Genomic DNA, 288,358 nt, shown 5'->3' with positions numbered 1-288,358 from the left:
AACATGGCTGGAAGAAGTTGGAAGGAACCCTGTGGACTTGACTCCACTTTAGAGCATGGAAGAATTGATCATTTATAGTTGTGAAGCTTGTGCCAAACACTTCACAGACTATTCAGATTGGAATGGTCAGGAAACCATACAGTACTTACTGTCTTTCCCATAACATTACAATGAACTACAAATTCCATTTAAGAACCCAACATCTTTTACGTCATGTTGCAAGAGCGTTTGGAGTAAACGGTTTCTGTTGCAAAACATTTTGCAACAGAATCTGACCAATGAATACACCACAGTTCTCACTTTTTAGTTAGCTAACATTAGCTGGCTAGCTAGCTAACATTCCCTACAGTCCTGCTGTACCCTGTTATGTAATGTTGTGGCAGCTATGACGTCTGAAATAGTTGTCAATGAGCACCAAGTGATGGTACTACGGGGTAAGGTAGCTACAGGATATTCTGAATTGTCATTCAAATTTTTTGTAGCCAGCTAGTTAGCCTGTTGACTGTCAACTGCTGTTTGTTTTGAGCTATTTAGCTTGATGATAATCAGTTTATGCACCTACATTCAGTGTTTTGTGTCTAGTTTATGCAGTTGGTTAATTTATTACTTTGTCCTTTGCAGTTTTGCAAGAGAATAACAGAAGAGAGGGAGGGGCCCAACAGGATGGCCAGTGTAAGTCTATTTGACATAGAATTCCAGATTTGATCAGAATCCAATGTCACACACACACACACACTTAATACTTGTTTTGTGTGTGTCCTGATGTTCCTTCTCTATTCCTCAGGTGCTCTGTAGCAGAGCCAGGCTGGTGACTTACCTGCCAGGGCTTCATGTACTGGTCCGGCGGATTGCTGGAACCAACCAAAGAACATTCTCTGGTGCTGGATCATCTGGCTCTGATGAGCCTCGTGTAGCCATCACACCCCCTGACCTTGGTAAGTGCAGACCTCTAATCACAATGATGATACTGAAGTTGCCTGAATGTGAACGTCATATTCCAACTGTCTGTTATTCAGAAGGTATGTGAATCAATTGGCCCAATAATTGGATCAACTTCTTGTTTAAATTATGTCTCATTGTCAGGACCCAGGACTGTTTGGCCAGATGATAGTATGGGTCCGTTCGGGCCTCAGGACCAGCGCTTCCAACTGCCAGGTAACTCAGGCTTTGACTGCCACCTGGAAGGCACAGCAGAACAGAAGATTAAAGGCCCAGTCCACCGGACAGTCCCCGACGTGCTGGCTGCTCCCTCCAGCAGCGAGAGGCATGAGTTCATCCTTGCCCAATTTGTCGGCGAGTTCCAAGTAAGTGTGGTTGGTTTCACAATTGACATACAGTTCTTCTGGTGATAATGAAGCATATGCATATTATGCAACATAATATTCAGGGATGTTTTTGGTTTTCTGAGAAGCTTTCCATGATTGTTTGTCTTAGGGGAAAGAGGCTGATCCCCCGGAACAAATAGTCAACAGAGCAGAACAGTACTTTGATAACTCCAAGGTAGAGTGTGCAATACAGTCTTGCCCTGAGCTGCTGAAGAAAGGTACATATATGATTGTTTTCCTTTCACCAAACAGATATAGCCCTATGTGAGCAGTCTTACTTTCTGTAAAAATGCACAACACACAGTGCATTCAAAAAGTATTCAGACCATTCCCTTTTTCCACATATTATCCTCATTCTAAAATTGATTAAATGCATGTTTTCCCTCATCAATCTACACACAATACCCCATAATGACAAAGCAAAAACAGTTTTTTGACATTTTTGAAAATGGATTAAAACAAATAAAAACAGAAATACCTTATTTACATAAGTATTCAGACCCTTTGCTATGAGACTCGAAATTGTGCTCAGGTGCATCCTGTTTCCATTGATCATTCTTGAGATGTTTCTTCAACTTGATTGGAGTCCACCTGTGGTAAATTCAGTTGATTGTAAATGTTTTGGAAAGGCACACACCTGACTTTATAAGATCCCACAGTTGACAGTGCATGTCAGAGCAAAAACAGGTCGAAGGAATTGTCCGTAGAGCTCCAAGATAGTGTTTTATTAAGGCACGGATCTGTGGAAGGGTACCAAAAAATGTTGGCAGGGTTGAAGGTCCCCAAGAACATTGGCCTCCATCATTCTTAAATTGAAGAAATTTGGAACCACCAATACTCTTCCTAGAGCTGGTCTCCCGGCCAAACTGAGCAATTGGGAGAGAAGGGCCTTAGTCAGGGAGGTGACCAAGAACCCGATGATCATTTTGACAGCTTCCAGAAGGACAACCATATCTGCAGCACTCCACCAATCAGGCCTTTATGGTAGAGTGGCCAGACCTCAATTACATTTCATGGTAGCTTGCTTGGAGTTTGCCAAAAGGCACCTAAAGGACTCTGACCATGAAAAACAAGATTGTCTGGTCTAATGAAGCCAAGATTGAAGTCTTTGGCCTGAATGCCAAACGTCATGTCTGGAGGAAACCTGGAATGGTGGTGGCAGCATCATACTGTGGGGATGTTTTTCAGTGACAGGGACTGGGAGACTAGTCACGATCGAGGGAAAGATGAACAGAGCAAAGTACAGAGAGATCCTTGATGATAACCTGTTCCAGAGCGCTCAGTACCTCAGACTGGGGCGAAGGTTCACCTTCCAACAGGACAACGACCCAAAGCACACAGCCAAGACAACGCAGGAGTGGCTTCAGGACAAGACTCAATGTCCTTGAGTGGCCCAGCCAGAGCCCGAACTTGAACCCAATCAAACATCTCTGGAGAGACCTGAAAATACCTGTGCAGAGACGCTATCCATCTAACCTGACAGAACTTAAGAGGATCTGCAGAGAAGAATTTGAGAAATACAGCTGTGCAAGATGTGGAAAAAGTCAAAGGGTCTGAATACTTTCCAAATGCACTGTAAAAGCAAACACTCTGATCATGCTACACACATTTTCTGGCACATTGTTATACTTTCAAACTTGTTGATATACTTTGTCTATGTGTTTACTATGTCCACATCTTAAATGGGGAATGGATAAGGGAAAAAGAGGTGAAAGCGTTTACCTCGTCACGTGTTTGTGAGATTGATGTTGAGATTCTACATGTATCCATTAGAGGGGGCTCAAACACTAAAGGAATGTACATCATGTATGAGCATAATAACTCTTGGTGTGATGGTCATGTATAGTTTTTGACCATGCATGTTCTCCCCATGTGTTTGCAGATTTTCAGTCAATGTTCCCTGAGGCCCCTAACAACGGCATGACGGTTGTCACGGTGACCCAGAAGACTCAGAACGACATGACAGCGTGGTGTGAGGAGGTGGACCAAGAGAGGGTGTTGATGCTAGACAAAGTGAGTTGGTGTCACAACACCGTGGGTAGTTTTACCCATAGCATATGAACAACATGTACTGTCTATCAGAACCACTGAAGAAAATTCAGACACTTTTTTTTTTTTTTGTCGTTTTACTGTCTGAAGTTGTAGGGAGTTATGAGTTGCTGGTGTATGGCAAACACATGTATATTTTAACCCAGTCTGTTTTCCTCTGAGAACTACATTTTAAGGAATTGAAAGGATTCAACTGTACATAGTCTTTCAGACTCAATGCCTCTAAGTATTAGCAAGTACCTATTTGTAGCAAGTATTCTTTTGTTTATGATAGTGGAGTTGTGCATTACATATTCCCAATCCCAGCATTACAATAGAAGACTTCTGTTAGTAGTCTTGAGTGTGTGTGTGTGAGGGCAGTGCGTGTTAGAGCAGGCCTTGTTTGTGACAATGTGCGTTATTCACCGTCTGGTTAACATGCCCTTGGTTGAGAATCGCTCTAATTGTGCCGCTGACCCCCTTGACTGCACTCATTTACTACACCCTGACACGCACCCTCCTCTCCCATCCCAGCAATAGGCTAGATCTCTACAACAGCACTTGTTGCGTGTTGCCATCTTACATGGTGATATGATTACCAATAACAATGTGTTTGAACAGATGGTCTCTTTTTGTATCTGAAAAAAGTATATACATATAGCAAGCAGGCCATGCAGGTACCTCCACACGTTTGTAGTTAACAACACAATCAGAATGTTGGTCACTATTACACATGTTTGTATCAGTACAAAATTGGAATGCTTGAATGGAAAATAAAAATCGAATCAATTGTCGAAGGTAAATTTGATGTTGCGTTGTTCTGTTGCAGTTTGTTGCCGGTGCCAAGGAAATCTGTTATGCCCTGAGGACAGAAGGCTTCTGGGCTGACTTCATAGACCCATCCTCAGGCCTGGCAGTAAGAAGTGACTAAAATGGCTGCTTAAGGATTAGTACTATGCTACAGGAATAGTTCTTTCTGTAATATTTTATGAACAGTACATACAGTTGTGAGGCAGGGATGGCAGTTGTGTGGTCTTCCTGACGATTTGAAATTGATTTATATTTGTTCAAATTAAATCTTTCAAAACAAGCAGTATTTGGATCTTTTCCCATGTGTTTGTTTCCTCCAGTTCTTTGGGTCGTACACCAACAACACACTATTTGAGACAGACGAGAGGTACCGTAACCTGGGCTTCAGCATCGAGGACCTGGGCTGCTGCAAAGTCATCCGCCACGCATTGTGGGGGACGCATGTTTTCGTGGGGACAGTTTTCACCAGCGCACCTCCCCATAGCCTTATCATGAAGAAGCTGCAAGGGAACTAAATCTGAATGATGGGAGAGTGTCTGGTATGTGGTTGCTATTAAACCTTGACGTGTCAAGACTCTTTACACAGCCCTTAACTACTATTTGCTTTTTCTTTGTACTTCACATTTGTATAGAAACCTTCAAAATAGTAGTATGGTACACCGATATTGTGAAATACCCACAACCATGATCCTTGACAGTTTTACCATTATAATATATTTATTTTCAGCATCTCTGTCTGTTCCTTTAGTGTATTGTGGTTGGCCTGATTGAAAAGGCTCTCTCTTGCAAAATAGATTTAATCTCAATGAGATTTATCTGTATAAATAGAAGTTAAATTGAATGTGAAATGGAAGGTGGAGGAAAAATCCACTCGTTGTCTTTGGGTATTTTTTTCTTTTCATGATGTGGTAAGTGACACTTTGCTTCTTCAAAGTCCAGTATCTTGAACTTGACTGCTGACATATAAAACATTAAGGGTGGATTGACTCTGCCCAGATGAGATTTTCATAGTAGAATCAATTCTGCAGCTAGATAAGAAAAACATGGGGACCTGCTGCTACCCTTGACTTGGGTTGATAAACCCCCATTTTTATCAAAAGGTAAGAATTGAGCTTTTCTGCTGTCATAAGGTTAATCTCAAGAGCTCTTATTTGATCCGTGTTGCCTTCAGAATAGGGACCTCATGTCTTGTTCACAGGTCCTGAGATTCAGTTAACCATTGAATCCTTGAATTTTGTACTTGTGGCAGTAATTAATGCACTTGTCTAGAAGAGAGGGGCAGCACTCTCTCACTTTACAAGATGAACTGTTTTTAAAAGGGTCTGTGATTCATGTGGCAGCTTTTGTCCTGAGGTCCAGACATTAAATGCAATAAAACACATCACCTTGTCAGTGGTCAGTTCTTTCTGGGAGAAGGGAAGCAGGTATTGTTGAAGTGACCTTCATATACATGGATAAATTGGTGTTGTGAGGGGAGATATGAAATAAACATGTAAAAACAAAAAAGAGGTTTACATTTGAGATTATTTGACCTAATGACCCACATCTCTCCTTGACTAGCAGGCACGTGTTTGAACTTGATAAGCTAAAATGATCATGTCTCAGTTCAGGCCATTGTATAGGGAGTCACCAGTGGTAGAAGTGAATGTCTCTGGGGTACTGTTTAACATGTATTAACCTCTACTGTGCCAGGTAAAGCACAGCAGATGGGTCCCCTGTCACAGTATCTCAAATTAATTGTAGTTGTGTCTTCTGGAAATTATGCTGATATATTCTCTATCCTCATTCTTGGAGTACAAATGGTGTGCCAGAAAACCAAACCCTACCAAACAGGCTATTCCACAAAATTCACTTGATCATCTTTTTAGGGATATTTACAAACACTCAACATGGGCGTGACGCAGTAAGAAGGCCTAAGATGAGTGAACATGACCTTGTTCAACTGAATTCTCACACTTCCTCGACAATGATGAGGTCACACAGGGTTTAAAGTTCACCAGCTTCTCTTTACACTGAGCATGTTGTAACATGGATGAGACCATTCCTGCTCTATTTAGCCCTACTGCTATACCTTTCCATGCAGCGATATAGTGCCTATCTATTCAGTTTGTCCTGTAGAGACGGTGTCTTAGTGAAAAGTATGGTACCTATCAGATAAAGACCCATAACAGAAGCTCTAACATGTCTAATCATTTAAATATTTCCCACTCACTTTCCTCAGCAGCACTTTTAGATAAATGGTAGTAAAAATAAGTTGTAAATCTGTTACACTAAGATATTCTCTGATGAGCTGGCAAGCAAGATCATATAAGATTATCTCAACATCAATTTAGTAACTGGGAAACAAATATTTAGTGCAGTTTACAATGTCCTTGGAGAAGGGTTAAATAGGACTAGTGCACTAATAGTGCCAAGGCATGCAGGAGTTGTTGAGACTGAATAATAGTGCACTGCTCCAACCAGTGGTCTCTGTGGTGTTTATCACAGCAGGGTACAAACTCTGTTGGCCAACACCCTGTGTTCTTATAAGACCGACAAGGTCAAGGGTTCCGGTGCTGTGACCTGGACATAATGTACTTGTCACATGGGTTAACACCATAGACTAGATTTCCTTTTGTTCTACAGTAAGTTAAAGATTTTTTGTTTAAGGAACTCGGCGTTTATAACAAAATCACTATGTTTTATTTAGCTCTTATTGTCTCCCAGATACAGTACTTTGTGATTTCACAAAGTGTTTGTTGTCTGGAAAGCTCAGGGGTGAATGTTCATAGAGTTTGCGTGTGTTGTAAAATAAGTTCAAACAGATGTTAACATAAACAGCTTCTGTGAACTGTACACAATGTACAGCCATCAAACAGCAAGGGGAATATTACTGTCTAACTAATAATGTAAGCAATATAAAGATTCAAGACTAAACATTTAGAAAAGGCAGAAAAAATGTATGCAATGTAGGTTTATAAATCCCTTTAAAGTCCCATATTTCCCAGCCAGTTTAATCTAACCAAATCAAACCATTCACTCCAAAGACAAGCATCATATGCATTGCATTACCACAAAGGTCAGGGAATAGTCACAATGTCTACTGAACTCAGATGCTTATAAACCCCAGTATAGTGTGTTGTGTGACCTAACCAGGGTGGATGTGATTGTGTGTGTGAGATATGGGTCCAGAACAAGGGGCTTTACTAATCAGGCTATCCAGGCTAGACATCGTGGCAGGGGGGCTGCCTCAGCATCAAACAACGGTGCGTGTGACCGTCACGAGTGGAGGGAGACCAGACAACAGCCTGGAAGCATTGAGTCTGTCTGGAATCTGCTTGCATGTTGGAGGTATCATTTGAGCCTCTTTACATGTTCGGGATCTTGGGTCACGCCTCAGTGACCGCTGATTGACATGGCTCTCTATTGGCTCTAATTGGATCTGAATGAACAAGATGTTTTTCTGTGTTACGTTTACATGGTCGCAACAGACAATTGTTGAAACTTCTGCAACAAAGAACCCTTTTGTTCGATTTTTCTCCTTGGAGAAAAGGGATGTCTATCCCAAATGATTGCATCTTCTGTGGATACAGACGATTTGTTTGTATATGAAATAGAAAAATATTGGAATGATATTGTTGATATTTCTTGGGACCCCTGCACCCTGGCTAATGCTTAAAATGCGGTAAACCAATTGGCTTAGAAACACACAGTCAACTTATTGCCTCTGTAACAGGTGTTATATCCTGGGTATAAAGCCACGCCTGGGTGTGGACCCCAGACTCCACACAACTGTGAAAAAGGATTACAGGAGAACATCCTAAAAACTGCAGAAATGTTCTGGAACTGATTCCAGTACTAATTCCAGAATTATGGAAGTAACCATCACCTTATGGGCCGAGTTCTTGGGTTGGTTTATCTCAGATCAGCCAGTGAAGGGTTAACTATTGAAGCAGGGCCCCATGCTGCTGACAGATAAAGCTGTACACAGCAATTAGCTAACATCCCAGGCAGGCTGCAAGACAAAGATGTGGAGATGGCAGGCCAGTGTCAGACAGCAAACAAGTTAATCTAGTTGTACAATTCACATCACTCAACTCATAAAAAGTCGGTTGCTTTTGGAAGGTCTCAAACCAACGCCTCAGAGGTTTTTCTCTCACATTCTCATCCCTATGTAGGCCTACCCACTGTGGCTTATGTCTGTCAGTCTAACAGATACGTCTAGGTTCAAATACATGTTTTTTCCACCTTCTGCTTTCAGCTCCAATGCTAGCCAAGGTTTTGTATGTCAACTTTTTTTTCTCTCCCTTTTTTGTCATTTTGAGGACTGCTGCTATTGTCTTGAAGGAATATTGCTGATTAAGTCTTTGATGTATAGTGAGTCAGTCATTATGTATTTACATGACCTTTCCCCACCACTGAGACTCACTCACTGTAACCAAGTGGTCAGTGTAAATATTATACATGTGGATGAGAACTGTATTGAAAGTTTTGGTCTCAGTTTCCTGTCTGAAGAATGGAGGTTGAGTTGTGAGTGATGAGGGGGCGTTATTATAATTTCCTAAAGTTTGACGCCCTCCTTGGAATTACTTTATTAAGGAAATATGAACGGCGGACAGGACAGGACAGGACAGGACAGGACAGGACAGGACAGGACAGGACAGGACAGGACAGGACAGGACAGGACAGGACAGGACAGGACAGGACAGACAGAAGGACAGGACAGACAGACAGACAGACAGACAGACAGACAGACAGACAGACAGACAGACAGACAGACAGACAGACAGACAGACAGACAGACAGACAGACAGACAGACAGACAGACAGACAGACAGACAGACAGACAGACAGACAGAGAGAGAGAGAGAGAGAGAGAGAGAGAGAGAGACAGGAAAATAAATAGCTCTCTGTCGGTCTTGATATGAGCTGATCTGAATTGCTCCTGTCGACAACAAGACTGATCTGAAACTGTAAATATGTGGGGGTTTAAGCACATGCTGGCAGAATTTATCAGAATAATTAATATTGTAAGGGGGAAATTAGTAACATTAATATTTAATTAAGGTTGATATCTAGGTCAGACTGGTTACTTGTTAGTTTGCATAAAGAATGAATAATTAACATCAAACCTGACTCCAAAAGAAATGGTCCTTTCTTCAAGGAATTTCATTAATTCAATTCCGACATTCAATTGAAATGATCACAGAAATCTTTTGCCTATTTAGGAGACACCTTTATTCAACTCGATCACGCAAACTAAAATTCAACACATGGGCTCTGTACACACAGGTTGTACAACTGATCTACAAACTAAAATTCAACACATGGGCTCTGTACACACAGGTTGTACAACTGATCTACAAACTAAAATTCAACACATGGGCTCTGTACACACAGGTTGTACAACTGATCTACAAACTAAAATTCAACACATGGGCTCTGTACACACAGGTTGTACAACTGATCTACAAACTAAAATTCAACACATGGGCTCTGTACACACAGGTTGTACAACTGATCTACAAACTAAAATTCAACACATGGGCTCTGTACACACAGGTTGTACAACTGATCTACAAACTAAAATTCAACACATGGGCTCTGTACACACAGGTTGTACAACTGATCTACAAACTAAAATTCAACACATGGGCTCTGTACACACAGGTTGTACAACTGATCTACAAACTAAAATTCAACACATGGGCTCTGTACACACAGGTTGTACAACTGATCTACAAACTAAAATTCAACACATGGGCTCTGTACACACAGGTTGTACAACTGATCTACAAACTAAAATTCAACACATGGGCTCTGTACACACAGGTTGTACAACTGATCTACAAACTAAAATTCAACACATGGGCTCTGTACACACAGGTTGTACAACTGATCTACAAACTAAAATTCAACACATGGGCTCTGTACACACAGGTTGTACAACTGATCTACAAACTAAAATTCAACACATGGGCTCTGTACACACAGGTTGTACAACTGATCTACAAACTAAAATTCAACACATGGGCTCTGTACACACAGGTTGTACAACTGTTCTACAAACTAAAATTCAACACATGGGCTCTGTACACACAGGTTGTACAACTGATCTACAAACTAAAATTCAACACATGGGCTCTGTACACACAGGTTGTACAACTGATCTACAAACTAAAATTCAACACATGGGCTCTGTACACACAGGTTGTACAACTGATCTACAAACTAAAATTCAACACATGGGCTCTGTACACACAGGTTGTACAACTGATCTACAACGTATTGGCACAACACTTGTGATACAAAATATTTTTTCTGCACAAAAATAATTCCACAAACATTGTGGAAATAACATAGGCTGTGTAACCATTTTTGTGTGGACAAACTCTCTGTTGTATCAAAAACATATCAGTTGTATCCAGTGATTGGCACTGGTTCAAGGAACAGAACCGAAAACCGGAAAATAACGCAATTTTTTGAGGAACAGAAACAGAACCAGGAACGAGCATGGGAACCGGTTAATAACATTATTTTACATTCCAGGCAACAAAGCGCCTATGCTTAGTCCTCACTCTGTCACTCAGAAACGTATCCCAGTGCCAGCCTGCCTGCCTGCCTGCCTGCCTGCCTGCCTGCCTGCCTGCCTGCCTGCCTGCCTGCCTGCCTGCCTGCCTGCCTGCCTGCCTGCCTGCCTGCCTGCCTGCCTGCCTGCCTGCCTGCCTGCCAGCTGAAAATCTTTCAGTGTGTATGTAGGCTACCTGCCCCTTCCCCTCTGAAGTATAGTTTACTGTAGCCTACTGACATTATGATTCCCGAAATTAGGGAGAAAGATGTTTTATTAGAAAATAATGGATTACATTTTTCAATGCTATTTAAGGATACTATAGTTATCACGTTTCATATTGGATTTGTTAACTACAATAAGACATGTTTTATTTAAATGCTGGTGCCGCTGTGCACACACAAGCTTGTTAGCTAGCTAGATAGCTAATTCTGGTCTAACGTTAAGCCAACTCTCTGAAGTTCAAAGACATTCAAAAGGACTTTTCACACTGCATTGTTCTTAGCCCCAGGCTATCTTATCCCTAGGCTCAGACTGGCCTTGGTCTAGTTTATCCTGTGTTCACACAAGCATTTGTTAACCCTGGGCTAAAGTGCAGTGAGAACGCGCCTAAGGTTCCTTCATAGAAGCTGCTCCTCCGTAGGTATAATTATGTATGGGCTTAATTCAGATAATGCATGTCATAACAACAATATGCCCAGTGCTTCAAGCCAAGTCTCCTCCTACACCCTCTTTACCTCTCTCCCCACCCGCAAAATTGTGACAAACAGGCGCCAAGGACCACTTGCAAAAACACACAGCATGCAGTCAGTCATAAGACATCAGAGCTTGCTAAATATATTGTTTCCAGTTTACTGAGTCAGGGTGAGTGTTCAGCCAGGTCAGGAGGATGTACCTGATTGCAGGGAGTGGGAAAGCTGTGTCACAAAGTCTGTCCACTTAAAACAATGGAGAACAAAACTATCCATAACTCATCATTTCCTGTTTTATTAACTGTCTGAATTAGACTGCATTCATTCAAATTGTCCTGAATCCATTTTAAAAGCTATACCGGTACCTCATCTGCATAATATTAATGTACAATAGCAGATCTTTCATTCACATCCCCAGAACCAGTAATCCTGTTCCAGGTTCCAAAACCCTGACCCCACGACATGGCCATGCTACGTCACGCTCACAATCCTGTTCCAGGTTCCAAAACCCTAACCCCACGACATGGCCATGGTACGTCACGCTCACAGACTTTCATTTCTTCTCTGCAATGAGTCTGGTTCTGAGTACCTCCCCAACCCTTCAACGAATGCAAACACATTCGTGGCCATCTGATTGGTCCAGAAACCGATGGGTTGGGCCAGAGCCAGAACACACGTGGGTAAAGATACAGTTTGAAAATGTGTCATTGGCTTTGATACTCTAATTGGTTAGAGACGATCCAATCGAATATTGTTTTGTGCAACATCCCCCGTGTCCCTCGTCACCACAAACGACTTCAATGATGGCAGTCTCAGACTAAAGTATGTAGCGAACGATAGAACAGCGGAAGAATGTAGTGTGAGTCGTCAGGCTATCTAACCCTAGCTTCATGTCCACATTGCAACTCTATCCTAACCCTAGCCTCAACCCTAACCCTAACCCCAGACCAAATTCCAGATGGAGACCTACTAGTGGTCCCAGTCAGACAAAGTGTAGCCAGTGATAGAAACCTGCTACTACCCTCAATCAGCCACATTGTATCCAGAGCAATCCCAGAGCTGACCAAGACCAGGACTGGTGCTCTGTCTTTTCATTCACATCACCACAACCACTTAATCGTGTTAGTCCTACACACCAGGATTTTCATGAAATGAAGACACAGATTAGCACAGGGATTTGTAATGAACGTGACTTTGTCTTGGGCAGACAAAAGCAAACACAACTTACACAACATACAGAAAGTGTGTTTCTGGGAAAGTGCGGAGTCGTGGGTATAGACTAGAGTGCTTTGCTCCATGGGACATAGTTGGATCAGTAGAGCAAAGGTGTGTGTTGCCAAATGGGAGGATAGGCATTAAAAGTACATCTATTTTTGTGACTCCCTTCCATACCAACCAGTCTTCTCTTTTTCTTTTCTGAGAATCAGGTGTTGAAAGTTAGCTCTGTCCTTTCCCCTTACTGTAAAGGGGCCGGGTAACACCATCCATTTTTCAGGCTAACAACTTGTCATGACTCAGAATCCCCATAACGCATCTAAAACAGTTACACCTCCTGGATCACCTCCAAACCAGAAACAACTTCCATAAATATATTGGGGTTTTGCACAACATGCTTCCTTCTTGTCAGTGTCTTCCTCTGGAGAAGAGCTCACACTTACATCAATATCCACTGATTGTTTCCGCGGTTACGCCCAGCAACATCTATTGCTGTCCTCTTTTACCCTGTTCCCACGGTTGTGTCTTCGTTTATAGAAATTCTTATCTTCAAAACGATCAATCTTTTGACATCTTATATCTTACTCTGGTAGCCTACACTACACTAATGCTTCCTATATGGTAAGTAGTATTCACAGGGACAAATCAGGGTGTTATATCTTTAGGGCCTGGGCTGTTCACTGATAATTCTAACATGCACCACATTCATTCTTTGATTTAAACATTTGATTAGCCAGACTCTTATGAAACAATTCAATGTTTTCATTTACCTTTTTATATGTTCCTTTCATCAGTGGTCTGATCTGAAACAGTGCTAGGGGAGTTACTACAGACCAGAGTTCATTCCCGGGCTGTGCCAAACCCACCCGTGGCCAGGAGTCCTATAGGACGGCGCACAATTGGCCCAGCGTCGTCCGGGTTAGAGGAGGGTTTGGCCCGGGGGGGCTTTTCTTGGCTAATCGCGCCCTAGCGACTCCTTGTGGCGGGCCGGGTGCCTGTAGGCTGAGCCCATCGTCAGTTGAACAGTGTTTCCTCCAACACATTGGTGCGGCTGGCTTCCGGGTTAAGCTGGCGGTTGTTAAGGAGCACGGTTAGGCGATCATGTTTCGGAGGACGCATGACTCCACCTTCACCTCTCCCGAGCCCGTTGAGGAGTTGCAGCGATGACACAAGATCGAAATTGGGGAGAAAATAAATAAGATGTCAGATTGAGCTGGTAATGACATCAATTATATAAATATGAGAAGGAGTTGGAGGAAAACCTGTGGGGACCTAGGAGCATGTCAATCACTGCTGGTGGTGTTTGCTTTAATAATGTTTCCTGTAATACAATGCGGTCCTCTGATGCTTCTTGAGTAGACCACAGAACACACACAGATCACACTTTTGTTCTCTATAAAACAATGTCTGCAGAAAAGCTAACACACACAAACACACGCTCACACACGCATAGCAATTGGATCAAATGAACATTCATACAAGGTAGTATCCTTAAATTCTGTCCATTTTCAGAATCACAAGCACTGTGACTAGCTCCACTATCACCCTCTTACCAGGTTATGCCATGTGTAGGCTACTTTATCAGTGACCATTACCAATGGCAACTACTTGTTTCAATGTACAGGAATCTGGGTTGTGTTGGGTTGTGTTCCCTGCAGTGAGAGGACTTGATGTGTTTGCAGATACTGTACCTCTGCCCTGAGAGTCCTCTCTAAGGGTAATTACAATCTCAGTCGGTCGAAGCTGAACAGGATATGCAGCCATGCCCTCATACAATGAGGGTCATTCTTCAAACCCTGCCTTCGCCAGCCAGGCATTCAACAACGAGGCCTGAAACTGCACTCAATCGCAATCACTAAAAACATGTTACGGCACATCTGCAAATTTAGCTTTGCTGGTGATGACAGGTTACTTTTTCCGGTGATGGTTTTGATATGTTTGAGCTGTGGTTTGATCTAGGTTTTGAGGATTGACATATTCTAGGTTTTTGCTGTTGTTGCATAACAAGCATCTTTGTTGACTTCTGTAACTGTAAAAGCCTTGGTTTCAAGCATGTTAACATTAGAAGCCTCCTCCCTAAATTTGTTTTATTCACTGCTTTAGCACACTGCCAACCCGGATGCCCTAGCCGTGTCTGAATCCTGGCTTAGGAAATCCACCAAAAACCCTGAAATTTCCATCCCTAACTATATTTTCCGACAAGATAGAACTGCCAAAGGGGACGGTGTTGCAATCTACTGAAGAGATAGCCTGCAGAGTTCTGTCTTACTATCCAGGTCTGTACCCAAATAATTCGAACTTCTACTTTTAAAAATCCATCTTTCCAGAAACAAGTAACTCACTGTTGCCGCTTGCTATAGACCACCCTCTGCCCCCAGCTGTGCCCTGGACACCATATGTGAATTGATTGCCCCCCATCTATCTTCAGAGCTCGTGCTGCTAGGTGACCTAAACTGTGACATGCTTAACACCCCGGCCATCCTACAATCTAAGCTCGATGCCCTCAATCTCACACAATTTATCAATGAACCCACCAGGTACAACCCCAAATCCGTGAACATGGGCACCAACATAGATATCATTCTAACCAACTTGCCCTCCAAATACACCTCTGCTGTTTTCAACCAAGATCTCAGCGATCACTGCCTCATTGCCTGCATCCGTAATGGGTCTGCGGTCAAACGACCTCCACTCATCACTATCAAACGCTCCCTAAAACACTTCAGCGACCTCATCCCGTCAGTAGAGGATGCCTGGTTATTCTTTAAAAGTGCCTTCCTCACCATCTTAAATAAGCATGCCCCATTCAAAAAATGTTGAACCAGGAACAGATATAGCCCTTGGTTCTCTCCAGACCTGACTGCCCTTGACCAGCACAAAAACATCCTGTGGCATTCTGCATTAGCATCGAACAGCCCCCGTGATATGCTACTTTTCAGGGAAGTTAGGGAAAAATATACACAGGCAGTTAGGAAAGCTAAGGCTAGCTTTTTCAAGGAGAAATTTGCATCCTGTAGCACAAACTCAAAAAAGTTCTGGGACACTGTAAAGTCCATGGAGAATAAGAGCACCTCCTCCCAGCTGCCCACTGCACTGAGGCTAGGAAACACTGTTACCACTGATAAATCTGATAAAGCATTTTTCTACGGCTGGCCATGCTTTCCACCTGGCTACCCCTACCCCGGTCAACAGCCCTGTGCTCCCCACAGCAACTCGCCCAAACCTCCCCCACTTCTCCTTCACCCAAATCCAGATAGCTGATGTTCTGAAAGAGCTGCAAAATCTGGACCCCAACAAATCAGCCGGGCTAGACAATCTCGGGCCGACTCTCTTCTCTGTATATATCAATGATGTCGCTCTTGCTGCTGGTGATTCTCTGATCCACCTCTACGCAGACGACACCATTCTGTATACCTCTGGCCCTTCTTTGGACACTGTGTTAACTAACCTCCAGATGAGCTTCAATGCCATCCAACTCTCCTTCCGTGGCCTCCAACTGCTCTTAAATGCAAGTAAAACTAAGTGCATGCTCTTCAACCGATCGCTGCCTGCACCTGCCCGCCCGTCCAGCATCACTACTCTGGACAGTTCTGACTTAGAATATGTGGACAACTACAAATACCTAGGTGTCTGGTTAGACTGTAAACTCTCCTTCCAGACTCACATTAAGCATCTCCAATCCAAAATTCAATCTAGGATCGGCTTCCTATTTCGCAACAAAGCATCCTTCACTCATGCTGCCAAACATACCCTTGTAAAACTGACCATCCTACCGATCCTCGACTTCGGCGATGTCATTTACAAAATAACCTCCAACACTCTACTCAAGAAATTGGATGCAGTCTACCACAGTGCCATCTGTTTTGTCACCAAAGCCCCATATACTACCCACCACTGCGACCTATACACTCTCGTTGGCTGGCCCTCGCTTCATACTCGTCGCCAAACCCACTGGCTCCAGGTCCTCTACAAGTCTCTGCTAGGTAAAGCCCCGCCTTATCTCAGCTCACTGGTCACCATAGCAGCACCCACCCGTAGCACGCGCTCCAGCAGGTATATCTCACTGGTCACCCCCAAAGCCAATTCTTCCTTCGGCCGCCTCTACTTCCAGTTCTCTGCTGCTAATGACTGGAACGAACTGCAAAAATCACTAAAGCTGGAGACTCTTACCTCCCTCTCTAGCTTTAAGCACCAGCTGTCAGAGCAGCTCACAGATCACTGCACCTGTACATAGCTCATCTGTAAATAGCCCATCCAATCTACCTCATCCCCATACTGTATTTATTTATTTATCTTGCTCCTTTGCAGTATCTCTACTGCACATTCATCTTCTGCACATTCTACCATTCCAGTGTTTAATTGCTATATTGTAATTACTTCGCCACCATGGCCTATTTATTGCCTTACCTCTCTTATCCTACCTCATTTGCACATGCTGTATATAGATTTTTCTACTGTATTATTGATTGTATGTTTGTTTATTCCATGTGTTGTTGTATGTGTCGAACAGCTTTGCTTTATCTTGGCCAGGTCGCAGTTGCAAATGAGAACTTGTTCTCAACTAGCCTACCTGGTTAAATAAAGGTGAAATTATTATTTTTTTTTTAAATATTAAATCTAAGAGTTCAACCTCTCTGTGAAGGACACGTATATATCTGAGTACTGAAAAAAAAAGCCAAATAGAGAAACGCCTTTCCCACACCCTCTTTCCCACACTCTCTCTCACAGGTCACCTTTAAATTACCACCCCACAGATCCTGAGGTAAAAGAGAGAGGCTAATCCCTTTGGATTAAAAGGATTGGAAATTACACTGTAGGGTCTAAAGCCTGAGAACGCTATTGCTGTTTTGGCTGCCCTGAGAGGAGAAGCCAAAAAGGCAAAAAAGAACAAGACATTTTTCTCCCGCTGACTGCCATGCATTAGGTTGTTTCAAGATTTTTCCTATGAACCCACCTACCACAGACGCCACTTCTGAGTGAAACCGAAAGCCTTTACAACTCCAATAAAGTCGACTTCATTTTCACTGCAGAGTCCGTGACACAGAGCGGACAAACGGCCCAGGATATTAACCTCTGACCCTCCTAGAGTTCTATCCAACTTGGGTCATGTTCCCAATTTACGTCCCACTATGGGAGCGGTCTGAGGCCACTGGAACCAGACCATAAATTACCATGAAGGACATCACCCAGTCCAAACAGACTTTACTGTTGTATTGTATTTGGGCACTTATTTAGACTGTTTGCTCAAGTGATCTGAATTTGAACAGAGCACCATACACTTTATTGTTTATAGCTAGACTGTGATTTGTCATTTCTTTTAGAATAGGGTGTTACAATGCTTCAAAGAATTTTTCTCTTGAATGATGCGCTTTTACAAAGCCAACTGTCCAATCCTATTACTTCTCAGTGCAATACATCAGACACTTGCTGCCAGTGGCTGTAACCCACCAGTACCTTGGCCTGAGGATCAACATAATGGCCATTCCTCAAGCAGGGGGCATAAACGCTGTCCAGACTGAAGGGTCGTTTGTTTGCTTTTCCACCCTTAAGTATTAGAACAGGGCATCAGGGGCCCCTACAACAACTCTCCAAGGATGGCTTATCAGGAACCGCTGCTGATTCTACAGATGACACAGGTCTGCTCAGTTCAGATGAGTCATCCTCAGACGTCACCGCCGCTGAAAGGTTGACGGATAGAAAAACACAGCAGATTTATAGGCGTCACGCTAGGGCTTGGGCTGCAGTTGCTGGAAACTCTGCAATCTGTGGGAAAAGGACGACTGGAAAACAGGGGAATAACGGTGAAATCTTTTTGTGGGACCTAAATAGTAATGGCATGCAGCAGCATTATAAATAATGTGACATCTATCAAATGATCCTGACAAAGGAATCACCCACTGATTCCTACTATGGTGAGAGAAAAGCATTCAACTGTTTAACTTAAGTGAAATAGCGTGCTGATTCTCTTCTCTGATAGTATAAACAAAAATGGGTATTCAGGCCTAGTTTGGTCAGACCATTGGTTGAATATGGTATCCAGCATCACAGTAGTATTTTTGAGTCACTCAAATAACACTTATCTCATACACCATTGGCTAAGTGGTCATGTCTTCATCTTTAATATGAAGTTACAAAGTCCTTCACATCTATATATACAATTATGTACAAAGACATTGCATATACAAACGGAGATGATATTTACATAACATCAATTGGCACATGACTTGATAAGATCATGCACTTCTTCCATGAATTGTACAGCATTTACTTAGAATGAGTTAAGGCAACATCTGGCATGATATGTTGGCATTCAGGTCACAGTACAAAATATTTAAAAGGGAAAATCTAGTATTGCCTGATTGGTTTAAAGGGACACAACATGTTATAGCCCTTATGTTACCCCATAAAAAAACAAATGTAATTTATAAAATGTTAACAGAGCAAACTACAGTAGGTAAAAATGTTTGCTTTCTGTAAGTCATGCTTCACTGTTTTCCTCTCGCTGTTTGGCTGGAGTCCTACTGAACAGACAGTGTGGGAGGGAGGGAGGAGGGCAGACCTGGGTTCAGATACTATTTGAAATCTTTCAAATACTTTGATCGTTTGCTTTAGTCTGCCTGAAGTACTATATGAGCATGGTTTGCCATTTTGGGACTATTCTATTGGTCCATTAAGCCAAACGATGATTTAAAATAGTAATTGAACCCAGGTCTGGAGGGGGGAAGTGACCAGTCTCCTTTATGTCTCGGGCGGTCAGCCTAAATAAATCAGAAATCCTGGAGAACAATAACACTGTATTTGCTAACTCTACATTTTTCTCGCCGGGCCAGGCGACCACACCGCCAACAGAGAGTGATGGATGAGAAACATGTCACAGAACAGAGCACAGTACAAACATCAGAGGGACATGTCACAAGAACGTACAAAAACATTAAAACAGTTGTGAGAAAAAGTCTCCTGAAGAGCACGTAGTGTCAGTAATTAATTGTGTGCTCACAAAGTAAGTCATTTATTGTTGCCTCTCACTAAAACTGCAATGATGAGACATAAAAACATTCTATTTGTCCTACAGTTACAGTACAGCTTCCAAAGCCTAGGCCAAACAAAGTGCTGAACTTAGGTTATGTGGGTAGCTGTATCATGTGGAAAGTCAGATTTATTTTTCATCATCGGTAAATTTTGAAGCTAAAATAGACCTGTAATTAACTTTGATCCTTTTTTTAGGTTTTGAGGAAATAGTCTTCCCACAACAGAAACACCAAAGGGTTAAGTGTTTGTTTGATAAGCGCCCGGCTCTCTTTCCATGTCGGTAAAAATACTTTCTGCATACTAGACGTAAAAGGATGAGCAGCGCCTATGTCACCCGTTCCTGCTGGAAAATAAAATATGTAGTCTACACTTACATGCTATTACATAAACCTACCGGCGTAACGTTTCACACAGACATATTCACCTTCTAACAACAATGTTCCATAAAAAAATAAATACTATGTATATGTACATATGTGTCAAACATACAACATGGGGTACTGACTCACAAATGTGAAAATGTAAAAACATAAAAACGTTACACCAGACAAGTCCTCATAGAAGCTGAAGCTATTCTTCAATTCTTCCTCATCGCTGGGAAATGTTGAAACTCTTACAGTATATCGTCTACTGACGAATCCAAACATGCCACAACACATTTCAAGGTTTACAGTTTCCCCTCCTTCTGTCCCTGTGCAGAAGACTAGTAGGGGGAGAATTATGTCATTTCATACTGGGATGTTTATTATGTTTTATCCTTCAAGATTGTCAGCCATATTGCCTGTGTTTTAGAAGCAGTATCAGTGTCCAGTTCTAAGTGCACATTTTATTGAAACCAAGCACAATGATGAAAGGGAATCAAAACTGGATTCCTTTTTAATCAAAAGGAAAATAAACTGTCAAAAGCTGCAGTGAGTACTATTCCATAGGGTTTAGATTGAATCCATTAACAGTTGGATCGGAATACATTAAAAGTTGGATCAGGCCTTCAACTGGTAAAGAAAATTGTATATGTCAGTATCTCTCTCCACTTCTCAAACATAGCTGGAGATGAGGAGGGTGAGGAAAAGGAGGCAGGATATTAGTCTGTAGCTCTGTGGGATTCCTGTGGTGCCGCTGAGTGGTGAGGTGGTGGCGAACACGGCCTCCGTCTCATTCCAGGGGAGAGGAAGGTTACAGATATTGCCCTCACAGCACGCTGCACAGACCTAAAGGAGAAAAGTTGAAACCTTAGCTACAACACTCGCATGCGTCTTCTCTGTTCTCTCTCTCTCTCTCTCCCTCCCTCCCTCTATGTCTCTCTCTCTCTCTCTGTGTGTCTCTCAATGGGGAATAATGCAGACTTCCGAGGTAGTGAAGACACACACCTTTCACCGAGGATTAGAATGACAGGCTACTGAGAGAGAGCAGTTTCAACCCTTCTCTTTATCTTATCTGGAGCGAGCACTTTGGAGGATCTCCGGATTAACTCAAAAGCACAGTTAAGTGGTGGTGACTGGGACAGGGCCGTAATACAAAGCGCCATGTTCACGTTGCCTGACCCTGGCTCTGACCCCAGTCCAGATTTGACCACCACCATAGCCTGAGATCCAACCATAAACTTTACCCTGTTGGCGGCAGTTTGGTTACAACACCATCTACCTCGGTCTACGTCATGACTGACAAATTCCAAGTCAGAAAAATGCCATGCCCACAGTCAACTAGAATAATTACGCCAGAGAAACCCTTGCCCCACGTCATGCCATTCTAACCTCCCAACACTATGCTCAACACTATTCCCCTTGTTCCCACTCCTCACCTTGTTTCCTTCATGGTCTTCTTCAGAGCATCCAGTAGAGAGGCAGTCCTCCAGAGCCACACAACGCTTTGTCACGGAAACACTGTCCCCCTCCACGTCCATCTTGTGAAGCGTGTAACAATATCTGGTCTCTGTTGAGAATAAAGATAGTAAATAAGACATATTGACCTCTTGCTGTAGCTACCACATTTTGGTTAGCATGGACGGATATTGTGTTAAGTTAGAAGCAGGGGCGGAAATCACGGGGGGGACGGGGGGGACACGACCCCCCCCATCCTGGGAAAAATATGATTTGTCCCCCCCAATATATCACTGAAACATAACTATGTAATTTAAATAATATTAATAATACGCAATGAAAGCAATTGTGCTGATTATAGACACTTAATAGTGCGTTTTTAAGTTTCAAAAGATTGCAACCCCCCCACCCTTTGCCTCACAATGGTTTGATCCACTGCCAGTTCCTTAGCTTGCTCCGTAACAGAGAGGTCATATCTACTGTCTGAAAGGCACTCAATGCACGTAACTGATGTGAGGTTAATCCAGTCAATCGCGCACACACACTAGCTGAATATGCAGAGCTAGCGCGCAAATATTAACTATTAAGCTAGCTAGTACCTATTCCATTTATGTGGCGTCGTCAAAGATGGAATCAGCATGCAGATGATGTAAGTTAGTGCTTCAAAGTCCCTGTGATAAGGTTAGCGATAAACTGAAATCCAAACTGAACAGAACTACACTCTCTTCTACCATTGTCTTAAATATATTTAATGGTCTCGTTGCAAAAGCTAAATTGTCGCAAGTGAACTTTTATTTATTTATTTTATTTCACCTTTATTTAACCCGGGTAGCAAAGTTTATAGCAAACACCACTGAAACTGAATTGGTGCTCGCTAGCTTTGCAAATTCTGCTATTGTTGGAAGCCAGCCAATATGAAACAAACTATTAAAATTACAAAAGGTTGCAGCATATGTTGTGTAAATGGTGAACTCATACAGCTGTCAACTCTTGTCATTTTAATCCGTTTCACATTTGCTAGCTACCTTTTAGATCGAAGCCCAAATAGAATGATTGAAGATGATAGAAGCCCATCTCCTACTGTAAATAACCTACACACTGTGTGTGTAGCCAGCCAGCCAGCCAGGTTGAAAAATGGCAGAAAAATAAAAGACGGACATCAGAGTATTTTTCAATACACCAAAACATATAGTAAGAACCCTAGTAGCCTAATATCTCAAAGACTAGTTGATAAAATGTTCATAAGAAAGAAATGAAATTCTAATGGAACTGTTTCACAATGATGTCATTAGGCAGAGCAGGCAACATATGGCACACAGACAGCAGAGTTGGGGACAGATATGCAGGGACAGACTGGCAGAGACAGGGAGTCTCAGGTAAGTTTGTTGAGTCTTTGTTTGGCAACATTATGAAAGGTTCTCAATTTTTTTGACTTGTAAAATAGGAACATAATTGGAAAATGCCACGGATACCCCCCCCCCTCTCAACTTAAACTGGTGACTGAACTAAGATTTGTTAAAGGCAATGGTATTGCTGTTGTGATTAGTTGTGTAGTTTTGGGTACCGGTAGTTAGGAGTACGACAAACACCTTATTTCTTTGGTTCCTCAATATACATTTATATGTCCCCCTCAGGAATTGCTCTTGAGAAAATGTAATGTAATTGTCCCCTCCAAAGTTGATATCAGATTTTCGCCAATGGTTAGAAGTGAGAGAAAAGCTGTACTTTTCTGCTCATAGGTCGTGGGGAAAAACACTATAGGTTACCTACAGCTGACCCTTTCCTGCATCGAAGCCTCTGCCATACGGTATCTGATATATTCCAAAAGCTATACATGACTGTATGTCACTTTTGGTATCAAACCTATAAAACCTGGAGGAAAGCCAATCATACCACGTCACAGAGAGCATTCCAGGGAGTTTTGGTCAAGTAGTGCATGTCTCTATCCAACGATCTATGAGGCTATTATTTATACAAAGAACATGTATTTTTTTTGGGCTAGGCCAAGAGTAACTTATTAGTCTTTAAGAGCAAGCTGTAAATCTGTCCGATAGAGGTCGAGCCAAGCTAACTCACTAGCTATTTATGAGCTAAACATGTCAACAGCAGGGTGACATATACTTAATAATACACCGAGGCCTCCATTGAAGGAACAGAGCGCTAATTTACAACTTTGTGGCAGCACTCAGAGAAGGAAAGAATGCCTAATCTAAATACAAAGTAAGAGTAGGTCCTCTCTGAAAGCAGAAGGAGTAAAGAATTAACATATTATTATTACTTAATGAGTAGGGCTTGAAATCATACTGTTGTTATCAATGGTGCTGAAAAGAAAATTGGTTTTCCCTAGTGGTTTGACTCACCTTGTGGGCAGTACAGGTCTGGCGCCCAGCGATTACACTCGTAGTTGTCAGGTGCCTCCTCACATGTGAAGCACTTGAACCCGCCTGGGAATGGAGTGGCTGTAGAAACATACACACACACACACTGATTAAGAGTCATGCCCAGGGCACTGGGACATGCATAGCCAGTCACACAGCCATAACCAACATACGCTTAGCCTAAGTGAACAGAAGTCCTGAAACATTGAATAAGATTAGCACGCTTATGCTAAAAGCTGGGTTAATAATAGTATTAGTTTATGAAATCTGTCCAGAAAAAGGTTTAACTTTTTGATAAATAAGTTTGGAATGCATGGAACGCGTTATTTTGGATTAGTAAAACAAAAATCACTCTTATAACATGGACTTTAGGGAGTGGAACTCAGTCCTTGCACCAACATACTGTACATAGTTTATGACTAGTAGTAATCTATAGCTCTCTCACACACACTTGTTCTGATAAAGACTTATATTGCCAAGTGCAGTTTACCCCATGCACTCAGTGAAACACTAAGACTAATACCATGCAGCCCAGTTGCTGCCTCCCTTCTCTATGCATTGTCCCCAGAGGATGGAAAATGTCCATGGTGGGCCATCTGTTGTGATCAAACGGATGAAGAAGCTGTTAGTCTTTCCAGTTTCACACCATTAGATTAATCTGATTGGCCACTCCTCCACACCGTTCCCCAATGATAGCTGCAGGTCAGGAAAACTTCATTCAGAACACAAAGCTTGTTGCCAATCACCATGGCTACATCTCAAATGGCACCCTATTCCCTATACAGTGCACTATGTAGCCCATAGGACTCTGGTCAAAAGTTGTGCAGTATATCGGGAATAGGGTGCGATTTGGGATGCAGACCATGATCCCGCCTTGCCTCGCCACTGCTAGCTAGACCATGACCCCTCCCTCCATCTCCCAGGATGTCTGGTTAGTTACCACTCCCTAGCAGCCCTCCCACACCCACACACAAAGACAGACACACAACTACGCAAACACCCTGTCACATGCTCACATATGTACATAGACACGGACACATGCGCGGACACACACACATATATATATACACACACACACACAATCTACCAAATCCCCACTGGGACTAGAGGGGTGGCCTCGAGCTGACACGGATATCTCCCGCAGTATCCCGGAAAGCCGGCACGGTGTTAACCTGATCCCGGGAGTTCTGCCTCTCTGTGATGAAAGAGTCACAGATCTTAAGAGATTTTCTCTCTGGCTACACAGGGACCTGTTTCTGAGACGTGGGAGGGCTGACCTCTAACATGCCTGCTTCCTGGGGAGAGTTGGGGTTGTTTCAGACCCTAATCTGGGAGCTTATACCTAGCATATGCCCCTCTACAGAAGCCTATAGTGACCTAGTCTGTTTGTTGCACACTGACTGGGGTAAGTGGACTTGCAGGGGGTATTAAAAAGGGGAAAAGACTGTGGTACAGAGGCCATGTCGAGGCAACTTAGCTTATCTACTGAGCTAACAAACTAGGAAAAAGGCCTTTAAGAGGACTTGAGGTGTGGAGCAGCAATTTACCAGCTGTAATGTGACTTACATGACTTGTAGTTATTTACCATTGGCCCTATACTGGCACGGGTACACATTGAGTTAAGACAGGGAGGAAAGGTGGGAGAGAGAGAAGGGGGGAGGAGAGAGAGAACAAGTTGTTATGGAAAGCAACCATTCCTGTGGCTCGGGAACATGATCTAATTGACACTGAGGACCAATTAGTGAGTGTCCACATTCTGCCCATGCCGGAACATTCTGCCCCGAGTCACAGGGACAGCCAAAGGACAACAATCAATCAGTTACCCTCAGCTGAGTCTTGTTGGTCGTCACTGTCACGACTCGGTTCAGACCACTAGAATTCTAACTAAGATAACAGTCACTCTCTATAAGCATTCCTTTGATTTATTGATCATGTGTTTCATTGTTTCAATCTGAACTGATTCAGGAAATATTGAATAGACGTTAATAAGATATCTATGCCATTTGCAGTTGGTCTTACAGTTACGGTGTAGTGTAATGCACCAATTTGTAAGTCGCTCTGGATAAGAGCGTCTGCTAGATGACTTAAATGTAAATGTAAATGTAGAGTCTATTGGGGGGGGGGCTGAGTGGAAATATTGCTGGGCTAATGTGTGGATGAGACAAAAGAAGGCAGAGGGCAGAAGGCAGTGACAACATGGGTGACTGTGGGGGCGTCTGACTGTGCCGGGTAGCTATGCATGGAGTCACATGACCCCATACCTCAGATCAAAGAGCCTGGCCTGGTGGTGGAGAGGGGAGGGAGCAGGCAGTTGCTGTGCCAGCTGTAGATCTGTCTGGTTTGGCTTGGGATCACAACCTCACTGGATATACACCCCTAACAGCTATTCCTGAGTAGCATAGCCTCTGACTGACTTTTTCATAACTCTTAAGGCTCAGTCAAAATTGGAATAGAGCAGTCTATTAAGGTTTGGGATAAGCAGCAGTTATGAGGGATGGAAGAAGCAAAGGGGGCTCATCTAACGAAATAGTCTCATCGCAAGACAGTAAAAGTGTATGTGTGTGAGTGTGTGTGTGAGAAAGAGAAAGAGAAAGGGAGAGAGACATAGAGAAAGAGAAAGAGAGAGAGAGAGAGAGAGAGAGAGAGAGAGACAGAGGGGCCTCTCCTCCATTAGAGATGGCCTGTAATAACAGACTCAGTCTAATGACAGCTTTTACAGGGGACTGAGGGGCTGAAGGTCTCCGCCTAGCCCTAGTTTATAAGGCTTACACATTCTCAGAGAGAAAGGGCTGGGCTACATGAATATATGGACGTGGCTTGGCCAGTTGATTAACAGTTAAAGCCGACAGTGGTACCTGACTGACCGTCTCAATTTTATCCCACCCAGTCACTGGGATAATAGCAGTCCGGTCACATCATTGATGATGTTAGCAGAAGTGGGATCTCTGAGTGCAATAACAGGTGCTGACTGATCTACAAGGCATCCAAATTGCATCAGACCAAACCCTGGGCATTTTCTTAGCTTGTCGGAATAATTTAATACATTTAGTCCAACACAAACACCAATTCCATGCAAGTCAGCTGCATTTTGGACATACTGAATTAGGTTACAAGAAGTTTACAGAGCTTTCACGCTATTAGTATTGGATGTCTAGAAGCATATCACTCTCATCTGGGAAACTGGGACACCATCACTCTATTAAATACTTTTGGTCATGAAATAATAAAGTCTGATTCTTACTTGAGGGATGGAGGTAGATGATGTCCTGTTCTGTAAAGTCCTTTGATTGGGCTGTTTTCAGCCAATCAGCGATGACCGTCAGCAGTAGGACCCAGGCCACTGCAGGCCAGGGTTCCATTGCTGGCCGCGGCTTCACACATGCAGGTCTCTGATTGGACAATCACACAAGGACACCTGCAGAGGAAAGAGAGCACACATTTAACCCAATTCTTAGTTACATGACATTTTTTTTGCCTATGCGATAACATGTTCGACTTTGCACAATTTACTTTGTTTCGTTTCAAAGAAAAAAGAAGAATATTTTAAAAATGACCATCGATTTGGATTTCTGATCAACGCATCCTGACTGCCCATCCTAACTACATGGTACAGTGACCATGGGAGTCACCAGCCCTTTTGGAAAAGACAGAGGAAAGCCCTGAAGCCCTGGACATCCTCCAATCAGCCACCAGACCAGAAACAACAGAGCAGTGTTCATCATTAGGGCTGCATCCAAAATGGCACCCTATGTGGGGCACTACTTTTGACCCTGGTCAGGCCGTGGTCTCCTCATTAGGCCCTGGTCTCCTCATTAGATCAATGACACCAGTCAGTCTGCCAGGGACCAGACTCTCATGCCTCATTAGCCCTCATGCTGTCTCGATTCTGGTCCAGCTCAGTCTTTATGCAATGAGAAATGAATAACAGAGTTAGGCATGAACAAACAGTTGGGATAGTAATAAACAGTTACTTCTGTGTGAAGCATCCAAATCAATAGAATAATTACATCCAAATGTATATGCTGGAGATCTGCCCAAAGTCTTACCTGCTCACAAAATGATTCTCGAACGGCTCTCAGCTCTAACTCTAATCATACTCTGTCCTGGTTGCGTAGATCAAAAAAAAAAAGACTGTTCAAGGGTACAATGTCATATTGGACAAATCTACTATGTTTGAAGATTGACCAATACTTGAGGACTGAATGTCCAAATAAATGCACTTCAACGATACATCTATCTGGTCCTCTCTAACCTGTCAGTGGAAGAGAGTGGAGAGTACTACTGTATTGTTTAGTCATAGCTGAAGGGGTAGATAAAAGGCTGTGTGTACCAATAAGGCCCTCGGACCTTCGTAATTCATGAGGAGAAAGGCCCCTTTGGCATAGACTACTATTTCTACAGTATACAGTGTATTCTTCATTGATGGGCTGCGGCCTGCTGGGGATGGTCTGTGTTGTGAATGCTGTGAAATTGAAGACCAGGAGAAAAGACCAGGCTCCTCAGAAGACCAGGAGGGTTATCAACCCAGCCTCCTGGACAACAGAACAGCAGAGTCGAGGAGGAGAGCGGCTGCATGTCAGGTGAGGAATGACTCAAAACTCAAACATGTAGTACCTGTAAAGTGTTATGTTTCTAACAACGTCATCGATATTAGAGTCAATTTTCTTTCAATCGTTTACATGTTCCTTTTTTCTGTTTTTGTCAATTTGTGTGGGAAGGGTGGGTGGAAACTGAAAAGGTGTGGTATTTTTGTTGTTTTATAAGTGTGTCTTGTTGTTTGCTGTTTATGATATGAAAATTAAGAAAATAAAAAGTACATCTTTATTATATTATTATTATTTACTTATTGATTAGTTGAATTTATTCTTTATAAGAATACATCATTTTTTACCAATGTATCAACTTCTCCAGGGCTCTATAAGGGGAAAAAAATAGGTAGGTACAGGTATTTTCTGTTAACTCTGCTTTTACCACAAGTAAAGAAACAGTCTTCACTGAAATATTATTGGTTTGTTATTTGTTTCTAAACTAAATCCTTATACACTTGTCACCACAAGACATGAGAGGGAAATATGATTTAATCAAAAGTTATTCAGGATCACTTATAGAATCACTGCGGCTGTCTTTGTCTTCAAAGCCTGAGGGATAGTGATGTTGGGTGACTGCCATTGGATTGATGTGTCACCATCACTATCACAACAAAGGGAACTACGCTTAGCCTACAGTTTTAGACTTAACAGTGACAAAACATAGGATTCCCTGGCAACGTTAGAGGGGGAAAGGTGAAATGATTACATTAATATGTAGTGTATATTGTACTCATTCGCCTTTAATGGCATGCCTGTGTCCTTGTGTGTCTGTGTGAGCAAGGTTAAGACATGTTGTTCTATCATTACGTGAGGATCTCCCTTGACTTTCCCAGACAAGATTGCTTAACGGTCTGACCAATTAAATACCCAGTTACCCACAACATGCCCAATACAGACAAACCAGCCTTACCCAGACACAATATTGTGACATTCATTAGGTTCAGGAATTCCTCAGCAGAAGGAGACGGTGGTCTAGTCTAGTCTCACCACCAAGGCCCATGTTGTTGACCCACTTAGGGATTCTGGGTAGATGTTGACTTCTCTGAAAGTCTGAATAATCACAGTCACATTGGAGGAGAGTTCCAATACTCTTGTTTTCACCACAGAATGGTGAAATGGCCCTGACCTTCCAGAGAATGGTAGAATGGCCTGACTTCCATTCAGTGTCCTTTTCCTAGTCTCCCAAACAGGTCCGAGGTAGCCAGGGTAGATGGGGCCTCTGTCCCTTGGGAAAATCTCATTCCAGAGCCTAGAGCACGGGACACAGCCTGAGAGGTGGGAGACAAGGCTCGTCCATCAACCCTGGGGGAAATGTAGGGGTTGGCTATAGTGTAATTGTGTTCTCCTCACCCTGAGAAAGACCTTGGCCCATTCTGTCAGAGCGAGCTGACAGGGATACAGAAGAGTGCCTGGCCACGGGACAAGGGATAGCCCTGTGGTTGGTTGTTGTATTCTTTAAAGAAAAATTTGAGCCATTTACACATTTGTCACATACACTTGACTCAAGCAATTTGTGTGGCACAACAAGACACAGAGAAGGGTGCAAAGCAAACTGATTAAGGAATTGCATTTGAGTAAGATGTCTCACTCCTAAGATCAATGCAAGCAAGAAACAACAAAAAATTCCTCCGAAGTTCACACTTAGTTCATTTTCATCTGGTAATATCTGACACCCCCAGTCAAGCTGATACTTATTGGCATTAGAGGATTTACCTCTGAGCCTCACTAAGTAATTTTAGGATTAGCTCTCAAAGTCAGCTGACTCAAACTGATTAGTGTGAATGTACTCACAGTGGTCCATCAAACCAAATCAAATATTGCTCACAAATAGCAGCATCGCCTTGAGACTTTAAACTTTGAAGTCTCCTGTAAGCCATCTTTTGTACGGACCGTTGCCTCTTATATCAGCCGGTGATGTCTTTAAAGGTCCAATGCAGCCATTTTTATCCTAATATCAAATCATTTCTGGGTAACAATTAAGTACCTTAATGTGATTGTTTTCAATTAAAATGGTCAAAAAGAAACAAAAATAGCTTCTTAGCAAAGAGCAATTTCTCAAGCAAGAATTTGGCTAGGACTGTCAGAGTGGTCTGAGTGGGGAGAGAGAACTGAAAACTAGCTGTTATTGGCAGAGAGGTTTGGAACTTTCTTTCTTATTGGTCTATTAACTAATTTAGCGCCTGGTGATGTCGCCAGACTGGTCAAAATTCCATCCCACCATAACACGCTCGTCTTTTCAAACAGCTCTTACACTAAAGGGGATTTTCATCATTTTCACAATTTCACAGTATTATTCCAACCTCATAGTGTGGAAGTATATATAAAACACACGTTTTTGACTGCACTGTGCCTTTAAGGACAGGTGTACAAGGCCATTAGAGTTCTGTCACCCTGGGGAGTGATAAAGCACTTTAATGTATTTAACCAACCAGCAATATCTCAGACCACAGCCACACCACAACCATTTACTCTGCATTTCCTCACCTTCATTATCAAACAAAGCTGCTCTACCGTGTTTAGTGATGATTGGGATTTGTGTTGTTTATGAACCTTGAGGCAGGTAGCTAAAGGTATTGTAACACGGGCCAATGAAATCTAAAGGTCTGAGCAAATAATCTTTATCTCAGGGTGTGGCTACACTGACACACTGTTGGATTTTCAGTGCACCAAAACAAAACATCTTTCATTCTCTGGGCTCTGGCTCATACAGTAAGTACTGTGTGTATGCTTTCTCTTCTTTGCTGCACACTGCTGTTGAAGAGATAAACACAATTATCTTATCTTACCATGCTAAGTCAGCTTCTTTTGTTAACTAATGACCCTGAGCAAACATTTTCAGTCACTATAGTCTGAGCTATTAGCAGGGTACCTGATTTATGAAAACAATATAATTGTTTGGTGTGGGGATTGTTCTGTGATAGAATCGATAGGACAATGCTGTGATTGTGCTCTAGCTTTGCATATGAAATTAAGTAAACCATTAGGGCATGATGAAACAATCTTAATACTCAATGTAAGTCTGCAATTATAAGATTTGATTTGAATAGAATAAGCAATAATGAAGAGTAGACATTGCAACAGAGCCATCATGATGAGAACAAGTGTGTTCAGTCAACTGATATAGGCCTAGACAAAGTACTGATATTCCTTAACTTTTCCTGTTGAAAAACGATATTCCACAAGTATAGATACAGTAAAGTACACTAATAGAGCAGAATAGGGTTTTGTAAGACACAATTGCAAAATTCAAGGGTTTGGCAATTCAAAGAGTTGTCTGATGGTTCACTCTGATGTCATCTGCCTCCCCCCTTGCTTGCGGGAACAATATAGGAGCAATAGAGGACAAAAGAGGAAAGCCCCCCCCCCCCCACTTGTGCCATGTCATGAGGATACCTGAACCGCCTAATTGAGATGTGCCTTTTGTTAAGTAAATCAGGTGATAAATGAGGTGCTAGGGAGCTGGAGTGGATATTTAATACTACAAGAAAAAACTCTAACATAGGTTGTCAAAGCTGTCAGGAAAAAAAGAGAATTCAAAAAATGTGCTGAATTTGCTGAACTGTGGAAATCGAGCCTGAACTTCACTCTTGACCTAATCTCTACAACCACACTCTCCCCTTATTATTAAGCAGCACACTAACCTGTGGATGACTGGAGTGAACCCTGTATGGTCATCTGTTAAGGTAAAGTGCTTCAAGCTCCAGACCATAACATCCCATCCGGTTTGGCCATAATAATGCATCTAAAACACGCTGATGGCTGTGTTACAGTAACTGTAAATAGGATAACATGAACATTGGCAACGCGCCACTGCAAAGTGCAAAGGGAAATCACGAGGGGTTGGTCAGGGGTAGGGGGATTGTTTTATTATAATTTGTTATATTCAACACCTGAATCAGTGTCTCTCAACTTCTTTCAAGTATACTTGTTCATTACGGCTCTCATGCACACACATAATACTTGCAATTTCTACCTTCAATGTGATGCCAGGAAAACCACTACCACTAACACAAAACACAACATATGCCCAGAAGCTGTGCAGAGTCATGGCCCCTTGTAATGCTCTACCTTCTGACCCCCTGGACAAGGCGCTGAGGCACTCTGTAGCCACGGTGGACTGCATTGAGTTTCCTCCCAGAGATTGTTATCATGGCAAAAGCTCCACAGTGTATTCAGGGAGAGACCAAAAGAGAGAGGTGTACATATCAACCAGCAGGAACCCTGACCCATTTCCTGTTTCCTTTTCCTGCTACTATAACAGGTAGAGAGACAAATAAATGAAACAGACAAATACATGAAGACTAGTCTTGGATGGACCAAGAATGATAATCTGTAATGCTAGGATAACTTTGACAGACCTGTTGTATAAAATACTGCACTAATACATAATGTATAAACAGGTCAAATGGGCATCCTTTATACAAATATTTTTAGACCATTTATTTAGAAAAATTCCACAATTCCAGGATTCACCAGTTTTGGAGTGTTCAGTAATTTGTTAATTCCATTATTTTCACAGATGGAACCACTTTCTCAGTAGCACATGAAGTCCTTAAGAGGACTGTTGAACTGCTAAAACCAGCCTCAAAAACTATTGACTGATCACAGGGCTGATGAGGCAGATCAGATGAGTGTTTCTGATATTCACCAGACTAACCTCTGCCTCAACCTTTACTCTGGGGATTGCAAAATAATAGCTCTTTTATGAATGGGGAGAAAGCTAAGACACAAACAGACAGGTATCCCATTGACATTGGGAGTGGGGACAACGGTCTTATTTCAACTCTGCAGGTGTCAACCCAGAAGCTAAAGGACATCTTATTTACCTTAATCTCTCTGTGAGGATTCATATTTAACATGCTAAGGTACCTCTATCTCTCTGTGAGGAGTCTAGTATTACATGTTACATGTTAAGCCATGTGTCAGCAGGTGCCTCACTTGACTTTGGAGGAAACAAATGGATAAGACTCTGACAGAAATGGACAATGATCGAGAAAGAGGGCGACTGCTCCAAAATAGTTTATTTACAGACTTCAAACGGATAATGGAATTACAAAAGGAATCGCCTACAAAATCAGGGCCAAATTTAACACTTGCTAAAAACTTCCCACAACCTGTGCCATTATTCAAGAAAATAGATTTCACCTGACATTTCTCCCCATGTCTTCATCTGTGTTGGAATAAGCACTTGGAAGTTTTTTACAGTGACAGATTCCTCTTTGATTCATGCATTAATAACGTGAGATAAGCATCAATCCTTGATCAGACACAGTTCATTGAAAATCGTTAAAATGTTTCTCATATTTTTTTTCATAAGACAATAATTAATGGGTGGTTCAGAAAGGCAACCTTCCAATGCATGTCAACCTTTCAGTCAGGAAATGCTTGGAGTGGAACAACTTCAATCGTACCAGCCTCTCTAAACCTCTGCCAGGATGTCTGCCATAAGCTACACCTGTCGTCAAAGCCTTCATGCCTTTTGGCGCGCAGTGCAAATGGAAGCTGTGGTCTTTTGTTTGTATTTAGAATCTTCTCTTTTCTTTAACAGGTCTGAAGGGCGGGCTGATAGACTGTTGTTTGGCAGTTGGCATAGCCATAGAGGTAATCACTGTTGAAGGAGAAGAGGAGGAACCTAGACAGAATCTATCTTTTCTCTTTTTCGAACACCGTGTGACTGTTTCATTTTTTTGTTTGTCTCTCCTTACTTATTTGTCTGTGTAATATTTTTCACTCTCTCTTGCTATCAATTCCACAAGATGGGGAATCTCACTCTGAGGTGACAGGTTAAATGGAAAAGCATCACTCCGGCCTTTAATGAATTTGAAAGTGGTCCCATTTTCCAAACCCCTCCCTTTCAGTTTGACAAAATAGCAGGTCGTGGCAACCGACCACTGATTCAGGAGTGTGGCTTTAAATGCAAACGCAAAGGGTGTGTGTCTGGGAGTGCTTAAGTTTAATTAGCCAGGAAGTGTCTGTGTGTGTGTGCCTGCTGTGAGAGAGGTCAATGGGGTAGTAATGAAGAAAAGCAGCATTTATTACTCGTAAGATCCCTTTCAGTGCCCCACATGGCCCCAGGTGAGTAATGAATAGCTCCACATGGTTGTGGATATTGGAGGAGGGAAAAATGATTATCATTCATAAACCCTATCTATCATACTGTACAACGGCACTGCTTCAATTGGATATCGGAGGAGGGAAAACGAACCCCATTCATCACACAACAACACTGCTTCAACTGGATATCGGAGGAGGGAAAACGAACCCCATTCATCACACAACAACACTGCTTCAACTGGATATCGGAGGAGGGAAAACAAACCCCATTCATCACACAACAACACTGCTTCAACTGGATATCGGAGGAGGGAAAACAAACCCCATTCATCACACAACAACAGTGCTTCAAACCTCTCCACGTGTGACTCTCAACGAATCAAAGAACTACCGGTTCTTACTACTAGCATGTTTATAATCCTTTACCAACTTCTATAAATTTGGTGACATATTATCCAGTCTACAGAAAAGTTTGTGGTCATATGCACATCCTTAAAAACATAGGTGCTGGGCTAATAAAGAAGATTAGAAACAACAATATTATCCAGTCTTACCAATGTTTCATTTCGTTACAGATGCACATAACAAATTAAGAACAGAATTAAATCTGCCATGCCTCTCTACAACTGGCTGCATAGTATACCTTGTTGTCTCGAGGGAGGATGACGCAAAGTCATCCCATCCCAATCTTCTTTCAGGTCAGTGCCAAAGTCAGACCTAACGTTCATATTACTCTGAAGCCCAACCCAAAATGCTTGGGCCTGAGCCTCCTTGTGGGTGAGAGCAGCAGGAGTCCCTCTCTGAGAGGATGCCAGCAGGGTAAGGCAATCTGTGGCCCGCAACACAATCTCCTGGGCTGAGCAATGACCTGTGAATAATGGTTCCTCCCTTCTGAGAGGGAGAGAAATGCAAATCACCAGCAGTCTAGTGACTCTGAGAACTGGTCTGACCAGATTCAGAAAAAGAGGGAGGGAGAATTGGTTGGACAGGGAGGAAGAGAGGTATGGGAGGGGAGAGTGGTGAGCAGGGTTGGGTAGGTTACTTTCTAAATGTTACCCGTTACAGTTACTAGTTACTGTCCAAAATTGTAATCAGTAATGTAATTTTTGGATTACTTTCTGATTACTTTCAGTTACTTTTGGATTACATTCCCTTAAGAGGCATTAGAAGAAGACAAAAATGATTCATCAAACACATTTGGTGTGTCATCATAGTGGTCACTGACTTGCACCTTTTTTTCCAACACTGAATTGAATGTCATTGAAAAAAATGAAAGATGTCATAATGTCTTTTTTTTTTTTTAAACATCCTTTCTGAATTAAAAGTAATCCAATAAGTAATCATTTGGTTTTCCAAAAGTACCAGTAATCTGATTACAATATTTTTAGCTGGTAATGTAACTGATGTAACAACAGTTTTTTTTTATATATATAATCATATTGAGGTTCTTGCTGCAAGCTTTTCTTTCTGTGCTGCGGGCCTTTAATAGTGCACATTTCAACAGCGTTGTACCTGGGCAGCAGAGTGGTATAAAATATTATAAACTGGGTGGTTCGAGCCCTGAATGCTGATTGGCTGACAGCCGTGGTATATCTCAGGTATGACAAAACAGTTATTTGTACTGCTCTAATTACATTGGTAAACAGTTTATAATAGCAATAAGGCACCTCGGGGATTTGTGATATATGGCCAATATACCACGGCTAAGGGCTGTGTCCAGGCACTCCACATTGTGTCGTGATTAAGAACAGCCCTAAGCCGTGGTATATTGGCCATATACCACACCCCCTCTGGCCTTATTGCTTAAATATAACATAGAAAGCTACAGTATGCTACAGTAGGAGAGCTTTGTCAGAACTTGCCTGCACAACTGAAAAAAAAGCTTGACAAATCTATACAGTATGCATACCTTTTGTCCCTTAACAAATCCAATTATGCCATTCTTTCAGGACGATTCAGAGAAACAAAGTAAAGCTGATTAAATGCAGGGCTGACAACCGCAGTCGAGACAAAGCCCAAGCCTCCCATTGACTCAAAAGTGCCAAAACAAAACGAGACAATGCTTCATCAACATGGACTGTCCGCTCTTGTTATTTGCCATATGGCAGCAGCCAACGATGCCCCTGGCCCTCTGGTAGTCTATCCCACAAAGCCTGTGGTTACATCTCAAATGGCACCCTATTCCCTATATAGTGCACTACTTTTGACCAGGGCCCACAGGGCACGGGTCAAAAGTAGTGCACTATGTAGAGAATAGGGTATCATTTGGGACTTACACTGGGACTTGGGAGTCGGAGTCAAGTCGGATCAGAATCACTGGCTGGCTAATTGAAATCCTACATGCGACCAGCACAACCCTAATCCAGCAGTTTTCTTTTGAAGTGCTCCAAGTCAGCTGTATAATTTTTTAATCCCCATCTCGACGGTTTGGCGCATATGAAGATCCAGAGGATTAACCATGTAGCTGGTACTCACGGGGGGAACAGGCTGCTGGCTACTGCCAGAAAATGCCATGGTCAGGAATAAAAGGGCGTCCACTGTACAATAATAAAGCAGCGGAATGTTGCCTGTGTAGATAAAAAACGTATTGTACTTTGCTTTGGCCTTAACATGACACGGGATCTGGCTATTAGTCCATTTTGAGGTTGGTTTGGTTCGATTACTAAACAATAATCACAGTTTTCGATTTTGGTTTTGATTATTTGGGTTGAATGTTGTAGCAAGACAGAATAAAACAATTAATAAAAGTCACATGATGGTAGTGATTGCCCATTACTGCTTATCACTTATTACCCATCATTTATTAACATTATTTTATTTTAATAAAATATTTCAGACGTTGTGTCTATTACATTTGTTTCATTTGAGGATTGTATTATTTCATTCCAAATCATCCTCTCGTCTCTATAGAGCTGCTGCTTATGCTGTCTGACAAAATCCCTATAGGTCTTCAAAGTTCTTGTAGTTCTTCAAAGTAAATAAGGCATACTTTTATGACTGCTGAACACCAACTATCAATCACTTAGATAATGTATTTTCAGGTAGAGATACATCCTGAAGCAACAGCTGCTCTCTATATCCCTTCACGATCACACATTCTTCTGTCTTTTCAGTAGCAGGCGTAAAAGAAACACAAGACTGGACAAGTGAATGCGCAATGGATTATGGTCGTTGTAGTTAATTACCACGTTTTATGCGCTAAACTATGTCGAATATTGGCCTGTTAGAAACTAAAACTCCCTACTACATCACACAGCTCAGGCTGGATCTGATTTGTCTTTAGAGAAACTGTGCAATGTGTGCATTGAGCTCACAGAAGAAAAACGTGCGAAATGGAATTCAACTAATTGAACCGACGTCAGTCAATTCTTTTTTTTTTTAACACTACCTCAGACTGCAGTCACACTTATGATAGACATAAACTACGGGATAGCGCAGATTTGCACAGCAGTTTGAAATAGTCTGGGACTGTAATGATATAACAGCAGGAAAGAGAAGCTGGATCAAATGAATACTCAATGGACTGTATGCCTCAACAGTTATAGTCATTATAGTCAATGTTTATTTGTGTGGCTGTATTTGCCACTATGTGCCATTCAATTGCTAGTGAGTAGGCTAGTTGTTTACTTTAGATAATATAGGACACCACTCTATTTAAAGGAGCAGGGAACATTGAAATGTGTCCCAAAGTTATAGTCTTACTGCAAGGGATTGGTCCAAGTGCAATATGATTAAAGCTTAATTTGCTTTCAACTTTATCCCATTAAAAGGAATGCATTAAAGTATTTAGGCCCACATAAATCAGATTAACTCAAACCCTGTCATGACATCATGTAACAAATACCAAGCGAGCAATTGTCATAATTAGTGTAATTTTCCACATTTCAGAATAATGACCTTTCTCCCAACATTCTGTGGTTTCTGGCCTGTAGCTGGAGTTTTTCTTTCAAACAAAGCTTGTCAATTTGCCTGCATTTATTCACGGCAAAACATGGCTTGTGTTGAGTCCAAATAAAAAGAAATGTGGGTGTGCTTTAGTATTGAATTATGTCTATGACATACACATAGCCTATAAATATGAATACAATAAATAAAAGATCATAAAGTGACCACCAAAAAAGCCTTTCATTTCAAAGCAAATATGAGCAGAATTAAACAAAGGCTTATAGGAATGCCAACATTGAAACAGAAGCCGTCATAACAACTCACGTGGTACATGCTGTTTGTGTACCGTAAACCACACAATGTAGGGTGGCTACCAAGCAAACAGGAAAAGCTCCCTGGGAGGTCAATACAACTCACAATGGAGGTCTCCATCTACTGTACAAACTGGACCACTTGACTTTAACTGTACCACTTTAAGGATCACAATGAGACCCTCCATTTCATATCTTGCTCTCTCTCTTTCTCTCTCTCTCTCTCTCTACTATTCTACACAGTGCTCAACTCCCCCCTCACTTACCACAGTTTACATGAACATGGGCCTTGCCTATCGATCAGTCAGTGAGACAGGCATCCATGTTTGAGTCCCAGTGTGATGTGACGTACAAGTGCTCCTATCCTACACATAATGCTTTAGCAGGGGGCTTAGGAGAGGTGCAGTCAGCCCGTCGCCCCCCTCCTCTGGGACATACCAGCTCTCCCACATTGTTTGGCTGGCCTGTGAAGGGGCTAAAGCCCCTGCATGAGAAACAGAGGGTGCAGTACACCAAATCTCTTTGAAGGGTGGCTAAGACGTGTGAAGTTTTTGATACGGGACCGGGTCCACGAGGAGAGGAGGGGTGACTGTGACTGAGGCTGATGGGGGGATAATGTACCCCGTGACAGCTGCAGAGGGGTCAGACTCAGAGAGAGGGGCTACAGGGGTGGATCTGATCCCCTTGAACTTGAGGGTGACATGAAGCCGTGGGTCCAGTTGAAAGGCAACATGGGAGCTAATTGGGATTTTGGAGGTGACTGTTTTCTTTTTTCTCTCTTTTGTCTTAATAGAGGTACTAGGGACAGCACAAACCACCCTGGCTCAAAACTTTTCACACCACATACACAGGGAGGGCATGGACTGCTGACTTTAAAGGTTGAATTAGGTACCCCTTCTTTGGTGAACCCCAGGAGAATGAAGAAATGTACAGTACTCCATTTAAGAATGAGTTCAACTATGAGAAGCTGGTTTTGATTTTTTTCGTTTGAGCTTGATTGAAGTTTAGAGACCAACAATGGTAGGACTGGGTCTGGCAGGAAGACTGGATAGAAGACAGGACCAGCATAAACCACCAGTCAACGGTCTATAAAAGACAGGAATGCTGAACCTTTCCAACCAGAACTCAACAAGTCTCTGGTTCTCTGATTTACTCCCTAGCAGGCTGTTGAAGTGACCGTGTATGTGGTACAGGAGACCTTACATCACTGATCTTACCTGTCTTATCTTACAGAGAACTCATTTCCCTCAGGAAATATGAGTGGTTTAGGATCACATTTTTGTCCTTTCTTCCCAACACCAAAGTCTGTCAAAAAAAACACACAATTAGACACGGTGCATAAAGCTTTAAATGCTATGCTCTGTAAAGGCCTGACTTCAAAGTCAGAATGACTGGCCGCTTCGTTTTGAAGACAATGACCATGTAACCTGAGGAAAATTGGACTGATCGATTCACAGTCAGGAAAAACAGCTTCAAGCAGTCAACTGAAGATGGGCTTAAGTATAAGAGATTGAAATCCCCTAAAATGGGAGCTTTGGTTATTGGCAATACTGAGGTCATGGAAGGGAATTAGTATTTTACTCCAGAGATACATCACTGTGATTATTGAAGTATATGCAGGCTTAGGAATTTATTAAACAGAATATAATACAGACAATTGCTTTATAGAAAGGAAATGAATGATAATCGTAATTATTTGGTTTTACTGCCCTTTGTGTGGCAGAACATTTTTACAGTTACGTTGCAGAAGAAAAAAAACATGGATTTTACTACTACAAAGCATGAATTATGCATAAGACACTATCTAATCACATTCATGGACTAAAAGTGCTGAACTTCAAAGAAAGATCATCAAAAGACATTATCTCAAGGGACGTGGTGAGTGTATCTCTGGTTGTAGATAGTAAAACCGTGCCCCTTTACACTCCGATCCATTCAAAGTGTTGAGCAGGGTGACGACGTTGCCTGCATACTAAAATAGAGGTTAACCAACCATAGCCCTAGCCTAGATGCTGTCTCTGTTCAGCTATTACATACCACTCCCTGCCACTCCTCATTTACTAGAGACTGGCCTTTCATTAATGAGCTCGAGGAGATCAGAGGATTTCATCCTAATTCTTTGGCAAATGACAGGAAGTGGAACGTTCGCTCAAAAGACTGGTAAGCAGACTGCCATATCCCCATAACATGGGAGGGACTACAGTATATATGTCACAATGTGTGAATCAAAGAAGGTGAATATGACAGTGGATTTTTCTTCTTTCCTCAAGAAGCTCTGACTTATTTTGTAATCTACATTAGAGTCTCAGATTTCCTTGGGGAAAACATTTAGTTCAAAGTGTTCCCCAAATGAAACATTTCGCCCTGTTCTCTTCTCCGCATGTAGAAATGTTTTTCTCCCTCTTTGCTTTCATCTGTATTTTTAGTCCTTGAAATCTCAGCCATGAGTGCTTCTTCTTCATATTTCACTGCAATTTAAATTCACTTTTTCTATCTACACTCTTTGATTAGAAAATGCACAGCATGAAATCCAAACACAGAACATTTAAATCAGTTGAAAATGTAGGATGTGTCATTCACAGTTTCAGCAGATTATGGTAATCAAGCACTTAACCCCAATATAACAGGACAAAAAAGAGACAGCAGGTTCACCACAGGATGCAAGCTTCTTCCAGGCACACAGTGGCGTGAGGGAGGCTGTGTGGACAAATCAAATACATCTGATCACTAAACCACTAGGAAAGATACCAAGGGGTGATAAGAATCCAAATAAATCTGAACTGAATTCTGCAAGGCCACACCTCTCTGCAGCCATGGGAAATGATTCCAGTAGTTTCCTACAGCCTACCAGGGAACAGTGCCTTGTTCAGGGGCAGAATGACAGATATTTACCTAGTCAGCTCAGGGATTCAATCCAGCAACCTTTCAGTTACTGGCCCAACACTCTAACCACTAGGCTACCTGCCGCCCCAGGGACTATAAAAACTTTGGGTGCCACTACTCTAGGTTAGAAGGGTTTCTGACTTAGACAACTCAGCGGTGCTCTCGCAGTCACCGAACATAAAGGTCTGGTAGTAAAAGTCCTCCATGCGTTTAAGCTTCCACAAACTTTGCTGAATAATTCACAGAGAGCAGCATTAGCAGCATGTCAGAGACGGGGATATACGGTAGCAAGAGGGAACCACATAACCTACAGTAACCCTTGTTTAACACATTTCCAGGCTACAAGTGTTGTATGTTATGTACTTGAAATTAACATTACAGTATACATAAGGGGCTCCTGAGTGGCGCAGCGGTCTAAGGCACTGCATCTCAGTGCTAGAGTTGTCACTACAGACACTGTGGTTTGAATCCGACCATAGGTCGGCGCACAATTGGCCCAGCGTCGTCTGGGTTTGGCCAGTGTAGGCCGTCATTGTAAATAACAATTTGTTCTTAATTGACTTGCCTAGTTAAATAAAAAAATATATCATTTGGAATTGGCACAATAAGAAAAAAGCCCCTTTGAACCCAATTAAACTAATTTGTGAATGATCTGGCTATGACGGATGGCCTGGAGGAAAACTAACCAGGGTCTGGCCTAACTTTGGAGCAAGCCTTCTCATCTCTGACCCTGTCCCTGATCCATTCCTGTCCCTGATCCTATTGACAGCTTCTCCTCAGTGACACCCTGACTAGAGAGTGGAGAGAGTACCCCGCTATAGGCCCAGTCTCTGAGGTACTGGAGACAGAAAGCCACCAGGATCCTCTCTCTGCTGTGCACGGGCTGGCTGAAGGGTTAATACGGTTTAAACATCACTATCATAGCTCAGAACTAGTCCACCACTGACCTCTGCTATGCTGTGACCCACTTGAACATCACGGCGATGACAAGTGTGCAATAGTGATTTGCGAGGGCAGCTGAGAAGTTCCTGAGTCTCCTTATAAAAATGTGGAGTATTTCCGTTTAATGTCTTTAACAGTCCAAAGAGCCAGACATACAGACAGAGGGACAGAGAGAGGGAGAGAGAGAGGAGAGAGAAAACAGAGTCGTCTAAAACAGGAAGAGATAGAGATTGACCCTTATATAAAATGTGGACATTAACCCTAAAAAGGATGTGTGACCAAGGAGTTCTCTTCATGAAGTGAAATACAAATATCATAGGCCACATGTCTGTCAGTAAAAATCACAGGAAACTTTTTCTCACAAAAAGCTCTTTCTTTATCTACATGCTCTGGTCTGGCATCCAGGTCTACACCGGGAAACAGGGGTGGCATGTTCCACAATGACTCCCTGTGTGTGCGCGTGCATGTAAGAGAGCGAGATGCAGCACTATCACCATTCTTCTCCTGTTTTTTTCCAACAGCATTTTGCCACTGAGGGTAAATTACTACAGGTAACTCTGATACTGTAAATGGAAGGGAGAGACAATTTACCACTGAGAAAACAGCCAACAGCGCATTCTGGCAAGACCAACACAGAGTTGAGTGCACCTTAATAGGCCTTATTTGTCATGTGTTTGCATGCAAAAAGGGACGGACCAAGGACCAAAGGCACGTTACACAAGCCATCCGTCAACCTAGCGGGGAGGCTCAGCAGTAGGGCTGGCTGTGCCAGTACATGACTGAGTGAGGGTTCCCATAGCAGCCCATTACCATTCACCTCCACCATACCTGTATTATCCAGGTAACATCCCCCATCCCCCATACTCTGTCTGCACCTACCGAGGATAATGACCCATATACCCGCATCCTCTGTCTCCACATCCTTGTTATTACCCACATCTCAAATTATACCCGTGTCCCCCCCATACCCCCCGTCGCCATCCGCAGGCGTCACACACCGCTATGGCCCTTGCAGGTGTCCCTACCTACATCTGTCTTTGCCCAGCCGTAGAGCCACGTCACTGGTACCGGTGGTGTCGCTCAGGGTCATTGGACCAGCGGCAGTCACAGATCTGACCGGGAGCACTTTCAGTCAGAACACCACATAATGGAATGTGTCCAAGCTAATGAGGCGGAACAGAGCGTTCCCCACCTCACATGATGACAGTCCATTTCTCAACCTTGTCAGGGGACACCTCACTAATCCATCACACAGCAGGGTCGATCGGGTTGTAGATCTATCCATCAATGACACAGAGGTAGTGCAATGTTAATATACATTTTAATTATGGTGCATACATAAGCTGTAGGAGAGAGTGCATGAAACTGACACAAAATGTTCTGTTTGATAGATGGACTGTTAAACAAATCAATCTGAAACATTTTGATCCTATAAGTCTTGCTAAATGTATTGATCCAAACATCTAATGTACAGTAAGTAGTATGCTATTACACTGAATCTCATCATATATTTGACAATTGCATTCCTGAAAAGTACACCAAAACAATGTATCAAGTTATTATGCTCTTTCAATACATTTGTGTTTCTCAGTCATGATCTAAAAATGAATATTCATCTCAATCCTGCGAGTGTTCCGCAGCTCCAGCAGCAAGTGATTTCAGTTGAGAGCAAGACGGGCGGCCCATACATACAATCCCCCTGAAATGGGGCCCAGGGGACCCCATGCCTGTTCTTGCCACGCGTGGGCATCAGCCTAGTGCTGCAGAGCAGAGCAGCCCACAGAAACACACAGTTTACTGGAGGACTCAATTCTTTCATCTCAAAAACTCATTTCTCATGCTCTATTGTTATGCTGATGGCCTCCTAACAAAAGCATGCATTGCCCCAACTCACACGCCACACGATTATCAATGAGCCAGACCACAGATCGAGCTTCACACCAAATAAAATAAAAAATCAAATGTTATTGGTCACATACACATGGTTAGCAGATGTTATTGTTAGTGTAGCGAAATGCTTATAGCAAAATGCTTAAATTTAACCAACTCTTCCCTTATTCAGATCAAATATCAGTTTCCTCCTTTATTTTGATCACATACAGCATATGCATCAGTTCATAAGAAAGGTCGTCAGTGATGATGTGCTAGGGCACAGATTGGTAAGGATAGCTTTTACAGTTTGTCCTTCTATCTGTGTCCTTAGCTAATATACTGAACCAAAATATTACTGTCTGTAATAAAAGGAAAAGCTTATTCCGATTGGCTGGGCCTGGCTCCGAGTGGGTGGGCCTATGCCCAGTCATGTGAAATCCATAGATTGGGATCTAATTTATTTATTTCAATTGACTGATTTCCTTCTATGAACTGTAACACAGTAAAATCTTTTAAATTGTTGCACGTTGCGTTTACATTTTTGTTCAGTATAGTTGACACACAGATGAAACCTCAAGGAAGGAAATAGAGGTGGCAGAAAACACTGTGAATGCCTTATTGCACAAGGATCAAAACAGGGTGATAACTATGTCTATGTAACAGCAGGGGGGAACCTCTGGTCATCACCAGTTATTTTCCTGACCACCAGATTTTAGTGGCACCCATACATGGAATATGAAGGGGTAGAGCACAGCAAGGTGATCTAAGCCAAACCGACAGAGCTACCACACCACAAGCGCACAGAGAGGAGCAGCCTAGCAGGAGGGAGCAGAGCAGGAGACTAGGGCAAGTCTTTGGCCCCCAGCAACCTCTGCTCTACAGAATATGGAGCAATGAGAGAGACCACTCCCAAACAGATGCACTAAAATCCACATAGCAACAGCAGCAAGCCCCCCCCCGTGAACAATGCCCCCACCTCTCCACTACTGAGGCGGTTACAGCCAACCTCAAACCTCTGGCTTCCATAGATGCGTCTATCTGGGGGTAGGGAAAACAATGTACATGGACAAGACAAGGGTATGGGAGCCTTCATGCACCTGCTAGTCTACATTCACATCCATTGCAATACTGAGTTCCTTTTCCACAGTGGATCGGGACCCTGGTCTGTAATACTGTCCAAATGTGTGAAATTAAACCTGCATGGAATGGCATTTTGTACAATCTGGCAGAGGTGTGGTCCAAATGGAGCTCATAGTTTCCATTCCTTGAATACCCCAACCTCTTGATTTAGGAACAGAAAATGTGCAAAATGTTATTGGTTTCAATAGAAACTAGGTAATAATTGTGTAATAATAACGTGACTAATCTGTAGCCTAGCAACTATATTGTGGACAATCAGACAGTCCTTTGTTGTTCTGGGAGTATAATTTATTAATGTCAAACAAACAAAAACAGCCTTTCAAATATATTTCATGCTAGTCAAATAGAATGTGTCACATTTATATTTTACTCAAATGACAGGATACATTTTCTCCATCCATCCATAAAGTAAGTATTATTCATGCATGGATAATATTTTTCTCTATTCTGGTCATCATGTTATGGTCTTGATACAGAAGAATGGGGGTCAAAGTGGGTCTACAAGAAGAGCTTAAATACAACACAAAAACAGTGCACACTGGATACAGTTTCATAGTCTATTGCACTTGGCTTTTCTATTATTTTCCATTCTTGTTATATTCATTTTCTTTCTGAAATTACAAATAATGCATCCAATTCTTTCTTGGAGGGCTCTGTTTACCCCTGTCACCGCACAGCCACTCTATTGTCGCTTATTGATCCCATGGAGTATTTGTAGTTACTAAATAAACAAAACACTTCACTTACTAGGGATTCCTCCTGTAGCAGTCAAACTTCACCCTAGGTCCCAGCTTTTGAATAGTCCACGGCTCTAAAACAAATGTACACTCCTCCGTGTGTTGCCTTTGCGGATTATTGCACGTCGGTAGGTCGGTGTATTGGCTCTGTGACTCTTTGACGTCTTGGAAATGGAATACATTAGTTGACGACGGGTGGCGGGAGGCGTGTTCAATACCGACTGGGACGGTCCCAATAGGCTGCGCATCTCGATAGTAGGTTCACATTCAAATCAGGAACACAGGACAGACACCACACTTTCATTTAGCCTTTCTCTTATTCCTCCATTTGATTAGAAATAATATTGCAGTTGTCCTTTAAATGCTAAAATATTTATCCTTAAAACTAGAGACAGAAAATCAATATTCCATATTTTTCAAGTCACCGTCATAGCTGGAGTCTATTCTGAAGTGGTTCCAATGTTAAGGCTACATAGCGGTAATTTTAGTTCATATTCTTTATTTTAATAATGAATAGCCTAAAACGTTTGATGACTCATTATTTTGCAGATCAACGCCCTCCACTGGTCACACTTTAATTACTAGGGGTGCAAACAAACTAAACATTCATGCATGACTTATTACACAGTATGTATACGTATTTCGTGTGTGTGTATGTTAACTGTTGAATGACATAATCACAGCAAACTACAATACTAAAATGTAGTCCTACATGTGTATTGTCTCTCTGTATCTCTTGTACAAATCTAGCACACCTCACTGACACTATAACAGATTTAACACAGTGACATAATGGGGGCATAACTTAAGGACTGATTTTAGATCTCTGCTTCCTTTGCAGAAACTAAGGGGGAGTGTGCTTGCTCTTGATAAATAAATAAATAAATAAATCAAGGACACATTAAAAATGGTCTCCCAAAAGATACACTTCAGAATAATTATGCCGCAGTTGTATTTTAAGTCTGGATGTTGAGTTCTATTTGTGTTGTGTGGATGTAAGAGTCAGAAGAACGAAACTGCTTGTGTATGAAAGTTATGTTATTTGAGTGAAGTGTAGATAGATAGATAGATAGATAGATAGATAGATAGATAGATAGATAGATAGATAGATAGATAGATAGATAGATAGATAGATAGATAGATAGATAGATAGATAGATAGATAGATAGATAGATAGATAGATAGATAGATAGATAGATAGATAGATAGATAGATAGATAGATATCCCATAAGAGAGGCAGGGATCATCTTCTTGAGTACTTCTTGTGAGCTTGGTAGAGAGCTGGGTTTCGTCTTGTGAATGTTGTGAAATGGAAGAAGAGTGCCCTGTTGTTAATAAGATATGGTTGGGATTCAGATCTTAAAGCTTTTGAAACGGTCTTTTAACCCAAACTGTTTATTCACCTTTTATAAAGGACAAATATTACATAACTAATATGTAGGAACCACAATGTGTCACATGCTAAACATGTTATGCTAGCAGTGAATTCATGAGATCATGTTGAAAGTAAATTCATAACCAAGTGACCTCACATTCCTCTTCACAGTTTAGTGTACAGTTTGAATAATATAGGAAATAATGTATAGAGGGCTGTAGCCAACATCAAATGTCATTGAGACACATCTTTCATAATGTAAGCCTATCACTGATCAAATTAAGCTGTCAATTTTGTCATTATCATTTTTTGATCTTAGTACAGGAAATAGCTTAACATGAACGAGGCGCTCAATAAAAAACACCTAGAAATGAGTTGATTGAATGAAGTTATGTCTTGTGAACACATTTTTACTGCATAAATCAAGTAAAGTTAGAGTTCCTAATCACACGCATAATCACTCGTTTTTCCCTCCTGACATTGCCTCCTATTCATGGAATTCAATTGTCGTAAAAAGATCATTGGTTCCATGTACAGCATTTCAAGCACGACTGGATTCCACTTGAAGTTAAGATCTAAAAAACTGTAATTTGCCAAAATTACAACCTCCTCACCAAGGATCAGGTGTCTGTAATGGTGGAGTGAGGACTGCGGAGAGCCCAGCCCCAAGATAAGGATTATTTAACTTCAGGATAAAAGAAGAGAAAAGAGAGAGAGAGAGCGAGAGAGAGCAGATGAATAGAAGGGGTAGAAGAGAAGGGGATTTGTATGAAGGAGAAGAGACAAGGTACCTGAGGAATGGAGGCAAAGTGAGCGATTAAAATAGGTTAACATATTAGCACAAAAAAAGGATGAAAGAGAGAAGGGGTGGAGAGAGAGAGAGAGCAACACACACTAATTGAATCAAATCCTATGGACTAATTACATCACTCAGTGTGGCATGTCATAGCTAGATTCATTTGTGATCGTGTGTACAGAATGCCTACAGAAAACCCACTGCAATGATTTTACAGTACACTCAAGCTCAGGAAAACCATCAAAGCATATTAATGTTGTATTTTATTTGTGTCTATTTTTAGGCCTTGTTGCATTCATTAAATCATCCAAAAAGCATCCCACTGCCAACAGTTTTAGGACATATTTCGTTCATTCCATTTTTTTCTGAAAAATAACAACTGAGTAAAGTTATAGGACGATACCTCTTCCTCTTGACCAGGGACGCTGCGCTGCCTGCAATACAGTCTGGGATATCACATCCATTAATGTTATCAAAGGCAGGCCTGTCAATCAGAAGAGACAATGGGGATAGTGAAGAGGACACGTCTACAGACAGAGGCCTATTCATATAGCGGGGAACATCAACTCTGCAGTCATAGAGCAGAGGCCAGGGCTCAGCTCTACCCCTCCACTTAAAGACTTGAGACCTGGATGACTACATATAGGCATTACACCCATTATCAGTAGATCGGACACTAGAGCTGGGCTCATCCCATCTCATCCGCCTGTTTAAAGTGCACTTTGGAAATGGCCTCATGATAAAAGAAAACTGAAACTGTAACTTGACCTTTTCTCCAGAACTCTGGTATTTGTCATGTGGATATAAAGTAAGCAAATTCTGACTGCAAAATGTATTTGTGACATTGTCTTTGAAGAGCCCTTACAAGTGAGTTTTACTGTATCTTCTGTTTGCTTTCCACACCTTTCTAATGCATTTCTAAACCCAACTAAATAGCCTTTAGCCCAGAGCAGTCACATTACTGTATGTTCATGTCGAGTCTGTAAGTGTTTTGTCCACACATCAGAGCAGAGCTGTAGAGACAAGGCTGCCAACAACCCCTGGTCTTCTCTGTCAACACCTCAGACAGGGTAGCATGTTGGGACTAAATGCAACCATCTATATCCTAAACAGTGAAAGACACACGTCTGCTGTCATGCACCATAGCCATGCATGATCAATCAAATAATCACATTACTGTAATCATAATCTCGGCACCCAAACCAAATCCGATACTCGATGTCACGACTCACGAGAGACTACTGTGAACACAAATGCAAATGTTTTATAAACTCCAACCCTTGGGGGACTGAATGGAAATTACCTTACCTGCTCTGACTTGTGACCCTGTCCTGATACAGCATTGCTACAATACACAGTGAACAATCTACTTTGTTCCCACTAAAATATCATTAGTGTACATCTTTTAGGCAACAGTTATCAACAATCTAGTCTGTATATAGAGATTCCAGACATTTACATCTGTGTAATAGAGCACCTTTACTTCAAACACCCTGAAGATCTAAAGAGCCTTAACAAGTCACCCTCTCCAAACTGTGAATGGTAGGATCCACCTGTCTTGTGACCTGGATCAGAGGCAGGGTCATGCCATGCTGTGGTCCCTACAGGGGGAGCTTAGTCCGTGGCCACCCTACGCCCTGTCCATGGACATCAAAGGACACATCCCAAAACAGAGACAGAAAGATAGTGACTTAAACAGAACCTCTCTCTTATGCTATGTTTGTTGATGTTTGTCCACAGAAAAATAATAATTTATACATATTGAGGCTGATGATAACAGAAAACAAATTTGATTGAATTAAGAGAATATTCCGCAAACTTCCCGAGGTCAAGAGGCGGAAAACAACTGGTGAGAAGATAGACATCTTTGACGTTAGATCCATAAGCACAAGACCTAACCAACCTCTCTGACTGTTGATAATTGGACATATCTTCTCAGCTCAGTCAACCTGAGAGACTAGATACAGGTCTTCAATGAATTGCTCTGATGGGTTTCAGCTTATGCTCTGTCGAGGCTTGACAGCATCTCATCTTAAAGTGCTAAGATGATGTTGAGGAGTTGCCCCCTGCAGGGTCTTAGTTACTGTACCTGGACATTCCCGTCAACTGTGCATTAGATTTAAAAGGGTCCGTACAACACGCACTGAGATGAAGAGGTTGGAGTAAACAGTCCATGAGCCAATTAAGGCTGAATTAAAGGGTTGGCTTTGATGGGATACTATGAGGAAAATAAGAACAATTATAAAGCCTCAGGATATGATCTATCCATCAACAACTGTTTCTTTAAAAAAAATATACTGGCCACGTTCGGAAGTCATTCATACCTTTTATAAAAGATGGACTGCCAAGACCATCTGCAATAGAGCATTCAGGAAAGCTGATAGCAACGAATCTTTTCTCGTTTCTCACTTTCCCACCTTCCTTTTATTTCCCTCACCAACTTTAAACATCAGCTATCTGAGCAGCTAACCGATCGCTGCAGCTGTACATAGCCCATCTGTACATTGCCCACCCTATCTACCTACCTCATCCCCTTACTGTTTTTATTTGATTTACTTTTCTGCGCTTTTTACACAGCAGTATCTCTACTTGCACATCATCATATGCTCGTTTATCACTCCAGTGTTAATCTGCTAAATTGTAATTATTCGCTCCTATGGCCTATTTATTGCCTACCTCCTCATGCCTTTTGCACACACTGTATATTAAAGACTTTCTTTTTTCTACTGTGTCATTGACTTGTTTATTGTGTTATTGGCTTGTTTGTTTGCTCCATGTGTAACTCTGTGTTGTTGTCTGTGTCACACTGCTTTGCTTTATCTTGGCCAGGTCGCAGTTGTAAATGAGAACTTGTTCTCAACTTGCCTACCTGGTTAAGTAAAGGTGAAATAAATAAAATAAAATAAAAGCATCAACTCCTCCCGTTTTAACCTTTATCTTAGTCAAGTCTTCAGAAGCCGCCCTTATTAGTATAGCAGAAGTTCTGGATATCCAGGACCAGACTTCACCAACAATCTCTTTGAAGAGAGAAAGAGATGCCTGTGAACTGTGGAGGAGATGCTACCTTCTCTCTTTTCACACCTACAGCAACAGCCACCTATCCAGTTCCGAATGGAGGCCTAGTAGCATAACTAGTCTTGTGTAAACAGGAGGTGTTAGATCTAAGCAGGTTCTTTGGCATCACAGGGCCTCTCCTGCTGTGACTGAGTAATGGGATGTGGAAAGCAGATCACAGGGCAGCCCTGAGGAGCCTTGAGTTCAGTGTTTTCACTACACTACATGGGAGGAGGTCCTCCACTCCTACTCCAAGGCTAGGGCCTGACCTGCCGTTACCACCCCAGACATGAAGGGGTGTCTTTGGGGTGGTCTGGAGGGCCGCGACCCTCTCTGCTGGACCTCCCTGGGCTTCAGATCTGAGAGGGCATAATGACTAACCCAGATAACATGTGTCGACGGCTGGCAGGTTTATGAGGCTGGTGACACATGATGAGAGGACCTGTAGAACCAGATTAAACATGCCAGCCTAGCCAATCAGTATAACTGATGTTGAGAGCTAACCCTAACCCTCACCAATGACAACATTGTGGGAGCCAAAGGTTTCAATTCTTCCCATGTTACTGTACATGAATCATTGAGCATAACAGCTACATTATACAAACCATTTCACTGTACTTGAGCTATGGGAAATCATAGGACATTTCATAGGAAATCTTACATATACTTCACGTACACATTTAGATTAGTGCAGAGTAGTAAACTGAGTCGCACCAGAATATGTACAGTTGAAGTCGGAAGTTTATATACTCCTTAGCCAAATACATTTAAACTGTTTTTGTTTTTTTTTACAAATCCTGACATTTAATCCAACAAAAAATTCCCTGTTTTAGGTCAGTTAGGATCACTAATTTATTTTAAGAATGTGAAATGTCAGAATAATAGTAGAGAGAAAGATTTATTTCATCACATTCCCAGTGGGTCAGAAGTTTACATACACTCAATTAGTATTTGGAAGCATTGCCTTTAAATTGTTTAACTTGGGTCAAACGTTTTGGGTTGCCTTCCACAAGCTTCCCACAACAAGTTGGGTGAATTCTGGCCCATTCCTCCTGACACAGATGGTGTAACTGAGTCAGGTTTGTAGGCCTCCTTGCTCGCACACACTTTTTCAATTCTGCCCACAAATGTTCTATGGGATTGAGGTCAGGGCTTTGTGATGGCCACTCCAATACCTTGACTTTTGTCACGACTTCAGCCAAAGTCGGGTCCTCTCCTTGTTCGGGCGGTGCTCGGCGTCGCCGGTCTTCTAGCCATCATCAATCCACTTATCATTTTCCATTTGTTTTGTCTTGTTTTCCTCACACCTGGTTTCAATCCCCTCAATCACTTGTTGTGTATTTAACCCTCTGTTCCCCCCATGTCTTTGTGTGGAACTGTTTATTGTTTCATGTATGCGCATGTTAGGCTGGTTGCGCTGGGTTATGTCAACCCGTGTTGTATTTCGTGTTAGTTGTGCCGTGTGTTTTTGGTTCGCCAAATAAAAGGCTCCGTTTGCTACCCAATATCTGCTCTCCTGCGCCTGATTCCCTTACAGCCATTTACGCATACCTAACAACTTTGTTGTCCTTAAGCCATTTTGCCACAACTTTGGAAGTATGCTTGAGGTCATTGTCCATTTGGAAGACCCATTTGCGACCAAGCTTTAACTTCCTGACTGATGTCTTGAGATGTTGCTTCAATATATCCATATAATTTTCCTACCTCATGATGCCATCTATTTTGTGAAGTGCACCAGCAAAGCACCCCCACAACATAATGCTGCCACCCCCGTGCTTCACGGCTGGGATGATGTTCTTCGGCTTGCAAGCCTCCCCCTTTTTCCTCCAAACATAACGATGGTCAAACAGTTCTATTTTTGTTTCATCAGACCAGAGGGCATTTCTCCAAAAAGTACGATCTTTGTCCCCATGTGCAGTTGCAAACTGTAGTCGCTTTTTTATGGCGGGTTTGGAGCAGTGGCTTCTTCCCTGCTGAGCGGCCTTTCAGGTTATGTCAATATAGGACTCATTTTACTGTGGATATAGATACTTTTGTACCCGTTTCCTCCAGCATCTTGTTCAGGGATTGATTTGCACTTTTCGCACCAAAGTGCGTTCATCTCTAGGAGACAGAACGCGTCTCCTTCCTGAGCGGTATGACGGCTGCGTGGCCCCATGGTGTTTATACTTGCGTACTATTGTTTGTACAGATGAACGTGGCACCTTCAGGTGTTTGGAAATTGCTCTCAAGGATGAAGCAGACTTGTGGAGGTCTACAAATGTTATTTTGAGGTCTTGGCTGATTTCTTTTGATTTTCCCATGATGTCAAGCAAAGAGGCACTACGTTTGAAGGTAGGCCTTGAAATACATCCACAGGTACACCTCCAATTGACTCAAACAATGTCAATTTGCCTATCAGAAGATTCTAAAGCCATGACATCATTTTCTGGATTTTTCCAAGCTGTTTAAAGGCACAGTCAAGTTAGTGTATGTAAACTTCTGACCCACTGGAATTGTGATACAGTGAATTATAAGTGAAATAATCTAGCAGGAAACAATATTCGAAAAAATGACTTGTGTCGTGCACACAGTAGATGTCCTAACCCGCTTGCCAAAACTATAGTTTGTTAACAAGAAATTTGTGAAGTGGTTGAAAAACGAGTTTTAATGACTCCAACCTAAGTGTATGTAAACTTCTGACTTCAACTGTAAGGGATAATCAATGAGAGGCTATGCGTTCTCTGGAAAATAATGAAAGACTTGGAGTGGAACTAACCTTCCACTGAGTTGCATTATTTTCCAGAAAACATATAAAGCCCTGAGTTGATTAATCCCTTTTACACCATGGATATAATTTAACACATTTACCACTAGAAATGTGTTCATTTGCCGGTAGAAATCTGTTCACCATCCACTGAAGTAGCTAGCAAGTTTACTAGATAGCAACAGTAGTTGCCTTGGTAACCAAACAAACAGACTTGCTAGTTTAGCTAATTAAACCATCAGTCCTAGCTTGATATTATGAAAATCGTACTCAACAACGCCAATAATGTTTTTAATTTGACTTTTGCTTTCAAAAGCAGCTCAAACATATAACAAGTAAGAACTATAGCCATTTAATTCTACCGTGCTGATATACTTACTGTACAGTGCGTTATAGGAAAATAACGCACGCTCTAGAAGTCCCTTCAAGCTAATCAGAAATGAGTATTCAACAATGCCATGGTATACAACGGGACACATAGTATAGTCAAAAGGTGTGTGTAACCTGTCAACATTTGTATCTGAGACATACAGTATAACTTGAGACATTTTTAGGATTGAGGAGACAGTAATAGTTTGACCTGGGGATGTCCCCATCCACACACCCTGATCAAACATTGAATGATTTAAAAAGACTGGGTTGAAAGAGAATTGACCCTCCCGGCACAATTACTATGCTGAATACATTCCAAGGGTACTAGGATGGAATATTAGAATACTACTGGCCCAGTTTTACTTGAAACTAGTCTGGCGATCCGAATCTCCCAGGCTGCACAGACAATTTGAAGTTGATATAGTCTACTCAAAGGGTTCTTCTTAGAACATGTAACCTATGAAATGGAAAGATTTGTCCAGAGTCAGCAAGAAAAACAAAAGAGTACAGTTTTATATAACTTATTTAATTTACTTTCAACACTAATCTCCTTAGTTGAAAAAACTAGCCAGCCACACCGTCTCGATCTATCAGCAGACCCTTTCCTTTGAGTCATTAGAGTTCCTGTCTCTCCTTTGGTAAGAGTCTGACTGGGGTTTGGCCAGGCCTTTGAGACTCAGCTTAACCTTGTATCAAGGGGCTAAGATCCCCATAGCAGAATAAAGTGCTGGGATTTCTCCCTCTGAAATACTGTCAGCCAATTAGCATTGTGAACTCTGCCCTCACATTGGAATGTTAATCCCCGATTGGCCGTCGCCGTGTAAACATACCCGGACAAAGAATCATGTTAGGTAACCAAAACCCACCACCAACCAATACTGTGACTGTAAGAGAAGAACAACTAGGGGCCTGGGGAGGAAACAAAAATTGTTCAGAGGGGAAATGGTCAGATTTGCTATTAAACATGAGAAAGAGGTAAGTGATATCCCCTTTTAGAGGCCTACCTGCAACATCAGAGGAAGAGTATACAGTTGAGAGCGAAGGAATGAGAGAGAGAGAGAGAGAGAGAGAGAGAGAGAGAGAGAGAGAGAGAGAGAGAGAGAGAGAAAGAAAGAAAACAAGAGGTGAATATGATTGGCATGCATACTGCTGGTCAACCAAGCATAGCAGAAAGTCTTGACCGTACTTAGTTGATCATTGGAGTCTTGGCTCAACCATTTCATTACAGAAGCATTATGGGATTGGCCTAACTCAGTTATAGATGTGGTTTGGTTCCCTAACTGCCCAGACCACTTCAAATGTGCCTATTGATAGAAGTCATAAGTCCCAATACTAAACTAATGGTTTTCTATTTTCAATCCATCAATTTATTTTTAATAACTTAAAAGTGACATATAATCTAATACTGTGCTTCAGTGGTGGATAATGTCATAATCGGATTAAGTTTAATTCAATAGAAGATTGCATAAAGACAATTGTTATGGCATAGTAAAGCAGGGGCTAAATGTGGTCCATGTGAAGCATTACAATGCAACTTCATCCAGTATTAATCCCATACAGTCACAGAATTGTATCCTGTGGACCTAACATATCTATCAATAGCATTTAGTTAAGATGTATTCCAGTGCATCAGAATGTCTTGATCAAGCAAGTGTTTTTAATCTGAGCCAGCAATACATTTTGCAATCTGCTCCAACCACTGACAGTAAACGGCTGAGACACAAAGCAGCCATCGGGGGCCAATCTGAGGGGGGTATGTGGGGTGGCTCGAGAGCGTCACTGGGTCTTTGTGAGACCGATGACTCCAGAGAGGGTGGAAAGTGACAGGCTGCAGCTCCATGCCTAATAAAGCCAGAACAAAGCGAGCAGCGGCCAGAGCAAACAGCGTGCGCACACACACACACACACACACACACACACAGCCCCAAGTCAACGGCTGTCCAGTGAGGCCTCTTCTGTGAAGCCAAAACAGCCAGACACACACTTTCACTGGTCTTAGACAATGGAAACCCATCCCCCAACGTATCGTGCGCCCTTGCGCACACACACACCCTGACTGTTCTAGATGACCTGTACTGTTTTTAGAGCATGCTTCTCTGTAATAGTCTGTTTTTTTTTTAAAACACATGACAAGGCAGAAATGAGGGCCTAATTTCAGGAAGTGAATGTCTGTTTTGACAGTCCCTTCAACACCCTCCTTCATGATGCACCCAAGGGCTAGGTGCAGGTGAGGCCCCTACTGGCTATACTCTCACTGGATAGGGGTGTTATGGTAGCTCTGACGAGAGACGGACTGATCCATCACAACCAACCATGCTAATCTATCATGCATCAGGCTGCAAGCTGAGTGGCTTTCTTAAAACACACTCCTGAGAAAAGAAGGCAAACAGAAGAGCTTCTGATAATGACCCCCGAGCTCCCATTAACACTATCACAGCAAATACAGATTACCTCTCTGACCATTAGGATATTAGTAAGTGTACAATATGAACCCTGTAAGGTGGAGATTCCGCAAATGTGAACTGCCCTTTACGATAACTAATTGCGTTAGTTTGAAACATTTCAGAGTTTACCATTTAAATGGTCACCAAGCGCTGAGAAATAAAGGAACAAACATTGTATGGCAATTCATAGGAAAAGTTATTAAGTGATAATGCCCAAGAAGCCGGTGCTTGTTGTTAGTATGGCAATTCATAGGAAAAGTTATTAAGTGATAATGCCCAAGAAGCCGGTGCTTGTTGTTAGCAAACCGTGCCAATATATCCTCCAAACATCGGCTTCGAGGGCATTATCCCTTTTATACAACGGGTTACCAACATATTCAAATAATGATTGACATATTTTCATAAAAACATAATTTGTATGAATATATTCATACTATTTCATGCTTCCACAAAATATAGCACTAACACAAATCTAGGGTTGCTACCCTAGCCGGCTGGCCGTTCATTCTGTCGGTTAGGTTGCCAGAGACACAGTACTTTAGTATTTTTGTTCGATATCTATGGACGCGAGCCAGTCGTTCGTTCTAAATGTTCCATCGCCATGCTGTCTGGCAAACGTTCTTATCCCTTGCTTGCTAGCTAGCCAACTTCCACTAATACAGTCACATCAAACAGTGCAGCCAGAATAACAGAAATGAACTGCATTTGCATTTGTTTAAGCTGTTTTCTAGTGACATTTATTTGGATACATCCATAACAATGAGCTAATGATAAACGATTTTCCCCGGCATAGACAATTTGATCTCTTGCCAGGACACGGTTGTCACTAGTTACCACAGCCACAAAGTCAAAAACCCTGCCGATTTCCACTCTTTCTTCTCTTCTTAAAATTCGATTTTAAACCAAACCTCAGCCATAGCCTTAACAACACTGCTAACTTTATGCCTTACCCTAACCTTAAATTATGACCAAAAAGCTTTTTGTTTCCAATAGTTTATTTTACTTTGTGGCTGTGGTAACTAGTGACAACTCCAGGACACAGTTCAGAGGAGCTAGACGACTACACTAACACAATCACTTCAAACGGAATCTGGAAAAACAGCAAACTAGCTGTGTTTCATTTTGTTTGACCTGTTTTTCTATTGAAATGTATTTGTATGTATCCATAAACATTATGCTGATTCATGATTTCGACTGGCTGAGAAAAGTTGCCTGCCTGTCCATCTCTTCCCGGCACTTTCATTACTATGAAACAGTTGGAGATCGAATTTCCATATTGAAACAACGTTACAGATGTCTGAGAGACAGACAGCACGTTTTATACAAGCCGCCACTGTTGGAAACGAAATTCTAGTCTAAAAGAAATGGGAGATACTGTCTAGATGCTTTTTACAGTAGAGATCAAGTTCATAAATTGCCTGGCTGGGCTGATGCGATGGTGGATTGAACAGTGAGATTGAACAGTTCAATGTAGTCTTAGTGGGTGGTAACATGTGGATTAGACACTGGCTGGAACTCGGTTTTAACCAATCAGCATCCAGGATTAGACCCACCCATTGTATAATATGCCATAAATAACAGAACATTCCATGGTTTCTTGACATATTCATTAAATATCAATAAAACACGATAAGAAGGTTAACCTTTAAAAAGGTTGACTTTTTCATGTTGCTGACATGGAAAGTCATAAAATCCTTTGTCGTTAATCTCTCACAACTTCATGGCAATGATAGTTTTATGGCATATTACATCACCAGACATTGCAACTATTTATGTAAATAATTATCATATTCAATCTTTTTCTGAGATTTCCAGATCAAAGAACAGATGTGATAAGACCTCTTCACAACATGAGGCAGAAACAGGGCCAGCACGCAGCTTGGTGAATGAGTCTCACATGCTAGGAACTACATAAGGGTCATGATGAGCACCATGTTGTCATATGGCCACAGACATGGGACTTCTGCAAAGAGATAATACATTCTGGTAAAAGTAACACTGTAATGTCATTAAGGCATATTGTGGAGAAAAGCTAAATATATAGAAAAGTAAATCTTTACAAAAGTATAGTTCTTTCCATTTTATTTAAGGATATTCACAAGTTATGCTATAAAAAAATACAAGTAACAATATTTCTTAACAAAACATTCAAGTGCAAAATGGCTTTCATTTTGTGCCATACTATGGATCAAGTACTAATACATTTACGCCAGATTCCATGTCTATCATCATCTCCCAAAGTTCTCCCTGATCCAATGGGCCTATGTGTCCAGTCATTCCTGGTCCATGTGTGCACTGCAGTGCTGCAGAATCCCACAGAGAACACATGATTAACATTCCCAGGACCATGAATAATCCTAGAGAATGTTCTGTGGAACATTTAAAGTCTCCCGGTTCCAGCCTCTCATTCGGCATGCTCCATATAGTAGTTTGGGGTTCTGGCCAGGACTGGTTGAAGGATCGGTCACTGGGCCTCCATCTTTGAATCAGTAATGGACATTAGACTTATGATGGGCATGATCCTCCTTGAACCCTTCTGGCTAACTCCTCTGCTTGCCAACTCCACTAGCCAGCAAGCTACATCCAATTCTATAGATCCACTGACCATTGGTCTTTCTCCAATTCTATTGATTCCATGGACACTTTCTCCAGTCCCATTGGCTTATGTAGATGCAACCAATGTTATCAAACCAAGCATCATTCATTAGGACACAGCTGTAGTCCTACGTGATTGTTCGATTGATCTATGTGACATCTTTAACACAGATTACCACCACACATCCTCCATGTTCAGAGGAACATGCTGGTCTGGTATAGTCTGGTCCCCTTTATAGGGACATGCTCTGAGGGACAGCAGTGTCACAGTAGGACCAGTCTGGTCAACCCCAGGCCCAGGGTGGTGAGTAATGTCATCCAGCAGCGACCCCACGCTGTCCTCACAGGGGCCTGGGGTGGGGCTGAGCTGTAGGCCTGCTGCCTCATGGCAAACACAGCATTGGTGTGGTTGGTGGGGACCTCCACGTTGCAGATCATACCCTCACAGCACGACACACACTCCTACAAAAGGGAGAGAGAGAGAGAGAGGGAGAGAGCGGAGGAGTGAGCGACAACAAAATGAAAACACAAGGGCAGCAGTAATGGCAAATACTTTTCAGCTGATTCTACAAATTCCTGAGTAGACAGATGATGGTGGGTTATTGTGGATGGGTTTTGGTGTATGGACTTACTGTGTGACCCATGTCCCTGTGATGTCTACAGCCTGAAGCGTGACACACCTCCCTGGCAGCACACTTTTTGGTCACAAACTTGGTCTTGCCATGACTGGTGAAGTGGTGGACTGTCATACAGAACTGTGTATCTGAGGAAAGCATAACAAAGAAATATACATTACTCAACTGGTTAGCTGGCTTGACACGGGCCGGAGCTGTCCGGAGCGCCATGTTTTTGGGGAACTGCATACCGGCTTTGCTATAAAACAAAGTGGCCTATCACGGCCCAGATTCAGACACTGAGTCAAAAAAAGGTTGATCAAAGCAGAATGAAAGCGGGATCTGCATTGAATAGCAATGGGGAGTGGGCATTCATATCCTGATTCCGCTTTGTTCAAGTTTATTTGCTGCTAGTCTGTGAATCCGGTGTATACATGCCAGTAGACTGTTAGAGTTTGAGAATGCGCAGATTGAGAATACGCCAGCTTGAATGCGCAGGATGCACTGTTACAAGTTGTCAAATAAGGGTTCGTACGGTCATGACAATCCTGGAAAAGTCGTGGAATTTTAATATTGTGTTTCCCTTTTTAAATAAATAAAAACATCTACATATCAGCCATGATTAGAATTAGGTCTCCCTTTAGCGCGTCTCTGTGTGTGTGCTGTGAATCATCTGTGTGTGTGCTAGTGCAAGTGGGCAGTTGCCCGATGAGAGAGATATTTCAGCAGCAGGTAGACTATAAAATAATGAGAGACTAGACTAAACTCAGCAAAAAAAGAAACGTCACTGTCAACTGCGTTCATTTTCAGCAAACTTAACATGTGTAAATATTTGTATGAACATAACAAGATTCAACAACTGAGACATAAACTGAACAAGTTCCACAAACATGTGACTAACTGAAATGGAATAATGTGTCCCTGAACAAAGGGGGGGGTGGTCAAAATTAAAAGTAACAGTAACAGTCAGTATCTGGTGTGGCCACCAGCTGCATTAAGTACTGCAGTGCATCTCCTCCCCATGGACTGCACTAGATTTGCCAGTTCTTGCTGTGAGATGTTACCCCACTCTTCCACCAAGGCACCTGCAAGTTCTCTGACATTTCTGGGGGGAATGACCCTAGCCCTCACCCTCCGATCCAACAGGACCCAGACGTGCTCAATGGGATTGAGATCTGGGCTCTTCACTGGACATGGCAGAACACTGATATTCCTGTCTTGCAGGAAGTCACACACAGAACGAGCAGTACGGCTGGTGGCATTGTCATGCTGGAGGGTCATGTCAAGATGAGCCTGCAGGAAGGGTACCACATGAGGGAGGAGGATGTCGTCCCTGTAACGCACAGCGTGGAGATTGCCTGCAATGACAACAAGCTCAGTCCGATGATGCTGTGACACACCGCCCCAGACCATGACGGACCCTGCACCTCCAAATCGATCCCGCTCCAGAGTACAGGCCTCAGTGTAATGCTAATTCCTTCGACGATAAACGTGAATCCGACCATCACCCCTTGTGAGACAAAACAGCGACTCGTCAGTGAAGAGCACTTTTTGCCAGTCATGTCTGGTCCAGCGACGGTGGGTTTGTGCCTATAGGTGACGTTGTTGTCAGTGATGTCTGGTGAGGACCTGCCTTACAACAGGCCTACAAGCCCTCAGCCCAGCCTCTCTCAGCCATAACTGTGACTTTAATTGCCTACCGTCTGTAATCTGTCTTACGACCGTTCCATAGATGCATGTTCATTAATTGTTTATGTTTCATTGAACAAGCATGGGAAACAGTGTTTAAACCCTTTACAATTAAGATCTGTGAAGTTATTTGGATTTTTATGAATTGTCTTTGAAAGACAGGGTCCTGAAAAAGGGACGGTTCTTTTTTTTTTTGCTGAGTTTATATAGCCAATTCAAAACATAGCTTGTAGTATGGCTAGTTATCTCGCTAGATAACTATTTAGCTATAAGCATTAACGTCGTTGACTCTGTCGCCTTTCCACCAGCACCGTTGAGAAAAAAAATGACACGGTTGGGATTCCCCTCTAGACATTTAGGCCTATATCCGACAAATGTCATTATAATTATTATTATGTATATATTTTTTCAATATCTTTGTTAAATTGTAAAAATGCCAATAATCATCAGCAAAATATGACAATTAGATAATGCCATGCGCTTTCTTCCTGTCTTCTCCATTCAGATTATTTAAAAATGTAAATAATTAGGGGGTAGATCAGCTTTAATATTGCAGATAGATTGCAATGTAATCGTCTGCATCATTTCCAATCCCACATATTTGTTGGTAAATATATAAAGATATACACATTGTAAAATAATAGTGAAGACATCAAAACTATGAAATAACACATATGGAATCATGTAGTAACGAAAAAAGTGTTAAACAAATCCAAATATATTTTATATGTGAGATTCTTCAAAGTAGCCACCCTTTGCCTTGATGACAGCTTTGCACACTCTTGGCATTCTCTCAACCAGCTTCATGACGTAGTCACCTGGAATGCATTTCAATTAACAGGTGTGCCTTGTTAAAAGTAAATTTGTGGAATTTCTTTCCTTCTTAATGCGTTTGAGCCAATCAGTTGTGTTCTGACAATGTAGGGGTGGTATACAGAAGATAACCCTATTTGGTAAAAGACCAAGTCCATATTATGGCAAGAACAGCTCAAATAAGCAAAGCGAAACGACAGCCTATCATTACGTTAAGACATGAAGGTCAGTCAATTTGGAAAATTTCAAGAACTTTAAAAATGTCCTAAATTGCAGTTGCAAACACCATCAAGCTCTATGATGAAACTGGCTCTCATGAGGACCGCCACAGGAAAGGAAGACCCAGAGTTACCTATGCTGCAAAGGATAAGTTCATTAGAGTTACCAGCCTCAGATTGCAGCCCAAATAAATGCTTCACAGAGTTCAAGTAACAGACACATATCAACAACAACTGTTCAGAGGAGACTGCGCGAATCAGGCCTTCATGGTCGAATTCCTGCAAAGAAACCACTACTATAGGACACCAATATGAAGAAGAGACTGGCTTGGGCCAAGAAACACGAGCAATGGACATTAGACCGGTGGAAATCTTTCCTTTGGTCTGATGAGTCCAAATTTAAGATTTTTGGTTCCAACCGCTGGGCCTTTGTGAGACGCAGGTGAACGGATGATCTCCGCATGTGTGGTTCCCACTGTGAAGCATGGAGGAGGTGTGATGGTGTGGGGGTGCTTTGCTGGTGATATTGTCTGTGATGTATTTAGAATTCAAGGCACACTTAACCAGCATGGCTACCACAGCATTCTGCAGCGATACGCCATCCCAACTGGTTTGCACTTAGTGGGACTATCAATTGTTTTGGAACAGGACAATGACCCAACACACCTCCAGGCTGTGTAAGGGCTATTTGACCAAGGAGAGTGATGGAGTACTGCATCAGATGACCTGGCCTCCACAATCACCCAACCCCAACCCAATTGAGATGGTTTGGGATGAGTTGGACTGCAGAGTAAAGGAAAAGCATCCAACAAGTGCTCAGCATGTGGGAACTCCTTCAAACTGTTGGAAAAGCATTCCAGGTGAAGTTGGTTGAGAGAATGCCAAGTGTGTGCAAAACTGTCAATGTAAAATAGATTTGGAATTGTTTTAACACTTTTTTGGTTACAAAATCATTCCCTATGTGTTTATTTAATAGGTTTGATGTCTTCACTATTATTATACAACGTATAAAATTGTCAATATAAAGAAAAATCCTTGAATGAGTAGCTGTGTCCAATTTTTGACCGGTACTGTTATATACACATAAATATACAGTGCCTTTGGAAAGTATTCAGACCCCTTAACTGTTTCCACATTTTGTTACGTTACAGCTTATTCTAAAATTGATGAAATCGTTTTTTCCCCCTCATCAATCTACACACAACACCCCATAATGACAAACCAAATACAGGTTATACATTTTTGCTAATATTACACCTCCAATTGACTCAAATTATGTCAATTAGCCTATCAGAAGCTTCTAAAGCCATGACATCATTTTCTGGAATTTTCCAAGTTGTTTAAAGACACAGTCAACTTAGTGTATGTAAACTTCTGACCCACTGGAATTGTGATAAAGTGAATTGTAAGTGAAATAATCTCTCTGTAAACAATTGTTGGAAAAATTACTAGATATCCTAACTGACTTTCCAAATCTATAGTTTGTTAACAAGAAATTTGTGGAGTGGTTGAAAAACGAGTTTTAATGACTCCAACCTAAGTGTATGTAAACTTCCGAGTTCAACTGTATCTGATGCAAAAGATCAGAGCATTTAGCTTAAAATGTTGATAAACTATTATTTCTTAACATTATTAGTTCAGCAATGCGCACAAGGCAGTAGGCTACGCTCAAATGTTAATTTGGCTACCGGACAATGAAATAAAGTTGAAAACCAATAGAACATGAGAGAAATAGGCTACTGGTTTCATGGCATGTATAAAATAATTGCCTCTACGAATATGGTAGGATTTTGCCTAGGATACTTTGAAGCAGGGTAAAATGTATGTCGTAAAATGTTCAGGTTTCAAACAATTAAGTAGCTTTATGTTTTCAAAATGGATACTGCCTCCAGCTAATTGCAAAGATGTGTGACGGTCTGATGAAGCCTGCCTTCAAGCGCGCATGAATTAACAGTTGAGAAATAAAAATACTTGCTATTTTTAATCATGGCCCAAAATCTATTTTTAACACAGGATTGCACTTAGAACTGTTGCGCAATGATTGGGCTTATAAAAGTTCTGTCTGACAGATTTTCCACTAAAAGGCTCTGTATCTGTATGCCGTGCATGTGATAAATAAGAAACATAACAAATATACCTACGTGCCAATTCAATTGTTTTTCTCCTCCTGGACAATTGGCCGGAGCCAATTTTTATTTAATCGGCTTTTCTTTTATTACCGGCTAACAGAAACTCTGCTACATAGAGATGCCACCAATTATTGGTCATGTAAATTTGGTTAAAAGTCACAGAGAAGTCATGGAAGTCATGAAATCAAAATGTATATGTTCCCTTAACAGTGAATAATCAGAGGTTTCTATAGCATAATGTCATTTGGGAATTTCTGTGAACGTAGTCTAATGGACCGACTTGAAAAATGACTGCTCCTGCGCCTCTTTCAAGCACTGGCTATAACAGCATAATCATAAGGTATTAAAACAGTGTAACAGCAACAATAACAATGATTATTAAGTACTGGTTAACCCTATTAGTCATGCCAATGAGAAACACTAATATCTAACAGTATCTGTGTGAAACAACAGAGAGCACTACTCACTCTGTGGACACCACTTGTCCTCAGCCCAGCGGTTACAGTTGTAGTTGTCTGCAGCTTGCTCGCAGGTGAAGCACTTGAAGCTCTTAGGGAATGGAGTGGCTGTAAAGACATTCCCCCACTGTGTGTGAATCTGTGTTTTCACTCACATTGCTTCTGTTCAAACTTTTGTTTTGATGGATTCAAGTATAAAAAGTTGACGACATTGTTGAAGACATGACATCATTTCAACGAGTAAGCAGAACGTACCTTCCACAGGTGGTTTGACGTTGTAGAAGTTGATGCGATCAGCTGTAACCTGGTCACATATGGCCACCAGCGCCAGGAGTTGGATAGCAGCTGTGAGGTGCAGGGCCATGGAGAATGACATCATCACAGTCTATCAGCAACCTGAACCACAGCAACAGAAAGAATCAGGAATGGACATACAGTGAGGGAAAAAAGTATTTGATCCCCGGCTGATTTTGTATGTTTGCCCACTGACAAAGAAATGATCAGTCTATAATTTTAATGGTAGGTTTATTTGAACAGTGAGAGACAGAATAACAACAAAAAAATCCAGAAAAACGCATGTCAAAAATGTTATAAATTGATTTGCATTTTAATGAGGGAAATAAGTATTTGACCTCCTCTCAATCAGAAAGATTTCTGGCTCCCAGGTGTCTTTTATACAGGTAACGAGCTGAGATTAGGAGCACACTCTTAAAGGGAGTGCTCCTAATCTCAGTTTGTTACCTGTTTAAAAGACACCTGTCCACAGAAGCAATCAATCAATCAATCAGATTCCAAACTCTCCACCATGGCCAAGACCAAAGAGCTCTCCAAGGATGTCAGGGACAAGATTGTAGACCTACACAAGGCTGAAATGTTCTACAAGACCATCGCCAAGCAGCTTGGTGAGAAGGTGACAACAGTTGGTGCGATTATTCGCAAATGGAAGAAACACAAAAGAACTGTCTCCCTCGGCCTGGGGCTCCATGCAAGATCTCACCTCGTGGAGTTGCAATGATCATGAGAACGGTGAGGAATCAGCCCAGAACTACACGGGAGGATCTTGTCAATGATCTCAAGGCAGCTGGGACCATAGTCACCAAGAAAACAATTGGTAACGCACTACACCGTGAAGGACTGAAATCCTGCAGCGCCCGCAAGGTCCCCCTGCTCAAGAAAGCACATATACATGCACGTCTGAAGTTTGCCAATGAACATTTGAATGATTCAGAGGACAACTAGGTGAAAGTGTTGTGGTCAGATGAGACCAAAATGGAGCTATTTGGCATTAACTCAACTCACCGATTTTGGAGGAGGAATGCTGCCTATGACCCCAAGAACACCATCCCCACCATCAAACATGGAGGTGGAAACATTATGCTTTGGGGGTGTTTTTCTGCTAAGGGGACAGGACAACTTCACCGCATCAAAGGGACGACGGACGGGGCCATGTACCGTCAAATCTTGGGTGAGAACCTCCTTCCCTCAGCCAGGGCATTGAAAATGGGTCGTGGATGGGTATTCCAGCATGACAATGACCCAAAACACACAGCCAAGGCAACAAAGGAGTGGCTCAAGAAGAAGCACATTAAGGTCCTGGAGTGGCCTAGCCAGTCTCCAGACCTTAATCCCATACAAAATCTGTGGAGGGAGCTGAAGGTTCGAGTTGCCAAACGTCAGCCTCGAAACCTTAATGACTTGGAGAAGATCTGCAAAGAGGAGTGGGACAAAATCCCTCCTGAGATGTGTGCAAACCTGGTGGCCAACTACAAGAAACGTCTGACCTCTGTGGTTGCCAACAAGGGTTTTGCCACCAAGTACTAAGTCATGTTTTGCAGAGGGGTCAAATACTTATTTCCCTCATTAAAATGCAAATCATTTCATAACATTTTTGACATGCGTTTTTTTCTGGATTTTTTTGTTGTTATTCTGTCTCTCACCGTTCAAATAAACCTACCATTAAAATTATAGACTGATCATTTCTTTGTCAGTGGGCAAACGTACAAAATCAGCAGGGGATCAAATACTTTTTCCCCTCACTGTATAATCAAGTATCATTTTAGCCTTTGCAAGCTCATGTAACATAGAACCAGGTGAATGGGAAAGGAGAAAATGAGGAAAAGAAGAATAAACGAAAGTGGATATTGAGAACGAGAAGAAGGAACAGGTTGGCCCTCTCTGGGACATTGAGAAGTTGGATTATCATGGAATTGAATCACTCCATGCCCTGCCCTGACCACGTTTACCTGATCCTGAGGGGGAAAGCCTCTGAGCTGAGGGGGAGGACCTCAGAGAGCTGCTGAATGGTTCTGGTCTCTATCAGATCTTTGAACCTTGACTTCTGACCCTTGGCCAGATGGGGCGGGGTAATCAGAGAGTCACGGCTGAGAGAGCAAACTGGCTCACTGGGGTCCAGAGGAGTCCATTGAGGGGCTAAAGAGACTGATCCTTCCCTGTCTAAAGCTGCTTTTTGAGCAGGCAATGGATAGTAGCCACTTATGAGAAGAGGAAAGAGCGATCGTTGGCAGCTCTTTGGGGAGCTTTTGATAAGCCGAACATTATTGTTAATTGATGTTTATATCACATATTATTATTATCACATTTGTCATCAAGCATCATGAATGTAGCCATACGGGATGGCCACCGTTTTGCAAGCTCCGACCCCACTTTGCTATTTTGTGAGTCTTCCGTCATCTATTTTTACGAAATGTATTCGCTATCATTTCTTGCCTCTTCAACAACAATCGGTTTGCTGACTCTAGCGTGTTGGAAGTGTCGACCCATTGTTCACCCGTCTTGTAATACCTGATGGTCTAATGCCGACCCTTCTACCTCCCAAGGGAGTTTTCATCTGTTATTGTGACTGTTGTATACATTCTACCTTAGGACAAGAAAAATAACAAGCTGGCAATTAACGAACTGAACGAGGCAATAAACAAGCAGGATAACTGGAGGCAGTTTTTATGGTTGCCAGCAATTTTAATTCTGTGTCAATTCTGCCGATAACATCGACAAGCTAACCACCTCCGTCACAGGCTTCATTAGGAAATGCATTGGCGATGTTGTTCCCACAGTTGAGGTTTGCTGCTTTCCCAATCAAATGCCCTGGATTAACACCAAGGTTGGCGCTAAATTAAAAGGACAGGGTTACCACACACAGGGCTATCGCAGACAACCCTGAGGCTACAAGTACAAGAACAAGTACAAGAAGTCCCGCTATGACCTCTGCAGAGTCATCAAACGAGTAAAAGGAAAATATAGGCTCAGACGTCCACCACATATGGCAGGGGCTACAGTCCATTACGGATTACAAAGGAAGACCCAGCCGTGATCTGCCCAACGATGTCTCTCTACCAGACAAACTCAATGCATTTGGGAGTGAACACCTCCTTCTGCAACTTGATCCTGGACTTCCTGATGGGCCGACCCCAGGTAGCGAGGGTAGGCAACATCACCACCACACTGACCCTCAACACAGGGGCCCCACAGGGGTGTGTGACAGGGTTCAATATTTTCCCAGTATTTTACAAATGTCCAACCCAGAGAATAAATCACTTTTCTCCTAGGTAACCTGGTATTTCCCGCCAAAACCAGAATTGTCATTCTAAAGCATATAAATATGTCTGGATTTGATTAGAGCTTTGATCAGCATGAATATTCAAGCCTAATGCTACCTGAGCCTGATGTGCCATACATTAAAGACATTTGTTTGAGCCCTACATTAAAGAAATGTTATGATCCCAAGTCCAAAAAAGCCGAAATGATTGTGCTGTTATCCAATACATAGCCTATGATATATTCGCTACCTCACATTACACAGGACAGAAAAACATAAAAGCCCATAGATGTAGCTATGCTCTCTTGGGTGAATAAATTAAACAATCTCCAGTAGCCTTATCTTTTTGAGTGTGGACTGTATTACTGTACTGTATTATACTGTAATATATGGACTGGAATTACGGACCTTGTTCAAACCATGAAACTGGGAGAGAACATGGGATAATGGTGCAGGACATGCAGCCTACAAAGTTACAATTATAGGCTAGCGAATTAGATTTTAATTTTGAAATATAATAGGGCCTATTTTACATTTTTATAAGATAATTAGACTACCTTTCATAAACATTTTTTTATTTTTATTTAACCTTTATTCAACTAGGCAAGTCAGTTAAGAACAAATTCTTATTTACAATGACGGCCTACACCGGCCAAACCCAGACGATGCTGGGCCAATTGTGCGCCGCCCTATGGGACTCTCAATCATGGCCGGTTGAAATACAGCCTGGATTCGAGCCCCTAATATTTCCCTAATGTTTTGTGACGTGCGTATTAGCCTATGTCCTCTTCCTCTCATTGTTGCTTCATTCCTTCCTCACTTTCAACAGTTAAATGAAATAAGTTTCGTTGTCCTCATCTTCATCCTTGTAATGACATGCTTGAATAATATAGGACCAGTGGCAATTTTAGCCTGTAAATCTTGGTGGGGTAAAAAGAATACATAAATAAAAATATGCATGCCAGCAAAGCTACTACACAACACTAAACAATACATGAATTGCACTATAACTGTGCCAAACGGTGCCTACAAACTGTTAGGGCCCACATAACGCTGTCTCAACAGCAGAGCCATGTCTGGCGAAACAGTTCATTAAGCCTCATTTACTGCCTTTTAAAAAAACATAAATGATATGGCAATTGAGATGTGCAAACTATGGCAAAAGAGGACGACGAGCAGATAAGAAGCAATCCGTAATTTCGATTAAGACCATTAATGAGCGAGCTAGGACGGACGTAGTCAATAGAACTATTGTTCAGCACTTTTGAAATGTACAACGACAGAATTCAGAACATGGGCCATTCTTAAAGTATTCTCTCTGTACACCAAGTCAGAACCGTAGGATAAATAAAGGGGGCATATAAGCAGACAATGAAAGCTCTTTCAATATTCAATGATTACATTTCTCTAAAACATAGGCTACATGTGCACCACCAAGTCAGAACAGTAGTTGAAATTAAGAGTGGATAAGGGACCAAATTATTAGGGTGAGACACATGGGTTACTAACAGCTTACTACACAACATAGACTTAGTATTATTTTCTTAGCTACAGTATACATATCTCCCTGGCATATTACATAATTTATGCAGCAGCATTCAAGACATTTTTGGACTCACCTTGTTGTGCTGTGCTCACTTGAACAGGAAGGTGGCGCGGTGGTCCTTCGTGGGCAAATTTTGTCAACAAACTTTGTCATCATATTCTGGCATTCTCTGGATTTATGGTGCTTTCAAGACAACTGGGAACTCAGAAAAAAACAAGGTCGAATCATGATGACATCTGTGATCTTCAGGTCGGAGCTCTAGAAAGAGACCCAAGTTCCGGACTTGCAATTCCGAATAGGATGAATGTTCAAAAAGTATTTTCCCAGTTGGACCTGTTTTTTTCAGTTGCCAGTTTTCTTGAACTCACTGAAGTCAGATTTCCCATTTACACCACCATAGAAAGCACTGAGCTAGGCTGAAACACCAGAATTTTGGAGCTGCATTACTCAAGAAAGCAAAAAAGAGACAAAGTTTGTATGCAGCTTTATTAACTCAAATATTATTAGTATTATTATATATATTTTATTGTTTGCAAACTGATATGTGACACATATTAATGTAAAAAAGACGCAGATGTCGCGGATGCTACGCTACAGGACTGTTTTGCTAGCACAGACTGGAATATGTTCCGGGATTCATCCAATGGCATTGAGGAGTATACCACCTCAGTCATCGACTTCATCAATAAGTGCATCAACGATGTCGTCCCCACAGTGACCGTACGTACATATCCCAACCAGAGGTCATGGATTACAGGCAACATCCACATTGAGCTAAAGGCTAGAGCAGCCGCTTTCAAGCATCCGGATGCTTATAAGAAATCCTGCTACGCCCTCAGACGAACCATCAAACAGGCAAACCGTCAATAAAGGATTAAGATTGAATCCTACACACCGGCTCGTCGGATGTGGCAGGGCTTGAAAACTATTACGGACTACATAGGGAAACCCAGCCAGCTGCGAGCTGCCCAGTGACGAAAGCCTACCAGACGAGCTAAATGCCTTTTTGCTACGAGGCAAGCAACACTGAAGCATGCAGGACAGGACCAGCTATTCCGGAAGACTGTATAACGCTCTCGGTAGCCGATGTGAGCAAGACCTTTAAACAGGTCAACATTCACAAAGCCGCGGGCCAGATGGATTACGAGGACGTGTACACAAATTATGCGCGGACCAACTGGCAAGGGTGTTCACTGACATTTTCAACATCTCCCTGTCCAAGTCTGTAAAAACTACATGTTTCAAGCAAACCACCATAGTCCCTGTGCCCAAGGAAGTGAAGGTAACCTGCCTAAATGATTACCGCCCCGTAGCACTCACGTCGGTAGCTAAGAAATGCTCTGAAAGGCTGGTCATGGCTCACATCAACAGCATCATCCCAGATACCCTAGACCAGTGTCCAAACTTTTAGAGTCCCGTACACCTTCAAAACATTCAACCTCCAGCTGGGTACCCCCTCTACCCCCATGTGTGACATCGTTGTAAGCCTGCCACACACACACTATACGATACATTTATTAAACATAACAATGAGTGTGAGTTTGTCACAACCCGGCTCGTGGGAAGTGACAAAGAGCTCTTATAGGACCAGGGCAAAAATAATAATGAATAATTTAGCTCTTTATTTAACCATCTTACATTTAAAAGCTTATTTGTTCATTGAAAATTGTGAATAACTCACCACAGGTTAATGAGAAGAGTGTGCTTGAAAGGATACACATAACTCTGCAATGTTGGGTTTTTTATTCTCTATGTTGGTTAGCCTTTTATTCTCTATGTTGGTTAGGTCAGGGTGTGACTAGGGTGGGTTATCTAGGTTGTTTTATGTCTATGTTGGCCTGGTATGGTTCCCAATCAGAGGCAGCTGTTTATCGTTGTCTCTTATTGGGGATCATATTTAGGCAGCCATTTCCCCACTGGTTTTTGTGGGATCTTATTTTGAGTTAGTGCATGCTGCACCTCTTATGTTACGGTTCATTGTTTGTTTCCTTTTTGTTTTGTAAGTTTCACAAAAATAAAGATGTGGAACTCAGAGCACACTGCGCCTTGGTCTGTCTCTCCACACAACCGTGACAGAAGATCCCACCACAACAAGACCAAGCAGCGTGTCCTGGAGGAGAAGATATCCTGGACTTGGGAGGAGATCTTGGATGGGAAGGGCTCCTGGACTTGGGAGGAAATCCTGGCAGGACAGGATCGCCTTCCTTGGCGGCAGATGCAGGGAGAGAAGGGAGGACAGCGACGACGCCGGGGTTCGCAGCCACAAAGACAGCCCAAAAATGTTTTTTGGGGGGTGGGGCGGCACACGGGGTGGTCGACGGAGCCGAGGGATGAGCCTCAGGGAGCTGAAGGAGGAACTCGATGAAAGATTCCGGAGAGGTGGTGGCGATGAGAGTGCTGCAGCGTGGGCGTGCTGAGGAGCGTGACACCAGTCTGGTGTCATCTGCACCGGTTTCACGCATCTGGCCTCCAGTGCGCCTCCTCAGTCCGGTACGTCCTGTGTCTCCTCCACGCACTCGCCGTGCGGAGTGTGTCATCTGTCCGGGACAATTTGTGCCGGCTCTACGCACCAGACCTCCAGTATGCCTCCACAGTCCGGTACGTCTTGTGCCTGCTCCTCGCACTCACCCTGAAGAGCGTGTCACCAGTCCGGTGCAACCTGTACCGTCCCCACGCATCAGGCCTCCAGTGCGCCTCCCCAGTCCGGTACGTCCTGTGCCTGCTCCTCACACTCGCCCTGAAGTGCGTGTCACCAGTCAGGTGCAACCTGTGCCGGCCCCACGCATCAGGCCTCCAGCGTGCCTCCCCAGTCAAGTACGTCCTGGGCCTGCTCCTGGCACTCGCCCTGAAGTGCGTGTCACCAGTCCGGTGCAACCTGTGCCGGCCCCACACATCAGGCCTCCAGCGCGCCTCCCCAGTCAGGTACGTCCTGGGCCTGCTCCTCGCACTCGACCTGAAGTGCGTGCCACCAGTCCAGAGCCTCCGGCAGCGGTCCCCAGTCCAGAGATTCCAGCGACGGTCCACAGTCCGGAACCCCCTGCGACGGTCCACAGCCCGGAACCCCCTGCGACAGGTCCACAGCCCGGAACCCCCTGCGACAGGTCCACAGTCCGGAACCTCCTGCGACGGTCAACGTTCCAGAGCCTCCAATGGGGGTCAACGGTCCGAAGCTTCCAGGCAAGGCGTACAGTCCCGCTCCAGGGCAGGAGCCTCCCTCTGCGCCGGTGCCCAGTCCAGGCACGGCGCCCAGTCCTGCTCCATGGCAGGAGTCTTCCTCTGCACCAGTGGCCAGTCCAGGCCCGGCGTCCAGTCCAGCTCCAAGGCCAGAGCCTTCCTCTGCGCTGATGCCCAGGCACGGTGTCCAGTCCCGCTCCAAGGCCGGAGCCTTCCTTTGCGCCAAGGCCCAGTCCGGGCGCGGCGTTCTACCCAGCTCCATGGCTGGACCTGTGGTCTGGGCGGGGCCAAAGTACCGCACCAGAGCCACCACCGATGCTGGCGGATCCACGAGCGGAGTGGGTACTTCGCCCCGCACCGACGCTTGATGCCCACCTGGACCCTCCCCTATAGAGTCAGGTTTTGCGGCCGGAGTCCGCACCTTTGGGGGGGGGGGGTACTGTCACGCCCTGACCACAGAGAGCCTTATATTCTCTATGGTGGTTAGGTCAGGGTGTGACTAGGGTGGGTTATCTAGGTTGTTTTATGTCTATGTTAGCCTGATATGGTTCCCAATCAGAGGCAGCTGTTTATCGTTGTCTCTGATTGGGGATCATATTTAGGCAGTCATTTCCCCATTGGTTTTTGTGGGATCTTATTTCGAGTTAGTGCATGCTGCAACCCTTATGTTACGGTTCGTTGTTTGTTTCCTTTTTGTTTTGTAAGTTTCACAAAAATAAAGATGTGGAACTCAGAGCACGCTGTGCCTTGGTCCGTCTCTCCACACAACCGTGACATGGAGAGAGTCTCAGTCTTAAATCCTTTTCCACACACAGTCTGTGCCTGTATTTAGTTTTCATGCTAGTGAGGGCCGAGAATCCACTCACATAGGTACATGGTTGCAAAGGGTATCAGTGTCTTAATAGTGTGATTTGCCAAGGCAAGAAGCTGAGTGCTGCCCTATCCAGAAATTTGGCAGTGGCTTCTGATTAAATTCAATTTTTACAGAACCACTTTTTACAGAACCGCTTTTACAGAATTTCGATGAGGCTCTCATGTTCAGATATCAGTAAGTGGACTGGAGGCAGGGCATGAAAGGGATAACGAATCCAGTTGTTTGTGTCATCCGTTTCAGGAAAGTACCTGCATAATTGTGCACTCAACTCACTCAGGTGCTTCGCTTTATCACATTTGACATTGTCTGTAAGCTTGAGTTCATTTGCACACAAAAAAATCATACAATGATGGAAGAACCTGTGTGCTGTCCTTGTTAATGGAGACAGAGAAGAGCTCCAAATTCTTAATCATAGCCTCAGTTTTGTCCCGCACGTTGAATATAGTAGCGGAGAGTCCCTGTAATCCTAGATTCAGATCATTCAGGCAGGCAAGAAAAAACATCACCCAGATAGGCCAGTCGTGTGAGAAACTCGTCATCATGCAAGCGGACAGACAAGTGAAAATGATGGTCAGTAAAGAAAACTTTAAGCTCGTCTCTCAATAAAAAAAAAAGTGTGTCAATACTTTGCCCCTTGATAATCATTGCACTTCTCTATGTTGTAAAAGCGTTACATGGTCGCTGCCCATATCATTGTATAGTGAAGAAAATACATAACAGTTCAGGGGCCTTGCTTAAACAAAGTTAACCATTTTCCCTGTTGTGTCCAAAACGTCTTTCAAGCTGTCAGGCATTCCCTTGGCATCAAGAGCCTCTCGGTGGATGCTGCAGTGTACCCAAGTGATGTCGGGAGCAACTGCTTGCACGCGCATTACCACTCCACTATGTCTCCCTGTCATGGCTTTTGCACCATCAGTACAGATACCAACATGAGCAGCAGCTACGTTTGGCTACATACGGACCGTTAGTGGAATTCCCGCGAGAGAGTAATGGTTAATGTGATTGGATGTTAATTATTTGACTGGATACCTGTATTTGACATTGTGTTGTTATTTCGCTGAACACTAGACGGTTTAATTTTATTTTTGGCAGTGAAACAAGGCTACTCAGGCGAAGAAAAGAAAACTCACCCAAATGTATAGCTCTGTTGGAAAATATAAATTGACTGTTTGAAAATGTGAATCGCATTTTTATTTGGCGTACCCCCGATGGCATTGTGCGTACCCCAGTTTGGGAATACCTGCCCTAGACCCACTCCAAACTCAACAGATCCACAGATGACGCAATCTCAATCGCACTCCACACTGCCCTTTCCCACCTGGACAAAAGGAACACCATAATGCCCACAAAGCTCATCACTAAACTAAGGACCCTGGGACTAAACACCTCCCTCAGCAACTGGATCCTGGACTACCTGACGGGCTGCCCCCAGGTGGTAAAGGTAGGCAACAACACATTTGCCACACTGATCCTCAACACTGGGGCCCCTCGGGGGTGCGTGATTTGTCCCCTCCTGTACTCCCTGTTCACCTACGACTGCATGGCAAACACAACTCCAACACTATCATTAAGTTTGCTGACGAAACAACAGTGGTAGGCCTGATTACCGACAACGATGAGACAGCCTATAGAGAGGAAGGCAGAGACCTGGCAGTGTGGACTACAGGAAAAGGTGGGCCGAACAGGCACCCATAAACATTGACTGGGCTGTAGTGGAGCAGGTCAAGAGTTTCAAGTTCCTTGGCGTCCACATCACCAACAAACTATCATCGTCCAAACACACCAAGACAGCCGTGACACCAACACTTTTTGCCCCCCCCCGGAGACTGGAAAGATTTGGCATGGATCCCCAGATTAGAGGTCGACCGATTATGATTTTTCAACGCCGATACCGATACCGATTGTTGGAGGGCCAAAAAAGCCGATACCGATTAATCGGCTGATTTATTTATTTATTTGTAATAATGACAATCACAACAATACTGAATGAACACTTATTTTAACTTAATATAATACATCAATAAAATGTATGTAGCCTCAAATAAATAATGAAACATGTTCAATTTGGTTTAAATAATGCAAAAACAAAGTGTTGGAGAAGAAAGTAAAAGTGCAATATGTAAATATGTAAAAAAGCTAACGTTTAAGTTCCTTGCTCAGAACATGAGAACATATGAAAGCTGGTGGTTCCTTTTGACATGAGTCTTCAATATTCCCAGGTAAGAAGTTTTAGGTTGTAGTTATTATAGGAATTATAGGACTATTTCTCTCTATAAAATGTGTATTTCATATACCTTTGACTATTGGATGTTCTTATAGGCACTTTAGTATTGCCAGTGTAACAGTATAGCTTCCATCCCTCTCCTCGCTCCTACCTGGGCTCGAACCAGGAACACATCGACAACAGCCACCCTCGAAGCAGCGTTACCCATGTAGAGCAAGGGGAAAAACTACTCCAAGTCTCAGAGCGAGTGACGTTTGAAACGCTATTAGCGTGCACCCGGCTAACAAGCTAGCCATTTCACATCGGTTACACCAGCCTGATCTTGGGAGTTGACAGGCTTGAAGTCATAAACAGCGCAATGCATTGTGAAGGGCTGCTGGCAAAACGCACAAAAGTGCTGTTTTGAATGAATGCTTACAAGCCTGCTGCTGCCTACCATCGCTCAGTCAGACTGCTCTATCAAATCATAGACTTAATTATAACATAATAACACACAGAAATACAAGCCTTAGGTCATTAATATGGTCGAATCCGGAAACTATCATCTCGAAAACAAATAGTTTTTCCTGTCAGTGAAATACGGAACCGTTCCGTATTTTATCTAATGAGTGGCATCCCTAAGTCTAAATATTCCTGTTACATTGCACAACCTTCAATGTTATGTCATAATTACGTAAAATTCTGGCAAATTAGTTCGCAACGAGCCAGGCGGCCCAAACTGTTGCATATACCCTGACTCTGCGTGCAATGAACGCAGAATGACACAATTTCACCTGGTTAATATTGCCTGCTAACCTGGATTTCTTTTAGCTAAATATGCAGGTTTAAAAATATATACTTCTGTGTATTGATTTTAAGAAAGGCATTGATGTTTATGGTTAGGTACAGTCGTGCAACAATTGTGCTTTTTTTCGCAAATGCGCTTTTGTTAAATCATCCCCCATTTGGCGAAGTTGGCTGTCTTTGTTAGGAAGAAATAGTCTTCACAGTTTGCAACGAGCCAGGCGGCCCAAACTGCTGCATATACCCTGACTCTGTTTGCAAGAGAAGTGACACATTTTCCCTAGTTAAAATAAATTCATGTTAGCAGGCAATATTAGCTAAATATGCAGGTTTAAAAAATATATACTTGTGTATTGATTTTAAGAAAGGCATTGATGTTTATGGTTGGAGCAACGTGTACCTAAGCGATTATATACAACGCAGGACAGGCTAGATAAACTAGTAATATCATCAACCATGTGTAGTTAACTGGTGATTATGATTGATTGATTGTTTTTTATAAGATAAGCTTAATGCTAGCTAGCAACTTACCTTGGCTTCTTACTGCATTCGCTTAACAGGCAGGCTCCTCGTGGAGTGCAATGTAAAGCAGGTGGTTAGAACGTTGGACTAGTTAACCATAAGGTTGCAAGATTGAATCCCCGAGCTGACAAGGTAAAAATCTGTCGTTCTGCCCCTGAACAACGCAGTTAACCCACCATTCCTAGGCCGTCATTGAAAATAAGAATGTGTTCTTAACTGACTTGCCTAGTTAAATAAAGGTAAAAAAAAGGAAAAAAAAGAAAAGAAATGTAAAAAATAAATCGCCGTCCAAAAATACCGATTTCCAATTGTTATGAAAACTTGAAATCGGCCCTAATTAAATCGGCCATTCCGATTAAATCGGTCGACCTCTACCCCAGATCCTCAAAAAGTTCTACAGCTGCACCATCCAGCATACTGACCAGTTGCATCACCGCCTGGTATGGCAACTGCTTGGCTTCTGATCGTAAGGCACTACAGAGGGTAGTGCGTACGGCTCAATACATCACTGGGGCCAAGCTTCCTGCCATCCAGGACCTACATACTAGGCGGTGTCAGAGGAAGGCCCAAAAAAGTGTCAAAGACTCCAGTCACTCAAGTCCTAGACTGTTCTCTCTGCTACCGCACGGCAAGAGGTGCTGGAGAGCCAAGTCTAAGACCAAAAGGCTCCTTAACAGCTTCTACCCCCAAAGCCATAAGACTGCTGAACAATTAAACAGATGGCCACCCGGACTATTTACATGGACCTCTTCTCTTCTTTCAAACTCCCTGTGAGTTCTATTGGCTGCTGTACTTAACATTCAGAAAACAAAAGCTTGTTAGGCCCATCTATTTTGGATGCAATTTGAATGGAATTGATGGAGAGAGAGAAAGTGTCACACCCTGATCTGTTTCACCTGTGCTTGTCTCCACCCCCTCCAGGTGTCACCCATCTTCCCCATTATCCCCTGGGTATTTACACCTGTGTTTTCTGTCTGTCAGTTCGTCTTGTTTTGTCAAGTCAAGCAGTGTGTTACTCCGTGCGCCTGCTTTTTCCTTTTCTCAGTTTATTTCTAGTCCTCCCGGTTTTGACACTTGCCTGCCTTGAATCCGAACCCGCCTGCCTGACCATACTGCCTGCCCAGACCTCGAGCCTGCCTGCCACTCTGTACCTCCTAGACTCTGACCTTATGATTTTTTTTGCCTGTCCACGACCATTCTCTTGCCTGCCCCTTGGATACTAATAAATATCAGAGACTCGAACAATCTGCCTCCCGTGTCTGCATCCTGTGCCCTTATAGATAGACTGTGAGAGTGCTCGCATGCACGCGGATTTAAAGCAACGACAATCAAGTAATAGGCTGTTTTAAAACTCTGCAGCTGCAATTTAAAAAAAGCACCTTTACAATGAAAAAATAAGGTGACTCCTGAAAGCCAGATGGAGATGTGTAAATTAGACATACATTCAGTCCTTATATTACTGTAATATAGGCTATGCTACAGCAGATTTTTCTACCTTTCACAAGAAAAAAAGTTACCATGATGAGATGATACATGCACTGTTAACTGCGCTCCATACTGAGATGCGCTTTCTGTCCCCACCCTGAGCGCTGATGATTGATCATCAACATAGCAGAGAATAGGCGTGGTCCATAGAGATGGCAGATTTAGACATTGCAAATAATTTAACAGTTCTATTTCACCTCATGCTGTTCATAGAAATAACGTATTATAATTTACTGGTTTCTCGCAGTTATTTTTCCCAGGAAAGGGAGTGGGGGGCAGCATTCCGCCATCCACATCGACGTGGCTGCAGTGGAGCAGGTCGAGAGTCTCAACTTCCTGGGAGTCCAAACCCCTGAGGACTTAAAATGGTCCACACACGCGCACAGACTTGAAGAAGGTGCAACAGCGCCTCTTCGCCCTCAGGAGGTTGAAAAGCTTTGGCATGGGCCCTCAAATCCTCAAAAAGTTCAATATGTGTGCAATTGTGAGCATCTTGACTGGCTGCATCACTGCTTGGTATGGCAATAGCAACGCCCTCGATCGCATCGCACTACAGAGGGTGGTGCAGGCAACCCAGCACATCACTGGGGCCGAGTTCCCTGCCATCTAGGACCTCTATATCAGGAGGTGTGAAAGGAAGGCAAGGAAAATCGTTAGTCACCCAAGCCATAGACTGTTCTCTCTGCTTCCGCACGGCAAGCAGTACCGGTGCATCAAGTCTGACACCAACAGACTCCTGAGCAGCTTCTCTCCGCAAACCACAAGACTGCTAAATAGCTAACTAAATACACTGAACAAAAATATAAACGCAACATGTAGTGTCGGTCCCATGTTTCATGAGCTGAAATAGATGAACCCTGAAATGTTCCATACTCACATAAAAACGTATTTCTCTCAATTCTTTTGCACAAATTTGTTTACATTCCTGTTAGTGCGCATTTCTCCTTTGCCAAGATAATCCATCCACCTGACCGGTGTGGCATATCAAGAAGCTGATTAAACAGCATGATCATTACACAGGTGCACCTTCTGCTGGGGACAATAAAAGGCCACTCTAAAATGTGCAGTTTTGTCACACAACACAATACCACAGATGTGTCAAGTTTTGAGGGAGCGCACAATTGGCATGCTGACTGCAGGAATGTCCACCAGAGCTGTTGCCAGATAATTTAATATTAATTTCTCTACCATAAGCCGCTTCCAACGTTGTTTTAGATAATTTGGCAGTACGTTAACCGGCCTCGAAACCGCAGACCACGTGTAACCACGCCAGCCCAGGACCTTCCCTTCTGGCTCCTTCACCTGCGAGATCATCTGAGAACAGCTACCGAGACAGCTGATGAAACTGAGGAGTATTTCTGTCTGTAACAAAGCCCTTTAGTGGGGGAAAACTCATTCTGATTGGCTGGGCCTGGCTCCCCAGCGGGAGCCATGGCTGCGCCACTTCCCAGTCATGTGAAATCCGTAGATTAGGTTCTAATGAATTTATTTGAATTGACTGATTTCCTTACATGATTTGTAACTCAGTAGAATTGTTGAATGTTGCATTTATATTTTTGATCAGTATATATTGTTATTGATTACTGCATTGTTGGGTTTAGAGCTTGCAAGAAAGGCATTTCAATGTACTTGTGCATGTGACATTAAAACTTGAAACAGGCAAAACAGAAGACCGGAGATGGTCTGAACACAAAGCAGCTTCAGCTGAACAAAAGCCATGTGTCACATGTGAAACACCCCAGAGAGAAAGTCTAACAGCAGATAATTGTGATTCTTATATCATTAAATTCAAATGCCTCCAATTTGTCCTCTTAGATCAAGAAGGCAAGTATTTTGGGCCCAGACGTTTCTGCAGGCAGTTGGGTGCATGCCGAACCCCCAAGGCACATGATTCAAATATCTAATAGGTTTAATAAATAACCAGGTTGAATTAGGATATTCTACAATGTTACTGGATTTTGTGTTGCACAGACAGATAAACAATTCATGAACATTACAATCCCTTCCCAGTGACATAATGAATATTGTGTTGTTGATTGATGGTGTGGAGATCTTTTTAAATCTGAAAACATCATACGCTCAAAATCATTAGCAAATAGCTTTTTTTTTTACTATGTCAGCACTAAATCAACACTAACCTGTGTTAACCTGAGATTATCAGCCTCTGTGGAGACATAAATCACACTCTGGCATTGACATACAACTAAATCAATACCTGAACACAAACACCCCTCTTATCTCACTTTACAAAACAAACCATCTTTGAACAAACCCAGAAAAACAGAACCATCAATCTCTCAAGAGTCACACTCCACAGGTCTTTGTAAGGGCAGAGCAGAGCTTTTGAGTAAATACCCTTTTTATACCTCTGTGAAATTTGGAGGAGTTGGACTTCGTAGCATGCAAGAGGTTTACAGGTCAAGTGACCCTGTGGCCAAGGTATTTGCTGGAATATGCATGTACTTGTTGTGCCTCGCGAGTCGCTATATTTAGGCTCTCTCTCTCATCTCCAACTGTCCTCAGTCCCAGGAATTCTCTCTCACAGGAGCAAATGCTGAGTCGGAGTGGAGCAAACGCACATTTTGGCATTTGAAAATCACAAGTGGGTGTCACAAGCAGGTGGCTGTCAGCATTAGAAAATGCTGATAGTCCATCTTGTAGTATTTGTCAAGTAACGATGCAAAAAAATGATATTCGGAGGTTTCAGATCAGACCCATTTCCCCATCCTGGCCAACCACAATTACTATTATACAACACATTGGAAGTTTATTTCAGATTAGCATAGAGACAGATTCAAACTACACTGACATTTCTGAAGATGTTTTGTGTTTTTAGCCACATTTCTTTTTTTTTTACTATTATCTAGGTTAAGTAGCATTCCCATAAACAAGAAAAATCAAGTACATTTAATCACATTTCTTTAGAGGGCTATTGCCCAACCAAGCACACTGGCTGATAAGAAATCTAATGTGTAATGGTGTTGAAAACAAACAACGTGGTAATAATAGCATCTGTGAATGTGGGTTTTCCTACCAAAATGGCATTGTAAGTCAAATGTGAACAGTAAGGCTTACCTCCTAAAGTTCAAATGAAGTGAAATCTAATCCACATGTATGTATCAACAGAGATCAATAAAAGCCCTGTTTAACAGATCCTTTCAGGTCAGGTTGACTGACAAGATGGATCCCTGGTTTACTAGAAGTAATTTCCTTCCCTGCCACTGCCGCCTTAACCCAGAGTTCATGAAGGGTCAGCGACTCTTAACTTCCTGACACCGCAGCAACTTGATTGGATGACATTTGGGGGTAGTGATGGAAACAGTCACAATCTGTCAGGAGAGTGTCAGCCAGTCTCCTCTCCAAGCCCCTCATTAGCATTCACATCAAAACACACACACACACACACCATTTGGGGGAGGGGAGTACTCCAAAATACCCCTTATCTAGTGGGTTTGTCCATTAAGCAGCTAAAGGCAGCCTATATTAAACATGTGCCTGGGAGAGAGGGATTACTGGCCTATCATATTATGACACAAGTAATTTCCTCCTTCACAAAGCAAAGCCAGTTGGTAGCCTGGGAACAGGTTACATATTAGCCAGAGAACATATTAGTAGCTGTTACTGAGTCACACTCTAGTATTGATTTAAGTCACATGAACAGCTAGGTCTCTGGAGGCAACAACCAATTTATTGAGGTCCGTCTCCAAACATCTTAGCGTAGGTATGTTCCCCTGCTGCACACTCCCTAATCAAACACTGAGTTGAAACACAATATGATAAGACCGAGTTTGTGCTCTTTCGAAATGACTAGGCTATCTCTGGTTTTAGTACAAACTACAAAACAACCTCACCTTCCTTGAACCCTATTTTGGTCTTCCTCGCTTCCTTTAGGAAATCAGTAGGTTTTCCCCCTGGAGGTCACTGGGAACAGTGTAGTTCCCATGACGAGGAAGGAAAGGAGTCGGGAAGGGGCACAATCACTTCCAAGCGCAGTCTCTGCAGGGGTGCAGATATTTTTAAGAGGACTTAACTACTTCCAGAGTTCTGAGTTCCGGAGCTCCGGTTAACCTCAGCTATGTCTGGAAAACACATTCCATTCCAGAAGCAGTGCAGCTGACTGGTGCTCCGTTCAGCTAACTAACCAGGCTGCTCCATTCAGCTAACTAACCTGGCTGCTCCGTTCAGCTAACTAACCAGGCTGCTCCGTTCAGCTAACTAACCTGGCTGCTCCGTTCAGCTAACTAACCAGGCTGCTCCGTTCAGCTAACTAACCAGGCTGCTCCGTTCAGCTAACTAACCAGGCTGCTCCGTTCAGCTAACTAACCAGGCTGCTCCGTTCAGCTAACTAACCAGGCTGCTCCGTTCAGCTAACTAACCAGGCTGCTCCGTTCAGCTAACTAACCAGGCTGCTCCGTTCAGCTAACTAACCAGGCTGCTCCGTTCAGCTAACTAACCAGGCTGCTCCGTTCAGCTAACTAACCAGGCTGCCCCGTTCAGCTAACTAACCAGGCTGCTCCGTTCAGCTAACTAACCAGGCTGCCCCGTTCAGCTAACTAACGAGGCACCGGGCTCTGATAACAACACACTACACATCCACAGCATGTAGGGAGAAAAACACTGCACAGCAGCATTTTGTATTATTTTTTATGTCCTGGGCTTTGCTTCCACATCATTTTCCCCTGTGCGTGCAAACCGCCACAGTTCTCCATGTGGGTTATATACTATGAGACGCTCATTTCGTATTTAAGGCAGATGGCTTTCGAGTGAATTCCACAGTGAAGGGGTGCAGTCACACTAAATGTATGCAGCATGTTGAATGTTGATCTAGGACATACCATGCATTCGGAAAGCATTCAGCACCCTTAACTTTTTCCACATTTTGTTACGTTACAGCCTTATTCTAAAATGGATTAAATTGCTTTATCCCCCTCATCAATCTACACACAATACCCCATATTTACAAAGGAAAAACTGTTTTAAAAAATGTATTGGGAAATATATTGAAATAAAAAACTGAAATATCACATTTACATAAGTATTCAGACCCTTTACTCAGTACTTTGTTGTAGCACTTTTGGCAGCGATTACAGCCTCGAGTCTTCTTGGGTATGACGCTACAAGCTTGGCACACCTGTATTTGGGGAGTTTCTCCCATTCATCTGTGCAGATCCCCTCAAGATCTGTCAGGTTGGATGGGGAGCATCCCGATCGAACATCCAGAGATGTTCGATCGTTCAAGTCCGGGCTCTGGCTGGGCCACCCAAGGACATTCAGAGACTGGTCCCGAAGCCACTCCTGTGTTGTCTTGGCTGTGTGCTTAGGGTCGTTGTCCTGTTGGAAGATGAACCTTCACCCCAGTCTGAGGTACTGAGAGCTCTGGAGTAGGTTTTCATCAAGGATCTCTCTGTACTTTGCTCCGTTCATCTTTTCCTCGATCCTGACGAGTCTCCCAGTCCCTGCCTCTGAAAGACATTCACACAGCATGATGCTGTCACCACTATGCTTCACCGTAGGGATGGTGCCAGGTTTCCTCCAGACGTGACGCTTGGCATTCAGGCCAAAGAGTTCAATCTTGGTTTCATGAGACCAGAGAATATTGTTTCTCATGGTCTGAGAGTCCTTTAGGTGCTTTTGGCAAACTCCAAGAGGGCTGCCATGTGCCTTTTACTGAGGAGTGGCTTCCGTCTGGCCATTCTACCATAAAGGCCTGATTGGTGGAGTGCTGCAGAGATGGTTGTCCTTCTGGAAGGTTCTCCCATCTCCACAGAGGAACTCTGGACCTCTGTCAGAGTGACCATCGGGTTCTTGGTCACCTCCCTGAGCAAGGCCCTTCTCCCCCGATTGCTCAGTTTGGCCGGGCGGTCAGCTCTAGGAAGAGTATTGGTGGTTCTAAACTTCTTCTATTTAAGAATTATGGAGGCCACTGTGTCCTTGGGGACCTTCAATACTGCATAAATGCTTCTACACCTGCATTGCTTGCTGTTTGGGGCTTTAGGCTGGGTTACTGTACAGCACTTTGTGACATCAGTTGATGTAAGAAGGGCTTTATAAATAAATTTGATCAATGGAAACAGGATGCACTTGAGCTCAATTTCGAGTCTCATAGCGAAGGGTCTGAATACTTATGTAAATAATACTTTTTTTATTACATTTGCAAAAACTAAAACCTGTTTTCGCTAAGTCATGATAGGATATTGTGTGTAGATTGATGAGGATATATATATATATATGTTACTTTACAGCATTTTTTTCTAAAATAGTTTTAAAAAATATATATATATATATATCTGTTTTTTTTAAACTATTTTAGAAAAAATGCTGTGAAGTAACAAAATATGGAAAAGGGGAAGGGGTTTGAATACTTTCCGAATGCATTGTATGCATATATTTGTAAATTTTCCGACCTCATGGCTACCATATCTTTCCTACCATGACCACTTATGGTTGTTTTAACAGAGAAACAGGGTGGTCCAGACCCTTTCTATGAGATATGACCATTCAATTAAAGTCATTAAAATCATAGACAATATATCCAAACTGCAACAGCTCTTATATGTCATTTGAAGTGGTTGATAGCATAGGGCCAAGGAAGGGGAGAGTGTACTGTAAGTGTAATCTGATGAGGAAATGCTCAAAGCCTTCACCTACAATTCCTCCTTAGGCCGTCTCTCTTTCCAGTTCTCTGCTGCCAATGACTGGAACGAACTACAAAAATCTCTGAAACTGGAAACACTTATCTCCCTCACTAGCTTTAAGCACCAGCTGTCAGAGCAGCTCACAGATCACTGCACCTGTACATAGCCCATCTATAATTTAGCCCAAACAACTACCACTTCCCCTACTGTATTTATTTATTTTATTTTGCTCCTTTGCACCCCATTATCTCTATTTCTGCTTTGCACTTTCTTCTACTACAAATCTACCATTCCAGTGTTTTACTTGCTATATTGTATTTACTTTTCCACCATGGACTTTTTTTGCCTTTACCTCACTTATCTCACCTCATTTGCTCACATTGTACATAGACTTATTTTTCTACTGTATTATTGACTGTATATTTGTTTTACTCTATGTGTAACTCTGTGTTATATGTTGTCGAACTGCTTTGCTTTATCTTGGCCAGGTCGCAATTGTAAATGAGAACTTGTTCTCAACTTGCTTACCTGGTTAAATAAATTAAAAATAAAATTAAAAACGAACAACTACTATTGCCAAACTGCTCTCTCAAGGCTGACACACTAAATTCAGGGGAGATATCACAACACACAGCAGTGTTAAAATGCCTCACATCAGGGAAGTTTGGAGCATCTTCTAAAGAAAGGGAAAGGGGGATACCTAGTCAGTTGTACAACTGAATGCATTCAACTGAAATGTGTCTTCCGCATTTAACCCAACCCCTCTGAATCAGAAGACCTTTGTACAAACCATCTATGCTGGGGCATTACTTTAAATTACGAGACATTTCCATAACAAAAAGACAAAAACCTCATGGTATTTCATCCCCTATAAATGTCTAACAGTTTGAAGAAAACATTTGAAAGAGAGTTGAGGTCTCTTTGATACATGACTTACTTGTTAAAATTTTCCAGTAGTAAACATATGATCCCACCATAAAGGATTCTTCTATTTATTGTGTGGAACTGTTAAGGTGGTAGACTACCTCCTGTATTTCTGTTTTATTGGTTCTTACAGACTAAAAAAGACACTTCAATGTAAATAACCATACCTGTCACCCCATAAATACCATTACCTCCAGGTTATGCCTGCAGGTTTAAAACAAATGGTGCTTGGTTTACTTTTAAGTCATGGTGGCCTCCACAGTTGGACATCAAACAGAAGCCTTAAATGAGGTTGCACAAGAAGGGATACTGGAGGTAGAGAGATATTTTCACACCACTTGGCACAGATCTGGCAGTGTACTGTGTACCACTAGGAAGGAACACTTAGCAAGAAACTGATTTTTAAATTCTAAACCGACAGAGAAAACATTTACCACTTGGCAGTCCATCTAGGATTTCAGAATTTTTCTGTGATAGTTGCAAGCCAAAATGCTTGATTTTGCTGCGGCAATAATGACATTCAGCGCCGATTTCGTCCAATTTGTCATGAAAATGCAATGACGAGGGAAAAAGTTTGTTCACGTGTTGCTTGATTGAATCATTTTATGCAGTAAAATTGCAGTGATTGGTTAAAATTGCGAGCCCTCTTTTTGGAGTGTGGTGATGGAACAGTTATATGCGGTAATATTGCGATGATTTTACTGTTTTATGCAGTAATAGTGCAGTGATTGGTCAAATTTGAAGCCCTCGCATACATTTCTGCTAAATTTGTTACGATCACAGAATCGCAAAATCCTGGAGGGACTGCCTGTTGGTAATGGTCCCATAAAGTTGCATGTACAGTCTTAGCAGTAGAGTCCAGACCACAGTGTTACAATGTGATGTGGCTAAATCACAGTGATACAAGGGATGATGGAAGATGGGCAAAAGCTTTACTAACTGAGTGGCAAACATAAATATTTGAATGGTATCATTCTGTGAGAAACTGGGAATGCAATCTAAACTAGCCACCTAAACTTTATGGTGTGGTTTGCCCTGACGGGGAACAGCGTTCTCACTTCAGTTAAAGGCCCAGTGCAGTCAAAAACGTGATATTTCTGTGTTTTCTAATAACACTGAAACAAAATATAAATGCAACATGCAACAATTTTAAAGATTTCACTGAGATACAGTTTATATAAGGAAATCAGTCAATTTAAATAAAAACATTAGGCCCTATTCTATGGATTTCACGACTGGGAATACAGATATGCATATGTTGGTCACAGATACATTGGATCAGAAAACCAGTCAGTATCTGGTATGGATCTCGTCATGGTATTTCTGTGCATTCAAATTGGCATCGATAAAATGCAATTGTGTTCATTGTCCGTAGCCTATGCCAGCCCATACCATAACCCCAACACCACCATGGGGCACTCTGTTCACAACGTAGGACATCAGCAAACTGCTCGACCACACGACACCATACACACTATCTGCCATCTGCCTCGTACAGTTGAAACCGGGATTCATCCGTGAAGCGCACACTTCTCCAGCTTGACAGTAGTCATCAAAGGTGAGCATTTGCCCACTGAAGTTGGTTACGACGTTGAACTACAGTCAGGTCAAGAACCTGGTGAGGACGACCAGCACACAGATGAGCTTCCCTGAGACGTTTCTGACAGTTTGTGCAAAAATTCTTCCGTTGTGCAAACCCAGTTTAATCAGCTGTCTGGGTGGCTGGTCTCAGACGATCCTGCAGGTGAACAAGTAGGATATGGAGGTCCTGGGCTGGCGTGGTTACATGTGGTCAACGGTTGTGAGGCCGGTTAGACGTACTGCCAAATTCTCTAAAATGATGTTGGCGGCGGCTTATGGTAGAGAAATTAACATTAAATTCTCTGGCAACAGCTCTTGTGGTCATTCCTGCAGTCAGCATGCCAATTGCACGCTCCCTCAACTTGACACATCTGTGGCATTGTGTTGTGTGACAAAACATTTTAGAGTGGCCTTTTATTGTCCCCAGCACAAGGTGCACCTGTGTAATGATCATGCTGTTTAATCAGCTTCATGATATGCCACATCTGTCAGGTGGAGGGATTATCTTGGCAAAGGACAAATGTTCACTAACAGGGATGTAAACCAATTTGTCAACCAAATTTTAGAGAAATAAGCTTTTTGTCCGTATGGAACATTTTTGGGATCTTTAACTTCAGGCCATGAAACATGTGACCAACACTTTACATGTTGCGTTTATATTTTTGTTCAGTATATATTTCCACACTATGGAGTTGGAATAATACTGTGAAATTGTAAAAATGATAATAAAACCTTTTTACTGTTTCGGTGGGAGAGAGTTTGGGCCTTGCACGGGGACCTCACAATTAGGTAAATTAGTTAATAGACCAATAAGAAAGACAGTTCCAAACCTCTCTGCCAATAACAACTACTTTTCTGTTTTCCCCTCCTCACTTAAACCACCCCCACACAGTCCTAGCTACATATTAGCTTGAGAAATTGCTCTTTAATTAACTTCTTAGGGATAGGCCCCTTTTTTCTCCATTTCCTATCTGAATGACATGCCCAAAGTAAACTGCCTGTAGCTCAGGCCCTGAAGCCAGAATATGCATATAATTGGTACCATTGGAAAGAAAACACCTTGAAGTTTGTAGAAATGTTAAAATAACGTAGGAGAATATAACACAATAGATATGGTAGGAGAAAATCCAAAGAAAAACCAACCTGAAGTTTTTTTTTTGAGAGACCATCCTCTTAGAAATGCAAGAGAGAGGTCAAATTGCAAAATGTCATATTCCTATGGCTTCCACAGGGTGTCAGTAGTCTATGTTCAAGGTTTCAGGCTTGTATCTTCAAAAACGAATATGAAATAACAGTTTTATTAGAAGGACACAGTCTTGGAAATTCATGTTTGTGCATGCCATGATGAAATTACGCACCTGCTAAAATCGGTTTCCTATTGAACATACTTCTTTACAAAATAAATATTATAGTTTGATTACATTGTAGGGTATCTGAGGAGTAAATAGAAACATATTTTGACTTGTTGAAACAAAGTTGAGGGATACATTTTCGGATTCTTTCTCTGCAAGTTGAACGAGTGGATTACTCAAATCGATGGCGCCAACTTAATTTACTTTTTGGGATATAAAGAAGGATTTTATCTAACAAAACGACACTACATGTTATAGCTGGGACCCTTTGGATGACAAATCAGAGGAAGATTTTCAAAAAGTAAGTGAATATTTAATTGTTATATGTGAATGTATGAAACCTGTGCCGGTGGAAAGATATTTTGACGTTGGGTGCCGTCCTCAAACAATCGCATGGCATATTTTCGCTGTAATAGCTGCTGTAAATCAGACTGATCCTTGTAAGAGGCTATTTTACCTTTAAGACACTTAATAGACCAGTAAGACTGGATTTGAATAAGATATGCAGATATTTTCACAATACACATGACTGAAGACTCAACATAATAGTGTATGACTTCTAAGTATGAAGTGTCTGCTTTGACTTTCATAAAACTGTGGAAGTTAATCAACTGATCATATTTGTCTTCTGGTTTATTTGATCAATCATGAAGCTACCTGTGGTTGGATGAACTGATAGGGTAATGACTGTTTATGGTGTCTGTGTCAGTTAGACGAACAAGAGGTTTGTGGTGCAGTGAAAGTCTCTTCAGACCATCTACATTAAGGTGACACCAAAAGAAAAACAGAGAGAGAAAGGAGTGAGAAAGAAAATCTTCTTCTGACAGCTTTAAACTGAAATGTTTCAGCCATTGTCTGTATAGTGTTACATTCTACCAGTATGGAAAGCCCTGAGCCAATACAAATGACAGATTTATAGCTTTGTTTTTGGCAGCCGGGTATTGGACTCTACAGTAGGCAATGTTGTTAAAGGTAGAGAAGTAGAAAGAGGGTGAGTCGCTTCATGAGAGGGACTGTATGTAAGTGGACACACCCATCACTAGTGTCAGCAGGGCTTGTTGTATGACAATACTCAGTGACGCCTTGAGGGTTGTGGGTACCTGAGTGGACATGGAATACAGTGAGAGTCCCTATTTTTTAGCTGCAGTTGATTGTGGGGAAGGAGAAAGGGAGAAAGTGTTGAGTCATGGATTTGGAGGTGTTATAGGGTAGGATGTTGGTGGGGCAAGGATGCCCTGTGGTATAACAAGCTGCTGAATCATGGAAAGTTGTCTTTTGTTTTTGGCATGCATCTCTATTGCCTCAGTTATTCTGAACACAATCTAAAACGTACAAGATGGTGCCGGAGGGGATGACTGCCGTCTTTATCGGCTCTTAACCAACCATGCTATTTTGTTTGTTTTTTCGCATTGCTCATAACTTGTTTTGTACATAATGTTGCTGCTACCGTCTCTTATGACCAAATAGAGCTTCTGGACATCAGAACTGGGATTACTCACCTCAAACTGGACGAGGAGTTCTTCAATGAGTCAGATGCAGGAGATATACTACAGACGCCCGATCAGGCCCAGATCCCTGTGATTCGCTGGAAAAGGAAACGTAGGTTTCGCGGAAAGAGATCTGAATGCCTTGTGAGGATGAGGCGACGAGTGCCTAATCTGCCCTTGCCTTCCTAACGTTCAATCGCTGGAAAATAAATGGGACGAACTGAAAGCACATATATCCTACCAACGGGACATTAAAAACTGTAATATCTTATGTTTCACTGAGTCGTGGCTGAACGACAACATTAAGAACATACAGTTGGAGGGTTATACACTCCATCGGCAGGATAGAACAGCAGCCTCTGGTAAGACACGGGGCGGGGGCCTATGCATATTTGTAAACAATAGCTGGTGCACAATATCTAAGGAAGTCTCAAGGTTTTGCTCGCCTGAGGTAGAGTATCTCATGATAAACTGTAGACCACACTATTGACCTAGAGAGTTTATCTGTATTTTTCGTAGCTGTCTACATCCACCACAGACCGAGGCTGGCACTAAAACCGCAGTCAATGAGCTGTATTCCGCCATAAGTAAACAGGAAAACGCTCATCCAGAGGTGGCGCGCCTAGTGGCCGGGGACTTTAATGCAGGGAAACTTAAATCAGTTTTACCTCATTTATATCAGCATGTTAAATGTGCAACCAGAGGGAACATTTTTTGACCATAACTCTATCCTCCTGATTCCCGCTTACAATAAAAAAAATTAAAGCAGGAAGCACCAGTGACTCGGTCTATAAAAAAAGTGGTCAGATGAAGCAGATGCTAAACTACAGGAATATGTTCCGGTATTCTACCGATGGCATTGAGGAGTACACCACATCAGTACATAATTACCTCGACACCGGTGCCCCCACACATTGACTCTGTACCAATAGCCCCTGTATATAATCCTGCTATTGATATTTACTGCTGGTCTTTAATTATTTGTTCTTATTATCTCAAACTTTTTTTTGGTGGTATTTTCTTAAAACTGCATTGTTGGTTAAGGGCTTGTAAGTAAGCATTTCACTGTAATACACCTGTTGTATTCGGCGCATGTGACAAATACGATTTGATTTGATTGCAAAGTTGGGGGGAGTATTGTGTGTAAAGCAGGGTGTTTCTATGAGCCATTCCCACAACCTCAGCCACACAGAAACAGCTGGCCATGTCGACCTCACAGTGGGCAGGTGAGCAAACAGCCCTGAGTGGTTGAGTGGTGCTGGCTGCATCAGGCCCGCATGGCAGACAGAAAGAGAGCTTCCCTCAGCATCCTCCTGGCACGAGAAGCCATCGTGCACAGAGAGAAACCATCACTAAGAAGTGCTGCCCACAGGAATGCGCTGGCTATTAGAAGCCCCCATTAGGAAGTAGAGAGAGGGGCTCAGGTTACTGTGTGTGTGTGTGTGTGTGGCTGGAGCGCAGCAGGGCCCATTGAGCCTGCTGCGATGACTCAAAGGGATGCCACAGGACTCATCTTCAATAAAACTCCCACTGGAGGTCATACTCTACTTCAGAGAGCGCAGGAAAAATGTGCTCTCTCTCACTGTCTCTGTGCATGTTTTGTTTTGCTGTATCACTTAAGTGGAAGGCATTCCAATAATGCAATAGCTATAACAGTTAGGATACAATCACAAACAAGTACAAACATGTTGCAGAATGCACAGGAGGAAAACAGAGATGAGAAGAAGAGTGAGGAACATCAACAAAGAGCATACGAACAGAATTATCTGAGATATCCTGATAAAATCTTCAGAGTGTCTCTGTCTTCGGTCTTCTTTTACATAAAAAGAAAAGGAGAAGTGGTGAGAAAAGTACCCCCACTGTTCTCCAAACAAGCAGGTTTGGTCACTGTCTGCTCTAAACAAAACCAAATTCCCGCTTCCTTTGGAGTGTGGTTTAAACATCTCCCCATCTTTGTTCTCTGTTCTCGTCCTCTCCCACGCACACGCTTTACTATGTAGATCCAACACAGGAAGTGACTAAGGGGCTGGTCAGTGCTCTGTCACAAACCCCTCAGGCCTAAGGCCCTATAAAACCCAAGGGGCCTTTTCTTCAGGCTTTACTGATCTTTTGTGTGCATGGGTCGTTCTCCCTCTTGTTTGACAATATTAGGCAGTCTTTTCCCAGGCAGACACACTGATTGTAAACCACTCAGGCTGTCGACAACCCTCTGATCAACACCAGAGCTTCGAGAAGGCCATTGAGAGGTGTCTCCTGCTGTGGATGGTCTAGCATGTCTAGACTGGAGGTTGCCCTCCCTTTGGTAGGCCTACATAGTCATTTTCAAAAGCGTTCAGCCCAGGCTATGTGTGAGGACCAACTCGCAGAGGGATTGGGTGCCTTTAAAAGCAAGTCACAAAATTGAATGAAGAATACCTGATCATTATGGAAATCAGTGTTCTAACAACAACAAAAATCTGTATTTTCCTCATTTGCCAGTTGCTTGTACTATAAAGTTTAACAGTCAGATGAGTCTGCACTCAGAAGGTGAAACTATGTTGGTTCACATGACTGGTGCCATTTCAGTAATGACATGAAGACAGGGGATTATAGTAAACAAAGCCAGTGAAGTGTGACAAATCACCTATCTAGAGAATAGCTGGAAGCAAAACAAACATCTAGCCTCAAAGGCTGCTCAGAAATCTATGTTATGTCTGTGGTCTGTGGTCGGTCAAAATGCCTTTAGGGAAAACGTTAACTTCATCTCTCCTTTTTCACTTTTTCTCTCTAAATCAGATTGTTAGACAAGATCTCATCTATGCAGCTTTCTCTGAGGGCTTTGAAGTTATAATACAGGACCTAAACCAATCCAGGTGGATGGAGTTCACTATGTTTTCACTGCCTGGTAATGGCCATATAAAAGCTAACCTAAGTGTTCTGCATGGGACCCAGCGTTACACACAGCATTACACAACCATCTGATTAGAGTCAACCATTAGCTAGGAGATAACTGTCACACCCTGATCTGTTGCACCTGTCTTGTGCTTGTCTCCACCCCTCTCCAGGTGTTGCTCATTTTCCCCATTATCCCGTGCATTTATACCGGTGTTTTCTGTTTGCCGGTTGCCAGTTTGTCTTGTCTCATCAAGCCTACCAGCGTGGTTCCCCCCTGGATTACTGACCTCTGCCTGCCTGCCGTTCTCTACCTTACTGACTCTGCCCTGGATTACTGACCTCTACCTTACTGACTCTGCCCTGGATAACTGACCTCTGCCTGCCCTGAGCCTGCATGCTGTTCTCTACCTTACTGACTCTGCCCTGGATAACTGACCTCTGCCTGCCCTGAGCCTGCCTGCTGTTCTCTACCTTACTGACTCTGCCCTGGATAACTGACCTCTGCCTGCCCTGAGCCTGCCTGCTGTTCTGTACCTTACTGACTCTGCACTGGATTACTAACCCGTTTTGTTAGTTCGATTCACAGATGTTTATTGTCTGCATCTGGGTCTTATCCTGAGTCCTGATAATAACTGTATTCATTCATCCATTGTACACACTATGATGTTCATCAGTTTTCAGATGTAGTTTGACATGTGTAATAAAATATGCAGAAAACTTCTCAACATTGCCTTTGATTACGTAGGCTGATACTAAAACTACTAGGGTTTCCCCGACAAAAAACAATTGTTTGGTTGAAATTTTTAAACATGTATTTTTCCATATATAGACACCCTGATCTGTTTCACCTGTCCTTGTGATTGTCTCCACCTACCTCCAGGTGTCGCTTATTTTTCCCTGGTGTATTTGTTCCTGTCTCTCTGTGTCAGTTCGTCTTGTATGTTCAAGTCAACCGATGTGTTTTTGCTGTGCTCCTACTTTTCTATTCTCTTCTACTAGTCCTCCCGCTTTGACCTTTGCCTGTTTTCTGGACTCCATTCCCGCCTGCCTGACCATTCTGCCTGCCCTGACCTCAAGCCTGCCACTCTGGATCTCTGAACTGGTTTTGACCTTTGGCCTGTCCATGACCATTATCTTGCCTACCCCTTTTGGATTGTTAAGAAACATCTTGGACTCTAACCATCTACCTCCTGTGTCTGCATCTGGGTCTCGCTTTGTGCCCTTATACCCGGTGTTAAAAAAAGAATATATATATATATGCACTGAGCTTGTCTGATGCTTTAAGCACACAGTTTGATGAAATAATTAAGACACACAAATTACTCTCGAGGGATCCAGGGAGAAGGGTAACCAGAAGAAAAAAACCTGTCCCTGACCCTCCACCTCCCACTCCTGCTGGCCACAGATTCTGCCATTAAGCTCTTGATGTTGTTGGTAATAGGCTACGCCAGGGGTTGGCAATCTTTTTTATGTGAAGTGCCAAGTTACAATTTATCTTACCATTTCTACCAATCTGCGTGCCAGTTAAGATTTTCATATGCACATTTTCGTGGAACAGTTTCATTTAAATTATATAATTTTTGTTCTTTTGCCAACTAGGTAGAAAACAGCCTACATAAAGCCATGAAATAAAAACATTGCAGGTAAAAAAATATCCTGATAAAAATATCCTATACATAAAAATATATATTTTTTAAATGTTAAGTTTATATAACTAGGCAAGTCAGTTAAGAACAAATTCTTATTTTCAATGATGGCCTTCCCCGGCCAAACCCGGACGATGCTGGGTCAATTGTGTGCCGCACTATGGGACTCCCAATCACGGCCGGATGTGATACAGCCTGGATTCAAACCAGGGATTGTAGTGACGGCTCTTGCACTGAGATGCAGTGCCTTAGACCGCTGCGCCACTCGGGAGCCCCTAAATCAAATAGGGATAAGCATGGAGGTTTGTTCATGTTTTTCAATCACATTGATCTCTCTACTCTGCCTGTCTGTAATGAACTTGACTAATTGTATTAACTAGCAACTAGGTCAGGCCCACAGCTCATGCTAGAAAACTTGCAACATTGTATCAACTATTCTGGGCCATCAGAGTTTCCCATGCCAGTGAGCTCCAGACAGACACAGCTGTATTTGCGCAAGGGATAAGAAGTAATTTGGTATATTATGACGTTTCCACTGGATCAGAGCATGACATTTTTCCAGAGGTTTGGTGAATATCGAAAGGGAGATAGCTGGAATGATTTTTTTTAAAATACAGTGCATTCGGAAAATATTCAGACCCCTTGATTTTTTCCCACATTTTGTTAAGTTACAGCCTCTAAAATGTATTTAAAACAAATATATCCATCTACACACAATACCCCATAATGACAAAGACAAAAGTTTAAAAAAATGTTTTGCAAATGTATACAAAAAATGTACCGTAATTTCCGGATTATAAGCCGCAACTTTTTTCCTAGGCTTTGAACGTCGCGGCTTAAACAATGACGCGGCTAATATATGAATTTTTCCCGCTTTCAATTTTTTTCTTCCAAAAAAACACATTCTGTGACGTGCTCAGTTTTTTGGAGGCATGAAGCTTTCATTAGACCAATGAAATTGCCGAACGGGTTAAGGTCAAACAACTATTTTTGTTTACTGTTTAGATTAAATCGAGCGCTCTCAAACTTCCCATCATTCTGATTACGGTAGTAATTTTGTCACCCCGATTCCTGGGGGTACAACAAAGTATTTGCAGCCACTCGACATCAGTGTAAATCGTGCATTTAAGGTGGCGCTCCGTGTTCAGCGGGAGGCTTGGATGACAAGTGGGGAGAAATCCTTCACTAAAACGGGCCGCATGCAAAGAGCAACTTATGGTCAAGTCTGCCAGTGGGTCCAGACAGTGTGGAGCGTTGTCAAAAAATCCACTATCATCAACGGGTTTCGAAAGGCTGGACTGCTGCGTGTTGAAGAGGGCTCAGCGGGGGATTTGCCTCCGGATGAAAATGACGAGAGCGACAATGAAAACGATCCAATATCGGATGAAGCAATTCTGAGGCTATTCAACTCCGACACCGAAGGACATGGTTTCAGTGCACAGGAGAAGGAAGATGGTGACCAATGACTTTCTTGGTAGGCTACTGTTTACTGCTAATTTTGTATTTTTTGTTACAAGCCGTGTTTCGTTAAAGCCTATTTATTTTTGTTACAAGCTGTGTTTCGTTAAAGCCTATTTATTTTTGTTACAAGCCGTGCTTCGTTAAAGCCTATTTATTTTTGTTACAAGCCGTGCTTCGTTAAAGCCTATTTATTTTTGTTACAAGCCGTGTTTCGTTAAAGCCTGTGTAAAGTTCTTTGTTTCAATGTACCGGTAGGCACCTGCGGCTTATAGACATGTGCGGCTTATTTATGTTCAAAATACATTTTTTTTTTTATTCAGTGGGTGCGGCTTATATTCAGGTGCGCTTAATAGTCCGGAAATTACGGTATATATTTACATAAGTATTCAGACCCTTTGCAATGAGACTTCAAAATTGAGCTCAATTGATCATCCTTGAGATGTTTCTACAACTTGGAGTCCACCTGTGGTACATTCAATTGATTGGACATGATTTTAGAAAGGCACACACCTGTCTATTTAAATGTACCACAATTGACAGTGCATATCAGATCAAAAACCAAGCCATGAGGTCCAAGGAATTGTCCGTAGAGCTCCGAGACAGGATTGTGTCAAGGCACAGATCTGGGGAAGGGTACCAAAATATGTCTGCAGGTCCCCAAGAGCCAGAGCCTGGACTTGAACCCAATTGAACATCTCTGAAGAGACCTGAAAATAGCTGTGCAGCGACAATCTCTATCCAACCTGACAGAGCTTGAGAGGATCTGCAGAGAAGAATGCGAGAAACTCCTCAAATACAGGTGTGCCAAGCTTGTCGTGTCATACCCCAGAACACTCGAGGCAATCAGAAATACTATCAGACATCCACAAATATATACATGTGTGCGCAGGCCAGGTAGCCTAGGCCTACTTCTATGCGTAATCAGGTGTGTATCCTTACTCAACATTGACAGGAACACTCCAAACAAAATACAATTAATAAATTGACAAAACTCGTAAATGGAATTAAATAAACCAACACTTGTTTCTCACAAGTGTACCATAGGTTGTGAGCTCTGCAAACAAGTGTCCACTCCAACAATGAGAACGGTAAATGTAATAATGACTGTAATAATAATAATAATAATAATATATTGAATGCATTAAAGCTGCAATATATAACTTTTTGGGTGACCCAACCAAATTCACATAGAAATGTGAGTTATAGATATGCCATTCTCATTAAGTCCAAGTCTAAGAAGCGGTAGATCTGTTCTATGTGCGCAGGGCTATTTTTATGCTTCTTAAGTTCAGTTTTTGCTTCTTTTACTGTCAGTTTTTGTACACCAGATTCAAACAGCTGAAAGTACAATATTTTTGGTTATGGAAAATATATTTCACAGCGGTTTAGATGGTACAATGATTCTCTACTATATACTTGCTTGTTTTGTCACAAACCGAAATGAGGCGATTCGAATTTTAGCAGGTGCATTGAGCACCTTTAACAGAAATTACCGAAACCAAACAAACATTATTGATTAGAAATGATTAACGGTAAATGTACTACTGGTGATATATGTAATTGTGAATTGATAGACACTAACAATCAAAGGGCAAACAATTCACACAATGAGTTAAAAAACAATGAATGCGCACACATTTACAGGAGAGAGCATTCTGGAGAGAGACGCGCTTTGTGCATCTAAGCCATTCCCATCTAAGGCATTCCGTAGGCCACTGAGACAGGCACGAATCAGACAGGTGTCTCATGTGCCACATTTGATTTTTTTGCAACTGCTTGACCAAACAAACCCCAGTCGACCAACAGCCTATCGACCAAACAGTCGACCAGTCAACTAAATGGGGTCAACCCTAAATCTATGTAGGCTATACAATATATGCATGCTATATTTTCTTGTACTCTACAGTTTCCTGTAGAAAGACTTTTATGTAGATCTCTTGCAAAGCATCTCTGGCCTACATGCACTGCATTGTTTTACACTGACAACAAAAAAAATGACATCAGTCAAGTGAAAAGGCTGGGGAAACACAGCCCCAGGGGGGAACAGGTCGGTGGTACAGTGTCAAACCAACACTTAAAATTGCCTTGCCTTCCCCCTGGCCATTTCAGGTGGGTATACAGTGATATAGTGTAGGAGAGGAGGTGAGGTGATGTATTGAGGTAATACATTGGTGAGGGTAATGTGTGGTTGTTATCTGATCTCGTCTTGTCTTGCCTCAGTGAGAGGCGAGGGGCGGAGCAGAGGAAAGGAACCTGATTGTTCGACCCTTGGGTATAGGTTTGTTTTTCTGTGTGCAGAATCTGGGGTCATTTTGATTCTGAATGACGCTACAGAAAAAGAGAGGGAAAGAAAACACCCTTCTACTGTAATTGACTCATTCCAGTTGCATCATGTTAAGATGATGTCATGTTCTACATATTGGCCACACATTAGGGCTGGGAATTGCCAGGGACCTCACGATATTTGATATTTAGGTCCCATTCAATATGTATTGTGATTCTCAAGATTATATGTCTATTGCAATCAGGGGTTGGAAATTAAGCTCTGAACAGTTTCAACCCCCGCAGAATTTACGGTTTATATCATTCCCTCCGAAATATAAATATTTTTACAATTAGCTCAACATTAAATTACTTCACCAATCACTGCAGACAGAGAAACTTGCTATTGAGCGTGCAAAAGCTATAGTTGTTTACATGCATTCGACAGACAAGTATAGGGCGCGAGATGCAAATGAAATTTTGTTGGTGAGGAGAGAGCGAGAGGGTGGAGGCCTTCCTTGAAGCACTGGGCATCTTGTTGTTATGACATGCATTATCTGAATTAGGCCCACAGAATTACACCTACCGAGGACCAGCTTCTATAAAAGGAACTTTTTGAACTTCAGGACCAGCTTCTATAAAAGGAACTTTTTGAACTTCAGAGAGTTGCTTTAACGTTGGACCAAAACTAGCTAGCTAGCTAGCTACCAAGCTTGTGTGTGCAGAGCAGCACCAGAATTAAAATAAAGGCACATCTTACCTTTTAGTCGATAATAAATGCAATGTGAAATGTGATAACTATAGTATCCTTAACTAGCGTTGAATAAAAGTTTATCCATTGTTTTCTAATTAAAAATCTCTCTCCCTAATTTCGGAATCACGCTTGTAAACGTCAGTAGGCTACAGCACACTATGCTTCAAAGGGAGGGGGAGGGGCAGGTATCCTAACACACACACACACACACACACACAGAGACAAAGATTTTCAGCTAGCAGGCACACTGGAATACGTTTCTGAGTGACTGAGTGAGGGCTTTCCATAGGCGCCTTGTTGCGTTTTTAGTGGGACTGGAAAAAAAATGCCCGGAATGTAAAACAACGTTATTAACCGGTTCCCATGCTTTTAAAATAACGGTTCTGTTCCGGAACAGTATAGAAAACTTTTGTTCCTGGTTTTGATCCTGTTCCTATAAAAATGTTATTCTATTCCAGTTTTCGGTTCTGTTGAAAAAGATGAATACAGGAGAATTGGCGCAGATACGGTCGACTAGTGTTAGCTAATGCTACCTAGCTAAAACATTTTGAATAAGAATTACAAATCGATATATGGGGTCAAAGTATTGATATAATATCGTCCAAAATAATATTGAGATATGTAACTGTATCGATTTTTTTTCACCCATCACTACCAAATGTGGCGGCTAGGTTGTGCTGCTATAAGTGCAGAAGATAATATCTTGGAATTACAGTATTTTAATACCGGTAACATGTGTATCTTTCAAAGACATTCTAAAAAGGGATATTGACGACATAAATGCAACATTACTAGTGTCCATTTCAATCATTTGAATTGCATTAATGAACATCTACCAGTCTCAATCAGTGGGCAAAGAATAGGAAAAGGTTTGAAGGGACATAAAACGACCAATGGCATGTTTAGTTCACTGAAATGGTCAGTGAACTTTTCCCTGTTTATTGTTTACATCTTAACTGGAGGAACTTAAAGTAACTGCCACTCCAACATGTTTTAGGATTACTTAAATAATGTGTAGTGTAGCTGATTGTCGAACTGTAGCCTACACGGCTCAGACTTTATTCAAATCCAGGAAACAAAACTGTAATCTGCATTAGAGGTTGACCGATTAATTAGGGCTGATTTCAAGTTTTCATAACAAATCGGTCATTTGCATTTTTGGATGCTGATTAAGGCCGATTACATTGCAATCCACGAGGAGACTGCGTGGCAGGCTGACCACCTGTTACGCGAGTGCTGCAAGGAGCCAAGGTAAGTTGCTAGCTAGCATTAAACTTATCTTATAAAAACAATCAATCAATCTTAACATAATCACTAGTTAACTTCACATGGTTGATGATATTACTAGTTTAACTAGCTTATCCTGCATTGCATATAATCAATGCGGTGCCTGTTAATTTATCATTGAATCACAGCCTACTTCGCCAAACGGGTGATGATTTAACAAAAGCGCATTAGCGAAAAAAGCACAAATGTTGCATGACTGTACCTAACCATAAACATCAATGCCTTTCTTAAAATCAATACACAAGTATATGTTTTTATACCTGCATATTAAGTTAAAATAAATTAATGTTAGCAGGCAATATTAACAAGGGAAATTGTTAGCAGAGTGTAAGCAGAGTCAGGGTATATGCAGCAGTTTGGGCCGCCTGGCTCGTTGTGACTGTGTGAAGACCATTTCTTTCTAACAAAGACCGTAATTAATTTGCCCGAATTTTACATAATTATGACATAACATTGAAGGTTGTGCAATGTAACAGCAATATTTAGACTTAAAATACGGAACGGTTCCGTATTTCACTGAAAGAAAAAACGTTTTGTTTTCGAAATGATAGTTTCCGAATTTGACCATATTAATGACCTAAGGCTCGGATTTCTGTGAGTTTATTATATTGTAATTAAGTCTATGATTTGATATTTGATAGAGCAGTCTGACTGAGCGGTGGTAGGCAGCAGCAGGCTCGTAAGCATTCATTCAAACAGCACTTTCCCGCGTCTGCCAACAGCTCTTTGCAATGCTTGAAGCACAGCGCTGTTTATGACTTCAAGCCTATCAACTCCCGAGATTAGGCTGGCAATACTATAGCGCCTTTAAGAATATCCAATAGTCAAAGGTATATGAAATACAAATGGTATAGAGAGAAATAGTCCTATAAATTCCTATAATAACTACAAACTAAAACTTCTTAACTGGGAATATTGAAGACTCATGTTAAAAGGAACCACCAGCTTTCATATGTTCTCATGTTCTGAGCAAGGAACTTAAACGTTAGCTTTTATACATGGCGCATATTGCACTTTTACTTTCTTCTCCAACACTTTGTTTTTGCATTATTTAAATTGAACATGTTTCATTATTTATTTGAGACTAAATAGATTTTATTTATGTATTAAGTTAAAATAAAAGTGTTCATTCAGTATTGTTGTAATTGTCATTATTACAAATATATCTATAAAAATCGTCCGATTAATCGGTATCGGCTTTTTTTGGTCCTCCAATAATCGGTATTGGCGTTGAAAAATCATAATCGGTCGACCTCTATTTATTATATTATAATTAAGTCTATGATTTGATATTTGATAGAGCAGTCTGACTGAACGGTGGTAGGCAGCAGCAGGCTCGTAAGCATTCATTCAAACTTTACTGCGTTTGCCAGCAGCTCTTAGCAATGCTTGAAGCACAGCGCTGTTTATGACTTCAAGCCTATCAACTCCTGAGATTAGTCTGGCAATACTAAAGTGCCTATTAGAACTTCCAATAGTCAAAGGTTTATGAAATACAAATGGTATAGAGAGAAATAGTCAACGCGTCATAATTCCTATAATAACTACAACCTAAAACTTCTTAACTGGGAATATTGAACCACCAGCTTTCATATGTTCTGAGCAAGGTACTTAAATGTTAGCTTTTTTTTTTTACATGGCACATATTGCACTTTAACTTTCTTCTGCAACACTGTGTTTTTGCATTACTTAAATCAAATTGAGCATGTTTCATTATTTATTTGAGACTAAATCGATTTTTATTTATGTATTATATTAAGTTAAAACAAAAGTGTTCATTGTTCATTCAGTATTGTTGTAATTGTCATAATTACACACACATATATATATATACATATACATATATACACACACACATATATATATACATACATACATACATACATACATACATACATACATACATACATACATATACATATATATATATATATATACACATATATATATATATATATACACATACACATACATACATACATACATACATACATACATATAAAAATCGACCGATTTAAATCAGTATCAAATTTTATTTGTCACATGCTCCAAATACAACAACCGACAATGCAGTTCAAGAAATAGAGTTAAGAAAATATTTACTAAATAAACTAAAGGAAAGAAATTCAATAAAAATGAACACAATAAAATTACATAACAATAATGAGGCTATATACAGGGGGTACCGGTACCGAGTTAATGTGCGGGGGTACAGGTTAGTCGAGGTAACTTGTACATGTAGGTAGGGGTAAAGTGACTATGCATAGATAATAAACAATAAAAGCAGTGTAAAAACAAAGGGGGGGGGGGGGGTCAATGTTAATAGTCCTGGTGGCCATTTGATTAATTGTTCAGCAGTCTTACAGCTTGGGGGTAGAAGGAGCCTTTTGGACATAGACTAGGAACTTAGGTACCGCTTGCGGTGCGATAGCAGAGAGAACAGCCTATGATTTGGGTGACTGGAGTCTTTGACCATTTTTGGGGCCTTCCTCTGAAACCGCATAGTATATAGGTCGGATGCTGAGCAATTGCCAAATCGAGTTTATATAGCTCTTTTTTAAATGGGAAAGTTACTGAAGTGATTTAACACTGTAGACTCTGACCATAACGTCCTACAGTATGGAAAAGACCGAATGTAATATTGAGATTTTATGCTGTCTGCCCATGGTAGACAGCAAATTTGCCAGCCCGCCCTTAAGTCAGTGCTTCGGTCCCCTGGAGAACCATCCCTCCTGGTCATTACATGGGTGTGAGTTTTAGGGTCAGTTTAATTGACCGTCAGATTATGCCCCTCTGCATCCCCTTACCCCCCCACCCACCCCCTGCCACTCCCACCCTGCTCCCCAGGTTCCAGCCCGCTAGGCCTAGAAAAGGGAGAGTCTCCAAAACAAGGACTGTCTTTGTATCACTCCACTCTGCCAGGAAATCGAAACCGCTTTCACCGCGGATGCCGGCGAAAGGGGTGGACATGGGCCCAGAAAACCACCTGAGCGGTCTCAGGTATCATCTGTAAAGCACTCTGCAGGTGAAGCCAACAGGTACAAATGGGTGAGTGCTACTGAGGCATCAGTGGAGCAACCATTTGGGGATGTGTTTGATCTGAAAAGACATCAAATCCCTTAAACAGAAGGAATTCAGGCAAGGAACTAATGCTTGTTCACCATTGGGGTTGGCTACACAAAATGCCAAATGTTTGCTAAATAAAGTAGCCAAATTCTTGCCTGACATCTGTCAAAAAGGCAGTATGCTGTTGACTCTCCAGAAGTGATCCACTAGGGGTAATATATGCGACATGTGGACACTTGCTTGTCGAACATCTCATTCCAAAATCATGGGCAATAATATGGAGTTGGTCCCCCCTTTGCTGCTATAACAGCCTCCACTCTTCTGTGAAGGCTTTCCACTAGATGTTAGAACATTGCTGCGGGGACTTGCTTCCATTCAGCCACAAGAGCATTAGTGAGTTTGGGAACTGATGTTGGGCGATTAAGCCTGGCTCGAAATCGGCGTACCAATTCATCCCAAAGGTGTTCGATGGGGTTAAGGTCAGGGATCTGTGCAGGCCAGTCAAGTTCTTCCACACCAATCTCGACAAACCATTTCTGTATGGACCTCGCTTTCTGCACAGGGGCATTGTCATGCTGAAACAAGTAAGGGCCTTCCCCAAACTGTTACCACAAAGTTGGAAGCACATAAGATTTCCCTTCACGGGAACCAAGGGGCCTAGCCCGAACCAGGAAAAACAGCCCCAGACCATTATTTCTCCTCCACCGAACTTTACAGTTGGCACTATGCATTGGGGCAGGTATCGTTCTCCTGGCATCCGGCAAACCCAGATTTGTGGCGAAGTGTGATTCATCACTCCAGAGAAGGCGCATGGTGATCTTAGGCTTGTGTGTGGCTGCTCCGCCATTGAAACCCATTTCATGACGCTCCCGACGAACAGTTTGTGTACTGACGTTGTTTCCAGAGTCAGTTTGGAACTTTGTAGTGAGTGTTGCAACCAAGGACAGATGATTTTTATGCGCTACACGCTTCAGCACCCCGTTCTGTGAGCTTGTGTGGCCTACCACTTTATGGCTGAGCCGTTGTTGCTCCTAGACATTTCCACAATAACAGCACTTATAGTTGACCGGGGCAGCTCTAGCAGGGCAGAAATTTGACAAACTAACTTGTTGGAAAGGTGGCATCCTATGATGGTGAGCTCACTGAGCTCTTCAGTAAGGCCATTCTACTGCCAATGTTTGTCTATGGAGATTGCATGGCGGTGTACTCGATTTTATACACCTGTCAGCAACGGGTATGGCTGACAGGGATGTCCACATACTTTTGTATATATAATATACCTATTGCCCCACAAGTGGTAGGTAATAACACACTATCTTTAACAACTTCAACACAAGAACTGAGAGCTATTGTGAGATGGAGAAAGAATAGTGAGACTAATGCGTATTTGTGCTGTGTCAGACCGTTATTGACAGAGGTATCTCAGAGTGGAGATATGTCTATTGTGTCTTGACAGTTAGATCTGACTGTGATTTACAGGATCAGGCTTATTCATCTTAGATTTCAATTGGTTTCAAATGGTCTCCTACTCCACCCACCTAGTGTGTTATACAGTTTACGTTCAACCAGCTACCTATGAAGCCCTGCAGGAATGTGTGAAACTCAGCACATAGTTATAGCCTGTGTAAGCCAGCTGACCCCATGAACTGTTAACTGGCAAACATTTTTTTTTAAAGTAAAAATCCAGAGGGTTTAAGAGTTTAAAATTATTTTTAAAAACATGACAAAGCCGAATTATATTAGGCTTAATCTTTGCTTATATAGGTAGCATAAAAGGTCCTCAGGAGGACAAAGCAGTCTTTCAAACATCAGATACTGAGTCTCAATGAAAAAGGTGAGCCTGGAATTGCAGGTGTTTTCCAATAGAAGGCACTTTATTCATGGACAAAAGGCTTCTTGTAGCTGGGGGAGGACGCAGGTAGAGCTGGGAAATACATTTTTGACAGTAAAACAATTAGGTTTTTATAGCTTTTCAATGTGCCACCGCTAACTTGCTCTGAACTGGATCACTACGTGCCTACTTCTCCTGTCTTCTCTCATCGGTTTTAGGGGCACTGGTGGAAACAGGCCAAAATGTAATTAAAGTGTAGATTAAACATAAAATCCTTTGTCAAACTCGACAGTCACACCAAAATGTAAACATTTCATGTGCATTGACTCACTCAGTACCATGGGGAACTATACAATTGGATGGAGTCACTTTCACTTTTTTGGGGGAAACGAGTACCTGGTTTAATAGGCTGTATAATTGGACCATTCAACTTGGCGATTATCTTCATTAAAGCTTTGAGAGCTTCTCCTTAATGGTCGAGGGTCTTCGATCGTTTTTAATTAACGAGACACAATTCCTTCTCCAAACCTACGGCGGAATCAATAGAACCAGAGCAGGCCATTGGGCGTTTGCCCCAGTTAGTCTGCCTGTGCCTTTGTTGACCTTGCTCCTTGGAGATCTAATCTGTAGCGATGATGAGAGATTGGGTCCTATCCCAGAGTTCTCTAGTCAGGTTAAGATTAAATTAAACTCCTTTAGCTGTCCTACCTGGGCCTTGGGCCAAGGTAATTGAATAGAGATGCCTGGAAGTTTTATCCAGCGCGGTTGAATATAGTAATCCCTTCTTCTCCCATGGTTTCACATATGTCACCTGAGTGCAGAGCCGGTGGTGCAGCCTGCCTGAACATTCTATGGGGCAGTGCCAGTTTCTGTTTATTAAGACATGTCCCATGGCAAAGATTAAATCACACAATGCCCTTCGTAGGGCTCTCCCTTAACTCAGCAGTCCAAAAAGGGACCGTTGCTTTAACCATTCCTCTTTGGCCTGGGCAAATCCCTTTCTGGTCACAGGTGCCAACATTAAGATCAGCATGTTCGTAACTCTTCATTTGGGACAGGATTAGAAATGAAGACTTGGGTGTTTTGTTTATGGCAATGAGGTCTTTCCACACCACATGTGTGATTCACCACCTCAGAGACTAACTAGAGAGTGCCTACCACTTCGAAAGGTAAATAAATCCATGACAGAGATGATTAAGTATTCAGAAGTCAGTACTGCAAGAACACAGAGATGTGAAAAATGTACCTCTTAATGAAATGCTCATTTTCAGATAAATCTCTCCCACCTCTCTTTCTGCCTCACCCTACCTAGTTTAAAAGTTGATTCAAGATAACCTTATGAATTCCAAGTTTTCCTCAGGTAGGACACAATGGCAATCTGCCAATGTTCGTAAGCGACTCTTATCAGTCACTGTGGCAACCTGTTTGTCTTTGGGTCATACATCACCTCTGGACAGGGACATCAACCCCCATCGTCCATCCTAAAATCATGAAAATAACACGGGGAAAGGGCAGGTTCCTCAGACCAGGCCTTATTAGTGCAGGTAACCATCCCTTGTGGTTCTGGATCATAGGTTTTCACCTGCCCCTTCAATCAGAAGACTAGCCTCCAAGGAACCACTGACACTCCCCTTTTTCAACAATGGGGCATTCCATGGGCATTATTTATGTTGACAACGTGGTTAGATTAAGGAGATGTGATATCTTTCAAAGAGTGTATGTTTGAAAAATTTGAATTTTGACATTTATTTGGTTTCAAATTTGCCGCTCTTGAAATGCACCTGCTGTTGATAGGGTGCGCCACGGGTGACACGCTAGCGTCCCACATAGCCCCAAGAAGTTAGGGCTAGGGGGCAGTATTGACACGGCCGGATAAAAAACGTACCCAATTTAATCTGGTTACTACTCCTGCCCAGTAACTAGAATATGCATATAATTATTGGCTTTGGATAGAAAACACCCTAAAGTTTCTAAAACTGTTTGAATGGTCTCTGTGAATATAACAGAACTCATATGGCAGGCCAAAACCTGAGAAGATTCCATGCAGGAAGTGGCCTGTCTGACAAGTTGTGTTTCATCTTGGCTCTTTTTATTGAAGACTGAGGATCTTTGCAATAACGTGACACTTCCTACGGCTCCCATAGGCTCTCAGAGCCCGGGAAAAAGCTGAACGATATCGAGGCAGCCTCTGGCTGAAACACTTTATCGCGTTTGGCAAGTGGCCGATCAGAGTACTATGGGCTTAGGCGCGTGCCCGTAGTCGACCGGTTGCTTTATTTTCTTTCGTCTGTTTACCTAAACGCAGATTACCAGTCGGAATATTATCGCTTTTTTATGAGAAAAATGGCATAAAAATGTATTTTAAACAGCGGTTGACATGCTTCGAAGTACGGTAATGGAATATTTAGAATTTTTCTGTCACGAATTGCGCCATGCTCGTCACCCTTATTTACCCTTTCGGATAGTGTCTTGAATGCACGAACAAAACGCCGCTGTTTGGATATAACTATGGATTATTTTGAACCAAACCAACATTTGTTATTGAAGTAGAAGTCCTGGGAGTGCATTCTGACGAAGACAGCAAAGGTAATAACATTTTTCTTATAGTAAATCTGACTTTGGTGCTAAACTTGCTGGGTGTCTAAATAGCTAGCCCTGTGATGCCGGGCTATCTACTGAGAATATTGCAAAATGTGCTTTCACCGAAAAGCTATTTTAAAATCGGACATATCGAGTGCATAGAGGAGTTCTGTATCTATAATTCTTCAAATAATTGTTATGCTTTTTGTGAACGTTTATCATGAGTAATTTAGTAAATTCACCGGCAGTGTTCGGTGGGAATGCTAGTCACATGCTAGTCACATGCTAATGTAAAAAGTTGGTTTTTGATATAAATATGAACTTGATTGAACAAAACATGCATGTATTGTATAACATAATGTCCTAGGGTTGTCATCTGATGAAGATCATCAAAGGTTAGTGCTACATTTAGCTGTGGTTTGGGTTTATGTGACATTATATGCTAGCTTGAAAAATGGGTGTCTGATTATTTCTGGCTGGGTACTCTGCTGACATAATCTAATGTGTTGCTTTCGTTGTAAAGCCTTTTTGAAATCGGACAGTGTGGTTAGATTAACGAGAGTCTTGTCTTTAAAATGGTGTAAAATAGTCATATGTTTGAAAAATTTAAGTTTTTGCATTTTTGAGGAATTTGAATAACGCGCCACAGGATTACACTGGCTGTTGAGTAGGTGGGACCTAGCCCATAGAGGCTAATTCAACTGGGAATTTCTCAAGACTCCACAGCAAGGCAGATTTCCTGAGGTAACTATGTTTAAGTATGAGGGGGAGGCTGGAGTAGGTGACGTCCATCAATCTCTCTCTACACACAATGATAGCCTGTCCTCATCTTGTCAATGACATAAACGGATAGGTAGGCTGCATGACATAATGACATGAAGCTCAGATGACACGTGATGGAGGTGTACTCTAGCCTGGAGGTTGACTTTTTTTTTTACATGTCTCTATTAAGACCCTATACCTCAAAGCCTTGACGTCATTGAATTCACAACATATGGAGTCTTCGCGTATAATAATCATATGACATTCATGTAATGCTATGAACTCATTTTGCTCCTGTTGGGGGTTTTTCACTAAGGTTAAATCCTAGCTGCAGGGGAGTTTATCTAAACGCCTTCTGAACAAAAGTTGGATGACAAGTTTCCATCTTGTCATCCAATTATATAATATGTAGCCTTTTTATTAGTGCTTATAACAGTAGGTTTGTGGCACGGTTTGTTTGGAGGGCGATATAATGGGGGGGGGTTAAAAACTGAGAAGACTCATTTTTCACTCTCCACCTTTCTTCTTGCCATCTCTCTGGTCGTCTTACCCCACCACCATCCATCCCTCTCTCACTCTGTCTATCCATCTGTCTCCTTCCCTCTCTCCTCTCTTTTCATGGGGGGGAAAGTGGCTGCTGAATCAAAGCAGGCCAGTGAACAAGGCCCCCTCTTTTCAGCAGAGTGATAAAAAGTTAATTGGTAGTGTGTGACCAGTCTCAGATTCCTGTGTAATTGCCTCGAGTTGGGTCGGCCTTGATGAAGTCAGTTATACGACAGAGGGAGAAAAACACCAAAAAGCAACTTAAAACCTTGGCCAGTATCCAAATGATTTAATGAAGAACCTTCTGCAACAAACTGGCAACTAACAAAAGGAACACATGTGCTTGGAGCCACATTGTAGTTACTGTTGATAACAGGCACATTTTGTTGATTCTATTGTACATTACATCCATCCAACTTATATATATATATATATAGGTATCTTTCTTTGAAACCAGGAATCGAACATATTTACTACTTTTCTGAAAAGACAAAAAAAAAATCAACACGTCTACTTTCAAGATTAAGATCAGGACTCAGAATGTGGCAAAAGATGATGTTATATGGTAAAAAACGTTATTACCAATGCTTAATATCAGATGGGTTCTTATCAGATATGTTCTGACTGAGTCGTAATCCAATAATAAAAAACACAGCTTGTGCTATCTATCTACAGCATTAGCAGTAGTATGTCTTCACATGTACTTCTCCTTGACTATTAACACACTGACCCAAAAGTCTGTGAGCTAGATCTTACTGCCAAGGACTGGCGCCCAATAAATTAAATGATAGTCAAACTTTAAACATTGTGCAGCAGCACTGTTTGAGCAATACCAGAGCTCAGGGTTGCAACACCTATCTCTGTGTTGCAGCAGTAGGCTATAGCTACATGATATCAGCGATTTTTTATTTTTTTAACCAACTATTGAGATTTGACTTGCGATATAGATCAAAACACTTGGGTGAACTGTTGGAACCATAGAAATAGAATGATTTATATTAAGAAACAAAGTGGAAAACAGCATTGTTCTTGTTTGGTACAATCTGTAGACTGCATTTGACCTAACAGAACAGCCTGAAAACTGACAAGACGGAGTTAACTACAGACGTTACACACGGCTGAGTCGCATTTCAAAATATTGCATGAGATATCGATCTCTTGCCATATGGATATTGCACAGGTCAATATTGCAATTTTGATGTGAATTAGATTAATTGTGCAGCCCTACTACCCAGGTAACCCAAGTTCATCCTTTCATTTATAAAAACTCTCTATTCTATCTTACTGGAGAGGGCCCTTGATGAAACCAGTCAAACAGACACATATGGATGGATTCTTCTCTGCCTTTTCCACTCTAAGGCCCTCATCAGCCAAGGCCCTCCTTAAGAACAGGGCACCACTTCAAACAGCTCATCACCAAATTCCCCTGTGATCTCCCACTGTCCTGACAGCAGACTGACAGACAAACACACAGACAGACATGATAAGAAGGGGGAGGAGGGCTCTGTTTCACTCTTGACTACCCCGGAAAATGACTGATGGCAGGAGATAGAGGGACGAGGGACACGACTGATAGAGGGCCTGACAAGTTTGAGATGGGTAGAGAAAGAGAAAAAAAAGAAAAACTGGAAGAAATGGGGCTGCTGGATGCATTGATAAAGGAAGAGAGAAAGATAACAGGATGACAAGGACAGAGGGAAAGAGAGAAGCCTAACATAATCCTGCATAGGTTGCAGTATAAAGTTGGCACATTGCTAGAATGAGAGATATAGCTGAAATTAGGGCTAGTCTGGAAGAATTTAAAGGATGGGGTGGCATAATACAAATGCCAGCACCATGCCCCCCTACTTTTCCCACACACCGAGCACCAGACTTGTACAAGTATGGAGGCTTGACTTGAAGAGAGGGGGTAGGCAGTCTGTTTTTAACTTGTTTTGGTTGTGCACTGGTGGACTTCTGGCAGCAGTTGGTGTGTATGGGACCATGCTGAGAACCACCTGTCCGGACAAAGTCAACCAAAAGTAAGTACCCTCTAGTGAGTGATGCTTTATGGGTAGCTTAGATTTCATTCAAAATGATGTCCTTGTTTTCATATTTCACATATTTTATGTGTTTAATGACAGTGACGTAACATAAATAAATGTATAGACTACTGTAAGATTTCAGAGCTATATGTTTACATGATGAGTGAGAGCTATAGGCCTACGTTAAGTGAGAGCAACACTCATGAAATGCCAAAGAAATATGCATGAATAGAAAGTGGGAACTGGGGAACTGCCAATGGCAATACATTTCTGTTGGTTGTGCATTTCTGTTTCCTGGAAGCTGTGTGGCCCTGGCTGGGCCCTGAGTGACAGATTGAGACAGGGGTCAGCAGTGGATCCCTGGGCCGGCAGGACACACACAAACAGGCTAGCCTTATGTGGCACTGCAACTGTCATAGCGGAACATTAATGGAGAGAGAGGGAGGGCTATAGGTGGCTGGGTGTGTGGTTTCCTGACCACTACAACAACAACAAAAAACGGATTCAATTGTAGGCTCAGCTTCTGTACTCAAAACATTATGGGGCTAAATGCATATCGTTTTACATAATTATTGATCATACTTAGTGATGAAATCTCTTAAGTTGAATGATCAAATGATCTGTGTTGTGGTTTGAACCACAGTTACGGGCTGTGAGTGACACAACACAAACATTTCTGTTCCTCAGTTGCCAGTAGCCCATAGTTAAGAGTACACCGTGCAGACACTTAGATGTCCATTGTTTCTCCTGTGGCTCAACCATTGGAAACTATTGGGCATGAGTGTTCCGCACACATTTTCAATAGACCAATACAATGGCCTTTGTTCGATGGTTAAACATGTCACCAACAGCTGTCTGCTGAATGGACAACAGTTCACGACAATGGACTACTACGTTGCCATCGATAACAAGATTTGCGCCCCTTAGAAGCAGAAAAAAATAAACCTCACAATTTACCACTACTATAAATATTTCCATATTCGATGAATGATTATTATTACGTTTTCTGTAATACTTACAATAATGGCTCGATGTAACCTATGAATTAGGCTATGCAAAAAAATCTGTAGCCTGCACTATCAATCACTTATTGCGCCTTGCTCCATTGCAAAACCGTGTAACCGTGCAATTGACTTACCTTTGGCAATGTTTGGTCAGTTTGTTTCTGGATTTAGTTGAAAACGGTGAGGTAGGTATCTTTTTCGTCGCCTACAACTTCGGTGTATGACCCATGTTGCCTCGTCTCGGTGTGGTTGACAGGGCAGCAGGCGCAGCGGGACCCGGGAAGAGGCGGGGAAGCCAACCGGAGGGCGGGGTTGAACGGCAGGTGAAGTTTCCGCTCTCGAGGAGAAGTGGATATCGGAATCTTGCGTGGGCAAGTGTGAGGACCCAAATCACCCCCCGCACAAGTTGTTCATCATAGCTGTTAAAAAAAATGACACAATTTCCCAGAAGAAAAACAACAACATATTGATAATATTCATATTTTTATTGTGTCTGAAACAAAGTGTTCAGTCTATGGATCCAATATTATCATGTAGTCCTATTTAAATAAGTAAAGGGAAAGAAATAGGCTATTATGTTGGCTAACACCAGACTTGTTCAGTTTAATCTGTCTTTATTTTAATGAATCTTGACATCTGAAATTGTTATCTTACACCATGCAGTCATCATCAACAGCACTATTTTGTACGAACAGAACAGTGTGGTAGCCTATTAGGTACAGGACAGAGATACATCTTGTGGTGAACATAGGCCTTCATATGGCATATGATGAGAAAAATGGCTAAATATGATTTATGTCCGAGTTTCTCTTTAACTTATGAAAACCGTTGTCTGAACAACATTGTCCCTTGTACCATAAACCTTATTGATAGTTGACCCACAAGCGCTTTCTTTGCAAATGTTTCAGACTAAGAGACTAACAGTGACCAAAGACACTTCAGAAGAGAGAGAGAGAGAGACAGGTGGAGAGAGAGAAAGAGAGAGAGCGAGAGAGAAGCGATAAGACAAATAAAATTTAAAACAGGAAATGACATTCAGCTCAGGAATTTGACAGAAGCCAACAGTCATCCTTCAGTCATCATGATAATACCTTAAGGAAGGGTCATTCATATGTGTAAGTAAATGAATGCATGACTTTCAACAGGAAACCAGTATGAGAGGTGAACGAATGGTAGACCCTGTCCCAAGACACCTAATAGAACACATTTCACAACAGTATAATTCATTATTCACTGTGTATTTAGACACTGTAAAAAAAAAAAACATTTCATCTTTAACACTGCATTGTTGGAAAATGACCCGTAAGTAAGCATTTCACTGTTAGTCTACACTTGTTGTTTACGAAATGTTTTTTATTTGTATTTGTGTGACTGACTTCATTTTTTTCCTTCCCTCATACAAAGTTCAGAAAAACACTTATTTAGACTCTGTGAACTAGAATGAACGAGGAAGTTGAAAAGCACTTGATTTGATACATGACAGAGAGCAGATATCTACAAAACATTAGTCCGAATATCTTTTAGCACCGTCAATACAGGTGGACCACAAGTAGACAAGTGACATGGAGGAAATACTCGAGATCCCAGACCAATGACAACAATGACAACCTTATATAATTTGTAAACCATTCTGATTGTGTTACTTCTTTAGAGCGGAGAGAGTAAATCCAGAAAGACCAAACATGAAATCCCTGATAAACCCTAGAACTCAAACACTTCAGTTCCACCTACCCCATACACTGCAAGATCTACTGATAGGCTGATCAGCATCATGGCAGTCAAACAACCAATCACACGTCTCATCATCTCTTCAACTTCAGATAACCACAGGTATTCAATCATCTTTCTTCTACACCTTCATTTATAAAGGTAATTGACGATACACCTTCTTTAAAAATAACAAGCTGGCATGTGAGACATCCAGTCTAAAGCAGCAAAAAACGACACCCAGCAAAGGAAGGAAATACGGTATAATAAGCATGTTAGGTATTCCAAAATACCTATATATCTTTTAGGTCTAATTCCTCACATTTCTTGGAAATTTTCATGAGCTGTACGATCCGTCTGTTTTGGCTTCATAGCACCTCATTAACGTATTTCGATTTGGTCTGCATGTAACACAAATGAAAAGATGCAATGCCCCCGGAAACCAAGAATATAGAAAATATTTGCAAGTTCTGTCTCAACAATCTGCTCCAATGCTGTCTTAAAATGTTGTTACTGTAGCTTGGCAAATATTAAAACCTTATGGGATACCTACTCTGAATTAGAAAGGTTTACAATGAGAAGGTTGATCTGTATCTTAACAATGTGCATCTCAAGCAGAGTAGACTAGTAAAGTATGACCATAGAATCTTCACGTGACTTCAGTAGTGTGGGATATTGTCAAAGCACATGTTCAAATAACTAACATCAATGTTGCATAAATAAAATGTGTCAAATAAATAGCGGATATCTTAATAAAAGGTGCGCAAATAATAATCATTAAATCAACAAAATTCAGTACAAAACAGAGTGCTACTTTCAAAACCACTACTTTTAAAGGTGATCTTAAACATTCATCAAAAAACACTATGTGGGCTCTAAAACACACTACAATACTAACTGTGTCTCCCTACGTTCATCCTTAACAACATCTGTGTCCCTTCTATCGTTTCTGAGGGTATTGGTGTTAGACAGAAACCCCTAAACAACCATATTCAATGTTACCCTCTAAACCACCTTTTCTCATAATTTATCTTAACGGAAAACCAGCCTGTTTCACAAGATACAACACTGAACAAGCACCAGAGAGACATCACCCTCAACAACATATAGTAGCTCGTTACACATTTCAGTCAGAGAGAGAGAGTGAGAGAGAGGCATATTGATAGAGCACCAGAAACAGAGGCAGAGTGAGAGAGATTCAAGAAGGCGAGAGATGAAAAGCACTTGTTCAGCATTACGGAGCCTCTCTTTCCTCTTGACCATGAGGATAGGAGACCTATTAATAAAGATATCTGGCTTACAGAGTGTGTTTTTTTTGTTCAGGAATGAGGAGTCTGGAGTCCCAGTAAAGGCAGAGTGGTGAGAGAAGGAGAGGAGGATTGGTCCCAGTGGTTAGAGAGAGAGATAGCAAGGTCCATGGGGAAAGAGAATATCCCAGACAGTCCTGGACTGGGGTCCGGTCCTACACGGAGAGGAGATATGGTCTGTACATCCAGCTGGAAAATCCAGCTTCCACCTGCAGCTGTGAAAAAAAAGAGAGAGAGAAAGACTCAGGGAGAGACTCAGAAAGAGATTGTTTATGGTTCGACTGCCTAGCATCGCATTGTAACTGTGAGGTAATAGCATTAGATTGGTGATGTATTTCAGATAACATGAGGTCATGAAAGGGACAAAAAACACAAAGCTCTGATTTTATATATATATGTGCTGCCCCCTTGAGGACCAATATTGAACTTTACATTTGAAATGTAGAGGCTAAAGTGCCTCTGAACACTTTCCTAGGGACTCTAATGCTCTTTAAGATTCAGATCTCGTGTACTAGTTTCTAGAATAGAGTGAATGCTTTGGTCCTGACCTAGATATTGGCACCAACACAGATGTCATTGAGGCCTTTGGCTTTCTCTGTAAACCTCAAGTGATTCCCAGAGTTCTCTCAGGGCTGATTAAAGCTTTAATTAAAGCCTTTGAGACTTCAATTAATGGCTGGTTTCCTGGCTGTCATTAATCTTCTCAAAGGCCAACAGCACCAGAGTGGGCCAATACCAGACCCCATCACCAATTAGTCCAATGTGATTAAGTCATGCTAAACGCGTGACAAAAAGAGAAGCCACACAGCTGGGCTCAGGGTTACCATAGGCATTTCTTCCAAGATGTGATTTGGCTGAATCAAGCATTCAACAGCTGTATTGTTTCAATTCAGCTGTGAATAAATTGTAAGGAATGGCTGTAAGGTTAAAAATAGAGCAGTGTGGGAAGTAGGAAAGGTCATTGGAGTTCATCAGTGAGAAGGGAACTGCTTTCTGGAGCAGTCGCAAGGCATATCCACTTGTTGGACCTCAAACTAAGCACTAACATCATACATATGTTCCCACAAAACACTTTATTTTCTCATACAGAATGATGAAAATAAGACAACTAATGAATTGATCAATGGCTAATGACAATATGTCCTGTACTAACCTGTGCTTTATTTGCTGCGGTGCTGCTGCTGCTGCTGCTGCTGGCGGTGGGGTGATGGAGAGGCCGGGTGGCGGTAGTGGTGAGGGCTAGACACCGCTCCACCCCCGCGGATAGAGCCTCCACGGATGGAATGACCCGCTGAGGGAGAGGATGTGGAGTGCTGCTGATGTCCTGCACGGATGGGCTTAGCTACAGAGAGAGAAGGGGCGAGACAGGGAATATACACTGATATTAAACTTTTCATACAATTTCCTGTACAACACACACACACACAGATATATTAATACAGAGATATGTCAGCTATATTTAAGTTACCTGGAAATCATTTATCACTGGATACAGTTACGAAACATGAAGCTCCCTGAGACACATGTAGGGGGCAACTTCTCCCAACGTTCTCTACTGTGTACCTCTGTCTCTCACCTATTTGTGCAGAGTGCCCCCTCCTGGAGGCGTTCTTGGAGAGCATGGCCTCTTTGATGCGGTCCACCTCCTGCAGGTAGCGTTTGCGGTCCCTCATGGCACTCTCTTTGGCCTCCCTCAGGGCCGCTTCCAGGGCCTTGACCCTCTCAGCCGTAGCCCGCAGACGCTTCTCCAGCTTGGGCAGCTCACAGCGCAGGTCGGCGTTATCACGCACCAACTGGAGAGGAGAGATGGGGAAGAGGAGGATATGTAGTTACAGTGTGTGTGTGTGTGTGTGTGTGTGTGTGTGTGTGTGTGTGTGTGTGTGTGTGTGTGTGTGTGTGTGTGTGTGTGTGTGTGTGTGCGTGTGTGTGTGTGTGTGTGATTCCTACCTGTTTGTGGACCTTGGTGAGCTGCTCTAGGTTGTTCTCCAGGAAGGTGATCCTCTGTCTCTGAGCCAGACTGCCCCCGGCCTCATCATTATCCATCTCTGCACTCTGATTGGACAGAAACAGGGAAGTGACATCACACATAGGGCTGGGGCGGTCACAAAATTGTGTCGGACGGTAAGTGGCGAATGACTGCCGGTCTCAAGGTTAATTAACATAAACATGTTTAGCATCTTCTATGCATAGAAGCTGCTGATGGGGACCTCTAGAACATCTACATGTTAATAAGTGTAATAAATGTATTTAACATAGCCTACACCATCACAATAAAATCCACTATTTATTTAGTTGCAATGAGCCTATATATCTGGGAATGTCCTAGAAATCAAAACATATGGGCTGCATGATGCGACTCTATATTGATGATTTGGAAAAAGTTGCAAAAAAGGAATGCGCTCTGATCCTTGTGCTTCCCGCGGAGACAGAGACAATTGCAATGCTGCTCTGCTTGTGGGGCAAGCAAGTTAGGGGATATGTAATCAATGGAAGATTGAATTAAAATTACAGTATTAAAAGTGAAATGAGAAAGAAAGGCTACAACGACCAAGTTGTTGTTATGTGTAGGCTAACTGTAGGACAGTGAGAAGAGCAGTAATGTTATGGCTAGCATCAATTAGCATAGTTAGCTAGCGTCTCTCGGTTTGATGCAGTCAAGACAGGTACTATATGATATACTATATAATCGGATGGGATAATAAATAACTAGCAAGAAGCTAGTTTAGCACGAGATAACAGTGGTTGCGGTCTCTCCCTCCATGTCTCTGCTCAGGTGCTCCGAACCTCCAGTGTCTTACTCACACTCACACATTAACACACAGCATGGCCTCCGCTCCCTAACCGACAGCTGCTAGCTCTGTGTCTCTCGCTCTCTCCCTTTCTCCATCGCTCCGGTTTAATAAAGTAACAAAACAATTGCCTTTTCTGCTGCTTCCCTCACTCGGATCAGACCAGTTGTTCTTTAGGTCATTTCGGGAACGTGTTTTAAACATGTATTCACGCATTTTGGGTCCGGAGCTTTCCTGTGTCCATTTCGGACCTGGAGCTCTAACTCCCATCACCATTTGTCCTCTTTATTCCAATTACTCGGTTCGGTAGGCTACCCATCAGCGCCATTCATTTGCATAGTTTTGGATGGGATTACCGTGACCAAGAAGGAATTTGACTGGGTCATGACTCGTGACTGGTGGTGTGGTGGTACACACCACAACTGCTGACATTTACAGTATATGGTACATAGTGTGGGAAACTGGTTCCTAACGTCGACTTGTTTGTTGTTGCCTTCGCCTTCTGGCCTTAGTAACCAATAACACCTCACCAAACAACGGCAACAGCCTTGTTAGTTGTTAGAAGAAAAGGTGGATGTAAAGGCATACAGTAAGCCCACAAATTAGTGCATATGTGAAAGTTGACAGAGTGGAAACATTCCAGCTGAGACTTAAGGAGATATCTCCCCCAATAACCTATCCTTCCTGTACTTACCATGCTGACGCGGGAGGTGAGCTCTTGGATGAAAAGCCTGCGCAGGTTGTGCAGGGTCTGAAGCTCCTTGGCCTGGTGGAATTGATACATCTCATGGTCAATGAGTTCAACATCAATCAACACCTGAGACGTACGCTATAATAACTCTATCCACTCACCACAGTTTCTTCCAGCCCCTTCAGGTCCTCCTTGGCCTGCTCTCTCTTCTCATTCATGAAGCTACAGCAGAGAGAACACATGGTGTTCAGGGCTTGGCGATTCATTTCATGTTACAAACGTGTTATGCCATGTTATAACCTATTTATGACCATGTTATAACCATGTTACACACACATCTGAGGAGAACAGAACAGAGCTGTGGTAGATAGTGTAATAGGCAGACTTACACAAGCTTCTGCAGTTGCTCGTCCTTCTCCAGCTCCTCGGCCTTCAGTTTGTCATAGTCTGACTGCAGCTTCCTCTGTTCCAGCTGCAGCCCCTGGTTCAGACTAGCGGGAGAGCACAGTGGTCACTATTCAGCATAGTATAAATCAATGCTACACTGTACATACTGTCCTTATCGTATGGGACTATGTTTACTACCTGAAATGGGACTTAAAAAAAAGACCTGTAACTGAAATAAATAAAATGGATGTTACTCCTTGAGCTCGTCCAGGACCCTCTGCTTGTGGTCGATCTCATCCCGCAGGCGAGACAGCTGCTTCTGATGCACCTCTCTGTGGTTCTCCATCTGCTCCTCTAGGGTCTTCTACAGAGTGCAGAGGGGAACACATGGTCAAGGGTCAAAGTTCATTGATTTTATTTCTCTTTCACAGGAACCTGAAAGAGAGTGGGGGGGGGAGAAAGGGGGTGCATCGAAAATGGGAGGGATGAGAGAGGGAGGATGAGAGAAATAGAGAGATCCTTACCTTCATCTCCACTGCATCCTGCAGTTTGGTCAGGTGCTCCTTCTGCTTATCCATCACATGTACCTCTTTCATTTTCTCTGTGTAGATGTGAAATGATAAAACAAGAGACAGTTTTTTTTCTTTGTGTGATGGACGTATTGGTGACAGGCATGTTTGTGTTGGTGTCTGCATGTCTCACCCTGTGCATGTAGTGCATGTAGCTCTTCCATCAGGGAGTCCTGGCTTTCTTCCAGCTGTCTCTTCTTCTGCTCCATGTTCTGCATGTAGTCTGTCAGAGACTTGATCTTAGCCTGGTGCTGCATGGAGGACACACACCATCAGACAGGGACGGGGTTAATAACAGTGGAAAATAATACTTTCTCTAACCAGGTTTACATCAAATTTTCTAATGCGAGTAAAGTAAATGTCGGATAAAAAAAATGTCATGACAGGTCAGATTTTTTTCGGTAAACTTTCCACATTTGGACAAAACAATATACGCTAGACAGGGTGAGCTCTTTTGGTGTCTGTGACATATTTTTGTGTCTGTAAAATGAATTATTGTCGGTGAAAATGTTGGTGGAAACGTTTTTATGCGCAAATATTGATATACTGTAATAATCATCGTATCGAAGTAAACTTAAGAGTCACGCGATGACATGTTGTGTGGTCCTCCCACTACGACTCAACAGGAAAGCATGACGTTTATTAGGCTACAGATGAAATTAATTATGATTAACTTCACAGGGTGGTGAATGTGCAAGATGGTGAGCTTGATGCTCCTTTCCAATAAATATCGAGGGTCATGTTCTGGTGACATGTTGATCGATGCTTGGCTGCCGTCTGACAAGTAAAAAGAATCTCGCTCTTTTGTCCATAATAATAGTCTCATCACGTAGGCTATATGTGCAATCTAGCCAACAGCACTACCAGAGTGGGCACATTCGCTATATAACTCAACATTTTTTGTGAGAAAACCATCAGTAGAGTTGAAAATGCGAAGGAAACCCATTTAACTTGTATTTTTTATTTGATACATGGGAATTTAACCGCAAAAGGTATTTTATGTGCACTACGTCATCACGCACAGCCTTTTTATCTGCAACAAGTCAATTTGATGGAAACACATCTCTGGTGAGAAAATGCGCATATTGTTTTTATGCAGATTTTTTTAAATATTTGCATGAAAATCTGTCGCCAATTGGATTGAAACCTAGCTACTACCTCACTTTCCAACCAAGCTGCATGAACAGAATAGTTAACTGAAGAAAGGAAAATATTCAACAACTCTTGAAGGACAATGAGAGTGGACTGTTTTTATATATATATATAGAAAATGATGTTAAATCCACTTCCTGGTTACCTGGGAGATGAGTAACTGACAGGAGGCCAGCTCCTTCTCATTGGCCTGCATCTTGCGGGAGGTGTCGACAAGGGAGCTCTCCAGCTGTTTGCTGCGGTTCACCAGAGACTTGACCTCCGACTTCATCTTACTGATGTAAAGACGGGCCATGGTGAACTCCTCCTCGATGACCTCATTCACCTCCATCATCTGAGGAGCAGAGAGAGATCACGAGTGAGTGAGATAGTGTGTGAAATATGTGCTTGTACGGAAAACTGTTTGTAACAGGTAGTGTGTCTCAATGACAGAGTGTGTATATGTGTGTATGAGTGTAAGTGTGTAATTGTGTAATATGTTTGTATAATGTGTGTCCTTACAGCTTTGAGGTCACTGGTGCCGATGATGCCTCCTATCTCACTGAGGTCTCGGAGCAGTAGACTGAGGATCTCTGCTGCTCTCTTCTTATGGTGACTGCTGAGCTCCTGTAGACTGGACAGCTCCCTCTGCACCCCCTCCAGAGTGGTCTGAAACGCACACACATTTTACAATCACAGTCCAGTCATAATCTGTATTCTAGAATATGTTTTGAATGGGGCATAGGAATGCTAGAGAAATGGTCTGAGTTTCATTCCAGGAATGTTCCCTTCCCTCTGCCCTTGTTCACTCTCCTTCACGGATCTGAGAGAACTGGGTAGGTGAAAGCAATAGTTCCTGAGATGTACATATCCAGTCCTTTGAGATCCGTAGCAACGCGGATGCCCCGCCCAGCTGAGGATCTGTCTTTTCCTATTTCCTGTTTGAGGGTGAAAAATCACTGCAATCTCGCTGGATTGATTGCTTTCATTTCACTCTTGCCACTCTTTCATACTTTTTCTTGTGCCTGTCGTTCCTCCCCACATTCTAAGAAAATGCTGACAATAAATGTAATACCTGAACTTCATTCATTATTTGTCCATGCCAGTAAAATGTTGTATGTGCAATAATTCAGTCAATATCTGATGGATTTCTTTTTTTTTAAATGCCATACAGAGTTTTCCCCCACGCCCACCGCCGCCCGCCCCATCTGGAAACCTCTTTCTCCAAGCTAAGGATCCGGATCACATTCTGCCCATGTGTTATTTTACTCACACATTCGTTTTTCTAACATAGCTGCTGTTCACACTCCCCCTCGCTTCACGTTTCGCACATTACACACCCTCTTCTGTACCATGGTATGTCTCTGCCTCATATTTCTGAACAGCTGAAATAAAAACCCTGCTGGGATTTGAACGAACATTCCAAAACATATATATTATGAAGGCTACAATCTTCTCTGTCTGTCGTAACGGATATTGCAGTTGCACAGGCTGGACGCAGTCCCTACAGGTTGGAGCAAAAACAATCAGTGTTTTGTGTGATGATGTAGGGTGATCTGTACAGTTGCTGCCATATCGTAGTTCCTGAAAAAAGAACACCACCTGACAGCCTGTCTGCTTCTTGCGCAGCCAATGTTTGCAATGATGACGAAAAAATAACATTCAATCTCTAATTAGACTGCGTGTCTGTGTTTTGAGATGATCCCCCGGTACAACCACTTCCCCTGTGGGCCTGAAAGCAAAGAACGTAACACAAGTCTAAATATACGTACAGTACCAGTCATAAGCGTGGACACACCTACTCATTCAAGGGATTTTCTTTATTTTTACTATTTTCTACATTGTAGAATAATAGTGAAGACATCAACACTATGAAATAACACATATGGAATCATGTAGTAAACATAAAAGTGTTAAACAAATCAAAATATATTTTATATTGGAGAATCTTAAAAGTAGCCACCCTTTGCCTTGATGACAGCTTTGCACACTCTTTCATAGTTTTGATGTCTTCCCTATTATTCTAAAATGTAGAAAATAGTAAAAATAAAGAAAACCCCTGGAATGAGTAGGTGTGTCCAAACTTTTGACTGGTACTGTATATACTTGGTTTGTATGTGTGGGGCTTTAGCTGAGATTGTTCTTTACTGTCAAGTATATTTGTCCAGGCCTGAATTATTCCTTGACTAGCACCATTCATTCTCGCTGTTCATAATTATAATGTTATAATTTCTAATAGTAACTGTATCGACTGGTTAAATGGGAGAGAGTGCGGTGGTTGCCATCTTAGAGCCAACATTTTCTTCACAGCAGTGCTGCCTGCCAGCAGTAATCTACTCTGATTGATTGAGAGATTCACGGGGTTAGCATCATTAAGTAACATAATAGATGCAAAGCATTGAATATTTATATTCAAAATTAATTTTGTAACTTTTCCCCAGAAACATTTAACTGCAGGTGACTCCCACATCATATGAAGGAATGTGCCAACCTGATTTAGGGGACACAGGGAACAGTTGGGAGTAAAACATTTTCTTGGTGTTAAATACAGTCTGTGAACAAACTTAAAATGTATAAATTGATGGTTCAGATTACGGGACGCCAAGGTCATATTTGTCCATATTATGTTCCAGTTAAAGGGTCATTCAGATTCAATTAGATCTGTGGACCACCCATTTTTAATGGCTGGCTCAGAATATGAGCATTATAGAGATCAGTCCTTTCGGGAGCCCATAGTATTTATTTATAAATCCCATCATTGGATAACCATCATTTTATAACTTGAGATGAAGCTGAATTTATCTATGATCGTCAATGAGTTTGGGAGCGATTACGATATATCGTATCGTTTGAACAACATTGCAAAATAATTTTTGCACTAGTTGGCTGTACCTGCACCAAAACTCCAGTATTTTCCTTCATAGCTTGTTCTCCATGTTATTTTTAAATAGGGAGTCAATTTGTTTTTAGCACTTTTATTTCCATTACTGATCAAAACTAGTTTTCTCATGGCTCTCTCTTGTCTCTCTGCAGCAGACATACAATGAGCAATATGTTTGGAACATCGAAACGCAATAAAATCACAGTATCGAATCACAATAAATATAGAATCGTGAGAATCGCAATACATATAGTATCGGCACCGATGTATCGTGATGATATCGTATCAAAAGCTCCCTGGCCATTCCCAGCCCTACCAAACATGTCGATAACACATTTAGTGTAAAACCTGTAAATAGCTGCGTGCAGCCTCCTCCCCTCCTGAAAAAAGAATATGAAATTGCACTTATGCTTAATGAGGCATGGAAGTTACAACTGTTTTGTGTACAACATGAAGTTTTTAGGAAATCACACCAGTCAGACATAGGCGATCAAGGAAGGGGTAGCGGCAACGGAGCACTCAGCACAGCAGCTACATAGGAAGCGGAGTTTGGCACTCCGCTACGTAAAAGAAAAATCCTGTAAATGTGCAGAAATATATGTATTTTTAGCCTGGGGGAAATTGGGATACAGAAACTCTGTATCCGTAGCCACTCTGTTTAAAAAATTCTAAACGTTTGGAGTATCTTCATCCATTATACAACTGTTGCGTTCATTAGAACTGTTCTAAAAATCTTTTAACAATTTTGATGATGATTGCTACTGTAAAGGGTTAGTGTGTTCAGAGGGGAGGGATCTTCCTGGAATGAAACACAGCCCTGGAGACCAAGCTTCCTCCCAATATGACTCACGCTCTTCTGGTTGAGTTCCTCACTGAGCTGGTTGTTGGAGCGGTTCTTGTTCTCCACTTCCTGGCTCTTGTGGTCGTAGTTAACAGCCAGCTCCTCCAGGGCCTGCAGCACCTCCTTCACCTCCTCTTTGGCCGCCTCGTTCTCCCTCTGCAGCCTGGACAGGTCCTCCTGCAGCTTCTCATAGTCCTTACGGGCCGAAACCAGCAGCTGGATGGACGGGCAGGTGAGATGAGTAAACACACACACACACACACACACACACACACACACACACACACACACACACACACACACACACACACACACACACACACACACACACACACACACACACACAGGTGAACACATACACACACATACAGGCGAACACACATACACACACACACACATGTATAAATAACATATACACGCTAAATTCAAACAACAATACGTTTCCAGCACAGTGCTTAGACCCCCCCCCAAATATAACACCAGATTAGAATCATTTTACAGTCTCTGGCACAAGACGAGGTATTATAAATCCATATCCCAAAATGAAAGCACAAATGCACTTTACAGGAGGTGGACAAGATGACAGAATGGCATTAAAGCAATTGTTTCTCTCAGCAGTTAGATTGTGCCTTGCTCCAGCCTTCAAACCCTTGACTATTTGCCTAGATCGTAATGGACGTGTTACCATGGTAATGTCTTTCTTATTCAAATCCCTTTCTATAATTGCTGCTTTAAAAACCATTAAGGAAAGAATACTTGTATCTGATATGACTCAGCTGACACCGAGTCCCTACTACTACAGAATTTGCATAGTGTGCGATGTGCGTGATGAAACAAAGGTCTACAAAATGTACACTGAGTATACAAAACATGAACACTTTCCATGACTGACTAGGTGAATCCGGATGAAAGCTATGATCACTTATTGATATCACTTGTTAAATCCACTTCAATCAGTGTAGATGAAGGGGAGGAGTCGGGTTAAATAAGGATTTTTGAGACAATTGAGACATGGATTGTGTATTTGTGCCATTCAGAGGGTGAATGGGCAAGACAAAACATTTAAGTGCCTTTGAACGGGGTATGGTAGTAGGTGCCAGACGCACCAGTTTGTGTCAAGAACTGCAGCGCTGCTTGGTTTTTCACGCTCAACAGTTTCATGTGTGTATCAAGAATGGTCTACCACCCAAAAGACATCCAGCCAACTTGACACAACTGTGGAAAGCGTTGGAATCAACATGGGCCAGCATCCCTGTGGAACGCTTTCAACACCCTGTAGAGTGCATGACTCGACGAATTGAGGCTATTCTGAGGGTAAAATGGGGAGGGGGAGCAACTCAATATTAGGAAGGTGTTCCTAATGGTTGGAATACTCAGTGTATATCAAATGCAGATCCATATGTCACCACTAGATGGCAATAAACACAAATTCAAATGATGCACTCTGTTTATGAGGGTAAAAACATACTCCTTTGCTCATTGCACTAATTCAATTTGATGAATACCTTCACTTTTATCAAGTTATAGCATGTCAATCTACGACACTAAGGAATATAGATGAAGGAGATGTGTTGTATAGGGTTGGATAAGCTCACCTCATCTTGATGAAGGAGATGTGTTGTATAGGGTTGGATAAGCTCACCTCATCTAGATGAAGGAGATGTGTTGTATAGGGTTGGATAAGCTCACCTCATCTTGATGAAGGAGATGTGTTGTATAGGGTTGGATAAGCTCACCTCATCTAGATGAAGGAGATGTGTTGTATTGGGTTGGATAAGCTCACCTCATCTAGATGAAGGAGATGTGTTGTATAGGGTTGGATAAGCTCACCTCATCTAGATGAAGGAGATGTGTTGTATAGGGTTGGATAAGCTCACCTCATCTAGATGAAGGTGATGTGTTGTATAGGGTTGGATGAGCTCACCTCATCTAGATGAAGGAGATGTGTTGTATAGGGTTGGATAAGCTCACCTCATCTAGATGAAGGAGATGTGTTGTATAGGGTTGGATAAGCTCACCTCATCTTGATGAAGGAGATGTGTTGTATAGGGTTGGATAAGCTCACCTCATCTAGATGAAGGAGATGGGTTGGATAAGCTCACCTCATCTTGATCGATCATCTGCTCTTTGAACTTCTCTGCCAGCTGACTGTGTTGGTTGATCTCATCATCCTGAGATGGGAGGAAAGAAAAAAAATACAATACAAAAATGTTGCATTCAGGTTTGGATTGACCAAGACTCTGTAATCCACTTTTTGGGGGGGAGTTAGCTAATGCAGGGCTATGGCTGCTAGTGTGAGACGGATTGGTGTGCACACCAATGTTTATTTTCCCAACAGTTAATTGACTTGAGATTTATGACCTGAGGATAATCAATCTAATCACCCCGTATTAGGTAAATGTCTGGGTCATTAAACAAGATTTACAATGATTCCACAGAATTATGCATGTATGTGATTATATAGCATTTGCATATGATTAAAGCCATCTTGTGGTTCATAAAATCTACAAACTGTCCCACCTCAATTAACCACAGACACAGCCCCTTTTCAGTCATCCATGACCATGACCCCTCATCACTCAGTGAGTCATCATGCTGCGTTCATGTGCTCCCGGCATTATCGGAAACTGTGAACATTAAGACTGGGAAGCCCCATCCATTCCTCTCTGGCCCCGCCCACCTTGTCATCCAGCTGCTGGTACAAGTCGGTGATGAGCCCCTCGTATCGGGTCTTCTCCTCGTCCAATAGCGGGACAGGGGGTGGGGCGATGGTGTCAATCATGGGCGTGGCCATGGCGTCACCACTGTTGCTCTTCTTCTCCTTACTGCTCAGCTGTTCCTCCACTGGAACAGCCTCACCTGGTTGAGGGAGAGAGGGGGAGGGGAGGGAGGGAGGGAGGGAGGGAGGGAGGGAGGGAGGGAGGGAGGGAGGGAGGGAGGGAGGGAGGGAGGGAGGGGGAGGGAGGGGGAGGCAGCAGTGGTTAGAGTGATGGACCTCAACCAAACAGTTGTGGGTTATGGAGAGAGAAAGCATGGACAGCTTTGACAGATTTTAGCGCACTAAATGTGCCTAAACGTCCTTATCACATTCATAACATGAGAGTGAGGGAGAAACAAACAAACTGTACAGAAATTGTCTTAGCTCAGAGGAGAATAATATCTATTATCTTTGTGTAACTATTTTCGTTCCATCCCATAAACAGAACACAGCCCAGCACAAACCCATTTCCACAGGAGACAGGGATATTGGCTGTATCCAGGCTGTATTCAGGCTGTATCACAACCGGTTGTGATTGGGAGTCCCATAGGGCGCCGCACAATTGGTCCAGCGTCGTCCGGGTTTTTGTTCCTCACTGACTTGCCTAGTTAAATAAAGGTTAAATAAAAAATAAATAAACATGGGACATGAATAATGTGACAGGTGATGAGGCTGATACCCGCTGGCAGAACCCAGGCGAGCGGCTTAGACCCCGACCGTGCTGACCAGCCAAACACCACCACACCCTGAGATAATCCTCTCACAGCAGAAAGGGGGAAAGATGGATGAGTCTGTGTTGGGCAGCTCTCATGCAGACTTTGAGATAAGGCGGAAAAGCGAGGGATGGGGGTGGAGGGGGGAGGTAGAGTTATAAGCGGACAGAGCTCGGGGGAGGGGCACTTCTACTTCAGAGATCCAGAGGCAGACTGCACTCTGCCATCTTCAAGGACTGTCTGGGCATTTGTAGCTGTGGCTAATCTACAATGCAGCGCATGAATGCGTTATCTTATCTCCGAGAGAGAGGGGAATACACTTTCAGTAAAGAAATGATGGGTAGCCGTGGCAACCGTCAGTCCGCACCGTCAGCCAATACAGTATTCTGTGGTAGGTGACACACAGCTAGAATATTGTGACATTAAATCTCTCTAACCACCACAATGGAGATCCCTGAGCATACTGGTCTTCACATGCTGCAGGGATATACAATGTAACCCATTTGGGAGTATCAGCAATCTGCTGATGCCTTACAGCTTGCATTACTTTGCAATGCAAATAGGAGATAATGTGTGCTTACTAATATTCACAATCTGCACAATCTCATGAATACAAAAGGAGGCATATAAGCACAGCAGGTTGCTGCATGAGTACTGAGTGGAGGACGGTGATCGTTGCAAACATAGCATTCAGAATGCATTTCATGATGAACATACTTTTGATGAAAACAGAATCTAAATAAGGCCATTCCTTTGAGAGACAACATCCTCTATCCAGGTCACTCACTCAGAACATAGTCCAAACTAAGATGCCAAATTGCCTGCTGGTCAAAATCCTAACATCAACAAGCTATTTATTCTGACACAGGTTTTATTTAGAAAAAACAAAGCTGGCAAAGGGAGAACTAAGCAGTGAGTAAATGTCAGAACTGGAAACAGAATGAGTGAACGGATGAGTGGTTTTGGAAAACATCTTCAGTCCCCAACGTACCCCATTAGAGAAGCCTATTCTACACATACAGTGCATTCTGATAGGATACAAAACCCCTCGACTTTCTCCACATTTTGTTACATTACAGCCTTATTCTATAATTGGTTACATTGTTTTTTCCCCTCATCAATCCTCACAATAGCCCATAATGACAAAGCAAAACAATAAATAAAATAAAAACAACAACTGAAATATTACATTTACGTAAGTATTCAGACCTTTTACTCAGTACTTTGCTGAAGCATCTTTGGCAGCGATTACAGCCTTGAGTCTTCTTGGGTAGGGTCATTGTCCTGTTGGAAGGTGAACCTACGCCCAGTCTAAGGTCCTGAGCGCTCTGGAGCAGGTTTTCATCAAGGATCTCTCTGTACTTTGCTCCATTCATCTCTCCCTCAATCCTGACTAGTCTCCCAGTCCCTGCCGCTGAAAAACCTCCCCACAACATGATGCTGCCACCGCCATGCTTCACCGTAGGGAAGGTGCCAGGATTCCTCCAGACTTGACGCTTGGCAGTCAGGCCAAAGAGTTCAATCTTGGTTTCATCAGACCAGGGAATCTTGTTTCTCATGGTCTGAGTGTCCTTTAGGTGGCTTTTGGTAAACTCCAAGTGGGCCGTCATGTGCCTTTTACTGAGGAGTGGCTTCCGTCTGACCACTCTACCATAAAGGCCTGATTGGTAGAGTGCTGCAGCGATAGTTGTCCTTCTGGAAGGTTCTCCCATCTCCACAGAGGAACTCTGGAGCTCTGTCAGAGTGACCATCGGTTCTTGGTCACCTCCCTGACCAAGGCCCTTCTCCCCCGATTGCTTAGTTTGGCCGGGCGGCCAGCTCTAGGAAGAGTCTTGGTGGTTCCAAACTTCTTCCATTTAAGAATGACGGAGGCCACTGTGTTCTTGGGGACCTTCAAAGCTACAAAAATGTTTTGATACCCTTCCCCCAGATCTGTGCCTCAACACAATCCTGTCTCGGAGCTCTACGGACAATTCCTTCGACCTTATGGCTTGGTTTTTACTCTGACATGCGCTGTCAGCTGTGGGACCTTTATATAGACAGGTGTGCCTTTCTAAATCATGTCCAATCAATTGAATTTACCACAGGTGGACTCCAATATAGTTGAAGAATGATCAGGATGATCAATGGAAACAGGAAGCACCTGAGCTCAATTTCGAGTCTCATAGCAAAGGGTCTGAATACTTATGTAAATAAGGTATTTCTGTTTTTGTTTTTAATACATTTGCAACAATTTCTAAAAACCTATTTTCACTTTGTCATTATGGGTATTGTGTGTTGATTAATCAGGAAAAAAAATATTTTAATCAATTTTAGAATAAGGCTGGAACATAACAAAATGTGGAAAAGGGGAAGGGGTCTGAATACTTTCCAAAAACACTGTATGTGTTCAGTGAATACGATGAACAAACCTCTGAGTCATCCAGAGTTCTTCTTCATGATTTTCATCAAAGCAATTTCATCAAATAAAAACAGAGTTTCAGTAGTAACAATGATGGTTCAACATCCCCTACAACCCGATGAGCTCTGAATACAAGTGAAGTCCTTAGCTTCCATATTCCAGGAGTAGCTGGGAGATGTCTGCAAACATCTGTAGTCTCTCTGATGCTCCTGGAGTAGAGTAACTAGGAGCACAGTCAAATAAATGACAGTGGGTTTGTGTAAATGATCATACTGATTTCCATGTACTGGGAGGCCCTTGCATTCGAGATGCGCTTATCAGGATTCTAGTCTGGTTTAACCATAATTGCTACACGGCTTCTCCATTTTCTTTTTGTTCTCTCTTGCTCTCTCTCCTCTCTTATCCTCTCTCTCTCCATTTGTCTCAAGCTACTGCCTGTCTTTGTCACTGTCTCTTTTTTCTCTCTCTCCTCTCTTGTTTTTTCTCTCTCATATCTCTTTCTCTCTCTCTCTCTCTCCCCCCCCACTCTTTCACTCCTCTACTCTCTTTCTTTGTTACCTTTCCTCCAGCGTTTGAGCTCGGTCTCAAGCTTTTGGATCACGTATTTCAAGCCTTTAGTCTTCTCTTTCTCCTTCTCATACTTCTTCTTCCACTCCTCAGCTGTCAGCTCTTGGTTTACTGACACTGTGTTCTTAATGGTCTTAGCTCTGCAACATTGAGAGGGAGAGAGAGAGGAGGATTTCCATCAGGTTGGAATTGATGGATGGAAGAGGGCATATGGTAGTATTATGCACAAATAGTGTATGTGTACTGAAGGTCAAAGGTCTGACACTGGACTACAACACTCCAATAATCTACATTGATTTGTTATCACCCTTGCTGTTGGGCGTGGGTAAACAGCAGCATTACAACAAGGTCACAGCTGATCTTCCTAGACTCATTAGAGATCTAATCTCTATTTTCACTACATCCCCATGAGGACACACAAATAAACCCCCCCTTGCAGACTGACTAGAAGAGATACACGGAACCCCCCTACAGTGTGTGTAGTATGAGCGCTAACCTCTGTCCAAACATGAGGGTGGACTTGGTCTCAGCCTCATTGTAGACGGAGGGGGAGGCACAGATGATAATGGTGGTCCTACAGTTTCCCCCCAGAGAGTCCTGCAGGATACGGGTCATCTTACTGTCTCTGTAGGGCACGTGGGTTTTCTACAGGACGGGAAGAGGGAAGATCAAGAGGAGCTTCACAAATGAGACAACATCTGTAACCAAATGCTATTTTATTGAATATTTCATATTCACGTCACATACAAAAGGACATGTTAGTAAAATAGGACAAGGAAATAATCAATCTGAGAGAGAGAGAGAGAGAGAGAGAGAGAGAGAGAGAGAGAGAGAGAGAGAGAGAGAGACGAGACAGACAGACAGACAGACAGACAGACAGACAGACAGACAGACAGACAGACAGACAGACAGACAGACAGACAGACAGACAGACAGACAGACAGACAGACAGACAGACAGACAGACAGACAGACAGACAGACAGACAGACAGGGAAAGAGAGAGAGGGACAGAGAGAGAGGGAAAGAGGGAGAGGGAAAGAGAGAGAGGGAAAGAGGGAAGAGAGAGAGAAAAAGCGAGAGAGAGAGGGAAAGAGGGAAAGAGAGAGAGAGAAAAAGCGAGAGAGAGAGAGGGAAAGAGGGAAAGAGAGAGAGAGAAAAAGCGAGAGAGAGAGAGGGAAAGAGGGAAAGAGAGAGAGGGAAAGAGGGAAAGAGAGAGAGAGAAAAAGCGAGAGAGAGAGAGGGAAAGAGGGAAAGAGAGAGAGGGAAAGAGGGAAAGAGAGAGAGAACAAGCGTGAGAGAGTGAGGGAAAGAGGGAAAGAGGGAAAGAGAGAGAGAGAAAAAGCGAGAGAGAGAGAGGGAAAGAGGGAAAGAGAGAGAGAGAAAAAGCGAGAGAGAGAGAGAGAGAAAGGGAGAGAGAAAGAAACAACTACAACACAGCGAAACAGACTTCTAACTTACAGTTCCCTCGGCCAGAGCTGATATGACGTTCCCCAGGGCGGAGAGGGACTTATTGATGTTCTTGGCCTCGTCCAACACAGATCCCTCTGCCCCAGTCTTACTGACCTGGAGAAGACGATAGTAAATACCCACAGCAGGATGTCACTACAAACAGGTTCTGTGGACAGATAGGTCTAATAGGTCTTCAATCAAAATGCTGTGTAAAGAGGCTATTTTAATTATGATTTATTGAAGAGAGTGAGAGAAAGAGAGGGAGGGGAGAGGGAAGACCTAGCGAGAGAGGGAGATGGAGGGTAGAAAAACGTAGAAAGAGGGGAAACCACTCTGACCTTCTCACTGCCAGCCAGATCCACCAAGTAGAGTTTTCCTGACAGCTTCAGTTCTGTCTCGACGTTCTCCTGCTTGATGTTGATCAGGAAGATGCTGTGACTGCGAGAACTGTGCTCATTCATGTCTGTATGGACGAACAAAAAGTAGAGCAACATTTGAGTCAGTGCTAGCACAGAAAACGGACGGTCTTTTGCTGAATCACTGGAAATCAATGGGTAGTTAGCAACATTCTTGCAACATTTCTTTACTAAACATGTACTTAAGTGATTCCGGAGGAAAAGAGAAGCCCATACTTGTAACAGCCACGTGACGATTGGATTTTCCTTCATCGATGACATCCATAACCTCTTCTGGACTGGACACAAAGCGTTCCGTACAGCCCTTTGTGGAAAAGTGGGAATATGTGTGAAGGTGAGTACCACAAGATTGCTGGGTAATGACCTGAAATATTACTGTGTTTAGAGAAGGAACAATCATATTATCAACAACTGAACACCTTCCTGTTTATAGAACTTGAGCTACAGCGATTGGATACCCACCTTAACATAGGGCACCTTGTTTTTGTCCTCATGCACTGCTAGGTTGGTCTTTGACACTTAAAATGAAAAATATATACATCAAAATTGTCCACATCACTATTTAGAAATCTGAACTTAGTAAAACTAGAAATAAAGTCCTTACTCACCATCCAATAAGTCTCTGATTTTGTCTAAGTAGATTTCAAAATAGGAGACCTATAAACACAAAACATATCACCCACAGCATAAACAAACAGACCGCATTGATCCTGTGCCAGTCTTGCCCTTAGTGAAAGATTCACTGTTTTAACAGATGAACACTAGACTTCTGTGTTGTAACATTTCCATTTGGGTTGCTAGAGGCAAGGCCGCGAGGACACACAGCCACAGAGTCACCAGCTGAAGGTGTCACTGCAGTGACCATATGGTACATGTAGGCCACCCCAGCAGAACTGGCACCTCTGTGGGTCCTGTCACTAACACTAACACAGCAATGAGCACTGGACTAACCCTCAGCCACCACAACACCTGTTTCATTCACTTGTTATGGACCTGATGGTTTGGTAACAGTATAATACAAATGCCATACAAACATGTATTTTGTTTTAATTAAAATATTATATTTACAAAAGCTATTGCATACATTTTACACTCAGCTTACACTTTTGACAAATCCTGCTGTATGAACACAGACTATTTCCTTTGAAGGCAAGCTAAGCTACAATGCATGGACACTGACTCACTGAGCAACAAGCCCAGGGTTCAGAGGGGCCACTCCATGATGTGTCTGTTACCTTGATGTGGAACTCCAGGTTCTCGTCCATGGAGTAGATGTGGTCAAAGATGTCCCTGGCGATACGGGGGATGATGCCCATCAGCTGGGAGTCATGGAGCTTGCCCTGAGATGGAGAGCACACTATCTTTAACAAACAACATCCAACATTTCCAAAACATGACAATATGCTCACAAAATATATGTGAAGAAAATGATACATCTGACCGAAGAAGGAAAAGTGAGAGTATTTTTAAAACAACCCAACAAATATTCAGTCTCTCTGTCAGGTTACTACAAGTAGAGCAGTGGAGGCTGCTGAGGGGAGGACGGCTCATAATAATGGCTGGAACAAAGCGAATGGAATGACATCAAACACATGGAAATCATCTGTTTGATGGATTTGATACCGTTCCACTTATTCCGCTCCAGCCATTACCACAAGCCCGTCCTCCCCAATTAATGTGCCACCAACCTCCTGTGAAGTAGCGACAGAGGGTTATCGCAGGCTGCTATCAAGCTCTTACAGAGGACAAATCATTCAGCCTTAACCCTCCTAGGGTGTTTTCACATACAATGCATTCTGAAAGTATTCAAACCCCTTTACTTTTTCCACATTTTGTTACGTTACAGCCTTATTCTAAAATGTATTAAAGAAAATGTTTTCGTCATCAATTTACACACAATACCAGACAATGACAAAACGAAAACAGGTTTTTAGAAATGTTTGCAAATGTATTAAAAAAAAAACAAAGTATTACATAAGTATTCACACCCTTTACTATGAGACTTGAACTTGAGCTCAGGTGCATCCTGTTTCCATTGATCATCCTTGAAATGTTTCTGCAACTTGATTGGAGTCCACCTGTGGTAAATTCAATTGATTGGAAATCATTTGGAAAGGCACACACCTGTCTATATAAGGTCCCACCGTTGACAGTGCAGGTCGAAGGAATTGTGTGTAGAGCTCCGAGACAGGATTACGTCGAGGCACAGATCTGGGTAAGGGTACCAAAAGAATTCTGCAGTATTGAAGGTCCCCAAGAACACAGTGGCCTCCATCATTCTTAAATGGAAGAAGTTTGGAACCAAAGCTAGAGCTAGAGCTGGCCGCCCAGCTAAACTGAGCAATCGGGGGAGAAGGGCCTTTGGTCAGGGAGGTGACCAAGAACCCGTTGGTCACTCTGACAGAGGTCCAGAGTTCCTCTGTGGAGATGGGAGAACCTTCCAGAAGGACAACCATCTCTGCAGCACTCCACCAGTCAAGCCGTTATGGTAGAGTGGCCAGACCGAAGCCACTCCTCGGTAAAAGGCACATGACAGCCCGCTTGGAGTTTTCCAAAAGGCACCTAAAGACTCTCAGACTACGAGAAACAAGATTCTCTGGCCTGATGAAACCAAGATTGAACTTTTTGGCCTCGATGCCAAGCGTCACGTCTGGAGGAAACCTGGCACCATCCGTACAGTGAAGCATGGTACTGGCAGCATGACGCTGTGGGGATGTTTTTCAGCGGCAGGGACTGGGAGACTAGTCAGGATCTAGGGAAAGATGAACGGAGCAAAGTACAGAGAGATCCTTGATGAAAACCTGCTACAGAGAGCTCAGGACCTCAGACTGGGGCGAAGGTTCACCTTCCAACAGGACAACAACCCAAAGCACACAGCCAAGACAATGCAGGAGCAGCTTCGGGACAAGTCTCTGAATGTCATTGAGTGGCCCAGCCAGAGCCCAAACTTGAACCCAATCAAACATCTCTGGAGAGACCTGAAAATAGCTGTGCAGTGCAACCCATCCAACCTGACAGAGCTTGAGAGGATCTGCAGAGACGAATTGAAGAAACTCCCCAAATACAGGTGTGCAAGCCTGTAGCGTCATACACAAGAAGACTCGAGGCTCTAATCACTGCCAAAGGTGCTTCAACAAAGTACTGCGTAAAGGGTCTAAATACTTATGTAAATGTAATATTTCTGTTTAAAATTGTTATAAATTAGCAATAACAACAATAAATACTGTTTTTGCTTTGTCATTATGGGGTATTGTCTGTAGATTAATGAGGGAAACAACTATTGAATACATTTTAGAAAAAGGCTGTAATGTAACAAAATGTGGAAAAAGTCAAGGGGTCTGAATACTTTCTGAACGCACTGTATAGTCCTCTTTAAAAGTACCGATCTCAGTCCTCTTTAAAGTGAACTCTGGGGTAAAAAAAAGCTAAAGAACTCGGTTTGTATTCACACTGCCCTTGCCTTTGAATGAGGACTCAACTCTTTTGCCAGTTCACTTCACCTATTCTGTGGTCCGAGTACACTTTGCCTTCACATTGCTATGTTTAGAAAATTCAAACAATGCACTCTGGGTTTTTATAAAGTTGCAGGATAACCCATTCCATCAGAACGTCTTATCACCTATCTATAAAGTACCTTACATTTTGGAAGCTAATAGATTGCATTTGGTTAAAAGATTAAACATAATAATTGCCACCAGAAGATACTATTAACATGTAAATATTATTGGTAACAGAATAAGTAGCAGAAGAATAACTACAGACTAAATAATGCTATAATGCATGCAATGTAGGCTACTGTTCCTTTAAGAGCTAGAATTGATTTTGTACCCTATGCTGTGATTCTCACCAAATATATTGTTTTCTTCTCACACTATTCAAATCCCACAAGAGAATACACGGCTTATGAATAAGTTCTCTTTATATACCACATATTACAAAAAAATGATCTGACTTAAAAACTCGACACATATTTTGGCATCCTTGAAAATCCCTAATTAATATCCAGAAACAGCACAAATTTTTTCCTGCGAACCTGCACATCATCATCTTCTCTCTTTTGTGGCACCAATGTGAGGGTTCACGGCAGATGAAACGGTATTGCAGGTTTCTAGTGTGTGGTGCGGGAATAACGACAAGTGAACCTGGGGAGCTTTGAGTTCACATTGACCTACAAAAGGGAACTGGACAGAGGAATTCAAGCAAGCCGAACTCAGGCCACCTCAAAAGATGAGCTAAAAACAATTGTCTAAAAGGGACCAAGTGTGAAAACACCCTTAGTCTTCAGAAGGCCTATGTCCTCATATTAAAATGAAATATACATGGGACCTCAAGGGGGTCTCATTACAGACTCCTTGGCCAGCCTGTATCCCTTCAAGAATTTAGTCCTCTCATCTCCATCCCAATCCCCATTTAATTCAGTCTGACCCTTCCTTAAACAGTCAAATTGCAATTTAAAAACGTTATTGTCTCGGCAATAATTTACTCTGCAATGGACTATTACCGTTTGCCCTTCGCCTCAGGGCTGCTATGTCCTTCAAACTGTTAAATGATTCTAGGTATGGGGAGATGTATAATAGCGTTTCAGATTAAACACATAACAGGGATAGTTTTAAATTCTGGTCAGGCTGGCAGAGCTTGCATGGAAGCTAATCATATTGCCACCATCGCTTTCCCCGCCCTTCCATCACCTGCTAAGGAAACCTGTGGATCTGAATGATGGTATAAATGTTTTTCGATTTCATCCTCAAGCTTGCTGAAGAATCTCTGGGCTGTTACCAGGGGAACGGCTGCAGCTGAATAGGAGGCTATACTGTATGTGTAATCGCATGGCGGCACATCGTGTGAACTGTGGCAGAGAAGCACCTTGCTGCTATTTTGGCGTGCCGTCTGGCATAGGCAGTCGGGCTAAATAAAGGTATGCCAGGAAGGAAGACGCAGCAGGAGGGAAGGACTGTTGGTGAATGTTCCCATCTGAGGAGAATTAGGAATTACATTTCTCACAAGCTTGAACAAGATTTTTTACTGAAAATATTAATATTTTTTGTGTGTGTTTGAATGCTGCCTGACTGGCACCTCCCTTTAATGAAACAAACGTGTTTGACAGATACAGCTTCAAATGTGTTTGTCAGTGAAATCTCAAGTGTCTGCCGCCTGAGTAGTAACCACTGCACAATTCAGATCCGCCTGTAAAAATCACGTTTCTGCGACTCTCTCCCATGTTAGGATTATGACTGAGGGAAACGGTTTAAATCCAGTCAATCCCTGCTCAGTCAATGGGTCACTAGACCCTCTACAGATGATGCAGGCAGTGAGGCCAAAGGTTCACCCTGCTTCTAGACTGCGCCTCTGTCTCCTCTTTATGCAGTTTCATGTTCCGTGGGCCTCTCCGTCGTGCTGTCTTGTAAAGCTCCTTAAAACTAGCTGCTAATGGCCATACTTGCACTGTGGCTTCACATGTCCTGTGATTACGTATATCATTTTCAATACTGCTATCCTTAATCTAATCTCTGACAGAATCTCTTTGGCTCTCATACAAATCCCAATGAGGACCCAAAAATGTCCTCCAGACTTACCTCCATGGTGTGGGTCTTGCCTGACGAGGTCTGGCCATAGGCAAAGATGGTTCCATTGTACCCACCCAACACATCTGCAAAACAAAACACAGTGGGGTTAACTCTTTCAAAATAGGCCTGAAACTGAGTTCACATGACGACGGTGAGGATGTGAGATAATTGGGCTGTATAGGGCACAGCGTTTACCTTTGACGATCTGCTTGGCACAGGCATCGTAGACCTGCTCCTGGGCTGTGTTGGGTGGCAGGACTCGGTCAAACACATAAGGCTTGCCCTGCATGGAAAAAGGAGGAAGGAAACTGTTAAGAGAGTCCCCATCTCACTCCACCTTTCATTTGCTCCTGAGAAATCATTGTCAAGCTAATGCCCGGAGTTATTTTCATATCAACAAAACTGAATGGAAGTTAAACACTTTTCATCACAGGCATTTCTCACTGTTTCTCAAAGTCTTTTGACTGCTAGCTGGGTCTGACAATCTGACAAGGTGATAAAATCAAGCAAGGTGCTTTGACTCTGGTGACCTTGTTCTCTCCAGATCTGTTTCAGAGTCAGTCAGTCTAGCAGGTGTCACACTAAACCAGTCACCTCCTGCTCTGAGGCAGAGCCGGGGCAACGCTAGCCTGACATCGGATCAGTTCTCCTGTCACAAGAATACAGGACAGGTCGCTTGTCTCAACCTTACACTATGGGCCTGGAGGTTATTATGTTACTTTGGAGACAGAGACAAGCTAACATTTTTCTGTTAATCAAATGCTTTTATAATAATAATAGAACACACTTTTATCCAAAGCGACTTACGGTCATGCGTGCATACATTTTACATGGATCAATGTAGCGGATCAGTGTTGTAGTTACAGATGGTTTATGGGAATAAAAATAACAAGATCATACAACAACGCACTTGAAACTCTGGTACAGCTATTGCCCAACAACAGAGAGTAATGTGAAGTTGAGGGCTAGCACTAAATATTTAGGTTCTGTGCAGTGTTTCCACTAAATTAACTCAAAAATATGCAAAAATTAAGAAATTGGGATGGTAAAACGTTTAGAGTGTAAATTTAAATGACTGTAACAAGATATAAAGTATGTAGAAAATATAATGGAGCTACATATATATTTTTAAATAAGGTCATCTTTGAGAACTAACCATCATTAAAATAAAAACTAGACAGTCAGGGAGAATCTAAAATTCCCCAAATGTCATAGCATGGGGTCGCCATTGATTGTGTTATAATGTTTGAGTCATTCAGATAGCATAAGAACATGCTATAAGACATTGAAGAATGTGTAGAATTGCAGGATATTTGCTTAAAATTGCAATTTTTCTCTCAGCCCCATGGCAAAATGTGTAGAATTGCAAGAAATTAGCTTTTAAACAGATTTATTTTCTTAGCCCCATGACAAAAAGTGTAGAATTGCAGGAAACTAACTTTAAAACATAAAAATTCTCTCCCACCATGGCAAAATGTGTAGAATTGCAGGAAATATGCTTTAAAACAGCAACATTTTGTCTGTGTGGCCAAGAGGTGGTCCTCTAAAAATGTTGGTTGGAGACGGCGCAGTTGGCCACTCCCACTACCCTCCCCCAGCCTAACTTTGCCATCGCTGCTGAAAGAAATTATAGGAGAAATACTGCTTTCAATTGGAATTCCAAGAGGTTCTGTGCAACTGTAGGGGACATTCGCTTTCCCAGAGTGTAGGTAGACGGAAGGAGAGCGTTCAGAAATCATTAACGTTTTACTCTCCTAGCTAGGTTGCGTGACAGTGCAGTTTAGTAAAAGCGTTTCATCAAGGCAAGGCAGACTAGTCTTACTGACAGCTGGCTGTAGCCGGCCACGGGGGAATTATGGGTAGTGTAGTTTTCCTAAACTACTGGGACACAATGGAGTGTAATAGCCAGCACACCAGCCCATCTCTCCCTACGGGCCCAAGTTATTCTGTGAAATTCTACTCTATTTAGTTTCAGTCAAATTTTGGGGCGAGTTATCTCCAGTTGTCCAACATATAATTTGTTTGTAATTCTGTTTACCAACTTTCTATCCATTTAAACTACTACGCTAACTAATAAGCTAGACAAGAGTATGTTAGCATTCTAGCTACATGGTACATCCGCTGGACTCCTGTTATGGTATATATTTTTCAAGGGCTTTGATAAATCCCGGGACTCTGGAGGACAGCTAGAAACCCCTTGCTTGACGGGAACATGCATATGACCTTGATTTTAACCCCCCTACCCCCCTCAAAGCCCCAGGGTGAGTAGACCTGCTTTAGCAAGGAGGAACCTCCCATTCTAAAATGATCAATTCTGCTGGTATATCATCCCAGGTCTCTTCTTTGTTCAACTGAAGTCATGGGTTTGAGTCTGACCTGGATGTCCAAGATGAAAAGGTTTTAGGGATAGTAGTGTTGACTGCAGCTCTTCTAGCTCTAGCGTACATACTTTTTAAATTTAACTAGTCAAGTCAGTTAATAACAAATTCTTATTTTCAATGAGGGCCTAGGAACAGTGGGTTAACTGCCTTGTTCAGGGGCAGAACGACAGATTTCTTACCTTGTCAACTCGGGGATTCGATCTTATAACCTTTCGGTTACTAGTCCAACGCTCTAACCACTAGGCTACCTGCCGCCCCGAATGCTCAGAGGCCTTAATGGCATACACACAGATGGACATGTGAAGCCACATGTGCTGTACATCCTACACAGCAATTATAAAACATTCCCAACACCATCTTGTCTTGAAAATGTCTCCCCTTCATCCTTTGTTTTCCTACCACACTATTTTCCTATCACACTGACTGACTGAATTAATGGTGAAAAGACAATAAGAAGTCAATCAATATGAAACAAACATGGGGCAATGTGACAATGATAGCCTGGTCCAGTGAAAACAAAGACCCCACACATTACATGATCTGCCACCACCACCTGTGTATCTGTGTGTGGTCCAGTTTGATTCAAGCCCAACCCAGGAAGGCTATTAAGCGGCTTGTTTTATGTTTGGCTCTCTTTGTTCTGGACCGGCTTTCTGACAGAGGAGCGATTTCTTTTTTCCAGGCCTTTATAGCGCAGGCATGGGGTCAACCCGAACAGCGGTAAAGAGAGAGAGCTGTCGCTCCAACAATGACCCGGTTGCCATGGAAACTGCATCCCACAGGGAGAGGCCGGCACTGATTGGATGTCGGCCGGCTCCAGGTGTCCCTCAGCGGATGGAGGAGGAGGATGGAAACATGATTGCTGTTGAGTGCTGTAGACCTCTCTCTCTCTCTCTCTCTCGCTGACAGGAAAGCGGTCTGCTATGTCGTAATCTCTTGTTGAGCAAGATCCTTTGAGCAATCGTAAGGCACTGCTTGTGTGTTTTATGAAGGTTATCAACCACCAAACATTTAAAAGAGACAAGATAGCCACTCTCAACAATTTCAATGTTTTTTTTACGAAAACGTTTCAAATCAAATCAAATTGTATTTTTCACATGCGGCAAACACAAATACAACCTTACTGTGAAATGCTAACTTATAAGCCATTAACCAACAATGCAGTTCAAGAAATAGAGTTAAGAAAGTATTTACTAAATAAAATAAAAAATAAAAAGTAACACAATAAAATAACAATAACGAGGCTATTCACAGGGGGTACCGAGTCAATGTGCGGGGGCACAGGTTAGTCGATATGAAATTTCAATATGGAATTAAATTGTATCATAACGTCTCCCATAAATTCACCTCACAGCTCAATACACTCCATGCGTTCTAAATGACTTATGAGCAATACCTCAGCCAAGATTGAAAGTCAAATTGAAAACCCATAGCAGTATTGCAGCAGTCTGCAAGATTTACAAACGCATGTGACCACACATACACTATTCCACAAGCTCAATAAATGATGCGTGAACACACACACACGCACACACGCACGCGCAGGCAGGTACACACACACACACATGTTCTAAATGCCATGTTAGACCTCTCAATAATTGATGTGCTGTCCCAAAGGAAGGCCAAGGCCTTTGCTCTTTTGGACTGCATGATGTCTCAGGCATTATTAAATGAACATGCTCTCACTGTGTGCACATCATTATGCTGGAGGACCGCCTGACGAGGGATGTCTTTAGCAGAGTATTCTGTACCTAACTTCTTTTGAGAGAGAGAGAGAGAGAGAGAGAGAGAGAGAGAGAGAGAGAGAGAGAGAGAGAGAGAGAGAGAGAGCAGGTGTAGGAAAGAAATACACTTGTATGTGTGACCATGCATACACTCTCTTTGTAAAGGGTGTGTTGGTCTGTGTGTTTGTAATTGGCGACGATGATTCTGGCCTGTGACCTCCTGCTCCCCTTTCAATCATCTCTAATGACATCCGGCATACATCGTCATGGAGACAAAACGACCCAAGAGACCCAGCTGCATCGCATCGCTCCAGCCACGGCCCTGTATCTCAACCAAACAAAGACACAGCTATATTTCACCTCTAGAAATACACACAGAGACAGCACTAGAACTGAAACAAGGCTGGGCTCGTTTGCTTAATCCTGTAAACACGCTATTCCCTTAATAAATACACTACACATTGTAATCTAATACATCATTTTTGTGCACATTAATAAATAAGTGATGTACTGTATATGTTTGTCTAAAACAGGTTGAGGCTATAGTAGTAAGTTGTGTCAACTTAAACAAGTGCTACTGGAGAGAGCAGCCAGTAACATGTGCAGTGCATTGTCCATGAAAGAGAACTTCTACCCCCAAGCCATAAGATTGCTAAATAGCCATGATATGACTGCTAAATTGTTAATTAAATGGTTATCCGGACTATCTGCACTGATTCTATGCACACTCATAAGACTATCCATGTATATACACACTCACTCATAAGACTATCCATGTATATACACACTCACTCACGCACACACTACTCTCACACAAAACCCACACACATACACCTCATACGTGCACACACACTCACATAACACACACACGCATACCGCCACAAAACAAACACAGATACACACACACTTTTACACTCATAAACTGCTGCTACTCTGTTCTGACTTTACTCTTATTATTGTTCATCTTCCTGATGCCTAGTCACTTTACCCTGCCTTCATGTACAAACTGCATCTACCTCAATTACCTTGTACCTCTGCACATTGATCTGGTACTGCCTGTATACAGCTCCACATTGATCTGGTACTGCCTGTACATAGCTCCACATTGATCTGGTACAGCCTGTATATAGCTCCACATTGATCTGGTACTGCCTGTATATAGCTCCACATTGATCTGGTACTGGTACTGCCTGTATACAGCTCCACATTGATCTGGTACTGCCTGTATATAGCTCCACATTGATCTAGTACAGCCTGTATATAGCTCCACATTGATCTGGTACTGGTACTGCCTGTATATAGCTCCACATTGATCTGGTACTGCCTGTATATAGCTCCACATTGATCTGGTACAGCCTGTATATAGCTCCACATTGATCTGGTACTGCCTGTATATAGCTCCACATTGATCTGGTACTGCCTGTATATAGCTCCACATTGATCTGGTACAGCCTGTATATAGCTCCACATTGATCTGGTACTGCCTGTATATAGCTCCACATTGATCTGGTACTGCCTGTATATAGCTCCACATTGATCTGGTACTGGTACTGCCTGTATATAGCTCCACATTGATCTGGTACTGGTACTGACTGTATATAGCTCCACATTGATCTGGTACTGGTACTGCCTGTATATAGCTCCACATTGATCTGGTACTGCCTGTATATAGCTCCACATTGATCTGGTACTGCCTGTATATAGCTCCACATTGATCTGGTACTGGTACTGCCTGTATACAGCTCCACATTGATCTGGTACTGCCTGTATATAGCTCCACATTGATCTGGTACAGCCTGTATATAGCTCCACATTGATCTGGTACTGCCTGTATATAGCTCCACATTGATCTGGTACTGGTACTGCCTGTATATAGCTCCACATTGATCTGGTACTGGTACTGCCTGTATATAGCTCCACATTGATCTGGTACAGCCTGTATATAGCTCCACATTGATCTGGTACTGCCTGTATATAGCTCCACATTGATCTGGTACTGCCTGTATATAGCTCCACATTGATCTGGTACTGCCTGTATATAGCTCCACATTGATCTGGTACTGCCTGTATATAGCTCCACATTGATCTGGTACTGCCTGTATATAGCTCCACATTGATCTGGTACTGCCTGTATACAGCTCCATATTGATCTGGTACTGGTACTGCCTGTATATAGCTCCACATTGATCTGGTACTGGTACTGCCTGTATATAGCTCCACATTGATCTGGTACAGCCTGTATATAGCTCCACATTGATCTGGTACTGCCTGTATATAGCTCCACATTGATCTGGTACAGCCTGTATATAGCTCCACATTGATCTGGTACTGCCTGTATATAGCTCCACATTGATCTGGTACAGCCTGTATATAGCTCCACATTGATCTGGTACTGCCTGTATATAGCTCCACATTGATCTGGTACTGCCTGTATATAGCTCCACATTGATCTGGTACTGGTACTGCCTGTATATAGCTCCACATTGATCTGGTACTGCCTGTATATAGCTCCACATTGATCTGGTACTGCCTGTATATAGCTCCACATTGATCTGGTACTGCCTGTATATAGCTCCACATTGATCTGGTACTGCCTGTATATAGCTCCACATTGATCTGGTACTGGTACTGCCTGTATATAGCTCCACATTGATCTGGTACTGCCTGTATATAGCTCCACATTGATCTGGTACTGGTACTGCCTGTATATAGCTCCACATTGATCTGGTACTGCCTGTATATAGCTCCACATTGATCTGGTACTGCCTGTATATAGCTCCACATTGATCTGGTACAGCCTGTATATAGCTCCACATTGATCTGGTACTGCCTGTATATAGCTCCACATTGATCTGGTACTGCCTGTATATAGCTCCACATTGATCTGGTACTGCCTGTATATAGCTCCACATTGATCTGGTACAGCCTGTATATAGCTCCACATTGATCTGGTACTGCCTGTATATAGCTCCACATTGATCTGGTACTGCCTGTATATAGCTCCACATTGATCTGGTACTGCCTGTATATAGCTCCACATTGATCTGGTACTGCCTGTATATAGCTCCACATTGATCTGGTACTGCCTGTATATAGCTCCACATTGATCTGGTACTGCCTGTATATAGCTCCACATTGATCTGGTACTGCCTGTATACAGCTCCACATTGATCTGGTACTGCCTGTATATAGCTCCACATTGATCTGGTACTGCCTGTATATAGCTCCACATTGATCTGGTACTGCCTGTATATAGCTCCACATTGATCTGGTACTGCCTGTATATAGCTCCACATTGATCTGGTACTGGTACTGCCTGTATATAGCTCCACATTGATCTGGTACTGCCTGTATATAGCTCCACATTGATCTGGTACTGCCTGTATATAGCTCCACATTGATCTGGTACAGCCTGTATATAGCTCCACATTGATCTGGTACTGCCTGTATATAGCTCCACATTGATCTGGTACTGCCTGTATATAGCTCCACATTGATCTGGTACTGCCTGTATATAGCTCCACATTGATCTGGTACTGCCTGTATATAGCTCCACATTGATCTGGTACAGCCTGTATATAGCTCCACATTGATCTGGTACTGCCTGTATATAGCTCCACATTGATCTGGTACTGCCTGTATATAGCTCCACATTGATCTGGTACTGCCTGTAAATAGCTCCACATTGATCTGGTACTGCCTGTATATAGCTCCACATTGATCTGGTACTGGTACTGCCTGTATATAGCTCCACATTGATCTGGTACTGGTACTGCCTGTATATAGCTCCACATTGATCTGGTACTGCCTGTATATAGCTCCACATTGATCTGGTACTGCCTGTATATAGCTCCACATTGATCTGGTACTGCCTGTATATAGCTCCACATTGATCTGGTACTGCCTGTATATAGCTCCACATTGATCTGGTACTGCCTGTATATAGCTCCACATTGATCTGGTACTGCCTGTATATAGCTCCACATTGATCTGGTACAGCCTGTATATAGCTCCACATTGATCTGGTACTGCCTGTATATAGCTCCACATTGATCTGGTACTGCCTGTATATAGCTCCACATTGATCTGGTACTGCCTGTATATAGCTCCACATTGATCTGGTACTGCCTGTATATAGCTCCACATTGATCTGGTACTGCCTGTATATAGCTCCACATTGATCTGGTACTGCCTGTATATAGCTCCACATTGATCTGGTACTGCCTGTATATAGCTCCACATTGATCTGGTACTGCCTGTATATAGCTCCACATTGATCTGGTACTGCCTGTATATAGCTCCACATTGATCTGGTACTGCCTGTATATAGCTCCACATTGATCTGGTACTGCCTGTATATAGCTCCACATTGATCTGGTACTGCCTGTATATAGCTCCACATTGATCTGGTACAGCCTGTATATAGCTCCACATTGATCTGGTACTGCCTGTATATAGCTCCACATTGATCTGGTACTGCCTGTATATAGCTCCACATTGATCTGGTACTGCCTGTATATAGCTCCACATTGATCTGGTACTGCCTGTATATAGCTCCACATTGATCTGGTACTGCCTGTATATAGCTCCACATTGATCTGGTACTGCCTGTATATAGCTCCACATTGATCTGGTACTGCCTGTATATAGCTCCACATTGATCTGGTACTGGTACTGCCTGTATATAGCTCCACATTGATCTGGTACTGCCTGTATATAGCTCCACATTGATCTGGTACTGCCTGTATATAGCTCCACATTGATCTGGTACAGCCTGTATATAGCTCCACATTGATCTGGTACTGCCTGTATATAGCTCCACATTGATCTGGTACAGCCTGTATATAGCTCCACATTGATCTGGTACTGCCTGTATATAGCTCCACATTGATCTGGTACTGCCTGTATATAGCTCCACATTGATCTGGTACAGCCTGTATATAGCTCCACATTGATCTGGTACTGCCTGTATATAGCTCCACATTGATCTGGTACTGCCTGTATATAGCTCCACATTGATATGGTACTGCCTGTATATAGCTCCACATTGATCTGGTACTGCCTGTATATAGCTCCACATTGATCTGGTACTGGTACTGCCTGTATATAGCTCCACATTGATCTGGTACTGGTACTGCCTGTATATAGCTCCACATTGATCTGGTACTGCCTGTATATAGCTCCACATTGATCTGGTACTGCCTGTATATAGCTCCACATTGATCTGGTACTGCCTGTATATAGCTCCACATTGATCTGGTACTGCCTGTATATAGCTCCACATTGATCTGGTACTGCCTGTATATAGCTCCACATTGATCTGGTACTGCCTGTATATAGCTCCACATTGATCTGGTACTGCCTGTATATAGCTCCACATTGATCTGGTACTGCCTGTATATAGCTCCACATTGATCTGGTACTGCCTGTATATAGCTCCACATTGATCTGGTACTGCCTGTATATAGCTCCACATTGATCTGGTACTGCCTGTATATAGCTCCACATTGATCTGGTACTGCCTGTATATAGCTCCACATTGATCTGGTACTGCCTGTATATAGCTCCACATTGATCTGGTACTGCCTGTATATAGCTCCACATTGATCTGGTACTGCCTGTATATAGCTCCACATTGATCTGGTACTGCCTGTATATAGCTCCACATTGATCTGGTACTGCCTGTATATAGCTCCACATTGATCTGGTACTGCCTGTATATAGCTCCACATTGATCTGGTACTGCCTGTATATAGCTCCACATTGATCTGGTACAGCCTGTATATAGCTCCACATTGATCTGGTACTGCCTGTATATAGCTCCACATTGATCTGGTACTGCCTGTATATAGCTCCACATTGATCTGGTACTGCCTGTATACAGCTCCACATTGATCTGGTACTGCCTGTATATAGCTCCACATTGATCTGGTACTGCCTGTATATAGCTCCACATTGATCTGGTACTGCCTGTATATAGCTCCACATTGATCTGGTACTGCCTGTATATAGCTCCACATTGATCTGGTACTGGTACTGCCTGTATATAGCTCCACATTGATCTGGTACTGCCTGTATATAGCTCCACATTGATCTGGTACTGCCTGTATATAGCTCCACATTGATCTGGTACAGCCTGTATATAGCTCCACATTGATCTGGTACTGCCTGTATATAGCTCCACATTGATCTGGTACAGCCTGTATATAGCTCCACATTGATCTGGTACTGCCTGTATATAGCTCCACATTGATCTGGTACTGCCTGTATATAGCTCCACATTGATCTGGTACAGCCTGTATATAGCTCCACATTGATCTGGTACTGCCTGTATATAGCTCCACATTGATCTGGTACTGCCTGTATATAGCTCCACATTGATCTGGTACTGCCTGTATATAGCTCCACATTGATCTGGTACTGCCTGTATATAGCTCCACATTGATCTGGTACTGGTACTGCCTGTATATAGCTCCACATTGATCTGGTACTGGTACTGCCTGTATATAGCTCCACATTGATCTGGTACTGCCTGTATATAGCTCCACATTGATCTGGTACTGCCTGTATATAGCTCCACATTGATCTGGTACTGCCTGTATATAGCTCCACATTGATCTGGTACTGCCTGTATATAGCTCCACATTGATCTGGTACTGCCTGTATATAGCTCCACATTGATCTGGTACAGCCTGTATATAGCTCCACATTGATCTGGTACTGCCTGTATATAGCTCCACATTGATCTGGTACTGCCTGTATATAGCTCCACATTGATCTGGTACTGCCTGTATATAGCTCCACATTGATCTGGTACTGCCTGTATATAGCTCCACATTGATCTGGTACTGCCTGTATATAGCTCCACATTGATCTGGTACTGCCTGTATATAGCTCCACATTAATCTGGTACTGCCTGTATATAGCTCCACATTGATCTGGTACAGCCTGTATATAGCTCCACATTGATCTGGTACTGCCTGTATATAGCTCCACATTGATCTGGTACTGCCTGTATATAGCTCCACATTGATCTGGTACTGCCTGTATATAGCTCCCTTCTTGTGTATTTTACTCCTTGTGTTACACATTTTCTTTTTATTATAATTTTTTAAACCCTACATCGTTGGGAAGGGCTCGTAGTATTGATTTGTATAAATAAGCATGGTGTCAAACACCATTACTACTCGTATAAAATCTAATTTGGGTAAGGTGAAAATGCATAATGGCGAAGGTGCGTAAAGGTGGAGGCCCCCATGTACTTACAACAAATGTCTCCTTTGCTCAGTATGCCATATTGTACATTACTTTCTGTTAATGTATTTTTGTATCGTAATTAGCACAGCATACATGATCCAAATTCTAGCTCCAACAGCGGGAATTAAAAAAAAAAACTCTAAAGTAGATTGTGCTGATTTGCTGGCACATTGAACCATGTCGCGCACTGTAGTTTAACAACTCTGTTGGTAGTGCTAAAAACAATGACGTCATATCTGAATTCCTCCATCTTTATGCACCTTCACCATTGAATTCTGTCGTGGGGCTTTGTCTAAATCGGTGACTTGAATGTCTCAACCAAAGCCAGTCCTGCCCCACCCCCATATGTTCATGTGTTCACTCACACCCCACACAAAAGAAACAGAGATTGAGAGGTTAACCTCATTGCAGCACATCACAGATCCTATCTGGGTAACATGTTGATAAAGATCCCTGTATGTGAACATTGACAACCAACCATGCACAGGATCAAACTAAATCAAAGGGACACAGTCATAAATTGTGTTTTGCTGTGCTTTTTCCAATTACAGATTTCACAGGCAATTTAATCCTCGCTCTAATGGAGAGTCACAAAAAAATATATTACAGACAGCAGAGCCCCACCAGCCTCAAAGAGTATGAGGATGTGGAGATTTCTCCCAAAATGTACACTGAGTGTACAAAACATGACATAGACTGACCAGGTGAATCCATGTGTAAACTATGATCCCTTGTTGATGTCACATGTATAATCCACTTCAATCAGTGTAGATGAAGGGGAGGAGACAGGTTAAAGAAGGATTTTAAAGCCTTGAGACAATTGAGACATGGATTGTGTATGTGTGCCATTCAGAGGGTGAATGGGCAAGACAAAAGATGCCTTTAAAAGGGGTCTGGTAGAAGGTGCCAGGCGACCAGTATATGGCTGTTTGAAGCTTTGTAATTATGTGCATGAAATCATCAGCTTCTCTCTGATAAGCAATTAGACTACTGCAGGTTACAAAATGGAAAGGATGCTTCCAATCAATACATCTAAATGTCAGGGCAAGAATAAGAGGAATACATGGTGCATTGCTTTATTTTGCATGATATGTAGATCTACTCTAGGCTTCTAGTAAATATGTCATATATTTCTATCTGATTTAGTGTAACAGATGGAAAGAACAAGAGTAGGCCTAAATGTGTGTGTTTGTTACCTAACACTTCCCCCTTCCCCCTTTACAAACGATCCATGCATTAATGTTCCTCTGTCTGGTTTGGCTTTATGCAACCATACCCCCACACCTTCCCCTGGGCTAAGGCCAACACTAATGTCAGACTTGTCGGCACAAAGGGAACCTGCCTTGCTCTGCATGGGTTCCAAACTGATTCATTATTTAACAGTCCGTAATGAGGGGAGTTCAGTTAAATGCAGTCACAGTGGGCCTATAATATATGTGCATATGTTAAGCTACTGTGTCCACAGTTTGTAACAACTGTTCATATTGGATCCGATCCTCCAGCGTAAAGCTCGTGATGAGTAACCCAATAACTTGGAACAATAGCAGGAAGGGGACATTTAGCTTGATATTCTATGAAAAAAAGACATAAAATCCCAGATCGATATTAGCCTTAAGATAAGGGTGTGTAATAGGGCTGGGAATTACCAGTGACCTCACGATACGATGTCATCACGATACTTAGGTGCCGATACAATATGTATTGCGATTCTCACGATTCTATATGTGTTGCGGTTCGATACTGTAATTTCATTGCGATTTGATGTTCTAAACATATTGATCAGTCATGGAAATAAGAGTGCTGAAAACAAATGGGCTCCTGATTTAAAAACATGATGGAGAACAAGCTATGAAGGAAAAGCATTGGCACTATGGTGCAGCTACAGCAAACTAAAACGATCCAATATATCGTCAAAAATAATATCTCGATATAACTATCTATTTTTTTCCGAATCCCAAGTGTGCAATGCAAAACATTTCAACATTTCATTGAGATCTGAGGTTCAGATGCTGCACTATTTGGGGATCGTAACCCTCTGTGTGTGTGAAACACTCACCGAGAGTGACCAGCCATATCACCTTCCTATACTTCCCACTGAGCACCTGTTCTCGCAGAAGCATGCAGTGTGAGCAATGATCACTGGGCCTCCAATAACATGGTGTACTGTAGGTCTAGTCATCCATTTCTCCAGTCAAATAATAAACATCATGGGTCTTTTACTGCTGTCACCTTTCAGCCTAAGATGAGCTAGAGATCAGTGAAGGTGCCCTGGCACTGAACCATGTATATTCTCCCCAGGCTGAGGAAGAGGAGGAGGAGGGGCTCAGCTAGGATGATGCTAGCATATGGGAGAGGAGCGGTCTAGTGGCAGAACTGAGGAAATAGGTATGCTGGCTTTGTGTATTTCACAGCACAGCTTAGCCTAGGAGAACTCAGACAACGGCAAACGAGACACACTGACTACCTGCGCAAATCCTCCTGAGCACAATACTATCAGTCCAACACAGGCTCTAATCCAGCACTAACTGGGAAATTAAATATGCGCACAAACACACGTCTGATGTCTTAGGTAATGCTTCAATCAGCTTCTTCGCAACCCCCTCCCTTTTTCCTTTACCGGTAAAGAACTGTCCTTATTTACGCTACTTAAACTCACTCAGCCAGCAATTCTCTCTTCTGATGGCCATTTCCTCTTTTGCCTTCCCCTCCCTGGGAGGACATAGGTTTTCCATTCCAATTACTGTCCGGTCAATGATGATGTCTCTATGGGGTTAGACAGGCCAAACTAAGACAAACTAGGCTGTTTCCCCTGTAATGGGCTCCACTCATGCAGACTCTGACTGTCCTCATGCTGGGAGCCTCTAGCTGTAGTAGCAATATAATCAAACCTTGATTTAGGGTGGCCACTACAAAGGAGGGAGGGAGATAGTTCTCGTTCTGATTTCAAACATGAGCCAGTGTTTTCATTTTTTCCATGTACTGACAATAGAATACTTTTATTTGTTCTTTCAGAGAGGTTGTTTTATGATTTACCTTAAAATGAATAACCTTTGAGATCAAATCAAATCACATTTTATTCATCACATGCCCCAATACAATTGGTGTAGACCTTACCGTGAAATGCTTACTTACAGCCCGTAACATAAAAACATATATATATTTTTAAAGTAAAACAATAAAATAACAATAATGAGGCTATATACAGGGGGTACAGGTTAGTCGCGATAATTTGTACATGTAGGTAGGGGTAAAGTGAAAAGTATGCAAAAAGATGAAGGGACATTAAGGAATTATTCTTGTTGTGCTGTAAGCTATGAGACCATAGCTTTCTCATCAGGGTGGAAATGTAATGACATTGAAATGACTAAGCATAAGATACAACGAACTTTCAATTAAAGTTAATTTTCATCTACCGAAGATGGTTATATTTAATTCAATTTAACGTTGATGACGTAGTAGGTTGGTAATGCCATTGATGACAGCACACACTGACAGTCTACAGACTCGCAGACCCTTGGGGGAAAAGTGTGAATTCTACCGTCCATTCGGTGACCATTGACCACTACTAGGCAAACTGAATTAATGATGATGATATCTAGATAAACACTCACAGCGTACTATCTTACTATCTATTGGTTTGGCAGTTTGACACCAAGCGTACATCATGGGTAATTATGGCCCTATAGCTCGATCATGTTGACAGGCTCGATTGTGAACCATCCAGACCCAAATTGGAGAGACGCTTCCATTGATATCAGAGTACAGGAATCATTGATCAAAATGTTGGTCACTCTATTTGGCATTTCCACCATTGTGCTTCAAAACAAATGCTCATTAACCGCCTATTTATTAATTCTTATAAAACAATGTTTCTGATCACCTTGCACATCAACATTTATTTTGTCAGAGTGAATTTGAGTGAATTTAGGCACCTGTATCATGGCTTTGTTTGTAGACTACACCATGGATATTAGGCGTATATATATATATATATATATATATATATATGAAATTATTAAGATCTACTCACCGTTATTACCACCGTGTCTTCGCCTTTGAATTTCGGGATGTATTTGTCTCCTCTGTTGGTTTCCGATTCATTCAAAGGCCTGAATCGGCACATCACTTTTACACCGCACTCAGCAGCATCCGCCATGTCCACAGCACTAGGTTATTTCAAACCAGATAACCCAAATAACTTTCTCTAGACTAACTATCGCGAAGTTTACTGCAATTTTACTGAGATGGAATTAAGCACTTTTTTCCATTGTCATTCGCTGAAATTTAATCTCGATCGAGATTCCTGTCAATTAGACGATTGGCGCTCGGCTGAATTCTAGTCTAACGTTACCTGCTTAAAAGGAAAACAATAGATTGATGAATGGCCTGGTCTGGCTACTCTAGCTTGATAGCGGAGATTTGAATGCGAGTTCCCCTTTTCGTGGTCAAACATTGGCTTAAGACTTCCCGTATTCACCGATGCGTCTTGCATCAGGACCAGCATCGACCAATTTGAAGCTCCTTGCTCTAATGCTGTCAATCCCGCCTAGGTCCACCCCAGTGATGGTGAGGATGCTGATGTTGCGGTAGCCTAACGCGCTTGCTGCCCGAACGGGACTTCTATGGTATTCTGGGAGGAGTATTGAAATCATATTGATAAACGATATAAAACAAGATATTGTAAAGATAATTTTACTTTGCATGTGTTGTAAATAAGTGTTATACAGGTATGTTACATTTTTAATCACCACCATAAAAACATATATTTCTGTGTAAAATGGAATTGATGGTCCAATATGATCCATTCCATGAAAGCTAATCCCTCAACTCGATGTTCCCCTCTAGTGGGTTTGCTGTGAATGATGGGCCGTCTGTGGTGTTCCATAGAGAGGACTCTAATGCCCAAAAGCCTGTTTTAGCCTACACTACAACCTCGTTTGGAATACATTTTAGGGGAAAGGGGGGATACCTAGTCAGTTGTATAACTGAATGCGTTCAACTGAAATGTGTCTTCCGGATTTAACCAAACCCATTTGAATCAGAGAGGTGCGGGAGGCCGCCACAATCGACATCCACGTCTTTGGCGCCCCGGGAACAGTGGGTTAACTGCCTTGCTCAGGAGCAGAACGACAAATTTACAGAGTGCAGTGAAGGATAACTACTAGGTATATAGGACTCTGAAGACTAAACCCCAGCAACAGGTGTAGCATACAATAACTTTCCAGAGCCACAATAAAACCTCAATCAAGGCTAAATACATACAGTCCCAGTCAAACGTTTGTGCACACCTACTCATTCAAAGGTTCTCTTTATTTTTTACTATTTTCTACATTGTAGAATAGTGAATACATCAAAACTAAGAAATAACACATATGGAATCATGTAGTGACCAAAAGAAGTGTTAAACAAATCAAAATATATTTTATATTTGAGATTCTTCAAAGTAGCCACCCTTTTCCTTGATGACAGCTTTGCACACTTGACATTCTCTCAACCAGCTTCATGAGGAATGCTTTTCCAACAGTCTTGAAGGAGTTCCCAAATATGCTGAGCACTTGTTGGCTGCTTTTCCTTCACTCTGCAGTCCAACTCATCCCAAACCATCTCAATTGGGTTGAGGTCAGGTGATTGTGGAGGCCAGGGCATCTGATGCAGCACTCCTTGGTCAAATAGCCCTTACACAGCCTGGAGGTGGTTTTGGGTCATTGTCCTGTTGAAAAACCAATGATAGTCCCACTTAGCACAAACCAGATGGGATGGCGTATCGCTGCAGAATGCTGTGGTAGCCATGCTGGTTAAGCGTGCCTTGAATTGTAAATAAATCCCAGTGTCACCAGCGAAGCACCCCCACACCATATCGTCCATGCTTCATGGTGGGAAGCACACATGCAGATAATCCGTTCACCTACTCTGCGTCTCATAAAGACACAGTGGTCCAAATCTCATATTGGACTCATCAGACCTAAGGAAAGATTTCCACCAGCCTAATGTCCATTGTTCGTGTTTCTTGGCCCAAGCAAGTCTCTTATTACTGGTGTCCTTTAGTAGTGGTTTCTTTGCAGCAATTCGACCATGAATGCCCGTCTCCTCTGAACAGTTGATTTTGAAGTCTGTTACTTGAACTCTATGAAGCATTTATTTGGGCTGCAATTTCTGAGACTAGTAACTCTAATGAACTTATCCTCTGCAGCAGAGGTAACTGTGGGTCTGCACTTGAAGAAGCTTTCAAAGTTCTGGACATTTTCCAGATTGACTGACCTTCATGTCTTATTAAGTAATGATGGACTGTCATTTCTCTTTGCTTATTTGAGCTGTTCTTACCCTAATATGGATTTGGTCTTTTACCAAATAGGGCTATCTTCTGTATATCACCCCTACTTGTCTCTATAACTGATTGGCTCAAAACGTATTAAGGAAAGAAATCCACAAATCAACTTAAGGCACACCTGTTAATAGAAATGCATTCCAGGTAACTACCACATGAAGCTGGTTGAGAGAATGGCAAGAGCGTGCCTTAGCTGTCATCAAAGCAAAGGGTGGCTACTTGAATAATCTCAAATATAAAATATATTTTGATTTGTTTAACACTTTTTTGTTACTACGTGATTCCATGTGCTATTTCATAGTTTGTGTCTTCACCATTATTCTACAATGTAGAAAATAGTAATAAAATAAAAACCCTGGAATGTGTAGGATTGCCAAAACTTTTGACTGGTACTGTAACTCACTGTCAAAGAAGAGTGGCGAAGAAATGGCGTAAACCAGAGGAAAGAGAGTTGTTATACTGATATGTATAGATATATTTATTTATTTCCCAGCATTTTTTTCTGAAACACTCCAAGAACAAGTAACAGGGAAAAATGTATGTCTGAAGAAATAGTGCATGAACACTAGGCATGACTAATTATTTAAACATGTTTCTAATATCACTACAGGACATCAGTACATCAACTACACTAATCTACAGGGGAGGTCAATCACTGACCATCAGACATCGTTTCAACATGTTACTTGCCCCTTGACCAAAGAAGAAAAAAAATACCCCAAAATATTGATGTGCACCCCCCAATCCAAAGGGGTAGTCGTTCAAAGAGTTGCCAAGTAATGTGCAAGATTTTCAGCGCAATACATAACAGATAGAATGGTAAGATTCCTGTGTACTGTTCATTGGCTTCAACTCCCTACCCGTTTAAAAAGGCAAATATATTATAAAAAATTCTTGCTTTACATCTGCAGATTGATTTTAGGATGCATTTATTTGTCATTTGGATTTAAATGTAAATAAATAGGTTCGTATGGAGAATGGCTCATTTTTAAGATTTCTTCATTGTTTTTGGAAAATTCGGCATTGAATGAAAAAGGAAAAGAAAACAGAATAAAAAATTAAAAAGACAATAAATTCCTGTTACAACTGACAAAGTAACAGAAAATACTTGTCTGAAGGGGGAAAAAAATGCCACTGCTAATCTACTTACAAAAGACCATAACTATTCAATTTGTGAAACCAAATCAAAATCAGGCTCATTTTTCCATCTTTAGAAAAAAAGCACAAGAACCAAATATGCTAGCAAGACCGATGTCCATATTTTGCTGATTTGTTTCGTCTGTGGAGATACAAAAATGTAAACATTGCAAAATAAATAGTGGTAAAATGAGTGATACAGGATCCGTGGTTCATGCTCATGATCCCAACAAACGTTTTTTTTTGCATTTTTACATGTACTATATATTGTTTGCATTTTTCAAGTGCAAAAGCATGATGTCAAATTTACTAGAATTCACGTAACAGAAAAAAAGAAAACATAATGATACAAATATACTATCTTACAAGGTAGTGATATTCCCAATTTACAAAATGTACATTTATAATATTGACACGTTATAATTTTTTTGATATGCTCGATTCTGTATAGGTCCTTGTATACGCGTGCCCTCTGGCGGCTGGGGCTGGAGCTTGCGTTCTGTTTGTCACATTCACCGGTCTGAGCAGAATGGCGATGAGGGAGGGAGGGGGTTATGTCACCTCCATTGGTACTGTGGTCTCTGATATGCCGTTCAAAGTATGTCTCTCAGGTTCGTGAGTATCCCTACAAAAATGAATAACTATAGTAATTCATTATTCAGATACATATGCCTGGAAAATGAAAACAAATGTATATCAGCCATTCTAAATGAAGAAACAAGAAATGAAGAATCTAGTAATTGCTGGACAGGTCAGAAGTAATGGACATACGGATATATACTCTGTGTGTTGAGGCAGAAGTTATGGACATACTAAAATACATACAACTGAAATGTATTCTGGTCTTACCTGGCCATGCTGCTGATGGCAGAGGCGGGCGTCACCATGGCCACGCGGTCCAGGCTGCTGGCAGCCACGGTGGCCAGCTTTAAGGCAGACGGCGAGGGGGCTGAGGGTCTGGCGTTGTGGTGGTGGTGGGCAGGGGAGACAGCACTGCCGTGGCCCCGGTGGTTGGGCAGAGACTGGGGCGAGGAGGAGGTGGAGTGGGCAGGTAGCAGAGGGCCTCCGCTGGAGGAGGTAAGACCTGACCTGTCCAACCCTGTGTCGCTCTGGGATGTGCTGGTGGAGTGAAGAGGTCTGGAGGTCCCTGCAGGAGAGGTGATATGACACCGTCAAACCTGAGTAGGCCTATTACCTGAACAAGCACATACCTTACATGTAAATTAATGAGGTGGGATGGTCATTTAGCATCCCCCGATCAGAAACAATAAGTATTTTTTCAATCCTCCAATATTTGCCTCCACTATGGTACCCAACTACAATAGAATATCCGAGAGAAGTCCATATATGTAAAATGTATGACATTCTAATCTAGACGACATGTTCATCCAAAGCTCACCTAAAGGCTGGACGACCCCATTGACGCTGGTATTGTGTGATTTGTTCTCATTGTTGACCTGGCCTGATGCACTGATCACAGCTGATGCCGCAAAATGGGCACTTGCCGAGTCCAGAGTCTTCGATATGATGCAATCAGTGGAGCCAGAAGTCTACAACACAATATTAGTACAGTCTTTAGAATATAACACTGCCATAACATTCATCAAAACATACATACACTGAGCTGTTTGAAACTACCAACATATAAATGGATATGACAATGTTTTCTGCCCCACCTACTGGAGCGAAGTCATTAGGAATTCTGTGTATATACAGTTATCTTTGAAGAGGTGAAAGACGGTGTGTGTACTTGTGTGTTTTGTCGCTCTGGCAGTGAGGAATGCTGCTGGGGAGGAGCAGCGTTCAGCTGCTGTTTCTGCATCTGGGCCAGAGCCTGCTGATGGACCTTGTACTGCTCCTCTGTGATGCCTCCTGTCAGTACAGGAAAATAGGGACAAGACCATCAGACAGACACAGAGAGAAAGAGAGCAACAGAGAAAGAAAGAGACCGAGAGGGGGAAAGTACACAGCAAAGAGGGAGGGAAGATGAGCAGATGGAGAACTGTAGTAATCTTTGAAGGGAGGAAAATATGGCGAGGAGATGAAGACTGCCTAGGTTACCACTCCCTAACACTAGGGGTCATAGTGGAGCAATACCAGAAAATGCAGCTAGGCGTGAGTGAAGTCCACAACTGATTGACCGGAAGTTGCTTGAAGTGCAACCCCCCTAACAGTCTACAGTTCAGTGGCAGCCTTTCCACTTCCCTGCACAAATCATGTCTGACTGGGAGTTATGAATCAACGCTTGCTGACAGTCCTGAGAACAGGTACTGTAGAGAAACGTGATGACAGCCTGCAACCAGGGGGCTGACTGGGAAAAAGAAAACCACCAAATACAAACAAACCCTATCTGACCTGCCTATTTTCAATGGAGAACCAAATGTGTTCCACAAGCAGCACAATTAAAAAATAGAGCCAACATGGAAACTAGGCCTATACAGTTAAATTATGTTTGGGACCGGCTTGATTCCAACATATAAATGCAGAGGCCGTTGTGAGATAGAAACGGAGGGGTGGACTTTAGAATCACCATGGGGTGGGGTTGAGGAGGAGCTTACCTTTGCCACTTCTCTTGGAGTGAACCAACAGCCCTCCAGACAACGTGGTATCCATGGCAGATCTGCCCGTCCTCGTGTCACCACTGCTGTCACCCTGGGTGGGCCTAGGTCTGAAACAGCGCCACCTCAGGGCCTGGATGTTGCTCACGATGTCTGCCAGTGAAGAGGCAGAGCCAGGCATAGTTCTGTGGTTCTGTGAGGAGGGCCAGGGATCAGTAAGGTCTGGAGCACAAGGCCTGGTGAAGGGGGAGGATGTGGCGACGGCTGAGTCCAGCTGCTTTAATGCGCTGTCCAGGTCTGATGAAGCCCGATCCAACAGGATCCTGAGGAGAGGGGGAATTTGTGGAATCTTAGTGACAATTCAATCAGATTTCATTCAGAGAAATCACGATGCAAGTTAACATGCATCATTGGTCCTTAATAAAAACAACAGAATACCTAAACAAAAAGGAGATAGATAGGTGGATGATAAGAGGAGTTGGTTACCTGCCACCTCTCCCCACCCTCCTGCGTGCCAGTCCCACACAGCGTTGGGGTACAGAGAGGGCGGTAAGGGAGTGACGGTGCCGCAGGGCATCCAGCCCTGCTAGCTCGGGGTGTTCCCACAGAAGGCCAGAGCTCTGGTCCACAAAGGGCTGTAAAGACAGGCAGAGGAAACAGTTACTCATGTAGGCTACCTACAGCACAGTATCATACAGACAGGACCAAATACCACCTTACCCACAGACTAGACCCAATACCACAATATTGCCACAGACCAATAACAGGGGTCGCGTTAACACAGGATTTAGCATTTTCATGTAGAAAATAAATGCTAAAATGCTTCTTATTGTAAATTCTGTTCGGATTCAGTCAGGGTTTGCTCCAAATCACGAATGTAAAAGGAATAATTTTGTGCTTCAGTTGCACTTCTCAATTTAGGCTTTTGATTTGAACATTTGAAAAGTTTTAGTGTGTATTAGGCTATTTGATTTAATGTATAAATGTTAGAGAACTTTGGTTTCACTAATAAATATGTTGAAATAGAACCAAATGATCGGTTTCTGTCTTCAGTCCTTTTTTATATATTGACAGTATGTTTGTTTATTCCATGTGTAACTGAGTTGGGGTTTGTGTCGCACTGCTTTGCTTTATCTTGGCCAGGTCGCAGTTATAAATGAGAACTTGTTCTCAACTAGCCTACCTGGTTAAATAAAGGTGAAAAAAAATAGGATATATGGGCTAGGGTATAGGCCAAATGTGATAGTCTGCCTGTAACCAACCTAAATAAGCCTATAACTCCATTCCTATTCTATTCAGAGTTTAGAGAAAATTTAATTGGAAATGAGCTATTATCAGGCTGGTTAATGTGATGCATGTCTGTTGAATTTGGAAAAAACCCACCCGCACACAGGCCCCGCACCACCTACTCAGCCAGCCAGGAGTCATTTAGCGTTGCGGCCACGGCATACAGCATACTTTCTACTCAACGGTGCATGCTAAATAGAATGTGGCGATGAGCACATAGCATGCAGTTTAAGTATGTCAAACTATTATGGGGATTCGGACACGGCCATTATTGACTTTCAATATAAAACACAGGTGAAATGGTATAAAACGCAAACTAAATTGTTTAAAAACACAGATTTTTTTCATGGTCTACGTTTTGAAAATGCAGATTTCTGGAAGCAAAAGCCCCCCTGTAATAATGTATGGAATCGAAACTGAATGTGAGAGAATATATTTTAATTGCACTTCTGATTGCAGTGAGACTCACAGCAAGGTACTGACAGCCTGCTTTCCTTCTGAAGGCAAATGCACCATCTGGATCATTCTCTTCATCTGGTTCTGATGGTGGAGACTGAAAGAGGAGACAAAAAAACAAGACTTAAAAATACATACTTGCTCACAAACCAAATAAGACAATGTATGAACTTCACCATGATACCATCATCAGGACCCTGTTCTCAGAGGTACTGACCAGTGGGTAGTCCTCCTCCTCCTCTCCAGAGCTGTGGAAGTCATACTGTTTAATATCGGCCTTGTTAACGATGTGCTGGCGCTTGGTGGGCCTGCCAGGGCGGCACAGGGGATCCCGCCTGGTGTACTTCTTCTTTGGTCTGACAAAGTCAAAGGGATCCTCGTCCTTCACCGAGAAGTGGTGGTGCCCATGGTGCTGGAGACTACCGGACTTGTGCGTCTGAAAGAGAAAGATCATGGAATTAGACGTTGTGAAGTGTGAAAAGAGGTCATTGCTGCATTGAAGTTCTTGAAAAGCAATCAGTGTGCTGCCGGTGCATCCTGCAGCATCCCCTCTTCTGAACTGCTTCAATGTCAAATGTAAAAACATCAGGTAAAAGTAGAGGTAATGTTATGGTTGATATAAGCCCTTATATTACCTTGATTTTGATCTCAGCTTTATGGTTATGGCGGTTCCCGTTGGTTAGAGTGATTGGAGCAGTGTAGACGGGCTTCTCAGCCAGAGGGACCGTCACCTCACTGAGGACTTCACCCGTAAAGTCACCCATCTGATATCTTCATGGAAACAACAGACAAATAATAGGAACACATTCATTCAGTGCCTTGCAAAAGTACTCATCACCCTTGGTGTTTTTCCAATTTTGTTCCATTACAACGTGTAATTTAAATGGATTTTTATTTGAATTTCATGTAATGTACATACACAAAATAGTTTAAATTGGCGAAGTGAAATAAAAAATTGTTTCAAAAAAAGAAAAAAAAGAAGTGGTGCGTGCGTATGTATTCACCCCCTTTGCTATGAAGCCCCTAAATAAGATCTAGTGCAACCAATTACCAGTCACATAATTAGTTAAATAAAGTCCACCTGTGTGCAATCTAAGTGTCACAGGATCTGTCACATGATCTTAGTATATATACACCTGTCCTGAAAGGCCCCAGAGTCTGCAACACCACCAAGCAAGGGGCACCACCAAGCAAGGGGCACCACCAAGCAAGGGGCACCACCAAGCAAGGGGCACCACCAAGCAAGGGGCACCACCAAGCAAGGGGCACCACCAAGCAAGGGGCACCACCAAGCAAGGGGCACCACCAAGCAAGGGGCACCACCAAGCAAGGGGCACCACCAAGCAAGGGGGGGCACCATGAAGACCAAGGAGCTCTCCAAACAGGTCAGGGACAAAGTTGTGGCGAAGTACAGATCAGGGTTGGGTTATAAAACAATATCCCGAAACATCCTACCGGCAAAATTAAATCCAATATAAAAAAATTGAAAGAATATTGCACTACAACAAACCTGCCAAGAGAGGGCCGCCCACCAAAACTCACGGACCAGGCAAGGAGGGAATTAATAAGAGGCAACAAAGCGACCAAAGATAAACCTGAAGGAGCTGCAAAGCTCCACAGCAGAGATTGGAGTATCTGTCCATAGGACCATTTTAAGCTATACCCTCCACAGAGCTGGGCTTTACGGAAGTGGCCAGAAAAAAAATAAGCAAACATATTTGGTGTTCGCTAAAAGGCATGTGGGAGACTCCCCAAACATATGGAAGAAGGTACTGGTCAGATGAGACTAAAATTGAGCTTTTCGGTATGAACCCAACACATCACCCCGAGGACACCATCGCCACATTGAAGTATGGTGGTGGCAGCATCATGCTGTGGGGATGTTTTTCATCGGCAGGGACTGGGAAACTGGTCAGAATTGAAGGAATGATGGATGGCGCTAAATACAGGGAAATTCTTGAGGGGAAGCCTGTTTCAGTCTTCCAGAGGTTTCAGACTGGGATGGAGGTTCACCTTCCAGCAGGACAATAACCCTAAGCATACTGCTAAAGCAACACTTGAATGGTTTAAGGGGGAATATTTAAATGTCTTGAATGGCCTAGTCAAAGCCCAGACCTCAATCCAATTGAGAATCTGTGGTATGACTTAAAGATTGCTGTACACCAGTGGATCCCATCCAACTTGAAGGAGCTGGAGAGTTTTGCCTTGAAGAATGGGCAAAAATCCCAGTGGCTAGATGTGCCAAGCTTATAGAGACATACCCCAAGAGACTTGCAGCTGTAATTGCTGCAAAAGGTGTCTCTACAAAGTATTGACTTTGGGGGGGGGGGTGAATAGTTACGCACGCTCAAGTTCAGTTTTTTTTGTCTTATTTCTTGTTTGATTCACCAAAAATATTTTGCATCTTCAAAGTGGTAGGCATGTTGTGTAAATCAAATGATACACACACCCCCCCCCAAATGGCAAGGGGTGAATACTTTCACAAGCCACTGTACAGGGTAAAAAAGACAGAAGGGAGGGAAAAAAGGCAGCAATTTGCAGTAATTGGTCCATCATTCATACTGACTGACAGTACTCATCAACAACATGTAAGGACAGGCTGTTCTCTTTTAGCACCAGGACTAGAAGAAGTGTGTTACAGTGTTAGAAACTAAGTGAGAACTGCAATATAGGGCTCCTGAATGGCGCAGCGGTCTAAGGCACTGCATCTCAGTGCTAGAGTCGTCATTACAAAACCTAACCCTGGTTAAATTCCAGGCTGTATCACAACCGGCCGTGATTGGGAGTTCCTACATGGCGGCGCACAATTGGCCCAGCGTTGTTAGGGTTTGTCCAGGGTAGGCCGTCATTATAAATAAGAATTTGTTCTTAACAGACTTGCCTAGTTAAATAAAATACATAAATTATATCACTCAGCATGACCTCTAGTCTGCTCTGACACAGGAAGCCCTGCTCGGTTACACCATGTAACACTAATAAGGCACTGGCTACAATCACACACACGTAAGAAACAGGGCAAACAATCTCACACACATACCGGCTACCATCCCTCTAACCCACCCCCCCAATGCGTTTAAGGCTCACCTTTTCTCCAATACCTCCAGTGTGAGGTGCAGCAGCTCTCTCTTGCTCTTCTCCCTCCTCTTGATCATCTCCAGGATGGTGACCGTGCGGCTGAACTCCCTCCGGAGCTTCAGCATCTTTTCATAGGATGCCTCGTCATTCTTACGGTTCTGAACAAGAGAGAGACACGGTCAAACAACTATACAAACCCTCAGGATCACCAAGCCGACAGAGGCAGACTTGCCAACCGTAAAGAATTTAAGAGTACCACCGGCACACACTACACACTTTCTAGGTGACATTTAGGGGTAATGAGTCTAGTGAAAATGTAAACCGGCCAAAGAATTTTGATTCAGGAGAAAATTCAGAATAATTCAATTACAGGATGGAATGCAGTAGTCTAGCTTACTTTAGCCTATCTGGAATATGAAACAACTGAACTAGGACTATATGAGCTTGTTTCAGATCTCCATCCCTGAACTCATCCATCATGTCTGACTACTAGGCTACCATTCATTCAACATTTTTTGTTGTCATTGGTGAACTGACTATTATCACATCATTAGCAGCCTAATACTGTTGACATGCAGCTATATCAAGAGGACAGATCAAGAGCTGATTAATTAAGATAGGCCTAGTAATCTTTAACAGTCTAAAATAACTTTCTGTGAAGGACGGTTTTAGCAACACTGCACGCTTCCTTGCTCGTCAATGTGGTCGTGCCTTCTACCGTTGCTTAGATTAAAGCTTGTGCGGGCAAGAAAGTGTTCTCGCCTAGTTGACTATGGAGCTAACTACCTTTGTCTTAATGACACCTTAGCTAAGGAGCTTACAATGAAATAATAGTGGTTGTGCTTAACCAACACATACAATTTTGGAACATGTATTGAGCAAACACTTTGTTCTCCATTTCCCCTACTCTTTTCCTCACACATCAGTTGTATCAACAGATGAAGTGGAGAGCTGCCATCAAGCTCGAGGGAGAAAAATAGTACTACGACTACGGGGGGCGGGCCGACTTTTTTTCTCCTCGCCCAAGTCCTCTGATTGGCTCAGCTCCACTATGTGCCAACTCAAAGCCTATTTTTGCCTATTTCTGGGAAGTTTTTTGTACCAGTGTACTTTGACCTCAAATTGTATGCATGGTACACAAAATGCCTGCAGGTTAGTAGGTCTACAGAGGTCCTGACTGAGTTAGGGTACAGAGAGATTCATAAAAATTCTTGGAGAGCACATCAATCAATGGGGCGTATAGCAGTTAAGAGCATTGGGCCAGTAACCGAAAGGTCACTGAATCAAATACCCGAGCCGACTAGGTGAAAATCTGTCGTTGTAACCTTGAGCAAGACACTTAACCCTAATTGCGCCTGTAAGTCACTCTGGATAAGAGCATCTGCTAAATGAGTAAAATGCAAATGGGACAAACATGAAACAAATTACTTGCAACACAATGATAAATTAAATTGTGCAAGGCTCCAAACCTTGAAAGAATAGACAATTATTGCCCGATACTGAAACTGCATCTAATCAAAGTGAGGGGACACACTTTCAATCCAAGCCATGTGATTCTCCTTTCTCACCTTCCTGGTCTGCATCTTCTCTGTGCGCCGTCTGAAGGCCACATAGGCGTCGTTGTTGGTGGAGCCGTCTCTCTTCTCCTGCTTGATGAGGGGGATGAGCGATGGGCCTTGGCAGTTCTTCCTCTTCCTCACCCAGTAGTCGTACACTGACTTCAGGAGGTAGTCATCCTCGTTCAGTAGCAGTTTGGCTTCTGTGATAGTGACTAGCTGTGAGCAAACAGAGATGGAAGTTTAGTTTATTACAGTGTTCCCTTGATTCTTTTCCAGAGCAAAGCCTCTCAAAGGAACATGACATCCAGGCCCTCCGGCATAAAACGGTAAATATTCTATTAGCACAGAGAAGCACTTGATAACTGCTGCTGGTCTAGATGGCGGGTGTTATGTTACCTGGTTTGCGCTGGCTTTCTCCAACCTGTCCACCATGGTCTCAAACTGTATGGGTTTGATCTCCATCTTGCGGTTGAGCCTGTTGAGGAGGGTCTCATCCTCTGAGTCCATGTCATAGTCTGGCTGCTCATTATCCAGACCCAGGGCTATGAGAAGAGGAAGAGAGGATCAGATTAGGTCAGAAAAAAGGTCTTCTTGGTGCAAATTCATTAGTGTAGGGCCTCTAATCGATTACAGCTGGTTGGCCGAGGACAGATTCCATCTTGTGAAAGTGATTTTGTAACAACTTACATTAATTGCTCTATAACAGGGGTGCTCAAACTTTTGGGCTAGGTGGGCCCCAAAAAAATCTCAGTGTTGGGCCGAACAAACAGACATCTATTTAGAAATATTAAAAAGGTAAACCATAGCTTTTTAGGGTCTTGAAACAAGGGCTTTTTAGAAATCATAAAAATTACACTTCAAACAACTAAATTCTAGCCATTTACATTTACGTCATTTAGCAGACGCACTTATCCAGAGCGACTTACAAATTGGTGCATTCACCTTATGATATCCTGTGGAACAACCACTTTACAATAGTACATCTATATCTTTTTCGGGGGTGGGGGGATTAGAAGGATTACTTTATCCTATCCTAGGTATTCCTTAAAGAGGTGGGGTTTCAGGTGTCTCCGGAAGGTGGTGATTTAATACGTGGTGCATTCGGAAAGTATTCAGACCCCTTAATTTTGTTATGTTACAGCTTTATTCTAAATTAGATGCATTTATTTTTCCTCAAACACAACGCCCCATAATTACAAAGCAAAAGTTTATTTTTAAAATAAACTTAAATATCACATTTACTTAAGTATTCAAGGAACTCTGTACTTTGCTCAGTTAGTTAATCTTTCCCTCAATCCTGACTAGTCTCCCAGGCATGATATTGCCAACACCATGCTTCACCGTAGGGATGGTATTGCCTAGGTGCGATACCAGGTTTCCCCCAGACGTGACACTTGGCACTCAGGCAAAAGAGTTCAATCTTGGTTTCATCAGACTAGAGAATCTTGTTTCTCATGGTTTAAGAGTCCAAGCGGGCTGTCAGGTGCCTTTTACTGAGGAGTGGCTTCCGTCTGGCCACTCTACCATAAAGGCCTGATTGGTGAAGTGCTGCAGAGATGGTCATCCTTCTGGAAGGGTCTCCCATCTCCACAACTCTGTCAGAGTGACCATCGAGTTTAGTCACCTCCCTGACCAAGGCCCTTCTCCCCCGATTCCGGGCGGCCAGCACTAGTTAGTCTTGGTGGTTCCAAACTTCTTCCAAACTGTGTTCTTGGCGACCTTCAATGCTGCAGACATTTTTTGGTACCTTTCCCCAGATCTGTGGCTCGACAATCCTGTCTCAGAGCTCTACGGACAATTCCTTCAACCTCAAGGCTTGTTTTTTTCTCTGGCATGTACTGTCAACTGTGGGGCCTTATTTAGACAGGTGTGTGCCTTTCCAAATCATCTCAAGGATGATCAATGGAAACAGGATGCACCTGAGCTCAATTTCGAGTCTCATAGCAAAGGGTCTGAATACTTATGTATATAAGGTATTTGTTTATTTGTTTGCTAAAAAAATCTTACAATCTGTTTTCGCTTTGTCATTATGGGGTATTGTGTGTAGATTGAGGGAAAAAATTATTTTATCAATTTTAGAATAAGGTTGTAATGTTACAAAATGTGGAAAAGGTGAAGGGGTCTGAATACTTTCCGAATGCACTGTAACTTGACACAACACCAGATTCTAATTACCAGTATTGAAACATTACCAGTATTAAAGACGGATAAAAAAACAAATGAACACAAAGCTAATAACTTGAATGTTTCAAATGACTTAAAATATGGGAAAGGTAACAATTTATATTTGCAGCAGTCACTGAAATGCATCAGAAAAAGTATTATAAAGTTCAGGAAAACATTAGGGGTGCCTACACCGTTTTGGGGAGCCCTATGTGAGATAAGGTTGGGGGGCCCACCCACCTCATGGGCAAAACATTTTTAGTGAACCCCCTCTCGGCAGTGGATTTTTTGTTGTTGCAGTTTCACCTGGTAATTTCCTTCCATTCTACACATTTTGCCATGGGGCAGAGAAACATTTTCAATTTTAAAGTTAATTTCCTGCAATTGTACACATTTTGCCATGACTTATGCCATGTTCACATGATATCTGAGTGAGAATGACTAACAAGATCAACGTGGGGCCCTTGGACGTGGGCACATGCCCTGCGTGCCCGGTAGGTAATTTGGTGATGATTACTACAAGGTTTAGATAGCTGGCTAGATTACCTTATCTAGCAATTACATTTATTTTAGCTGACATGGGCTAATTGAGTGACTGACATAAGTGGAACACTGCAGATGCACTACCAAATTTCAATATTGCACCTTCTGTATTCTACTTTTCTAATTCTCAACAATAAGTTGAGACCTCGACGAAGTTTGTAGAAAAATATAATAATTCAATAAATAAAAATCGGAACCTTCTGGTGGGCCAAACCAAATGTTGTCCCAGTTTGGTCGCCCCTGCTCTACAACCTCTGCTGTCAGACAGCCAAAGATGTGGTAGCTTGATGGGCTGTTCAAAGATTCAATATCCAGATTTGGCAAGTGACATTTCAGAAACCATTTGATGCCTTGTCAACATTTGTCTGAGTGAATATGTGTGTGTTAGGGCTGGACGATATGGCCAAGATGTTATATCACAGTATTTTTATTTGGACGGTATTTGACAGTATTTGTAGTTTTTGAAAGATAAAAGTTCTACATTTGCTTTATGAGGAATAAGTGATCCTAGGGAGGCAACACAAACATTCTAAATGATTTCAATTAGTCTTTCTCCATTCTGATTGTTTTATACTGTTCAATTCAACTTCAACCAAAACTAATTTTAGCACTTATCACTTCTGCATTTCCTGCACTCAATTGCAGTGGTGGAAAAAGTACCCAATTGTCATACTTGAGTAAAAGTAAAGATACGTTAATAGAAAATTACTCAAGTAAAATTGAAAGTCACCCAGTAACATACTACTTGAGTAAAAGTCTAAAAGTATTTGGTGTTAAATATACTTAAGTATTGAAAGTAAATGTAATTGATAAAATGTACTTAAGTATCAAAATTAAAAGTATAAATAATTTGAAATTCCTTATATTAAGCTAACCGGACGGCACCATTTTCTTATATTTACGGGGATAGCCAGGGGCACACTCCAACACTCGGACATAATTTACAAGCAAAGCATTTGTGTTTAATGAGTTCTCCAGATCAGAGGGAGTAGATGACAAGGGATGTTCTCTTGACAAGTGCATGAAATGGACTATTTTCCTGTCCTGCTAAGCATTCAAAATGTAACGAGTAATTTTAGGTGTCAGGGAAATGTATGGAGTGAAAAGTACAGTACTTTCTTTAGGAATGTGTGAAGTAAAAGTTGTCAAAAATAAAAATAATAAAGTAAAGTACAGACAATATTTTTTTACTTTAGTACTTGAAAGTATTTTTACTTAAATACTTTACACCACTGTTCAATTGAGATCATTTTCACACTGCCACGTAGGGCTGCACGATATGTGCAAATAATCTAGGACTTATTTTAACCAAATGTTGCAATTGTGATTTGACTTACTATTCTAATTCTATAGTTAGAATATAACAGTGGGCACTTTGAATACAGTGTTGTTTGAGATGACAACGAATTAAAAAGCCAGGGAGGAGTTGTGACAGGATAGGAACTAAAGTGTTGATTAGTGTTTCCTAGGGGACCCTATAAGCTTTGGCTACATTGCATATTCTCTCTTAGCTACTTCATGTAGCTAACATATTCCAGCTTTGCATATTCCTCTGATTTAGAAGATACTGTTGCACAAACATGCTGATTTAGGTCTACACCATCACTGGTATTATCAGGCTGTATTAGCTAGCTACGTTTGCTCTTACTCAGTACATTTATTAGCTAGCTAGCTATTAGCATTAGCGGCTAACAATTAGTGTCTCAAGATTTAGGGCAACTTGCTAAGAAAAGACAAACTAATAGTGTCATTATAGAACGCTAGTGGATTTATATTAAGAAGCAAAGTGAAAACAGCATTGTTGTCATCAACATTGTTGTTTGTGCTGCATTGACCATGCAGACTGAAAGCAAGTGTCTCATGGTTGAGGAACATACGCTCCTTGCATGACAGGGGGCGTGGCTAGGTCTGTGTGGAAAGTGGCATGGAGAGAAAGAGCGGAGAGCGATGACTCAAGTAGCGAAATAAACTAAAAATTGACATTACACATGGAGTACCATATTTAACAAACATTAAAATACCGGTATAGAAGGTAAAGTAAAAACCCAAACCGGTCCCTGCATCAATACCGGTATATCATAAAATACGGTATACCACCCAGCCCTAGTGTGTGTGAGAGTTGGATGGGAGGGGGAGTAGCCTACAGAAGTTGCTGCCAAGAAAATGCTACTCACGCTGAATGTGGAAGAGCTGTTTGGGAATCCTGAGCTCTCCTTTATAGAGACGGTCGTAGTAAGTGATGTTGCTCTCCGCCTCCGGCACCGGGATGACCATGTTCTCCTTCTTTTCCCTGAAAACCGACTGCGCAGAGATGGCCCTCTGGAGATGGTGCTCCTGAGGGAGAGAAAGATTGACATGTTTAGAAAACCTGTATTGGCACAATTCAGACAAAAAGAGAGAGACAGACGACAGAGGGCGAGAGGAAGAGAGCAAAGGACACATTGAGAGAGGGAGTAAGGGAGAGAAGAGGTAGAAAGAAGAGTGAGCAGAAAGCTTGATCCTGTGTTTACTTAATAGTAAAAACCTACTAGGGCAATTACATGGTAACAGAATGATGCTGAGAATCAGATTTCACTTTAAAACGTATGTCAAACAAAAACCAATGCAGATACAAAGTTTGTTAACAGAATGATTGTGCTGTCATTCTGTTACCAATGTTTGAATCTGCACTGTTCTTTAAGTAAATGTTTTTTTGTTACATGTTGTGGACATTTTTAAAAGTAGTCCTTTTGCTGAGTTGCACAGTTTATTTAATTCTGCAATTATTGTTTTTTGTTTAACATACATTTTAAAGTGAAAGATCTGAGTCTCAGCAGCATTCTGTTACCTTGGAATTGGCCACTACTAACATCTTATCTTCAATCAAAAATGACCATGTTTGCATATCATGACAGCAAGGATGCCTTTCAGATGCTGTACAGTCAGCAGACAAGACAGTCTCGTCTGCAAATAACACCCTGTATGGAATGGGTTCATAGGCTGCACAGGCAAACTAACAGCGGTATGGTGATGAAACCTCCTGCAACAACTTGAAAGGTGAAGGCCTCATTTTAGTGCTGTTGGACTGACTGCAGGCAATACTAGATCTGCACTGATGTAACAATAATAGAGATCAAAGAGAAGTAACTATCTACAATAGTCTACAAGTGTGCCATGGTTCATTTATGGCGCCTTGGCTTCCTATCTGTCAACCACACATCTCCTGCTTAGTATTAGTAGGTTAGCTAACGTTACTTAAAGAGTCTCATTGGCCTCTAAGTTAACTAGCTAGGGACTATATTTGGTAAGCTAGTTAGCTAACTAGTTACTTCAGAAATATAACCTCAGCAAAAAAAGAACCGTCCCTTTTTCAAGACCCTGTCTTTCAAAGATAATTCGTAAAAATCCAAATAATTTCACAGATCTTCATTGTAAAGGGTTTAAACACTGTTTCCCATGCTTGTTCAATGAACCATAAACAATTAATGGACATACACCTATGGAACGGTCGTTAAGACACTAACAGCTTAGACGGTAGGGACTGGGGCTCCCGAGTGGCGCAGTGGTCTAAGACACTGTCTCAGTGCAAGAGGCATCACTGCAGTACCTGGTTCAAATCCAGGCTGCATCACATCCGACCGTGATTGGGAGTCCCATAGGGAGGCCCCCAATTGGCCCAGCGTCGTCTGGATTTGGCCGGGGTAGGTCGTCATTGTAAATAAGAATTTGTTCTTAACTGACTTGCCGAGTTAAATAAAAGGTTAAATATTTATTTTATTTTAAATTAAGGTCAGTTATGAAAACTTAGGACACTGAAGAGGCCTTTATACTGACTCTGAAAAACACCAAAAGAAAAGATGCCCAGGGTCCCTGCTCATCTGCGGCATGAGGACTGCAGATGTGACCAGGGCAATAAATTGCAATGTCCGTACTGTGAGACGCCTAAGACAGCGCTACAGGGAGACAGGACGGACAGTTGATCGTCCTCGCAGTGGCAGACCACGTGTAACAAGACCTGCACAGGATCAGTACATCCGAACATCACACCTGCGGGACAGATAGAGGATGGTAAGAACAACTGCCCGAGCAATCCCTCCATCAGTGCTCAGACTGTCCGCAATAGGCTGAGAAGCTGGACTGAGGGCTCGTAGGCTTGTTGTAAGGCAGGTCCTCACCAGACATCACCAGCAACAACGTCGCCTATGGGCACAAAACCCACCGTCACTGGACCAGAAAGGACTGGCAAAAAGTGCTCTTCACTGACGAGTCACGGTTTTGTCTCACCGGGGATGATGGTCGAATTTGTGTTTATCGTCGAAGGAATGAGCGTTACACCGAGGCCTGTACTCTGGAGCGGGATCGATTTTGAGGGTCCGTCATGGTCTGGAGCGGTGTGTCACAGCATCATCGGACTGAGCTTGTCATTGCAGGCAAATCTCAACTCTGTGCGTTACAGGGAAGACATCCTCCTCCCTCATGTGGTACCCTTCCCATAGACTCATCCTGACATGACCCTCCAGCATGACAATGCCACCAGCCATACTGATCGTTCTGTGCGTGATTTCCTGCAAGACAAAGAGCCCGGATCTCAATCCCATTGAGCACATCTGGGACCTGTTGGATCGGAGGGTGAGGGCTAGGGCCATTCCCCCCAGAAATGTCTGGGAACTTGCAGGTGTCTTGGTGGAGGCGTGGGGTAACATCTCACAGCAAGAACTGGCAAATCTGGTGCAGTCCACGAGGTGGAGATGCACTGCAGTACTTAATGCAGCTGGTGGCCACACCAGATACTGACTGTTACTTTTGATTTTGACCCCCCCCATTTGTTCAGGGACACATTATTCAATTTCTGTTAGTCACATGTCTGTGGAACTTGTTCAGTTTAAGTCTCAGTTGTTGAATCTTCTGTTCAAACAAATATTTACAAATGTTAAGTTTGCTGAAAATAAACGCAGTTGGCAGTGAGAGGACGTTTCCTTTTTTGCTGAGTTTATAAAAGGTTGGATGAGAAAGCATTGATGGCAAGTTTGCTTAGTTTGTTATCAATCGCAACATCGCGCAAGTCACCAATAAAATGTACGTAAAATCATTTACGTCAGTAGTCGAAGAAAGCCCTACCAATCATAAACAAACCTAGTCATTTACGCCATGAGAGTATACATGGCGTAAAGACTACGATTTACTACGCAACGAGCGTGAAATGACGGGCCCTAAGCATAAATAAACAAACATACGTACAAAATGTTGCGTAAATACATCAAGAATACAATCGCACTACTGTGCACATTAAATCATTTTAAGATTTCTAAATTTAAACGTTTTCTTACCGATTCTTCTTCTTTTTCCATCCCCGTAGGCATCTGCGGCACAGCCCGGTTGATCGAAACGCAGTCATTTAGGTCTGGAAGGTCTTTGTTGCGGTATATGGGGAGAGGTTTGGCGGCGTCTAGCGCTCGCGCTCGGAACGATAGTTTACTCATTGTTTGCCCCTATCGCACTCACATTGAACGCGAAGGAAACATGTATCCCGCCAGAATTCGCTAAGAAAATCGGTATAAATCCACAAGGGACTCGGTTGATTTCACAATAGTAGGATTCATTGGTAACCATTCGGTCGAAATCAAATGCGAAAAGCCATTTCTGGTCGAGTTTAACTGGATTTAGAAGCTATTTTTCTCGGGTGATCCACTCCCAGTCCCATGAAAAACATGGCGGACATGTCCACAGCGCCTGAGCAATCCCGACAGCCAGCGCGAGACATCTGAAAAACATGGGCCCTGGTGTTGCGCGCGCATCTCATACAACATGCATGAAGAAGTCATAAAACTCCACACTTTTATACTTGCCTAGTAAAGTATTACTTTTTAGTTGTATTGAAAAACACGTAGAACATAGTTGTGGGGATTGTTCACTTACACCAAACACTAGTACACTTCAAGTAGGCCAATTCCAGGTTCCCATGTCATTTGCAATAGTTGAGTCCAATGTGATCTGGTTTAAGCTCCAAAATGTTGCCAATCATTTCAAAAGTTAGAGGGTAGTTCTCGAACAATTGACAGATCACTTAACAGTGTGTAAAACATATCCTTTTGATACAAAATCTAATATTATTGTCTTTCACACTTAAACTGGCAATATAAAATACAGATGTGTTTGGAAATGTGTTGAATTAGGGTAGGTGGGTTGAAGTTAGTAGCTTGAAGGGGACAATCTGATGCAATGACTGGAAGAGACTATAACATACATGTACAATATAACAACGTAAGCCACAGTTGATAGAATACCTTTTTTATTGCAAAATGAATGCAATACTTTGTCAAATTTGTAAATCCCTTTCGAACAAACACCATTAAAAGATTTTGAACAAAGCATAATAGCCACCTTTTACTGCGTGTAATTTCAGGCACACTTTTCTAAATGTAAAACATTTCTGCTAGCGAAGCAGGAAAGGAAAATGCTACAGCTGTTATGTATTCAGAAAGATGTACTGAAAACTATAAGTACAAAAGATACTATGACGTTGGTGCTAAATTATGTGACTGTTACATTACCAATTGACTAACAATGCATATCACATTTAAAATTAAAATACTTTACAGAAATGTAAAATCTTTTCCCACTGTAAAACCATTAAAAACAACATGGGCCACTCAGCTTTTACCAAATGTTTTGAAATAAAGAGCATAAAAATGACATTTAAAACCACATTCAATAAATAACTCATTCAAAAACAATATTAGAATATATTTTGTTTCAATAAGGAGGGCAAAACATTTATTCCATTAAACACAATCACTCAAGATCACTACAATGGACAACAAGTTTGAAATGGAAGACATAAATAAACATTTACTTTGTCCATGGAATAGTGGTGGGCTCTCTTCATATACCCCCAATTTTAGGATTAAGAGTGCAATAGAATTATAAACAAATGCATGTAATGTTGATGACATAGCTAGGTTACCAAGTGTTAAAACGAGTATTACATTTTAGGATGCCCGGTTGTTCGGTTAGGATTGAACACAGATTACTTGATATTGTATGTTAAATAATAAAAATTAGACAAACATGTACATTTGTCAGTTTTACAATTTCAGATTTTCACAAGACTGATCAAATCAGAAGGTGCCCCTCCTGAGTCAGGGTATTAAGTACAGAAAATGAAGTTCACTCTTTTAAAATGAACATTTTACAATTTCTTCAGGCCGTGGGTATATACTCAGTGTTGACACAAGTAAGAAAAAAAGAACACTATATGCACATACAGAGTGTTCAAAATTGTACACGTCATAAATAAACACAAATATATAAATGTATATTTATAAACCACTGATGGAATATTTATCCATATATAGGCTGTTCATTTGTTTTAAGAGAAAAATATATAATACTCTAAGGCTTTTCAGAGCGTACAACTCTCATTAGTATTATTGCTAAGTAACCAATGTATATCTACAAATAAATATGTGAGTCATAAATAAATTATAAAGTACAAAAGCAAAAAACAATGAATATGAACAAAATGAAGGCCACTAATTCAATAGAATATTAAAAAGATAAATAATAGAAACTTAAAAGTCCTAACTTGTGATACGGCATAGCTTTGGCAGCTGGGGATTGTAGCATTGGATATAAGGCTCGGATCAAAGTTCACTCATACTTTCTTGGGTCGTTTAAAATGGTTTTGCAGAGCAAAGGAAACCAATGAGTATATTACTGATCTCTTCTGGCCTGTAAATGTGCAGTCCTTACTATTAAGGCATTTTGACCCTTGAAATGACACATTCAAGGGTAAAACACAGAGAAATGCTCAATTACATGATTTGATAGAGAAAATAAACAGCTTAATACTTTTTGCACCATTTAAATATGAACATAATTGTAGATTAAACACTAGTGGCAGAACCGTATATTACAACTGTTGCTATTGAATACTTCATTTCAGAATGCATGTACTGTATACTACAGAAATTAGTCTATACTTTACAATAACTCTTTTTTTTTTAAATGCACAAACACATACTGTCAAAGTCATTTTGCAGATATAACACAGGAAATCTGTTTATCAAAAATATTCAGAGAAAATAAATTTTACTTTGGGAGTACAAATAATGTAACTTAGAGGCATATTTCAGACTCCTTCCCTTGATGGCTTTTTCTTTTCTTGGATAACATGGATAAAAACAAGAACAAAGAAAAATGAAACGTAAGACAAAGAGAAAGTATTTGCATGTCCTATGTTCAGATAAAGGATATACTGTGGGTCTATCTTCAAGTCTTCCAATTTCCTTTTCTTGGGACTCACTCTGTATGCCTTCCCAGCAGGACAAGATCATCCTTACTGGCTGCATGCAAACGAGAATAGTGTCTGTTGAAGTTCAACATTATAATCCTTCAGCTGTTCAATGCTTAACAGCATGTTTCAATAGATCTGTAGAAGAAATTCCTTAATGCTGCTTTTCTTTTGAAAAATGAAATCTCTGGCCTCACAGTTTTGTGAAAAATAAAAACATAGGAGAACCAGATATAGTTTTGTATTGATATGTACATAAGAAATTAGCATTAAGTCAACTCAATGATAAAACTGAACAATATATACAATTAACCACTGAAAATAATGTTGTACTGTTTTCCTTTGTCTATGTGCATAATCTAAAATGCATCAGAAATATTTGGACCAACTATTTCCTTATATGTAGAATCTCATTTTCCATAAGGACAAGCTAGCTGTGGATATATCACAGCTACTATTTTGCAGCTAGGTTCCTCCATCCTTTCTTGTACTTTCTTCACTGTCAGTGTCTTGGTGGTGGTCAAGGTGGGAGGGTTGACTCTGATTGTAGCACTAATCCAGTTGGACTAAGTACCAAGCTGATGCAAAAGAGAAGACAACGGTCACTACTATTGCACACACTGGCTAGCGATTCCACATCGGCTACACAAGACCCATTGGCTAGATGGACCGCTACCCAGCAGGACACCAAAGGGTCCACACATTTACTGTCATCTGGAGATCTTCCTCCTCTTGGGTTTAGTGGTCTTGACTTGTCTGTCTCTCTGTGATATCTGGTGCACCAAAGAAATGGGGGGGGGTTGGAACACCATCTTTAGATAGACTGTAGACATAATGACATAATGCACGTTTGGTAATTACCGAAAGGTAATCTCTAAAGAGGTGTGTACAGTACACACAATAACCAAAATTGGAATACTCACATTGCCTGTCATCTTATCCAGCTCACACATAGCCTCCTGTATAGCAGCCTCTAGGTGGTTATTCCATTTTCGACCACTGTAAGAAAGAGAACATATTTCTATTACTTTACCTCATCCTTCATCTGATAAAAACAATGTGCAGGGACAGAATAAAGAATAATAGCATATTAATCTAGGGTAATTTACTTTCTAGTTATCTTGTTTGCTTTATGTAGTGTGTCCAGATCCTCTGTTAGTGTCCTCTGGAACTTCTCTGACTCTACCTGAAGGCAAGTAGAAACAACATTACCAAACACCGGGGGAATGAAACCAAAACACTACATGTTGGTAGAGCATGGCGCTTGTAACGCCAGGGTAGTGGGTTTGATTCCCGGGACCACCCATACGTAAAATGTATGCACGAATGACTAATCTAAATGGCATATTACACAGCCAAGTGAAACCAAAAGCACATTACTCTGTCCACAGAACAGAAGTTCTAAATGTACATTACTATGTCCACAGAACAGAAGTTCTAAATGTACATTACTATGTCCACAGAACAGAAGTTCTAAATGTACATTACTATGTCCACAGAACAGAAGTTCTAAATGAGTTTGCAGAATGACTCAGGTCAAAGCAATCAATGACTTTATTTCACAATTATAATGACTCAACTTCAATAAAGATTTATTATCTAATGACTAACTTGCAAGTTACTTTAACGCCAGGTAAGACAAAGAGCATTCAAACATTTTCGAGAAAAAAAAAGAGGCAGCATCTTGTCCTATCCTTCCAAACTGCTTTTAATTTTATTCACTGAACACAATGGGTCAGATTCATTAAAATAGCTGTCCACACAGGCTTGTAAAAGGGATGGATATGGCAAATTCATCCACTATTGCATATTATCTGCACAGTCAAACTAGGCATGAAACCAAATTGAAATATCACCTATCCCAAATGTTAGCCTAAATAATATGGGTAAATCCAGGAAAAATGTAATAAAGTACATTCCCCCAAGGATTCCCACATTGAAGTTCCTGCACAGTAGCTCTCGAGAAAAAAAGGAACAAAACACAGTAGGCAGTGAATAAATGAAAGCAATGGATATCGACAGGCAGGTGAAAATGGTGGTAGAATGACCTCTGGGAAGGTCATTATGCTGTTTTACCCTGATGTTAATTCCTTGGCGTCTCAAAGGCTTTTGACAGTGTCGCAGGGCAGAATTGGGGTGTTTTTTAATGCAGAACACTGTGGGAGATCTTCCCTCTCCCTGTCATGCTCTTCGTGAGGAATATATCATCTTTCAGGGACTTGCCATGCCTGGTGCCTACACATTTTTAAACTCCCCTCTTATACAAAGCATTATTTTGCCATAAAAAAAAACTGCAACGGTAATGTGTACAGTAGTACTAGCAGCAAAAGTTTAATGCAAAATTGTGTTGAAACTGAGGCTGGAATTGTGGCAAAGACCTCCACTTCTTTATCCGATGTAGTCATATGACCAATCATAATTGATCACACTAAAACACTGAGTACACAACAAGCTCACCTTTCCGTGCATGTCATTCACCATCCCAGGGGAGTAAATGTGCCCCTCACTTCCAATCTTGCCTGGCCATGGAGGGAAGCCTTTGCCCTGGCCCCAGAGTAGATCTCCTGGGTAGTGGACCGGAGTTCTGGGCCTGTGGTGGAGTGGGAGCCCCTCACTGGAGGAGGGAGAGTCCCCAGGCCTCAGGTCTTCCTCGCCGCTCAGGCTCCCGTTCAGGTGCCCATTGTAATGCCCATTGTAGTGGTTCCCATTGAGTTGGCCATTCAGATGTTCGTTGTAGTGGCTGTAATCCTTGGTAAAAAGGCCCTCTGGTGGGACAGAGGAAGAACCAGGGGACAGGCTGGGGTGTCTGGAATGTAGTCTTCCCGAGGTGAGGACCCTACCGTTGCCGTTCATATGGGCATACAAGTCACTGGGGAAGTGCAGTGTTGTATGATCCTGAGGGCCTAAGTGGACCTGGGCCTGACTTTTGGGCCTCTCTGGGTAGGTGCCGTTTCTGCTCTGGGCTAAGGAAAGCGGTTGGAGGAGCTTGTCATTACGCCACAGACCAGCCTGCTCCTGGTCCTCCGCCTGCCCATCCCATTGTCTTCTCTGGGCTCCGTGTCGCGGTGAGCGGAATCTGGCAGGAGCATCCATAGCAACAGGGGAGAAGCTGTTGTTCCTTTCAGGGGTCTTCTTGCGTGGCCGACCCACCTTGGGTTGGTGTCGGGGCTCTGGCACTGGCTCCTGATATGAGCGAAGGGGGCCATGAATGACAGAGTTAACCGCATTGGAGAGGTCGACAGGCTCGCCGACAACAGAAGCAGCGAAGGTACCGCTAGCACCTGTTGATGTGATGACATTAAACGTGCTCTTGCTGGCCGTGCCCATCGCTGCTCTGTGGATGGTATCAATAACTTGTCCCCCACCACCTGGAAGGTCCTGGGGAGCCTGGTATTCTTGATGACCCTCCTGGAGACAAGGGGCACCGGGTTGGGACATGGACATCATCCCCGGTCGACTCATCATAGTTCTGTTTGGCAGTGGAATCGTCTCAGGCAAATCCACCTGTTACAAAAAGAGAGGGAGACGTTGAAACATGTTGAAAGTAGCTAGGTTTCCATCCAATTTGCGACAGATTTTCATGCAAGGGATGTGTTTCTATCAAACAGACTTTTTGCGGATAAAAGCTGTGCGTGATGACATAGTGCACATTAAAAAAAAACTTTTGCTGTTAAATTCCCATGTACCAGAAGAAAAAAAACAAGTTAGATGGGTTTCCACCGCATTTTCATCTTTACTGATGGTTTTGTCAACAAAACTGTTACGTTATATTGCAAAATATGCGAGGTGTTGGCACATGCGCTTGTAGCCAACACCTCACAGATAGTGTGGGTAGGCTAACTACATTATGAGATTATTATGGATAAGAGCAATATTATTTGTATTTGACAAACGGCAGCCAAGCATCGATCATCATGTCACCAGAACATGACCCTCGATATTTATTGGAAAGGAGCATCAAGCTCATCATCTTGCACATTCACCACCCTGTGAAGTTAATCATAATTAATTTAATCTGTAGCCTAATAAACTGCATGGTTTCCCAAGTCGCAGTGGGAGGACCACACAACATATCATTGTGTGACTCCAAGTTTACTTCGATATAATGGTTATTATATCAATATTTGCACAAGACATTTCCACTGCCATTTCACGCATAATACATTTTTCCGACACAAAAATGTCCCACAATGTCAAACAAACAAATTGTCTGTCGGCATTTTTTAAATTGTACCGGCATTTCATGTTTCCATCAGCCCAGTGGTGACTTTTTTCATGCGTCATTCAAGAAATGTTGAATGGAAATCAACAATAAACATCCCTAAACTACAGAACAAACATACAAATTACACAGAAAGTCACCACAATTATTTTGGGGCTTGAACTGGAAGAAAACAGAATGTCTGACCTGGAAGCTCTGAAGGAGGCTGTTCATGGGGTTGGAGGAGGCATCATCAGGGAGAGGGGCATCAGGGTGGGAGCCTTGGCACTGGAATCTGTGCTGCTGCTGGCCCTGTATGGAGTGCTGACCCAGACCCTGGGACAGACCCTGATGCTGGCCCTGAACAAGTGGTTGCTGTCTCTGTTGTTGCAGTATATGGGCCTGGCTGTTCCTGATGAGAGACTGAAGACTCTCCTCTCGGGCCTGCCTCAGCTCACAGCTCAGAGAACTACTGCCCTCACCTGCACAAAGAAAGAAAGAAAGAAAGACAGAGACAGAGAGATAGAGATAGAGACAGACAGACAGAGAGAGACAGAGGGACAGAGACAGAGAGAGAGAGACAGAGAGAGAGAGACAGAGAGAGGCGTGAGAAAGGTGCGAGAATGAAAAGTGAAGTGAGGGAGCGGGAGTAGAGGAAGATCTGATCATGAGGACAACACCACTCTAAGCTATTTGAGTTTTTTCAAAGATAAGCAAACCAAAGGGACAGTAAGAGAGAATAGTGTGAAAGTAACAAAACAAAAAAAAGTTTAGCCCAAAGTTTACTCCCATTTACTTCCCTTGACTTGTGAGGACTTGATTGAACAAATAAGACAGTAAAATGAAACAGACAAGATAAGTGAGAAAATAAAGAAGACTTATGTTGTTGAAATGTAAACCAAAGTGGTCAACTGTGGTTCAGTTGGGCTTCCCTGACTACAGACTGAAACTTCAGGCCAATTATAGGTATTTCAGACAAAATATAGCTCCTGACTCTTAAATCAAGAAAAATCTATGAGTATATAAATCTTGGATGTACACTTCTAGAAGCCCAGCCATAGATGGATATCCATACATTACCTCAACATCGTCAGCAAGGGATTTGGTATAGAACAGGAGAAGTAGCCAATAGTAGCAGTGAGTGACAAAATTAGGATTCTAATGCTTTTGAAATAAAGGTTCATTTTACAAAAACGGTTGACAAACCTCAACAAAGTAGCCAGTAGCCACCATGATCCGCTAACTGACGGTTTCGAAGGACATTTCCTGAATCCACAGAGCTTGGACACGAAGTGAATGTGATCATTTGTGCGGAGCTCCTGTATCGAAACAGAAACGCATCCCATGTTTATGGATGAGTGGCTCTCACTGTAAGGGTAAGCGCTCCCTACTTTCTGGTAGCTCGCTAGTGACTTTTTTGACATTACTGTGAAAGTGCATAAAATACAAGATCCACCTAATGTAATTAGCCTACACTAAAGGCTCAGCTGTCTAGATACATTCGACTCCTGATAAGTGCACATATCAAAAGGAAATGCAAGCTCTATTCAAGTGGAGTGCACCTCACGAGTCCCAATTCAAATATATTATTTCGCTTTTCTTGTGCTACTGCCGGCTATCTGCAATCACAACAATCCCAAGCCATTGCGTACATCAGAAGTCAACTATACATCATATAATCAAACTAAAGCTAAGAGAATGTACCTAGACTAAATGCCACTACCTGCAGTGATAACCCTATATTTATTTAGCTACCCTTGCCACCGATGCTGAAAGAAATCCTAGGGGAAATACTGACTAGCCGTTGGATATTACTTATCACCCAAAAATAAAATGACAGAGACAATAAGAATTCAGTTCATATGAGGAAATCAGTCAATTGAAATAAATTCACTTGGCCCTAATCTATAGATTTCACGGCTGGGAATACAGATATGCATCTGTTGGTCACAGATAACTTAAAAAATAAATAAAATGGGCCTCAGGATCTCGTCACGGTATTTCTGTGCATTCAAATTGCCATCGATAAAATCCAAATTGTGTTCGTTGTCCGTAGCTTATTCCTGTCCATACCATAACCCCACCGCCACCATGGGGCACTCTGTCAGCGTTGTGAACATCAGAAAACCGCTCACCCACATACACGTGGTCTGCGGTTGTGAGGCTGGTTGAGTGTACTGCCAAATTCTCTAAAATGACACTGGAGTCACCTTATGGTAGAGAAATTAAGATTAAATTATCTGGCAACAGCTCTGGTGGACATTCCTGCAGTCAGCATGCCAATTACGCACTCCCTCAAAACTTGCCACATCTGTGTAATTTTATTTTACCTTTATTTAACAAGGCAAGTCAGTTACGAACAAATTCTTATTTTCAATGACGGCCTAGGAACAGTGGATTAACTGCCTTGTTCAGCGGCAGAACGACAGATTTGCACCTTGTCAGCTAAGGGATTCTAATCATCTTGTTGACATGCCACATCTGTCAGGTGGATGGATTATCTTGGCAAAGGAGAAATGCTCACTAACAGGTATGTAAACAAATTTGTGCACAACATTTGAGAGAAATAAGCTTTTTGGACATATTCTGGGATCTTTTATTTCAGCTCCTGAAACATGGGATAAAACTTTATAATGTTGCTTTTATATTTTTGTTCGGTGTATTTTAATCTGGTGGCAGAGTTTATATCCCACTCATCCTCCCAACCACCTAAAACCATTAAGAGCAAACCATCTCAGCAATTAGATCAATATTACACAAGAGGGCACTTTTCCCAGTGTAATCCAACCCCTGTTCAACAATATTGTTTTTACTAAAACATTAAAGCTGCATAATACACCTTTTTTTCTAGAGCAAGTCTACATCTTTTACATCTAGCTAATACGTTTTGTATTTTGAACTTTTTTGAGTTTTGAGTTTTGAACTTTTTTGTTGTTGTTAGGTTTGATAAATGTGAACTTGCTCATTAGTTAGCTAGCTAGCAAACGTTAGCTTGCTAAATGAGCCAGGCAGTCACGCACACTTCATATGAAACAAATGGGGTGGTAAGTGCAGCACATTGCACACAACACTAAATGCTTTACCAAGCTAGCTATCTAGCAAGATGAATAAATACTTTAATTCACTCTTCATTACCCCATACTACCAATGTCAGTTTGCTTGCAAAGCTAAACTAAAGTTAGCTAAACGATTAGCATCACCATTTGGCAATTAGCACAAGATAGCTGGCTAGCTACTGCACTGACTCTCGGCAGCTAACAGGCAGTTGCTTCATTCAAAAATGAATCCCTTGCGATTTAATTATGTTGCTAACTACACTGGTTATCTAGTTGTGCCCATCTGGCTAGTATCAACAAGGGTTTAATACAAATTCTAGCTATCTAGCAACATTAGCACAACTTGCTTATTAGCTAACATTCGCTATCTACAGCACACACAAGCCAAACATCGCTTAACCTGTCTGGGCTAGGGTGCGGTATTTTCACGGCCGGATAAAAAAACGTACCCGATTTAAACTGGTTACTACTCTTTCCCAGAAACGAGAATATGCATATTATTAGTAGATTTGGATAGAAAACACTCTGAAGTTTCTAAAACTGTTTGAATGGTGTCTGTGAGTATAACAGAACTCATATGGCAGGCAAAAACCTGAGAAAATTCCAAGCAGGAAGTGGCCTGTCTGCGAATTTGTAGTTCTCCATTTGCTTCTCTATCGAAACTACAGTGCCCGTGGGGTTATGTAGCACTTTCTAAGGCTTCCATTGGCTCTCTAAAGCGTCCAGAAAGCGGATTGAGGCGTCTCCTGTCTCTGGGCAGATAACAGGAGCACAGTTTGTCAGTGGACTGGCTGGTGACTAAGAGATTAGAAATGCGCGTTCACGAGACCTCGCCATTTTTTCTCTTCCTTTTTGAATGAATACAGCATTGTCCGGTTGGAATATTATCGCTATTTTACGAGAAAAATACCATAAAAATGTATTTTAAACAGCGTTTGACATGCTTCTAAGTACGGTAATGGAACATTTTGTCATTTTTTGTCTCGAAATGCGCTCGCGCGTTACCCTTTGGATAGTGACCTGAACGCACGAACAAAACGGAGGTATTTGCACATAACTATGGATTATTTGGAACAAAAACAACATTTGTTGTGGAAGTAGCAATCCTGGGAGTGCATTCTGACGAAGAACAGCAAAGGTAATACAATTAATACTAATTCTGAGTTTAGTGAGCCCCGAACTTGGCGGGTGTCAAATTAGCTAGCCGTGATGGCTGAGCTATGTACTCAGAATATTGCAAAATGTGCTTTCGCCAAAAAGCTATTTTAAAATCTGACATAGCGATTGCATAAAGGAGTTCTGTATCTATAATTCTTAAAATAATTGTTATGTATTTTGTCAACGTTTATCATGAGTAATTTAGTAAATTCACCGGAAGTTTTCGGTAGGAATACAATTTCTGAACATCACACGCCAATGTAAAAAGCTGTTTTTTGATATAAATATGAACTTGATTGAACAAAACATGCATGTATTGTATAACATAATGTCCTAGGAGTGACATCTGATGAAGATCAAAGGTTAGTGCTGCATTTAGCTGTGTTTTGGGTTTTTGTGACATATTTGCTTGCTTGAAAAATGGCTGTGTGATTATTTGTGTCTATGTACTCTCCTAACATAATCTAATGTTTTGTTTTCGCTGTAAAGCCTTTTTGAAATCGGACAATGTGGTTAGATTAACGAGAGTCTTATCTTTCAAATGGTGTAAAATAGTCGTATGTTTGAAATATTGAAATTATAGCATTTTTGAGGTTTTTGTATTTCGCGCCACGCTCTTCCACTGGCTGTTGAATAGAGTGGGACGCTAACATAGAGGTTAAGAAAGCTACTGCCACACTGTGGTCTGGACTATTTTTAACAAGGCTTATCCAGGGGGTTGATCTGTGCTGTGACAACACACCATTATCCTTGGTGTGTCTGAGGCTTTAAGTTAAATCATTGTTTGAGAATATGACTTAGTTTAGCTGAAAATGGGTTAAACAAATTAGAACAAGAACAAAAAGCAGGAAAAATAAAGTATGATGTGAGAAACAAGTAGAAAAACATATCTGAACATTTTTGTCTGCCTGCTTGTAAAACATTTTTGCCTTTAAAGAGGTCTTGCACGCTGGCTTTAAATAGCTCACTTTCACTTGGCTGTGCAGAAGAAAATGTTTTCCAGTCAGCACTTTGATGAAAGATGCTTAAAGAGCGCAAGTGACAAAGACGGCAACAACATGAGACTGAATTTAATGACAAGGCCAAATAGTTATATGCAAAAAGATGGTCATATTCATATTTGTAAGGTAGTAACCTAATTCACCAATGGTTTTTTTGACCCCAAACATCTAGATGGATCATTGTAATAAAGTAGGCTACATCCAATTATTTTCAATAGACAAAAACTACCAATGTTTGCCACAAGGGGGCACAACACACATTGCAGCCTTTGCTTTATCACAAAAATGTATATATTTAGAGACTATTGACTTAAAACATAATATAAATCTATGATTTTGCTACACCTAGGATAAGAAGGCAATAGTCAACAAAATCAAGGAGAAACAGCTGCTTACCTGACTCAGAGAGGGCTTGGACCCCGCCATTGGACATCATGGGAGGCAATCCTGCCCTGCCTCTGAAGTGGGGGTTGCCTTGCGCCTGGGATGGTTTCTGATAAAGTCCAAACTGCTGCTGCTGGTGAGGGTTTGGGTTTCCCTGCATCGACCCCATGGCTGCATGTTGTCCACCATTGTAACCCAACAACCCAAAGTTTCCAGTTAAGGCGGGGTCCTGCATTTGGTTTATTGGCCTGTTGAATGGCTCCATGTTTAGATCCTGGCCTGAAATCTGACCTTCACTGTTCATGTTCTGGAAGCCACGGATCTTCGCTCTGCCCTGGATATGATGCCCCTGCAAGCTCTGCTGCAAAGTCGACATCTGAGGCAAAGCTTCCTCCAAGAAGGGAGATTTGCCAGATCTGGCCGGGCTTTGGCCCACGTGGCTTGGCCCATTGTGGCCACTTTGGTGGCTCATGGACTGGAGTAGCTGGGCCATGGAGGTGTTTGGGGGCAAACAACCCTGCTGCAACATTCTCCTCAAAGTCTCTGGAAAGCTAGATGAACTAGATCCAGAGCCACCCATCGGATGCTTGAGCACGTCGAAAGCCCTGTCATTGTTGATGCCACCACTGCTGCCATCATTGGACAGTTTGCGCTTGCGATTTGCCTCTCTCTGCTGAACCATACCCATGAGTTTGTCTCTTAGTGCTGCTCTTCCGCTTGGAAATTCGCTCGCCAATGGCCCAGGATTAGGTAGATATCTCTGGTTTAAAGTGCTGTGTCCATCTGGGTTCCCACCTCTGCCTCCACCAACTAGCCCTGGGTGTCCCAAACTGCTGCCACTGCGAGCCTCTGCGCCTGCACCCAATGTGCTGTCGGTATGTTTGTTTTGATTTACTAGCTGTGCTTTCGCTGCTGCTGAAAGTAGACTACTTGCTGGGAAGGAAGCAGGATTCTGCTGATCTAACATCTGCTTAAGGGGCATACCTACCGAGTGATTCTTTTGAAGGCTACTATCAGATCCGGGAGCTGGACGGTATATGGAGTTGGGATGCTTGCTTAGACCAATGTTCATCCCCCCTGGTAGTTGGTTGGGGGTATCGTTCAAGTGATTGAGTTTGTCCATCTTATATGCAGAACTTCGTGGCATTGCAGGTCGAGGGGACCCCGAAGAGGCCTGAGAGGACCGGGGAAGTGGCTTTGAACCCCCACAAGGAACCTGGAGCCCCGTGGGGTGAGCGAAGCTACCATGTTCAGAAGAACTGGACAAGCAACGTGAGCGGTGGGGTGACTCCACCTTGGTGAGGACAGGCCCAGCCATATGTGCTGGGGACATGATAGGTGAGGATGAGGCGGATGACAGGGTAGGGTGGTGCTGGACCCTATGGCCATGCCCAACAGGTCCAGACTTCCCAGTTGGCAAGGGCAGGTTGCTGGGCAAAGGGACACTGGCAGGGGGGATGTTTACATTCATTGGTGGTACCTGAGATTGGGCATTGTGTTGGAGGCCAGATATGTTTGGCACTAAGGGACCCTGGCTAGGAGCCTTGCTTGGAATTGGGTCCAGGATACCAAGAGGGTCCTTCTCAGAGGTCACCTGCTTTTTCTGCAGGATGCAGGGAGGGAGCTGAGACAGGGAAAAGTGCGACTGTGGGTGGCATGCAGGCTGGGGCTTGTGTTGAAAGTCGTGGGGGAAGCTGCAGGAGGGCTTCTGCATATTGAGGCTTTTGGCATTGACGGCAGGGGAATTTGGTACATTAGTCCTTCCTGACATGGCACACGAGGGCTGGGAGGCCGAAGGCGAGCCGTGGTGCAGGATACTGGGTGGTGAGAGATGGGTAAAACGATCACCGTTCATATGGGCAGAGTGTGGGCTGCAAGCTCCATGAAAACCAAGCATATTGGGGTCAGGACTCCCCAGAGGTTCAGTCCTTGGGGAGGGAGCCCTATCACCATAATGCTGTGAGCAACATGAGGTGGAGGAGGAGGGGCTGAGCAGGACACTGTGGCGGCTGTGATAGGGTGAACGTTGTTGGCTACTACTGTGTTCGCTGCCCCCCAGCCTTGTCCTGCTGTACCCCAAGTACAGATCCCTCTGAGGGGGAGAACCCAGTTCATGGTTATAGTACTGTTGACCAGAAACTGACATTCCTGTCTTGTTGGGATTCCTGACATCAAGAGCCACAGAGTTGGGTGGACCATTGTGCATATTGTTCCTTATTGCTTGATGACTCAAAGGACCCATAGCTGCAGTGCCTACAAAGCAAAGTAAACTTGTATCAATCTTTGAAATTACTTTTATCATCTCAGATGAGATAATTATATGGAATTAATTCAGCATCGTCAATTCAGACCTTACAGAAATTCCCAAAACAAATAAACCAAAAACAGTTCTGAATTGACAACAGAAACCCGATCTTTAGAGCAAACATAAAACAGCAGCTAGGCAGACAGTTGAATCTAACTGATATGTGTATGCATGTTCTTCAGACAGCGTCACATTTTCGCTTCTTTTTTACAACATGCTGACAGAGCAGCAATTCACTGCAGTCCTTTGCTGTGAAAATACTGCACAGAGCAGATGATTTCTGTCTGAGCTGGTCTCAATAGGTCATAAGGTTATTCTCTTTCATTAAACATTTCTATAGGCAATATGTTAAAACAGAACAAAACTGGCTGAGAATGCACAGATTGTCATATCAAGTGACACCGATTGGAGAGTAAAAGCCATTAAGTGACATTGGCTTTCATCATCAAATATCATAAAGGACTGGTGTTTAGGCCTATTTCAGAATTTGATCAGATATGAGACATCGAACTTCATAATCAATCAATAAGTCACACAAATGGATGGATCTTTCCTAGGGAGCTAGTTTGCATCTCAGATTGACAATATTTCTTCCACATACCAGTGCCAACACCCTGACTGGCCAGAGCGGGGTGTGGTGACTCCATGCTCCTGTGCAGGGTTGCCACGGTGATGACCTTCCTCTTGTGGATACACAGCTTGGTGACATGAGCATCGGCTCTGGCATCCTCAGCAGTCCTCTGCTTGACAGCCGCCCCAGTGTCAAAGTTGAATATCTGAGGGGAGTGAAAGATGTTAGCGTCTGTGTGTGCCTACTCTTATCAATACACTATACATGTGTCACTTCCTCTCTCCTCCAGTCCTGGCTACAGTAAGAAGTGTGCTAGTGTTCAGTAGTGCATTTTCCTTTGAACTTAATGACCCATCTACCAGGACTGGCCCCACATTCAGGCTTGCTCACCTTATGAATGATGAGAGGACACTCCAGGCCACACTTACAGGTGCCATCAGTCAGCAGGTAGCTCTTCACCTGCTCCAGACAGGCTAGGACTAAGCCACTGGGACTGGAATGTGGAAGAGGAGAGATTGTGAGTGACCAATGTAACAGCATAGCACAACCATTGCTAAATAAAAGACAGTTTGCATCTGAAATGCCCCCCCTATTCCCATAGTAGGCTTATTGTGGTTCTGGTCAAAAGTAGTGCGCTATACAGGGAATAAGGTACCATTTCGGGCAAAACCATACACATTCAATTATATCAAATGACCTGGATAAAGTAGTCAGTCACAGCAAAAACGCAAATCTACCAAAACACAGGAGGAACGCAATACCATGAAAACAGCTCACCTTTATAATGACAAGTGCCATCAGCTTAAAAGGCTTGGTTCGAAAGAAAAAACAACAACATTCATTTCAAACTCAATGAAAGTAAGGGAGAGAAAGCAGCTGTTGGGTGGAATTATGGTGCCATAAAACATGGCTCCCGACAGCATTTCATAGTTTTTCAGAGGACAATTTTCTCTGTATGAGACAGACACTGATCTCAAACATTCTTCTCCTCAAGGCCATGTAGCCCAGATCTGCCCACCGGAGAGGGAATATACTTCATATGAAGAGGGAGGGAGGTAATATTAGACTCTTGAAACACTTCCCTTCAACCCCATGGACAGAAAATGGATAGAAATGACTTTTTCTGCCTTTCAATAAAGGTCATGGACTACAGCGTTATTGTGATCAGCCTTATTAGGGTAAAAGACAGATATGACAAGTCGTTCCACCTCAAAAAGCACAAGAAAGAGGATTGTCACCCACCATCCCAGATTCATCTGAAATTGTTTCTGTAGTTAGAAACAAATAAGATAAGCATTCCTGCAATATTATTTTGTTGGAAAAAAAATGTATCCCTGAAAAATTTAGTTAATTGATTGCAGCCAAATTGCCCATTTCAATTTGTTGGATTTGTTAAGCTACTCAATAAACATAGTACCAATCATTCGATTTGGACCAAACCTCTGGATAAAGATTAAGACGTGAGGATTCCAAATTAATGGACAAAAGCTACCCATGGACCCCCCAAACCCCACACCAAGCCCACCCCAACTGCCAGTGTACAGTATTAGTTCTCTATGTTTGACAAGTAGTATGAAGCTGCGGCTTGGAGTACTGTTTATTCATACTATGTAATGTATTCATAGTGAGCTTGGTGATGTTTTTTTCCCCATTGTTCAGAGAAATTTGCCATAGAAGTCGCTTGCTTCCCCCCCCATAAATTAGTGTGAAAGTACCAGGTTTTGCCCTCTAGATGCCACTGTTCCTGCTATTGCCACACCCTTTTATATATATATATATATTTTTTTTTTAATCAATAAACACACCATATCAAATGGTAAGTTACATGAAAAGATTGAGCAGAAGAAAATTGGGTGAATATTAGAAATTGGTTCTGTAGAAGGAAAGAGTTCATTACCCTAACTTCCGATTGGGGAGACGAGAGACCACAGGCTAGTTTAAATAGAGGTAGAGCAGGTCTTACCTTATGTAGACAACCCCGCTGTGGGTGATTCGGCGCTGCCAACCTATAGGGACTTCAGCCAGGGGCAGCTTCCCCTCAGCACACAGCCCCTCCTTCTTTGTTCTGTTCATTGTCCACTCCTTAGGTCCACACAACTACACCCTTGCGATGTGAGATATCACAAGTTTGTCAGAGAGCTCAGACTAGTGTGCGTCATCCTGGGGTCTCTCAGGAGTAAACTGACCAACCAAGAGAGGATGAGCTACAACAGCTTCGCTGATGGAACTGCCAACTGCCAATCCCACCGTCGCCTGCCTCTTCCGTGGACAGGTTCACTGAGGAACCAGACTTTTGAGGCCCTTCGTCCCCATCCTATTTATTGTCGACATGTTTAAAACCCCATTTTCATCAATGTTTTTGTGAGGAGGCCATGGTAGTGGTGGGGGGACCTGGGGACATTGGGATGAGTGGTCTGAGGGAACTTGAAGTAGAGTTGCCCAAGCTACTTCTCTCACAGATGTTTCACTTTCAGTTTACAGAATCTGCTATTGGACAAATCTGGATGGATCTGGTCATGATATGATGACGTGAGTTCTGGCTGACACTAACTGCAGCTGCTGCGACCTTAGAACTCATAGTTGCAGGATCCGTCAGCATGACATCATCCCAGAGTTGATAACGGATAAGAGCAGACACTGTCCCATATATTCCAACCTGTAAAACAAGTCAAAAGTAACACGATCAAATTGACTACAAAAACTTTTGGGAATATATTTCTATCCTACATAACAAAAGGAGTATTGATCTTATTGAGAAGAATATTCCTAAAAATATCCCACACAAGACAGGAGTGATCCCTCATGAAACCCAGAAAAAAATTATGATTTTGGGGATTTTCACAAAATGTAATCCATAGAATGAATAGTCCTTTGGAAGGATTGTTGACATATTTTGGACATTTGTATCTAATAGCATAATTGGGAAATAATTACTCAAAGTTGGGATATTTATTGCATTTTGGCCTTACCCGGACCTCCTTTAAAACTCCATGGTGTTTAATCTCTAGGTGCTACAAAGTAAATTGGTTTGGTGTCATAGGAAGCTTTACAGCTTGATGTTTACTTTGTAGCACCTACAGATTAAACAGTAATATTTTAAACTTCAATAACTTTTATAATAACTAATTTATGAATATAATAAAATACAACATTTAAGATGTAGATTTTTTTAAATATATTGTTAAATATATTCTATAGGCATATCAAAGTTCCAGAGTGGGATCTCTGCTCCTTTTAGAGTTATGATCCAATTTGTAAGGATTACCAACAGAGTGAATGTGAAAATGGATTCAAAATAGTTGCCCTCTGCTGGTGATTTGCAGGATGTGCAAAGGAGGGCTGTGGTTGGTTACATTGCCTACTATGCCAATTTATCCATATAAAATGGGCCATAACTTTAAAACTATCAGAGATCCCACTCTGGAACTTTGATATGTCCGTAGAGTATATTATGTTCAACAATATATTTCAAACATTTGTATTATTTTTTATATCGATGTTTATATTTTTCAATATTCATAAATTAATATAATTTTTTTAAAATCAAAATACTACTAATATTACAGAGCAAGCTGTAAAGCTTCATATGACACCAATTTTTACTTTGTAGCATTTACAGATGAAACATGGAGTCTTAATGGAGAAACACATCCAGATGTCCAAAATATGCCAACTCTGAGTAATTATTTCTCAATTATGCTTTTACATAAAAATTGAAAATATATGTCAACAATCCCTCCAAAGGACTATTCTATGGAATACATTAAGTGAAATTTCCCCAAATTATGGTCAGTTTTTGTCTGGGTTTCGTGAGGACTCACAGGCGTTCCACAACTTTTGCATAGTACCCAATAATGTCAAATCAAAGTTCACTGGTCGGTGTACAGACTTGTTGGCGTTATAGCAGGTGCAGGGAAATACTTATGTTACTAGCTCCAACAGTGAAATAGAATGTCTCGCAAATTCAATAAAAAAATAAATAAACTAAAACAAGATACAACAATCCAATGTAGATATATAAGAGTGAGCATGTGTGAAAATCCATGTGGTGTGTATAGACAGTATAGCATTTGGAAAAGAAAATGCTATGTACAGAAGTAGGGATATTAGGATGTTCGATGTCGAGAAAATATTATATAAACAGAATATGAGGTGACCAGCATTCAATGAGTCTATATACATGAGGCATTAGTTTCGAGGTGCAGGGCTGAGTACCAGGTAGGTAGCCGGCTAGTGAAAGTCATGTCGAAAAATGTTTTTCCCCGAGGTGTGATGTAATATGGAGGACCCGGCAAGCCAGCCTATTCCCTATAATGTAAACTCCAACAGAAATAACTTCAAATGTATAACTTCAAATTAAACCAAATCTTTTGCACTCATGACAACTGGTTTCAATTTATTTTCAGCCAAATTACAAGCCAATACTTTATGAATGTATTGTTACAAACCAAATTGCAAAGTTGCTAGCCAACTAAGCTGCTAACACTAGCCAGCCTTCTAACGTTACATTAGCACGGAATGAGTCAGCCAGTTGCTATCAACACCTAGTTTACAGCTACATTAAAGTAACCCAAAGTTTTGGAAATACATAATGCCATCTAACCAGTTATCAAAGAATGTTAGCTACACTGAGTGTACAAAACATTAAGGACACCTTCATAACATTGATTTGTCCTCAGAACAGCCTCAATTTGTAGGTGAATGAACTCTTCAAGGTGTCGAAAGCGTTCCACAGAGATGCTGGCCCATGTTTACTCCAATGATTTCAACAGTTGTGTCAAGTTGGCTAGATGTCCTTTGGGTGGTGGACCATTCTTGATACACACGGGAAACCGCTGAATGGCACACATACAGAATCCAGGTCTCAATTGTCTCAAAGCTTAAAAATCCTTGTTTAACCCGTCTCCTCCCCTTCATCTACACTGATTGAAGTGGATTTAACAAGCAACATCAATAAGGGATCATAGCTTTCACCTGGTCAGTCTGTCATGGAAAGAGCAGTAGTCCTGAATGTTTTGTACACACAATTATCTTAGCCAGCAAGCTAGCCAGCCAGCTAACGTTAGCTATTAGCCTAGCCATCCACCTCAGTTATGGTCAGCAAGCTAGAGCCCAACTACTAGAGACCAGATAGAACACAACTAAAACATAACTACAGATTAAAAGAAAAGTGATCAGAAACGTGTATATTGATGGTTGGTGCTTTTAAAACGGATAAAAAAAATAAGGGTGCAGGCTGAGTTAGCTACCAAAGCTAAGGCGAGGCGGGCGCTTCACCGGGCCAAAATACAAAATAGATAGATTCCAGATGGCAGTCAGCTAGCGCGCTAGCACTAAGGAAAGTTGGAAAAAGTTAGAAATCTCTCATAGCCTACTTCAGAGAACATGCAGAAAAGTTGACAAATCAAAAGGAGAACAGACGAGGTACTACATAGAGAGCAAGCAGGTATGATTTTCTCTTTAGTTTTGAGCCCAATGGTAAGAAAGCATCAGAGCATGCCGTGCTAACGGGTTCCCCCTAGAAAGCACAGCCACAAAGTCAGTGTATAGCATGGGATGTAGCTAATGTAAGCCAGCTTGAGTGAGCTCGGTAGCACAGAATATGAACTCGGTAGCAGAGTAGATCCTCCATATAACGTCAAGAAATAGTGCATTGTGAGTAGTTTAGACGTTATCCGGAAGTCAATAAATATGTAATAACCAAAAAAACATAACTATGTTTGTACTTCTAGGTAATCAGATGGTACTACAACTCAAGTCTTTGACCACACTATCGTTACACTGGTGAGAAAAACTCATGCTTCCTGCTCTTTAAGAGCGTTGAGCCAGTAACCGAAAGGTCGCTGGTTCGAATCCCTGAGCCGACTAGGAGAAAAATATGTCGATGTGCCCTTGAGCAAGGCACTTAACCCTAATTGCTCCTGTAAGTCGCTCTGGACCAGAGTGTCTGTTATATGATCAAAATGTAAATGCAAAAATACAATAGAAGCGGTTTCTCAGTTCCGGCTCTGATGCACCATCTCTGTCTGCTAGATGGTTACAGAGTGAACAGACCGCTGTTGCTTCTTCTTTACCACCGTGTCGGTGGGGTGGGACCATTTCAGGTCCTCAGTGATGTGTACGCCAAGGAACTTAAAGCTTTTGACCCTCTCCACTGTGGCCCATCGATGTGCATAAGGGTGTGCTCCCTCTTCGGTCTCCGCCAGGGCTCTAACCTCCTCCCTGTAGGCTGTATCGTCGTTGTTGTTAATTAGGTCTACCACTGTCGGGTCGTCAGCAAACGTGATGATTGAGTTGGAGTTGTGCGTAGCCATGCAGTCATAGGTGAACAGGGAGTGCAGGCCGGACCTGAGCACACCCCCCTGTGGGGCCCCCTTGTTGGGGATAAGCATGGCGGAGGTGTTGCTGCCTACCCTCACCCCCTGGGGTCGGCCCGCCAGGAAGTCTAGGACCCAGTTGCACAGGGAATTCAGACCCAGGGCCCTGAGCCAGGTGGGATAGGGCGGTGTACACGTGGATCTGTATGCAAATTTGCACCCTATTTGAAGTACTGTAGTGTTTTAGTAATACTGTAGTGGTAGCTGTATTAGGCTATATGCTGAGTGAATGGTCACAAAATCATAATGGATGCCATCGTTTCAGGCTCTGATGTCACTCTGAATACCGCTATAGGGCTTACTCATACTTAGACAGGCACTTCGCCGTGGTGACGATCTACCTCCTCCCATCCCATCCCCCTTTTTTAATCAAGCCCTCCACGGGCCAATACCTTATGATGAGATCACCAGTGGCAACAAGATGGTAATATACAGGGGGGACTGTGCATTCTTTATTAGTTTTCTGTCTACCACAGCCATTTGTAGGTGAGTGGATTTGGAGGGCATAGTATTCGATTTTTATATTTTCCATTGTCTAATTTCAACAGGATACTTGCGATACTGTCATATGAATGGTCAAATTTGTCTCATATCTCTCATAACCATCAGAAACCTTGGGCCAAAAAGACATTATGAATTCCCTTGCTGAAAGAGTGGGAGAGTAAGGGTGACAATGGGCTGCCCAGGGGCTGAAACACTCGATAGCCCTTTGTGTCTACTGGACTGTGGAGTGCTCGGTTTTCGCCGCCTGGACTGTCATACCGACAACTTATCCGTAACTCTGGGGCGAAATAAACATCAGCACTCTGGTATTGCATTACAGAGAGTGTGAATCACACTCGCTGTGCACTTCCTGTAACGGATGACTCATCCACACAGCCAAGCGTGCACAGAAAACGCTTGGAATTAAGGCTAGGGCTCCTTCCTTCGCCTAGATACCAATACCAAATGCCTTGGTATTAAATCAGAGTACAGCACTCACATAACACATCCATATAGAATTGCTCTATGTATGAGAGCAGTGTTAGTCAGAACGGTGGCACAGTCAATCACCCTTGGGATGTCTGAAAGAGGACAAACCGAGAAAAGCAAAGGCTAATATTCAGATCTGATTGCTAGCCTAGATACACTGTGCCATCCTTTATTTTCATAGTTAACTGAAACCTGCACAATGTCAACATAATCACAAGTATGGAAATAATATTGTACAACAAATATTGAATGTTTGTGTAATTTGAGGCTATACCATGTTTTACCCTACATAGTATGTGTGCCTGAAAACAAAAAGGCACATTTGTGGAGCCTGATGGGCTTACTACTCCCTCCCACATGATAAATCACCCACAAAAGAGTGCATAGCTCTCTAGTGTTCCACCACTGCTCCATAGCTTGGAGGGAAACAGAGCGAGTTGAAAAATAGGCCAGTCTGTCTTGGATGCAAGGTAGCAGTCCCAAAGGGGGGTGTGGGAGGGCTCAGTGGTAGATTCAACAGCTCCAAATATTTTGGCAGTGTAGAGTTTCAGAGACACAGTATCTCTACCTGTGATATTGTGAACAAACAATCCAATTCCATGCCAGATGAGAAAACGGTTGACCAAGTATAGTAGAACAAAATGTAATGAAGCCTTAATAACCATTGAGAGCTTAGCCAAAAATATTCCCTGAATAACTGAATGGAAAGCAGGCACACTCTGCCTAATCAGAAATCTGCTTCAATGTTTACAATGACAGACTCGAATGACGCGTGATTATAAAAACAGAAGGTGGAAATCCGTTGCTGGCTCATGCCAGATACATTTACCTGACAGCCTGACGCATTACTGGACATTAGTAGTCTGTGTGTGATAAGTATGAGGTTGGAAGGCTTTCAAGGCCACAGTCAGAGGGGAAAGAAGTTAGTCTAGTACACACTGTTTACCTCAAGGGAAACAGTTTTAGAATTCACAAGTAGAATTCATTAAAACATTTCCCAAGGTTTAGCAGAGGCCTGATGTAGGCTACATAAAACTCTAGCATTAGGGAAAGGGGGATACCAAGTCAGTTGTACAACAGAATGCATTCAACTGAAATGTGTCTTCCGCATTTAACCCAACCCCTCTGAAACAGAGAGGTGCATGCAGGGGGCTGACATAATCGACATCCATGTCTTCAGCGCCAGGGGAACAGTGGGTTAACTGCCTTGCTCAGGGGCAGAAAGACAGATTTTTACCTTGTCAGCTCGGGGATTCGATCCAGCAACCTTTCAGTTACTGGCCCAACGCTCTAACCATTAGCCTTATGATATTTCATAAATGTTTTATTTATTTCACCTTTATTTAACCAGGTAAGTAAATTGATAACCAATTCTCGTTTGGAATAACGACCTGGCCAAATGGCATAACATTGCAACAGCAAACAGGACAACACACAATACCACAAAAAAAATAAACACTAGTGCATTCGGGAAGGTATTCAGATCCCTTGACTTTTTCCACATTTTGCTACGTTACAGCCTTATTCTAAAATATATTAAATACATTTACTTCATCAGACAATACCCCACAATGACAATGCAAAAACAGGTTTTCAGATTTTTTTGGCAAATTTATAAAAACTGAAATACCTTATTTAGATAAGTATTCAGACCCTTTGCTGAGACTCAAAGTTGAGCTCAGGTGCATTCGGTTTCCATTGATCAACCTTGAGATGTTTCTACAACTTAGGAGTCCCATCTGTGGTCAAGTCAATTCAAAACCAAGCCATGAGGTCGAAGGAATTGTCCGTAGAGCTCCGAGACAGGATTGTGTTGAAGGAACAGATCTGGGGAAGGGTACAACAACAACGTCTGCAGCATTGAAGGTCCCCAAGAACACAGTGGCCTCAATCATTCTTAAATGGAATACGTTTGGAACCACCAAGACTTTCCTAGAGCTGGCCGCTTGGCCAAACTGAGCAATCGGGGGATAAGGGCCTTGGTCAGGCAGGTGTCCAAGAACCCGATGGTCACTCTGACAGAGCTCCAGAGTTCCTCTGTGGAGATGGGAGAACCTTCCAGAAGGACAACCATCTATGCAGCACTCCACCAATCAGGCCTTTATGGTAGAGTAGCCACACGGAAGCCACTCCTCAGTAAAACGCACATGACAGCCCACTTGTAGATTGCCAAAAGGCACCTAAAGACTCTCAGACCATGAGAAACAAGATTCTCTGGTCTGATGAAACCAAGATTGAACTCTTTGGCCTGAATGCCAAGTGTCACGTCTGGAGGAAACCTGGCACCATCCCTACGGTGAAGCATGGTGGTGGCAGCATCAAGCTGTGGGGATATCTTTTAGTGGCAGGGACTGGGAGACTAGTCAGGATCGAGGCAAAGATGAACAGAGCAAACCACAGAGAGATCCTTCATGAAAACCTGCTCCAGAGCACTCAGGACCTCAGACTGGGGTGAGGGTTAACCTTTCTAAAAAAAACTATTTTTGATTTGTCATAATGGGATGTTGTCCTTGACAAAGCTCAGTGGGAAAAAGTTGTGATGGTCAGTGTGAACCCGGAGTGACTTGACACAACAAATGGGCCAAACAAGCTGTAGCTAGCTACAAACCAAATGGAAAAGACACGCTGCCGTGAACCTTTCATCCATGTATACAGGTAAGAGTAACTACATTTTCAGATATTACACGTTTCAAATTTAGTCAGAAAGTATTTTTCTTTACAAATTAAAGCATACTGTTAGCTAGCGAACATTAGCTTAATGGCTCGCTAACTAGCGTTACGTGTACGATCTGTGTAGTAATATTATTCGTATCTCCGAAAGCCCTTTGCATTGCTAGTTATAGCTTAATGTTAGCTAGCTAAAAGCTGAAATAAATAATTCTCTACTACTATTGTGACATTTCACATGCTAAAAATAAAGTGGTGATCCTAACTAACCTAAGACGGGGAATTTTTACTAGGATTAAATGTCAGGAATTGTGAAAAACTGAGTTTAAATGTATTTGGCTAAGGTGTATGTAAACTTTGGACTTCAACTGTATAACCATGGAGAATGACATTCACAAATTATCAATTTCTGTACAGATTAGGGACCCATGATGTCATTCTGTTACCAGGTGTTATTCCACTTCACTTAATCTAGTTCAATAACCAAAATAGATATTTTCTAAGGTGTCATTTCATAGCTGACACACCATTCTTTCTGCAGACATCTTTGACCATTAATTCGGAGTAGATATTTAAGAGTTATTGGTAAACATGGTCACAAACTGAGATTTTACCATCATTCTTTTACCAAACTTTACATATTCACTCTGAGTAAAATGTGTTTTTGTACAATGTTCAGTGCAAATTGTTAAAAGTAGTCCTTGTGCATCGAGTAATGGTTTGTTGAACTTTGCAATCAATGGTTTTTGTTGACAGATTTTTCACTTTAAAATTGAGTCTCTGTTAAAGTGGAATTGCCCAGCTCAGGTAATATGTTTTTGAAGGAGTCTGGTGGGATGAATGTGTCAAGTTTGAGGGTCTTTTGCAGCTCATTCCAGTCATTGGCGGCAGAAAACTGGAATCAATGACGGCCAAAGGAAGTGCGGGCTTTGGGAATGACCAGTGTGATATATCTACCAGAGCACAGGTTGCTATTGGTAGTGGAGATGGAGTGAGCTGAGGTAGAGGGGGGACTTGCCTATGAGGTACTTGTAAATAAATTGGCCTTTTTACTGGTCAACGGATGCTGTTACCACAGCAAAATGAAAGCCGTAGAGAAAACGAGGAATGCAATACTCAGTGCCATCTCCATTCTAATACGATGTTTGAAGCATCTTCTCATTGTATCACGGCAAAATGATAGCAGTCTGCCCATCTGCCCAGAAGAGAAAGCCAGGTGAGGTAATGAGTCAAACCTTTTAACTAGATTAAACTGAGACACCCCTTCATCAACAGACAGCAGAGCCTCAGTTTCATTAGTTTCCATGGTCCGTATGAAAGAGCACCTCTGCCTTGTGTATCATGAAGGATTCCCACATCTCCAATAAACAGAATGTCATTGAATTGGTTTTGCTGTGTTGTGCCATAATTGGAAAGGATTCTGCATCCACATATAAGATTTATGAAACAAGGAAAGTAATAAGCGGTCCGCGGGATGTAGCCTTTTATTGTGCTATGAGAGCTTAAACTTCCTCCCAATAGGCTTGGTGGGTATACCGGAGTATTATAAATAGCCACGGGATCATTTTTCAATACAGTTAAAACTATTTCTTTAAAGTTTTTAAAAACATTTGAATATTTGTCGCTACTTTAAGTAAAAACCTGCAGTCAACTTGTGCAATATGTTAGGAGATAAAGCAGATCACGTTCATTTCACCAATCACTGTATTTTACACTATGAAGATAACCGGTAGTCCCCAGTCAAATGGTTGTTCGTTTACAAGCACACAACGACAAGACCGGAGCCTTAAGAGTCACTCACTGTTGTGCAGCGCACACCAGGTGATCAAGTTAACCATTTCACATGTGAGTTCCAAATATCTCTAATGATCGCCCCCAGCGTGAGTTGTTTTCTGCACGTGATGTCAGAATCCACTCACTTCCAAAATGTGATTGTTACGCAACAGGACAGTTAACATGCGCTGCCTGCTAATTATCTATAGACTGTTACAACTTGTTAATTTCAAATTACTCTCTAAAAAGCTTTATTTTCTAACAACAGTTTGAATTGAAGTGTGTTCCACCTGCTCATTAATTCACATAGAAGTAGCCCATTTCAGCACTGCGGGCAATTTATGTCTGAGGCTTTACTGAGCCAGACAAACTTCTCTCTTCTCTCTTCCCCCGCACTTCACCAATGTTTCCGCAGATCAAGTATGCAGACATTTGCAGTCTTGCACGAATTGACACATTTTCTGGCTGGCGCTCACATTGCCTTACTAATTGTTTTCCTTACAAATAATAACTTTGGACATGTATGCGTTCCTATCAAAGTAAATGTATTATTTTCTGTATATATCATGTTGTCGTTTCTACTGCAGCATGATGTATGTATTTACAGTTTTATTCACGTTTTCAAGTACTGGTGACAAATAATGCATTCCGATTATTGCATAGATTGTAATGGACACCTATGATGTGTGTAAAATACTTTTTTGAAGGTTTTACTGATTATAATGAGCTAATGCTAAGCTATTTGCCAGCTATGTGTGGTGCCATGTTTGTTGACATTACACAATGCATTCTGGGTGTCACGTAAACGTCTGTCAGACCAAATATTTTATAATGAGGTGAAGGAATGGTTCACTCATCTTTCGGGTAAACTTCCGGAAGTGAACAATCGTAGACGACATACCCCCTCCGACATGCATATTGCAAACAGACCAAACTTATTTTGTCTCCATCTTTGGTTGACACAAAAAACCAACGGCGCGCACAAACTACCCATCGTCGGATTTCTTTCGATTTCTACAAAGTGTTTTACTCAATTATTTGGATCAATGAGCTCACCCGTGATGTGACGAATTATAAATAGTAATTGCTATTAGATAATTCATATTCATATTGTGGTTTCTGTCAGCTAAGAGTTGTCTAAATATGACCCCGTGTTACATCAATATTTCCTCAGTTAGCGCAAGGACTAATGTAACATTTCCCGGTTTGGATGAATGCGTTATGCTATCATTATTTCGGTGAATGTCTGAATATTGCATTCAGGACATAACTTTGTAAGGACTGTGTTTGTGTAAAATGTTTTTGTGAAAAAACAGTGTGGCTAGCTCAAATGCTGACTGTTTGGTCATTTCCATTTGTTAGCAAAGTCAATTATTCTCTCCAAATACTTACCTCATGTTTGCTAGCCGGACATGCAAATGCTACCAAATACTAAACAGCAAACCAATCAAAACTTGTGTACTATCCAGGTACCCTCTCTGCTGAGCACGTGTGCCACTCACGTTCTCCGTATCGAAGGTACAAAACACAGCTGATGACATGGGTAAAGTATTAGTTATAGAAAATTGAAACCAACAATGCAGACTGTAAAATAACTCCCAACTTTACTTACAGTGCATTCAGAAAGTATTCAGACCCCTAGACTTTTTACACATTTTGTTACATTACAGCCTTATTCTAAAATATATTAAAATTGTTCCCCCCCACCCTCAAATCTACACACAATATCCCATAATGACAAAGCAAAACCAGGTTTAGAAATATTTACTAACTTATATATATAAAAAAAAGACATTTACATAAGTATTCAGACCCTTTACTCAGTACTTTGTTGAAGCACCTTTGGCAGCGATTACAACCTTGAGTGTTCTTGGGTATGAATCTACAAGCTTGGCACACCTGTATTTGGGGAGTTTCTCCCATGCTTCTCTGCAGATCCTCTCAAGCTCTGTCAGGTTGGATGGGGAGTGTCACTGCACAGCTATTTTCAGGTCTCTCCAGAGATGTTTGATCGGGTTCAATTCCAGACTCTGGCTGGGCCACTCAAGGACATTCAGAGACTTGTCCCAAAGCCACTTCTGCATTGTCTTGGCTGTGTATCTGAGGTCCTGAGCACTTTGGAACAGGTTTTCTTCAAGGATCTCTCTGTACTTTGATCCGTTCATCTTTGCCATGATCCTCTCCCAGACCCTGCCACTGAAAAACATCCCCACAACATGATGCTGCTGCCACCACCAAGCTTCACCGTAGGGATTGTGCCAGGTTTCCCTCCGACGTGGCGCTTGGCATTCATGCCAAATAATTCAATCTTGGATTCCTCAGACCAGAGAATCTTGTTTCTCATGGTCTGAGAGTCTTTAGGTGAACTCTAAGCAGGCTGGCATGTGCCTTTTACTGAAGAGCGCCTTCTGTCTAGCCGCTCTACCATAAAGGCCTGATTGGTGGAGTGCTGCAATGATGGTTGTCCTTCTGGAAGGTTCCATCTCAACAGAGTAACTCTGAAGCTCTGTCACAGTGACCACCAGGTTCTTGGTCACCTCCCTGACCAAGGCCCTTCTCCCCCGATTGCCCAGTTTGGCCGGGCGGCCAGCTCTAGGAAGAGTCTTGGTGGTTCCAAACTTCTTCCATTTATGAATGATGGAGACCATTGTGTTCTTGGGGACCTTCAATGCTGCAGACATTTTTTGGTACCGTTCCCCAGATCTGTGCCTCAACACAATCATGTCGTCTCGGAGCTCTACAGAAAATTCTGTATTTTGCTCTGACATGCACTGTCAACTGAGGGACCTTATATAGACAGTTGTGTGCCTTTCCAAATCATGTCCAATCAATTGAATTTACCACAGGTGGACTCCAATCAAGTTGTAGAAACATTTCAAGGATGATCAATGGAAACAGGATGCACCGGAGCTCAATTTTGAGTCTCATAGTGTAAGAACACTCGGAGATAAAATAATTATTCTGTCATTGTTGAAAGATGTAATTTGTCTGATATACTAAAGCTTGGGGAAATATACATAAAAAAATCTAACTCATTAAAAAAGACACGATGATCTTTAACTGTATTAGCCAAAGTAAGAAAACGAGATGAGAAATGCTGTCTTGATAAACATCATAGGACATTGCAGAGAAATAAAGAGAGTTTGAGGGCTCTTGGTGAACAGATAAAAACCTTAAAGGCGAAATTCAACAATTACAGGAGGCAAGGGTGATAAAGGCAAACCTGGCCCCCACCTGTGGGTCCTTTGTTCCCTCAATCTACCCTCAGGCTGAGTTTCGCAAAGCAGATCAGGTTTCAAGCATCTGGTCAGCACTGCCTGGCTTTGAGTCAACAGATTCTGACAGCGGTGACAAACAATGTCTTAGGCCAACCAGAACACAGGCTTTTAAAAGGGAGTAAAGACAAACCCCCGGTGACCGTAATCAGACACAAATCAGCATCTCCAAAACAGTTGGATGAATGGTCAAAGACTTTGAAGCATCCACGAGATGTGGGTATGAAGACATGGGACCATTTGAAGTGATATCAGAAACTCTACAATCTAAATCCTTATGATGAGTTAGTTGTTTGCCTTTGTTTTGAACAACCATGAACATGGCATACTGGAAGAAAAGGTTTATAGAGCTGTGGGTGGTGAAGAGCAAGATGTGGCCGATGGATGGAGAGCCATACATGTTTTCCTTATGGGTCTGACCAATGCAACCACCAATTGGGGAGAGATAACCAAATGTGCCCAAAAACCGAAAGAGCCGTTTGTTGAATTTGAAGAAAGGTTCAGAGCAGAGGTGGTTAGACACAGTGGGTTACTCGGCATGGAAGATGAAGATGCCCCATTTCTGGAGGAGTTGAGTGCAATCACACATCAGTTGATGCAAGCCATACACAATGATTTGCGCAAAACTTTTGTTCCATAACTACTGACTGGGCGAGACAAAACTACAGCGACATCATTGACAGGCTGTCACGACTGGACAGAGACATCAATCAACATAATAAACCAGCCGTTATCAGAGTTGTGCAGATTCCAAGTAAAACCAACAACGTTACCCGTTCAGCAGAAGAGAAACCTGGTGTATGTCATTATTGCAGGATTTCTGGTCACTGGCAAGGAGAATGTCAGAAAAGAAAACGTGTTCTTATTAGGAATGGCCAGGAGAAGCAGGGTCCATCTAGGGGAAAATGGAAACAGGACAACAGCCCCAACGACACAATGCTGAGTCAAATGTAAGAAGCTTTCTCCGGCTAAGCAGCAGAGCTTGCTGGATGCCGTGGAGGTAAACCAACAGACCCCTTCTTACATCCCATCTCAGCTGGTGTACATATGAAATCGGATGGAATATGTGAACATGGTTAACAACATTGCAGTAGAATTTTTTGTAGATACGGTGCTGATGTCACTCTATTGCAAAACATGTATGTCCTCAGTACACGGGCAAGAAGATGAGAGCAACAGGAGTGGGGGGGGGGAGACACATATACTAAGCAGACCAAACCATTCAGGAGGCAGAAGAAATCTGGCTTATCACCTAAAACACTCAAACTTTTACAGATGTGCAATCAAGAGCATCCTGTCGGGCAACTGCTCCGCCCACAACCATAAGGCTCTCCAGAGGGTAGTGAGGTCTGCACAACGCATCACCGGGGGCAAACTACCTGCCCTCCAGGACACCTACACCACCCGATGTCACAGGAAGGCCAAAAAGATCATCAAGGACAACAACCACTCGAGCCACTGCCTGTTCACCCCGCTATCGTCCAGAAGGCGAGGTCAGTACCGGTGCATCAAAGCTGGGACCGAGAGACTGAGCTTCTAGGCCATCAGACTGTTAAACAGCCATCACTAACATTGAGTGGCTGCTGCCAACATACTGACTCAAATCTCTAGCCACTTAATAATTCAAAATTGGATGTAATAAATGTATCACTAGTCACTTTAAACAATGCCACATTATATAACGTTTACATACATTACTCATCTCATATGTATATACTGTACTCTATACCATCTACTGCATCTTGCCTATGCCGTTCGGCCATCGCTCATCCATATATTTATATGTACATATTCTTATTCATTCCTTTACACTTGTGTGTATAAGGTAGTTGTTGTGAAATTGTTAGATATTACTGCATGGTCGGAACTAGAAGCCCAAGCATTTCGCAACACTCGCATTAACATCTGCTAACCATGTGTATGTGACCAATAAAATTTGATTTGATTTATCAATGTCTATTGGTTATTATGCAACTTGACTCTACACTGAACGTTTCTGAAGGGAAGGTGACGTGGCAAATTAGACAAGTGCAGGGATCTACAGTTCAGAACCATCCTATTTGGACTACAAAAAAAATGAATGTGGAACTTTGGATATGGAACCAGTGTGCTTGACAGATGTTGCCCCACCTTGCACAAAACAATATCCCATTATCAAGGAAGCTATGGCCGCTACTATCTTTTTTTTGGTTAGAGATCTATGGGACATGGGTATAGTTGAAAAGACACATTCTGCCTCCAATAGCCCAATGAAAAAAAATCAGGTAGTTACTGGCGAGTGACACTGGACTACAGGAATGCAAATGAAGCCATCTCCAAGCTCACTCCACTGGTGGCTGACACCTCAACCATTCTTTCCCCATTGAGAACACAGAGTGAGCAGGTGACAGTCATTGATATGGCTAATGGGTTCTGGTCGGCACCCTTACATCCAGAGGTCCGTCCATGGCTTGCTTTTTCTGTGGATGGTCAACAGTACCAGTGGACTAGGATTCCTATGGGCCTTCATAATAGTTACTCAATTTACCATCAGGCATTCCTCCGATGTCATCTGTTGTCATACAATATGTTGATGATATATTGTTAGCGTCAGAAGATGAGGAAATACATGCCAAGGATCTAAAATCACTTGCATGCCAAAGGCCATAAAGCTAGCCCTGATAAGGCCCAACACATGCAATCACAGGTTATCTACCTCGGTCAACTGGTTTTACAGGGAAAAAGAGAGATGACAATGTCGTACTGCTGCCATACAAGCTGCCAAGGAGCCCCCTACTATTCAAGAACTTTGCTCCTTCCTGGGTTTGTGCAACTACAACAGATGCTGGGTGGACCCCTTCGCCAAAATTGCAAAACCCCTTAACTCTTAAGGATCGGGCCCTTTTTTCCCAATTTTCCCCTAAAATGACCTACCCAAATGTAACTGCCTGTAGCTTAGGACTTTGAAGCAAGGATATGCATATTCTTGATACCATTTGAAAGGGAACACTTTGAAGTTTGGAAATGTGAAATGAATGTAGGAGAATATAACACATTAGATCTGGTAAAAGATAACCATCTTTGAAATGCAGGTGAAAGGCCATAATGTATTATTCCAGCCCAGGCGCAGTTTAGATTTTGGCCACTAGATGGCAGCAGTGTATGTGCAAAGTTTTAGACTGATCCAATGAACCATTGCATTTCTGTAAAAATAATTAAATCAAGACTGCCCAAATGTGCCTAATTGGTTTATTAATAACTTAAGTTCATAACAGTGCACTCTCCTCAAACAATAGCATGGTATTATTTCACTGTAATAGCTACTGTAAATTGGACAGTGCAGTTAGATTAACAAGAATTCAAGCTTTCTGCCAATATCAGATATGTCTATGTCCTTGAAAATGTTATTGTTACATACAACCTCATGCTAATCGCATTAGCCTATGTTAGCTCAACCGTCCCGACTCTATAGCCTTCACAGAAGAACAGAAAGAGGTTTTTGGCAAGCTTAAACTAGCTCTGACATCAGTGCCGGCTTTGGCCATTCCGGACTCAGGCCAGCCTTTCACCCTCTTTGTGGCTGAAAAAAAAATGGATACATGACCTCAGTGCTGACAAGACCATGGCGATTGCCAGAAACCTGTAGGCTACTATTCGAAGAAACTGGATGATGTGGCGTTGGGATGGGGTCCCTGTCTGAGCTATGCAGGCTACTTACGTTGCTGTGTCGATGGTGGCATCGCTTGTTCTCGACCAACATTTTACCATCAAGTGTCCGCATGCTGTACATATTCTTTTGACAATGGAATCGAGCTGCACAGGTCACAGCTGCTCGTTGGAACAAGTGATCGACTGTGTTGGAGGCTCCTAACATCATCACACAATGTGGCACACCATGTAATCCAGCTAATCTGATGTTTCCTCCAGATCCCACATTACTTGAACACGACTGTTGTGAGTTGGTTTTGGATCAGCTCTCTGATTGGTTTACTAAAAGTAATCTGTTAGAAAACCCAGAGTTTATCTTTTACACAGATGGTTCAAGCATTGTGGAGGGGGGTGTGAGGAAGGCAGGCCGGGCAGTCACTACAATGGGCAATGTGATAGTGACAGGCACGTTACCTGCAGGAACATCAGCACAGGTGGCGGAATTGGTGGCTTTGACAGAAGCATGCAAACAGGTGGAAGGAAAAACTGCTAATATTTAGATGTACTATTGTAAAGTGGTTGTTCCACTGGATATCTTAAGGTGAATGCACCAATTTGTAAGTCGCTCTGGATAAGAGCGTCTGCTAAATGACGTAAATGTAAATGTAAAAAATCTACACAGACTCAAGGTATGCTTTTGGCGTTACCCATGATTTTGGAAGAATGTGGAAAAACAGAGGATTCATGACATCACTGGGAGCTCCTTTGAAGAATGGACCAGAGGTGATGGTTCTACTGAATGCTCTCCAGTTACTCGGACAAGTTGCAATTTAAAAAAATGAAAGCACATGGAAAGATCTTTACAGATGAGAATAAAGGTAATGACTTGGCTGACAGAGCTGCCAAGGTGGCTGCCAAGAGAATACCTCGGTCCCCTAAACTGATTAGGAAATACACCTTGGATACATTGCAACACATTAAGGACACGCAAAGCAGTGCACCAAAATATGAAGTGTGAAAATGGATGGCTGCAGGGTGCAAACTCAATCAAGAAGGTGTGTGGAAATACAACCTGAGATGTGTAGCGCCAAAAGGCACTCTTACCCTACTTGGTGACACAGAGCCACTCTTTGGGATACATTGGTGTGGACAAGGCAGTTGATCATTTTGTGGGCAAATGGTGGAATCCTGGTGTGCGGAAAGAGGCTGAGGCTGTCGTGGCAAATTGCAACATTTGATGAACCCTACAGGACGATTGAGGATTCCAAAAGAGAAGACAACAACGACATACGGGCGAAATAATATATTATATACACACACAGCAATTATTCTCGAATGAGCGGCCGTTCATGTGCAAAGTATTAGCATTTCAATTAATATAATTATAGACTGTGTGTAGTGAATTCATTTGTCTTTCCTGCTCTCTCAGTCCCACCCCTTTCCTTTTGTCTACTAAGCCGTCATATCGGCTTAGCCCACTAGGGTCTTTTCTATCATTGTTAGTAACCAATATCTACTGTTTGTTTGATATGCATTTCTGTGATTATTTAGTTAATTATTTATTTACTAAGTCAATTTGTATATTGCTGGTTCATTATGGAAACTAGGGTTTGTGCAGATAACCAAGAATTTTACGACGTTCAGATGAGACTGACGGAAGGTAACAATTAATAATCATTAATGGAAGACTAATTGATAAGATATGAAAATATCTGAATAGTCAGTTCAGGAAATAGAGACTTTAAAAAATGGTGTTGCCCTGACTTCCTAGTTGATTAACGTTCACATGATTAGTTTAAATCACAATAACAATTACACAGATAATTGATTTGATAAAATAACAGTCTTCACATTTAATGATACTAAAGACACGACAAAGGGCAACACATAAAACCACAGGGTTGAGTCCGTTTGAGGTCATCACAGGTCGACCAGTCACCTTAGATTTGAAAAAGGCAGACGTACACTTTGAGTGACAATGCGTAACTATTGCATACAACTTTCTAATGCAGTAGGGGAAGCAGACAGACAAGTAAAAGAGGCGTGGGGAATAACTCCCAAGGGGGGGCATGACGTAGTACCAGGACAGTGGGTGACGGTTTAAAAAAAATATGTAACAGACACATTAAGGCCAAAATGGTAAGGTCCTTATAAAATTCTACTCATAACGAGGTCAGCAGTGAAAGTCCAGGGAAAATCACGATGGATACATGTCACTCATTGCAAGGTTGTCCATTTCGATGACAAAGCGGAGCCTGGAGAATAAAGAACTGATTGATTAGCAATCGGGGGCCAATCTCAGGTGAAGAAGCATAGTAAGATGATCAGAACCTGATAGGCTTCTATGTTGTACACCGCAGTCATCATATTAGGGATATCTAGGTGAAATGTCCAACTTTTTCCTGAAAATTGGAACGTGTTTACTTAGGGAAATCTATGTGAAATATCAATTTCTCTTGAAACCAGGACATGATACTTTCACTTGTTTTGTTCTTCTTCATTACAGGTTATGAGAATCTACCGTCTGAATTAGCAGCAATACCCCTTCACCCAAGGCCTGTACATGAAACGATACAAGATCACCGGTGAAGTGTTCATTAGAGACGTCCTTATCAACCAGTGGAACGGAAGAATAATTCCTCACTACTGACAGACTGTCATAACATAATCTCTAATAGTTATCTATGTGGGGCTGATACCGGGTGTGGAACAGCTGATCATACTTAAAAGGACTCTGAATGATTACCTTGCCAATAGGACGATTGAATATTATTGTCTTGCAGACTATTCTTTTTTTGGTGAGTTTCCTCCTAATACAGAATGTGGTAGGAATCATAAGGGTCATCATCATTACACCTGTTAATACCTATGTTCTATAACTTTGTGTGAAATATATTTCTTACTGCAACAGCAAGTAAAATATGGCCTTTGTGTTTTATAGAAATGCAAGGTGTTTAATGTGAATGATTTTATGCTCACTGCTAATGTTTTTTTATACTGTCTATTTTTTCATGTTTTCTATTGTTTTCTAAAAATACATTTTAAGTATATTTATTTTTAAAATGGTCTAAGGGGAGTGTAAGAATATTGTAAGATAAATACACAACGCAGAGGACTAAAAGGTCAAGAGGGAATTAATGATCATTGGAAATAGTTGTTTTTTTGTAATGGGGAACTGAAGATTAATGGGTCAGGGACACGGGAGGAATCAGTCCAGGACTCATAGCTACATGTGGCAAGTTCTCAATGGTCCGAATCGCCTATACATTGAGCCTGAAATGGGATACTTGTTATTTGGGCATTGGTCCAATTTTACTGCAAGGAATTCTAATTGAACAACCACAGGCTAGGGTTGGGTTATAAACTACATCCTGTCTCTTTGTTCAGAGGAGAAACCATTGAGGACAGGGAAGAATGAACATCTGCCATCTACTTCCAGGCATAACAACTATGATTTGTTTTCTTTGAATAAATATATTTGCTCCCCCTGATTTGCTTTGGGGTCTGAGTTGTTGAAGAATAACATAATCTGCTAACAATAGCAAAGGGTCTGAATACTTATGTAAACAAGATATCGGTTTTTTTTAATAAAACATTTCTAAAAACCTTTTTTCGCTTTGTCATTAAAGTGTATTGAGTGTAGATTTGTGTGGGAAAAAACTACTCAATCCATTTTTAGAACAACACTGTAACGTAACAAAATGTGGAAAGAGTCAAGGGGTCTGAATACTTCCCGAATGCACGTTATAACGCAGCAACCTTAGTAATGTAGCTAGCTAGCTACAACAAGTAGACCTGTTGCTATGTAGCAGGACCAGTTAGCTTTATCACTAGCATGTCATTCCACAACAGGGAGCTTTAGCTATCATTATTCCAAGAAACAATTTAAGACCAGAAAATCTATAGGACAAGAACTATCAAGCTAATAAGAGTCGTCAAGGGAGGACTCAAAAACATTCATACATTTTGGTCATGTAGTGTATTTGTCAGTATGTGGACATGTCCTCGTCAAACAATCTCATTCCAAATACATGGGCAATAAAATGGAGTTGGAACTTTACTGCGGGGACTTGCTTCCATTCAGCCACAAGCGCATTAGTGAGATCGGGCAACGATGTTGGGCGATTAGACCTGGCTCGCAGTCGGCGTTCCAATTCATCCCAAAGGTGTTCGATGGGGTTGAGGTCAGGGTTCTGTGCAGACCAGTCAAGTTCTTCGACATTGATTTATTTTTTTTTTTTAAACCTGTTGTGGATGGGGGCAGTATTTTCACGGCCGGATAAAAAAACGTACCCGATTTAATCTGGTTACTACTCTTGCCCAGAAACTAGAATATGCATATAATAAGTAGATTTGGATAGAAAACACTCTGACGTTTCTAAAACTGTTTGAATGGTGTCTGTGAGTATAACAGAACTCATATGGCAGGCAAAAACCTGAGAAGATTCCAGGCAGGAAGTGGCCTGTCTGACAATTTGTAGTCCAACTGTTGCATCTCTATCGAAATTACAGCATCTGTGCTGTTACGTGACAGTTTCTAAGGCTTCCATTGGCTCTCTAAAGCCTCTAGAAAGCGGAATGACGCGTCTCCTGTCTCTGGGCAAAGTACAGCAGCAGAGTTTGTAAGTGCCTGGGGACAGTGAGCATTCACGAGACCTCACCATTTTTTTTCTTTCACTCTTTGAATGAATACAACGTTGCCCGGGTTGGAATATTATCGCTATTTTACAAGAAAAATAGCATAAAAATTGATTTTAAACAGCGTTTGACATGCTTCTAAGTACGGTAATGGAATATTTTTAATTTTTTTGTCACAAAATGCGCTCGCGCGTTACACTTTGGATAGTGACCTGAACGCACGAACAAAATGGAGGTATTTAGATATAACTATGGATTATTTGGAACCAAAACAACATTTGTTGTTGAAGTAAAAGTCCTGGGAGTGCATTCTGACGAAGAACAGCAAAGGTAATCCAATTTACATTTATGGAACAATGGGAAAGTAATTCTGCTTTGAAAGATGATAAACGTGTAACCTCATTTTTCAGAAAATGAATGTTTTGGTACCTACTGGAGAGCTCTTCTTTGTCTACACCCATTCAGCATCGTTCACACCCTCTTAAGCTTTAGCCCCACCTATCTCTTTAAGGGTTGATCCAAGCATTCTGTCCTAACAACTGCAGTCAAGCACCCAAGCTAACGTTGGCTAGTTTGCTAGACACAAATGAGAGAACAGCTCACAGATCATTTTACTCACCCTAGTATAGCTGGTTAGGCTGTTTTTATGATATCCAGAGAGTTGGTGACTGCAACTGTGCTGCTGGCAACATTTATTTATTTTTGCCAATGTTTACTGACACCAGTCATATCAATGGGTGTTAAGCGTTCGTAAATTCATCAGATATTCTGCGCTCTGGCACACTCAGACGAGAGTGCTCTGAAATCGAAGCAGACAGCCAGAGAGAATTTACCAGCTACGTCTATCAAACAGTTCTATTGAAATGGTTACTTGCGTAGTGGAGTCTTTTGTTAAGACATGTAGCTGGCTAGCTAGGTAAACAATGAACCATAATTCCAACTCATGACGTTACTACCCTACATGAATCTGCAGGTACCTAACCAACCAGGTTCAAATGTTAGCTAGCTAACATTAGGCTATAACTAGCAAAGCAAATGGCTCTGAGATATGAATAAGATCATACACGTAATATTAGCTAGCTAGTTAACAGTACACTTTGAAATGAAAACTGTAATATCTGAAAATGCAGCTAGCTAGATTATCATGGATGGACGCTTCTCTCTGTCATGGATGCTATGGTTGAAGATGTAATCCAGAGACAGGTGTTCTCTTAGCTATCACTCTAATTCCACTGATTTCAAAACTCATCCTCCAGAAAGTGGAGAACAACACTTACGCAGTTCTACTACGAGATATATTTTTTAAAGCTGCAAGATTACCTACACTTACTGACCATCTCAAATAGACAGAAGCGTGCTATATGGCAGACCAATCCAAACTCATCTCTCGGCATGTCCAGCGCACTCATTACCTCAGCCAATAATGGCTAGTGAGAAGGTTGCTGACTTTTTGTGGCTAAACCAACTAGGCTTGTAATTTAACAATTGTATTCGTATTTACAGATGGCATACAAGTTTGTTAATAAAGCACATGAAAGTTCACATGTTCCAGAAGACATTTCTGCCCCCCCAAAAAACACAGCATTGATGTATTAACCTGTTGGGTCTAGGGGGCAGCATTTGCACGTCTGGATAAAAAAAATGTACCCGATTTAATCTGGTTACTAATCCTACCCAGTAACTAGAATATGCATATACTTATTATATATGGATAGAAAACACTCTAAAGTTTCCAAAACTGTTTGAATGGTGTCTGTGAGTATAACAGAACTCATTTGGCAGGCAAAACCCTGAGACATTTTCTGACAGGAAGTGGATACCTGATGTGTTGTATTGACTTTAAACCTATCCCATTGAAAAACACAGGGGCTGAGGAATATTTTGGCACTTCCTATTGCTTCCACTAGATGTCACCAGCCTTTACAAAGTGTTTTGAGTCTTCTGGAGGGAGATCTGACCGAACAAGAGCCATGGAACGATGATGTCCCATTAGACACCTGGCGCGCGAGTTCATGTTGGGTACCCTCGTTCCAATACGTTATAAAAGAGTATGCATTCGTCCACCTTGAATATTATTCATGTTCTGGTTAAAAAAGGCCCTAATGATTTATGCTATACAACGTTTGACATGTTTGAACGAACGGAAATATATTTTTTCCCCTCGTTCATGACGAGAAGTCCGGCTGGCTTACATCATGTGCTAAGGAGACGGAGATTTTTGGACATAAATGATGAGCTTTTTTGAACAAAACTACATTCGTTATGGACCTGTGATACCTGGAAGTGACATCTGATGAAGAGAATCAAAGGTAATGGATTATTTACATAGTATTTTCGATTTTAGATCTCCCCAACATGACGTCTAGTCTGTATCGCAACGCGTATTTTTCTGGGCGCAGTGCTCAGATTATTGCAAAGTGTGATTTCCCAGTAAGGTTATTTTTAAATCTGGCATGTTGATTGCGTTCAAGAGATGTAAATCTATAATTCTTTAAATGACAATATAATATTTTACCAATGTTTTCTAATTTTAATTATTTAATTTGTGGTGCTGACTTGACTGCCGGTTATTGGAGGGAAACGATTTCCTCAACATCAATGCCATAGTAAAATGCTGTTTTTGGATATAAATATGAACTTGATAGAACTAAAAATGCATGCATTGTCTAACATAATGTCCTAGGAGTGTCATCTGATGGAGATTGTAAAAGGTTAGTGCATCATTTTAGCTGGTTTTATGGTTTTGGTGACCCTGTCTTTGACTTGACAAAACATTACACACAACTCTTGTAAATGTACTGTCCTAACATACTCTAAATTTATGCTTTCGCCGTAAAACCTTTTTGAAATCGTAAAACGTGGTTAGATTAAGGAGATGTTTATCTTTCAAATGGTGTAAAATAGTTGTATTTTTGAAAAATTTGAATTTTGACATTTATTTGGATTCAAATTTGCCGCTCTTGAAATGCACCTGCTGTTGATGGAGTGCACCACGGGTGGCACGCTAGCGTCCCACCTAGCCCCAAGAGGTTAAGGCACTCCGCAAATAATCGAGACAGTAATGGGCAAAGTAGACCAGAAAACATCCTGTAAAATTTGATTGGAAAACCGTCTGGACCCGGTGATTTACCACTTTTTATTGTGGACACTGCAGTTGCAATCTCCTCAGGTGCAAATTCTTCTTCTAAACCATCATGGGAGTATATCAATTGAAGGCATATTCAGACCATCGAAGAACAAATCAATCAACAAAGGGTCTTGAGGAGATTGACTCCTGTATAGCGCTGAATAAAACTGTTCTCTTTATGTATAACTGTGGTAGCACCAGACAGGGTCCTTATATGTGGGATTAAACGTGAGGCCTCAGATTTACGGATCTAATGTGGAAGGAGTTTATTGGCCTTGTCGCCTTGCTCAAAACACTGTATCGAGCTCGTAAGAGTAATTGTTCAGCTTCTCTGGTAGAGAGCTCGTCAAATTCAGATTTGAGTAGCTGGCTTTCTTTATATAGATCAGAGGAAGGATCTGTAGCATACTAGTAGCTATGGCTTTGCTCAGGTCTCAAAGAGCGAGAGAGCGAGATTTGTTTTTGTTGGCTGTATAATTTGACCACGTAGGTATGCTTTGAGGGACTCCCATGTGGAAGAGCAGGATATACCTGGGGTTGAATTAATTTCTAGGAATAAGGTGATTTCAGAAGAAATGAAATGGACAAACTCTTTATCTGAGAGTAAAATTGAGTTAAGACGCCATTGAGAACACATACGAGGTTGCCCTTTAAATGTCTCAGCACCCTCCAACATTTCACATGGTTGTTAGCCCCTTTGATGTTCAACAAAATATACTTGAATTATTTTGGCCACCATGAGCACTCCCGTTATACAACCCTGTCATTAGAGCACAGAGTGGAAAAGCAATGAATACCCAAAAACCCCAGGATAAATTGTCTCAGTAATAATGTACGGTGTAAGGCACTTGGGAAAAAGACAGAATGACAACATCAGAACTGAACAATTCAACCTCCTTCCTCCCCCCATCCCAGACAATATCTCCCCAATGAGGTACAAGACTAAATAGAACATATTTTCTTCGCACAGAATGTCTGTGAGAGTGTGGCGATAAACCCACAGTACCGCCTTTTAACCTGTTATGGCTAGGGGGCAGTATTTTCACGGCTGGATAAAAAACGTACCCGATTTAATCTGGTTACTACTCCTGCCCAGTAACTAGAATATGCATATAATTATTGGCTTTGGATAGAAAACACCCTAAAGTTTCTAAAACTGTTTGAATGGTGTCTGAGTATAACAGAACTCATATGGCAGGCCAAAACCTGAGAAGAGTTTGCAGTGGGTATGCTAGTTCTGAACATCACATGCTAATGTAAAAAGCTGGTTTTTGATGTAAATATGAACTTGATTGAACAAAACATGCATGTATTGTATAACATAATGTCCTAGGAGTGTCATCTGATGAAGATCATCAAAGGTTAGTGCTGCATTTAGCTGTGGTTTGGGTTTTTGTGACATATATGCATGCTTTGAAAATGGCTGTGTGATTATTTTTGGCTGGGTACTCTCCTGACATAATCTAATGTTTTGCTTTCGCTGTAAAGCCTTTTTGAAATCAGACAGTGTGGTTAGATTAACCTGTTTGGGCTAGGGGGCAGTATTGAGAATTTTGGAAAAAATATGTGCCCATTTTTAACTGCCTCCTACATCAACTCAGAAGCTAGAATATGCATATTATTGTTCAGGTTTGGATAGAAAACACCCTAAAGTTTCTAAAACTGTTTGAATGGTGTCTGTGAGTATAACAGAACTCCTATGGCAGGCAAAAACCTGACAAGGTTTCATGCAGGAAGTGGCCTGTCTGACAAGGAGTCGTGCATCTTGCATCTGTTTATTGAAGAGTAAGGATCTTAGCTGTAACGTGACAATTCCCAGGGCTCCAATAGGCTCTCAGAACCCGGGAAAAACCTGAACGATGACGAGGCAGCCTCTGGCTGAAACAGATTATTGCCTTATCCAAGTGGCCGATCAGAGGACCATTGAATGAGGCGCGTGCACGATTCGCCCCCGTGGAGAAATTTCATTCGGCTGTTTAGCTTATTGCAGATTCCCGGTCGGAATATTATCGCTTTTCTACGAGATAAATGGCATAAAAATGGGTTTTAAACAGCGGTTGACATGCTTCGAAGTACGGTAATGGAATATTTAGACATTTTTTGTCACGCCATGCGCGCGACCGTTATTTACCATTCGTATAGTGTCTAGAATGCGTATAGTGTCTAAAAGCCGTGATGGCTGGGCTATGTACTTAGAATATTGCAAAATGTGCTTCATCCGAAAAGCTATTTTAAAATCGGACATATCGAGTGCATAGAGGAGTAATGTATCTATAATTCTTAAAATAATTGTTATGCTTTTTGTGAACGTTTATCGTGAGTAATTTAGCAAACTGTTAGTAAATTCCCCGGAAGTTTGCGGGGGGTATGCTTTTTCTGAACGTCACATGCTAATGTAAAAAGCTGTTTTTTGATATAAATATGAACTTGATTGAACAGACATGCATGTATTGTATAACATAATGTCCTAGGTGTGTCATCTGATGAAGATCATAAAAGGTTAGTGCTGCATTTAGCTGTGGTTTGGGTTTTTGTGACATTATATGCTAGCTTGAAAAATGGGTGTCTGATTATTTCTGGCTGGGCACTCTCCTGACATAATCTAATGTTTTGCTTTCGTTGTAAAGCCTTTTTGAAATCGGACAGTGTGGTTAGATTAAGGAGAGTCTTGTCTTTAAATAGCTGTAAAATAGTCATATGTTTGAGAAATTGAAGTAATAGTATTTCAAACGATTCAAAAATCGCGCCACTGAATTCAGGTGGCTGTTACGTAGGTGGGACGAATTCGTCCCGCCTTGCCCATAGAGGTTAACGAGAGTCTTGTCTTTAAAATGGTGTAAAATAGTCATATGTTTGAGAAATTGAAGTTATAGCATTTATGAGGTATTTGTATTTCGCGCCACACGATTCCACTGGCTGTTGACTAGGGTGGGACGCAAACATCCCACCTAGCCCATAGAAGTTAAGAACAAATTCTTATTTGCAATGACGGCCTACACCGGCCAAACCCGGACGATGCTGGGCCAATTGTGCACCTCCCTATGGGACTCCCAATCACGGCCAGTTGTGATATAGCCGGTCTTACACAGGCTAGTACATTTTTAAGAGTTTAAGACCACCAACTACTGATATGCATGCTTGGTATTATATTAGAAAAGCTGTTCGCGAAAGCAACAGCTACTCTTCCTGGGGTCCACACGAAACATTACATAATAATAGACAAGAACTGCTTAAGATCATATACTTAAAAATTGCACGCATAGCCTCCATATAAATACATACACACAAAATATCTAGGTAAATTAGGGGAGAGGCGTTGTGCTGTGAGGTGTTGCTTTATTTTCATTTCATGTTCATTTGAGCAATATGAGATGGAAGGGAGTTCAAATCATTAATGGCTCTATATAAAATACTGTATGCTTTCTTGAATTTGTTCTTGATTTGGGGACTGTGAAAAGACCACTGGTGGCATGTCTGGAGGGGTAAATGCGTGTGTCAGAACTGTGTGTAAGTTGACCATGCAAACAATGCTTGTTAGAGCATATCAAAGACTAAATTCCATAGAGAATTAGGTTGAGGTGACAAATTATATTTGACTATTGTAACATGCAGTGATGAATTCTATTGTCCCTGTCAGGAGCACAGGCTTTTGCCGTAGATAGAGTTCTCATCTCTGGACCACATGATCTTAAAATTGCCTTATGTTAAGGCACTTCTCTCACTCTACATCCGTGGGCTACATTGGTGACCAGGGTGGGATCCTTTTGATACACCTATGTGGCCTGGGAACACAAATGCTCCATGAGAGAGGGGGGGATACTGAAGCATGCATTGATGACAGTTCTACGGTCTCCATTAGAGGCTCAGGCTAAAGCCAAAGATCGAGTTTAGGAAATGCTGCTCTTTATACACTGTTAGGGTTGCAAATGGTGGGAAACTTTCAGGTACATTTCCAGATTTTTTTCTGAAATTGTCTATGGAAAGTTAAGCCTGGGAATTTTTCTTAAATTCATCAAAAAAGGTTAGCTTATAACAGTTAACCTTTTTTTGTGGGATACACATAAGGCAATTCTAGGTCTTGTGGCATATTTTGGTTAAACTATCCCAAATTCAATGGAATTGCAACCCTCTACTGCACAGTGCATTCTTCCATCACATGTACAGCTGATTCTCAAGATCTTGCACACTAATGAGATGCTATTGAGCCCACACTTCTACACTGTCTGAGCCAAGGACTACATGCTTTCTGGTAAGTTTTGATTACAATACTGGGTGGGGTGAATATATTTTATATGACATACATGATTTTTTTGTTAACTGGTTAATGGTAGCCTACAGCAAAGTGTGTTGAAATCATTTCTAACTTGTTAACAATTTCTGCTAGTTCATTTTTGCTACCATATGGGTTTTAGCTTGCTTGAGCCTGCTAACTGAGGAATGTTAATTCATTTGTTTCCATACATGTTTCATTTTAAAACATTTATCTTACAAAAGAAGTTGTTTAACCTAACTGCTTAACTTCTTCGGGGTAGGGGGCAGTATTTGGAAGTTTGGATGAATGAGGTACCCAAAGTAAACTGCCTGTTACTCAAGCCCAGAAGCTAGGATATGCATATAATTGGTAGTATTGGATAGAAAACTCTAAAGTTTCAAAAACTGTTACAATAATAATAATAATAATAATAATGTCTGAGTATAACAGAACTGATATAGCAGGGGAAAACCCGAGGTGAATCCATCCGGAAATGTGTTTTGGGAGGTGACACCATTTAAAATACCTGTCTATGGGGAAATCAATAGAATACCTCCCGGATTGCAGTTCCTAGGGCTTCCAGTAGATGTCAACAGTCTTTAGAAAGCATTTCAGGCTTGTTTTTTGAAAAATGAGCTAGAAATTGTAGTTTTTCTAAGTGGCTCCCATTTTGGCTGTAGTGTTGTGACACGAGTGGATGAGGGCGCGCACTTCGTCATTTATCATCGGTAATGAACATAATATTCTCCATCTTAAATTTGATCTTTTATTTACATATTAACTATTTATCTGTACATGGAATTGTATTTGTTGTTTTGTTTACAATTTTTTTCCTAATCTTTACAGGAAAATGCCACAGGCACTATCTGATGTGTGGAGACATTTCAATGCAGCTAATGTAGAAGGAAAAGCTGTGTACATTTGCATATACTGTGCCAAATCATATGTGAAGAATGCAACAAAGATGCAGAATCACCTGGCCAAGTGCATAAAGTTCCCTCAGCGCTCACAACAAGCAACCTTTCAATAGAAGTAGAGGGATTTTTGTCGAGGTGAAAATGATGAATCAGACACCTTATCGATAGCAGCAGCTCATGGTCCTCCTGGAATCATACGTTTTTTTTTACTCAATGGAGGAACGTATTCAGAGAAATGCTGATGAATGTCTTGCTCGAGCTGTGTATGCAACTGGTTAACCTCTGATGCTCATAGGAAGTGTATTGGAAGAGATTTCTGAATGTTTTTCGCCCAGCATACACCCCTTCAACCAGACATGCTTTATCTACTCATTTGCTGGATGCAGAGTTCAGAGTTCAAGTGACGGTCAAGAAAATCAGAGAAAGCAGACTGTATTGCAATCATCTCTGATGGGTGGTCGAATGATCGTGGGCAAGGAATAATTAACTACATCATCTCCACCCCTCAACCAGTATTCTACAAGAGCACAGACACACCGGTCTCTACATTGCAGATGAGCTGAAGGCAGTCATCAATGACCTTGGACAACAGAAAGTATTTGCACTGGTGACAGATAATGCTGCGAACATGATGGCTGCATGGTCTAAAGTGGAGGAGTCCTACCCTCACATCACACCCATTGGCTGTGCTGCTCATGCATTGAATCTGCTCCTCAAGGACATCACGGCACTGAAAACAAGGGTCATACTGAAGATGAAGGGTCATCAAGTTATAGCAGCAATCTACCTCACCAAGCAAAGTGAGAAGAATAAGAGCACCACATTGAAGCTGCCCAGCAACACCCAATGGGGTGGTGTTGTCATCATGTTTGACAGTCTCCTGGAGGGGAAGGAGTCTCTCCAAGAAATGGCCATATGACAGTCTGCCGATATTGACAGCCCCATCAAGAGGATCCTCCTGGATGATGTATTTGGGGAGAGAGTGGTAAGCAGCCTGAAACCTATAGCAGTAGCCATTGCATGGATTGAGGGAGACAATGCCATCCTGTCTGATGTTCAGAATCTGCTTGCAGATGTAGGAGAAGAAATACATACTGCCCTGCCCACTTCATTGTTGCTCCAAACAGAGGAAACTGCAGTTCTGAAATACATCAAAAAGCGTGAAGACTTCTGCCTGAAGCCCATGCATGCTGCAGCGTGCATGTTGGACACCAAGTATGCTGGCAAGAGCATCCTGTCTGGGGCAGAGATCAACAAGCCCTATGGTGTCATCACTACTGCGTCTCACCACCTTGGCCTGGATGAGGGCAAGGTTCTTGGCAGTCTGGCAAAGTACACTTCCAAGCAAGGGCTTTGGGATGGAGATGCAATATGGCAGTCGTGCCAATATATCTCAGCCACCTGGTGGAAGGGACTTTGTGGATCTGAGGCTCTTTCCCCTGTTGCCTCCATCATCCTCCAAATCCCACCAACATCAGCCGCCTCAGAGCTCAGCTGGTCCTTGTTTGGGAACACACACACACCATAGCACGCAACAGGCTGACCAATACAAGGGTTGAAAAATTGATGGCCTTTTGATCCTGACAACGAGCCACCCTCAACAAGGTTGGAAAGTGACAGTAAAGATGATGCCTCAGAGTCTGATGTTCAAGAGGTGGACATTGAGGAGGTCCAGGGAGAAGACATGGAAGCCTGAGAGGAAGACAACCAAAGCTTTCGTTTCTAGAGTATCATTTTACAGATGCATGTTAAAAACGTTTTGGGGAGATGCGATGGATCATTGGGGATCATTCAATATTCCCTTTTTGGTTGTTCAGTGAAATCATCCCATGGGAAGAGTCAACTCATTTAATTAAAGTTCAATTCGTAACTAAATTGTTTTTTAAAATATCTATTGGAAGGATTTAATCATTTGCAATTACACTATCATTCAAAAGTTTGGGGTCACTTAGAAATTCCCTTGTTTTGAAAGAAAAGCACATTTCTTGTCCATTAAAATAACATCAAATTGATCCGAAATACAGTGTAGCCATTGTTAATGTTGTAAATGACTACTGTAGCTGGAAACGGCATTTTTTTTGTGGAACATCTACATAGGCGTACAGAGGCCCATTATCAGCAACCATCACTCCTGTGTTCCAATGGCACATTGTGTTAGCTAATCCAAGATTATCATTTTAACCTGTCTGGGCTAGGGGGCAGTATTTTCACGGCCGGATAAAAAACGTACCCGATTTAAACTGTTTACTACTCTTGCCCAGAAACAAGAATATGCATATTATTAGTAGATTTGGATAGAAAACACTCTGAAGTTTCTAAAACTGTTTGAATGGTGTCTGAGTATAACAGAACTCATATGGCAGGCAAAAACCAGAGAAAATTCCAAGCAGGAAGTGGCCTGTCTGAGAATTTGTAGTTCTTTTGATTCTCTATCGAAACTACAGTATCTGTGGGGTTACGTTGCACTTTCTAAGGCTTCCATTGGCTCTCTAAAGCCTTCAGAAAGCGGGTTGAGGCGTCTTCTGTCTCTGGGCAGAGTATAGTAGCTCAGTTTCTCAGTGGTCTGCCTGGTGACAAGAGATTGGATATGCGCATTCACTCGTCCACGCTGTTTTTTTCTTTTCCTCTTTGAATGAATACACTATTGTCCGGTTGGAATATTATCGCTATTTTACGCGAAAAATACCATAAACATTTATTTTAAACAGTGTTTGACATGCTTCTAAGTACGGTAATGGAACATTTTGAATTTTTTTGTCTCGAAATGCACTGGCGCATTACCCTTTGGATAGTGACCTGAACGCACGAACAAAACGGTGGTATTTGGACATAACTATGGATTATTTGGAACAAAAACAACATTTCTTGTGGAAGTAGCAGTCCTGGGAGTGCATTCTGACGAAGATCAGCAAAGGTAATACAATTTTTCTAATACTAATTCTGAGTTTAGTGAGCCCCGAACTTGGCGGGTGTCAAATTAGCTAGCCGTGATGGCTGAGCTATGTACTCAGAATATTGAAAAATGTGCTTTCGCCGAAAAGCTATTTTAAAATCTGACATACCGATTGCATAAAGGAGTTCTGTATCTATAAATTCTTAAAATAATTGTTATGTATTTTGTCAACGTTTATGATGAGTAATTTAGTAAATTCACCGGAAGTTTTTGGTGGGAATGCATGTTCTGAACATCACACGCCAATGTAAAAAGCTGTTTGTGGATATAAATATGAACTTGATTGAACAAAACATACATGTATTGTATAACATAATGTCCTAGGAGTGTCATCTGATGAAGATCATCAAAGGTTAGTGCTTCATTTAGCTATGTTTTGGGTTTTTGTGACATATATGCCTGCTTGGAAAATGGCTGTGTGATTATTTTGGTCTATGTACTCTCTTAACATAATCTAATGTTTTGCTTTCGCTGTAAAGCCTTTTTGAAATTGGACAATGAAGTTACATTAACGAGAGTCTTATCTTTAAAATGGTGTAAAATAGTCGTATGTTTGAAAAATTGAAATTATTGCATTTTTGAGGTTTTTGTATTTCGCGCCACGCTGTTCCACTGGCTGTTGAATAGAGTGGGACGGTCACGTCCCACCTAGCCCAGAGAGGTTAAAAGGCTAAATGATCATTAGAAAATCCCATTGCAATTATGCTAGCACAGCTGAAAACTGTTGTACTGATTAAAGAAGCAATAAAACTGGCCTTCTTTATAGACTAGTTGAGTATCTAGAGCATCAGCATTTGTGGGTTCGATTACAGGCTCAAAATGGCCAGACACAAAGCACTTTCTTCTGAAACTCAGACAATTCTTGTTCTGAGAAATGAAGGCTATTCCATGCGAGAAATTCCCAAGAAACTGAAGATCTTGTACAATGTATTGTATTGTATTACTTCCTTCACAGAACAGCGCAAACTGGCTGTGTGTTTTGCGGGTACTATTTAATGAAGCTGCCAGTTGAGGACTTGTGAGGCTTCTGTTTCTCAAACTAGACACTCTAATGTACTTGTCCTCTTGCTCAGTAGTGCACCGGGGCCTCCCACTCCTCTTTCTATTCTGGTTAGAGCCAGTTTGCACTGTTCTGTGAAGGGAGTAGTACACAGCATTGTACGAGATCTTCAGTTTCTTGGCAATTTCTCACATGGAAAAGCCTTCATTTCTCAGAACAAGAACAGACTGACGAGTTTCAGAACAAATTGCTTTGTTTCTGGCCATTTTGAGCCTGTAACCGAACCCACAAATGCTGATGCTCTAGATACTTAACGAGTCTAAAGATGGCCAGTTGTATTGCTTCTTTAAACAGGCCAACAAGTTTTCAGCTGTGCTAACATAATTGCAAAAGGGTTTTCTAATGATCAATTAGAAATGTCCTTGTTTCTGAAAGAAAAGCAATTTTTTTGGTCAATTTAAAATAACATCAAATTGATCAGAAATACAGTGTGGACATTGTTAATGTTGTAAATGACTATTGTAGCTGGAAACGGCAGATTTTTTATGGAATATCTACATAGGCGTACAGAGGCCCATTATCAGCAACCATTACTCCTGTGTTCCAATGGCACGTTGTGTTAGCTAATTCAAGTTTATCATTTTAAAAGGCTAAGTGACCCCAAACTTTTGAACGGTAGTGTAGGTCTACTTATAACAAGGTAAAAGGTTTATGTTTCTATCCACATATGATATGGTAAATATATCCAATGCAAAAAAATATTACATTTAAATGGTATCAATATCAATTTCCGTTAATTCCCATATATTCCCTTTAATTACCACCTCTGAATATTCCCCAAAATGTGGAACCCTATACACTGAACAAAGATATAAAATGCAACATGTAAAGTGTTGGTCCCATGTTTCATGAGCTGAAATCAAAAATCCCTGAAATGTTCCATAAGCTTATAAATGTTCCAAAAGCTTATTTCTCTCAAATATTTTGCACAAATTTGTTTATGTCACTGTTGGTGATCATTTCTTATCTGCCAAAATAATCCATCCACCTGGCAGGTGTGGCATATCAAGAAGCTGATTAAACAGCATGATCATTACACAGGTGCACCTTGTGCTGGGGACAATAAAAGGCCACTTTAAAATGTGCAGTTTTGTCACACAACACAACACCACAGATGTCTCAAATTTTGAGGGAGAGTGCATGCTGACTGCAGGAATGTCTACCAGAGCAGTTGCCTGAGAATTGAATGTTCATTTGGCAGTACGTCCAACCGGCCTCACAACCCAGCCCAGGACCTCTACATCCGGCAAACACTAAATGTGATGTGTTCTTTGTTCGAAGGTATATGCATAAAACGTGCACATTATGGAAAACATGTCTCACACTCATAGTTAGTAGCAGAATAATGGATTGGCAAGAACTTGCCACTGTCAACTTTTACAAGGTTAGTTACAAAGTTAGGCTAATAATTTAAACCACCTAAATATAGTCACATTCACTGAACATGTAGTATTTGAAACGCAAACATTAATTTCCCAACTGATTTTACTATAATCCTGCAGACAATTTATCCTTCTCATACTTTATATTCCAATGCATCCAACATCACGCATGCCCGCCATGATATTGTGCAGCTGCTTACATTTGAGAACTCATCTAGTTTAGAAATCAAACAGTACAAAAACCAAACGCTTACAGATTGTCATCACTATCCAGGATTAGGATTTAGGGAAAAAACAATTATATTAAAGTCAGGTAAATTATTACTGTGCCACACTCCTCAGAAACCACAGTACAATACAGCATAAGTGTGTGTGAGTTTTGTTAAATCCAGACGCTCCATCTGAACATTAACACGCATGGCTTGCGATACGGTTTTGATAGCATAAGGACCTTATCGTTCATATCAGCGATTAAAAAATACTTTAAAATTGATACACACCTTTTATAGGGTTAGTGTTCCCACACGGCCCTATCTCCGTGTTACAGAACTTTACAGAAGACAGACCAAGGGATCACCTGTGTTAATTACCTTGCTATCTAGCATGCTCCAGAAACTTCGTCACTGAAAAATAATATCGGCTGCAACTGTGATAAAGCCAGATGAAACAGTGTCCAGCACAGGAAGTTGGTGGCACCTTAATTGGGGAGGACGGGCTCGTGGTAATGACTGGATAGGAATATTGGAATCAAATACATCAAACACATGGTTTCCATGTGTTGATGCGCCGTTCCAGCAGCCTCCACTGGTGACAGTAAGTGTATTTTTTTTCATTTGTAAAATTAATTTTGATATGATAAAGTAAAGGGCTTTATGTTTCTAAAATCATATCGCAATTGAGAATAGATACACGTTTAGATGGAGTACTTGGCTGTTTACCTCTGAAAATAACAAGGAGCTCGCTACTTGGTGGCTACGCTTACTACCCTGTTATTGACGATGACATAACATAAACACAGCACGAACAATTTCACAGCCAAGAACACGCTTGGTGAAGATAGCTACAACTTCAACAGTAGTCCCTGCATGACAAAATACATATTTTTTTCCCACATCTTTGTTGTGCTACTAGTCGCTAACTTAGCTAGCCATTTAGCTAGCTAACAGCTACAGTAGAGTTTGCAAAAATATATATCTTAAATTTGTAAACTAATATTACACTCTTACCTTAGTTACCTTTTTCAGATGACAAAAACGACACCCAGCAACCCGAGAATTTAGTAAAAATAACACCATGAACCGAAGCCCTTTGCAGAAATGTCAGTCGAGTCGAGCCAGGGCCAAAATTGAGACAGCCAGAGACCAGGCAGAGGTCTGTTGCTGAGAGGCAGGAGTCAGAAATGAGGTTTTAGCATATCCCAAATACCATGCCCTGCATTTAAATAGTCCACATTTAGCTTTTAAGGATTATGTGTTGAAATAAGTCTACGTTCAGGTTAGCTATTCCTTTGAAAATCAAGATTAAAGCGCTCCCACGTACAAGTGCCACTGCTCGATTTCTATCGAGCTTGTTGGGAATAGAAATATGGGAGAGATACATTGCGCATGCGCCGCAGCTGGAGCCTGGAAAAAGGTGTCCCACCATGCAACACAATGTAAATGGTACGCAAGCAAGGTTTAGAGAAAGGGTCAGTGCTATTCGGGATCCTTGGGACGTCCATATGCCATTGAAGTTTAAATGTAGTTATTTAGCAGGAGACATGTTGAAACATTCTTGTATCTTCGAAAGTATTATGGTGCATGCATTCCTTAATGCAGGCATATTCTGATTATTGAATAAATTGTGATTATTTTGTACTTATAGTACACCACTGCCAGACAGCTGTTCATAATGCATCCATTGAATGCATTTCGTTAGAACGTTGTGGGGAAAATCTTTCAAACACAATGTATGGCCTTATTGTAGCTTCTATAGGTAGTGTAGATTATAATGTGCGTACATATTTAGTGTATCAGGCCCAGGATGTTCAATTCATGTTCATGCATCCCAAGGTGTGACAAAGGGAATCTGAGATGCAATGGGCTTTGCTGCCATCTAGTGATCAGATGGAGCTCTCCAGCTCCCTAGGGTGCTGAGATCTACCAAACCACATTCATACTGTACTTCAGCACTGCATCAAAAATTCTGCCAGCTTGGTAGATGAGGGACTGCACGAATCATCCTATTCTCACAATCTATCCTAAATCAGCAGCACAGTTGTAACATTCATTCACAGCCATATGCACATTAATGGGTTTACACAGGTGGTGGGTAAACATTGGATGAATGTTGCTGCCTCTTCTTCAATGCTCCCAGGATAGTGTAGTCTCCGAAATCCCAGACCTCGGGCTGGAACATTGTTAACTCTTAAGGATCTGCCCCTTTTTTTTCTCCAATTTTCGCCTAAAATGACATACCCAAATCTAACTGCCTGTAGCAAGGATATGCATATTCTTGGTACCATTTGAAAGGAAACACTGAAGTTTGTGGAAATGTGAAAGGAATGTAGGAGAATATAACACATTAGATCTGGTAAAAGATAATACAAGAAAAAAAATGTTTTTGTCTTTTTTTGTACCATCATCTTTGAAATGCAAGAGAAAGGTCATAATGTATTATTCCAGCCAAGGTGCAATTTAAATTTTGGCCACTAGATGGCAGCAGTGTATGTACAAAGTTTTAGAATGATACAATGAACCATTGAATTTCTGTTCTAAATTTTGTATCAAGACTGCCCAAATGTGACTAATTTGTAAATTAGTCAACTTTTCATGTTCAAAACTGTGCACTCTCCTCAAACAATAGCATGGTATTATTTCACTGTAATAGCTACTGTAAATTGGACAGTGCAGTTAGATTAACAAGAATTTAAGCTTTCTGCCAATATCAGATATGTCTATGTCCTGGGAAATTGTCTTTTTACTTACAACCTCATGCTAATCGTATTAGCCTACGTTAGCTCAACCGTCCCACAGGGGACCCACCGATCCTGAAGGTTTTAACATTGTGGGAGGCAACCTGTCTGCCTCGGAATATATATATATATATATATATATAAAAACATGTATATATATATATATATATATATATTTCTTTATTTAACCTTTGTTTAACTAGGTAAGCCAGTTAAGAACAAATTCGTATTTACAATGACGGCCTACACCAGCCAAACCTAACCCGGACGACGCTGGGCCAATTGTGCGCCGCCCTATGGATCTCCCAATCACGGCCGGTTGTGATACAGCCTGGAATCGAACCAGGGTCTGTAGTGACGCCTCTAGCACTGAGATGCAGTGCCTTAGACAGCTGCACCACTCGTGAGTAAATGCACCTGCGTTTTCATACTCAGAACCCCAAAAACAGACAGTACACATTGTTCAGAGCAGTCACTATACTTTATTTTAGTGGGAGAAATAGCATACAATTTATTCTGTACAATATTTAACAATCACTTCCAACCAAGCCCTGAAACTGTTTGTTAAATACTTGCAAAACAAAGGAAAAGATGTCATGTTTATTTTGATTGTAGGATGGCCATTTATGCTTATGGTGAGAATATCGGCAGAAAACACAAACCTCAGTTAACAGTGACACCATTTCTATTGTGTGATGACAAAGTAATGTCAACGGAACATAGAAAATAAAAACGCCATAGCTGATCAAATCTCAGCTCATATTCCCACAACATTGTTAATTATACAAGTCTATAGTTGCACCATACAACTCGCCTTCAACACTGATCAATGTTGTGGGAACGTTGAGTGACAGCTAGGATGTCTGTCTGAGGTAAATTATGAGCCAATCCAGGGATTCTTTACTAGCATAAAGATATATATAATAACAATACTTCTTCTTCTGAAAGAGAAGTTAGCATTGCCTGGGCCTTGACATAAATTAATAAAACCATTTTTAAAATACAATTACATATAAAATAAACAACAAAAATATTTTTGGGGAATATTATTAACAATAGAAAGGATTTTTTTATTCATTTTTTGCCTTGAGACCATATAAAACAACATCATGCTAAAATCACAATCTAAAACAACATTCATATGTACATACTGTGCATTTTCCATCCAGTCATCTACTAATGTCAGAGGGGTTTGGCTTTTAAGGGGGTATAATGTAGGCTAAATGTAATGTGTGCCTCCTTAGAAACATAATGGTGTCATAGAAACAAGTAATGTACTATTGTTTTACATCAAATAAACCTAGGAACCTTCTGAGGCAGGAGGGAGAGCATCTGTTTAGTGAGATGGAGCATTTTCACAGCAGCAGTGTTTTTAAAAAGTATGGAAAATATGGAAACATAAAGATTGGATTTGACTTTCCTCCTTGGCATCAGTGCTACAGATAATACAGTAAGTATATACCAAAATGGCAGCAGTAGCAAATCTGTCTCCCCTGCTTTTGAAGATTGCTCTGTTGTTGGCTCCCCATATCTACACTCCTGAATCAGTGGCTCAGGTTAGAGAGGAATAGCAAGAGTAGCATAGATGTCAGTGAGTGAGAGAATAATAAACCCTCCGAGCTACAGGCTTAGTCCTACAGATGCAGTGACCACTTTAAATCCATAACTTACATATCATTGTACTATTGAGATGGCATACAGTTATTGCCAGAGAGGATGTGCGGGTTTATAGTCAGAGAATAAACAAAAAACAGCTGATTTCATTGATTAAAAAACAAACGCTACATAGAGATTGAAAGTTGGTGCCATGGCAAGAAGCCACTGTCAGCCTCAACTTTGATTGCATACAGTTAACTGAGTAAAAGCGTAGTGTTACTATATCCCTGAATGTTATGTGGTAGGCTATAACAAAATAAGTCTGATGGAGAGAAGCATATAATTGAGTCACCAATGTTTGAGTACAATAGGACTACTAACAGAACATATTCCGGGTTAGAATCTGAAAGCTGCAATTGGCCATTTTAATCTTTTTATGTCTTGTCTAAGGAGCACATAGCCAAAGTGGTGGACATGCTGTTAGTGTTGGGGAATACAAGATTGGAGGGGAACATATAGATTTGATCATGATGGCTACTTTAGTAATGTAGAACACCCGACATGATCTGAATAACCCCTCTATATGGACATCTACCTGAAAACCACACCAGCTGTAAAGGGTATGCACCCCTTGACTAAGTTGTCTCCAAAATAATGGCACGAGAATCAGTCAGCGCCTAAAAGCAGAGAGGACGGGGTCATAGAGTAATGTGTGCTTCCTGAGACGTATCGAAATATCAGACTACAAACAGAAAATACTACAACCAGGCCAGGGAGAAAGAGCATTACCGTTACAGCGGATTGTAGACATTTTACAGTGGATTGTAGAACACCTGCCACCAGTGTCACACACTTTTACATAGAAAAGGGGGGGGGGGCGACGACATGCTTTTTAAATATTTTGTGGACACCGCAAATCTAATAAGGGAAATGCTTTTAAAATATTTTTTCTCTAATGTATTCATATTTTCAGGGATTTTCTTCTCAACATGTTTAAACGGTCTAAAAATGTTGGTAAAACAACAACGCTCACAGTCACATTTGAATAGCTGGGGCAACATATAAAATACACAAACAAAGGACTTAACAAGGCAAAAACACTGATTTGTGAATGGCCATTTTTGTTGGCATACTCCAGAATTTGAAAAAGCTTCAATACCAAACATGTCATCTGAATGTCGATGTCCTGTAGTGGTTTTAGTGTTGCGAAGGAAAACATCATTTGTAGGATGTGAAACTGAGGTATACCTTGTTAACAGACTCAAGAGGTTGATGGTTATTTTTATAGAAATGCTGTGAGGCAGGTCCGGATAAATAACCTTGATTACGCTATTTTCTCTCTTTCTCTGTTGATATATGTACAGCAGCGATACACAGACATTCAGAAGCTGTTTCTTATTGGCATTACAATAGTCATTCATAGAAACACAAAGAGCAAATGTGTTTAAAAACCAAGTTGCCCTTTTTATACTGAAATTAAATTAACTGTGTTTTGTGTCGGGATTCTTCTTCTCCCCTGTTCCTCCTTTTCTTAGAGAAAAAACTGAAGTCAGTCCAGGAAGTACGTTTTCCTTTCTTTTACAAAAAAATTGTAATATAGGCCAAAAGGTCAACTTTAAAATGACTTTGTCCATTGTCAAGGTGTGTCCAGTGAGGGATCTAGATGATTGCTAGTTTGTTTTCCCATCACGCCCTCCCATTTTAAAATGACCCAGGCGTGAGGAAGTCTTTAGGCACACATGTAGCTAAACGCAATAGGAACCAATTCAGACCTGGATAGTTCTCCATGAACCTAGGTCCACTGAGTGATTTTTGCCGCCACCTTGTGTACAATCACAGCGACGGATGTGGAACGAGTCTTGACCCTCTGCTCAGGGAGGTGAGTCTCTGTGGGGTCTGTTCTCCTGTCATTTGTTAACTCATACGCCTAGTCATAGGCTGGATTCTTTAGGGGGGTAGTCCACGTTGGTCACCATGGTGACAACTGTGACAATCTCCTCGGGCGCAGTGACGTTGTTGAGGCGCTGCATCTGCACGACGCGCTCCTCCACGCACCCCGCCGACAGGCGCGCCTCTGCCTCGTGGTCCCAGCACTCCTCGATGGTCTCACACAGCATGGTCAGACCCTGGGAGGGACAAAGCACACACATTAGCACACACACGTTTACCCTCTGCGACACAAGGGCACAATGACACACAGCAAACGAGGCCCGTGTGGCAGCATGGTGGACAGAGAGAACAGACGCCATTAGCTTAACTAATCTACTGTTACAGATCCACAGATTCGATAGGAGACACTGATAGTGCAGAAACTGTGAGAAGGAGGCTACTCAGCAGACATTTCAGAAATGTCCGCTATCTTCTAGACTGGGGGGGAGAGAAATCAGGCCACAAAGATGGTATCATTCTCCGATCAATAAGTGTCTGCGTTGGGCTCGAGTTAGGATGCTCTGCAGACAGTAGGGATTCCGACAAACCGTCTTAGCTAACCGTAGTCAAGACATAAACAGATGAGGTAAGCAGTGGCCTGGGCCATGGCAGGAAGAGACAGGTTTATACAGGGAAATTAACATGGAGCTATATTTAGCTATAATAGCTAAATAATAGCCCATTGTAATGTCAAAAGCTGTTCAGTATTTGTGCTATTTTTTTATGCTCAGCAGAGCTTCTCTGTACTCAATGTCCTTACTGTTCCATGATGATGGGTTTTGGTAGTCACTGTACTGCCCCTTCAGTCACATTATAGATTAAGATACATGGTGTATATGATCTACTCACTGCGTGTTTCTGCCAGCACTCCCTGAGCGTGGGCCTCAGCTTTTTGTGGACCACTACTTCCTGCATGTCCTCCAGGGACGGGTGCTGGCCAATCTCCTCCTCAAACGGCAGCATGTACTCATCCACTGGGCCTGAACATACACACAGCACAATGTTACACACACATCTCAACACCACAGTGACCCATTCACAAAACAAAATGCAATCAATATAACAATAGTTTCTTTGAGCTAATAAAGAACATAAATCAGTGGTCAACTCAATCAGTGCTCTGAGTTTCTCATAAGGAATTCAGAGCTGATGCTTTCTGTGGTCTAATTAAGCAATAAGGCACGAGGGGGTGTGGTATATGGCCAATATACCACGGCTAAGGGCTGTTCTTACACACGACGCAACGCAGAGTGCCTGGATACAGCCCTTAGCCGTGGTATATTGGCCATATACCACAAATCCTCAAGCTGCCTTATTGCTATTATAAACTGGTTACCAACGTAATTAGAGCAGTAAAAATACACGTTTTGTCATACGGATGGTATATGGTCTGATATACCACGGCAGTCAGCCAATCAGCATTCAGGGCTCGAACCACCCAGTCTATAACAGCTCTTGACCAGTGGAGGTCTCCCTCCGAGCCGGTGAGTTTCTCTGACCAAGCTCTAACTCCGAGTTGACCTCCAGTGATAACCACAGAGTGTTCCACATGCTGACCACAGACACTACCCAGGCTATGCCAGGTCACTACTGCTCCATGGAACCAGACAGACATAATCCATAACAACCGACTGGCCCCTGCTTAGACAGTGGTGGCCCTTGACCAGGACTATGCTAGTACTATGGCATTAAAGGACAATCCTCCTGGAGAGCTACTGGGTATACAGGCTTCTGCTTCAGCCCTACACTTGCACACCTGATTCAGCTAATCAAGGTGCCGAGTAAAGTTAGAACTAAATCCTGCGTTAGGGTAGCTCGCCTGAGAGTAGGGTTGGAAGATAATCGTGCTCTCCAGGAGAAGGATTGGTCACCCCTAATGTATGGTCCTTCAAGGGAGTGTGCTCTTACCGTCGGCAGCCTTGCAGCGTGCGGCCAGCTCCCACAGCACCAGTCCCAGAGCATACATGTCTATCCTCAGGAATGAGTCCCGCTGGAAGTTGATCGCCCCCTCCAGGACCTCAGGGGCCATGTACCTCCGGGTGCCCACCTGGAAATGATAGTCAAACACACACTGATTTGTTCGATATCAATCTAAATCAATGGTCATGCTTGTTTTGGACAGTTTACAGTCAATTGTGGAATACGGTGTCTATTTTGGCATCAGGCAATACAAAGCTCAACTATTGACAAGAGGATTCTATGATGTAGAATGATCCAGTCATTTTGACATCATGGAACCTATCAGACAGTCTCTCCACAACCTACATCCAATCACTCACCTGTCCGTGGGTGTCCCCAGCTGATTTCCCAGCCTCAAACCTCAGGGCCAGGCCAAAGTCAGCAATGCAGGCCGTCAGGTTGGACTTCAGAAGGATATTCTTACTCTTGATGTCCCTGTGGCTCACAGAAGAACAGAAACACACCAATGAGAACACAGACAGCGTGGGAGAGGAAAGCTACCCATCACTTACCATAATATTGTATAATATCTGGAAGCAGAGACATTTTGTTTGTGGAGGAAGGACGTGGATATAATATAATATATTTATTGGAAGACAAAAACATGGAGGATAGATAGGATAGGTGACCGGGGAAGATAGGAGAGCAGGGAGCTGACCTGTGGGCGATGGCAGGCTTGTGTCCATCCTTCAGACCAGGAATATCTTCATGGAGGTAAGCCAGGCCTCGGGACATGGTCTGGGCTATGTGACACAACTCGTTCCATGACAACACATTGGCCTTCAGATAGTCTGTCAATGAGCCCTGGAAATGGAGGCATACAGCCAGTTAATATAACATAATTGTTAAATTCTAGCATGAGAACGTTGAATGAGTTCGGCTGAATGTGCTTTGTGTTTGTGCTGTGGTCCTTTGGCCAGCAGGGGGGGGGCTGTACCTTCTCGTGGTAGGCTGTGATCAGCCACAGCTCTATGTCCATGTGGGTTCCCCTCTTCTCTGCTCCGAGGAAGTGGAGAAGGTTCTCATGCCTCATCCCGCTAAGGTTGTAGATTTCATACTCATTGTGCCATGACTGCTTGTCCTGAGGATGACAAACAAGGCCACAGATTCACTACAAAGTCAAATGTATAACAACTAGTGAGTATTGGATTTCCCCCCATTATTAGATTGCAAAGTATTTGGTAGGGTAAACAAATTGTCAAAGACACCAAAAAAAACATTTCTTTAACTGGTTAAAACAGTATAATATACAGTCAGGTCCAAAATTATTGGCCCCCTTGATAAAGATGAGCAAAAAAGACAAGCGAGCGTTGCGACTTTTCCTTTTCAATTATGATTGCATTTTTTAGTTACACCTCGATTCAAGTTGGTTCAGTGCCCTCCACTTCTTTCCAAAAATGACAGTATAAATAAATAATTCAAATAGTGAGCTATATTGTATGCTCAATTATTTTTGAAAATTATATAGTTTTATCCTAATACAATTGCTAAGAGAAAGAGATTTTGTTTAAAAAGTTATTTAAAAAATGATCTATCTAAAACAGATAGGGGTCAACATGATTGGCACCCCTGTTTTCAATTATCCATCACCCTCACATTGTGAGGATAACGACACTGAGGCTTTTTCTAAAATGTTTTAAGAGATTAGAGAACACATTGGGGTGATCTTAGACCATTCCTCCATACAGAATCTTAAGATCCTTGATATCCTTTGTCTGCACTTATGGACTACCCTCTTCAATTCAAACCACAGGTTTTCAATGGGGTTCAAGTCCAGAGACTGAGCTGGCCATTGCAAAAAAATGTATTTTGTGGTCAATTAACCTTTGGTGGATTTTGATGTGTGCTTAGAGTTATCGGCTTGGTGGAAGATCCACTTGCAGCCAAGTTTCAGTCTCCTGGCAGAGGTAACCAGGTTTTTGGCTAAAATGTTCTGGTACGTGGTAAAGTTCATGATGCCGTTGACCTTAACAAGGGCTCCTGGACCAGTGGAAGTAGCCCCATGACATCAAAGATCCACCACCATATTTTGCAGTAGGTATGAGGTTCTTTTCTGCAAATGCATCTGTTTTTCGACACTAACCTACCACTGCTGCGTGTGGTCAAAGAACTCTATTTTCAAGTCATCTGACCATAGTACAGCCTGGAGTTTGCTAAACGGCATTGGCACTTGGATTGGAACCGGTGCTATGATGATAAAAATAGAGCTCTTTTGACCTGTCTTTTTATTTTTTTTGCATTACGCGTTAAACAAAATCTCTTTCTCTGAGCAATTGTATTAGTATAATATAATTTCCCTTTTTTTTATTAATATAAAAAAAAATGTTTAGCATATAATATAGCTCAGTATTTGGATTATTTATTTTATAGTCCTTTCTTGCTCATCTTTATAAAGGGTGTCAATAATTATGGACCTTACTGTATGCATGTTCTGTCATTATGTCAGTTGGTGCTTAGTGGTCAATCGAGGCCACTGTGGGTTTAGTGATTGGCCTCTAAGCTAAAGGGCTGGTCAGCCCAGGAGGATTAGTTAGGGCCTGGAACTTTAAGACTGACGACGCCTCCTCTCTCTCCCAAAGAAGCAGGGAAAGCCACCCTCCCCTAGCCCTGCATTCTGCTGCAGGTGGTTAGTTAGTGGCTAACAGTACTGTACCTGAATGGGGAAGATTTTGACAGCCACATAATCATTGAGTAGCTGAGCCTTCCAAACGCAGCCGAAGCGCCCCCTGGCTTTGATCTCAATCAACTGCAATGGCTTCTGACCCAGGATGGGGGAAGGAGGCATGGGCCCTGGGTCCTACAAAGGAGAGGAGAGAAAAAGACACCTCAACCTCACTGTTTATTACACAGAGGCCAAGCATCAAGTTCAACGCTTTGCATATCGGCATACTACAGTGACTAAAGAAGTAGGATACAAAATGGCTGCAGTGTAGCAGGGTCAATGGTTGGGCCATAACCTCCAGTCAAAGAAAAGGGAAACTTTAGAGCAGCTGCTGGGCTGGGCGCTATGAAGCTTTGACAGAAGGGGCTTATGGGGGCTAGGGAAGTGGTGAGCTTGTTAAACTTAATCACCAACCTCTGTCTCCTCTCTGGACTACTGGATGAGGCCTGACCTACATAATGTAGAGTAGCAGGGGACGGACTACTCTGACTGACTGACTACTGCAGCACGTAATTATTCAACAGGGATGCACAGTCCTGGTCTGCAAGGAATCTAGCACCTGATTCACACTAAAGGGCCGGGTCAAACTGTACCGTGCTGGCTAGGATATTTTCTTTTCACATTGTTCTTTCTGGCTCGGTTTGGCTCAGTAGTGTAAAAAGGATATACCAGTCCAGGTGCGTCAATAGCCCCTTTGAAAGATAAGAGGTGGGTTGATTTTCTAGTTTGAGGTAAAGTAATGGGACTACAGTTCCTGATCTGGAACTAGGAGTTCACGTGGACTAGTCTGGGCCTTTCATGTCTATACAGCTCTGGTCTGTGCTACCCATAAATCATGTTTTATAGGCATATCCTTCATAGCTCCAGACAGTACTAAAGAGAGACCTTTACCTTGATTCCATCAAGGAAGAGAACTACAAAGGCAGGCTTATGATGTTGATGACAGACCGATAAAGGGGTGTTCTGGTCGCAATACTGACTGAGCATGACCTTTATGTGTCTACAGAATGTGTTGTAGGTCTATAGACTATTGTATGTTGAACCTATGGGTTTATGTCCGGAGGTGTAGGTGGGGTGGTCATATGGCTGTGTGTGTGTGAATGATTCTGCCCAGGACCTATGGTGACCTTTTCCGTTAGCTAAAAAACATTTGTCAGCAGAAGCGATTGTCTGTTTCCTGTGTAAACTGGCAGTGTGGGGTGGTGAGTTTCTGGGCCTCTAATCAAAGCAGAACGTCTCTGCTACTACCTAACTCACTCACAGACCTGAAGGACCACAATATCTACAGCCTGCAGGTCACATAATAATATTGTGTTTGTTATTTGTCCTCTAATGGTTGAGTTGAACAGCAAGGAAAGTAGTGAACCTCTATATCTATACAGAATGGTTGTCTTTCCCCATGGGGTGTACACATAATGGCCTGCGTGCACATTGCTACTGTATGTGTACAGCCACAACGGGAAGGGAACAAAGAATACACTGATTAATGACAGCAAAGGGTGGAACAGGAAGGAGGAGGGACACCAAGTGAAAGAGGAAAACATATCAGGCAGGATGTATAGGCTTGGCCTAAAGCATGCAGCTCAGGCTTAACTCCAGCTACACCCTGCACCTCCAGCTGCGTTCACAATGTTCAAGGTCATGTTTACGTTTCCATTCTCTCAAGTGTCAATCATTGCACAGGCACTGCTGAAAATGAAAACAATGCAATTTTATGGTCCAGTTGTCCCTGTAGGCTAGGACAGGGTGGAGAGGCCTAACATTTATCATCTTTATGAGTCATTCTTTTGTCTTCAACAGGCGAATCAATACTGTTGTTTACAAGATATTGAGAATGGTTATCCTTGTACTGACTTAGTTATAAAGCAAACCAGCAGGTGGTGGTTTGCTTCTGTTCAAAATGGTTATTTAGTTATTTTATATTTAAGAAGCCTATAACTGTGTGTCTGTGTGTGTGTGTTCTTAGCCACCATTCTCCCACCCCTCCCTTCCACCCCATATTGATATAAGCCACCATATCAATCATTTCACCATCACGTTCTTTGGCTGCATTCATAGCATGCTCGGTCTCTTGCGTTCCAACCACTGAGGCATCGGTCCATGCACTTCGACTCTGCTGCAGAATCCCAAGCAGGACAGTGGATTTAACATATATCCGTGCACTATAAAACACCATTAAGGAGCATCACAAAAGTAAAATACAGTGCGCCGTTACAACTGAAATAGAAATGAAGTGTATTTGAGGAAGTGGCAGGCTCAAGCTTGAGGGATATGATAAATCATATTCATAAGAGATGCAAAAACAAATCCAACCAATAAACAGTCCTCAGTGAACAGATTGTACCCAATTGCTGAATGAGAGACTTCTCTTACCTCTATCATAATATGAAAGGCGTGCTAGTTAAGGAAAGAAAACAACATTTCCAGCATGAGAGACATGGAAGCACAGAGAGTGGCAAAATAAATGACAATTTAGCTGATGACCTATGGACCGAGAATATAACACCACTCCTCTCCTTGTTATGACCTGACCTAGGATCAGGGACACCATGGTTTGTCCTGGGAGTCAACCATGCCTTCAACTGACCTCAATTCAGTTCACTGGAAGCTGTGGAGGCGAACAACAAGAGTGGGCCATTTTTACAAAGCAACATCTGGAATGAGTAACCAGTCAACCGTGAGTTCCGCTGCTCACCTGCAGCCAAGTTTTCAAGTCACGACAGCGTCTGAGAGTCCATTAGGCCGCCTGTCTGCCTGAGAAAGCTTTCTATTTCTCTTTACTTTACACCCCGTTACAAAACCATCATATTGAAGCGCCAGCCAATTCATTCACACACAACTGGCTAAAGGCAATAGGGGTGAAGTGAGTGAGTGACAGTACTCACGGCTAAGGCAATAGGGGTGAAGTGAGTGAGTGACAGTACTCACGGCTAAGGCAATAGGGGTGAAGTGAGTGAGTGACAGTACTCACGGCTAAGGCAATAGGGGTGAAGTGAGTGAGTAACAGTACTCACGGGGTAAATCATACATACTAATGGTGTGTCACAATGGCACTATGTTTAGCGTGTGTGTGAGGAGAGAGGCTACTGCTAACTCCAGGTTTTCAAGCCCAGCTATGTGTGCATATTACAGAGTGTTCAGCCCCAGGATGCTATAAAAATGACAAGTTGACGGTAAGCATTTCAGTGGCTGCCAACAATTCCCCCAGAATTCGCAATGGCTATTAGAGAGTGTGATTACGCTTCTGGTCCCTTCCCTCCCCTGACACACCGCCAAGCGAGCACACGCTGTTCTCACAAGCACACGAGCATGCGCACACAAATGTGCACAAACACACACACACACATCCCTGGCAGCACTGCTGCAGCTAAATGCTACTGTAGCATGTAAATTCATTTCAGTGAGTGTGTGTGTGTGACTCAGTAATAAGTGTGTGAGTGAGCGAGCAAGTGATGCATGTGTATGTGTGTGCAAGCACGTAAGAGCCTGCACAAGACATAAAGCCCATGAGAATGTCAGAGAGTCAAGACTAGAGTATAAATAAGAGTATAAAATAAAATTCCAAGCAATGGTAACGCCTGTGAAATAAAGCTGACCAAGGACTTAAAAGGACCCAGGTGGCAGTAAGCGAAATACGACAAGACAGGTGCACTCTGCTTGATTTGTCTGTCTGTCACTTCAGTGAGACCTTGGTAGTGGAGAGAAAGCAAGTGTTGGAAGGACATTAAGTAGGGTTAAAAGCCCTTGCGCCCTCTCTCCTCTCCCTCTCCGCTGAAGGACATGCTTACTCAGAGGGTGCCTTTAGAAGGCTGATGAATAATGAACAAGCATTCCTCTCCTCTCTTATCCCGCTCTTTTCCTCTCGGATCACATTGCACTCCGGGAATGGAGGTTGAGCCCTAGCCAAACAGCAAACCAGAGGAATGACCAATCAGTGTGTGTGTGTGTGTGTGTGTGTGTGTGTGTGTGTGTGGTGGGGGACCAGAAGTCCCCACAAGAATAGCAAACAAACAAAAATGTGATCAACTGGGGACATTTTGTTAGTCCCACAAGGTCAAATGTTATTTTCTAGGGGGTATAATTTGTGTTAGAATTAGGTTTAGGAGTGTCATGACTTGCCCTGGGGGGAGGATCATAGCCCTCCGTCCCCCTACACAGTTTTATGACTTTACGACAGGTCATAAATACCTGGTAGAAACTGCCATGCAGTATTGAGGGAGAGTCTACCAGAACAAAGAGCTTCTCTTAGTTCAAAACTCCTAATCACCAAAATGGGGGAATTAAACAATATTTCTACTTTTGAGAATGTGGGAACGGTCCATGGACACTTAAGGGACAGTCATGATGAGTGTGTTTCACTTGGTGATCTCATGAAGGACAGGAAACACACAACTGTATCTCTTTAAAGGATACATTTCCCAGCTGTCAGGTTTACATCTAAATATTGTGAAACGTATGTGAATAAACATGAAACTATTTGTGAAAAGATGTAATGTGATGTTAACCCATATTTTCTCATTTAGAAGGTTTTCATATAAAGTTAACCAAGTCAGTAACTACGCCCACATGAGCATAGACATTAAGTCGGCATCATGGACCACCCTTTTCTCTGAAGTGTATAAAACCCACTCTTGACGAAATTCACACCAGACCAAAACATGCTGGGTGACGTTGGTGTGTGAAATGGTTTAAACTACAACTCTACCAAAGGACAAGTCAGAGATCGCCAGGACAGGAGTCCCCACGTTGGAATGGCTACAATTCTATAGGCCACAGAGACCATACAGCTGTAGTTTTGGCTACACGGCTGAAAACGGTTAAACTCTGAGACTATCGATCACTACAGAATAAGAGCAAATCTTACACGTATAATTACTAGTCTGCAGCTAGAAGTTTAGAATGAGAATACCGACAACCACCGAAGCATCTATTCTATGAGAATATTTCCAAATGGTAATCTGAAGTATCCATTCTAACCACCTACAACCACGAAAGACATTGTGAATTCTGAGAAAGTTAAGCAGAGACTCTGATGAACTCTACAGGACGATCGAGTGTTTTCAACAGAGAGACAACAACGGCATACGGGCGTAAATATATACATTGCAATTATTCTCGAATGAGCGGCCGTTCATGTGCAAAGGATTAGCATTTCAATGATTATAATTATCCACTGTGTGTAGTGAATCCATTTTGTCTTTCCCACTCTTTCTCAGTCCCCACCCCTTTCCTTTGTCTACTAAGCCGTCATATTGGCTTAGCCCACTAGGGTCTTTTCTATCATTGTTAGTAACCAATATCTACTGTTTGTTTGTTATGTAATTCTGTGTGATTATTTAGTTAGTTAGTAAATAAATAAGGCAATTTTTATATATTTGATTCATGATTTTAACTAGGGTTCGTGCAGATATCCAAGGGTTTGCAACGTTCAGTAATGAGAACTGATGAGGCAATTAATAATCATTAATGGAAGACTAATTGATAAGATATTAAAATATCTGAAGAATGATATTTCGGGAAATTATAACTCTAATGCTAAACATTTTCCCGTGGTGCCCTGACTTCCTAGTTAATGTTTACATGATTAGTTTAATCACGTAATAATTAAACCTAGAGAATTGTATATTATCAAATCAGTCTTCACGTTTAATGATAGTCCAGACACAACAGGAGTTATGGTTAGTTTTAAGGTTAGAGTTAGGTTTAGGGTTAAGGTTAGCTTTTGAGGTTAAGGTTTGGGTTAGGGATAGGGAAAATAGAATTTAGAATGGTTATAAATTGTGTCCCCGCAAGGTTATTTTAACAAGACTGTGTGTGTGAGTATTCAGCTAGTCGCTAGTGCATGCAATGCAGAGATTTGGTGTTAATCTTTACCGTGGATCTCCTTTGTCGCTGCTGTGCAATCGATGTGATATATGGTAATAGACCAGCATGCATAGTGTAAATGCATAGCTCAACTTGTTTGGGAAGAATGCATGGCATGAAAAGCACTTCATGTGCAGCTATATATATATATATATACAGTGCCTTGCGAAAGTATTCGGCCCCCTTGAACTTTTTGACCTTTTGCCACATTTCAGGCTTCAAACAGAAAGATATAAAACTGTAATTTTTGTGAAGAATCAACAACAAGTGGGACACAATCATGAAGTGGAACGAAATTTATTGGATATTTCAAACTTTTTAACAAATAAAAAAACTGAAAAATTATTGTGCAAAATTATTCAGCCCCTTTACTTTCAGTGCAGCAAACTCTCTCCAGAAGTTCAGTGAGGATCTCTGAATGATCCAATGTTGACCTAAATGACTAATGATGATAAATAGAATCCACCTGTGTGTAATCAAGTCTCCGTATAAATGCACCTGCTCTGTGATAGTCTCAGGGGTCCGTTTAAAGCGCAGAGAGAATCATGAAGAACAAGGAACACACCAGGCAGGTCCGAGATACTGTTGTGGAGAAGTTTAAAGCCGGATTTGGATACAAAAAGATTTCCCAAGCTTTAAACATCCCAAGGAGCACTGTGCAAGCGATAATATTGAAATGGAAGGAGTATCAGACCACTGCAAATCTACGAAGACCCGGCCGTCCCTCTAAACTTTCAGCTCATAGAAGGAGAAGACTGATCAGAGATGCAGCGAAGAGGCCCATGATCACTCTGGATGAACTGCAGAGATCTACAGCTGAGGTGGGAGACTCTGTCCATAGGACAACAATCAGTCGTATACTGCTCAAATCTGGCCTTTATGGAAGAGTGGCAAGAAGAAAGCCATTTCTTAAAGATATCCATAAAAAGTGTCATTTAAAGTTTGCCACTAGCCACCTGGGAGACACACCAAACATGTGGAAGAAGGTGCTCTGGTCAGATGAAACCAAAATATAACTTTTTGGCAACAATGCAAAACGTTATGTTTGGCGTAAAAGCAACACAGCTCATCACCCTGAACACACCATCCCCACTGTCAAACATGGTGGTGGCAGCATCATGGTTTGGGCCTGCTTTTCTTCAGCAGGGGCAGGGAAGATGGTTAAAATTGATGGGAAGATGGATGGAGCCAAATACAGGACCATTCTGGAAGAAAACCTGATGGAGTCTGCAAAAGACCTGAGACTGGGACGGAGATTTGTCTTCCAACAAGACAATGATCCAAAACATAAAGCAAAATCTACAATGGAATGGTTCACAAATAAACATATCCAGGTGTTAGAATGGCCAAGTCAAAGTATATATATGACTCCTGCTTGCTGTAGATGGTCCAGTAGATAGCGAGAGAGCTGCAGTATGGGTGTGGGAAGCCAGCATTAACAAAAACATGGCTTGTTATTGATCAAATTCAGGCATGTCTCATTGACCTGCGTGCAGCAAGCCTTTTTATAACCGGGGGGGGTAGAGATGAAGAGAGCGCGAGCGAGCGGGCAGATGGAGAGAGTGAGGGAGGAAAAAAAGAGAGCGAGAGCATGCATTATTAATCCAACCCTCCCCCTCTCCTCTCCGAACGAGCGAACGCTTTCCTGTACTCAGTGTTCTGTGCTGTGGTGCGGGTGATGATGAGTGGGCGAGGACCACACACACACACTTTAAACCCCAATGATTATCAGGTACTGTACTTGCATAGAACGGCCAGGCCATACTGAGAAAGAACCACATATCATAGGAGGCCTAACCAGCCTTGCTTCTATCAGAATTGCACTAACAGATACACTTGTACCAAGATATTCTGTACATGAGATACTGACTGTCCATCTGTGTCTTCTAACTATTATAAAAACCCATGAAGTGGACTGGACATTGGTTCTAAAAGCAGCCCTGATGCTCCATTGTCAGAGAAGTCAGTCGCATTGTAAAGAGAGATTGAGGAGCCTCAGAAGGGGTCAATGTGACCTCTGAACTTACGGAAATGGGCATAACAGTAAAGGACAATTCTGCCACTTTATAACCAGTTATTATGCTGTTAGTATACTGTATATGCATTACTATTTAATGCACATTTTGATGTTTTATCGTTTTTGTTAGTCATACTGCACGATTCCTAGTTTTTGTAATTTTGAAACTTCTGTACTTCCCTCGTCTACAGCATACTCCGATTCCCAGGGTACATTTTGTCACCTATGAAGCAATGCTCAGCTTAGTCAGCCACTTAGCTAGCTGGCTATCAAGCCCAGAAGAAAGCTTAGTGTAAATATATTGCTTATATCATAAGTTATAAGGGCATTTGACATTACTTTTGGGTTGAAAAGTAATGTCGTAATGTCGTACTGAATATATGCTCATGTCATTGTCACCAAAAAACTGCAATACACAAAAAATAATTTCATGTAGATTCTGACTAGCTAGCTACGCTAACCATAACACTGAGTTCCTTCAACTAGCTAGAATGCAAGGTAGCCTGACTGCTGCATCCAAAATAACAGTTTAATCTTAGTGGCTGTCTTAAACAACATGTAAGCCTGTTAAAAAAACACAACATTTATTATGAATTTTACAGGCAAATCATTACAGAATCCTAGTATCTCTCAGCCTGTATATTTGGTGCTTTTTTATCTTATTTATTTAACTAGGCAAGTCAGGTAAGAACAAATTCTTGTTTACAATGACGGCCAAACCCTAACCCAGACGACACTGGGCCAATTGTGCGCTGCCCTATGAGACTCCCAATCACGGCCGGTTGTGATACAGCCTGGAATCGAACCAGGGTCTGTAATGACACCTCTAGCACTGAGATGCAGTGCCTTAGACCACTGCACCACTCGGGAGTGCCGCAAAGCTAGCTAGCTAAGTAGCTAAAGTGTTTTCTACGATAACAGACAAATACAGCCTCAGTGACCAAGCTACCATCCAACACTGGAGGCCTATTGTAACTAATAAAAAGTATGACGTTTACAAGTAATTCAATTAGAACAAATTTGGAAAGGGCACAATGGCTGCTGGAGCTGCAACTTCAGTCGGTGATTGTGGAAGTAGTTTTGTAGAATGGAATCATGGGAGTTTGAGTCTTGAACAACAGAAAAATATTGGAATAGGTGGACTATAAATACACTACAAGTATGTGGACACCTTCTTGTCAAACATTTAATTCCAAAATCATAAGCATTAGTATGGAGTTGGTCCCCCTTTTGCTGCTATAACAGCCTCCACTCTTCTGGAAAGGCTTTCCACTAGATGTTGGAACATTGCTGCGGGGACTTGCTTCCATTCAGTCACGAGCATTAGTGAGGTCAGGCGCTGATGTTGGGCGATTGGTATGGTACTATACTGTAAAGAAAGAGCGTCATCCTTGTGTTCACTGGGCTCTGTGCAGGCCAGTAAAGTTCTTCGACATTGATCTCAACAAACCATTTCTGCATGGACCACGCTTGTGCACGGGGGAATTGTCATGCTGAAACAGGAAATGACCTTCCCCAAACTTTACAGTGGGCACTATGCATTGGGGCAGGTAGCGTTCTCCTGGCATCCACCAAACCCAGATTTGTCCGTCGGCCTGCCAGATAGTGAAGCGTGATTCATTACTCCAGCGAACATGTTTCCACTGCTTCAGAGCCCAATGGCGGTGAGCTTTACACCACTCCAGCCAACACTTGGCATTGCGCATGGTGATCTTAGGCTGCTCGGCCATGGAAACCCATTTCATGAAGCTCCCGACGAACAGTTCTTGTGCTGACGTTGCTTCCAGAGGCAGTTTGGAACTTGATAGTGAGTGTGGCAACCGAGGACACACGATTTGTATGCACTACGCGCATCAGCACTCGCCAGTCCCATTCTGTGAACTTGTGTGGCCTACCACTTCGCGGCTGAGTCGTTGTTGCTCCTAGACGTTTCCACTTCACAATAACAACACTTTCAGTTGATCGGGGCAGCTCGAGCAGGGCAGAAATTGACATCCTATGACGGTGCCACGTTGAAGTCTCACTGAGCTCTTCAGCAAGGCCCTTGTACTGCCAATGTTTGTCTATGGAGATTGCATGGCTGTGTGCTTGATTTTATACACCTGTCAGCAACAGGTGTGGCTGAAATAGCCGAATCCACTAATTCGAAGGGGTGTCCACATACTTTTGTATATGTAGAGTATCATTCTATAGGTTCTTGACCGTCTATTTAAAAATATTTACAGATGTTATTAGACAGACAACCAGAGCAACATATAGCAGGGAGTTCCAGTATGATCAGAAAGCTACAGACGGGTTACATAGATCGCTGAAAATGACTGTCCATAATTTCTTGTATTAGTCAGCTACTACTTGAAAACGTAACAGAGAAGCAATTTCCTGTTTTGCTAATCACTAAACAGTCATGAAAACATAAAAATACACTAAAACTATGCAGGACATCACAAAATAATTCATAATAACAACCCACATGTTAAAAGTGGCGGAGTTGTCCTTTAACTTGAGCCTGATGCTGTTGCAGCTGTGGCACAGCCTCAGTAAAATCTGAAAGGACACATCGAACACAGCCAGCCACAACACTGCTGGGTAAATAAAGATGATAGCGGAACATAAAAAAACAGCATGGTTTCTCACATCCACTTCACAGCTCCCACTAACTCCAACATGAGCAGAATACAGTGGCCTACTTGAATGGCTTCACTGGCTTGATGCCAAAAAACTGACCATGTGTGAAAGGTGTCCATACTTTTATGCATCCCTATCACACCCAAGAAGGTAGAGGTGGGATGGTATAGTACTATACTGTAAAGAAAGAGCATCATCCTTTTTTCAGGAATCATTGTGTTCACTGATTTTGGATGCTAGTTGAGGCAATGGAAGACGTTATAATAGACTTATGTTATTAGAATTCACTTCTTTGAGTGCGTCATGTACTAACATTTCTGCCAAACTGCCAAGTATCTGGAGCCTTAGCTTTGGCACAGCCAGGCTTTCATGGAGATTTCACATGCTACTTTGTGAGCATTCGTGTGTGTGTGTGTGTGTGTGTGTGTGTGTGTGTGTGTGTGTGTGTGTGTGTGTCAATGGCAAACAGATTACCTAAACACTCTGTCCCATCAAAGCAAGGGAACTACCTTTCCTGAAAAGGTGTAATTTCTCCGAAAATTTTCCAAAAAACGGATCGAGGAAAAAATAAATAAAAAGAGAACATGAGCGCATTCTCCTCTACAGCTGCCAAATACAGACTCTCAGGCTACCAACAGCACACGCTCAAGTACAAATACAACTCATAGCAACTGATCTGTGTCATACAGGTGATTTTAAAGTCCTAGTACTGCTCTCACAGACTTTAGTCATGATGGAGAAAAAGTTTATCAACAAAGCGGGCCACAGTCAAAACAAAGAGGTGTTGCGTCTACAGTGGCATATCTGTGGACACTTGGAATACCTTGCTTCCGCCATCCAGCCAACATAGATCCAATGCTAGCTACAGGTGAACTCAAATGAGAACAACCCTCATTGATATACAGTAGCTAGTCTATTAAATAGTCCTTGCATAGCTAGCTACAACAGTTTTTGCAACTAAAGACGGTTTGTACATTAGTGCTGTGTGTTTTCTTACCTGTGTGGGTACCAGGACTGGTGGGTATGCCAATTTGTGATTGCGGTACATCCAGAAGGAGAAGAGGATGATGGCAGTGATGCCTATGATGGGCACCAACGAGTACATCAGGGTGGTGAAGAGAGGAGGCTTCGGCGTAACCGGGTTCGACGTTGCTATGGAGGGAAGGGGAGAGCAAGGGAGGGAGTGGGAAAGAGAGTGAAAGAAAGACAGAGAGAGTAAAATTAGATCAATCTAGATTATGCCTGGACAAAAGGACTATTGTAGGATGTACTCAAAATCAAGGAGTGCTGAAAGAGTATTTTGTTAATTACTTTGCCAAGAATGTGAAAAACTAAATGGGTTATGTGTTGCGGTCTCTGTGTTCATAATGTAGGGCTGATATGGGCTCAACTCTAGCTGGCTGATGTCATTTTTATAAAATGCATTTCTAGCTGGGTCTCTCTGGGGCTGGGAATCAGCCAAATCTATCCGGGCTTAGTGTCAATGAGTGTGACGGTTAAATCAAGAGGATATCTCGCTCTCAGTCACACACACATGCGCGCACGAAAAACACACACACACACACACACACACACACACACACACACTAGCGCTGGGACGATAAACCGACCAAACCGACCATTTATCGTGGACATAGTGCTGATATTTTTCATTAAGATAAATAACCTACTAGAGAAATGCGAAGTTTGAAATGAAATACGTTTGGTAATATGGGTGCTTGTTAATGGGACAATTGATAGCTACAACATTCAAAGTAATAGTAGTAGTTTAAAGGGTAATGTAATAAATAAAAAAAACTTTGGTGTACATCGTTATAAACTTAACGTTTCATTGTGATAATTCAGTCAATTTATCGTGATATGGGTTATGTCCATATCGCCCAGCTCTAACACACACACACACACACACACACACACACACACACACACACACACACACACACACACACACACACACACACACACACACACACACACACACAGTTTTGTATTGCTATCCTTGTGGGGACAGCCAAAATCCTATTTTCCTTAACCATAACCAAACCGCAAACCCCTAAAACTATACCTAACCCTTACTCCTAACCGTAACCCCTAACTTTAATTCTAACCCTAATTGTAACCCTAAATCTAAGCCTAAAATAGCATTTTTCCTTGTGGGGACCGGCAAAATGTCTCCACTTGTCTGAATTTTCCTTGTTTTACTATCCTTGTGAGGACTTCTGGTATTCACAAGAATAGTTAAACGAACACACACGAACCCTGAACACAGACACAGTACTCTGAAGTCAGATGATTTGATCCCTAACGATTCAGTAAAAACTAGCTTTAATCTAGTAGCCCTGTTAACTGTGGAGCCACAGGCTTGGTGATTGAGTTAGTGTATCTGTCTAAAGCCTGTTTGGTTCACAGGCACCCATCCTGGCACAGTCCCTTTACAGGGCTTCATGAAAGAGAGATAAGGTTTGATTGTGACTCGTTGCCAAAGCAGCATCTCCGGTAATCTCAACACGGACTCGTTTCACCGCTGCGGTGGATACCCCATCCCTCGCCTGCCAGCGTGACATCCAGTGTGTGTATGTGTGTATCGTTACTGCTCTATGTGGGGGACCTCAGCTGAACTGGCAATAGGTAGTAACATTGCGTGGTTAAAGAGGGGGCACTGTTTGTGATGCTGCTGTTGCCTGCCTGCCACAAACCCCCTTGTCATGCCCCTCCCCCTCTATATCCATCGCTCCCCTCCCCCTCTCCCAGCTCTCTGCCCAGTGCTCCACTTTAGCTGCAAGTGGGATAAGAACCCGGATTAGCCTCTTTGAGCTGAAAAATACATCAGACCCAAACCCCCCCCACTCTCCAACATGCCTCCTCTTGCCTGCTGCGTGCTCCCTGCTCTCCACGCCCCCACCTCGCCCCCAGGGCAATAGGATCACCACACTGTACACGCCACTCAGGCATGGAGCCGCTCTGGTCAGAAGGTCAAGCTCTCTCCCGTTCTCTCCCTCTTTCTATCCACTCCTGCATGGTTGATCCCCAGATAGGCCCTGTTGCTAGGTTAAAAAAAGCAGCTGGGAGCATGTGCAGAGCCTTACGCTCGATACGATAGTAAGGCTCCGACCGAGCTTTTCATTCCAAATATCCAGGGAATTCCACATCTAGTTAGTCCCTGCTGCAAATACGTACATGTTTAGTTGAATAAGCAGAGGGAGAAAGGCATGCCTAATGTACTCTAGTAGAGCCCATCTCCCCACCCAAAGCTTTAATATACAGTCAGTGGCCAGTTTATTAGGTACTCCACCCCATTCACGAAAATGTACTGCTACTACAGACAGTGAGTCACATGGCCGTGGCTTGCTATGTAAAGCAGGCAGACAGGCATTGAGGCATTCAGTTACTGTTCGAATGGGCAAAATTAGTGACCTAAGCGACTTTGAGTGTGGTATGATTGTCGGTGCCAGGCGCGCCGGATCCAGTATTTCAGAATACCTGATCCGGCGCACCTGCCAAGCGGCCACCCTCCTGGGCTTTTCACCAAGAATGAAGCGACAAACAAAAAACATCCAGTCCGCAGCGGTCAGGTAGGCGAAAACCGCTCGTTGATGAGCGAGGTCGAAGAAGAATGGCATGAACCGTGCAAGCTAACAGGCGGGCCACAAACAGAAAATTAACGGCACAGTACAACAGTGGTGTGCAGAACGGCATCTCAGAATGCACAGCTCCTCGATCCTTCTCACAGATGGGCTATTTCAGCAGACACCAGGTTCCACTCCTGTCAGCTAAAACCAAGAAGAAGCGGCTCCAGTGGGCATGTGATCACCAACACTGGACAATTGAGGATTGGAAAAACATTGCCTGCTCCAACAAAGTCCGGTTCCTTTTGCGTCATGCTGATGTAAGAGTCAAGATTTGGGGTAAGAAGCATGAGTCCATGGACCCATCCAGCCTGGTATCAATGGTACAGGCTGGTAGCGGTGGTGTACTGGTGTGGGGAATGTTTTCCTGGCACATGTTAGGTCCCTTGATACCAATTGAGCAACTATTGAACGCCACACCCCAAAGAATTCAGGCTGTTCTGGAGGCCGACCTAGTACTAGATGGGTGTACCTAATAAAAAGACCAGTGAGTGTATCTATTGTATAACCTCTATCTGACTCCAATGCAAGAACACACAAATGTTTTCCCCATGAATTAATATGACTATATTGAAAAGGGCAATTCTGTTCATTGTTGAGCAACAATAGCACAAGAGGAAAAGGAGTAACCCAGCTACAACATTAAGGCATTTCTGATCACTGATTAGATTTCTCTTTTCTTTATACTCAACTGAGGATATGGTAATAAAAAACATGTTTTGCCAGGACCAAGAAATTCCAGAACCAAGGAACATTAAGAGATTTCTGATTAGATGTTTCTATTCTGCATTCTTTGAGGATGTGCTCAGATTATTATATATCTTTTTTTTTTAAATCAACAATTACGGGAAGAATGTAGATTGAGTTCCAGGAAGGATTGTTGCTTGGCAGAGCGAGCAGCACAGTGAAGGAAGATGATGTTAGTGTGCCCAGACCCAGCTAGCTACACCTCCTCTGAGTCACTGCATTCCTCCTCCTGCTAAGAGGATGTTTAGCAGTGAGGCCCGTTAGCTCAACGGGGATAAGGAGGACAGATCATCCCCTTTTAATCTTAAAGACACAGCAATCCCTGATGAATGACACACAGGAAGCCACACAGGACACGGTCAGACACACCATGGCACATGCCGGAGTTCACTGCACACTCACTGGAATTAGGAACACCACATCACGCCGCACACTTCCCGGAATATGGAGCAGATTTGACGAAGCAGAGCGGTTACGCAGAGCGTCCGCGTTATGTAACGTGAAAGAATAAAGATGACTAACATATTGGGTTATTTATTTTGTTTCATGTCGTAACAAAAGTCAAAAGGTCACGCTTCGGACAAAGGCAAGGACGTCAGATTTGAGCATAACATATTTTTCAGTTGATATGGTGTTACTACATACAGGAACTCAAGCATGCGCACACACACAACTTACTCTGAACAGCTTGTGTGTTGTCGGGGGTGTAGAATAACTTTTGGTTGCACATGTTTCCTTCACAGCAGCAGAAGAACACATCTGGACTTTCCTTCGTCTCCACACATTCAGTTCTGGAAAAGAGAGAGACAATGCTGTCATAACAATGTAGCAAAAATGTTGGTCCCTTCGGGCCCCAATAGCTTAGCAAACCTTCCCTTTTCTAAACTCTTTTTGTAACTTATTTTGTGGGTTACAATTGTATATCTAAGGAAAATATGGAATTTCGGGAACTGTCCTTGAGCTTTGGACTGGAGCTCTACAGGAATAGTAATATAATAGATGTAAAAATATGATGTTGTAGTTCATGTTGCTGTAGGTACAGAAGGCTACTTCCTGTAAAAAAGTATTTTGTGTTCCACCTCGTAAGTTTTGGAACTCAGTCAAATCAACAAAAAATGAAGGAAAAAAAGAATGAATTCTATATTTAACTGACAAACTTACATTCCATGGCAATTAAACCATATCAAAGCTACACTTCGTTCTCTAAACATCCCTGACTAGATAAACAAGCTTATTAGCCCAAGCTGAAACAAAATGAGCCGTAGTTTGGAGTGAATATGTTTGAAAAAAAACTTTGGCTGTTGTTTACGTAGAGTAGAGTATACACGCGTTGGTAAGTTGCCGCACGGTCAGAGCTACCTGTTGCTCTACATTGCTCTACATTGAGTAATCACATGGCAACATGCCACACTTCAAAAACACCGATTTGGTTACTGCAGATGGAAGGTAAACGGGTTCAACGGCATGCTAAGACAAGACCCGCCGTGTAAATCGGCCTTTCTGGGCCTGGGTTCTCGCACGCTATGACAGAGAATGTTTCTGGCAACGCTAGCTGACATGCTGGATGGATAGCTGGGCAGATAACATCACAATTTGGTGGAATGGAGGGGGAGCAAAGCTTAAGAGCAATAACATGTTTACACAAGTGAAGAGGGGCTAAAGTGTTACACTTAAACATCAGGTGATATATATATATATATATATATATAACCCTGAGTGAGGAAACATTTTATCCATCTCTATCTGTCTGTTCTGGCTCACAGGGCAAATGTGCAATACGCAAACATTTTAGGCCTAGCTTGTTTAAAAAAAACACTGCAGGTGTTAAATTACTTGAAGAAGAAGCTCAATTGTTTATTGCAGTAGTGTAGCTGTTAGAACAAGTTGAGACTGCTAATGCTGCCATTTTTGAAAAATGTGTAGCTTGCAAGGAACCACGTTCATGATGATTTTTCATCCTCCCCATTCGACACCTTTCACATCATCTTCATGGGACGACCAAGTCCTCACACAGAATGGAGGTACTAGATAGGTCTATAAGAGTCGTCTTCACTGATTATACTGATAACATTTGTCATCCATTGCAAAACACCAATGATACACTTAGTTATTCCACCGTGTGTCATTGGTGTGTTGTAACAGATCACACATGTTATCAACCCACCCCCACAGAGCCCTGATGCAATAGGCCCTACCTGTCATAGCAGTTGGTATCATCCAGCCAGCAGCCCTGCTTGACGATATCTACGGTTCCCGACACATTCCTCCAGGTGGCGAAGCAGTGTCTCCGCTTGTCCTTCTCCCCGGCACATGTCTCGATGCCACTGCGGTTACCCCGGTTCTCCTGGATGGCAGCAGGGTTGGGGTTGTAGTTGTAGTGGACACACTCCTGCGTCTCTGACCGGCCCAGGATAGCCCCTGAGGAACAGAGAGATGGAGACACTAGATCAAAATACTTTGAGGTGAAGGTCGAACAGCATTCCTGTTGTCAGGTGAATGTGTTAATAAATCATTTGGGAGAATCGGTTGAAGGGCGTTCAAACACCAAACCACAGACATGAATGAATACATAAAAGAAGCCTACTGTGTCCTGCACATCAACACAGTTCATTTTGGGACAGCCCTGTCTACAGTGTAACATCATATGTCCTTTTATTCTACTACTAATCTATTGCTCTCATGAAGCAATGCACGGATGATGTAACTCTCCACTCAGTGCAGGACAATTACAGGACGGAGGCATTAAAGGCCACTTCCAGGGCTGCACTGATCACTAACAGAGCCATCTCTCATCAGCCAGCCTCCCTCCACAGTGTGAAGCCTTACCACAGCCCTGTAATTAACCAGTGGTGACGACTCGAGTGCCTCTAGAAACTGACACACACACACAGTCTTCAAATGCTGTGTGGGAAAATCTCTGGCCCTGGCTGATTGTGATATGATTTGTTAATGATTATGTTTGATAGGTCCAGGAGGGTAATGGGATAGAATTCCCATTCAGAGAGAAGAGTCTCGTTTTCAACCGAATCAGCAGGGGTGAAATAAGTTGAATGTCATTTACTATACTGAATCACAACATGACAATCATTTAGCCCACTGCACCCCCACCCCATCCATTTTGATAAGTAACCTAGGCATGAAATCTAGTCTGCAGCTAGTAAAATACAGCCCCTATTGACAGTATGCTCCGAGCTGTACAAAGCACACTACACACAAGTCAATCAAACAATTGCCAATAATGTACTGTCACGCATAGTTGACCATAGAAAGGTCAGGCTATCCTCATTCACCGAGCCATAGACATGACAATGAACACAAAATATAAACATGAACCTGCGAGGCACCAGGCACCACAGGTTGATTCATCCCTGGATAAGATTTAGGGCCTACTGCTTAAGGAACTTATTCACTATATAATCTCAAACACCAAAAAGGCTAAAGAAAAATAATTTATATTTTAAGTATAATCCTTGAGACTTATCTGAACAACAGGAAAAAGGATTTTGAATTTAAAGTGCAAAACATAGCCCGAGAGTGGCATATGGTTTAAGAAACCACAACAATATGAGCTTGTGGTTATGGTTAACCCTGACAAAACCTCAAGTGGTAAGTGTCTGAAAAGAAAAGGATATGGTGGGTGTGGTTTGACAATGGTGACACTTCTGCTTGTTAAGGCAGGGAAGAGAGGCTCTGACACACCAATGAACATGCAAAGGTCTTTCTCTCTCATCTCTCTATGCGTGCCAAATATAGAACTAACAGTTTAGAAAGCTTTCTGTAAATAGGCTTGTCGGCTTGATTCAGCTCAGATAGGATAAAATGCTACTGTTTAGCCGACGTAATCTATTGTAAAGTCTATTCTTAACACATTTTTTCTTCGGGGTGTAAAAAGACACACACATCCTTAATTAAAAAGAAGAAATGCATAATTTAAAAAGTACAAAGAGATATTTTGAGAGAGAGAGTGAGACAGAAAGACAGAGAGAAAAGGACAGAGAATCAGAGACACCGAGAGACAGAAAAAGAGAGACAGAAGAGAGAGCCTGAGAGCGAGAAGAAAGAAAGAAGTCACCTGCCACATGTTTGTAGAGCCAAGGGCCCCCTGAGACACAGAGGGGCCTCTCTTAGTCTCTTCATTCTGCTCATATCTAACAGGGCCAGGGACAAGGGAGTCGGGACCTACAGTGCCATTTTGTTCTGACAATCAATTATGAGGGACAACTAAACATAGGATAGCTAAACATGGAATACTCTGAGCCCAGGGGCCAGAGATCTGGAAACTGGTCACGCAAGTTGAGTAAGAGAGACTGTTGGCGCCAAGGAAGAAACAAGCCCGGGGATGAGTTGGAGCGCCACAATTGCTTGTGCTGAACAAGCTGGAATGGGCATACAGTACAGACACCATTTACTGTAGGCTACCTCTGAGGGGTCACAGTTTGACCATGTGTTTACAGTCTGTTCACTAATGTTCCTGACAATGGGATATCTTAGACACTTATTCCCAAACATTTCTTCACAATTTTTTGGCCTCAACCAATGATGAGAATAACATCCTCACAGAGATCAGCACTGCTATGGGGAAGAAGATAGCATCTGACTTAGGGATGGGTGCGGTTAATCGAATATCCGAACAGACGTTCAGTATTCGAACACTTGTGAGAGTATTCATTTTATATATATATATATATTTTTTTTAAACATTTTAACATATGTCTAAATTAAATGATCCATGATACATTGTTAGACACAAGGATATACCATGACATTTGACATGCCTAAATTAAAAGGGGCAGAGCAGTCCAAAATGTAATATCCTTGTTTTTATATATATATTTCCACACAATAATACTGTGAAATAGTGAACGTTATGATAATGTACTTTTAGTGTAAGAGCTGTTTGAAAATTTCTGCTTGTTTGGCTGGATGGGATTTTTGGACCACCTGGTGATTTCACTAGATGTTATAAGTTAATAGACCAATAACAAATAGTTTGCCCTCCTCTCTGCCAAAAACAGCTAGTTTGCAGGTTACACATCCCTCCCATTAGGCCACTGTCTCAAACCACCCCTTGCAAAATTCTTTATTTTGTTTATTTTTTACCATTTTAATTGAAAACAATAACAGTAAAGTACTTAATTGTTACCCAGAAATAATTTGATATTAAGATAAACATGGCTGCATTGGACCTTTTAATAAAACAACAAACTTGTATTTGAATGTAGTGTTTTGAATGTAGTGTTTAGCTATGTAGCCTACGGTGCATTGAGCTACTGCTGCTTCAGATGTTATGTGGCTTTGATATTGTTTTCAGATGCATAAAGTAAATATAGCCTACAGTTCTGAGGACGGACAAAGTGATTTGTTTTATTTTTCAAGCTAATTTTCTCTCTCATGGGCTATAGGTTATGGGGTGCATTTTATATAAAAAGGCATTTTACTATCATACTGAATTTAGCCCTCCAGTCAGCCCTGACAACAGTATGCTATTTTCCCCACCTCAGCGATTAGCCTACAGGCGCACACCAACGGAAGGTCCACAAGACCTGACACAGATCAATACAAAACACTCACCAGAAAATGTTGAAACAGAATCAGTTCTATGATGGCAAACATCAGACTTCTCTTTCACTGTTGCTGTTAGCCTAGGCTACTGTTATAGCACCCTGTTCCATGTCTTTTTTGGGGGGGGGTGGATAGTAAAAAAATATATATATATTATTAATTTCAAATGCCCATCCCTAACTGACTGTATGCATTCCAAAATAGCCCACATGAAGACATTTTGCTTACATTGAACACATCAAATCCATTACTCAGTCATGGCCCTAGTCCAAGAAGCGACCCATTTTCCTAATTCATATTCATAAAAGTGTAAACGTTACAATAATAACAGCATAATGCCTCTTTAAAAAACAAATGGTGCTGTGGAGTGTCTGGCGGCATGGATGAAGAAAATTATTTGTGGGGGGAATTAATTTGCTAATTGCCCCTCGTGGGGATAAATCCAGGGGATTAGTTCCGGGGACACAAATCGCCATTATCAGGATTACAGGGAATCTGCCGGAATTACTGTCACATCCATGCCTGGTGGAGGAGGAGGAAGGCACAGCCGAAGATGCACATCATTCGTTGAAGCCCCAATACCATGATTACAGATCTGGGCCAGCATAAATCACAAAAGGGCCCTGTTCAAAAGTCCATTTTTTTATTGACTACTGGGGGATAGTTGGATTGGGCAGGACCTTTGACAATGTTGTATGGACTGGGAGCCAACACATAAACATCATTCCATCTTGACAATCTCAAATAGGCTTGACTAGACTCACTCTAGACAACCCCTAGCCTAAACCTTCTTCCATCATAGGAGCTTCTGTATCCACTATACTCCTCGAAATATGTGGCCCAGAGAGGCATTGGGAATCACAAGCAGCAGGTTTACTAGGGGTTAATCCATTGGTCCAAACAGGGAGTCGACAGAATATCTAAATAATCTTTCAAAACCCTAATTGAAAACTACAGCAATGCAATTAGAATGCCCAAGTGCTGGTTCTAAACAACTGAAGAGCCATACTGTAGGCATTTTCCTCAGATTTGGTGGCACAACCAAGATGGCTTAAAAAAAAAAACTTTGCCAGCTCATCAAGTCTGTCTGTGGCAGACTCCTCTGATTATCTTGTCCATTCCAGCACAGGCTGGGCAACCCGGATTAAGTGGGAGGGGGGAGCAAAGACACTTTCTCTTGTGCTCCATCTCCACAGTGTGTAACAGGCACTCCCCCCATGGATGTGAAACAAGTAGAGTTATAAATATAGCTCATATTTAGAGATCCACACATACAATCAACTACTGATATCAAAATAGATGACTCGTCTTACTTTAACCTTTATTTTTACTAGGCAAGTCGGTTAAGAACAAATTCTTATTTACAATGACGGCCTAGGAACAGTGGGTTAACTGCCTTGTTCAGGGGTAGAACGGCAGATTTTTACCTTGTCAGCTCTGGGATTCGATTTCACAACCATTCGGTTACTGGCCCAACGCTCTAACCACTAGGCTACCTGCCGCCCCATCTTATGGCTTTGATAACTTCATCAACTATAAAATTTGGCCTAGGCTATGTGGGTTGTTCCACAAAATCAGTGCCTTTTGAGTCCCCTAATATTTGAAGTAGAAATAGTGCAGCATCAATATTGAATTTTAACAGCATTTTAAAGTGTTTCCCCTAAATGCATTTAGCAGCAGCGCACCGCTGCTTCTAAATCGGGTGCGCCACTGCAAAAAAACATAATTACAAAAAATTAAGAAAATAATAATAATAATGTAGATTTTTTGGGGGGGGGATGGTAAAACGTTTTCTGTTTAAAGTTAACTTCTTACATTTAGGGGGCAGTATTTTCACGTTCGGATGAAATACGTGCCCATATTAAACTGCCTCCTACTCAAACTCAGAAGCTAGGATATGCATAGTATTAGTAGATTGGATAGAAAACACTGAAGTTTCTAAAACTGTTTGAATGATGTCTGTGAGTATAACAGAACTCATATGGCAGGCAAAAACCTGAGAAAAATCCAACCAGGAAATGGCAAATCTGATGCTTGGAATCTTTCCAAGTCATTGCCTATCTAACACACAGTGACTCAGGTTTCATTTTGCACTTCCTAAGGCTTCCACTAGATGTCAACAGTCTTTAGAACCTTCTTTCAGCCTTTTGCAGTAAACAGAGAGTGATCAAGAAGGTGGGGAAGTTGGCGACCCAGAAAATGACATGAGTTCATTGGCGCGCATTCACGTGATGAGGTAGCAGTGTTCCATAACGTTTTTCAAGACATTGGAATCGTCCGGTTGGAATATTATTGAAGTTTTACGTTAAAAAGGCCCTAAAGATTGATGCTTTACAACGTTTGACATGTTTCAACGAACGTAAATATAACTTTATTTGACTTTTCGTCGTGAAATTTTCTGCGTGCTTCCTATATTTGGAGTAGCTTACTGAACGCGCAAACAACAAGGAGGTATTTGGACATAAATTATGGACTTTATCGAACAAAACAACATTTATTGTGGACCTGGGATTCCTGGAAGTGGCTTCTGATGAAGATCATCAAAGGTAAGTGAATATTTGTAATGCTATTTATGATTTTAGATGACTCCAAAATGGCAGGTACCTGGTGTATTTTTCTGAGCGCAGTACTCAGATTATTGCAAAGTGTGCTTTCTCCGTGAAGCTTTTTTGAAATCTGTCACAGCGGTTGCATAAAGGAGATGTTCATCTATAATTAATTGAATAACAGTTTAATATTTTATCAACGTTTATGAGTATTTTTGTAAATTGTTGTGCTGATTCACCGGCAGTATTGGAGGCAAATTATTTTCTGAACATCACGAGCCAATGTAAAATGCTGTTTTTGGATATAAATATCAACTTGATCAAACAAAAAAATGCATGTAATGTGTAACATGATGTCCTAGGAGTGTCATCTGATGAAGATCGTCAAAGGTTAGTGCATAGTTTTAGCTGGTTTTCTGGTTTTAGTGACACATCTCCTTGCTTGGAAAATGGCTGTGTGGTTATTTTTGTCTATGTACTCTCCTAACATAATCTAATGTTTTGCTTTCGCTGTAAAGCCTTTTTGAAATCGGACAACGTGGTTGGATTCAGGAGAAGTGTATCTTTAAAATGGTGTAAAATAGTCGTATGTTTGAGAAATTGAAATGATTAGATTTGTTGTTTTGAATTTGGCGCTCTGATTTTTCACTGGATATGTCGTAAGAAGTTAAACACTTAAAACCAGATGTGAAGCATGTAAAAAATGGAGCAGTCTATTTTGAAAGAAAATCATCTTTGAGAATTAACAATCACCAAAATAAAAACTGTACAGTCAGTATAGTTAGAATCAAAAATTCTAAAAATGGAATGTTATGGGGACCCCACTGATTTTGTTATAATGTTTCAGTCACTCAGATAGCATTAGAACGAGGCATAACCCATGGCAAAATGTGTATAATTGCATTAAATTTGCTTTAAAACAGCAAATTGTTTCTCTGCCCCATGGGAACATTTTGTAGAATTGCAAGACATTCGCTTTGAAGGTGCAATTATTTTCTCAGCCTCATGACAAAAGGTGTGGAATTGCAGGAAACTATCTTTAAAAAGGTACATTATGCAGAAATTGCTCAGCCATTTCCTGGTTGCAAAAATTCTAATACAGTGAGGGGAAAAAGTATTTGATCCCCTGCTGATTTTGTACGTTTGCCCACTGACAAAGAAATGATCAGTCTATAATTTTGAAGGTAGGTTTATTTGAACAGTGAGACAGAACAACAACAAAAAAATCCAGAAAAAAAGCATGTCAAAAATGTTATAAAATTATTTGCATTTTAATGAGGGAAATAAGTATTTGACCCCTCTGCAATACATGACTTAGTACTTGGTGGCAAAACCCTTGTTGGCAATCACAGGGGTCAGACGTTTCTTGTAGTTGGCCACCAGGTTTCCACACATCTCAGGGGGGATTTTGTCCCACTCCTCTTTGCAGATCATCTCCAAGTCATTAAGGTTTCGAGGCTGACGTTTGGCAACTCAAACCTTCAGCTCCCTCCACAGATTTTCTATGGGATTAAGGTCTGGAGACTGGCTAGGCCACTCCAGGACCTTAATGTGCTTCTTCTTGAGCCACTCCTTTGTTGCCTTGGCTGTGTGTTTTGGGTCATTGTCATGATGGAATACCCATCCACGACCCATTTTCAATGCCCTGGCTGAGGGAAGGAGGCTCTCACCCAAGATTTGACGGTACATGGCCCCGTCCATCGTCCCTTTGATGCGGTGAAGTTGTCCTGTCCCCTTAGCAGAAAAACACCCCCAAAGCATAATGTTTCCACCTCCATGTTTGACGGTGGGGATGGTGTTCTTGGGGTCATAGGCAGCATTCCTCCTCCTCCTCCAAACACGGCGAGTTGAGTTGATGCCAAAGAGCTCCATTTTGGTCTCATCTGACCACAACACTTTCACCCAGTTGTCCTCTGAATCATTCAGATGTTCATTGGCAAACTTCAGACGGGCATGTATATGTGCTTTCTTGAGCAGGGGGACCTTGCGGGCGCTGCAGGATTTCAGTCCTTCAAGGCGTAGTGTGTTACCAATTGTTTTCTTGGTGACTATGGTCCCAGCTGCCTTGAGATCATTGACAAGATCCTCCCGTGTAGTTCTGGGCTGATTCCTCACCGTTCTCATGATCATTGCAACTCCACGAGGTGAGATCTTGCATATCTCCCCCAGGCTGAGGGAGATTGACAGTTCTTTTGCGTTTCTTCCATTTGCGAATAATCGCACCAACTGTTGTCACCTTCTCACCAAGCTGCTTGGCGATGGTCTTGTAGCCCATTCCAGCCTTGTGTAGGTCTACAATCTTGTCCCTGATCCTTGGAGAGCTCTTTTGTCTTGGCCATGGTGGAGAGTTTGGAATCTGATTGATTGATTGCTTCTGTGGACAGGTGTCTTTTATACAGGTAACAAGCTGAGATTAGGAGCACTCCCTTTAAGAGTGTGCTCCTAATCTCAGCTCGTTACCTGTATAAAAGACACCTGGGAGCCAGAAATCTTTCTGATTGAGAGGGGGTCAAATACTTATTTCCCTCATTAAAATGCAAATCAATTTATAACATTTTTGACATGTGTTTTTCTGGATTTTTTGTTGTTGTTATTCTGTCTCTCACTGTTCAAATAAACCCACCATTAAAATTATAGACTGATCATTTCTTTGTCAGTGGGCAAACATACAAAATCAGCAGGGGATCAAATACTTTTTTCCCTCACTGTAGTTCGCCTAATTTCAGTTTATGTGACAAAACAAGGAGTCATTGTGTAGAGCAGGTATTCCCAAACTGGGGTACACGCAATTTTTTTCTCCTTCACACACATTTTCAAACAGTCCATTTATATTTTCCAACATTTGGGTGACTTTTTTGTCTCGCCTGTAGCTACTTCTCTGAACATTGTATCCAAAAATAAACTGGTCACATTCTGGACATAACTATGTAAGGACTGTGTTTGTGCAAAATGTTTCTGTGAAAAAACAGTGTGGCCAGCTCAAATGCTGACTGTTGTGTCGATCGAAACTGGACATTCTAAATAATCACACCGGTTTGAGCGTACGCTGCAGGGACCACTGTAGAATGATCAGGTTAATAGGCACTATTTATAGTATTTTTTTAATTTACGTTATATGGGAAAACATGTTTTTAAAATTAAGTTTAACGTGCTCTTTGACAGAATGTTAAAAATAGGTGAAATCTAAAGTTTTTTTTCTACAGATCTCAAAAGGGACCGAATTGGTGGAACGACCTGTGACACTACAGGAGTGAGAGTCCTCAATGTTCTTGGTAGAGTGCTAACAGTTCAGAAACCCAAACAAGTAGGCTACATGGACATCTGTGTAGTACTTGTGCATTCTTTCTTCACCCTAGTAAAGTTTCAATTAATATCATGGCATTTGCATGAAAAGCATTCACCTCATTTCTTAACATTTAGGCCTAATTGTTACTCCTGGGAACAAACCAGGGGCCAAATAGTTGATCAAAGTAAACTGTAACAAAACAGGACTGTTTTCTGGTGAAAATTGGATTGTTTCCCCCTGATCTCTTTTAGAGCCCACAACATCACATTTTTATACAGTTGGAGTGATAAGCAGCAAACTGGTGCTGAGACCCATGAGGCTGCTGGAGCTGGACGGACATTCCAGCCAGGATAAAGGGATCTGACTTCATCACTGTGTTTAGCTGTTTTACAGTATGAATGAATGGGCCTGCACTCTACAGTCTTTGTGTCTGATGAACAACATTAGGACAACATGGGCTTTAGAACGGGCCATTTGTTTTCAGAGAGGGGGGATCTTTTCCGTCTATTCAAGTTCAACAATTTTTTTGTCTTTCTGTGTATATTCTGTGGCTCCGCATTTCCTGGATATGCAGTTGTGTGTGTGTGTGTGTGTGTGTGTTCAAGTGTGTGTCTCTTTGTCTCTGTGTGTGTATTATTGTGCTTGGTTTTGGAGGCCTTTCAAAACAGCACCCTGTTGTTATTAAAGGGGTCCCAGACACACAGGGCGGGACGCCAAAGTCTGACAGCTGGTTGTGGGGGTTTGGGGTAAGTACCCCTTTGACACTTTCATACCTGTTGGTGGGCTAATTACTAGCATAACGATTGACTGTAATTGCTACTCCAGTGCAGTCCACAGAGTTAAGTGCCCTAAAGTTAAGTTTGAGTCTCATCAAACTCCCTCTTGTGAAATGAGCCTGGAATGCCAACTCATAAAGCACTTCTCCATAGAAAACTTTCCTGTGTATCTCCAACTGTTGTGTTACATTTGGTTCCAGTGTGTGCCATGGGTGGCTGCAGGTTGAGTCTGATGAGTGCTTTAAATTCCATGCTCCTTTGGGCCTTATTCTAAGTTCAGATGAGAACAGAATGTTCTCTCTGACAGGAGGAACAACGCGAGCATGGAGGAGCAAACCATGGGGAAACAAGGCATTTGTAGGATTTCCAAATCATTTGCCCTTTTAAAGTGAACAATTTTGACTTCACAGTTACAACTGTTGAATGTAAATAATTCATACAAGCACAGTGCTATGGCCTGCAACACCATCTTGGTTACTGTAATCCACCTCAGTGAGCACTGCAAGATAATAAAAAAGTCAGATGATCTAATTTGAGGTCAAAGTATTTATCTGGTTATGGAACCTGTGTTAAAAGAAAGGTCAACAAACCAGTTGTAGAAAAGTCATCCTTGCACCTTTTTCGTTTGTGAAATCCGCAGTCGATTGCATCGAGCGAGTGCTGTCCCACAGAGCACACTGTAAGAGTTCTGATAATGATCTGAAGAAACAACAAACAAACCGTCCCGTACCGCTGTCTGCTATTTGTTATGGCAACTCTTTAGCATGCTACGAGTGGGATGGTGGTTCGTTTTGTTGACTGAGAGGCCAGGTCTTTTGTCGGACAAGCATCCCTTTTGTAGATCACAACCTGATATACGGGGGTATTTTTGGGGTTTTAAAACTCTTGAGAAAAAGGAGAGAGCAAACAAACCCCAGGAAACAATCTAACCGCAAGATGGGGGCTCTATGGTGGTATATGTGATATGGAGGCAGACGAACTTCCATCAGAGAGCCATTAATGAATCATGTTGAGGCAGGTCACATACAGAGATTATATTTGGATAGCGAGCACATGGGGGTGGAAAGACCTTTTTGTAATTATGGTGAGGTACAGTGCAGTACACAGAGTTACACCTGACAGTAAAGGGTAGAAAGATGCGGGAGATCAACCTAATATCACCCTACAGAGGGGGACACTTAGGGGAGACGGACAAATATGGTATGTGTTGGATTGCAAAATTCCGGTAACTTTCCCAAATTTTCCAGAAATCCTGGTTGGAGAATTCCAGATTTCCTGTTTATTCCATCCCAATTCCAGGAATTATCCAGCCAGGATTTCTGTAAAACCTGCGAACTTGGGGAATGTTACCAGAATTTTTCAACCCTAGGTATGTCGCTGGTTTTATGCCCAGAATCTTTGTGAAGACCATTTTCTACTGTAGCTTAAGGAGGCCTTAGCTTGTTTCTACTGCAGCTAGTCTCTACAGTCGCTAGTCTCTAACATAGCTCATCTCTACTGTAGCTTGTTTCTGGCTGGTGACCTTTGTTTGATCATTTGCTTGGAGGCAACAATAAATGGAATGGGGTGCTGCTCCAGTCCCCTGCTCAGGATGCAAGGTTAGGCCGTCTTAATGAGGGGCATTGTTGCCTAATGTGACCAGAGAACCTTTGGTAATGAGCAGTACACATTCTAACTGCGCTCTTTTGAGGGCCCCCTCTTGTAAGAGCCACTAAGGGTAGCCTAATGCGATAATTGTAGTCGAAGAGAGGAACTGCTTAAAATTCAAGATAGAGGAGAGGGCGGGATTTTGGGGCTTTTGTTGTACAATACAGAATCAAATTTACATATGAAACAGTGGAGGCCTATGAGTGAAATGGGCCTTTTCTGCATAGAAAAACACGCCGGTCACAGCACTTCAGAATATAACAACCAGTTCAATTTCTATGCCCGTTGCTTGGTTGTTGGCCCAATGGTGCATAGAGTTTGGTAGGATGAGCCTAAATGTGTTGAAAAGTCTGCTAGGTCTAGGTCTACATCAGGAGAACAAAGGGGATAACAACTTATCTATGACAAAACATAGCCAACCCCTTAAATACCAATTGTGTTTTTACCAAATATTAACAACAACCTATTTGTTGTACAACTGACAGATAAGAACATATGTTGAGCCCCAAAGGGAAAAAACACACCCTAATCCCCTATAGGCTACAATGTACATATCACCCTAATCCCTATATAGTGCACTACTTTTGACATAGGGATACGGTTACATATGGGACGCAGACTGGCTCCCCATCCAGAGCCAGCTGTGTGTGACTGGGCCCCGTGGCCTTAGTCTGACACGCCTATGTGCAAAGCAGGTAATGCCCATAAAGATGGCCCTTCTGGTAATACTTTGAACACGCATTATGACTTAACACACCATAGTCTAGTTGGTGGATTTCATGATGGTGTGTATAGATGTAAGCCTATATAAAGAGAGAGAGAGACAAAGTGAGATAAAGAAAGAGAAAGCATGTGTGCACTCCCTTACTACTTTTTAACAAAACAATTATTTCTGGACTTAATTCTGAGAAACGGGCGAATTAAGATATAATTCAACAGACAAGAGAGTTTCTTTGAAAGAGTGACAACAACCCAGCAGACTTTCTTTTCCTTCCCTCCAATCAAATGTACAACTAGTTTAAAAGATACAGGGGGAGTGTAATTAACTGTTCTCCAGGCACCCATCCAGCTATGGTATCCTTAGCACAAGCAATCTGTCCATGGCACAACCTTTGCATAGGGCCTTTCCTATCAACAGGCCACCACAATTCCAAACCGCTTGCATTATACTGTAGGGATGTGATCAGTAGGACAGTGTTGTGAAGTGTTCAGACAGGAATAGGCCTATATTATGTAGAACAGATGTCAGCTGCTCTATTCGTGATATTTCTATCTGCAACCTGCAGAACGTTACGACCCAGGCAATTGAGCAATGAAACTTGCCACTTCCTCAAAATAACATCAACATAGCTCCGCCACGACGGTGCGCCAGGTGTGGATCAAGTAGCATTGAGGTGAGGTGTTTGTGTAACTGACATTTACCCTCTGTTGAGGTCAAAGTCCTGCTTGGGGGAAACCCATTCAGGTAAAGCGAGTAGATTGCTTTAGTTCAAACTCATCTGTTATGTGGCCTAGCTAGGCCCTGTTTACTATGCACTGACTGCACTCTGCCTAATGCTAAGGAAATTAAGCTTTGACTCAGGAGATGACTTGAGTCTTTTCCCCCAACCTCTCCCTGCTCTGTGCAAAGGGGCTTTTGTGGAGTGCAGAGTGATAAGCACATATGTCTCTCAGGGCAGATGCCAGCAGCATGTGCCTTGTTTCAAACAAAACCGCCACACACACACACACACACACACACGGAATCCTTGAGTGCCAACAAGCAATATCTAAAAACATCCTTTTTGTCAAACCAACTGCTTTCTTTGGGATGTACCGAAAATAAACAAGTATCTGTGTTGTTGTTCAGTTAAAGAAAACAAAAGTGAATACTACTGTACAACAGATCATTATATAGGCCTTTGCATAATGATAGGCAAATAACATGCCATACAGTAGCTATGCATGAATATATCAGAATGTATAGGTAACTGCCAAAATAAATGAAACACCAACAGAAAGTGTCTTAATAGGGCGATCGGCCACCACGAGCCACCAGAATAACTCCAATGCGCCTTGGCATAAATTCTACAAGTGTGTGGAACTCTATTGGAGGGATGCGACACCTTTCTTTCATGAGAAATTCAATCATTTGGTGTTTTGTTGATGGTGGTGGAAAATGCTGTTTCAGGTGCCGCTCCAGAATCTCCCATAAGTGTTCAATTGGGTTGAGATCTGGTGACTGAAACACACCCTTTAAACCCCCTATGCTCCTTTGAGACCCCTCTTTCAAAGTCACTGAGATCTCTTCTAGCCATGGTTGACAAAATAATGGGCAACCGGGCACATTTTTATACATGAACCTAAGCATGATGGGATGTTAATTGCTTAATATACTCAGGAACCACACCTGTGTGGAAGCAGCTGCTCTCAATATACTTTCTATCCCTCATTTACTCAAGCATTTCCTTTATTTTACCTGTAATAGAGGTCGACCGATTAATCGGAATGGCCGATTAATTCGGGCCGATTTCAAGTTTTAATAACAATCGAACATCGGTATTTTTGGACACCGATTTGGCCGATGTTTATTTATTTTTTACACCTTCCTTAATTTAACTAGGCAAGTCAGTTAAGAACACATTCTTATTTTCAATGACGGCCTAGGAACGGTGGGTTAACTGCCTTGTTCAGGGGCAGAACGACAGATTTTTACCTTGTCAGCTCGGGGGTTCAATCTTGCAACCTTACGGTTAACTAGTCCAACGCTCTAACCACCTGCCTTACATTGCACTCCACGAGGAGCCTGCCTGTTAAGCGAATGCAGTAAGAAGCCAAGGTAAGTTGCCAGCTAGCATTAAACTTATCTTATAAAAAACAATCAATCAATCAATCAATCATAATCACTAGTTAACTACACATGGTTGATGATATTACTAGTTTATCTAGTGTGTCCTGCGTTGCATATAATCGATGCGGTGAGCATTCGCGAAAAAGGACTGTCGTTGCTCCAACGTGTACCTAACCATAAACATCAATGCCTTTCTTAAAATCAATACACAAGTATATATTTTTTAAAACTGCATATTTAGTTAATATTGCCTGCTAACATGAATTTCTTTTAACTAGGAAAATTGTGTCACTTCTATTGCAACAGAGTCAGGGTATATGCAGCAGTTCGGGCCGCCTGGCTCGTTGTGAACTGTGTGAAGACTATTTCATCCTAACAAAGACAGCCAACTTCGCCAAACGGGGGATGATTTAACCTGTTGGGTCTAGGGGGCAGCATTTGCACGTCTGGATAAAAAAAATGTACCCGATTTAATCTGGTTACTAATCCTACCCAGTAACTAGAATATGCATATACTTATTATATATGGATAGAAAACACTCTAAAGTTTCCAAAACTGTTTGAATGGTGTCTGTGAGTATAACAGAACTCATTTGGCAGGCAAAACCCTGAGACATTTTCTGACAGGAAGTGGATACCTGATGTGTTGTATTGATTTTAAACCTATCCCATTGAAAAACACAGGGGTTTAGGAATATTTTGGCACTTCCTATTGCTTCCACTAGATGTCACCAGCCTTTACAAAGTGTTTTGAGTCTTCTGGAGGGAGATCTGACCGAACAAGAGCCATGGAACGGTGATGTCCCATTAGACACCTGCGCGCTACTTCATGTTGGGTACCCTCGTTCCAATACGTTATAAAAGGCTATGCATTCGTCCACCTTGAATATTATTCATGTTCTGGTTAAAAAGGCCCTAATGATTTATGCTATACAACGTTTGACATGTTTGAACGAACGGAAATATATTTTTTCCCCTCGTTCATGACGAGAAGTCCGGCTGGCTTACATCATGTGCTAACGAGACGGAGATTTTTGGACATAAATGATGAGCTTTTTTGAACAAAACTACATTCGTTATGGACCTGTGATACCTGGAAGTGACATCTGATGAAGAGAATCAAAGGTAATGGATTATTTACATAGTATTTTCGATTTTAGATCTCCCCAACATGACGTCTAGTCTGTATCGCAACGCGTATTTTTCTGGGCACAGTGCTCAGATTATTGCAAAGTGTGATTTCCCAGTAAGGTTATTTTTAAATCTGGCAAGTTGATTGCGTTCAAAAGATGTAAATCTATAATTCTTTAAATGACAATATAATATTTTACCAATGTTTTCTAATTTTAATTATTTAATTTGTGACGCTGACTTGACTGCCGGTTATTGGAGGGAAACGATTTCCTCAACATCAATGCCATAGTAAAACGCTGTTTTTGTATATAAATATGAACTTGATAGAACTAAAAATGCATGCATTGTCTAACATAATGTCCTAGGAGTGTCATCTGATGGAGATTGTAAAAGGTTAGTGTATCATTTTAGCTGGTTTTATGGTTTTGGTGACCCTGTCTTTGACTTGACAAAACATTACACACAACTCTTGTAAATGTACTGTCCTAACATACTCTAAATTTATGCTTTCGCCGTAAAACCTTTTTGAAATCGTAAAACGTGGTTAGATTAAGGAGATGTTTATCTTTCAAATGGTGTAACATAGTTGTATTTTTGAAAAATTTGAATTTTGACATTTATTTGGATTCAAATTTGCCGCTCTTGAAATGCACCTGCTGTTGATGGAGTGCACCACAGGTGGCACGCTAGCGTCCCACCTAGCCCCAAGAGGTTAACAAAAGCGCATTTGCGAAAAAAAAAAGCACAATCGTTGCACGACTGTACCTAACCATAAACATCAATGCCTTTCTTAAAATCAATACACGGAAGTATATATTTTTAAACCTGCATATTTAGCTAAAAGAAATCCAGGTTAGCAGGCAGTATTAACCAGGTGAAATTGTGTCACTTCTCTTACGTTCATTGCACGCAGAGTCAGGGTATATGCAACAGTTTGGGCTGCCTGGCTCGTTGCGAACTAATTTGCCAGAATTTTACGTAATTATGACATAACATTGAAGGTTGTGCAATGTAAGAGGAATAATTAGACTTAGGGATGCCACCCGAAAGAATAAACATTTTGTTTTCGAGATGATAGTTTCCGGATTCGACCATATTAATGACCTAAGGCTCGTATTTCTGTGTGTTATTATGTTAGAATTAAGTCTATGATTTGATAGAGCAGTCTGTGAGTGATGGTAGGCACCAGCAGGCTCGTAAGCATTCACTCAAACAGCACTTTTGTGCGTTTTGCCAGCAGCTCTTCGCAATGCTTTAAGCATTGCGCTGTTTATGACTTCAAGCCTATCAACCCCGAGATTTGGCTGGTGTAACCGATGTGAAATGGCTAGCTAGTTAGCGGGGTGCGCGCTAATAGCGTTTCAAACGTCACTCGCTCTGAGACATGGAGAAGTTGTTCCCCTTGCTCTGCATGGGTAACGCTGCTTTGAGGGTGGCTGTTGTCGATGTGTTCCTGGTTCAAGCCCAGGTAGGAGCGAGGAGAGGGACGGAAGCTATACTGTTACACTGACAATACTAAAGTGCCTATAAGAACATCCAATAGTCAAAGATATATGAAATAGAAATCGTATAGAGAGAAATAGTCCTATAATTCCTATAATAACTACAACCTAAAACTTCTTTCCTGGGAATATTGAAGACTCATGTTAAAAGGAACCACCAGCTTTCATATGTTCTCATGTTCTGAGCAAGGAACTTAAACGTTAGCTTTCTTACATGGCACATATTGCACTTTTTGTCACGTCCTGACCAGTAATAGGGGTTATTTGTTATTGTAGTTTGGTCAGGACGTGGCAGGGGGTATTTGTTTAATGTGGTTCGGGCTGGTTGTGTTAGTTGTAGGGTGTTTGATTTAGTATTCCGGGTTTTTGGCACTGTTCTATGTTTATGTATTTCTATGTTCAGTCTAGTTATTTGTTTTTCTATGTTTAGTTAATTGGGGGTTGAACCCTCAATTGGAGGCAGGTGTTTTCTCGTTGCCTCTGATTGAGGGTTCTATAAATAGGTATGTGTTTGTTGTAGTATTTCTGGGAGATTGTGCTGGGTATAGCTTTGTTGCCTTACCTGCCTGTTATTAGTGGTTGTGTGTTTTTTGGTGTACGTATTTATTTTGGATGACCTTCTTTGTCCGTTTAAATAAAAGAAGATGAGTGCACATTTCCCCGCCAACAACCGTGACAGTTTTACTTTCTTCTCCAACACTTTGTTTTTGCATTATTTAAACCAAATTGAACATGTTTCATTATTTATTTGAGGCTTAATAGATTTTATTGATGTATTATATTAAGTTAAAATAAGTGTTCATTCAGTATGGTTGTAATTGTCATTATTTCAAATAAAAAATAGAGTAAAAAAATAAAATTAAAAAATTAAAAAAATCGGCCAATTAATCGGTATTGACCTTTTTGGTCCTCCAATAATCGGTATCGGCGTCGAAAAATCATAATCGGTCGACCTCTAACCTGTACCCATCTACATAAGAAAATATCCAGGCAATACAACTGTGATTTCAGAGCCCAGGTCAGAATCACTTCATAAGCAAACCTATACTGAAACATCAACAACAAAAATAGGGTAAAATATAGCCTCATCAGATGTTCTGTTCTTACATCACTGGGATTCTCATATTAACAATCTTCCTGCATAAAAAGACTGGTTTCATAGACTAGTGTAAATCCGGGACACTCAAATTAGTATATGTTACGTTACGTATGGTTACACGAGACCGGTTACTTAACCTGTTAGGGCTAGGGGGCAGCATTTGCACGTCTGGATAAAAAAAATGGACCCGATTTAATCTGGTTACTAATCCTACCCAGTAACTAGAATATGCATATACTTATTATATATGGATAGAAAACACTCTAAAGTTTCTAAAACTGTTTGAATGGTGTCTGTGAGTATAACAGAACTCATTTGGCAGGCAAAACCCTGAGACATTTTCTGACAGGAAGTGGATACCTGATGTGTTGTATTGACTTTAAACCTATCCCATTGAAAAACACAGGGGCTGAGGAATATTTTGGCACTTCCTATTGCTTCCACTAGATGTCACCAGCCTTTACAAAGTGTTTTGAGTCTTCTGGAGGGAGATCTGACCGAACAAGAGCCATGGAACGATGATGTCCCATTAGACACCTGGCGCGCGAGTTCATGTTGGGTACCCTCGTTCCAATACGTTATAAAAGAGTATGCATTCGTCCACCTTGAATATTATTCATGTTCTGGTTAAAAAAGGCCCTAATGATTTATGCTATACAACGTTTGACATGTTTGAACGAACAGAAATATATTTTTCCCCCTCGTTCATGACGAGAAGTCCGGCTGGCTTAGATCATGTGCTAACAAGACGGAGATTTTTGGACATAAATGATGAGCTTTTTTGAACAAAACTACATTCGTTATGGACCTGTGATACCTGGAAGTGACATCTGATGAAGAGAATCAAAGGTAATGGATTATTTACATAGTATTTTCGATTTTAGATCTCCCCAACATGACGTCTAGTCTGTATCGCAACGCGTATTTTTCTGGGCGCAGTGCTCAGATTATTGCAAAGTGTGATTTCCCAGTAAGGTTATTTTTAAATCTGGCAAGTTGATTGCGTTCAAGAGATGTAAATCTATAATTCTTTAAATGACAATATAATATTTTACCAATGTTTTCTAATTTTAATTATTTAATTTGTGACGCTGACTTGACTGCCGGTTATTGGAGGGAAACGATTTCCTCAACATCAATGCCATAGTAAAACGCTGTTTTTGGATATAAATATGAACTTGATAGAACTAAAAATGCATGCATTGTCTAACATAATGTCCTAGGAGTGTCATCTGATGGAGATTGTAAAAGGTTAGTGCATCATTTTAGCTGGTTTTATGGTTTTGGTGACCCTGTCTTTGACTTGACAAAACATTACACACAACTCTTGTAAATGTACTGTCCTAACATACTCTAAATTTATGCTTTCGCCGTAAAACCTTTTTGAAATTGTAAAACGTGGTTAGATTAAGGAGATGTTTATCTTTCAAATGGTGTAAAATAGTTGTATTTTTGAAAAATTTGAATTTTGACATTTATTTGGATTCAAATTTGCCGCTCTTGAAATGCACCTGCTGTTGATGGAGTGCACCACGGGTGGCACGCTAGCGTCCCACCTAGCCCATAGAGGTTAACCCTTTGACACGTACGAACACACGGGTGTGATCATTCTACAGTGGTCCCTGCAGCGTGCGCTCAAAGCGATGTGATTAGAACACTTTTTTAGAAAGTCCAGTTACGATTGATGCAACAGTCAGCGTTTGAGCAGGACACTGTTTTTTCACAGACATTTTTTGCACAAACAGCATTTACATCGTTATGTCCTCAATGTGAGCAGTTTATTTTTGGATGCAATGGTCAGACATTCACAGAAGCAACAGCATAACACAATTCTCATCCAAACCCAGAAAATGTAGGCTACATTAGTCATAGCGCCAACTGAAGAAAGAGTGACCTAACACAAGCAGTCATATTTAGCTAACTCTCGGCTGACAGAAACCATAATATGAGTTAGCTAATAGCAATTACTATTTACAATTCATCACATCACAGGTCACTTCACCAGTGACATAAATAATTTAGTAAAACACTTTCTAAAAATCGATGGGTAGTTTGTGCGCGCCGCCATGTTTGTTTTTTCACGTCAACCAATGACATGAGGTTACAAGATGAGTTGGGTCTGTTTGCAGTATGCATGTTGAAGGGGAGTGTTGTCTACCATCATTCACTTCCACCATTCATTTCCGGAAGTTTACTCGAAAGAGAAGCGAACCATCACTTCACCTCATTTTGTTATAACATCTTTGGTCGTAAAGATGTTTACGTGACAACCAGAATGAATTGTATGATGTCAACAAAAATGGTGCCACACATAGTTCGCAATTAGCTTAGCATTAACTCATCATAATCAGTACAAACTTCATAAAAGTATTTTACACAAGGCATGTGTGTCCATTACAATCTATGCAAGAATCGGAATGCATGATTTGTCACCAGCACTTGAAAACGTGAATAAAACAGTAAATACATTATGTTCCATAGAGTTGAAGTTGGAAGTTCATACACCTTAGCCAAATACATTTAAACTCAGATTTTCACAATTCCTGACATTTAATCCTAGTAAAATTAACCTGTCTTAGGTCAGTTAGGATCACCACTTTTATTTTAAGAATGTGCAATATCAAAATAATAGTAGAGAGAATGATTTCTTTCAGCTTTTATTTCTTTCATCACATTCCCAGTGGGTCAGAAGTTTACATACACTCAATTAGGATTTGGTAGCATTGCCTTTAAATTGTTTAACTTCCGTCAAATGTTTTGGGTAGCCTTCCACAAGCTTCCCACAATAACTTGGGTGAATTTTGGCCCATTCCTCCTGACAGAGCTGGTGTAAATGAGTCAGGTTTGTAGGCCTCCTTGCTCGCACACGCTTTTTCAGTTCTGCCCACAAATTTTCCATAGGATTGAGGTCAGGGCTTTGTGATGGCCACTCCAATACCTTGACTTTGTTGTCCTTAAGCCATTTTGCCACAACTTTAGAAGTATGCTTGGGGTCATTGTTCATTTGGAAGACCCATCTGCGACCAAGCTTTAACCTGTTTGGGATAGGGGGCAGTATTTTCACGGCCGCATTAAAAACTTACCCAATTTAATCTGGTTACTACTCCTGCCCAGTTACTAGAATATGCATATAATTAGTAGATTTGGATAGAAAACATTCTAAAGTTTCTAAAACTGTTTGAATGGTGTCTGTGAGTATAACAGAACTCATATGGCAGGCCAAAACGTGAGAAGATTCTATACGGGAAGTGCCCTGTCTGACCATTTCTTGTCCTTCTTTAGCCTCTTTATCGAAAATACAGGATCTCTGCTGTAACGTGACATTTTCTAAGGCTTTCATTGGCTCTACGAAAGGCGCCAGAACGTTGAATGATACCTCTGCAGTCTCTGGGCGAAAAACAGCAGGGGTTTTGGAGAGTGGTCCTTCTGAGAACAATGACACTGGCGCGCATGTGACGACTCCATGTTTTTCTTTCTCTCTTTGAACGAATACGTCGTCGCCCGGTTGGAATAATATCGCTATTTTAATATCGTTTGACATGCTTCGAAGTACGGTAATGGAATATGTTTACATTTTTTGTCACGAAATGCGCTGGCGCGTCACCCTTCGGATAGTTACCTGAACGCACTAACAAAACGGAGCTATTTGGGTATAACTATGGATTATTTCGAACCAAAACAACATTGGTTGTTGAAGTAGAGGTCCTGGGAGTGCATTCTGACGAAGAACAGCAAAGGTAATCCAATTTTTCTTATAGTAAATCGGAGTTTGGTGAGTGCCAAACTTGGTGGGTGTCAAAATAGCTAGCCGTGATGGCCGGGCTATCTACTCAGAATATTGCAAAATGTGCTTTTGCCGAAAAGCTATTTTAAAATCGGACACCGCGATTGCATAAAGGAGTTCTGTATCTATAATTCTTAAAATAATTGTTATGTTTTTTGTGAACGTTTATCGTGAGTAATTTAGTAAATTCACCGGAAGTTTTCGGTGGTTATGCTAGTTCTGAACAAAACATGCTAATGTAAAAAGCTGGTTTTTGATATAAATATGAACTTGATTGAACAAAACATGCATGTATTGTATAACATAATGTCCTAGGAGTGTCATCTGATGAAGATCATCAAAGGTTAGTGCTGCATTTAGCTGTGGTTTTGGTTTTTGTGACATATATGCTAGCTTGAAAAATGGGTGTGTGATTATTTCTGGCTGGGTACTCAACTGACATAATCTAATGTTTTGCTTTCGCTGTAAAGACTTTTTGAAATCGGACAATGTGGTTAGATAAAGGAGAGTCTTATCTTTCAAATGGTGTAAAATAGTCATATGTTTGATTAATTGAAATTATAGCATTTAAGGTTTTTCGTATTTCGCGCCAGGCGCTACCATTGGATATTGGCGAGGCGTTCCGCTAGCGGTTAACTTCCTGACTGATGTCTTGAGATGTTGCGTCAATATAGCCACATCATTTTCCTCCCTCATGATGCTATCTATTTTGTGAAGTGCACCAGTCCCTCCTGCAGCAAAGCATCCCCACAACATGATGTTGCCACCCGTGTGTTTAACGGTTGGAATGGTGTTCTTCGGCTTGCAAGCCTCCCCCTCCCCCTTTTTCCTCCAAACATAACGATGGTCATTATGGCCAAACAGTTCTATTTTTGTTTCATCAGACCAGAGGACATTTCTCCAAAAAGTACGATCTTTGTCCCCATGTGCAGTTGCAAAACATAGTCTGGCTTTTTTATGGCGGTTTTGGAGCAGTGGCTTCTTCCTTGCTGAGCGGTCTTTCAGGTTATGTCAATATAGGACTCGTTTTACTGTGGATATAGATACTTTTGTACCTGTTTCCTCCAGCATCTTCACAAGGTCCTTTGCTGTTGTTCTGGGATTGATTTGCACCTTTCGCACCAAAGTACGTTCATCTCTAGGAGATAGAACGCGTCTCCTTCCTGAGCGGCTGTGGTCCCATGGTGTTTATACTTGCGCACTATTGTTTGTACAGATGAACGTGGTACCTTCAGGCACTTGGAAATTGCTCCCAAGGATGAACCAGACTTTTGGAGGTCTACATTTTTTTTTTCTTGGCTAATTTCTTTTGATTTTCCCATGATGTCAAGCAAAGCAAAAAGTTGAAACATACCCTATAATTAGCAGGCAGTGTGCCTTGGTTTGAGGGCAGCTTGGGTAACTGTCCTGTTGCGTAACAATCATATGTTGGAACTGAGTGCATTCTGACATTACACGCAATAAAAAAAAATCCCACTGGGGCGACGGTTAGAGATATTTGGAACTTATGCATGAAAAGTTAATGCAAAAACTAAAGTTGGCTGTTTGGTCGGGGTGGATGGGTGGTATAATGGGAACTTCTAGCAACCCAAAGGTTGCATGTTTGAATCTCATCACAGGCAACTTTAGCATTTTAGCAACTACTTACTACTTTGCAATTACTTAACATGATAGCTAACCCAAACCCATTAACCTAACCCCTAGCCTAGCTAAGGTTAGCCACCCAGCTAATGTTAGCATTAGCCACCTAGCTAACGTTAGCCACAACAAATTGGAATGTCATACGACATATTTGTAACATATATTTTACAAATTGCAATTCGTAAAATATTGTATGAATTCCAATTTGTAACATATCATATGAATAGTAATTCGTAACATATCATATGACATGGATGATGGACATCCCCAAATCAATCCATATCATACGAAATGTAACATATCATACTAATCGTTGCGTCCCGGATTTACCTTTATGTTAAGTCTACCCCCGAGTCCAGGTTGTCATAAAATATGTAGCAATTTTGACATAGCTTGCAAAGCACACATTGCATTAATCATTGCACCATATGCATTATATATACAGCTTGCTGCTCACAATCTGATGCAAACGTTGCCTCCTTCCTCCACATAACCTCCCTTTCCATTTTATCTCACTATAGTGGCTAGAAATGGCAATGGTTGTATAGAAGATTAACATAGGCCTAAAAATAATCTAATAGTGGACATTGTGTACAGTCAGTTCCATTCAAAAAGCTATCCTGTTTCATGAGCTATATTGTACATTCGATCGCGTTCCCGCGTCATATGACCCGCAGCACTGAGAACACAAAACAGGGACAGTAGCCTAGCCTATGTCATGCACGAAGTAGGATAAACTATAACATTATCATAGACCTACAATGTGATATCGATGCGTGTGAAGATATGCTGATTGCATGCCTGAAAACGTAATCAATTGTCGATATTTTAAAACAGTTCCTATCTAATACCCACCTGAGGAAAATGAGATGAGAAAGACTCCGAATGCCAGTTTCGTTGCTGCTCCCATTTTCAAATCAAATGTCAAATCCTTTATTTTCGATTAAATCCCGGTGTCACAAATCCTAGGGATTAGCGTCCAACCTATCAGAGTACCTTTTTACAGCAAATGCATCGGATGATTGACTGATTGAAAGAGCTGCAATGCCAGCAACATGGAGTAGGGTCACAGAAACGTTTGCATTAAAATATCCACATCAGAGTCCTTGGTGTTTATTGTATTCTTGTGGGATGTGACATGGCTTGCATCATATGGAGAAAACAAATTAAAATAACTTGTCTTGAAAGGATCTAACTACAGCAGAAAGTTACTGCAAAAAAATAACAAATTACACCGACGAATAGCTTGTCTGGCTACTGGTTAGTGCACTTGCTGCATGGTGTATCCATTCCGCACACAATAATGCAACATTTTCGCATTTTAGAACCAATGTATCGCCTAGAGTAGTTCCTAGCAAAAATAATCACAAACTGTTACTTTGTTGCAACTGTCCGACTAGATAGCTAACAAGCGATAACCTTTCAGCAGGACTGCTATGGTTTGCATAAGTTTCTGATTGCCAAAATTGCTTACTGGTTACCTCACTAGTTATAGCTCCAATGCAATGAGTAGAGTTTGAGTAATTACACCTTAATGACCAAGATTCATGCTTGTAAAATTGTTCCAGGTAGCGTGCTCCATGCTAACAACATTCATCTTTTCCCAAATCACGTGCGATCAATCCAAAGGAAAGTTGACGCCGGAGAAAACATTAGCCAGAGATTCTACCGAAGGCTGTGTGGATTCCAAACGTTCTGTTTGTCCACAACATTAAAATAACGCAATAAGGAATGTGGCATTCACGAAAATGCGAACAAACGAAATAATCTAAGGAAATCCGTTAGAAGTAGCTAGTCTCTTTCGTCGAGTATTCTTGGTTTAATGTTGAGGTTTTCCTTGACCGACTACAGTCGATATAATTCTCATTCCTTCTTCCAGAGCGGACTGTACTCAAGATGGCTGCTTGCACAGATTGTTTTTGTTTTTTTCCATACTCATCTGTCACTAAGCGGCTAAAAGCCTTGAATGACATCAATAATGGCCAATAGGGAGCGAAAAAATATCACGATGCGCCACAGCTTTACAGCTCTACCAATCCTAGGCATTCACTTTCTGTGACCATGAATGACAGACAATAAACACGCCCAGTGTACCGCGAGTAGAGGTATCGATGATGGGATGGCTGAAGATACCCTGATCAATACAAAGACTGTATTTCTGTGACAGGGCCGTAGGATCTATAGTTTTGGGAATTGTTTCCCACAATAACTCCACCCCTTTTGATCACGAATAATTTGATGGGGCACGTGTGTTTTTGCCGTGCGGTTTCGTAGCTATCCTAGTCTTTATATTTCAAATATGTTTGATGGATGTCAGGTTTTGGTCAGCAAAAAGTGTTCTCCTATTAATAAAACCACTTATGTGCACTTGAATTATTATGAAGATAATCTGGTGGTCACAGATGGACAAAATGAACAAGCAAAGACAAAGGTAAATTAGGACTATTGTTTACACCTCCTACAAGTGATCTTTAATGTAATTCCCTTAACAATTACCACAATATAGTATATTTACTCATTCCCCTTTATCAATGATAGGCCAAATTTAGTTCATGTGGCACTCCGTCTTCCATTTTGGAGGCCTAGGCCAATTCAGAACTGTATTTTTTGCAAACAATGAGTGAGTTATATGTAATTATTATTACAGAATCTACTTATCACATTAGGAATGTTATATTTCATTAGATCTAGATGGTATAGTTGAAGTTGAGATAAACAAAAAAAACCTATCTTACAGATGGTAAATGTTATGCAATGGCGCCGGAGAGAATGGCTGCTGTTTTACTGTCTCCTAACCAATTGTGCTATTGTGTGTATTTTTTCACATTATTTGTAACTTATTTTGTACATAATGTTTCTGCCACTGTCTCTTATGACTGAAAAGAGCTTCTAGAAATCAAGACAGCGATTGCTCACCTCGTACTGAAAGATTACTTTTTCTTTAACGAGTTTTACCAGATGGATCTACTCCAGACACCCAACAAGGCCCTCATCCCCGTCATTCGCAGGAGAAAGAGACGGCGATATCAAGGACGAAGATCGGGGTGCCTTGTGAGGATACGGCGGCGAGTGGGTAATTCGCCTTTACTGTAAGTCCTATTAGCCAACGTAAAATCATTGGATAATAAAATAGACAAACTACAAGCACGTATATCCTACCAACGGGGGTTATACACTGTGTCGGCCGGATAGAACAGTAGTCTCTGGTAAGACAAGGGGTGACGGTCTATGTATATTTGTAAACAACAGCTTGTGCTCGATATCTAAGGAAGTCTCGAGGTTTTGATCGCCTGAGGTAGAGTATCTCATGATAAGCTGTAGACCACACTATTTACCAAGAGAGTTTTCATCTATATTCTTCGTAGCTGTCTAATTACCACCACAAACCGATGCTGCCACTAAGACCGCCCTCAATTAACTGTATACGGCCATGAGCAAACAGGAAAACGCTCATCCAGAGGCGGCACTCCTAGTGGCCGGGTACTTTAATGCAAGGAAACCTAATTTCTACCAGCATGTTAAATGTGCAAAAGGAAGGAAAAAAACTCTACACCACCTTTACTCCACACACAGAGACGCGTACAAAACTCTCCCTCCATTTGACAAATCTGACCCTAATTCTATAATTCTATCCTGATGCCTGGTTAGAAGCTAAAATTTAAGCAGGAAGCACCAGTGAATCGGGTCTATAAAAAAGTGGTCAGATGAAGCATATGCTAAACTACAGGACTGTTTTGATATCACAGACTGGAATATGTTCCGGGATTCTTCCGATGGCATTGAGGAGTACACCACATCAGTCCCTGGTTTCATAAGTGCATCGATGACGTCGTCCCCACAGTGACTGTGCGTACATACCCCAACCAGAAGCCATGGATTACATGCAACATTTGAACTCAGCTAAAGGGTAGAGCTGCCGCTTTCAAGGAGCGGGACTCTAACCCGGAAGCTTCTAAGAAATCCCACTATGCCCTCTGACAAACCATCAAAAAGGCAAAGCGTCAATACAGGACTAAGATCAAATCGTACTACACCAGCTCTGACGCTCGTCGGATGTGGCAGGGCTTACAAACTATTACAGACTACAAAGGGAAGCACAGCCACGAGCTGCCCAGTGCCACAAGCTACCAGACGAGCTAAATTACTTCTGTTCTCACTTCGAGGCAAGTAACACTGAAACATGCATGAGAGCATCAGCTGTTCCTGACGACTGTGTGATCACGCTCTCTGCAGCCGATGTGAGTAAGACCTTTAAACAGGTCAACATTCACAAGGCCGCAGGGCTAGACGGACTACCAGGACGTGTACTCCGAGCATGCGATGACCAACTGGCAAGTGTCTTCACTGACATTTCTAACCTCTCTCTGTCTGAGTCTGTAATACCAACATGTTTCAAGCAGACCACCATAGTCCCTGTGCCCAGGAACACTTATGTAGCCATGAAGTGCTTTGAATGGCTTTTCATGGCCCACATCAACACCATTATCCCAGAAACCCTAGACCCACTCCAATTTGCATACTGCCCAAACAGCTCCACAGATGATGCAATCTCTATTGCACTCCACACTGCCCTTTCCCACCTGGACAAAAGGAACACCTATGTGAGAATGCTATTCATTGACTAATGCGCAGCGTTCAACACCATACTGCCCTCAAAGCTCATCACTAAGCTAAGGGCCCTGGGACTAAACACCTCCCTCTGCAACTGGATCCTGGACTTCCTAACGGGCCTCCCCCAGGTGGTAAGGGTAGGTAACAACACATCCGCCACGCTGATCTTCAACACAGGGGCCCCTTAGGGGTGCGTGCTCAGTCCCCTCCTGTACTCGCTGTTCACTCATGACTGCATGGCCAGGCACGACTCCAACACCAACGATGAAACAGCCTATAGGGAGGAGGTCAGAGACTTGGCCGTGTTGTGCCAGGACAACAACCTCTCCCTAATTGTGATCAAGACAAAGGAGATGATTGTGGACTACAGGAAAAGGAGGACCGAGCACACCCCCATTCTCAATGAGGGGGCTGTAGTGGAGCAGGTTGAGAGCTTCAAGCTCCTTGGTGTCCACATCACCAACAAAGTATCATGGTCCAAGCACACCAAGACCGTCGTGAAGAGGGCACAAAAAAACTATTCCCCTTCAGGAGACTGCAAAGATTTGGCATGGGACCTCAGAGCCTCAAAAAGTCCTACAGCTGCACCATTGAGAGTATCCTGACTGGTTGCATCCCTGCCTGGTATGGCGATTGCTCGGCCTCCGACCGCAAGGCACTACAGAGGGTAGTGCGTACGGCCCAGTACATCACTGAGGCTAAGCTTTCTGCCATCCAAATCAAATCAAATGTATTTATATAGCCCTTCTTACATCAGCTGATATCTCAAAGTGCTGTACTGAAACCCAGCCTAAAACCCCAAACAGCAAGCAATGCAGGTGTAGAATCACGGTGGCTAGGAAAAACTCCCTAGAAAGTTTTTCCAGAAAGGCCAAAACCTAGCTAAGTCTTCCCTGTGTCTTTCCTGTGGCTCAGTTGGTAGAGCATGGTGTTTGCAATGCCAGCATGGTGTGTGCAATGCCAGGGTTGTGGGTTCGATTCCCACGGCGGGCCAGTACAAAAAAAAATGCATGAAATGTATGCATTCACTACTGTAATTCGCTCTGGATAAGAGCGTCTGCTAAATAACTAAAATGTAAATGTAAAGGAAGAAACCTAGAGAGGAACCAGGCTATGAGAGCTGGCCAGTCCTCTTCTGGCTGTGCCGGGTGGAGATTATAAGAGAAGATGTTTAAGTGTTCATAAATGACCAGCATGGTCAAATAATAATAATCACAGTAGTTGTCGAGGGTGCAACAAGTCAGCACCTCAAGAGTAAATGTCAGTTGGCTTTTCATAGCCGATCATTGAGAGTATCTCTACCGCTCCTGCTGTCTCTAGAGAGTTGAAAACAGCAGGTCTGGGACAGGTAGCACGTCTGGTGAACAGGTCAGGGTTCCATAGCCGCAGGCAGAACAGTTGAAACTGGATCAGCAGCATGGCCAGGTGGACTGGGCACAGCAAGGAGTCATCATGCCAGGTAGTCCTGAGGCATGGTCCTAGGGCTCAGGTCCTCAGAGAGAGAGAGAGAGAGAAAGAGAGAATTAGAGAGAGCATACTTAAATTCACACAGGACACCGGATAAGACAGGGGAAATACTCCAGATATAACAAACTGACCCTAGCCCCCTGACACATAAACTACTGCAGCATAAATACTGGAGGCTGAGAAAGGAGGGGTCAGGAGACACTTTGGCCCCATCCGATGATACCCCCAGACAGGGCCAAATAGGAAGGATATAACCCCACCCACTTTGCCAAAGCACAGTCCCCACACCACTAGAGGGATATCTTCAAACACCAACTTACCCTCCTGAGACAAGGCCGAGTATAGCCCACAAAGATCTCCGCCACGGCACAACCCAAGGGGGGGCGCCAACCCAGACAGGAAGACCACATCAGTGACTCAACCCACTCAAGTGATGCACCCCTCCTAGGGACGGCATGGAAGAACACCAATAAGCCAGTGACTCAGCCACTGTAATAGGGTTAGAGGCAGAGAATCCCAGTGGAGAGAGGGGAACCGGCCAGGCAGAGACAGCAAGGGCGGTTCGTTGCTCCAGAGCCTTTCCGTTCACCTTCACACTCCTGGGCCAGACTACACTCAATCATAGGACCTACTGAAGAGATGAGTCTTCAGTAAAGACTTAAAGGTTGAGACCGAGTCTGCATCTCTCACATGGGTAGGCAGACCATTCCATAAAAATGGAGCTCTATAGGAGAAAGCCCTGCCTCCAGCTGTTTGCTTCGAAATTCTAGGGACAATTAGGAGGCCTGCGTCTTCTGACCGTAGCGTTCGTGTAGGTATGTACGGCAGGACCAAATCGGAAAGATAGGTAGGAGCAAGCCCATGTAATGCTTTGTAGGTTAGCAGTAAAACCTTGAAATTAGCCCTTGTGTCACAGAAGTTGTCATGGAGAGAAGACGACCAAGGCACAGCGGGAATGTGAATACTCATGGTTTTAATTTTTAAAAAAGGAGTAAAGTATTCACTGACAAAACAATAAAGATGACAACAGCAACAGTTTTACAGGCTCTACAAACGCAGTGCAAAAACAACCACCCACAACCCCAAAGAAAAACACACACACCTATATAGGACTTCCAATCAAAGGCAACTTAACACACCTGCCTTCAATTGGAAGTCCCAATCACCAACACAACATTTAACAAACACAAACCACCTGCCACATCCTGACCAAGACTAACACAATTACGCCCTCTGCTGGTCAGGACGTGACAGTACCCCCCCCCTCAAGGTGCAGACCCCGGGATGCACCTAAAAAAAGAAAAACACAAGAAAATCCCCAATACCCCAACAAAACCAACAAACAATAACCCCTAAACAATAAGGTAGGGAAGGGAGGGTGGCTGCCGTCACCGACGGCACTGTGCTACACCCTCCCTCCCCAACCCACCTATCCTGGAGGTGGCTCAGGTGCAGGACGTGGACCTTGCTCCACCTTCGGCGTCACCCACTTCGGTGGCGCTGCTAGCTGCGCCGGGCAGACGGGCCACTCGGGCTGACCCTGGCAGACAGGAGGGCCACTCGGGCTGACCCTGGCAGACAGGAGGGCCACTCGGGCTGACCCTGGCAGACAGGAGGGCCACTCGGGCTGGGCCGGAGGGCAGGAGGGCCACTCGGGCTGGGCCGGAGGGCAGGAGGGCCACTCGGGCTGGGCCGGAGGGCAGGACGGCCACTCGGGCTGGGCCGGAGGGCAGGAGGGCCACTCGGGCTGGGCCGGAGGGCAGGAGGGCCACTCGGGCTGGGCCGGAGGACAGGAGGGGTGATCCTGACTGGGGCTGATCCTGACTGACGGGCCACTCTGGCAGTTCCGGGCAGTCGGGCCACTCTGGCAGTTCCGGGCAGTCGGACCACTCTGGCAGTTCCGGGCAGTCGGGCCACTCTGGCAGTTCCGGGCAGTCGGGCCACTCTGGCAGTTCCGGGCCACTCTGGCAGTTCCGGGCAGTCGGGCCACTCTGGCAGTTCCGGGCAGTCGGGCCACTCTGGCAGTTCCGGGCAGTCGGGCCACTCTGGCAGTTCCGGGCAGTCGGGCCACTCTGGCAGACCGTAGAGGCGCACTGG

General features: G+C 42.1%; 7 protein-coding genes across 12 annotated transcripts in view; 1 reads left to right on the top strand and 6 right to left on the bottom strand.

Moving 5' to 3' along the window:
* The window catches only part of mmadhcb (metabolism of cobalamin associated Db), a 6,387-nt gene extending 843 nt beyond the window's left edge, over positions 1–5,544 (top strand). Inside the window, exons 2-8 of the mRNA XM_014173487.2 lie at positions 622–672; positions 785–935; positions 1,084–1,304; positions 1,435–1,543; positions 3,208–3,338; positions 4,183–4,269; positions 4,484–5,544. Of these exons, the coding sequence (XP_014028962.1) occupies positions 622–672; positions 785–935; positions 1,084–1,304; positions 1,435–1,543; positions 3,208–3,338; positions 4,183–4,269; positions 4,484–4,678 (945 nt within the window). The 3' untranslated portion in view covers positions 4,679–5,544. The remainder of the gene's footprint in view (positions 1–621; positions 673–784; positions 936–1,083; positions 1,305–1,434; positions 1,544–3,207; positions 3,339–4,182; positions 4,270–4,483) is intronic.
* Positions 5,545–18,713: 13,169 nt separating this feature from the next.
* Positions 18,714–46,414, bottom strand: lypd6 (LY6/PLAUR domain containing 6). 2 transcript variants are annotated; one of them, XM_014173489.2, is made up of 6 exons: positions 46,265–46,414; positions 39,898–39,985; positions 27,083–27,256; positions 23,824–23,922; positions 21,445–21,575; positions 18,714–20,854 (listed from the first exon to the last, which is right to left on the bottom strand). In XM_014173489.2, exons 3-6 carry the CDS (start codon positions 27,198–27,200, stop codon positions 20,681–20,683), a joined length of 522 nt encoding a protein of 173 aa, XP_014028964.1. In that variant the 5' UTR covers positions 27,201–27,256; positions 39,898–39,985; positions 46,265–46,414; the 3' UTR covers positions 18,714–20,680. The 2 variants fall into 2 exon arrangements, with proteins under 2 accessions (XP_014028964.1, XP_014028963.1); XM_014173488.2 differs by lacking the exon at positions 39,898–39,985.
* Positions 46,415–59,107: 12,693 nt separating this feature from the next.
* On the bottom strand, positions 59,108–114,118 carry LOC106586322 (ly6/PLAUR domain-containing protein 6B). 2 transcript variants are annotated; one of them, XM_014173495.2, is made up of 5 exons: positions 113,927–114,118; positions 65,814–65,954; positions 65,568–65,666; positions 60,270–60,400; positions 59,108–60,099 (listed from the first exon to the last, which is right to left on the bottom strand). In XM_014173495.2, the coding sequence occupies exons 2-5, from the start codon at positions 65,935–65,937 to the stop codon at positions 59,902–59,904; spliced, it is 552 nt and encodes a 183-aa protein (XP_014028970.1). In that variant the 5' UTR covers positions 65,938–65,954; positions 113,927–114,118; the 3' UTR covers positions 59,108–59,901. The 2 variants fall into 2 exon arrangements, with proteins under 2 accessions (XP_014028970.1, XP_045563326.1); XM_045707370.1 differs by lacking the exon at positions 113,927–114,118 and adding an exon at positions 112,626–112,993.
* Positions 114,119–114,262: 144 nt separating this feature from the next.
* kif5c (kinesin family member 5C) lies at positions 114,263–155,943 on the bottom strand. The gene is made up of 26 exons (XM_014173493.2): positions 155,357–155,943; positions 140,160–140,247; positions 139,974–140,047; positions 135,636–135,740; positions 135,009–135,057; positions 134,863–134,918; positions 134,617–134,704; positions 134,323–134,447; positions 133,994–134,098; positions 133,031–133,179; positions 132,526–132,674; positions 128,776–128,954; positions 128,198–128,266; positions 126,105–126,311; positions 122,896–123,042; positions 122,540–122,728; positions 121,376–121,493; positions 121,198–121,274; positions 120,928–121,037; positions 120,676–120,777; positions 120,448–120,508; positions 120,290–120,361; positions 118,754–118,858; positions 118,383–118,599; positions 117,960–118,148; positions 114,263–117,021 (listed from the first exon to the last, which is right to left on the bottom strand). The coding sequence occupies exons 1-25, from the start codon at positions 155,480–155,482 to the stop codon at positions 117,967–117,969; spliced, it is 2,949 nt and encodes a 982-aa protein (XP_014028968.1). The 5' UTR covers positions 155,483–155,943; the 3' UTR covers positions 114,263–117,021; positions 117,960–117,966.
* A 2,154-nt stretch (positions 155,944–158,097) lies between these two features.
* Positions 158,098–176,158, bottom strand: LOC106586324 (enhancer of polycomb homolog 2). 3 transcript variants are annotated; one of them, XM_014173497.2, is made up of 14 exons: positions 175,736–176,157; positions 172,604–172,763; positions 168,120–168,265; positions 167,733–167,939; positions 166,174–166,322; positions 163,725–163,860; positions 163,307–163,525; positions 163,103–163,186; positions 161,833–161,981; positions 161,347–161,669; positions 160,539–160,660; positions 160,188–160,338; positions 159,638–159,935; positions 158,098–159,429 (listed from the first exon to the last, which is right to left on the bottom strand). In XM_014173497.2, exons 1-14 carry the CDS (start codon positions 175,886–175,888, stop codon positions 159,414–159,416), a joined length of 2,313 nt encoding a protein of 770 aa, XP_014028972.2. In that variant the 5' UTR covers positions 175,889–176,157; the 3' UTR covers positions 158,098–159,413. The 3 variants fall into 3 exon arrangements, with proteins under 3 accessions (XP_014028972.2, XP_014028971.2, XP_014028973.2); XM_014173496.2 differs by having other exon boundaries at positions 158,098–159,413; XM_014173498.2 differs by lacking the exon at positions 158,098–159,429 and having other exon boundaries at positions 159,753–159,983; positions 175,736–176,158.
* A 522-nt stretch (positions 176,159–176,680) lies between these two features.
* On the bottom strand, positions 176,681–229,980 carry LOC106586325 (methyl-CpG-binding domain protein 5). Of its 2 annotated transcripts, none has more exons than XM_014173499.2 (10): positions 229,624–229,980; positions 193,341–194,033; positions 191,768–191,870; positions 191,408–191,582; positions 188,514–190,754; positions 183,110–183,384; positions 181,159–182,205; positions 179,811–179,887; positions 179,625–179,700; positions 176,681–179,474 (listed from the first exon to the last, which is right to left on the bottom strand). In XM_014173499.2, the coding sequence occupies exons 2-10, from the start codon at positions 193,448–193,450 to the stop codon at positions 179,412–179,414; spliced, it is 4,167 nt and encodes a 1,388-aa protein (XP_014028974.2). In that variant the 5' UTR covers positions 193,451–194,033; positions 229,624–229,980; the 3' UTR covers positions 176,681–179,411. The 2 variants fall into 2 exon arrangements, with proteins under 2 accessions (XP_014028974.2, XP_014028975.2); XM_014173500.2 differs by having other exon boundaries at positions 229,633–229,980.
* A 1,832-nt stretch (positions 229,981–231,812) lies between these two features.
* On the bottom strand, positions 231,813–282,099 carry LOC106586327 (activin receptor type-2A). The gene is made up of 11 exons (XM_014173501.2): positions 281,039–282,099; positions 256,572–256,794; positions 255,055–255,167; positions 251,001–251,155; positions 239,488–239,631; positions 237,772–237,915; positions 237,493–237,638; positions 237,155–237,269; positions 236,784–236,922; positions 235,725–235,855; positions 231,813–235,072 (listed from the first exon to the last, which is right to left on the bottom strand). Exons 1-11 carry the CDS (start codon positions 281,091–281,093, stop codon positions 234,878–234,880), a joined length of 1,560 nt encoding a protein of 519 aa, XP_014028976.1. The 5' UTR covers positions 281,094–282,099; the 3' UTR covers positions 231,813–234,877.
* Between the last annotated feature and the right edge of the window lie 6,259 nt (positions 282,100–288,358).

Source organism: Salmo salar, chromosome ssa25 (assembly GCF_905237065.1).
Source record: "Salmo salar chromosome ssa25, Ssal_v3.1, whole genome shotgun sequence".
NCBI lineage: Eukaryota > Metazoa > Chordata > Actinopteri > Salmoniformes > Salmonidae > Salmo > Salmo salar.
This window is presented reverse-complemented; position numbering and strand designations above follow the sequence as displayed.

What these genes read in the sequence shown, in the direction of transcription:
- LOC106586324 (XM_014173496.2), bottom strand. Translation starts at nt 175,888, where the DNA reads ATGAGTAAACTATCGTTCCGAGCGCGAGCGCTAGACGCCGCCAAACCT. An exon ending in CTCCAAGAGAAGTGGCAAAG is followed by an intron (nt 160,661 to 161,346) that starts GTAAGCTCCTCC and finishes CTGTACTGACAG; the next exon opens with GAGGCATCACAGAGGAGCAG. An exon ending in TGGGGTCGTCCAGCCTTTAG is followed by an intron (nt 159,936 to 160,187) that starts GTGAGCTTTGGA and finishes CCTCTCCTGCAG; the next exon opens with GGACCTCCAGACCTCTTCAC.
- lypd6 (XM_014173489.2), bottom strand. Translation starts at nt 27,200, where the DNA reads ATGGAACCCTGGCCTGCAGTGGCCTGGGTCCTACTGCTGACGGTCATC. An exon ending in CATCTACCTCCATCCCTCAA is followed by an intron (nt 23,923 to 27,082) that starts GTAAGAATCAGA and finishes ATGTTTCTACAG; the next exon opens with CCACTCCATTCCCAGGCGGG. An exon ending in AGACCTGTACTGCCCACAAG is followed by an intron (nt 21,576 to 23,823) that starts GTGAGTCAAACC and finishes TATTCTCAACAG; the next exon opens with AGACCAGATATTGTTACACG.
- LOC106586322 (XM_014173495.2), bottom strand. Translation starts at nt 65,937, where the DNA reads ATGATGTCATTCTCCATGGCCCTGCACCTCACAGCTGCTATCCAACTC. An exon ending in GGACAAGTGGTGTCCACAGA is followed by an intron (nt 60,401 to 65,567) that starts GTGAGTAGTGCT and finishes TGCTTTCCTCAG; the next exon opens with ATACACAGTTCTGTATGACA. An exon ending in ACAGGGACATGGGTCACACA is followed by an intron (nt 60,100 to 60,269) that starts GTAAGTCCATAC and finishes TCCCTTTTGTAG; the next exon opens with GAGTGTGTGTCGTGCTGTGA.
- kif5c (XM_014173493.2), bottom strand. Translation starts at nt 155,482, where the DNA reads ATGGCGGATGCTGCTGAGTGCGGTGTAAAAGTGATGTGCCGATTCAGG. An exon ending in TGCCAAGCAGATCGTCAAAG is followed by an intron (nt 140,048 to 140,159) that starts GTAAACGCTGTG and finishes TTTGTTTTGCAG; the next exon opens with ATGTGTTGGGTGGGTACAAT. An exon ending in AGGATGCAGTGGAGATGAAG is followed by an intron (nt 121,038 to 121,197) that starts GTAAGGATCTCT and finishes TGCACTCTGTAG; the next exon opens with AAGACCCTAGAGGAGCAGAT.
- LOC106586325 (XM_014173499.2), bottom strand. Translation starts at nt 193,450, where the DNA reads ATGAACAGAACAAAGAAGGAGGGGCTGTGTGCTGAGGGGAAGCTGCCC. An exon ending in GCCTCCTTCAGAGCTTCCAG is followed by an intron (nt 182,206 to 183,109) that starts GTCAGACATTCT and finishes TTTTTGTAACAG; the next exon opens with GTGGATTTGCCTGAGACGAT. An exon ending in TGGATAAGATGACAGGCAAT is followed by an intron (nt 179,475 to 179,624) that starts GTGAGTATTCCA and finishes TTGGTGCACCAG; the next exon opens with ATATCACAGAGAGACAGACA.
- LOC106586327 (XM_014173501.2), bottom strand. Translation starts at nt 281,093, where the DNA reads ATGGGAGCAGCAACGAAACTGGCATTCGGAGTCTTTCTCATCTCATTT. An exon ending in TCAAAATCTTCCCCATTCAG is followed by an intron (nt 237,916 to 239,487) that starts GTACAGTACTGT and finishes TGTCATCCTCAG; the next exon opens with GACAAGCAGTCATGGCACAA. An exon ending in CTGGGGACACCCACGGACAG is followed by an intron (nt 236,923 to 237,154) that starts GTGAGTGATTGG and finishes TATCATTTCCAG; the next exon opens with GTGGGCACCCGGAGGTACAT.